This window comes from Anabrus simplex, chromosome 1 (genome assembly GCF_040414725.1).
Source record: "Anabrus simplex isolate iqAnaSimp1 chromosome 1, ASM4041472v1, whole genome shotgun sequence".
Classification (NCBI taxonomy): domain Eukaryota; kingdom Metazoa; phylum Arthropoda; class Insecta; order Orthoptera; family Tettigoniidae; genus Anabrus; species Anabrus simplex.
Window position 1 is genome coordinate 1,382,391,950 of NC_090265.1, and position 288,358 is coordinate 1,382,680,307.

Genomic DNA, 288,358 nt, shown 5'->3' on the forward strand with positions numbered 1-288,358 from the left:
GAAAGACTTCACTTCCATAGCATTAAAGCATGACAAATATCAAACTACATCCCAAACTTAATGTTAACGCAGGCAGGACTTCTCTTCTACATCAAAGAAAGCAGTCGAGTTGATTTAAATGACAATTCATCAATCTAGCGTGCCAATTCTTACTTTCATATTAGAAATCAGAGATCCCAGACCTCGTATCAGGAGACGGGACGAAGGGGGTTGACGTACACATTAGAAATCACCGATCCAGAATAGCATTCATTTAGGAGCGAGGCCTACACAAAACAATACAAATAGAATATCCTCGATGTTAAATCATAGTCTCTCGACCAGAATAGGTATTTTACTGCTCTACAGCAAAGAGAGTGAAGGATGATCAGCAAGACGGACATAAAACCTATAAGCTATAAACGTACCTACCCCGTTCTGCAACACCGAGACCACTAGTGGGAAACGCGAGTTCTCTTTTACGGCTTGTACGATATAAACGACTGAAGCGTGGGCAATGTGATATTGGAAAGACAACATAAATTGCTTAATGAAGCATATAAAATAGACCTAACTCAAGCTAAATGTACAGAAAACCAAACAGCAGTAAATCGTAGGTGCTGTAAAGAGGGAATTCTAATATTCTGCACGATATCCTTTTTAACGACGAAGACAGCGATAAATAAATAAATAAATAAATAAATAAATAAATAAATAAATAAATAAATAAATAAATAAATAAATAAATAAATCCGTGTGGGGATTTACCGGTTACCTCCATCGCGCGCGTCCCATTGGAATTGGGGAAGCTCGCTGGCTCTGCCGCCAGCAGAGTCAGAGGGTAGTAGGGAAATAAAATACCACCGTGAAAAAAAAAACTGGTCCCTTGCCAGGGTTACGGCGAAGACCAGAAGCCAGAAAACATCTTGAGGCAACCTCTAGGGCTAACAACCCTAGTTGTAAAAGGATGGGTACCCGTCCAAAGCAAAGTCAAGTCAGAAAGCATGATGGCACAACATTTCAAGAAACATACCCCAGGGGGTAAATCTTCGGATAAATCCCTCGTCGTGAACGCCACGGCGCACGAGTCTCGTTCGGATTCTGGGGGAGACTCGACATCATGCAAGAGACGAGTCCGTCTCGGTGTACCCCGAAGAGTCAAAAACTCAGGCCAAAATCTAAAACCTTTCTAGCAACTTTCAACATAAATTCACTTACACAAACTGGCAAGCTGAAAACCCTCGCCAAAGCTCTTCACGAAAATCAGATATCCATAATGGCCCTACAGGAAACAAGGTACCCAGATGAAGAGATTTTTGAATCCGAAGGCTACCGATTTTTCAAGAGCAAAGCGCAAAAAGGAATCCTCAATGGAGCTGTGATGCTTGGAACCGCGTTTGCTGTTAGAACCAATATCCTTAAATCGGTTGCAAATTTCGAACCTGTGAATGACAGATTATCCATACTCACAATTAAATGCGCGAACAAAACCTACGCCATAGTTAACGCACATGCTCCTACAAACGATAAGAACAAGTCTGATCCAGACGAAGTTGATAATTTCTGGGACCTACTGGATGAAAAATTAAACAAAATCCCCAAACACCATGTCAGGCTTCTTTTGGGTGACTTCAATGCCCAACTAGGTCGTGAACAGAAGTACAAGAAAGTTATAGGAAATTACCCTGCTCACAAAAGAACCAATCCCAACGGCAAAAGACTGGTGTCCATTTGCGAAAATCACAACCTGCAGGTCATGTCGACCCACTTTCGCCATCTACCCAGAAAGCAAGTGACTTGGCGTTCTCCCGTCCAAGCTCTCGGAGAGTTCCAAATTGATCATGTTGCAATCTCCAGGAGAAACAGCCCTGAGATTATGAATGTCAAGGTAAAGAAAGGCATCAATGTGGCCTCAGATCATAATATGTCTCTTACCAAATTCAAAACAATTCCCGCAAACACAAGGAAGACAACCAAACAGATCACACGCTTCGACAATGATAAACTTCGGCAAAGGGTCGAGAAGTTCCAGGAGAAGGCTAGACCAAATGACTGTGACTTTAACAACGCCAAAAGTCTCCTTGTTGAGGCCGCCAAAGACGTTGCAGAAATCAAGAGAAGCAAAAAGCATGCCTGGTGGAATGGTGCCTGCGAATCAATCCTCCAAGAAAGACTAAATGCGTGGAAACAGTACTACTCTACGAAATCAGAAAATGATTGGGAAACCTACAAAACCCAACGTGCCCAAGCAGCTAGGGTGTTCAGAACTGAGAAACGTAAATACGAAAAATCTCTCATTGAAAAGACAGAACAGAACTTTAGGAAGAATGAAAGCAGAGAGTACTACAGAGCCTTCAAACGCAAACTCACTGGCTATAAACCACCATCTCTATGCTTTGAGCGAAAGGACGGCTCACTGGCGACGTCAAATGAAGAAAATTGCAGCATTCTGGCAGACTACTTCAAGAATTTACTTAATTGCTCTAAACCGCAAAGCCCCATTGAAACCAAGGAACCCTTACTCAGGTACCCAGATTCCAGACCATCCGACAGAGATGAAATCAAGCGCCACATTGCCCGTCTCAAAAATAACAAAGCGCCGGGGAAAGACTCAGTAGTAGCAGAATTATGGAAATATGCCCCAGAGGAATCACTTGATATCTTGCAAAGGCAAATAGAAGAAATTTGGAACAAGGAGACCCTACCCGAAGATTGGAAAATAGCTTTGATCCATCCATTACACAAAAGGCAGCATGAAGAACATCAACAACTACAGAGGAATATCTTTGCTACCCGTGACTTACAAAATTCTATCACTTGCCATCCTGGAGCTTTTGGAAGCACAAGTCGATCATCAAATAGGTGAATACCAGGGAGGGTTCAAAAAAGGTCGCTCAACAGCTGAACAGATCCAAAATCTCAAAACGATCATCAGATATTGTACACTAAGGTCCAAGCAGTATGTGTCTGTCTTTGTGGACTTTAAGAAAGCGTACGACTCCATTGACCGGGAATTCCTGCTAAACATCTTAAATGAATTTGGAGTTGATTTGAAACTGCTGGCATTAATTAGAGCCACCCTGACCGATACAAAATCCAAGGTGAAGTTCCACGGATGTCTCTCGCATTCCTTTGACATCAAAACAGGAGTCCGACAAGGTGATGGGCTATCCCCGATACTCTTCAACTGTGTTCTTGAAAAGATCATCAGAACCTGGCGGGTGAGATTACAGGAAACCAACTACAGTCCATTGAGAATAGGAACCAAATCTAAGGGGATCGCAACAGACTGCTTAGCATTTGCCGATGATATTGCTGTTCTCTCAAACGACATAGAAACCGCTAGAGCTCAAGTTGAAATTTTAAAGGAAATTGCCGAACAAACTGGTTTGCAGATATCGTTTGAGAAAACAGAAGTAATGACTAACATCAAAGAGGCTCCACCAAAACTCCATACAAAATACGGGGACATCACCCGAGTAGACAAATTCAAATACCTGGGTGAGATCATCATGAAAAATGGATTGGACAAAGAAGCACTTCAGGAGCGAGTAGGCAAACTGGAAATAGCCTACCAAACATCCCGCACAATCTACAACAAAAAATGCCTTTCCCAAAACACCAAGATACGTCACTATGAAACAGTTCTGAAGCCAGTAGTTCTATATGCAGCCGAAACCCTGTCTCTAAATGCCAACAAAGGACTCCTTGAAGAACTGGAGAAAAGAGAACGCAAAATTGTGAGAGGAATCTTGGGATCAAAGTACAGAAATGGAGTCCATCAAAAGAGATCCAACAAGGAAGTCTACAGCAAAATAGAGAATTACCGACACAATCAGAAAAAGACGGGCACGATTTTACGGTCATCTGAAAAGAATGGACGGAAGAAAGTTAACTAAAGAAATATTTCACTTTTTGATTCAAACCCCAAAACCACAATTCCCTGGTTTAGAAATACCAAAGAAGACCTTCAAATGCTACATATCTCAGCTGAAGACGCCCTTAACAGAGATCTCTTCCGCAAGAAAATATTGACGAACGGGCTAAACCGAGACGAGCAACCGAAGAGAAGACACGGTGCCCCTTGGACAGAGGAGCGTAAGCAGGCCCATTCACAAAGAATGAGGGAAATTTGGGCTCTAAAGAAGGCCAAGTTCAGTGTCAAATGCAACAAGACTTAACGTGGTCCTTGATGGCCCCAGCGAATTATATATCTATATAAATAAATAAATAAATAATACTGGCGTGTGGCCACTGGAGAGGCCTGGTGCAGGTCTTTGTAGAGTAGACGTCCTATAGGCAATCTGCGCGTCTGTGAGTGTGGTGCCCCCTACCTATGATGAATTATCATGCTGGATACGACACGCACAAATACAAACACCTCGAGCCATCGGAATTGACTTACGAAAGTTAAAATCTCCGACTCACCCGGGAATCTAACCGGGAAAGCTTGGACCAAAGGCCAGCATGGTAACCGTTTAGCAATGGAGTCTAATAATAATAATAATAATAATAATAATAATAATAATAATAATAATAATAATAATAATAATAATAATATCTTTATAATGTAAGGCTGGGAGTTTCTACTTGTAATGTTGGGAGTTTCTACTGTAATTTGTCGTCAAGGAAGGCGTGGTTTGGATTACAATCAGAGCAGTGCAGAGACTCTCTCACAGTGCTGCTTCTTCTTCTTCTTCTTCTTCTTCTTCTTCTTCTTCATACGCCACATTTCCATCTCTCTAAACTGGGTCGCGGATTAGAACTGTGTCGCACAATTGGTCTTGGTAAGGCTATGATTTAACATTGAAGTGCCGAAGGCATTCGATTTGTATCGTTTATGTGTTCTTCCTGACGCCAGTCCTATGTCGAGGGATCTATTCACTATGGTGTGTATGTAATATTTTGCATGATATTATTATTATTATTATTATTATTATTATTATTATTATTATTATTATTATTATTATTATTATTATTATTAATGTACCGGGCGGTACACCTCTACACCGTTTATTTAAAAGTTGCGCCAGTTGAAACTCCTCTTCTGGAGGAAGGTTGAACTTTATCTATTCTATTAATTCTCTACTTTCTCAGAAGATGTCACCACGTGGAAAATTTTGAGTTTTTGAACTGTGTCACTTTTGATGTGTTTTTGTTTCGCTTGAAGTAAGAAGTGTGAACTTTCTCTTCTAGAGGACACTACTGAAGATCAACAATAGTGCGACCTAGTGCGGAGTCAAAGAACTATTTTGTTGGAGAAATTTTTATTTCAAGAGTTTGTTCTTTGTTAAATTTCCTTCTGTCATTGTTTAAGTTGGCTGTATACCCCTCTTTTTCCCCTTAGTTTGGATCTAGCCAATCCCGAATTTCTTTAATTAATTTTCCACCAATAATGTGTTTCTTTTTCCTCTATGTAGGGGTTTCTTTTCCCGAACCAATAAAGATTTTGTGGGAGGGTGTTTTCTTTCCCCTAACGCCTAGAATCTTCCGCGAGAGGATATAAACTGCTGATTTTGGGGTCTCCGGGCCACTTCTGATCCATCTTTCAGTGTATTAAGTACATAGCAGGAGGCGGGAAGCGCCTCTTTCTTCTTCTGCCGTTCAACACCAGGTAATGGCCTATTAATAACTTCTTTTCTTGCTAGGTCGGCAGTTTAACACTCGCGGCGGGTTCGAAGCATTTCCATCATGTAACCTTTTCCTAAAATGTAATTACTCTTTTCATCTTTCTCTTGTAAAGCTACATATTGGGATAGAGAGTGCTAACCCTCTCGAGCTCCCACTCACATTTGTTTTGAGGTGAACTTATTTTCTCAAACTATTCTTCGTTTATGTAATGTAAAGTGTTCTTCTCTAAGTCACCTCTGTAGTATGGGATTAGCCCTTGTGTTAGTAGCCCCAGAGCCAGATTAGGTTTTAAAAACAAAGTGTATTAGGAGTGCATGTTCGCCTCCTCTCAAATTGTTATTTTAGAGGTCATGTAATCAACCTTCTTTTCATGTAATAGACCTCCGTAGTTTGGGTATTTTACCCCTGTAAATACGTCCTTAGAGGACAGCTTGAAGGTAGAGTTTGGTGTGGCCTTGTGATAGGCTTACAATTTTGAGAGCGGATCGCTCTTTGAAATTTGTTTCTGTATGCCTCGTGCAGGCTTTATGTGTAATGTTTGGAGCCAGTGCTCCTGGGCAGGAATGGGGTTTTCTGCCCCTTGGCTAAAATTTTCTTTGGGAGTAAGGCGGGGCTGATTGCCCAAGAGTTATGAAGTAAGGGCACTGAGCCCGAACCCAGTAATATTGTACATACATTTTTGCTACTCTGTACCTGTTATGATTGTTATCTCTTGTCTTTGAAAAGAAAATATAACCTAGTTAAATTTTAAATTAATTTTACATTGCACGTTAATTTCGTAGCTTGAAACCCATTCACACCCGCACCTTCTTTCACCTCTACCTACCACGGATATATCCGTAACAAGTGGTAGCAGAGCGTGGTTGAATGGGTCTCAATTTAGCCCCTTTTGACGGCTAAACATTGCTTTGATTCGAACTCTAACAATTTTCTCAGTTGCTGGAATTTTTTGAGTTTTTCAAAATTGTTCTGTCATCATGCCCGGCCCTCGCGATGTTCTCCTCCTTAACTACTTGCGCAAAGAGGAGTTGATATATGAGTTAACTATCAGAAACGTTCAATCTGGAGGCACGGTTGCAATAGATACTAACAAGCTTAGAGAGTCCCGTGATTTGCCCATTTCCATCCCCAATTTGGGAGAGAAAGAAATTGATGACTCTCTTTCCACGATTGTCGAGAATATTACTGGGCTAGCATCGGTAGTCAGCTTTTTTGATGAAAACGATCCATCTCCTAATCAAATTAAGCGTGTGCAAGGCAGGCTGTATCACTTTGCAAATAGAGTTAATGATCTGTTGTCTCTAAAGGTGAATGACGTTCAGAGGAAGGACGCTAATACGCTCCTTGAAACTATTTCTGAATTGTCTAATAAGGTCACTCAATTGCTAACCGGCGAAGCTCCTCCCAAAACTGATCAACCCGCCACGGTGAATGTAGGTAACGAGGAAGAGCCTCCTCAGGGAGAAGTCAATAGGATAACCGTTGCTGCTCAAACTATCTCTGCCCCATCGAACAACGAATCTGAACGCCGTGCGTCATTGAGTAACATCCGCTCTGAATTAACTTCTTTGCCATTGAAACCTTTAACGACTATGTCACCTGGGTTCAGCAGCTTGCCTCATCCTTTGGCAATGTTGCTTAGAGGTATCTCTAAGTTTTCCGTCAACACCACCAGTGACGTAATTTCATTTTTAAGATTTCTAGTGGAATTTCAGGATCATGCCCTTGTGTTTTCTCTTTCCCCATGTCAAATTTTGCAAATTATCTATCCTTATGCTATTGGTGTCCTATCTGACAAAATAGTTAGAGCCATCGCCGAGCAATCTTCTATTGAGGATTTCCATGCCCATTTGCTAGCTAACTTCATCCCGGCTAGGGCCAGGTCCTCCCTTATTCAGAAATACTATTATCGGGTACAGCGCTTGGATGAAAATCTGGCAGACTTCATCCAAGATATTAAGTTTTATACTAGGGTGTTTGCTCTCCACTTCCCTGAGGATCAGATCGTGCAAGCTATTGTCGAAGGGATTTCACCACCCTACAGGTCATGTTTGTGTTTCGCGGCGTGCCCGCAAACCTTCTTTGAACTGGAAGCATTAGCCGTCTCTGCGGAAGGAGTTAGGTATGCCGATTCCTTGCGTGTGGCGAAAGAACCCCCGCCTTCCTTTAGTAACACTCGGCCTCCACCTCGCCGACCAGTCAATCCCCGTAAATGTTATGCTTGCGGATCGCCTGACCATCTGCGGAATAAGTGTCCTCTGATCAAGTCAAGTGGGACAAGGAATGGAGCAGGGTCATCACAAGACTGTTTTAAGTGTGGGGCCTTCTCACATATCGCCAAGAATTGCCCAAACTCAAATAGCACCCCCTCCTGCTCAACTTCTGGTGCAAATTCCAGCTATGCCAATAATAAAAAGTGACTAGTGGCGTCGGCTGAGCCGACTAATCCATCTTCCCGAGACTCAGCCCCTAGTAAACAGGTTGTAAATGCAGAGAACGACCAGCCTTCAAATTCATCTTTTGAATGCCCTAAAGAGTGTCTTAGGATTGCGGCGGATACCCCCGCACCTGTTCCTTTTCTTAAGATTGAGTTAAATAACGAGCCTATAACAGCTCTCTTAGATTCAGGCAGTGTTTGTTCCATTATTTCGGCTGATTGGTATTCTAAATTGAAATCTGTTTGTAAACTCCCTGACTATGTCTCTTCTCCTGTTCAATACGTTTCGGCTAATTCATCTCCATTAGAAATTCTAGGTTCCTTACTGGTCAAAATTCGTGTTTTTAAGTTTACATGGAAAGTTAAATTGTTTGTGGCCAAGCAATTGTCTTGCCCCATTATATTGGGAGCTGACTTTATTTCTCACATTGGTCTTGTGCTCGATCTCCGGTCTAGGTCGTGCACATTCAAATTTGCTTCTAGTTATAAAATCCCACTATTAAAGTGTAATTCTGTATCATGTTCATCTATTTCGCCTACCCAGGATGAGATGTTGTTAGACCTTAGACATCTACCTGAGGAGCAGGCTGATAGTATTCGCAAACTGTGTCAGTCGTTTCCCGAGGTGTTCTCTGATACTCTTGGTGTTACTGACCTTATTGAATACAAAATTGAGGTTACGGATTCGATTCCTGTCCGTTTTCCACCGTATAGGCTATCTCCACCTAAAATGAAGGCTCTGAAAGAAATCATCGATCAGATGTTGAAGGATGGTATTATTAGGCCCTCTAAGTCAGCGTATTCTTCGCCTATTTTTCTAGTCCCGAAACCCCAAGGAGGCTTCAGGCCTGTCATTGATTACAGGGCTCTCAATCGGAAGGTGGTGTTGCAATCTGTGCCCCTTCCCGACCTTCATTCTTGCTTTTCATGGTTTCGAAAGGCCAAGTTCTTCACTATCTTGGACTTGAATCAGGCCTATAATCAAATTCCCCTTGCCGAGGAGTCTAAACATCTTACAGCGTTTGCCACGGACTGGAATTTATACGAATACAACCGCGTGCCTTTCGGGCTCCCCACGGGGGCAGCTGTGCTCACTAGACTACTAGATAGGGTCTTTTCCGACATCAAATTTGAGTACTTATATCACTACTTGGATGATGTCGTCTTATTTTCCGAGACTTTTGAAGAACATCTAGATCATCTGCGAGAAGTTCTCGATCGCCTTCGTAAGGCTGGGTTAACTGTTAAGTTGTCCAAGGTTGCCTTTGCTAAGCCCTCAATGTCATTCCTGGGGCATATTGTGTCACCCGATGGGGTAGCTGTCGATCATTCTAGAACACAGGCCATCCGTGATTTTAAACCTCCTAAGGACATCAAAGGTATCGCTAGATTCATTGGTATGGTGAATTTCTTCAGGAAGTTTATTCCTAACTTCGCTAATAGAGCGGCGCCCTTAAACCTTCTTCGTAGGAAAGGCATCAAATTCGAGTGGGGACCTTCTCAACAAGCCGCTTTCGAAGATCTTAAATTAGCTCTCTGTAATGCCCCTGTACTTGCTATGCCTGATTTCTCGAAGAAATTCATCGTCCAAACGGACGCGTCGTCGTCAGCTGTAGCTGCAGTCCTTCTTCAAGAGACTGAACTAGGGAGGCGTCCCATCGCCTATGCATCTAGGACTCTTTCGGCTCAAGAAGCCAAGTATTCCATCTATGAGCTCGAAGGGTTGGCAGTCTTATTCGCCTTAGAAAAGTTCCGTCTCTATCTGGAACATGTCAAATTCGACCTGGAGACAGATAATCAAGCCTTAAGCTGGGTCTTAGGTAGGCCGCGTCGTACTGGTCGTATAGCCCGTTGGGCCATCCGTATTTCTGCCTTCCAATTTGATGTACGACATATCAGAGGTACCGAAAATGTTGTTGCTGATGGACTCAGCCGTATGTTTCATAACGACGTCGAAACCCACGAACCGGTCGACAGTTCATCACCTTCCGAGTCCATACTATCCGAGGTTAATGCCATCCTAACAGATGCTCCCATGCTTTTTAGGGATATTGAGAAATACCAACGTGAAGATCCGACGCTGGCTCCTATAATGGAAACCCTTTCTTCTGGGGAACATGCTGTCCCTTATGTTCTGAGGAATGGTGTTCTATGTTGCCCTTCGAGGCATGATAAGTTGATGAAAGTTGTTGTTCCAGCGGTTCTTGTACCTATGATCTTCAAGTATTATCATGAGACCCAATTAGGAGGGCATCTGGGTATCTTTAAAACTCGTGAAAAGATTCGTGAAATGTTCATCTGGAAAGGTATGGACGGTGAAATCCGTGAACTTGTAAAAGCTTGTAAATCTTGTTTGCTCAGTAAACCAACCATGTCCACCAAGGTAGGCCTCTTGTCTTCGCATCAAGCATCGCGCCCCATGGAACGCCTGTATATTGATTATGTAGGACCCTTCCCCCAGTCAAAGGGGAATGCCAACAAATTCATCTTTGTATGTGTAGATGGTTTTACAAGATTTTCGTGGTTATTCCCGACTAAGCTGGCTACCGCTCAGTCTACAATTACTTGCTTAAATTCTATTTTTGCTTCTTTTGGTCCGTGTCAATATATTGTATCTGATAATGCTAAGGCTTTTACATCTAATTTATTTCGTAAATTCTGTTTTGACTTGTCCATCTCTCATGTAACTACATCTGCTTATTATCCTCAACCATCTCTGGCTGAACGGGTTAACCGTAATCTCAGGTCCGCACTCATTGCCTATCATCATGAAGATCCTTCCAGGTGGGACACGTCCCTGCATTGGATAGCTTTTGCTTTGAATTCGGCGGTTCATGAATCTCACAAGTTTACTCCAGCTTCCTTGATGTTCAAGTTTGTTCCCAACTCGCCGCTCTCTAACCTCTGGTCTTTGAATGACATTCTACCCGAGACAATAGATCCGGATAACATTAAAGATCTTTGGAAGAAGGCTAAAGCCAATCTTAAAGTGTCTCATGAAAAGGTTAGGGAAAGGTATGATCGTGGACGGAGACCCACCACTTTGAAGGTAGGTGACCAGGTTATGGTCAAAAATTTTGTTCCCGCGGGGAAGCTTGCCCCCAGATTTCATGGACCTTGTATCATTCTCGATTTTCTTACGCCGGTTACCTTATTGCTAAGTAATCCAGCCACCGAGAGGATATTTAGAGTTCACCTGTCCCAGGTGAAACCGGTGTAATTTCTGTGTTAACTTGCTTCATATTATTTTGAAAGGATATGAAGGTTATATTTTTTTTGAGTTTCACTTTTAAGGCATTCTGCCCCTTCTGTAATATTTTGGTTTTAGATGTAAGCCTTGTGTAAAACCTGCCCCGAAACGTTAAACTGCCATCCTGTTCTTGCCACGGCCATTACCACGCTCCCGTCTCCTGCTCCACCTTACACTGTGGCTTCATAATAGTAAATGCCATGGATATCTACACGCCGCTGGCCCCTCAACCTCTCCACAAGCCTGTACCCTCAAAGAAGATGATAGTCCAACACAATTCTGCCGCCTAGCTTTAATGTTTCAGCGCCCCCGCAGCCGCGCAGCACCGTGCAGCGACTGGGGAGGGGGATGGGCCCCCTCCTCTCCAGCGAGGACGACATGTGCACGGCGAGCCGGAGCTCTCCTCCCGGCCAAGGCTGATGTGCGGCGCACGACCTACTACATGCCCGCAGCCTGTATCTGTTCACCGCGGGCGCGGCGTACTTCAACACCTCTGCTCCCCTCATAGTGCGGGCGAGCGGTATCTCAGGGTACTTGAGGGGTCCGAGCGGCCTCCGTTGGACGCAAGCTGCAACGGCCGGTCTGGCCATCCAACTTAATCTACATCAACTACATGGACAGTCACCATAAGCAATAATTACACTTGGGAATTCAACATCAATATTTGGTGGACATTGCAAAACTTTTCTTCACTTTTAAGCATTAAAGGTTTATCTTCAGAAATTCAACTACTACAACAGAAAAACTTTACTGCACCTGCAACAACAAAATTTTGAAATTGCAACCAACCAAATTACTAAAATCTTATAAATGCTTCCGCAATTAATCTTAATATCAACATCAAAACTTGGACCTTATTTTGGAAACAAAGCTTATGTTCTTCTGTGTTACCCCTTGGAGGAACTTTTGGGGGGGGAGGTCTGTACCGGGCGGTACACCTCTACACCGTTTATTTAAAAGTTGCGCCAGTTGAAACTCCTCTTCTGGAGGAAGGTTGAACTTTATCTATTCTATTAATTCTCTACTTTCTCAGAAGATGTCACCACGTGGAAAATTTTGAGTTTTTGAACTGTGTCACTTTTGATGTGTTTTTGTTTCGCTTGAAGTAAGAAGTGTGAACTTTCTCTTCTAGAGGACACTACTGAAGATCAACAATAGTGCGACCTAGTGCGGAGTCAAAGAACTATTTTGTTGGAGAAATTTTTATTTCAAGAGTTTGTTCTTTGTTAAATTTCCTTCTGTCATTGTTTAAGTTGGCTGTATACCCCTCTTTTTCCCCTTAGTTTGGATCTAGCCAATCCCGAATTTCTTTAATTAATTTTCCACCAATAATGTGTTTCTTTTTCCTCTATGTAGGGGTTTCTTTTCCCGAACCAATAAAGATTTTGTGGGAGGGTGTTTTCTTTCCCCTAACGCCTAGAATCTTCCGCGAGAGGATATAAACTGCTGATTTTGGGGTCTCCGGGCCACTTCTGATCCATCTTTCAGTGTATTAAGTACATAGCAGGAGGCGGGAAGCGCCTCTTTCTTCTTCTGCCGTTCAACACCAGGTAATGGCCTATTAATAACTTCTTTTCTTGCTAGGTCGGCAGTTTAACACTCGCGGCGGGTTCGAAGCATTTCCATCATGTAACCTTTTCCTAAAATGTAATTACTCTTTTCATCTTTCTCTTGTAAAGCTACATATTGGGATAGAGAGTGCTAACCCTCTCGAGCTCCCACTCACATTTGTTTTGAGGTGAACTTATTTTCTCAAACTATTCTTCGTTTATGTAATGTAAAGTGTTCTTCTCTAAGTCACCTCTGTAGTATGGGATTAGCCCTTGTGTTAGTAGCCCCAGAGCCAGATTAGGTTTTAAAAACAAAGTGTATTAGGAGTGCATGTTCGCCTCCTCTCAAATTGTTATTTTAGAGGTCATGTAATCAACCTTCTTTTCATGTAATAGACCTCCGTAGTTTGGGTATTTTACCCCTGTAAATACGTCCTTAGAGGACAGCTTGAAGGTAGAGTTTGGTGTGGCCTTGTGATAGGCTTACAATTTTGAGAGCGGATCGCTCTTTGAAATTTGTTTCTGTATGCCTCGTGCAGGCTTTATGTGTAATGTTTGGAGCCAGTGCTCCTGGGCAGGAATGGGGTTTTCTGCCCCTTGGCTAAAATTTTCTTTGGGAGTAAGGCGGGGCTGATTGCCCAAGAGTTATGAAGTAAGGGCACTGAGCCCGAACCCAGTAATATTGTACCTACATTTTTGCTACTCTGTACCTGTTATGATTGTTATCTCTTGTCTTTGAAAAGAAAATATAACCTAGTTAAATTTTAAATTAATTTTACATTGCACGTTAATTTCGTAGCTTGAAACCCATTCACACCCGCACCTTCTTTCACCTCTACCTACCACGGATATCTCCGTAACAATTAACAAATGCATTATAATTATTGGGAGATATACAGGTGGTAATGCCTGCTTACGAAAGATGTTCAGATCTTCACACAGCACACCAAAAGCAAAATAGTTACAGGGAAACCGCAAAAACCGAAGTACCGTACAACGAAATGAAACGAAACGATTATAAAAACTACATAACAACTGCTACCAATTACTTACCTAGTGTACGCTCAAGTAATGATATGGACGAGACGTGTCTCCGTACATCTTCAGACAATACCAAAATGGAGATGGAGCTTCTCAATTAAGTATTCAACGCACAATGTTACGCAATAAAGATCACACTAGACAATCACCGCACATACCATCTTTAACGTTGAGACCAAACGTCATAGCAACTACTTGAAGACAATATAATAATAATAATAATAATAATAATAATAATAATAATAATAATAATAATAATAATAATAATAACGGCTTTATGTCCTACTAACTACTTAACTACTTTTACGGTTTTCACAGACCCCGAGATGCCGAAATATAGTCCCTAGATATTTTTACGTGCCAGTAAATGTACCAATACGAGGTTGGCGTATCTGAGCACCTTCAAATACCACCGGACTGAGCCATGATCGAACCTGTCAAGCTGGGTTCAGAAGGCCAGCGCCTCGACCGTCTGAGCCACTCAATCCCGCCTACGCAAAGTTGTAGTGGCAGTTAGGTAAAGCTAAAGGTCCTATGGTCCTACTTGCAATTAACTTTAAATAAATAAATAAATAAATACATAAATGCATAAATAAATAAATAAATAAATAAATAAATAAATAAATAAAAATATAAATAAATACATTTCAAAATATTAAGTTTTAAATAATACTGGTTTCATATGGGCAACAGGAAGGACTACTATCACACGAGTCACACGCAGACAAGAGTGCAAGACTAACAAATAAAGATGGGTCCGGTCCTTAAAACCAATTCGTAACAAAGACAATTAACTTATTTCATCAAATTATATCTTTTTTTTTTTTTTCATTCGAGGTATTAAAAGGCAGCAATATTCCAATGAACGAATGATATTAGTTGTATTGTTACAAGTTTCATTACTTTAGAGCAGCGGGCGTAAAATTTAACTGCATATGTTATCAGTACTAGAGGCACATTGATTCTTTCATTTTAAAACACAACTGGATCCTATTAACCATTATTGTTACAATGCTACGATTACTGGAAGAGAGTTTAAAACGTTCATTTTTCGTCAATCTGTCTGTCTGTAATTTCTTTTGTTTTGCCAATTTTTCAGATATTTATCCGTTTTAGGTCAACTCAAGACCGAATCGGTGGTTTTTACGTTTCGTGTCTGTTTGTTTGTCTGTTTGTCTGTCTGTTTGTCTGTTCCAACATCACGTCGAAACGGCTGGATAGATTTCAACCAAACTTCATATTTAGAGCATACCCATCCCGGGGAAGGTTTCGATATGCATATCGTTTTAAAATCTTTGAATAGACGGGGGGTTTATAGGAAAACCAGAATGGTTTTTCCACCATCACGTCGAAACGGCTGGATAGATCTCGACCAAACTTAATATTTAGAGTATACTCATCCCGGGGAAGGTTTTGATATGCATACCATTTTAAAATCTTTGAATATACGGGGGTTTATAGGAAAACCAGAGTGGTTTTTCCACCATCGCGTCGAAACGGCTAGATAGATCTCAACCAAACTTCATATTTAGAGTATACTCATCCCGGGGAAGGTTCGACATGCATATCATTTTAAAATCTTTGAATAGACGGGGGGTTTATAGGAAAATCAGAATGGTTTTTCCACCATCACGTCGAAACGGCTGGATAGATCTCAACCAAACTGCATATTTAGAGTATACTCATCCCGGGGAAGGTTTCGATATGTATATCATTTTAAAATCTTTGAATATACGGGGGGTTTATAGGAAAACCAGAATGGTTTTTCCACCATCACGTCGAAACGGCTAGATAGATCTCAACCAAACTTCATATTTAGAGTATACTCATCCCGGGGAAGGTTTCGATATGCATATCATTTTAAAATCTTTGAAAGGACGGGGGGTTTATAGGAAAACCAGAATGGTTTTCCTCCATTGTCTCTTATACTATTGATTTTCTGTAAACTTCGTTCACCGTACGGGAAACGTCTCTTCATTATAAACAACTTTCGTTATGTTCATAATTTACCTTACTCTTCACATGACGGAGAAATTTACAATTGTCCGCTGGTATCATGCTCTGCATTGAGTGACAGACAGACCGACAACGAACCTACAGGTTACCATGGCAAAGTTTCTGACTGCATGCCAGCAGGGAAGTAACGTATTGCCATTTTTCTCATCATGCTTTTAAATTCGTGGTTGTTCCTTGGGTAGAAGACAAGATAGGCGTCAATCGGCCTACCTGCGGGATATTGGCGGAATATCGTTGGTTGTTATAACCGCCCTCGAATAGATTAAGTAATAACACCATTAGTCATCTTATTATTATTTGTTTACCTAGGAATCACTGGACCTAAATTTCTCCTCTGTCACCGCTTTATTATATCCATAACTCACACTAGCATAATTTATTGAGGGGCATTTGATTTTCCAATACATTCACTTGGCATTTACATATTTGTCGTTATCCGGCTGTCCTCAGTTATAATACATTTTCTATTAGTTTCAACTTTCTTAACTGTATTATTTTCTTCCTTAATTACGCCGTATGTACGCGAGTGCTACAAACTACTGGATGTATTTCCACCAAGACTCATATTTAGAATACGCCTGTCCTTGACAGGTTTTAGGGCAAATATTGTTTCTAAATCCCTGAACTGACTGGGGGTTTATACGAAACAGAAACTGGATTTTGCACTTCCACAAAATATACACAACCAACGTTAATTTAAATCTACCTGCCTTGGTAGAAATTAATTTCTAAACCTTTTTTCTCATGTGCATCATTTCGATACGAGGATTAATAAGGGAGATATCATTAACGGACCGTTTTTCTGTACAAGTCCCATCGGACTTAACTCACGACCGGGTGCGTGTAAAGCGTATTCCTTACAACTGGAAAACTACTGAAGACATTCGAACCAAAATTTATATTTAGCATCCACCTGTCCAAAGGTAGGTATTAAACGTAAATAACATTTCATGTTCCGGAATGGACTGGCGGTTTATAGGGAACCGAAATGGTGATTTTACTCTTCCACAATATATACAGAACAAGACCAACCTGACTGGAAATCGACCAAACGTGATGGAATTCCACCTCTAAACCATTTTTTCATGTGCATTTTTTCGTCAGGAGGATTAATAAGGGAGATACCATGAATGGTCAGTTTTGCAGGTTAAGTCCAGCGGACATAGCCACAAAGGTGTTTTACATGGAGCAGATTCCTTATTTATATAAATCAAATCGTAACGACTGTGTGCCTCTACACTGACTATTTTGGCGAAATTTTCGTACAGCTTTCCATTAAAGGGGTAATAATGACCATCTGCACAATTTTTTGTTTAGTTTCCTGAAAGTCCTAATTTTTAACCGCCTTGCCCAAAATCCAGATTGCGGCATAATCTGCCAGAAGAAAAAAAGAAGATAATTGAAATTTGACAAAATTATACGTTTTAGCCTGTAACGAACGGAAAACATCCTAGATTATTACATTTTTCACTTTTTATCCCCGAAGAATATCAAAATATGCAGGCAATTTTAATGATGGTGCAGACCTTCGGAAATTCCTATCACATAACAGATTGCACAATCTCCGTTCAATTTGGAATGATCTACAACCTTGGTCTTATGACTTTTTGCCATATCTGTATCCCTTTTACGCTTGATTTTTCTCTATTAATCGATGTTAAGTCAGTTTGGAATTTTCACAAGCATAATTCATACTTTCGATTACTTACATGAAATACAGAATCTTCAAACTCTTCACGAAAATTGGCCCACCCAGTAGCCATATGTGAGCCAAATGCTATGTATGTAGCTGTCACATAATTATCCGAAAAGTAATGTAATGTGAGATAATCTTACAAAAACGTTACCCTGTTCCACGTTTCTAACTCAGTCTGACCCTAGAATAGATGACATATCATAGGACCAGCCATTTAGGGCACTAAATCCGGCGTGTCTTATAGTATAATTCTTTGTCGATATGACGTACGTTTAGTAGCAGTTAATCTGTAAATCAAGGTCTTCAATATTGTAACCACGCATATACTTTCGTATGTCGATCTATATATATTCACTGATGTCGATTTGTAGCGATCGAGAAAGGGTGGGTCTGCTAATGTAATCAGTACCTCCCACACCGACTTTGACTGGCTGTATAAAAGGGCCCTTCTCCAATTCCTGTGTAACTGTCATTAGTAAGGAAGGTCTACAATTGTAATGAATAGTTCGCTTCTCGATTTGACTTGCAGAAGGCAAGTGAACATGCAGTTTTGTGTAAAACTTCCCTACCCGATTGTGTTTGGCAGAAGGCAAGGTTGCCCGCCATTATAAACAAATGTCCTCATCTAAAATGTGACTAGCATTAGGCATAGTGGCCTGCTATTTTGATGGAAACTCACCAACTTGGTGTAACTGGCAGTAAGCTGGCTGGCAGTAGGAAAATCGGCCTGACATTATAATGATAACGGCACAACTCAATTTTGAATGGTGGTAGGGAATTTGCCTGCCATTATAATAAAATCTCCTCGACTGTAATCTGTTTGGGAGTAGGAAATGGGGCCTGCCATTGTAACGAACACTCCCAACTTGATTGTGACCGCGCAGTAGGCAATGGGGCCTCCAATTATAATGTAAACTTCCCAACTCGATTGTGAATGGCAGTAGGCAAGTGAGCCTGCCGTTATATCACAAATCCGTAACAAACACTTTACATTGGAAACAACGTATGGGGACATCCCCATGCTCTTTCTCGCATAACGCTAAGAGAGATGCAATTTTAAAACAATCTTATTTACTGCATGTACACTGTTTACTTCGATATTCGAATACAATGTTGAACGCCGTAGCGAAGCACGGGTACATTTGCTAGTGAGGAATAAAAGTGATACACACTACCCCCTCCTTTTGATAAGGGAAATGTGAAGCGAGCAAGATAATACCTTTACATAACGAACCAGTGAATGGTTATAACGATTTGCTGAAATCACACTGTTAGGCTGTATGAGAATGTTTATCGGAACCATTATTCCACATCAACTGAAAATAAGGTAATCGATACGTGTTTCAATAATAATAATAATAATAATAATAATAATAATAATAATAATAATAATAATAATAATAATAATAATAATAATTTTTCCCTCGAACTCAGCGAGGGATCCCACCTACCGCCTCAAGGGCAGTGACCTGGAGCGTGAGATATGGGTCGGGGATACAACTGAGAAGAAAGACCAGTACTTCACCCAGGCGGCCTCACCTGCTATGCTGAACAGAGGCCTTGTGAGGGGATGGAAAGATTAGAAGGGATAGACAAGGAAGAGGGAAGGAAGTGGCCGTGACCTTAAATTAGGTACCATCCCGACGTTTGCCTGGAAGAGAAGTGGGAAACCACGGAAAACCACTTCGAGGATGGCTGAGGAGGGAATCGAACACCCCCCCCCCCTCTACTCAGCTGACCTCCTGAGGCTGAGTGAACCCCGTTCCAGCGCTCGTACCACTTTTCAAAATTCGTGGGAGAGCCGGGAATCGAACCCGGGCCTCCGGAGATGGTAGCTAATCACACTAACCATTACACCGTAGATGTGGATTATTATTATTATTATTATTATTATTATTATTATTATTATTATTATTATTATTATTATCTTCCAGAAAGTAAATTCGAGAGGAAAAAAGGAGAGCTCTACACTTCCTGTTAAAGGGTCAATACGATGGGAAACCCGTTGTCAAAGGAACAAGAGGCCGAAATATAATCTGCTTAGTCCGATGATTTGTCTGGCGGTCTGGCTTTTATTAGGGAAATAGGGACTACCTTTCCAGCGTCCTGGTACATGATGCACCACACGTGGGCGATAGGAGATGAATATGGGAAAATGCATGACCCCAGTAATAAGAGTGGAAACTGTCCCACAGGAAATACATTTTAATCCATTTAAAAATAACAAAGTTGTAATCTGGATGTATAGTGCTGTAGATAACCCCGCTCATGCCAACACTCTGCAGTGATATATCATATCCTGACGAGATGAACTGATTGCAGGCATTCTGCCCAACCCTAGATGATTTGCTCTCGCGTCCAGAAGCCCAGCTCTGATTCAAGTGGCGCGCCGTGTTCAAATCCCGATGAATTGTGTTTACTTTTGTTTAACTTATTTACTTTAGTCCATTGACAATTACTACACGAATGTTTTTGTTCAATGTAGTTTGAAATATCGTTGCTCTTTTTTAGTCTATTAGTGTTCTGCCTAGTAAGTGATTTTTAAAATTTCAATTGTTCTACACTCAGTGTACAGGAAAGGGACATCACGACTAAATGCAATGCAATAAAAATCTATGCAATGATTTATAATCAATTGCAAGGGGCAGTTGTTGAAAAAAAAAGATCCACTACGCGTGGTTTGTCGCAAACGCAATGCCAACACGTGAAATCTTCAATAATGTTAATGAAGTTTCTTTCCCAAGTGACATTTCCACCCGGAAATGTAACTGTGGCAAACCTGTCTTTCCGCGATGCTCGTCGTGTGCGAAATTTCTGTTTCGAATGTTTCTACCGTCCGCCTCTGTGATGTAGTGGTTAGTGTGATTAGCTACCACCCACAGAGGCCCAGGTTCGATTCCCGTCTCTGCCACAAAATTTGAAAAGTGGTACGTGGTCTGGAGGTCTGAGGTCCACTGAGCCTCGGGAGGTCAACTGAGTAGAGGTGGGTTCGATTCCCACCTCAGCCGTCCTGGAAGTGGTTTACCGTCGTTTCCCACTTCTCCTCCAGACAAATGCCGGGATCGTACCTAATTTAAGGCCACGGCCGCTTTCTTCCCTCTTCCTTGTTATCCCTTCCAATCTTCCCATCTCCCTGCAAGGCCCCTGTTCAGTATAGCAGGTAAAGCCGCCTGGGGGAGGTACTGGTCATCCTCTCCAGTTGTATCCCGACCCAGACTCTGAAGCTCCAGGACACTGCTCTTGAGGCGGAAGACGTGGGATCCCCCGCTGAGTCCGAGGGAAAAACCGACCCTGGAGTGTAACAAGATAAAGAAGAAGAATGTTTCTGCCATCGGTATCATCAAAGGGAATGCACCGTATCTCCCTGAAACGTTAATATGAGAGTGAACTTACAAACTATTGTAATCCCTGAACAAGATGATATATTTCTATAACATATCTCATAATAAATATATAACACATCGTGAAACACAGTTGTAATTTTGCGAACAACATAACGCCCTTGTATACACTAACATGATAAGAAACATTCGTGTAGTCATCAGCAATGGACAAAGGCAGATAAATGAAACAAAAACAAAAAAGTGTGAAGCCGCGTCCATAGCCGCTGCGCCATCGCGTCAGCTGAACTTGTTTCGCTCTAAAAAGGCACGTAAACCACGTCGGAAACTTCGACAGTCATGTTCTCCGAAACGGTTGAGTCTCTACGGATAAGCCGAAAGATGTGTTCGCTTATTTCCACCCCTCTTTCGCTGAGCGAAGTTTCTAGGAAATCAAGTCATTATACTTGGTGGATTCCCCTTGTTAGTGGTTTAAGAGCGCATATCTAAGGGACGCTGTGTTCTGTTTTTCTCGACTTTGTGAGGATTAATGGAATCAAAGGCACAGACCCCAGCCATCAACAATATTGTAAACATAGAAGACAATCTTAGATCTACAGGGGCTTTGAGTTTAAAGTGTTCATCTTTATTTGTCTCTTTGTCTATTTGTTTGCGAGTCTTTCATTCTCGCACCTTTCAAAGAATGAAGGTATCGGAAAAAGGAAAGTCCGCGAAGGGCATGAGAATGAAAGAATACCTAAGCCTCTCAAACCTAGTGTAGGGAGTCGGGGGATAATAAGAATTCTCAAACGAGATTGGACAGTAAAGATGAAGACGAGGAGTCTGCCACAAGGAAATGGAGGCAATGTCAGTCTCATGTAGGGTTGCGACTGGCGGTTTTGTGTTGAATTTGTCACACAATTCCAGCGATTTAACAGTTAGCACTATTAGCTGCCGCCCTCGGGGGCCCGGGTTTGATTCCCGGTACTGACAGAGATTTTGATGAGGGCTAGTTTGTAGTTAAAAATGTACATGTAGCTCAGCTCCATTTCGGGTGTGCCTGAAGAAAGCTACACCACCTCGGGACGAAGACAAGAGTTTACTCACTGGTTTTTTTTTTTTTTTTTTGCTAGGGGCTTTACGTCGCACCGACACAGATAGGCCTTATGGCGACGATGGGATAGGAAAGGCCTAGGAGTTGGAAGGAAGCGGCCGTGGCCTTAATTAAGGTACAGCCCCAGCATTTGCCTGGTGTGAAAATGGGAAACCACGGAAAACCATCTTCAGGGCTGCCGATAGTGGGATTCGAACCTACTATCTCCCGGATGCAAGCTCACAGCCGCTTACTGGTTTACCATCTTCGAAAAAAGTTCGCAGATTTCGTCCTATGCATTCGCCTTAGTGCAGGAGAACGGAAAACCACGGAAAACCATTCTCAGGACAGCCGACAGTGGGAACCAGCCCCTTTCCGTCTTCCGAATGCAGAGGTGCAGAGCCATGGCCACCAGTCCTCTGCTCGGTTGGTCAGTCCGTCGGAATGCAGGGTTTTAGAACCACGCATCAGCCAAGACATTTTCTGTGGTTCATAATGCTTGGTCGTGATTACGAGACTTTAGTAGCAGTGGTAGAGATTAACAAAACCTGCCCCGGGCTACTTTTTCTGTTCGGAATGTCCCCATCGCACAGAACTCATAAGCGCAACTCTGATGCACCCAATTGAAGTGTATGCATTACTTCTTTTTTTGAAATCCAATATGCGATATATTCATGAACAGATTATCGGTATTGAAATGCGTAATTCTTCCTCGAGCACGTTATAAAGGGTTCAACCAAGATTCTTTAGAAAGTCAGCCAAGTGGAGAGAGTTGCCGAGTTCACATCTCAAGAAACTAACACTTCACAAGAACCCGAGACTAACTTTCTTGTGGAGGCAAAGGCTAGGTTTTTATAGCCCTTCCCAGACGCTTCACCATTAACAAGATACAAGACTCGACGAGCAGTTTCAAACTCTTGCAGTTACAGACTTCCGAGAACATATCAAATAAGGCCTAATCACTACAACAATTCTAACAAGAAAAATTACGGAGATACTGGCCTATAAGTTATTTATATTGGATTTATGATTTTCACTAGTGAGATCAATGAAATTAAAAGAGTCATTTGACGTTTTAATCATATAGTGTATATGCAAACATTATATCTCGTAATCCAGGAAAGTTAGAACAGAATAGAATGCTTTTTTTTTTTTTTTTTTTTGCTTTACGTCGCACCGACTCAGATAGGTCTTGATGGGATAGGAAAAGCCTAGGAAGTGGAAGGAAGCGGCCGTGGTCTTAATTAAGGTACAGCCCCAGCATTTGCCTGGTGTGAAAATGGGAAACCACGGAAAACCATCTTCAGGGCTGCCGACAGTGGGGCTCGAACCCACAATCTTCCGAATACTGGATACTGGCCGCACTTAAGCGACTGCAGCTATCGAGCTCGGTAGAATAGAATGAGAGAAGTTCTACTACTCATTCAACATGTATTTCTAACAGACCTCGTCATCACGTGTAGAAAGAAGCTGATACTGAATAAGATGAATCATTATATGCTGGGCGGTGGCACGTATTACGGCGTGGTAATTATTGTCAGAGAGGTTTTCTGATTGTAATTTCAGTGCGTTCAATGGGGCACATTGTCTGCGTAGCTCAGTTTCATTTAACGACATACAAGGTCCGGCTCTATGAATAAATGGTTAGCGTGCTGGCCTTTGGTCATTGGGGTCCCGGGTTCGATTCCCGGCTGGGTCTGGGATTTTAACTTCGTCTAGTTAATTTCTCCGGCTCGGGGCTGGGTGTTCGTGTTCGTATTAAATGTATAAGTTCGATTCATGGCTGACAGATGAAATGAAATGATAGTGGAGAGTGTTGCTGGAATGAAAGATGACAGAGAAAACCGGAGTACCCGGATAAAACCTGTCCCGTCTCCACTTTGTCCAGCACAAACCTCACATGGAGTGACCAGGATTTGAAACACGGACCCCAGCAGTGAGAGGCCGATGAGCTGCCGCCTGAGCCACGGAGGCTGTGTTTCTACTTTCTAGGCTATAGGCTACAAGATGTAAATATTAAAACATTTTCGCATAAATTAAAACAAATGGGCACATTGTTCTATAAACAAGGCGTGGTTGTTGTTCACTTGTTCAGAAAAGATCTTCGTCAAAAATTCTGTTGAAGAGACGAACACTTTAAATAAACAGAGTCTGGAGCGACTGACAGTTCAAGATGCAATCTCTGCTGTCATAAATTCTTGTAAAATGTGAAGTATTTATCTCTTATGTCAGTACGGAACCTGGTGTTTGAAATGTAGGAATTGAATGAATTTACTCTTGTGGAGAAAGGTTGTTCTAAAAAGAAAATACGGAAGTTGAGAGAACGAAATTAAATTGAATTGAGAGAATGAATAAAAACAAACAAAGACTCACGTTCCGTCAACCAGCCCCCGATACAGACACTGTTAGGTGAAGTTAACGTCTACTCTGAGTGCGACCTTGTGTTGATAAGGGGAAGCGGCAACGAAGAGGAAGTGGGAGCGGCTGGAAGGACTGAAGAAGTTTGTATAAATACTTTTGTTGAGAATTTATCTGTTTGTAAACGGGTGTTAATTTTAATTAATTCCTTAAGTAATATGTTGTTTTTTCCTGTTATTTCATTGAGGTTGTTAATGGGGTTGTATCTCTGTGCTAGATGTATGTGCAAATTTTCAACGATATTAACGTATGAGAGAACAAAGTAAGTAAATAAACAAATTCTAGGGTGACTGACAGTTGAAGATGCAATCTATACTGTCTTAAGTTCTTATGACATATGATCTCCGATGTGAGCATGGAACCTGGTGTTTGAAATGTAGCAATTGAATGAATTGTTTTATTAGCTGTTTCGATGATTTCCATGTCATGGCCAACACTAACTTAGGATTACATTCGTTCATTGCTGAAAATATTTTGTGCCTACCAGCATTTGTATGTTGCTTACAACGTACTGTATATTAAAATTCCTGCCGGTTTGACCAATGTAGGTGCCTTCACATTGGACTTATTTTAATTTATAGACGCCAGATTGCATGTATCTACTACTATTACTGAAAATGTGGGTGTTATAAAATATCTTAGAATTGCTGGTTTTAAAAGCAATTTTGAAAAATATAGGCACAGCCATGGCCTTAACTGAACCATCCGGCGTTTGCCTGGTGTGAAAATGGGGAAACCTCGATTATGGGGTTCGAACCTACCATCTTTCGAATTCAACGGACAGTATTAAACCATGGGTCTACTACATCTAACTTCCTGTCATGGCTGCGGGCAAGAGCTAACTATTGGTCTTAATACGAAAGTGGGGAGGCTTTTAATCACATTTCACTGCTGATGTAATAGCACGCAAGACGAACTCTCTTATACAGCTTGCCACAGCACAACGTGAAGTACAGCGCATGTAATGACACAGAATACAAAGCGAAGGAAAGAAAAGAGAACAGACGGGCAATTCATTATTTCTACGTACTGCTATTACAAGAAGAAATGGCGAGTGTTTTGGAAAGAAAAAGAATGAGAAAATGGTACAGATAAACAACACTGCATTGGTTAATGGAAGAGGTTCTTTAGACATTTCCTTGAGAGAGAAATATGTGGCTGGTTCTTTCTGAAACTTTCTATCACGGGGAAGTATTTTCAGCACAGAAGTATTAATGCATTCAGAAGCAAATCAAACAGAATATGCTGTCATCATAAATTCTGCGGTTATTGAAACCAGAAAAATAAATTGAATATTTCGACCAACTCCTCTGCGGAGCAGTGGTAGAGTATCAGCTTTGGAATCTCAAGATAGCGACTCCAAAACCGTCAGAAGTCGTTGGATTTTTGAAGGACGGAAAAATGTTCATTCGGCACCTCATTTCGTATCATGTCGGCATGTAAAATAATTTTCTTACACATTTTGATGTTTAAAAAAGAAGAAAACCAAACGCCATGGTGCAAAAGCCCTGAAGGGCCATGGCCTACCAAGTGACCCCTGCTCAGCCCGGAGACCTGCAGATTAAGAGGTGCCGTGTAGTCACCACGACGAATCCTCTCGGCCATTATTCTTGGTTTCCTAGACCGGGGCCGCTTTCTCACCGTCAGATAGCTCCTCAATATTGTAATCACGTAGGCTGAGTCGACCTGGAACCAGCCTTCAGATCCAGGTAAAATCCCTGACCTGGCCGCGAATCGAACCCGGGTCCTCCGGGTAAGGGGCAGGCACGCAACCCCTACACCGCGCGGCCAGCACTCATTTTGATGTTTACCCACCAACATTAATTAAAACTCAGCCACAGATTGCCCAACAGAGAGCCGGTCTCTCTACCAACTGATAGAGCACAACGTAATGTCAAAATTGACGCACGGGCGGCCAAAATATCATCAAACTAACATGCCTGCACACAGTAGCCGAAGTCATAGATTATTATTATAGCTCGGTACTGTGAAAGCTTTTTGTATAGGCCTATTCTTATGCAGCACGAACTGCTCATTGCTAACTCAATAGCCTCCGAAAATTCGTTAACAACCTTGAGTAGGCACTCACATTTCTTCGGTTTCCGGCCATGTTCAATTTTCACTGCAATTTCCTGCATATTCTTCTTTCTTCCCTTTGACACTATATTTTCCTCATAAATCATTTCATCTTCTTTGAAATCTAACTTCATTTAATGACATACAAGGTCCGGCTCTATGGATAAATGTTAGCGTGCTGGCCTTTGGTCATTGGGGTCCCGGGTTCGATTCCCGGCTGGGGCTGGGATTTTAACTTCGCCTGGTTAATTTTTCCGGCTCGGGGGCTGGGTTTTTGTGTCCGTATTAAATGTATAAGATAAGTTCGATTTATCACGTCAATTCATAATTAATAATCAGAAACACACGACATTGTAACTGAATAAATGGTCGTTAAGACCGAAAGCCTATATATATATATGAAAAAACATACAAGTAGGCTACGCACCTCCGTGTCCGATGTCTGCTGCAAAAGATTCCCTTTCTGTCTGAACCCATTAGTTACCATCTGTTTGCTCAGAGACATTTCATAGCTGAATGCTTTAAGCATACAGTGAGTGCGTAGACACCTGCCAAATAAACTTATAACTGTATGTGTACGAATTTTTACCAAGATTTTCGGTACTGGCTCTACACTCTTTGACAAGGTTTTCAATAGCAGCACCGAATAAATTACATTTACACAACCTGCTACAGACACCACAATAATATGCGCTATCAGAAAGTTTATAAATAGTGATAACCAATTACATAGACGAGCAACTACAATATTATTCACCGGGCGAGTGGCCGTGCGGTTAGGACCGCGCAGCTGTGAGCTTGCATCCGGGATATAGTGCGTTCGAACCCCACTGTCGGCAGCCCTGAAGATGGTTTTCCTTGGTTTCCCATTTTCACACCAGGCAAATGCTGGGGCTATACCTTAAATTAAGGCCACGACCGCTTCCTTCAAACTCTTAGCCTTTTCCTGTCCCATCGTCGCCATAATACCTATCTGTGTCGGTGCGACGTAAAGCCACTAGCAAAATATACAGTGGTGGTCAAAATAATAGAGCCACCTGGCAATGATTTGGAATGAAGTGCAAATTTATTACTAGACATGTTTGTACTATGATGGAAACAAAATTTTACGTTGTACAGAAACCATTACAACAGAGTCACATTGTACCACAGTCAGTTATATAGATAACTCAAACTAATCAATAATAATCAAAAGAATACCAGACCACAGGGTCAAAAAATAGAGCCAATTGACACAAATATTTTGTACTTGATCTCAGTCTTATGAAATTTACAGGAACAGTCGTTTTTGCATAGGAGTGCATTAGTACTTCGTAGGATAACCCTTATTTTTGAGGATTGCCCTGCACCTCTTACCCATAGAGTCGACTAAACGCCTGCATTCGTCGCTGCTGATCGCATACCAGGCTCCCTGGATTTCTTCCCGAAGTTTATCTAAAGATGTAGCTTTTGAGCGGTCAATTCTCTTGTCTACGATCTCCCATAAGTTCTCAATGGGTGATGCGTCAGGGGACTGAGGTGACCACTCTGATACTTCGATATGGTGATCTTGAAAAAGCTGCCTTATGATCCTTGCAGTATGCTTTGGATCGGTATCGTGCTGAAATTGTCATTTCAGCGGCATTTCCTCTTCAGCATAAGGCAGCATCACATTTGCCAAGATGTCTTTGTACGTTTCTGCGTTCATTATGCCGTTGATACGGTGTATTGGACCAATGCCTTACCATGAAAAAATCCCCATACCGTAACACTTCCGCCACCGTATTTCACAGTTTTTAAAGTGTACTTGGGATTAAATTCCTGGTTTGGTGGGCGGCGCACATAGACTGTTCCGTCTCAGGCAAACCTATTATAATTGGATTCATCGGACCAAAGGATGTTCCCCCATCAAATATTAGGTTTTTGTTCATTTCTCCGGGCGAACGCCAACCTTTTCCGAACATTAGCTTTTGAAACATGTGGATTCTGTCTCGCAATGCGCCCATTCAATTTAGCGGATCTCAGTCGTCTTTGAATCGTTGAGGTTGATGGTTGAACATCATTTTTGTCGCTAAACAAAATGGCTTTCAGTCATGGTGTTGACAAAAATGGGGCTTTCTTTACTTCCCTAGTAATGAGTCTGTCTACGCGAGGAGTAGTTACACGAGGTCGCCCCCTGTTCTCCACCTGCGGCTTTGTTTTCTTTGCCAGTCTAATGGCGTTCTGGACTCGTTTTCGCGAAACGTGTAAATCTTTGGCTATTTGATTCATGGACATCCCACTTTTGAACGTCCGGAACGTTACTATACGTTCATCATCACTTGTATGCTTTGCTCTGCCAATCTAGAAGAATGTGAACAAAACCAAAAGTCAATTTACATACAAAATAATATTGAGTGGAGGTTTGTTGACAAATAATAACACTAGACCCCCAAAACAACTACAAAACATCGATCTGAACGGGACTTCTGTAAAACGGCTCTATTATTTTGACCCATAAGATTCTTACCTTTATGCCTCTTTTCGCACGTCTAGCTCAAACGCTTCCTTTCGCACGACTACAGATAGCAGCGACGTCTTCCCTGATGCTGTCTAAAAGGGACTGACAACACGGCAATCGTGGAGATTTTGCGAACTACTGTAATAGATATCCTAGTTTTTAATCCCGTCAATAGAGGTGGCTAAATTATTGTGACCGCCACTGTATATATACTGTATATATTCTCCAACCGATATTCCCTGGGGAGTTGAGGGTGTGAACCGTGTCGCACATGTGGACTCAGCTCTGTTTTATCGCCGGATGCTTTTCCTGACACCAACACTATGTGGAGGGATGAATTAACTGCTGCTTGTTTCTGTAGGGGTTGGTAGTGTGGTGTATTGTGTGAAAATAAAGAGTGTTTTGGGACAAGGACAAACACCCAATCACCGAGTCAGAGGAATTAATCAGATGCGATCAAAATCCCCGATCCAACCGCGAATCCAACCCGGGACCCTCTGAACTGAAGATCTCAGTGCTTAGTATACCCCCAATAAATTGTACCCCCAAGGAGGCGGACAACAAATTACAATATTGTAATGGAAAATCATTGACCTAAAAGAAGGGAGATAAAAATGAATTCCATCTGGTTTGAATGCAGCATTTGTGCTTAAAGAATGATTTTGGACATTTTAATAATACTGAGTCCTCAGTCCGAAGGCTAATTCGATACCCAGTAGCTCCACGATTAGGTGTCATGGATAGCCCAGGCGTCGCTGGAAGAGGCGTAAAAATACGTTAAAGATCATTGACTGAAATTTCGACCAATCTTAACACTGGCATAGCGGAACAAAGCCGTATAAATGCAGATGTCGGAAATGATACTAGAAACAGAAAACAAGTTCATGTATGATCTAGAGGAATACAATAACCAAAATACAAAGAGCTTTGCAGTCTACGTAAACAACCTCTCTCAAATGCAGCTTAAAATATCTAACGAAAATAGTAAGATAATAAATTGAAGAGAGACGCTTTGTAGATGTATGGCACGGGAGGCATGTCTGAAATACAAAGAGAATTTGATATTTCACATTTCTCAAGTTCTGCAGCGTGAAGAGAGACACAAGCTCAGTTATAAGATAGCGTGATAACCGTTCATTTCAGAAATTATTATCCATTCTCCATTCTGCTCCAATACATACTGGTACACATAATAATAATAATAATAATAATAATAATAATAATAATAATAATAATAATAATGAGAACGTACAACCTGTTTTCCAGTCATTGAGCGGGGCAGGGATGTAGTGAATGAAATATATATAGGGCAGAGCCTCTCAGGGTGCATGCGCGTGGTGCATGCACTGTGCACGGTGCAAGAGACGACTTGGCTTTTTGGAGTAATAGCACTTACTCTCTTTTTCCTCACGCCTGTCTCGCTCGCTCCGCCTGTCTCCCTCTGCCCCACCTGCGCCGTAGCGCTCCAAATCCAGGCTGACTTGAGCCGAGCATAGGCGAGTTGAGCCGAGCTTAGCCGAGTAGCCCAGAGACGAAGCGTTGATCCGAGCCATGCCGAGCGGCAGCGATGCACAGTGCACGGAGCTCTTGCGCCTCTATCTGCACGCGTGAGATTTTGGGCGTTTGAGAGGCCCTGATATAGGGTATTAGTACGATGGGGTCGCCACTCCCAAAGTGATTTAATAATGACTGATAGATGCTATGAAATGAGAATGGAGAGTGTTGCTGGAATGAAAGAAGACAGGGAAAACCGGAGTACCCTGAGAAAAACCTGTCCCACCTCACCTTTGTCTAGCACAAATCTCACATGGAATGACCGGGATTTGAACCACGGTATCCAGCGGTGAGAGGCCGATGCGCTTCCGTCTGAGCCACGGAGGCTCAATAATAATAATAATAATAATAATAATAATAATAATAATAATAATAATATGTTTACAATCGCTGTACATCTGGAGACTCGTCATGATCTGTATTTTGTACCGCAGGAGTACTTTAATGTGCTAGTAGCCAATGGCAGAGAACTGTCGCATTTGAACATCCTCAAATACCATCAACCTCAGCAGAGATCGAATCCTCTTACCTTGGAGACTGTAGAACGATGAACAGACTGCACCAGGAACTAGCTATATATATTTTCAATATAGACTGTTATAACTCTCAATATTTAGTCCGGAAACCTCTGTGAATGTACTAAGTGCCTCTATTTGCGTGACATTGGTCCATCATTAAAGGTGGTGAATACACATCATACAAATGGGGTCAATTTTGACATCATGTCTTTTTACAAACGAAGCTGTTGATATCGTGATCAAGGCTGCGGATCACCCAGTTTTACGTGGTATCCGAACCGCTACGATGCGACTTTTCATCATAATATCCTATATGATGTATTGGCCGGGATTCGAACACGGCCGGCTTGACATGAAGCCGCAGACAACGCCAACAGGTTATCGCGTCCCAGTATATCCCTGGAGACAGTAAGAAGACAAGTTATATCATCGTTGCGCCTAGAATACGCGCTATATGATAAGCTGACAACATTTCATCTTAAAGGCCTCTACACACGACCCAATCTGCTGGACCCGATCTGCAGGCTAGTTGGCGCGGTAAATCGGGTGCTGCTCTACACACGACCCAATCTGCTGGGCCCGATCTGCAGGCAGTTGGCGTGGTAAAAATCGGGTACTGCTCTCCACACGGCACAATCTGCTGGGCCCGATCTGCAGTAGGCTGGCTCGCTCTGGCATGAAAACGCGTGATCATGGCTCCTTCATTTCCTAAATTTCAAAAAATAGCAATTGCATTGACTTTGTTGTCATTGAAGTCGATACGAAAGAGAAAATATTGGGCTAAAAGGTGGTTATTACAGAGAAAGAAACTGTCATACAAATATTATGAAAGAACTAGAATCATCCGATTTTAGAAATTTTCTGCGAATGGATATCGACACTTTCAATGATCTGCTCTACCTGGTGGCGCCTTTAATAAAGAAACAAGACACTATAATGGGGGAAAGTGTGAGTGTTCAAGAGCGATTAATCGTGACTCTAAGATTTTTAGCTACTTGGGCGAGTTACAGAGATTTGCAATTTAGTGCAGCCGTGTCACCACAGCTTTTCCCCGGCTCCATGGCTAAATGGTTAGCGTGCTGGCCTTTCGTCACAGGGGTTCGATTCCCGGCAGGGACTGGAATTTTAACCATCACTGGTTAATTTCCCTGGCACGGGGGCTGGGTGTATGTGTTGTGTTCATCATCATTTCATCCTCATCACGACGCGCAGGTCGCCCACGGGAGTCAAATCAAAAGACCTGCACCTGGCGAGCCGAACCCTTCCTGGGATCTCCCGGCGCTAAAAGCCATACGCCATTTCATTTGATTTTACCACAGCTTTTGTCTAAAATCATTCCATAAACATTTTGCGCTATTTCAATAGTCTGAAGGGATACATAAAAGTAAGTGATTAAATATATATTTCTTTAATGTAAGAGTATTTATTTCTGAAATTACGTATGAGTAGAAAATACGAGAAGAAACTAACCTAAAACTATAAACTAAATTAATCTAAACTATATTATTGTGTATAGTGAACTACTAATCTAACTGAATCTGCTCACTGCCCTCTGAAACACGTCACACATTCTAGGTAAATTCTGAAGTGTATATAACGGGGAATGTATTTCTATTGCGGATGATGTTCGTTACTTTGAAAGAATGGCGACAGTCATTACCTCAGTGTCTCAGCGGCAAATTATCTGTATTAATATGCATTCATCATGACTTTGCTGGTGAGATGTAGTGTTTACAGTGCACTATGTCGTCTGGTATGGGCTAGAATAAATTTGTTACTTTAATTGACCTGTCTCAGTCTCATTCTTGGCTTTAACAATATGAAAGTGGCTGAGGTATGAGTGATGTTAGTAATACCATTCCTTATGCAACCTGTTGTGAATGTTGTGAAAATATCGCTCATAGGGTTGGTTGGTGCATGCATTTCAGTGGGCTTGGCAGACCCATATGTAATGGCAACTTCTGGCCCGGTGAGGAAAGCAATGGGGAATTACCCCACTCCTCATTTCCCTAGTACGCTTCTTCAGTGACGCCTAGGCTATTTACAACAGCTGTTGGTAGAGCTGTGGAGGATCAAACTAGCCTTCGGGCTGAATAACCAACATACATACACACATGCATTCATCATCCTGTCACAGTCATTCACTCTCTGGCGAGTATGAAAATGTCTTCGGAGTGCATCAAGGTCACAGATTACATACCCGAATTAATTCGTACTAACACTAAGGACACAGTACTAACTGTGTAACGTTCCAGACGTCACAGTGTAATTATGTTAATTTTATTATGTGTAATTAATTCAGGAATTTAACGTCATGATATTTATCTTGGTATGTAATTTTATTATAATTCATGTTTGATCATTTGCTCACTATCATTTCATTACTTTGTAACTACGACTTGTAAACGAGGGCTGAATATCCTAATATTCACTTAGATTCTTGCGACATTCGTTTAAATTTAACTTGCAGTAGATTTCCTCTATCTTGCCACATCACCGAGGAAGAAGGAAGGACAAATTTAGACATCAAATTCTGGGAAAAGCGAGCACGTGTTCAAGCGTTATAACGACAGCTACCGTATTTCGACCAGAATAATTCAAACTGATTACCGCCTATATTTTCAAAGGAGCGTCATGTTGCCATGGATACTGAGTGAAAGGGCTAATAGAAGAACAGTTGATATCATGGTTAAGACCCATCAACTCTAATATCTGGAGTGGGGAGAGACGTGTCAACTGATTGGACCACGTGTAGCGACCTGTAATTAGAGCCAGAGAAGGTTATAAAAGGGCGTGTTGGAGCTCTTGGCTTCACTCTTCTGCATTCTTCTTGATTCTGCATTCGTTATTATTAATCTTCTTGATTCTTCGATCTTGTATTTCGCTGTAGGTCTGAGAACTTGTCTTATGGTTGTTGTACCATAGTGGACTAGTGTGATAGTTTATCACTTCTACATTAATTACTTCATTACCACGACGTGGTACTTAGGAATTGCTGAATGAGGGGTGTATAGCCACTCTCATCAGGAAGTACGTACAGCTCGGCTACTAGACCGGTTTGTACCAGTCTAAGACAATAGGTAGTATTAAACTAAATAGAAATGAAACTTCAGGGCACATTTTCAGTAAAGTTGGAAGGATTATTAATTGTGTATCCTCTCCACATAACCCAAGGAGGTTTTTCTAACTATGACTTAGGGCTCATCTCCAATATATGGGATAGAGCATAATAGGGAGTGTTAGTGTCGAAGCCATCTTCCAATGAGTGGTCGGTGCACTTAGCAAGGCAGGAATGGTACTTAGCTGCAGATGAAGATATCTCAAAGACGACCGGTGATGTTCCAGCTACAAGGATGGAAGCTTTCCAAGGACCAGCAGAACAAGACTACATGGTGAGCAAGCGAGTTAAAAATATTGCAAGTTTTCGCGAAGTAGAGTCATTCAACTTTTTGTTAAATTTATTTCCTATTTTAAATTCAGTTCTCGTTAAACCGTCGTCATTTATATTCAATATAATAAATAGTATTTTCCTAGTTCACTTTAATCAATCTGCCTTAATTAGCCTTTTGATTTCTAATTCTCCTGCTTAATGATTAGTGCACTATCACCCCACCCCTGTGATAAGAGTCCGTCCAAGCTTGATTATAAATTTTTATCTTTAAGTCATCAACTTAAAGATTGGCGCCCTTAGCTTGCATGGTTGCATTTCTCGTTCAATGATTGTTCTCCAAGAGGGGAAGACACAACTGCGTAGGTGAAAGACACGGGAATGATGGGCGTTGTCCTTTAAAAAATGTGAATGTGTGCTGATTCTAGAATTCAAATATGAAAACATATTTCTTATTTTCTGAAATTAATATATTCCGGAAAATGTACAATGGATGATACCAAGACAGTAGACGCTGCCTGGCTTGCATCCGGGAGATAGTGGGTTCGAACCACACTGTCCGCAACCCTGGAGATGGTAACACCAGGAAAATGCTGGAACTGTACCTTACTTAAGGCCACGGCCGCTTTCTTCCCATTCCTAGGCCTTTCCTGTCCCATCGTCGCCATAAGACCTATCTGTGTCGGTGCGACGTAAAGAAAAAAAGAGCTGCTAGAGTAATGAAGAACAATTTAGTTCTTTTATTAACTGCAGGGTAGAAAATCAGCTGATCACATTCGTTATACTTCTGATGACGAGCCGCAACCGATAAACAGCTCACGGATTCAACGATTACCAATAAAACAGAATAGTGCCCAGAGCAAACCGAACGTGGAATCAAAACTAATTATCGTCAGTACGAGGACAATAAAGTAGTATACCAAATTCCAATTGCAAAATAAACGCTGCTGGCGGTATGGGACAAAGATATTTCCTCTGTGTATCCCTGCAAACGTCAACAGTGAGCGAATAGATACAACGTATGGTATATGACATATCACGATACAGAAGTCAAGTGTGCCAACGTCATGGCATCGAATATAAACGACCCCTTTTTTGAACAAAACTGGAACAGAACGTTAATTAACAAGAAACAGTAAATTCTGGCTCGCAACCCACACCTCAACACGTAATTACCAATAAATTTTATCAATTTGATTACCTAGAGACAGAACAATAGAATTGTATAGAAATGTGGTTCAGAAGTGAAATGTTGTATTATAATTTGTTCGAACAGTCAAACCGCTAACAAGCTACAGAGATCCATACGACGGGGACTTGTAAATTCAGAGAAAACAGCATTAGAATGGAGTGAATTGTAACTCAAAAAGATTATTTGCTAGCAACCAATATGATCGAAATGTGCAAATAGATGGCCTATTCTGACAAACTATTCCTAAATAATATGGACATATAGTTCGATTTTATGAAGCAAGAAATTAAAAGCCACGTTAGGTGGTTAGGTCCTATCTGAAAACGAACAATGAGTTGACAACATGCTAATAATAATAATAGTAATAATAATAATAATAATTTTAATTTAATTTAATTTCGTGTGGCGATTTCTAGCAGAGTGCAGCCCTTGTAAGGCAGATCCTCCGATGAGGGTGGGCGGCATCTGCCATTTGTAGGTAACTGCGTGTTATTGTGGTGGAGGGGGTGTGTGAGTTGCAGAGATGTTGAGGAGAGCACAAATACCCAGCCCCCGGGCCACTGGAATTAACCAATTAAGATTAAAATCCCCAACCCGGCCGGGAATCGAACCCGGGACCCTCTGAACCGAAGGCCAGTACGCTAACCATTCAGCCAACGAGTCGGACATAATAATAATAATAATAATAATAATAATAATAATAATAATAATAATAATAATAATAATAATAATAATAATATTTTGGCGTAGGGATGTGGCGACCCCATTGCCCAGTGGGTAACCACTGCAATCAGCCACCCGAGTATTGGCGGGAAAACCATACCTAGTTAGAGTAGGAGGAAATGCCTGTTCTTAGCCAGAAAACTTCGTGAAGCTCTCCAAGGCTCACAATCTTGGTAGTATTTTGGTCAGTGTGTAATATCACTGACCCCAATCCACAGTTTTACAACTGTCTAAGGCATGGAAGAAAGTTCAGCAGAAGCTACTACCGCAGGTGGTACCCAATCCACCTTCACCTTGAGCGAAGCATGCAGGCCTTCGGATTCTGGGGAGAATGCACCAACATGCATGGATGTATCGGAGACTCCAGGAAAAATCCGGAATTTCGTTGCTACTTTTAACACGAATTCCCTTCAGCAGATTGGCAAATTGAAACAATTAACTGATACTTTATCCCACCTCAAATATTGACTGCAGCAATTCAAGAAACAAGATTCAATGATGAAGAAGTCCTAGAGTCGGAAGGTTACATAATCGTTAAAGGAAAAACTGGTAAACGTGTTGTAAAAACGGTTCCCCACCTTCGCACAGGTTTCATAGTCAGTAGGAAGATTCTGGATTCCGTCATTAATTTCACTTCACCCACTAGCCGAGTTTCAACACTCGGCTTCCGGAGCACTAACAAAGTTTACACGTGAATGTTTATGTGCCAATCAATCAAGCGAATAAGAGAGACCCAGAAGGAACAGTACATTCTGGTAAGATCTTGAAGACGTTCTCCGTAAGATCCCAGGCAAACACACTATTATACTTCTTGTAAATTTCAATGCACAGCTGGGTAAAGAGAGAAAGTTCCAAAACAGTACCGGAAACTATCCAGCACACCAGAGAACAAACCTCAATGAGAGAGGCTCGTGGAGATATGCAAGGCCTTCAAGTTGGTTATGAAATCTACAGCTTTCAAACACCTGCCCAGGAAGAAGAAGACTTGGGCATCTCCGAATCCCAATCTCGGGGAGTTTCAAACTGACCACGTTGCAGTCTTCCGTAAATCTCAAGGAGAGGTACAGAATGTGAAGTTTCTAAGGAATGCCAATATAGATTAGGATCACTATCTTTCCAAAATAGAAGTTAAACTGATTCAGAGAAACACCAGAAAGGTCCATTTCAAGAAGATCAATCGATTTGATACTGAAAAACTACGCTCATATCCTGAATTTACGAAGAAATTAAAATACCTGAATTCCCAGAACTGGAAAGAGCCACACGAGTCCTGGGTTACAACATAAAAGGAAACATTCCCATTGATGAAGTCAAAGAAACATGCTTGGTGGAATTATGATTGTAACTCAGTGGTAAAACAAAGACAACTCGCTTGGCAAAAATGGAATTCAGAAAAGAACCAACATAACTGGGAAAACTTCGTGAACGAGAGGGAATGCGCGGCAATAGCTATTCGCAATGTAAAGCGTGCCTACAACAAGAATCAACTAACACAGGTTTAATAAGACTTCCAGAGGAACAACACACGGGACTTTTATAGAACCTTTAAACACAATCAAAAGAAACTAGCATACAATGACAAAGATAATTGCCAGATTCTAGCGAAGTAGTTTGAACCTCTTCTCAATTGTAGAATTGCAGCATCCACTTTCTCAGTTGAAGGTAACATGCACGTCCACCCATATTCATCCCCTCCAGCGAAGGAAGATGTCGAACAGATTATCCAGACTCTTAAGAATAACAAGGCACCAGGTGAGGAAATATGCTGGTAACAAAATGTTGATACATTGACTGACATCATCAACAATATTTGGGAAACCTAGAAACTTCCACATGACTGGACTTCTGCCTTGATTCACCCACAACATAAGAAAGGGGACAAAACGGATGTTAGCAATTACCGTGGCACTTCCCTCCTATTGAAATCTTACAAAATTCTCTCAAAATCTCTGCAGATTAGGGCAGAACAACAACTTGATCCAAAACTGAGAGAGTACCAAACATGGTTTAGGAAAGAGCGCTCATGTGCCGAGCAAATTATGAATCTGAAATCTATCTTCTCATTCACGGTGCACGAAGAGGTCTCTGGCCTAGCTACCGACGGGAATAACAGGCGTATTGACATGAGAGCCTTTCAACCAGCTAGCAAGGACTAATCTTAGATCCCACAATACGCACGTTGGCCAGGCCGAAGAGGTGGACGCCGAAAATAAGTCAATTTGCCAGCCAACTATAAACTACTATAAAGATAAATATCACCTAGACAATATTTCCGTCCATGAACTCATGATCGGAGCTAGAGGCACAATCCCTACATTTCTTGTATAGCTATGGGATTCTCTCAGTCTCAGCCGGACACGACTTCACGACATCACTATCGCCGCAATACGAGGTTCAGTGACCATACTCCACAATCATCTATATAACATCTGAAGAACCGTATTGCAAATTTATTCCTGAGCCTTGTGGTGATTTTTCTACCTGGCACACTAGCAAAGTCAACAGTAACTTAGAAGACAAAATACTGTGTAGTCGACATACTTTGTCCTTGCGGCAGCCTCCGCATGGGGGAAGTTGTAATAATAAATAAGGAACAAGAAATTTGTGGTGACCTTCGTCTACTTCAAGAAGGCCTATGACTCGATTGATAGAATCACTCTCATTCAAGTCCTAAAGGAATTTGGCTGGGATAAAACCAGGGCAATCATCGAACAGACCCTAGCTAACACAACCTGCAGAGTTAAGAGGATAACTTTTAAACGCCTTTAAGATAAAGACAGGAGTTAGGCAGGGAGATGGGATCTCGCCCCTGCTCTTCAATTGCGTCCTTGAAAAAGTCATCCGTGAGTGGCGCAAAGAAATTAACAACGATGGGCTCCAAAATAGTGTGAGATTTAATTACAAGAACATGAACCTTTCAACTGATTACCTAGCTCTTGCAGATGATCTAGCAGTTTTCCCTGATTCTTTAGACATGGCTATAAAGCAAATTAATCACCTCAAGTCACAGGCGGAAAAAGTAGGCCTCCAGATATCTTTGGAGAAAATGCAATTCATAACAAACATCAAGTCAGAACCAAGAGATCTAAAAGTAAACCAGGGGGTAATTAAACGGACAGATTTTAAATATCTTGGCGAGTGGATAAAACCAAACATCTTTGAAAAAGAAGCTTTCGCGTCACGAATCAATAAAATGGAAATGGTTTATCAACTGACCAAAGACGTTTACAACAAAAAGTCCATATCGTTGAACGCAAAATCAGACATTACTGCACTGCCTTAACACTGGAGGTTTTGTATGCAGCGCAATGCCTTGCTATGAACAAGAAAGGCCTGATATGAAAGTTAGAAAGTTAGAAAGTTAGAAAGAAAGAAAGAAAGAAAGAAAGAAAGATCTTAAGGAAAATTCTTGGCGCAATTAAAGATAAAGATGAATATAGACGTCGTCATAACCACGAGCTGTATATTCATGTCCAGAAGACTTCTGATGTCATGCGGTGAAGGGGAATTGCATTTTATGGCCACTTGATGGGAATAAAACCCACACGATTATCGAACTGGATCTTTACGTATTTTAAAGATAAGAAGACCCAGCTAACTTGGGTCAAGGAGGTGGAAAGGGACTACAGGAGATGGGGATCACTTATGAAGATATAAAAGAACGCAACCACTCAGGAGGAAACTAAAAGACCACCGTATTTTTCAAGAAAGGCCAAAATTGAAGACGGGAGAGATGTGGGTGGAGGAAAGAAAGAAGCAACACCGGCAACGAATGAAGGAGCACTGGGGAAAGATCAAAGTCCAGAGAAAACAGATGAAATAACGTGGTCCTTAGTGGGCCGATGCGAACCAAAAAGAATAATAATCGTATGCTCTCTGCTACCGTGTGCCGGGCTGAGTGCCTCAACTTGGAAGGTTCGATCCTTGCTCAGGCCGGTAGTATTTAAAGGTGCTTCAATACGTCAGCCTCGTATTGGTAGAATTGCTGGCACATAAAAGAACTCATGCGAGACAAAATTTCGGCACCTCGGCTTCTCCGAAAAACGAAAAAAATAGTTAGTGGGATGCAAAGCCAATAACATTATTATTATTATTATTATTATTATTATTATTATTATTATTATTATTACTATTATTATTTGTTCACCTACCGTACGCAGGCATTTTGATTTGACGCCATTTAGGTTGCGTGCGTGTCAATTTTGAAGTTCCGTTTTCCATTACCTGATTGTAGAAAAATCAGAACTCAATTTTTGTGTGGCCTATGACGGAGACTGTTAAGGTAACACCAAGTGTGTTATGAGTGATTTCTACATTCCGACGTTGTACGACATGAAGTGTCAAACTGACTTCCTGTTCCCCCCTTGAAAATTCCGACTAGCTCTGCCGGGTTTGAACCTAGGATCTAGAGACCGACATACCACCACCGATTCACAGAGGGAGCTGATTAATTTCCAGCAGAGGTCGGTGAGTCCTTAAGAGGGGATAGAAAACGAACAAAACATGGATACAGTCGAAATGCAATACTCATAATATATGCGGGAATGCATATTCAGACTTAATGAGAAACCCGAACAGTTGTCATCCTTTTGATGAGTAAAATAAAACAAATTATATGTGTTAAAGTCTATGTCCGAAGAGCAACTGTAAAACCGGCTAGTTCATTTTAACAGTGTTGATATCGCCAAATGATTTTCAATCCAAGGAATTCTTCAGAGACCGATAAAAGTGAAAGATGGAAATAAGCCAATGTGGTGGATGTGGTGAGAGATTCCATTCATTAATGTACTTTCCTTTTTGTGTATGACTGGAGACCAAGAGGTCTGAAGTTCACTTTACAGAATACACGGTTCTTTTATTTCTCTAGTTCCGGATGCTTAGATAGAATATTTTTGTGTAAATTCTCCAATTTGCTAATTGATCGTCTGATTATTGAGAAGTTAGCAAAGAAAGAAAGAAAGAAAGAAAGAAAGAAAGATAGATAGATAGATAGAAAGATCTTAAAGAAAATTCTTGGCCCAATTAAAGATAAAGATGAATATAGACATCGGCATAACCATGAGCTGTATATTCATGTCCAGAAGATTTCTGATGGCATGCGGTGAAGGAGAATTGCATATTATGGCCACTTGCTGAGAATAAAACCCACACGATTATGTAAATGTGACCCGACACCTTCTTTGCATGAATATTCCGTTTCGATGTCATATTAAAAAAAGAACCACAAGGATACAGAAGGGAACTAGCTTATAGTTTGGCAACTTAATCGCAGAGTCTTGTCCACACAACTCTGTAGTAGATAACCAATGTCACCATGCGTTTCAAAAACGGAGAAATCTAAGCACCACATCGCGAGATATTTTTGCAAGTTATTGGGTAGCTGAATATAAATCCATACGTTCAAAAAAATGTACGTTTCCTCCTCTTAGAAGCTCTCCTGATATTTCTTTAGCCATCTGTAATTAAACAAATGCGCAATTCTTTATACACACCAAGCATGAGATTGCTTGTTTTAAATTCTACTTAACGTTGCCAAGCTTGCGGCCGATTTAATGTCATAGCCTTCCAACGATTTCGTAATTTTCGTCCGTTGTATCTCACGTAATGTAAATGATAGACTGATGATAAAAATGAAATCATCTCCTGTGAACTTAGCCATCATTCAAGTATACATGTCTAGTCCCAACTCGTAGTAAAGTTCTCCCCCTTAAATTCAGGTAGATCACATGCTTAGGAATAATATTATATCACAAGAAGAATAGTGTATAATGGAGTCCAGCCTCATTGAAATACGCAAACTGCTAAATGTCATAACGGATGTGTTTCAATAGATACGGTAATTGAAAAAACGGATAAATATTATCATGAAATTCAGCATGAGGAGGTGTACAGTATCACGGGTCGCTGTATATAACTATGCTTATATAAGAGCATGTAAATGTGACGTATGAGCACAGATAACTTATCCATAATTGAATCTCAAAAAAATAAGTCTATTTTAACAGCTCAATAAGGAATAAAAGTCCAATTCAATTTACTGTAGGCAGCAGAATCACTTCCCACGGTACATTCATGGAATAGGGTGTGCGCTGCTTCTATTGGTGAATTATACCAACGGCTTGCAGGTAATTTATGCCACAGCTGAGAGAAATTTATGATGGGAATATGCAGAAGCTGTATATACATAGGACGTGCGGCGAGGTGCCAGATTTTCCCTAAGTTAATGTTATGCGACGCCTACCTATCATTTCTAAAAATGTAACGCTTCATTTCAATCTATTTCATTTTTAGTTACGTAGGCTACGCAGACGCCGAGGACACTTGATATATTCGGAGGAAGCCTACGTATAGGATCATTGCAGGTCTCACGAAAGACAATGTATTTCCCGACACAGAAATAAGCCGTCGTGTGTACGAAAGCATCAGCATTGAAGTTTATGTACCTTTATTGAGTCAGCGTCGCTGTCGTCGTTTCAGCGGGGTGTCGGGTTTGTTTCCCGGCCGGGTCGGGAATTTTAGCCGCATCTGGTTAATCCTTTAGTTTGGAGAGTGGGCCTTCCTGTTCAACTCAATACACACCTCTTCATATTTACACAACACTTCGCACTACTAACCACCACAGATAGACGTTACAGTGAATACATCCTTCCTCACGGCGTTGGCGTCAGGAAAGGGACCTGCCCGAAAAAGTGGGCTAAATCTCTACCAACTGCGGACTCCAAAAAATTGGGTTTTTTTTTGCTAGTTGCTTTGCGTCGCACCGACACAGGTCGGTCTTATGGCGACGACGGGATAGGGAAGGGCTAGGAGTGTGAAGGAAGCGGCCATGGACTTACTTAAGGTACAGTCCAAGCATTTGCCTGGTGCGAAAATGGGAAACCACGGAAAACCATTTTCAGGGCTGCCGACAGTGGGGTTCGAACCTACTATCTCCCGAATACTGGATACTGGCCGCACTTAAGCGACTGCAGCTATTGAGCTCAGTAAAAAAATACGATATAATAATCCCAATAGGAGGGGTGAAAGAGGGTGAAAAATGTGTTGAATGCCTTTAATGAGGATACGTATATCTCATAAACTAAATATATTACAGGCCTGAAAATTGGTACTTTTGATCTCTTTTAAAAATAAAGAAACACGTATTTTTTTGTTTTTGGAAAATCCAATTAATGGGAGGGTGAAAAGGGGGTGAATTTTTAAAATGAGTGAATCAATATCTCCAAACTTTTAAAGGTTATAGATGTGAAAATTGGTACTTAGAATCTCCTTTATAAATAAAGAAACATGTATATTTTGTTTTCGGAAAATCCTAATAGGAAGGGTGGAAAAGTTTGAAAAAGTTGTCCAATGCCTTTCATGAGTCTACTTATATATCAGAACCTGAAGATATTACAGACCTGAAAATTGGTGTTTGGGATCTCCTTTTAAAATAAAGAAACACGTATTTTTTGTTTTTGGAAAATCCAATTAATGGGGAGGGGGGGTGAAAGGGGTGATTTTTAAAATGAGTGTATCTATATCTCAAAACTTTTAAAGTTTATAGATGTAAAAATTGGTATTTAGAATCTCTTCTAAAAATAAAGAAACACGTCTTCTTTTGTTTTCGGAAAATCCAAATAGGAAGGGTGTAAAAGGATGAATAAAGGGTTGAATGACTTAAATGAGGCTACTTATATTTCAGAACCTGAAGATATTACAGACCTGAAAATTGGTATTTGGGATCTACTTTAAAAGTAAAGAAACACGTATTTTTTCGTTTTTGAAAATTCCAAATATTGGAGGGTGAAAAGGGGGGGTGAATTTTTTAAAATGAGTGTGTCTACATCTTAGAACTTTAAAATTTACAGATGTAAAAATTGGTAGTTAGAATCTCATCTAAAAATAAAGGAACACGTATTTTTTTGTTTGCCGTAAATCGCAAATTTCAAAGGGTGAAAAATGGGTTGAATGCCTTTAATGAGGATACATATATCTCAGAAACGAAAGATATTAGAGAACTGAAAATTTGTATATGGGATCTCCTTTATAAATAAAGAAACAGGTATTTTATAATTTTTGGAAAATCCAATTAATGGCGGTTAAACAGGAGTGACAAATTGGGGTGAATTTTTTGAAAGACTATATCTACAGAATATCTTGGAAACGTAAAATGTTACAGACGTAAAAAGTGGGTGTTTGGAATCTCCTGTAAATGTAAAGAAACAGAGATGATTTGTTTTTGGAAACTCCACTTAAGGGGAACTCAAAAGGGGAGAAATTTTAAAATGAGAATTTTTACAGTATATCTAAAAAACTTAGCATGTTATAGAAGTTAAAAATGGTATTTTTTATGTCTATTAAACATAAAGAAACGTGTATTTTTAGTTTTCGGAAATGCCACTTGGGTGGAGGGGGGGGGGGTAAATGTGACTGAAAATGGTGTTGAATTCTTTTAATTAGGCTACTGATATCTCAAAAATGAAGATGTTACAGACGTGAAATTTGATACTTGCAATCTGCTTTAAAAGTAAAGAAACACGTATTCTCAGAAAATCCAATGAAGTGGGGGGGGGGGGGGGGTGAAATAATTGAAAATTTAATTGACGTAATTGTATGAGAATACATACATCTAATAAAAACTAAAGCTGTTACAGACGTGAAAATTCGTATTTGGATCTCCTTTAAAAACAAAGAAAAACGCGTTTTTGGTAGGAAACCATCTTGGAGGGCGGGAGTGTAAAGGAGTTGAATTCCTTTCATGAGGACACATAAATAAAAAACTGATTTTACTGTTCTTAATGTACTTATAAGGATCATCCGTTGCTCAGGCGGCAGCGCGCCGGCCTCTCACAGCTGGGTTCCGTGGTTCAAATCCCGGTCACTATATGTGTCATTCGTGCTGGACAAAACGGAGGCGGGACAGGTTTTTCTCCGGATACTCCGGTTTTCCCTGTCATCAGCCATTACAGCAACACATAATAGTAATAATAATAATAATAATAATAATAATAATAATAATAATTGTTACCGTGTTTTAGCGGTAGGTAGAGGTGAAAGAAGGTGCGGGTGTGAATGGATCTCAAGCTACTAAAGTGAAATTAATTTTAAAATTTAACAAGGTTATATTTTCTTTTCAAAATTAGGTAACAACAAATAGAACAGGTACTTAGTAGCCGAAACACAATTGAAAAATACATTTACATAGGTACCCCATTTGGGGCTTCAAAAGTCAGAAACATAATTCTTGGGCAATCAGCTCAGTTTTACCCCAAACACAATTTTAACAGAGGGGCAGAAAACCCCATTCATACCTAGGAGCCCTTGCTCCAAATTACACTGAAAAGCCTCCTCGAGGCATACAATATACCATTTTCAAAAGAGCCACTCGCTCTCAATTTTAAGCCTCTCCCAGGCCACACCAAACTCCACCTTTAAGCTGTCCTCAAAGGACATATACACAGGGGTAAAATACCCAACCTACTGAGGTCTATTAAATGACAAGAAGGTTAATTAAATGACCTCTAAAACAATTTGAGAAGAGGCGAACTTGCACTCCTAATACACTTTGATTAAGACCTACTTGGCGCAAGGCCGTTAATACAAGGGCTAATCCCATACTAAAGAGGTGACTTAAGAAGAGAACAATTTGTTTTACATTATCGAAGAATAGGTTGAGAAAAATAAGTTCACCTCAAAACAATATGAGTGGGAGCTCGAGAGGGTTAGCACTCTCTATCCCAGAATGTAGCTTTACAAGAGAATCGAAGAAAAGAGTAGTTACATTTTAGGAAAAGGTTACATGGTAGAACGCTTCGCACCCGCCCCGAGAGTTAAACTGCTGAGCAAGAAAAGAAAGAATTTATTAATCGGCCATTACCTTATTGTTGACCGCTGCAGAAGAAAGAGGCGCTACCCGCCTCCTGCGATGTACTTAATACACTGAAAGATGGAACAGAAGTGGCCCGGAGACCCAAAAATCAGCAGTTTATAACCTCTCGTGGAAGGTTCTAGGCGTTAGGGGAATGAAAACACCCGCCCACAACGTTTTATTGGCTAGGACCCCGCAATCGATTCAAGTTGGGGAAGATACATCTGATTGGATAGAAATTAATTTAAGAATTTCGGGATTGGCTACATGCAAAACAAGGGGAAAGAGAGGGGTATACAGCCAACTTAAACAATAACAGAAAGAAATTTAGCAAAGAACAAACATTTGAAATAAAATTTCTTCAACAAAATAGTTCTTTGACTCCGCACTAGGTTGCACTATTGTTGATCTTCAGTAGTGACCTCTAGAAGAGAAAGTTCACACTTCTTACTTCCAGCTAAACAAAAACACATCAAAAGTGACACAGTTCGAAAACTCAAAATTTTCCACGTGGTGACAATCTTCTGAGAAAGTAGAGAATTAATAGAGTAGATAAAGTTCAACCTTCCTCCAGAAGAGGAGTTTCAACTGGCGCAACTTTTAAATAAACGGTGTAGAGGTGTACCGCCCGGTACAGACCTCCCCCCCCCAAAAGTTCCTCCAGGGGTGACACATGAGATCAGTTTGAAACAAAGTCCAAGTAATGATGTTGATATGAAGATAGATAGCAGGAGCATTTACAAGATTTCTTAATTCAGTTTCAAAATGTTGTTGTTGCAGGTGAATGAAAGTCTTTATGTTTGTAGAATTTGAATTTCTGAAGATAAACTTTTACTACTTAAAAGTGAAGAAAATTTTGCAATGTCACCAAATATTGTTGTTGAATTCCAAGTGTAATTATTGCTTATGGTGACTGTCCATGTAGTTGATGTAGATTAAGTTGGATGGCCAGACCGGCGCGTTGCAGCTTGCGTCGAAAGGAGGCCGCTCGGACCCCTCAAGTACCCTGAGATACCGCTCGCCCGCACTATGAGGGGAGCAGAGGTGTTGAAATACGCCGCGCCCGCGGTGAACATATACAAGCTGCGGGCCAGTAGCAGGTCGTGCGCCGCACATCAGCCTTGGCCGGGAGGAGAGCTCCGGCTCGCCGTACACATGTCGTCCTCGCTGGAGAGGAGGGGGCCCATCCCCCTCCCCAGTTGCTGCACGGCGCTGCGCGGCTGCGGGGGCACTGAAACATAAAAGCTCGGCGGCAAAATTGTGTTGGACCATCATCTTTTTTTTTTGAGGGCACAGGCATGTAGATTGAGGGGCCAGCGGCGTGGCGATATCCATGGCCTTTCATCTAAGCCAGCCACTGTATTTAGTGGAGCGGGAGACGGGAGCGTGGTAATGGCCGTGACAAGGACAGGATGGCAGTTTAACAATCGGGGGAGGTTTACAAGAAATGCTTACATATAAAATAAAATAGAAGGAGCAGAATGCCTTAAAAGTGGAACTCAAAAAAAAAAATATAACCATCATATTCCTATCAAATTATATGAAGCAAGCTGACACAAAATTTACACCGGTTTCACCTGGGACAGGTGAACCCTAAATATCCTCTCGGTGGCTGGATTGCTTACTAACAATGTAACCGGTGTGAGAAAATCGAGAATGAGCATGGCCCATGGAATCTGGGGGCAAGCTTGCCCGCGGGAACAAAATTTTTGACCATAACCTGGTCACCTTACCTTCAAAGGGTGGATCTCCGTCCACGATCATACCTTTCCCTAACCTTTTCATGAGACACTTTAAGATTGGCTTTAGCCTTCTTCCAAAGATCTTTAATGTTATCGGATCTATTGTCTCGGGTAGAATGTCATTCAGAGACCAGAGGTTAGAGAGCGGCGAGTTGGGAACAAACTTGAACATCAAAGAAGCTGGAGTAAACTTGTGAGATTCATGAACCGCCGAATTCAAAGCAAAAGCTATCCAATGCAGGGACGTGTCCCACCTGGAATGATCTTCATGATGATAGGCAATAAGTGCAGACCTGAGATTACGGTTAACCCGTTCAGCCAGAGATGGTTGAGGGTAATAAGCAGAAGTAGTTACATGAGAGATGGACAAATCAAAAGAGAATTTACGAAAAAGATTTGATGTGAACGCCTTAGCATTATCAGATACAATATATTGGGACGGACCAAAAGAAGCAAAAATGGAATTTAGACAGGTAATGGTGGACTGAGCGGTAGCCAGCTTAGTCGGAAATAACCAAGAAAATCTGGTAAAACCATCTACACATACAAAGATGAACTTGTTGGCATTACCCTTTGACTGGGGGAAGGGTCCTACATAATCAATATACAGGCGTTCCATGGGGCGCGACGCTTGATGCGAAGACAAAAGGCCTACCTTGGTGGACATGGTGGGTTTACTCAGCAAACATGATTTACAAGCTTTTACAAGTTCACGGATTTCACCGTCCATACCTTTCCAGATGAACATTTCACGAATCTTTTCACGGGTTTTAAAGATTCCAAGATGCCCTCCTAATGGGGTCTCATGATAATACTTGAAGATCATAGGTACCAGAACGGCTGGAACGACAACTTTCATCATCTTATCATGCCTCGATGGGCAACATAGAACACCATTCCTCAGAACATAAGGGACAAACTGTTCCCCAGAAGAAAGGGTTTCCATTATCGGAGCCAGCGTCGGATCTTCACGTTGGTATTTCTCAATATCTCTAAAAAGCATGGGAGCATCTGTTAGGATGGCATTAACCTCGGATAGTATGGACTCGGAAGGTGATGAACTGTCGACCGGTTCGTGGGTCTCGACCTCGTTTGAAAACATACGGCTGAGTCCATCAGCAACAACATTTTCAGTACCTCTGATATGCCTGACATCGAATTGGAAGGCAGAAATACGAATGGCCCAACGGGCTATACGACCAGTACGACGCGGCCTACCTAAGACCCAGCTTAAGGCTTGATTATCTGTTTCCAGGTCGAATTTGACATGTTCCAGATAGAGACGGAACTTCTCTAAGGCGAATAAGACTGCCAAACCTTCGAGCTCATAGATGGAATAATTGGCTTCTTGAGCCGACAAAGTCCTAGATGCATAGGCGATGGGTCGCCTCCCTAGTTCAGTCTCTTGAAGAAGGACTGCAGCTACAGCTGACGACGACGCGTCCGTTTGGACGATGAATTTCTTTGAGAAATCAGGCATAGCAAGGACAGGGGCATTACAGAGAGCTAATTTCAGATCTTCAAAAGCGGCTTGTTGAGAAGGTCCCCACTCGAATTTGATGCCTTTCCTACGAAGAAGGTTTAAGGGCGCCGCTCTATTAGCAAAGTTAGGAATGAACTTTCTGAAGAAATTCACCATACCAATAAACCTGGCGATGCCTTTAATGTCCTTGGGAGGTTTAAAATCACGGATGGCCTGTGTTCTAGAATGATCGACTGCTACACCATCAGGTGACACAATATGCCCTAGGAAAGACATAGAGGGCTTAGCAAAGGCAACCTTGGACAACTTAACAGTTAACCCAGCCTTACGAAGGCGATTCAGAACTTCTCGCAGATGATCTAGATGTTCTTCGAAGGTCTCCGAAAACACGACGACATCATCCAAGTAGTGATATAAGTATTCAAATTTGATGTCGGAGAAGACCCTATCTAGTAGCCTAGTGAGCACAGCTGCCCCCGTGGGGAGCCCGAAAGGCACGCGGTTGTATTCGTATAAATTCCAGTCCGTGGCCAACGCTGTAAGGTGTTTAGACTCTTCGGCAAGGGGAATTTGATTATAGGCCTGATTCAAGTCCAAGATAGTGAAGAACTTGGCCTTACGAAACCATGAAAAACAAGAATGAAGGTCAGGAAGGGGCACAGATTGCAACACCACCTTCCGATTGAGAGCCCTGTAATCAATGACAGGCCTGAAGCCTCCTTGGGGTTTCGGGACTAGAAAAATAGGCGATGAATACGCCGACTTGGAGGGCCTAATAATACCATCCTTCAACATCTGATCGATGATTTCTTTCAGAGCCTTCATTTTAGGTGGAGATAGCCTATAAGGTGGAAAACGGACAGGAATCGAATCCGTGACCTCAATTTTGTATTCAATAAGATCAGTAACACCAAGAGTATCAGTGAATACCTCTGGAAATGACTGACATAATTTACGAATACTATTAGCCTGCTCCTCAGGTAGATGTCTAAGGTCTAACAACATCTCATCCTGGGTAGGCGAAATAGAGAAACATGACACAGAATTACACGTTAATAGTGGGATTTTACAACTAGAAGCAAATTTGAATGTGCACGACCTAGACTGGAGATCGAGCACAAGACCAGTGTGAGAAATAAAGTCCGCTCCCAGTATGATGGGGCAAGACAAGTGCTTAGCCACAAACAGTTTGATTTTCCATGTAAACTTAAAAATACGAATTTTGACCAGTAAAGAACCTAGAATTTCTAATGGAGATGTATTAGCCGAAACATATTTAACAGGAGAAGAGTCATAGACAGGTAGTTTACAAACAGATTTCAATTTGGAGTACCATTCAGCCGAAATAATGGAACAAACACTGCCTGAATCTAATAGAGCTGTTATAGGTTCGTTATTTATCTCAATCTTAAGAAAAGGAACAGGTGCGGGGATATCCGCCGCAATCCTAAGACACTCTTTGGGGCATTCAAAAGATGTATTCGAAGACTTATCGTTCCCTGAATTCTCGACCTTTTTGCCAGGGGCTGAGCCTTGGGAAGATGGATTAGTTGACTCAGCCGAAGCCACTAGTCACTTTTGACTGTTGTTGGAAGTTACCCCAGAAGTTGAGCAGGAGGGGGTGCTATTCGAATTGGGACAATTCTTGGCGATATGTGAGAAAGCCCCACATTTAAAACAGCCCTGTGATGAACCAGCTTCATTATTTGCCCTACTAGACTTGATCAGAGGACACTTATTGCGCAGATGGTCAGGCGACCCGCAAGCATAACATTTACGAGGGGTGACTGATCGGCGAGGTGGAGGCCGAGTGTTACTAAAGGAAGGCGGGGGTTCTTTCGCAACACGCAAGGAATCGGCGTATCTAACTCCTTCCGCTGAGACGGCCAATGCTTCAAGTTCCGAGAAAGTTTGCGGGCATGCCGCGAAACACAAATATGACCTGTAGGGTGGGGAGATCCCTTCAACAATAGCTTGCACGATCTGATCCTCAGGGAAGTGGAGAGCAAACACCCTAGTATAAAACTTAATGTCCTGTATGAAATCAGCCAAGTTTTCATCCAAGCGCTGTACCCGATAATAGTATTTCTGAATCAGAGATGACCTCGCGCGGGCAGGAATGAAATTTGCAAGCAAGTGTGCGTGAAAATCTTCAATAGATGACTTTTCAGCAATAGCTCTTACTATTTTATCTGAGAGAACACCAATAGCATAAGGATAGATAATTTGCAAAATTTGACAAGGGGAAAGAGAAAACACAAGGGCGTGATCCTGAAATTCAACTAGAAATCTTAAAAATGAAATTACATCACTGGTGGTGTTAACAGAAAACTTAGAAATACCTCTGAGCAACATTGCCAATGGATGAGGCAAGCTGCTAAACCCGGGTGACATAGTAGGTAAAGGTTTCAATGGTAAGGAAGTTAATTCAGAACGGATGTTACTCAACGATGCACGGCGTTCAGATTCAGTGTCCAATGGGGCCGGGATAGTTTGAGCAGCAACGGTTATCCTATTGACTTCTCCCTTGGGAGGCGCTTCCTCACTACCTGCATTCACTATGGTGGGCTGATCAGATTTGGGAGGGACTTCCCCAGTTAACAATTGAGTGACTTTACTAGACAATTCAGAAATAGTTTCAAGGAGCGTATTAGCTTCCTTCCTCTGAACGTCATTCACCTTTAGAGACAACAGATCTTTAACTCTATTTGAAAAGTGATATAGTCTGCCTTGCACACGCTTAATTTGATTAGGAGACGGATCATTTTCATCAAAAAAACTAACTACAGATGCTAGCCCCGAAATATTCTCGACGATCGTGGAAAGAGAGTCATCAATTTCTTTCTCTCCCAAATTGGGGATGGAAATGGGCAAATCAAGGGACTCTCTAAGTTTGTTAGTGTCGATAGCAACCGTGCCTCCAGATTGCACGTTTCTAATAGTTAATTCGTAGATCAACTCCTCTTTGCGCAAATAGTTAAGGAGGAGAACATCGCGAGGGCCGGGCATGATGACGGAAAAATTTTGAACAACCTCAAAAAAAATTTCCAGCAACTGAGAAAATGGTGTTTAGCCGTCAAAAGGGGCTAAATTGAGACCCATTCAACCACGCTCTGCTACCACTTGTTACCGTGTTTTTGGTGGTAGTTATGCGTGAAAGAAGGTGCGGGTGTGAATGGATCTCAAGCTACTAAAGTGAAATTAATTTTAAAATTTAACAAGGTTATATTTTCTTTTCAAAATTAGGTAACAACAAATAGAACAGGTACTTAGTAGCCGAAACACAATTGAAAAATACATTTACATAGGTACCCCATTTGGGGCTTCAAAAGTCAGAAACATAATTCTTGGGCAATCAGCTCAGTTTTACCCCAAACACAATTTTAACAGAGGGGCAGAAAACCCCATTCATACCTAGGAGCCCTTGCTCCAAATTACACTGAAAAGCCTCCTCGAGGCATACAATATACCATTTTCAAAAGAGCCACTCGCTCTCAATTTTAAGCCTCTCCCAGGCCACACCAAACTCCACCTTTAAGCTGTCCTCAAAGGACATATACACAGGGGTAAAATACCCAACCTACTGAGGTCTATTAAATGACAAGAAGGTTAATTAAATGACCTCTAAAACAATTTGAGAGGAGGCGAACTTGCACTCCTAATACACTTTGATTAAGACCTACTTGGCGCTAGGCCGTTAATACAAGGGCTAATCCCATACTAAAGAGGTGACTTAAGAAGAGAACAATTTGTTTTACATTATCGAAGAATAGGTTGAGAAAAATAAGTTCACCTCAAAACAATATGAGTGGGAGCTCGAGAGGGTTAGCACTCTCTATCCCAGAATGTAGCTTTACAAGAGAATCGAAGAAAAGAGTAGTTACATTTTAGGAAAAGGTTACATGGTAGAACGCTTCGCACCCGCCCCGAGAGTTAAACTGCTGAGCAAGAAAAGAAAGAATTTATTAATCGGCCATTACCTTATTGTTGACCGCTGCAGAAGAAAGAGGCGCTACCCGCCTCCTGCGATGTACTTAATACACTGAAAGATGGAACAGAAGTGGCCCGGAGACCCAAAAATCAGCAGTTTATAACCTCTCGTGGAAGGTTCTAGGCGTTAGGGGAATGAAAACACCCGCCCACAACGTTTTATTGGCTAGGACCCCGCAATCGATTCAAGTTGGGGGAAGATACATCTGATTGGATAGAAATTAATTTAAGAAATTCGGGATTGGCTACATGCAAAACAAGGGGAAAGAGAGGGGTATACAGCCAACTTAAACAATAACAGAAAGAAATTTAGCAAAGAACAAACATTTGAAATAAAAATTTCTTCAACAAAATAGTTCTTTGACTCCGCACTAGGTTGCACTATTGTTGATCTTCAGTAGTGACCTCTAGAAGAGAAAGTTCACACTTCTTACTTCCAGCTAAACAAAAACACATCAAAAGTGACACAGTTCGAAAACTCAAAATTTTCCACGTGGTGACATCTTCTGAGAAAGTAGAGAATTAATAGAGTAGATAAAGTTCAACCTTCCTCCAGAAGAGGAGTTTCAACTGGCGCAACTTTTAAATAAACGGTGTAGAGGTGTACCGCCCGGTACAATAATAATAATAATAATGTTCCGGACCGTCGTCAGTTGTGCGGACTGCGCTGGAAACGGCTCCTGGACTGGTAATGACTAAGAATGCAGTCCGGCCCCGGGTTTAGTGGCGCCAAGGCACCCAATATGACACCACGCCGGTTCTCCTGAACGATTTTATCCATATTAAAAATTATTATAGGAAAATATGGCAATGATTTAGGGAGCCAACTGACCGGGAGGAATACCTGAGCCTAGCCCGGGAAGTACGAAATCGATTGCTGGAAAGGAAGATTGAAAAATGGCAGGAAACATGCCGCAATCTAATAGAAAACGAGTCAGATCGAGAATTTTGGTGGATTCTCGCCGAAAACGAGTCAGATCGCGAATTTCGGCGGATTATATATCTAAAACAATAAGCATTCAATTATAAATTTCAGTATAATACCGTAGCGAAGCACGGGTATCTTGCTAGTAATCTATATATTAAAAGAGTTTACTAATTTACTAACAACAGCGTTGGCAAATCCAGCCGTTCGTTCTACTGGACCCATTTGCTTCATTTTTGTACTATTCTCTCCGGAATTACCTGCCGGTGGATCATGAAATATTGATAGGTCTCTAACATCAGACAACTTAGAGTAATCATAAAATCAGATCATTATATGATCACTCCAATAATTGCAGGTGAAGGCTTATCCTAACCCGCAATACATTCTGTACTTAGCAGGCTGCAAAGCGATTCACATTTTAATTAATATTCTGATATACGTAATTTTCATCCTTTGTAATGTCACTGCGTGCAGCCATGTTCGATTACTACCTGTCAACCCAGAGAGTATACACTTCCTCTAATCATGGAAGAATACTATTCTCTGCTAAATACTCTTTGATTCTCTGACCTTCTTCAGCTTGTGAATATACTCAACAGATGGCGAAACGTTCCTACTAACTTACATACTGATAAGATAAAACAGTCTACATACAGAGGGGAAGGTATCAAGTCGACTAGATTTCCGTATGACCATTGAAACTATTGAAAAGTGGATAGTCTACTTACCCGAATCAGTATTCAGTAGCCACGGCCAATTGTATGTTGCACTATCTTAGGCCAGATCGTTTTAAAATGTTTTTTTCTAGGGGCTTTACGTCGCACCGACACAAATAGGTCTTATGGCGACGATGGGACAGGAAAGGCCTAGGAGTTGAAAGGAAGCGGCCGTGGCCTTAATTAAGGTACAGCCCCAGCATTTGCCTGGTGTGAAAATGGGAACCACCGGGCGAGTTGGCCGTGCGCGTAGAGGCGCGCAGCTGTGAGCTTGCATCCGGGAGATAGTAGGTTCGAATCCCACTATCGGCAGCCCTGAAGATGGTTTTCCGTGGTTTCCCATTTTCACACCAGGCAAATGCTGGGGCTGTACCTTAATTAAGGCCACGGCCGCCTCCTTCCAACTCCTAGGCCTTTCCTATCCCATCGTCGCGATAAGACCTATCTGTGTCGGTGCGACGTAAAGCAACTAGAAAAAAAAAAGGAAACCCCGGAAAACTATCTTCCGGGACGCCGACAGTGAGATTCGAACCAACTATCTCAAGGATGCAAGCTCACAGCCGCGCGCCTCTAACCGCACGGCCAACTCGCCCGGTTTTTAAAACTGTTAAAGATCCAGATACGGCCGAATGGTCGAAGCACGGGGAATATTGTATGGAAAGAAGTATAATAAACTGTATTACCGGCATTAAATGTTCATAAAACGATTGGACTTCGACAGCCGTATCAATCTGACCTATTTATAACAAATGCTGTAAAGTAGCACGGGTCCACTAGTAATAATAATAATAATAATTTGTTATTATAGAATGTAATTAGTAGGACGAAAAACCAACAACATTACTATTATTACTGCTTTTACGGTTTCAGAGACGCCAAGGTGTCCGAACGTTGTCTCGCAGGAGTTTTGCCTGCCAATAAAGCTACCGACACGAGACAGGAGTATCTGAGTACCTTCGAATACCACCAGACAGAGCCGGAAGCAAACCTGTCAACTTTGGATCAGAAAGCTAGCTCTTAGCATCTGAGCCACTCAGACGGGCGATCATTTTTTCTTGTCAGGAACTGTACATAAAGCTTATAGACAGCAAAGACAATGCTATAATTTTGCTACAGCAGCGCAGGATACAAGGTCACAGCAACAACTGACAAACCATTTACCCAAACAATTTATATTTGGTGTATTAAGGAAGATTGTATAGTAGCATGCGATGCAGCACAACTTGCATCGCTTGCTATTCTGGTGTAGTTAGTAGTGTATCTCCCGAGATATTGCTGTCTTCGGTTCGAGTTTCTTCGATGGCATACGTGTCTGCTAACATTCTTTTACTGTTGATTTTATGCCGAACCGATTTATGTACCTTCCAACTAATTGGAATGAAAATTCGTTCCACACCCGCAAAACAACGCACGGTATCAAACGAGATACAGTAAAACGAACTCATTTGACATTACACAAAACAGAGACTTAATACCTTAGTTACACGTGGGCCAAGTCATCAGATATCGCAGCTGTACATTACAACAAATAATACAGAAGACAAAATAAGATTCATTACAGTACATATATATACCTATTTCGTCATTGATAATCTCCCGTGTGATTTGTGGTCTTCCTTCTCGGGGGGGGGGGGGGAGGAGGATGAGGAGGAGGAGGAGGAGGTCAGTTTCCGGCACGAGTACACAAAGGGCTCCTCTTCTGACTTTAAGTTGTTTAAAAAAATGTCAAGTTTCCTCCAGCCGATCATTACCGACTATGCACTGTTGGATTTGACCGATATGCAGTAATGTCGGTTTAGGAGAGAAACAGTTTCTGTTCATGACAGTATCGGCTCAGTGCGCATTTTAGTTCCAGTTATTTTCTTCTTCGTCTTCCTCCGCTTTTCCAACATCTGTGGGGTCGCGGGTGCGAACTGTGTCGGGCATGTGGTTTTGGCCATGTTTTACGACCGGATGTCCTTCCTGACGCCAACCCTATATAGAGCGATGTAATTACTATTGCGTGTTTGTGTGGTGGTTGGTAGTGTAGTGTATTGTCTGAATATGAAGAGGGAAGTGTTGGAACAAACACAAACACAAACACCCAGTCCCCGGGCCAGACGAATTAATCAGACGTGATTCAAATCCCCGACCCGGCCAGGAATCGAACCCGGGACCCTCTGAACCGAAGGTTTCAACGCTGACCATTCAGTCAATGAGTCGTACTAGTTCCAGCTATTTATCGTTAATGAAATTCTACAGTTTTGGATACGGACTTACAGCTTTAGTGTATATGTGGTTTTGGTAGTGAAGGAGAAGCTCTCACCGTACACCTATGTGAGTGAGCGAGTGAGTGAACGGTCACCCATCTATAAGGTGACTACAATCAATGTTGCTCAAGTGTGCGTAATTGGTTCCTATCAAAGAGGGTAAGGATCAAGTAAGGGCAGAGCACATGAAATATACACTGAGTGGTCAAAAAGTCATGGGAAGACACTGAATGTGATCTTAATAACGAGATGTTCCTCCGCGAGCCCCCAAAATGGCAGCAATACAGCGACGCACAGACTCTACAAGGTGCTGGAATCGTTCTGGAGGGATCTGGACCCACGCATCTTGCACTGCTACCCACAATTAGTCTTGTGTAGTTGGTGTGGGGTTCATGGAGCGCACACCGGCATCGACAGCATCCCATAACTGCTCGATTGGATTAAGATCGGGGGATCTGGATGGCCAAACCATAGTTATAACTTCACTGGAGTGCTTCTCCAACCACCTGTGTGCCACCACAGAGCGGTGACATTGCGCATTGTCCTGTTGAAACGTGTAATCTCAATCAGGGTACTCAAGGCCAGAAAGGGATGCAGATGGTCTGAAAGAATGTCCACATAACGTGCACCTGTCAACGCTCCCCGCAGCCGGACAATGGCGCCTAATTGCGACCATGAGAACGCCGCCCAGACCAGATCTGAGCCGCCTTCCACCTGGACACAACCTTGTTGACACGAAGGATCCATAGCTTCATGGGGCATACGCCACACTCTCACGCGCCCATAAGCTCGATACAACTGGAACCGGGATTCATCAGACCATACAACACGCCACTACTGGTCCATGGTCCATTGACGATGTTCGTGGTCCCATGCACGTCGTTGAGCTCTGTGTCGAGCTGTCAGCAAAGGGACACGAGTTGGTCGTCGGCTGCCGAAGCCTATGCGGTGCAGTTGCCTCCTTATAGTTCTGGGAGAAATGGCTTCCTGAGTCCCAACATTCAAATGGGCGGTGATCTGACTCACAGCAGCCTGTCGAGCGCCCAGTATGGTTCTGCGGAGGTGACGTGATACCCATTCGTTAAACACCTGTGGTCTGCCCGTGAGGCGATTTACGCGGGTGGTAACATTCTCTCTACGATACTGAAGATCCATCCCCGACACTGTCGACCTCGGAAAAGCAGAATTTGCGGGTAATCTCCGCAATGCGGTGAACCATGCGTTGTGCGTCCACGATTATCCCACGTTCAAAGTCGGTTAACTTGCTACGTATTGCCGTCTTAACGACATTGACGTATGTGAGAGACAGCCTTAGCTAGCCGCAACGCTCAGGGGGGCATACATCTTTGCCATCAGCTGTCATAAATGGCGTCGTTGTCACTGAAGAGGCATTCTAGGGAAATTAGTGAGATAGTTTACCGTTGCTTTCCTACCGAGCCAAATGTTGCTGTTACATAACAGTCTGCCAACCCCACTGAAATTCACGGACCATTTTCACACCATTCATAAAGTGAGGTGGATGTATAAGGAATGGCATTACTAGCATCGTTATCTCATACACTTGCGTATCGTCGAAGCCATAAGTCAGTCAGTGTACTGGTTAATACGTGGCTACGATTACCATAGGTGAGAGCTGAAAGTGACGAAGATTGTTCACTCCATACCAACCTCAATAACAGCTGCAGTTTTAGAAACTCCTCAACAGCAGTATTCACCAGATACCATTCCACGTGTTTGCTCTTTGTAAAGTAAGCAGCCTGCCATTAGAGGGAGTGGAGAAGAGAAGTGAAGGAACCTGAGCTCTGGACGCAAGCCGGAAGATCAAAGATAGTATCTGCACCAAGTTCTCTACTTCATATGACTAACCAGCAATGAAGAAATTCCTGATACTAAAACATTGTAAAATATACACAACGCAGCAGGCAAAATAATGAGTCCACTTCCTTCGAGCATTGGGATTAGATTTCGTGGTAATTTACATCTTCTTTTCGACTTATCTAGATATCGTATGCAATTTCCGAAGTACTCAATGCTCAGAACCAGGTTAAAAACTCCCCCAAGCAATCATATAAACACCGTTTCCCTTTTCAACATTTTCTGCATGAACAAGATAAAAACGTGCGTTCACACCGTTTGAGACGTACATCACGATCACAGAGTCCACGCTGAACCTGGAATTATTCCACACTTTCGGTGCTACTTGATTCATCAGCTCTTTTTCCAAAGTGTCTCATTTCAGGAAATCGATATACTATCATCAATCACCAAGACCTTCCTTTGATAGCACGTGTTTCACTTTCTCGATTTTCATGATAGTATGGATACGTTCATTTTTCGAGACAAGATTCCTCTAATTTATTTTCTCTCATTCGATTGAGCATACAGTACACATCAAGCCGTTTGGATCCAACAGTAATTATTTAAACTATTGATCACACTCCGGTGGTTAACATGCACGTGTGGCTGACGCCTTCAGGACTATGCTCTATTACCTTCCCAGCGTGCTCTGGAACACCGCAGCTCGTGTAAAACACAAGAAGAACTAAATACGAGGGAGTAAAAAATTCGCTCTTTCAGTAACGGTAATCAGGTTGCTCTGTGAACTAATAATCTCGGTGATTAACCATAAAACAACCATCACTACCTACACCACCATCTCCATGATGATCATCATCGAACTAGGTGGCCATATGAATAATGTAGTCGGAATGTTAACCCATGAAGTTTAAATTAATAATGGAAGTTTTTGTATAACCAAAGCAGGAAACGTGATTAGCTCAGTGGCTTAGCTGCTGGCTTCCCACCCGAAAGACTCAAGTTCGAATCTTGTTCAATTCGGGGCGAGTTTTTCATGTCAAGATTCACGTGGCGTCAGGAAGGGTATGCGGTCTTAAACTCCCGGCCCAAACTAAAGTGAACCTGCGTGATTCCACCGACCGTAGAAATTACTGGAATAAGCTGTAGTTAAACTCGCCTAGTGGCCATGATCGTTAAGGCGTTAAGTCTATATCGTCTGGCACTGTAGTTAGGCGGGTCGAATCCCGTTGGCCGAAAAAATGTTCATCAGAATGTTGACCGGCAGGATAGGACAGGTGGTGGTATTCATTTTCTAATCACTCGATTGCGTCCCAAAAGCCTGGATTCAATTCCAAACCTCTCCGCAGTGTTCATACGCTTTTGATGGTGATTCGTCCGTCGGATGGAGACGTTGAGCCTCGAGCAGTCCTCTTGGTACTGCCCGACAGGAGTAGGGTATGTGATGGCTCCGGCTTTCACCCTCTCCCTTTCTACTATCATGTATCACGTCATTCATTTCATCTCATTAACTCCTCTGATGAGGGTGACGTCATGAAGGGCATCCGGTCAAAAAAACACGCTACGAAGGTACATCTCAATCCATACCCGACTCTGTAGAGAAACGGGACAAGGACACACATTCTATAACTAAGGTAACAGACTAGTACAATGACGTGAATTTTATTCAACATAGTACATTATTCTGAACCCACAATAAGCAGAAACGCAGCATCTGCATAAATAAAATATGAGTTTTTTAGTACTATGATAAATAAATATTAAAATACTGGTACCCATTCTAGTAGCTTTTTCGTGACAGGTCGAGCTTTCCCGCTTCGTGCATAGCGTCCCACGCTAACAGGCTCAAGCTGAGTTGCCGTGTTCAAATTGATACGAACAAGGGAAGTCTTAAATGTTGGCCTTGGCTAGCTACTGTCTTGAAATTCCGTTTGGGGTGAGTAAATACCACTCGCTGTTGTCGCGAGCGCTCAAGTAAATCGTTAAGTTAATTTTAGCATGTATGTTGCAATATACTACATGTATGAAACCTTTCTTTTCAGCTGTCACTAACATTTACCGTGAAACGACAAAATGAAATGATCAAATAACCCTATAAATATATGTAGATATATACACATATAACATGATATTAAATGATAAACACCAATTTAAATTGTACACACTATAAAATCTTTCAGACACCTGTAACGACCTGGATGTCACAGTCTTATCTGTGATTCCAGTTCTTTACTCATATCATTTACATACATAAGAATATATAAAGGTCCAAAAATAATGACCTGTTTCCACCCCTTCCCCCCAGTTAATCGTTACAGTATCAGAAAATGCCGGACCTATTCTAATTCTCTGAATTATATTTTCTAGAAATTTAATCACTCTTTTGTCTAGTCCAGTAGCCCTCATTTCCGTCAGCAGTCTCCCAAGATATGACTTATCAAAAGCCTTGGAAAGGCCAATAGCAATACAGTCCATTTAACATCCTGAATCTAAAATATCTATATCTTGCTGGAATCCTAGAAGTTAAGCTTCACTGGAATAACCTTCCCTAAATTCCAACTGCTTTCTCTCAAACCAGATAGTAATTTTTCAAACGCGTCTAAGATAATCAGAAAGAATGTTTTCCCATATCAGTCTGACTGGTCTGTAATTATCCACTTTATGTTTATCACTCTTTCCCATGTACACTGGAGCTACTATATTACTTCTCAATTCATTTGATATAGCTCCTCTATCACACGAATAGTAATTGCATGAATATTTCAGATAAGGCTCTTTACATCTTGCTCACTTAATACTTCTCCCTTCTGTAAGTCCTCACATAATTATACACTCTCCTTGTTCAACAATGATCCTTGGAACATGTTTCTGTCTTAAAATGCCCATGCATACCCTTCCCTTATTTCCTAAGATTCATAAGACTGCCAATTATAATGCCATAATGTTATTCGTAGCTGAGTTTTTTTTATACATTCAATTTCCTAGTAAGTTCCTTCAAACTCTCCTTACTTCCAACCATTTTCATTCCTACCACCGTTAAAAGTATAACTTACCTAATTTCACACTCCTCGACAATTGCTTTCAGCCCATCCCATCGGCTGTTCAGATTTTTATTTACCTTTTTCCACTAATCACAATTAGTTTTTAAAAACTCCTCCATGCCTCTCTGATCAGTCGTATGGTATTGTTTAATAGTCCTACCTTCACAATGTTTTTACATCGCATTTAATTTTGACTACGACAAGAAAGCTGCTTCGTATTCATTTATACCACCCATTTCTCTGTTGAGCTCATCTGGTTTTATCAGCACCACGTCTAAAATATTTTCCTCCTAGTTGGTTCCATCACTTTCTGATTCTGCTTTCCTTCACTACTTTATTTCTTGGTCATACTTTCTGCCATTTTCATTACCTTCCCAGTTAACATTTGGTAAACTGAGATCATCCGCTACAATAATGTTTCTTCTTGGTCCTTTCCGAACATAGCTGATTATCCTATCAAATAACTCCGCATCAGCGTCATTGCCACTATTCCAGGTCTGTACACCCCAAAAATATTAAGTTGCCTATTATCTTTAGAGATGAACCTTACACCTAGAATGTCATGTTTCTCATCCCTAACTTCTTCATACCGAGCTCGATAGCTGCAGTCGCTTAAGTGCGGCCAGTATCCAGTATTCGGGAGATAGTAGGTTCGAACCCTACTGTCGGTAGCTCTGAAAATGGTTTTCCGTGGTTTCCCATTTTCACACCAGGCAAATGCTGGGGCTGTACCTTAATTAAGGCCACGGCCGCTTCCTTCCCGCCACGGCCGCTTCCTTCCCACTCCTAGCCCTTTCCTGTCCCATTGTCGCCATAAGACCTATCTGTGTCGGTGCGACGTAAAGCAAGTAGAAAAATAAACTTCTTCATAGCCGACACATTTTTCTTTCACCAGTACGTCCGTAACGAGAAAACTGCCGTATGGACTTTAATGGAAATAATCTTTAAGGTTAAGGGAGAAAGCAAGACAATCTAGACTGTACATAATTTTATTCACGCTAAGTAAAATAATCGGTTAGGGGAAGGTCTAAAAGAATGATCAAATATCTCCATTAATACTGGTCCTATCTGTAACGTTAAAAAACAATTTGTAACAAACAGTGAAGGAATAGGAAGTTCTTATCTTCCATGCCTTATGCATTTTTATCGTAATACGTTAACGGTTCCGATACTTGAATGTTTTGTCCCTCCTAAAGCGAGCCATGAGCTGAGCGCCGAGTGCAACAGCCTCCCTCTGAAAACTGGAGGAAAGGCGCTGGGAAGTTAAAAAGGTGTCTCCTTTATTTGCCATTCCTCTGGACCATACATATTCGTATAACTGCCGGTACTTGACACATTGGTACATCATACTATTCCAGATATATGATCCGTACCGAGGAGGCTCTGACAGGAAAGGGTAGTTTAGAGCCGAAAATCAATTTACTTTTCTCCACTTAGGCCCACCTGAACCACCTACATGCTGCAAGAAGGATGGCGACAAGTGAATGTCACCGCCCGTGTTGGAGTGAGTCAGGGGGAAGTCTCCAGAGTTTAGAAATAATTCTGGGAGACGCGAACGGTTATTGATCGACAACGGACGGAACACCCACGCAAAACAACTTGCTGCGATGACTGATATTAGTTGTTTTCAGTACATCGTAGACCCAATGTTACTGAGTTTTTTCCGCCAGGATCTTCGAAGGGCCAACGAGGGAATGTGTCAGATCAAACAGGGTGAAACTGGCTGCACTATGGAGGACCTATATTATTATAATTCAACACCCATGTAGATTTTTTTTTAAATCTTTGGATACCAACAACAAACATAATATCTATAGGTTCAGTTGTTTCTGAGAAAATTGTACCTGCCAGGAACTTGTACAGTACCATGTGTTCATTCTTCTTTTCAACAACTGTACGTACATTATACGTCACATAGGGTATAGACAACGAAACACATAGTCAGCTATCCAAAATCAACAGAAACGCAACACAACCACGAAGTTAGTAATTTGGGATTTTGGACACCCAATTACCGTGGCGGATCAATACCGTGTACAGCCACCTCGGGCCCTCAAGCATGCTTGAACACGACGAAGCATATTCAGCACCAAAGACTCCATCTTATTTGGGGAAGATTATTCTACTCGTCGACAGCAGCTTCAGCCAGTTGTTGAATATCTGCAGGAGGATTAGGAGGGTGAGAAATTGCTCTCTTCAGTTCATGCCATGATTGTTCAACAAAGTTCATGTCCACAGAATATGCCGACCACACCATTCACTGTGAACCGTGCGTCTCATGGAACTGATTGATTACGACTACTCTGGCTCGACGAGAGCGAGCATTATCCCTACTAGTTTAAACCCATCGCTCACAGTGGCATCAAATCTTGTAACTACAGTTTGGAGGATGTTGTCTTAGCATACCGGACCGATCATGACACACTGGATAAGAGTTAGTACGTCGACCAAACGTAATTCCACGCTACAACAAGACGGGACCCCCTTGCTGCTGTTGGCGCTCCAGCACAAGGGCTCGTTCCATCTCTCACCAGATAGTCCCCAGACTCTAATGCTCCTGGTGTATGTGTGCAAACTTATGGTGACCTCATCAGAAAAGAGCGTACGCTGTTTCTGATGCCACGGGCTCTGAGTTGTTTCCTACCTCACACAAGCTGCCGTATGGTGTGGTTTAAGAGGAGCGTTTGGCCCAGGCATCCTTAAAACGCGAGGAACATGCAATATAATACGTTCATTCTTATATTCTAAGCCGCTAACATACTTGTAGCAAGATAACAAGTGCCCTAAACCAGAATATGCAAAACCCTTTTTTGAGCACTGTAAAATGGTAGTTCTTAATTTAGAAATGCATCACGATGCATTCGCCCTCAACTAAATGGCTGCAGACTTTCCAAAGAGGAAAATCTCCAATTATATATATCATAACGATGATGATAATAACTGATCTTTTAAGGGGCCTAACATTGAGGTCATCGTCCTTATCCATCGTACTGTACAGTAATAATGGCTTGCTGTTATTTCTTTCAGTGGTTTAACGTCGTAATAACTGAGGTTTTCGATGACGGTGGTATATGAAAGGGGAAGAAACCACCTATGGCCTTTGTGAAGATGAGGAACCATGAAAAACCACTTTCAGGACTGCCGACTGTGAGAATCAACCATCCACGAAATCCAAGATTACAAGCAGCAAAATCGCTTGGCCAGTAGACTGTCGATCTAATTGAATCGCATTATACGAGGAAGAGTGCTCAGAAAAGACTCATTTAAACCAGTAACGATATTCAGCATAATAATTTTTATTATTCATGTTTGAATTTACGCTTAATAATTTCAAGTTATTCCAGGAATTTATTATGAATGACTTGAGGCGAAGATATGATTCTTAACACAAAAATATAAGTGTCATCTCTATTCAGATTTCGAAGGTGCATGCAGGAGTGGAAGATATTGAACTCTTTTACTAAAAAACTTGCCATGAAGTGCTGTGGAGCGGACAGTTCTAGTCGCAACAGCCCTTACGGCTAGTAATAAGCCTAGGTATAGGCCGAGTGAACTCCAGGGCTAATCGCCTCTCCAGATGCGGAAATCTCGTTTCTAAATTTCTCCCTGACGGGGAATCCATCCCACATCTTTCGAGGAAGTGAACGGAGTACACCATCCCTGCCCCTTTTGTTTCCATGCATATGAACTATATTTCAACCAAGTTTCAATTAGACCACTAGGAAATTGTAACACAAGAGATATTCTAAACGACTGTGCAAAGTTGCAGTGGCATCGAAAATAATACAGCTTTAAATTGTAGATTGGCAGAATTGTGAAAATTGAAAAAACTGACATATCCCCCTAGTCAAATTTACTGTAAAAGCAGCCAATTAACCACCACATTCCCAGTTACTTTCAGTACAAACCAAATATAAATACTCGTAGTATGATCTGAATTGGAAATACATCTCTTTTTACCGTCACAGTCAACTCTAATTAATTACTGAAAAACAACGAGCTTTGATGTACTGTAACAACATTAACAGCTTCAGCGGTGTTTGCAGCAGATATGAGTGATTCCGTTCAAAGAAATTAGCCATTTACTTCCGAACAAAATATAAAACAATCCTTTCAGTTCCAACCGAACTTCTTCATTACTGTATTGATGCAACAAAGAGCACGCAATAAAACACGACACAAAGAATTCAACTGTTCATTACTGAGCACTGCTAACTGCTATACACAACAAAGTAAAGCAAATGCACAAAGTTGTTCGATAAGTCTTAAGTTTCAATTCGGGAATAACAAGAAATGAAAACTTGAGGTACCGAAGTCAGATACTTAAAAGAAACCTATCGTTGTAGCCAGACGATTATATATCCGTTCCACTGTAAGCCAGAGAAGTTGCACCATTCGAATATCCGAAGTCTGAGATGGCACTTGGTTGTAACGAAGATTACAGGTTCAACTGACAACTGAAAGCCACGGACATGAAGCAATCTTCTGTGAGCCAAGTCTGACTTGTAGATCATACTGACAGTCATTGTTACTGTGTTGTTCAAGAGAGGCCTTCGTTCGTTTTTAATGATTCCACTATACATACTGAATATGCATCTTCTTTATAGACTGTTATTCCTTTCAGCGTTCAGCGCGCTAGTCTCTGTGAATGAAATAAGCACATGAAGTGTTTTCAATAGACACATCGCTTTCACAACGTCCCTCAGAAAAGAATAACTAATGTTGTTTTTCAGGAAGCACCCACCAAAAGGGTTTAAAAAGAGATGTTTTCTGCAACTGTACGATAATAAACCCATCAACGACGGATATCGCAGCTAGTAATTAAAAAAGGACTGCACAGTTTTTAGATAGCAAGAGAGAGTAAGCGACTTTATGGATGTAAATTGCTACGAATGCTTTATCTACAAAGTAAAAATATCAGTGTCTTTAATAAGATCCCCTCTACTTTGACTCGAGTTTCAGCGAGTAAAAGATAGCTGTGTTAAGATTAATATTTAAAAACGTGACTTCTTTTATGTACAAGGAAATTAGATTCATTTGTGCCTCAGAGTGTATTCATTATACCGTTTACAAATGGTACAAAAAGAGGAAAAGCTCTTCATTATCAACCTATTTGTCGCTGTACCCTTCGTAATATTATCACGCATTGTCATTCGAGTATGGTACAGCTCTGGGAGTGGGCTAGAATCTGCTAACATGACCTCAATTAGTATTTGAGAATCGCTAAGACCAGATCCGATTGCGTTTCTAAAAAATAATCCCCTGTTATTTGTGGGCCGGGCTGAGTAGCTCAGACGGTTAAGGCGCTGGCCTTCTGACCCCAACTTTGCAGGTTCGAACCTGGCTCAGTCCGGTGGTATTTGAAGGTGCTCAAATACGTCATCCTCGTGTCGGTAGATTTACTGGCACGTAAAAAAGAATTCCTGCGGGACAAAATTCCGGCACCTCGGCGTCTCCGAAAACCGTAAAAGAGTAGTTAGTGGGACGTAAAACAAATAACATTATTATTTTATTTCTTATTTGTGACTGTATTGAAAGGAGGGACCAGAACAGGCTAAGCTAGACGGACAGTGAGAGCGCATTGCATTGTTCCATGCACGAACCCTCTTGAGTGTAAAAATATTTCCAGATGAGTAATTAACTATGCCAATTTCCACAACAATGCACTTCGTCGGAGCTTTAGCTCAATTTAATACATACGCTGATATTTCTTGATGGATGCAGTATTTTTGTATTTGTCTCTTGTCACCGGCCAAAACAAAATGCAGCTTCTATCAACATTTCAGTCTCATTTATGGCTGTGATAGTATGGAATCACGAATTAAGAGATACTGAATCGAATTGATTCGGCTAAATTTGACCAGAAGAAGGGATAGAATGAGACGTCACAAAACACCGAGGATCAATTGATTATTGAGGGAATTTTAGGCGGTAAGAACGGTAGGGGTAGACCTATAAATACGGTATAACAATCAGATATAGGATGTAGTCGTGACGTAGAAACCAGTCATGCACTGATGGGCCAAAGAACAAGGGCTTGAAAGAAGGCTAATCTGCAAGTATTAATGGTTAGCACAGGATAGGGTGGCAGAGAAAGCTGCATCAAACCAGTCTATGGACTGATGACGCAAAGAACAACAGCTTGAAGAAAGGCTAATCTGCAAGTATTAACATAACATACAAACAAGAATTGTTTGCTAGTGGCTTTACGTTGCACCGACACAGATAGGTCTTATGGCGACGATGAGATAGGAAAGGTCTAGGAATTGGAAGGAAGCTGCCGTAGCCTTAATTAAGGTACAACCCCAGCATTTTCCTGGTGTGAAAATGGGAAACCATGGAAAACCATCTTCAGGGCTGCCGACAGTGCGGTCATGATCGTTAATGCGTCAATTATCTACGGTCTGACACCGCGGTTAGCCGGTTCGAGTCCCGTTGGTAGAAACATGATTTCACCATCAGAATGTTGGCCGGTAGGGTAGAAGAGGTTGTGGTATACAATTTCTAATAACTAAATTGCGTGCAAAATGTCTGGGTTGAATTCTAAACCTCTCCGTAGGGATCATATGACGCAAGGGCATATGACGCTGTTGATGGGAACGGCAAGCCCTGAGCAGACCCCTTGGCGTTAATCGACAGGAATAGGTTATGTGCCGACACTGGGTTTCATCCTCTCCCTACCTCATCATCATCATCATCATCATCATCTCCTCCTCATCACCACAACAATAAGTGCAGATCGTCCACGGGCGTCAAATAGAAAGACCTGCACCAGGCGAGCCAAACATGTCACCCCCGGCACTACAAGCTATACACTAAATAAATAAATAAAATTAATAAATAACATAAATAACTAGTACACTCACGCTAAACGAAATTTTAAGTAACAAAACAAAAACCCGTGCAAAGAAAGGGCAATCCCCTTAGTTTGATATAACTTACATTTGCCTACCTGCAGTATTTACTGCATTGATTAACAAAAATAACAAAATCACTTCCCAAAGTGTGCGTACAGAACTAGTGAGCTGTCGTACCAATAAATACCATTACTTATAACGTCCCACTGACGTTTTACGAAGACGCAGAGGTGCCCGAATTTTGTCCCGCAGGAGTTCTTTTGCACGCCGACGCGAGGCTGGCATATGTAAGTATCTTCAAGTACGGCCGGTCTGAGCCGGGATCGAACTTGCCAACTTGAGCTTAGGAGGCCAGCGGTCAACCGCCTGAGCTACTCGACCCGGCACCATTACCTTCAGATCAACTACAAGAACAGGAGCATACAATATGAATTATACTGTATACAAAGGTAATTTTCTCCATTGCACACTTCGTACACATGACTATAATGCTAATTTTAAAACACATGTTCCCTGTGTGACACATTTATTCTAGTGCAAACGAGATAATTTCAACCTGTTCTTCATGTGAAACATATAACTTATTTAGCGTGTACACTCGTCCCATACATAACTGATTACACTCAAATAAGCCGTGTTACAGCCTCTGCCTTTGAATCAGATGATCACGGTAACAGCTCCTGGGGATTCCACAGAATTCGACAAATAATTAAATAGAACCACACATGAAGAAGTATAGTACTGAATTTAAAACGCACATTACTCAAAATGGAAAACGTAACAGGAGAAAGTGCTGGAATATCTGATATTCACTTCCTCACATAAAAACTGAGTGGAGAATCAGTATCAAACTTTGTGTACCTCATCACGTAACAGAGACTTTCGTGATAACATATTTATTTTATTACTCTTCAATATGCATTTTTCCAATCTATATTTGGCCAACCACTTTGCCAAGGGAAGTGACAAGAAGCACCTAGGGCAATTTGTAGCTAATGCTATAATTTAAACTCGCTTAAAAAGGTCCTTTTATAGGCACTTGGCAAACGAATGATAATCCTCTGTGTATTAACAATCCAAGACATATATTTGATAATGTGCCTTTCTTTCGGACTTGCTTGGACTACGGAACTTACAACTTCTCACCTAATCACTTTGTATGATGATGATGATTATGATGGTTGTTCAAAATGGCATAATATTTAGGTCATCAGCCCCCTCACTTTTTGTATCAGGAAGTGTACAATATGTTAATATTATTTAAATACTAGTTGTAAATTTGCGATTTAAGACTGAACCTTGGATCAGTTGATTTTCGGTTAGAGTTTACGTCTCAAAGCCAGCTTAATTTGATTTGACTTTTAACGGTCTGTGATAATATGTTTATTTGGGGATATAAATATCATATGGAAGCACTCTTACCTGAAATTTTACGCTGATTTTATTTCGAATGGTAGAATGTGTGTGTTTACTTATTTCCGGTTAAAACATACGTTACAAGAACAATATAATGATGAACATCATATCTAAACAGTTTCCAATTATTTTTCACATGGGAATTTCCACTATCGAAGACAGGCTAACCTGCTACAACAAACATGTCTTTTGTAGCGGTGGAAATCATTATTCTTTCACTAGATTGAAAAGGAAATCATACCTATAGAAAAATAAATTGTAAAATGGTGTTATTGACTTAAAATATGTGTGCACTCCCCTCCTAGACTCACGGTGGACTGTATATTATACCGCTCTTGAAAAGTGCGAAGATTCGGGTTACAGTTCCGAAATGTCAACTTTTACCAACTCATGCTCGCTTTGGTTCTCCTCGATAACTTGTTCTCTCATAGCCCTGCAGCATTTTGGTGAGGAACTACACCTTAGCAACACTTGGTCGACATAGCATGAGTGTACGTCATGAAAACAGGTTAAACTAGGTTACGAAAACAACGACGTAGAGACTAGTGCATACATATTGGAACTAATGGTTTGTATATCACACTGCAACTCTTTCGAATTTGCACCATCCCATCTCTCCTAGTTTATAAAATCGGGGAAACATGGCGTTTAAATCAGCCACACTCTATCCCCCATTAGTTACATGATACAGTTTAAGAGAATTAGTTACGTTTGAATAAAGGTAGCCCATAATGATCGAGCACGTCAGAGAAGATTTTGCTATTGAAGCAGAATGTAGGATCAGCTGAAATTGGAAGCAATGGGCCAATCACCGGATAACTGAAAAATACATTTTAACAATGTCAATTCTATATCTAACAAAAACTGGATCTGATAAAATTCGCAGAGAGAAAAAAAAAAGGGGCAGGCTGTGCCAGGACAAGATTGCAAGTTTTGTTAACATGAATACGTGGCGTGAATATAGTTGCTACAACGCTTCAACCAACTGTGTGTAATGTCAATGTTACAAAATTACTTTTGATCCAGTTTTAATGCATATTTACTCATATTACAATAAATGAAATGAACAGTAGTTTTATATTATAATGTTCTTCCTGAAACAAAGTCATTGGTATGAGTCCACGCAGCGTCTTCGAGCCCTGTTGAGTCGTTTTCGTTCGACACTGGTAAGAGACACCTTTTCAGAACCGTAACGAGCCACTCTTTCTTTTGATTCTTGTTTCCTGAAATTCTGTTTGTGTACATTCGCCATATACCTCAACATTTTCATATTTTTGCCCTTATTATTGTAACTTCGTGTCACAGTTATTATAGCGAATGGTGTTGTACACAGGATTACCACCGGCTATATTTCTATTTAAAAAATTACAGAGAGAACGCTAGGATCATGAACTTAGAGGATACAATTAACTAAAACACCCCCGGAAGTATAATTTTGAACTCAAGCTTACGTATTTTAAATGCAAGCCCCTATTATTTGTAGCATAATTGAAAACAGGAAGAAAAAAATTAATAATGTCGTTTGTTACAATATAATACGTTAATTCAATCCCGACTAACTGTAATGTGAAGTGACGCTTGAGAAACACTCCTCAGCAGTTACAAATCCAGAGGACATAGAACATCGCATAGAGACAGCGCCATGCTATCCATTCATTACGCGATCGATTACAAGTGTGTGCGGAAAATAATGGGCAACGTTTTGAACATTTGTAATGCGCTGTTTATGTTTATTTCTTAACAAATCGTTCATACTGCTAAGTTGCATTATCACTGTTTTTCCTTCATCTCATTTTTTCAAATAGACACATGATTTAACAAAGCATAAAATAATAAAGCTTTATAATGGAACTATTTCATCCTGGCTAACCCAATTCACTGCAAAATTCCCAGTCTATTTCCAGTTTTCCATTTTCCCACCCAGCAAATGCCGGGACTGTACCTTAATTAAGGCCACGGCCCCAACCTTCCCCTCTTTCCCGTCCTTACGTCGCCGAAAACTTTCGACGTGTTAGTGCGACATAAAACCACGAGCAAAAACACTGCCCCATTTTCGTCTCACTTAACTTTTCAAAGCGGCATCCCGATTTTTTTTATTACGTATTCACGACAAACTGCAATACAGAGTTATTGGATTATTACATTTCAAATGAAGCAAAACTTCATTTCAAGATCAATTTGTATGTTAAGCGTTCAGCTAACAAGGCATTAAAGTGCATTTACATTTTAAATACTTATGTAATAAAGCTTTATACTGGAACTAATTCATGCTGGCTCTCGCAATTTCACTGTGAAATGTCCGGTCTATTTTCGAGTTCTCCCGGATATTTATACATTCCACTGTGTGAAAAGTAAGTAATCCTGGACAAGGTAGGGGTGAATATTGAACTATTTACTCCATTCTCTTGATACAACTCGGTCATTTATATACAGTATGTGTCTCTGTTATTCCTACAGGCTTCTATTTTTTGTCAAGTCTCATATATTCACATTAACAATTGAGAAACTAAAATAAAACGTACATTACGGGTAGAAACATGGTTTGACAATGATAATTCCTTAGTGAAAACCATACTCATTTAGATACAGGCAGGAAGATTTGATATGAATATGCCGGCATCGACAAACGGGTGTACCAGTTGTATCCGCACACATGGGCAGGATGATGCGCACCATTTGTTTGCGATGCACGGAAAAATATCAGTGACAACATACGACTGGTCAAGTGCATTAGTCTTCTTCCTAGTGTGTCTGTGGTGGGAATGGGTAGGTGTGTAGAGTGAAGTACGAAGCGTAAGAACGTTATACTTAAACTGGCACTTAAAGGATTTTCATTACGAAAGAATGGGCAGCTGGTCAATAGAACACACTCTACGATGCAATATGTAGTTGATAAATGTAAATACAGTGGCACTATAAAGAACACGCCAAGGAAACCCAGGAGAAAGTGAACTGAAAGGGAAGAACGGTTTGTTGTTCGGCCGATTAAGTCAGATTCCAAATTAAATGTACCAGTATTGAGGCGACTCACGGGGGGAACGAACTGGAAAGAAGATCAGCAACTCCACCATCCGTCGGAATTTGTATCGGCATGGGTACTATGGAAGAATCCCTCGGAAAAGGCCATACGTAAGTAGAAAAAACAGACGTCTTAGACTGACATTCGCTAAGGAGCATATAAATACGGAGAACGAATTCTGGAATGATGTTATCTGGTCTGATGAGACAAAAATAAACCTTATTGGGTCAGATAGCATCCACAGAATATGGAGAAAAATTGATACGGACAATGATGTGGCAAATACACTTCCAACTGTAAAATAAGGTGGTGGGTTTGTAATGCTTTTGGGCTGTATGTCAGCAGAGGTGTGGGTAACGCGCATTTCATTGACGGAATAATGAACAAGGAGGGCTATAATGCAATCCTTGAGGGCAAACGTGAACCAGAGTGCCGAAAAATTGGGATGCCACCTGTTTATATGTTCCAGAATGATAATGACTCAAAACACACTGCCGAAATTAATAAGACATGCTTCATCTGGAACATTCCTAAGCAGCTTAGAACACCTCCCCGGTCTCCAGATTTAAATCCCATCGAATATCTTTGGGCTACGTTGAAGAGGAATATCCGTAGGCAACGTGTGCTTTCGGAGGCACTTAAAAGTGTGATTCTTCAGGAATGGCAGAAAATCAGCCCAGACATTGTAACGTTCCAGACGTTACAGTGTAATTATGTTAATTTTATTATGTGTAATTAATTCAGGAATTTAACGTCATGATATTTATTTTGGTATGTAATTGTATTATAATTCATGTTTAATCATTTGCTCACTATCATTTCATTACTTTGTAACTACGACTTATAAACGAGGGCTGAATATCCTAATATTCACTTAGATTCTTGCGACAGTTGGTTAAAATTAACTTGCAATAGATTTCCTCTATCTTGCCACATCACCGAGGAGGAAGGAAGGACAAATTTACACATCAAGTTCTGAGAAAAGCGAGCACGTGTTCACGCGTCCTAACGTAAGCTACCGTATTTCGACCAGAATTATTCGAACTGATCAACGCCTATATTTTCAAAGGAGCGTCATGTTGCCATGGATACTGAGTGAAAGGACGAATAGAAGAACAGTTGATATCTTGTGTGGGACCCATCTACTCTAAAATCTAGAGTGGGGAGAGAAGTGTCATCTGATTGGACCACGTGGTAGCGGCCTGTAATTAGCGCGAGAGAAGGTTATAAAAGGACGTGTTGGAGCTCCTGGAGGGTCTCTCTACAACGTCTTATTCGCTTCTGCGAGTCTCTCTACATTATTCTACGATCTTCTACGAGGCTTCTACATTATGTTCTACTTGATTCTGCGTCTCGATACTTAGAAATTCTGAATGAGGTGTGGATAGCCACTCTCATGAGGAAGTACGTACAGCACGGCTGCAAGACCGGTTTGAACCAGTCTAAGTCAATAGATAGTTTTAACCTAGATAGAAATGAAACTTCCTAGAACATTTTCAGTAAAGTTGGAAGGATTCTTAATTGAGTATCCTCTCCATATAACCCAAGGTGGTTCTTCTAACTATGACTTAGGGCTTATCTCCAATATATGGGATAGAGCATAATAGGGAGTGTTAGTTTTGAAGTCATCTTCCAATTAGTGGTGGGTGCAATTTGCAAGGCAGGAATGGTACTGAGCTGCAGATGAAGAGATATCAAAGACGACCGGTGATGTTCCAGCTACAAGGAGGGAAGCTTTCCAAGGACCAGCAGAACAAGACGACATGGTGAGCAAGCGAGTTAAAGATATTGCAAGTTTTCGCGAAGTAGAGTCATTCAATTTTTTATTAAATTCATTTTCTATTTTAAATTCAGTTCTCGTTAAACCGTCGTCATTCATATTAAATATAATAAATAGTATTTTTCTAGTTCATTGTAATCAATCTGCCTTAATTAGCCTTTTGATTTCTAATTCTCCTGCTTAATGATTAGTGTACTATCACCTCACCCCTGTGATAAGAGTCTGTCCAAGCTTGATTATAAATTTTTATCTTTAAGTCCTCAACTTAAAGATTGGCGCCCCTTGCTTGCTTGGTTGCATTTCTCATTTGATGATTGTTCTCAAAGAGGGGAAGTCACATAAATGCCGCTCCAACGTGTGGCGAGAAAATCATTAAGTACGGAGCAGTTAATAACAGTAACGATATCAGAATTCGTATTATGGGCAAAATTTGGATATCCACGTTTCATTAAGAGTGTTTGATTGTGGGAAGGGTCATGGCTGATCAGACGAAAGAGGAGAGGATGTTGCGTAGTGGACGGGCGATAAAAGGCAATAATGTATTGAGTTCAGAGGAAGAGTTGTGTAGTCTAGTAGAGGAAATTGAAGATAGAAGTGTAAGTAGTATGGAGAGTGAAGGCAAGCAGAAAGAAGTCAGTATGGAATCAGATGATAGTAGGATGGGGGGCGAAGCGGAAGTAAACACTAACAATGAAAGTAATAATAATGATCAGTTAATGGGAATGATGCAGTTAATGTTAAGTAAGATAGAGGACAGTAAATCGGAAATAAAAAATGAATTGGAACAAATTAAAGCAGATGTAGAACAAACTAAATCGGAGCTTAAAGGTGAATTAGAACAAACTAAATCTGAGCTTAAAAGTGAATTAGAACAAACTAACACTAAAATTGAGAATATTAAATATGAACTTAAAGAACAGTTAGAGCAAACTAAAGCTGAATTAAGTAGGGAGATGAGGGAAAATAAGGAGGAAGCGAATCGGAGAATGGACGAACACAGTAAGCAGTTACGCGATCTGGTGGTAAAAAATGAACATTTTAATAAGCGATTAGAGGACCAGGAAAGTGAATATGTACGGCAAGGGAAAAAGGTAGAAGAAAAGTTTGCGGAACAGAGAAGTGAATTCCTGGAATTAATGGGGAAGGAAAACAACTCTACTAGGGAGGAAGTAATGAGGCAGGTCACTAGTATTGATAAGAGAGTTGAGACTCAAAGAGGGGAAATACGGGTATTTAAAGACCACGTCCAACAAGAGATTGACACGGTAAAGCTTAGAATAGAAGATGAGACCCGGGCAAGTGAAGAAAGGTTTGCGATAGCTGAAGAGAATAAGATTGAAATTAGGACATTAAAAGAGAAGCAGGTTCATTTGGAGAGCGAAATTGATAGGAGAGACAAAGAGGTAGAATGCCGGATGGAGAGAGCAGAAAATCAGTTAAAACAGGTGGCAAAGGATAAACAGGTTTTCACGGGAAGGCAATGTCTAGGAAATAGCTACATTAGGGAAATTGAACTACCTAAATTTAATGGGAAACAAACGAACCCGCTAGATTTCCTTAAGATGATAGAGAAACGGTTTGAAAAGCGTCTAGAGGAAGGGTCTATGGACTGGGAAGACGTTATGGAAAATATTGACCATGCTTTTGTAGGAGAAACTCGGTCTTGGTTCATGGTATATAGGCAGACGATGACGAACCTGAAAGAATTCAGAAATAAGTTTAGAGAGAAATTCTGGAATGAAGCGATACAAGCTAGGGAGAGAGAAAGGGTGGTATTTGGGAGGTACAAACAGCATGAAGGAGTTACTATGACCGAGTACTTCCTGGCACATGTCATGATTTGTCAGAACTTAGATGGTATAACCGAAGGGTCTGATGTAGTAAGACTACTTTTAAGACATTTTCCGGACAGGGTGAGAGAAGCGGCCTGCATGCAAAAAGTTGGAACTATTCAGGAGATGGAGAACCTACTAGGCAGTTTTGATGCTTTAGGTAACCTTAGGAGTAGAACGGAGAATATTCAGAACTTTAGTCATCACAACGGAATGAGACATAACGGTAGTACACAGAATCACGAAACTCGCAATCAGTTCAGACCTCAGCAGAACAGCAGGAGCGGAGCAGCTGAATATAGGACAGGAAATTCCCAACGGAGGCCAGAGCAATGTACTAATGAGTCCAACGTCAATACACAAAGGGAACCTTTAAACTAACGAGAGGCTGTAATGTTAGGTCAGAATTCCAGCCTAGTAAGAAGGTAGCGAAGTGTCTTGCCATGAAAGTGTTACCATATGACCTCGATGTTAGAGACGATTTGTTGTATGAACCCGAGCAGAATAATGGAGATTCAAGTAATAAAGTAGTCAATCCCGTTGTTAAATTGAAAGTCTGGGGGGCGTGGGTGAAAGTTTTGATTGATTCTGGTAGCCAAATATCATGTATTAGTTCTCAGTGGTATGAGTCATTAGTGAAACAGGGTATTCAGTTGGAGGAAATGCCTGTTAAGTCTACTTTCATCATTACGGCTGTTGGAAAGAGGTCTAAGCAAATTTGTAAACAAGTAGCTGTCCCGATCTGTATTAATAATTTTATTAGCGTTCAGATATGTTTGGTAATTCCGCATTTAATATTTGATCTTATCTTGGGATCTGACTGGTTAACGTTAAAATTGGCTCAGTTAAATTACAATGATCTAGTGCTAAATTTGAGGTGGAATAATGAGTATATTAAGGTCAAGTTTGAGGAGGAAATTCAGAGGAAAACGGAAGTTAGTACAGTGTGGAGAATGAAAGAGGTTTCTAAAGTAAATGAAGAGGCTAGTGAGGGCCTGAAGTTGTGTCAGTTGTGGATTCATGAGGATAAAATATGTGGCTTGAAAGAAGCCGTAAGTAGAAATGAGTTGAATGAAGTCCAGAAGGACAAGTTATTTGAAGTGTTATGTGAACACGTGGAGATTTTCTCCGAGAAACCTGGTGTTACCCATCTGTATGAACATTCTTTTTCTGTGCTGGATAAGACTCCATTCAGCGGACCGCGATATCCGATACCACACAAATATGCAAAAGCCGTAGAGGATCAAATTCAAGCTATGTTAGCAGACGATGTGATTGAATTATCAAACAGTCAATATGTTAATCCCTTAATTGTCGTGCCTAAGTCTGATGGATCAATACGTTTGTGTATTGATGGCAGGGAGATGAACAGACGTATTGGTGCTGATCAGTTGAGATCACAAACCAGTGAAGAGTTGATACAGAATTTTCAGGGTAAGAGTTGGTTTTCTACGTTAGATCTTAGGAGTAGTTTTTGGCAGATACCTTTAAGATCAGAAGATAGGCCTCTTACTGCTTTCAGCTATAAGCATAGTTTGTACCAATTTAGGCGTGTTCCTTTTGGGACCCGTACGAGTTCGGCAGCTCTTATTCGCGCACTTAGTATTGCCTTGGGAGATGATACTGGAGATTATGCTACTATTTATATCGATGATTTGGTTATAGGATCTAGTACCTTTGATGAGCACTTGGACCACTTGGAGAGGGTTTTTTCTAAATTAGAGTATGCTGGTTTTACTCTGAAACTTGACAAATGTGTTTTCAGTAGACGAGAGGTGACTTTTTTGGGGCACCGTGTATCGGCAATGGGAGTGACGCCTGAGAGCACAAGAATTGAAAAAATATTGAATACTACGACACCTAGAAATATTAAGGAGCTCAGATCGTATATTGGTGTATGTAATTTTTTCAGACGATTTGTAGTGAGATTTGGTAACTTACTAGAGCCATTTAGAGAACTATTGAAAGCTGGCAGTAAGTAGGAATGGACACAAGATCATGATAGAGCTTTCCTAAAATTAAAAGAAGGATTCAGGCAGGCAGTTGTTTTGAGATACCCTATGCCCGATAGGAAGTATGTGTTGCTGACGGACGCATCTCACTGTGGTATCGCTGGTGCATTATGTCAAGTAGATGATGATGGTAATTTAGGGATTGTGTCTTTAGCTTCCAGAGGTTTATGTGCTGCTGAAAAGCGTTATACTATAACGGAACTTGAATTCCTAGCTATCGTATACTCCCTGAGTAAATTTAGGATGTATGTTTTAGGTACCGAATTTGAAATTAGGACGGATCATCATGCTCTTTCTTTTGTATCCAAGTGTAAATTATCATCTAACAGAGTTAGTAGATGGATACTCGCCCTACAAGAGTATGATTTTAAGGTAACTCACATTAAGGGAAAGAATAATGTCCTAGCTGATTTATTGTCACGTGATCCGAAGTTGTGCGAAGAAGGTAGCCTTCTAGAGCCACGTGAGGGCATTATTATATGTACATGTCTGTCTAAGGAAAATGAAACTGCTCTAAATAGACTACGTAACCTATTGGTTGAACAGTCGGTAGACGAAGAATGTCGGGAACCTTTGTCTGTACTTCAGGGAGGAGAGCAGCTCACGGTGTCGCATGGTAGGCACATGTACAAACTGGTTAACGGGTTTCTAGCCAGGAAATGTGGCGAGGATCTCTGGGGGATTTGTGTACCCAAAGCGCTACGTGTGGAATTGATTTGGTTTATCCACAAGGAATTAGGACATTATGGAGCTAATAAAGTTCTGTATGAGATCCGACAGAATTTTATATGGGACAAGATGGGAAGAGATATAAGAAAAATTCTTTCCACTTGCGATCTGTGTCAGCGTAGCAAAGTTCCTAACCGCTATTTAGAAGGACCTCGTCAGGCAGTAATCTCAGAAAGACCTGGTGACTTGGTGTGTACTGATTTATTTGGACCTGTGGTAAAGGGACAGTTCGGCTTCCAATATATTTTAGTCATTATTGATGCTTTCTCGAAATTGGTCAGATTATACGGTATGAGAAAAGCCACTGGAAAATCTTGTAGTCGTATAATCAAAGAGAAGTATATCCCTGAATTAGGTACTCCTCTTAGAATATTATCAGACAGTGGACCGCAATTTATTTCGAGAAAATGGAAGTCCATAATTAGAGAGCTAGGTATTACACAGGTTCATTCATCTATTAGATACCCTCAGGGTAATATGTGTGAGCGCGTTATGAAAGAGTTATCTCGCATGTTTAGATGCTTAGTGTTCGATAAGCATACAGCCTGGGTGGCTCATTTATCCCGCATAGAGACATGGATCAATGCAGTTCAACATGAAAGCACGAGATTGACGCCGTCACAAGTTCATTTTGGTTGTAAGCCTCAGAATGAACTAGTGAGAGTGTTAGGTTTGCCTGAGGAACCACCTCGTAATGCTGAATTTTACGTCCGACTGGCACGGGAGAACCTGATTAAATCTGGAGATAAACGTAAAAGGCAACAAAAACGTAAGGTACTGGATAACTTTGAGGTAGGTGATATGGTTTTGGTGAGAGTTCCCATGTTGTCAAATAGTGAGGATAAGGTAACAAAGAAATTTTTTCTTTTATATCAAGGCCCTTATAAAGTACATAGAAAACTAGGACCCTGTGCTTACAAGTTAGCGGATGGCGAGAGCGTAATGAATGGTTCGTACAACATTAGTAGTTTAAGGAGATACCTGTCGTGTGAGGTGGCTGAACCGGATTGTGAGATATAGGTCAGTAACTCGGGGAAGTTGCTACTTGTTATGTCAGACTACGAGCGGTATGTGTTTACGTCTCAATTGTGGTGGTATTTCCTAGTTGTGTTTGTAAACAAGGGAGATGTTTTGTGTGTAGCGGTATATTTACGCTCGTTCATTAACGATAGATCATCTGTCTTCCGTATGTGAGGCCATGAAATTAGATATATTATTTGTTTTCTGAGATGTTACAGAAGGCTAATTAAAGCTGACGACGGCAAATAATTAATTTTCCCGTATGTGCATTTCTAACTTGCAATAATTTTACCGTGAGCTTAAATCACGTGTGTATTTGTGTGAAGTGTATTACATCCTGCTTCAAGATAAGGTTGAAACATTCGAAAGAGTGATAAAAGTGTAAATTGTTTGTATCATATGTTTTCCATTTTTTTTATGTAAAAGATTGGAAGAGAACGTGTTACTGCTATCTAGCAAAGAATGTCGGAGAGATGGGGAGGAAAAGGACAGATAGACACTCGGCAGAGTTTGTAATCTGAATTGTATATATTATGTTATATTCTCTAGAATAATCTTGTTTTTTCTTACAAAAGTGAAAAGTTGCTCATGATGGGCAGAACTTAGCATCTAAACCTCAAGATGAACTGAAATAACAGACAGTCGCAATGGGAAGCAGTCTAAGAGAGATATGGAAAGAGTGAGATATAATTAAGTGTATGAAAATAATGTCGCTCGTTATGGGCAGGTAATAGAGGTATTTCAAGTCAATGTGGGAGTAAGTGTGTGAGTTCTCAACTCATGTAATATTTGTTAAGAACTCATGGGGGCGTATGTAACGTTCCAGACGTTACAGTGTAATTATGTTAATTTTATTATGTGTAATTAATTCAGGAATTTAACGTCATGATATTTATTTTGGTATGTAATTGTATTATAATTCATGTTTAATCATTTGCTCACTATCATTTCATTACTTTGTAACTACGACTTATAAACGAGGGCTGAATATCCTAATATTCACTTAGATTCTTGCGACAGTTGGTTAAAATTAACTTGCAATAGATTTCCTCTATCTTGCCACATCACCGAGGAGGAAGGAAGGACAAATTTACACATCAAGTTCTGAGAAAAGCGAGCACGTGTTCACGCGTCCTAACGTAAGCTACCGTATTTCGACCAGAATTATTCGAACTGATCAACGCCTATATTTTCAAAGGAGCGTCATGTTGCCATGGATACTGAGTGAAAGGACGAATAGAAGAACAGTTGATATCTTGTGTGGGACCCATCTACTCTAAAATCTAGAGTGGGGAGAGAAGTGTCATCTGATTGGACCACGTGGTAGCGGCCTGTAATTAGCGCGAGAGAAGGTTATAAAAGGACGTGTTGGAGCTCCTGGAGGGTCTCTCTACAACGTCTTATTCGCTTCTGCGAGTCTCTCTACATTATTCTACGATCTTCTACGAGGCTTCTACATTATGTTCTACTTGATTCTGCGTCTCGATACTTAGAAATTCTGAATGAGGTGTGGATAGCCACTCTCATGAGGAAGTACGTACAGCACGGCTGCAAGACCGGTTTGAACCAGTCTAAGTCAATAGATAGTTTTAACCTAGATAGAAATGAAACTTCCTAGAACATTTTCAGTAAAGTTGGAAGGATTCTTAATTGAGTATCCTCTCCATATAACCCAAGGTGGTTCTTCTAACTATGACTTAGGGCTTATCTCCAATATATGGGATAGAGCATAATAGGGAGTGTTAGTTTTGAAGTCATCTTCCAATTAGTGGTGGGTGCAATTTGCAAGGCAGGAATGGTACTGAGCTGCAGATGAAGAGATATCAAAGACGACCGGTGATGTTCCAGCTACAAGGAGGGAAGCTTTCCAAGGACCAGCAGAACAAGACGACATGGTGAGCAAGCGAGTTAAAGATATTGCAAGTTTTCGCGAAGTAGAGTCATTCAATTTTTTATTAAATTCATTTTCTATTTTAAATTCAGTTCTCGTTAAACCGTCGTCATTCATATTAAATATAATAAATAGTATTTTTCTAGTTCATTGTAATCAATCTGCCTTAATTAGCCTTTTGATTTCTAATTCTCCTGCTTAATGATTAGTGTACTATCACCTCACCCCTGTGATAAGAGTCTGTCCAAGCTTGATTATAAATTTTTATCTTTAAGTCCTCAACTTAAAGATTGGCGCCCCTTGCTTGCTTGGTTGCATTTCTCATTTGATGATTGTTCTCAAAGAGGGGAAGTCACAACATGTGCAAGAAATTAGTGTATTCAATACGGTGACGATGTCAGGCAGTTATAAAGGCTAGGGGATATTCCACTAGGTACTGAAATGTTCCAGGAACCTTTTGTTTACTTCAAGCGTTCAATTTGCCTGTATGAATAGGAAAGATACAAGATTATGGGCGCGCTTTTCTTTAATAGAAGCCGTATGATTTGTTAACATTGTTGTAAACAGATATAGTAGATATATGTTTTCTGAAGGCTTTGTTGAATGTGTGTTCAGTGAATAAAATCCTTTTGAGTTTATTATTTTCTGGCAGTGCATTGAGGTACTAACGCAAACAGCCCGTACGAATAGAATAGGTACATACTGTACCGTACCATAACTCTTTGTCCTAGCTTGTGATTGCAATTAGAATAAATCTCACTTATTTCTATGATCGGAAAGCAACCACAGGAAACTACTGGCATTTATGGACTTATCTTACGGTAAATGAAGTTCTGTCACAAAGTGTCACATTATTCAAGTAAAGAAATCAACTGCAGGCGATTTTGCACCTCACCCCACATGGACTACGAAATCAAATTCTGGAAATTTAGATGACGCGTCTATCACTTGTCTCTCACTCAGAGAAGATTACCATTTTAAAGGCGTCCGAAAACTCAAATCACAAGGAAAAAATCCTGTTTCTAAAAAGGAGACTCCTTTCAATTGTGGTGAAAGGTGTATAATGCAGTAAAAAGGGCATTTAGTCATCCACGTAAAAGAGCCACACAATCAACAATACTGAATGGATGTATAGTATCGTACTTGACATAAGACACTTCAAACATACAAAGATAACCTAAACGTTCGATAGAAAACAATAATTCCATTCGATGCTAGTCGTAAAGCTAAATGGACAGTCAATAAATTTGACAGGTTTGTCTCTGTAAACTCCCAATTAATTGAGTTATTATGAAACCAATTTTACATTTTTAATTCATAAAACATTTTCCTGGATGGTAGACTATGTAGCTTCTTTCTCCTAGCCTTTTCCCCAGTTATCTGAGGTTAGCGCTTTGCAAGGATGTTTTTCTTTTTTTGCTAGCTGCTTTACGTCGCACCGACACAGATAGGTCTTATGGCGACGATGGGACAGGAAAGGCCTAGGAATGGGAAGGAAGCGGACGTGGCCTTAATTAAGGTACAGCCTCAGCATTTGCCTGGTGTGAAAATGGGAAACCACGGAAAACTATCTTCACGGCTGCCAACAGAGGGGTTCGAACCCACTATCTCCCGGATGCGAGCTCACAGCTGCGCGCTCCTAACCGCACAGCCAACTCGCCCGGTTTGTATGGATTTATCCCATTTTACAACCAGATGCCTTTCCTGACGCCAACCGTGTTTCATTGGCTGTTTGTAGTGTGATGTATATAAATGAAAATGTGCATTAAGACAAACACTAACAGGAATTAACCAGACAAAGTTAAAATACCTGATACGGTCGGGAATGAAAGCCGGGGCCCTTTGAACCCAAGGAAACTACGCTGAGCCAACGAGCCGAACATAAGGATGTGATAGAGTCGGTACATTCGGGCGAAATATATTCAGCCGTTTCCCGCTGATGGTGGAACAAACACACAAACACGAAAGCTAGAAACCACCGATACGAATTTGAGTGACCCCACGCAGAGAAATATCCCAGAAATTTGCAAAAGAAACGAATATAGTCAGAACACTCTAAGAATTGACTGTCTCTTAAAAATAAGCGTCGTACTGTACTGACGTGACCTTCCCTGCATTTAAACAGAAAAAGTTTCTACTTCATGGGTTTACACTTTATAGCCGCAAATGCTTACTAATGATTGTCACATCTTCATTTGAGTTTCTCTTCACGTCTTTGTCGCTTTCGATAGAAATGCCAGTAAGTGTTTCCATTCATTACAAACGTCGTTTTGCTACGTTTATTTGTCTCGCACTTACGGGTTACCGGTTTCAATTCTATCCTCTACAACAGCTCTGATTCCATTGTACTCTACACCACGCAGTACAGTACTTGTGCAATAGTGATAAAGCTACATCATACAGTATGTACAGGTGAATTCCTTGAGCAAATGTTGAAAATATAAAACAGATATTAAACTCCCTTGTGATGTCGCTATCCTGGAATTTTGAGTCACAGACCGGTCTGGAAGCGTGACAACCTAGGACAGCGACGACAGCTATAAACGTTACATATAAGAGATGTGTTTCAAGAACAAAACTAGAAGATAAATGCAATGGGCCATGTTAAATAATAAAAATAATAATGAACAACTTCAGCTCGCTTTTTAAAGGACCAAAATGCATCCAAAATGCATTAAAACATGTGTGTTACTTAAGTGGCAATACACGTGGGGACCGGGTGAAAAATTGCTCACCGAGCTCGATAGCTGCAGTCGCTTAAGTGCGGTCAGTATCCAGTATTCGGGAGATAGTGGGTTCGAACCCCACTGTCGGCAGCCCTGAAGATGGTTTTCCGTGGTTTTCCATTTTCACACCAGGCAAATGCTGGGGCTGTACCTTAATTAAGGGTACGGTGCGACGTAAAGCCAATAACAAAAAAAAAAATGCTCATCCTTGCGTACTAAGGCGGTTTTACTTCTGAGCCAATTTCGATCCGCCTAGCTCGGTCTTGTCGAGGGGTTTTGAGAATTTCCGTCTTTTCCTAGGGCGGAGTTGCTCAGCTAGGCGCTCATTTAGGCTAGCCCAGTGCGGCCGGGCTCGCTTGCCTGAATTGCGGGGCCTTACGTACCAAGCGTACGTCACAGTCGAGTGGGAGAGCAAACACACTCGGTGCAGGACAGGAGCGTGACGTTCGATTGTAACTACAAAGCTCTCCTGGCACAATTCAGCGAAATGTTGAATGGAGTACAGGGTAAAAAAGTACACTATAATCGCAGGAAAAACCGATCTTTAAAAATATTCGGGTCGATATTAATAGACATAGTTCTATTTTCCTATACTATCACATTCAAAGAAAACTGACACGTTACAAATTTCGTGTTACAGAAATAAAGTTTGTAAGCTACGATTTACACTTTATTGAGTGAGAATGACAGAATTTCCACCGACAAAATTCTTGTAAAACATAATATATTTACAACTTCAACAAGTTTAACGCTTGATTTTGCACAGCGTTGTAATGCTTCATGACTTTCCCTGTTTATTAAGTTTATGAAAACAGCACATAAAACTTATCATACGTCCATTTATAATAGCTAGACCCTAATTAGAGAGAGTTTCATCACTTGTGAAGACACAGATATTTAATATCCAAGTCCAACAACACTGTAAATTCATTAACGAGTAGATATACAGTATGTCTTCATCAAATAAATAAATCTAACTATGTTACTCCCGGTAAACACGATTGGATTAATGATGAATTTATCAGATTATTTATACTAAAGCAACAAAAAGCCACAGCTTATCTGCTTTACTCCTTTTCATATTAGTAAGGTTTCTAAAGTATACCCCTCTTAAAATATAACACTGAAAGTCATAATTCATTGCACAGAGTACAAAAATATTTTGAGATACCGGTAAACTCTATATTGTATTCAGACAATATACGCAAATAGAATATAAGTAACTCATTTCTTATAACGTAAGTTATATATTGAAAATTACCTGGATTTCTGTCCACTGGAAATAAATAAATAACACTATTCCCTTAATACTCAAATGAACGCTCACCATTCACTGACTTTCACGGTCTGTGACGTAAACACAAAGTTGCTGCCGCTGAAGCGCACACATTGATCGCTCGCCCACTCGTCCACCCACTTATATGCTGTGTGCCCGCGGGACGAAACGCCCAGCGCGAGCATCTCTATTTTAGGGATATGTGGGTATCAGGCTCTCTTGTGCCAGGTATTACGTTCCTAGGGTGTCTCAAATTGCCTCATTAACTTTAATCTTCAAACCTACCCTTATAGATCGCTACATTTCGACTTTCATTTAGGCGAACAAATCTGTAATTTGTGTCGTGTAACTCATCATTAAATTAACAGAGTATTGCCTCCTTGAAGATCTTTGGCATTCCCAAGAAATTTATCAATTTGATTCGGAGCATGTTTGAGAACTACACATGCAAGGTTGAACACCAGGGTTACCTGACAGAACCGATTAAAGTGAACACTGGTGTAAAACCAGGATGCCTGCTCTCATCCATCTTAATTCTTATGGTTCTAGATTCTCTCGTGACTAGAGCAATAAACTGTCGGTTGGGTGTACAGTAGAAACTTGAACAACGTCTCTAGGACTTGGATTTCGCCGATAACATATGTTTGCTGGCTAATAAGATACAAAGATGTGGCAATTAAAGGCTGAAGCACAGAGAGTTGAGCTGAAGATCAACACTAAGAAGACGAAGAATATGAGATTGAGGAATCGCAACACCACTTCATCATTGCAGGTTGATGGACAGATCATAGAGAGGATTGATAGCTTCTGCTATCTGGAAAGCTAATAGAGGTGTGGATGAGTATGTCACCAGCCGTATAGACAAAGTCAATAATGCCTATTATGATGCTTCGTCCATATGGAGGTTAGAATAACTTCGTATTAGAACCAAAGTGCGGATGTTTAATAGCAATGTAAAGTCTGTCTTGCTGCGCAGTATCCCTGTAAACCCTGGAAGATAACGAAGAAGCTGACAAGAAAGATCCAGATATTCATTAACAAATGTTAACAAGTATACCCGGCATACACTGGCCAGACATAGTACCCAATGACGAACTCTGGGAAAGATCACGTCAATTAACGCTCGACCAGCAGGTCAAAGGAAGTAAATGCGAAGATCTGACGACAACATCGCCAAACAGGCCTCACAGAGGAATCCACAACGACAAAGGATAAGAGGAAGACCTAAGAGGACGTGGAGAAGATTGGTCGAAAAGGAGAGTCTATAGGCTTACATGAGCTGTGGTTGGTGAAAGTTAAATTGAACGGACCAGCACAGAACCAGGTGGCGAAATCTGGTTTCGGCCCTATGCTCCTCCCCAGGAGTTTTAGGAAATAAGTCGAAGTAAGTCTTGTCCATAATATCTGGAAAATTTCCTTCAACGCTTTCTCGGGGTCTGATGTTATAAGTGAATTTGGACTTTCAGAAAAATTGTCACTATAGGTCATCAGTTTAGAAACTGGGTAAAACATGTTTACGCTTGTGAACCTACTTTATTTTGCTTCCGAGACCTAAATTAACCTCCCACCCCCCTCCCCACTACTAATTCTAAGTTTCTACGGTGCCTGGAAATGCCACATTAATACATGCCTATTTCCATCCTATACCCCGTTACCAATGCTCTTCATAATCAGTTTAGGCTCTGTCACGAGGAAGGTAACATTGCACTTGGGAGTAGGCATCAATTGGATCAGCTAAGACAAGTTGACAGGTCGCGACTTTGCAGACGATATTGTACTTCTGGTCGATGATGACGTCTAACTCCAACTCGCCACCACGTACTGTACTTGAACAACGCACCCAACATGACTGGCCTACGTTTTAGTTCCGGAAAGTCTAAAGTTATGAAGAGTGGGAGAGAGGAGACGCAGGCCAGCCCATTGTCGGAACCATTCCGGTAAAAGAAGTTGATGGCTTCACCTCGTTAGGATGTACCGTTGCTCGCGAAGGCGAGGATGAGGCCGAAGTTCGCACCCGTATTGGGAAAGCTACGGTTATGTTCCATCGACTCCAGCCTGTATGATTGGCAGCATCTATCTCCAATAAGATCAAGTTGTGCTTAAACTCTCCTATTGACCTCCCCATTGCAATATATGCGAGCGAAAAGTGGAAGATGTCGATCAGTATCATAAGACGATTAATGTTTTCCATCGACGTTGCTTGTGACTAGTCCTGAGAATACGGTATAACGACCACGTTACGTTTCCTGAAAGTCCAAATTCGTTTTTAATAACAAATTCACTGAGTTTACGGAGGTAATCTCTGGTAATCTAATGATAAGTCACATGGAACGAATTACCGATTGCTTCGCCTATACTAATAAATGAACGTCGAAGCGATCTAAAAAGGTACGTATGAAGATGAAAATAGACAGGAAATACTGCGGCGCAGCATCTTGTCTAGCCTTCACGCCATCGTTACCCGACGTCAAATCCAATTAGGTGGTCCTTACTGCGTTCCAACATCGAATATCCCGAGTGGCCATGCACTGGGTCCCGCCAAGAGCCAGACGAACTAGAGGCCGGCCCCGAAAAACATAGCGGCGAATATTTATCAGTGATCTCACGCTCGTTGGATTGACGTGGAACGAGGCGGATCTGCTCGAAAGGGACCGACAACGGTAGAGAGCGAATTCGTCCCCCGATGCGCTCAACAGCAAAAGAAGGAGCTCAGATTGAGACCTACCATCATCCATCACTGTACTTCGACTTTCATTTTTTCATATTTTAACATATTGGACCTGGGTAAACATCCGCTGTACACAGATATTTGTTTTCTTCACAGAACTGTTAATTGTACTCTAAAATGCACATCTTTCTCGTCTCATTTTTCACTGCATGTACATCATCGCAGAATCCGAAATAGACCGCTACTCCATGGTCCACATGCGCGCCTAACACTCAAACAACGCTCCATATATTACCGGCTTCCAACAGTAAATACCCTACATAAAATTTACATCTTCATGCCACATCATAAACTCAAGAACGAATTGAAATATTTACTAACTAAAGCGTAAGCTCTTAATTCTCTGTTGACAACTCTGCCAGAATGTTACAAATTTTGACAACATGATTGTACCTGCTCTTCTTTGTTTCTTTATTGTTATTCGATTTCTAAAAAATTCCTTACAATTAAATTTCTTCATTGTTCTTGTTTGTTTCCTTATTGTTAGTATTTTATATTGTTATACACTCAGTACAAAATTGTGAACTTCATACTAAATATATCTGATTAAAGACTAAAAAAATAAATAAATAAATAAATAAATAAATAAATAAATAAATAAATAAATAAATAAACACTTATTATAGGCGAAGCAATCTGTAATTCGTTTCATGTGGTTCATCGTTTTAAAATACTGTACAGTACTGTACCATTACAAGATATTTGATAGAGTGTTTAAATTCACCATTCTGCACCCCAAATTTAGAATCATACTCCAAAGCATAAGTAAAATACTGTTATGTTCCTTGGCTGAATTGTCAGCGTAGTCGTCATTTCGGAGGACCCTCGGTTCGATTCCCGGCCGGGTCGGCGATGTTAATCTTAAATAATGATTGTTAAGTCCATTAGCTCGGGGGCAGTGCGTTTGTGCTGTCCCCAACATTCTTTCAAATCATACACCACATACAATACTGTCCTCCACCACAATAGTACGCAGTTTCCTATACACGGCAGATGCCGCCCACCTCGATGGAGGGTCTCCCTTACAAGGGCTGCACCCGACTAGTAATAGCCATACGAAATTATTATTATTATTATTATTATTATTATTATTATTATTATTATTATTATTATTATTATTATTATTATCGTCGCAATGTTATATTCCTTTAGCTAGCGATCACATCGAATTTTTTATGAATTACAGTAGTAGGCGAAAGTTATGGTTTAGATATAGAAGTACCTATGTTTCTGAAAAGAACATAAACCGATACATATAACTAAATGGCAGTAATGGGTTGGATAATCGTCGGCGATAAAGACAAATTGTTGATTCCTTATATGACCAGATGAGAATGAGAACAGACGTACACTAGTCTCATTATTTCCACACGGCACTGCAGGGCAATTCGAGCAACACTTAGTTAATGACTACATTCCGTGCCGTGTGGCTGGCTCCTTGTGCTATAAACTGAGGATCATCAAGGAGAGACTCGAGCATCCTGAAATCGACACAAACATTTCCCACAACTAAGTGCACGAATGTGCCAGCATTCTAATTCTATGCGAAGCAAAACAAAAACGAGCAATTATAATATTATATTTTTTCCTGTTTATATTTCTCGATGAATACAGTATTCTTACATTTGTCTCTTTGTAGAAGCCAGAGTAAAATATAGCATCCACGAAAACCTCGGCCTCAATTATAGTGATAGTATAGACGATGCTGAGGTAAAGGAATGCTGAATAATGACATTCAGAGTGCAGTTAATGCGTCCGGATACTGTGCAGGTTGCTCAGAGGACTGATCGTGCGACAACAGTACTTTCTGGCTCAGTGAGGAAAGCAATGGCAAACTACATCATTCCTCACTTGGCTAATAAGTCTCATTATAACGCTGCCATAGTTTTTGGCGGTTTTCCTATAACTGCATAACTTTCGGTTGTGCTTTTATAAGATTCAATCACGCTCCGAGCTTAAAACCCAACAGGTAGAGACTACATCCTATACCGTTTCGACTCGTTTTAGATTTAGAGACTTTAGAAAGCAACCATCACATCCGTTCTATGTCTCATGCCTAAGCTGAGGATATTAATCTAAAATGACTACTTGTTCCTGTAATGCTAAACGTGCGGAGTAAAGTTAAAAATCCGAATAAGCCAATTTTATTAAAGTGATTATTTTGACCATTGGCGCCTGTTTTGCACCTGAAAGGTTGGATTTTATATTTTTGCATTCATATATCTCGTAGGTTTGCTGGGCGTAGCGTATAGCCTGATCACAATCTGTGAAGATTAGAACACATTCTCACGATTTAGAAATATCTTGACTGCTACGAGACATAAACTTCCACCAGAAAACCTTGAAAAATACGTATGCAGTAGTCAACTGTAAGGTAGGTAGAGAGTAAACTGCTTCAGTAGTTTCAGTTCAATTTTAAACACAGCTGGCAGTTCCATATATAGTTCTTGCTTGTCAAGTCAAGTCAAGTCATACGGTCAGATGCCCTTTTCGACGACAACACTGTGTAGAGGGACATATTATTCACTATTGTGCCTTTCATGGTGGTTGTTAGTGCGATGTGTTGTATGTAGATGAAGATATGTATCAAGACGATAACGAACATTCAACCAAACGCGGCTAAAATCCCCATCCGGACCGACAATTGAACCCGGGACCCTATAAGCCAAAGACCTCGACGTTGAGTATTCTGGCCCTTTGCCTTAGGCCCAGATGGTCCCGGATTCCATTCTCGGCCGTGTCAAGGATTTTAGCCGCAATGGGTTCATTCCACTGGTTCTTGGACTGAGTTTTCACATTCACACATCAAACAACACTATTCAACCACCATAGCAACTCTGAATACATGAGGCTGGCATCAGGAAGGTCATGCGGCCAAATTCACATATGCTCCACCATTCGCACCCGCCACTCCATCAGGTTATAGTAAACGCGTAATAATAATAATAATAATAATAATAATAATAATAATAATAATAATAATAATAATAATAATAATAATAATAATAATAATAGTTAATACAAGTTTATGTTAAGTGCGTGTTTTAACATTTTAATGCCTACTTAGGCTGCCTAAAGCAGGATTTTTAATGCGTAGATGTTTTCAGTTTAATCACGACCTTGTGGTTTCTACTGAGGTCGATCTTTATTCATTTACTCTTTACTTCATTTTGGTCTGGTTCCTTAGCTGAGTAGTCAGGTTATCGACCGGTCGTGGAAATTTAGCCACCACTTCTAGGTAATTCCTCAGACTCGGGGACTGGATGTCTAAATTCACATCTCTTCATATGCACACAATACATCAGACCTGGCGTTCAAACTCAGTAGAGGATTTTTGAAGGGCGGATAATTGTCTGTTTAGTACTCCAAGTGGTACGATGTCGGTATGTAAAATATGTCTAATGACACATTCGGTGTTCACTCGATAATTTATTATTATTATTTACTCAATTAATTTTACGTCGCACCGACACAGATAGGTCTTATGGTGACGATGGGATAGGAAAGGCCCAGGAGTGTAAAGGAAGCGGCTATGGCCTTAATTACGGTACAGATCCAGCCAGCATTTGCTTGGTGTGAAAATGGGAAAGTACGGAAAGCCATCTTCAGGGCTGCCGACAGTTGGGTTCGAACTCGCTGAAAGGAGCCGGACATTATTATTATTATTATTATTATTATTATTATTATTATTATTATTATTATTATTATTATTATTATATGTGTGTAATTACCGGCTTACGTGGCGGAGACATTTGAGGCGAATGGATTCCCGTGGATAAGAGCAGCAATAATTCGGAGGATGATAGTCTATAAGAAAGTTTCTTCTTTTACTTCTGCCATTTTCCCATATCTTATGGGGTCACGGATGCGACGCGATTAGCACATATGGATTTGTTGACGGCTGGTTGGCCTTCCTGACGCCAATGCTGTCTGGAGGGATGTAATCACTATTGCGTGTTTCTGTGATGGTTGGTAGTGTGGTGTGTTCTCTAGATATGAAGGGGAGAGTGTTGGGACAAACACAAACAACCAGTCCCCGAGCCAGAAGAATTAAACTCATACGATTTATTTTTGCAATGTAAGGTAAGAATAATAATGTAAACTGAACTAGCTGCAAATAAATGATTATGGACGCATATGAAAAGGGTAACAAGTAAAACAATGATGTTCTTTTAACTATTTTAAGTCTTAGAAGTCGCCAGGATGGGAGTTAAACGCGCAGAGAAATCTACAAGTACAGTACAATACGAGTATCGCTTTTAAAGAATGGAATTCAGTCGCTCTACTAAGTAACTGATTGTTGGGAAATAACATTTATTTTGACTGTTACAGCCTAGATAAGTTTATTTGTATTGCAGATGACTACAGGACATAATTACAAGCAATTTAGCCTGGCAAAGAGATTTCCCCAAGCACGGGGGTCCCGCAGGTGAAGTTGGTAATTAGTTGCAACACCGATACTCGTAATTAATAGCAGGAATATCAATCCCTGGCATTATGCAGTATTAACAGTGCATTAATTTTATTTCCCCAGCCAACTAAATAATTTACAACCTTATCTATACATCAAACCAAAAATATTCATGAATACAATTTCAATTGTTGAGTAATTAATCAGAGTAAAATTCAGAGAGCTTTACGGTGAAATACTATTCGTCCGCTTTTCGATTTAATATACGCTAATCTAAGTCTGAAAAAGTCAGACCGTATTGTGTTTCAAGCTACGTTGTTGTTGTTGTTGACTCTGTTCATTGTGAGTTCTGTAGTGGTGGTAGTGATGATGATGATTAGCTCTTAAGGAGCACGAATAACAAACAATCAGTAGAAATCTTAAGAGGAGCGACCCATTGAAAAATGAGTGTAGAGGGAAAAGAAAGGGAAGTATCATGAAGAATTTGGAAATGAAACACACCTTAGGCCTCGCAAACCTAATACCGCCGGGATCGGAGGAGAACAAGAGTTGAGCAAGAGCAAATATGAAAGTGATGAGCAAAGCACAAGTGGAAGCATTGTCGGACTCAGTTCGGGGCCCCGTAGTTGCGTTCCCCTCCCCAAGGTGAGGGCCCCTATAAGGTTAACCCTTTTACTTGCTGGTCTCAGTGGTACGGACGGGAGAAGCGCTGGCTTGAAGACCACTATGCACAGAAAGCTAAGCTATGCTACGCGACCTAACGAGAAAAAAATCGCTAAATTTTACAGATCGGCAAGGAGGCGATTTTCATAACTGTAGCTGGCTTCGCGAATGCGCACAATAACTTTTTTGTCCGGCATTTAGCATGTGTGTGCCTTTAGTGAATTACCTGAATGAAGTAGCTATTATACTGCTTAGGCGGTGGTGATTATTGTTTTAAGAGAAAATACGACTAGGCAACCATCCTCTATTAACACTAATCAGAGAAATGAAATGACGTATGGCTTTTAGTGCCGGGAGTGTCCGAGGACATATTCGGATCGCCAGATGCAGGCCTTTCGAGTTGACTCCCGTAGGCGACCTGCGCGTCGTGATGAGGATGAAATGATGATGAAGACGACACTTACACCCAGCTCCCGTGCCAGCGAAATTAACCAATTAAGGTTAAAATTCCCGACCCTGCCAGGAATCGAACCCGGGACCCTATGACCAAAGGCCAGCACGCTAACCATTTAGCCATGGAGCCGGACGCTAATCAGAGAGAAAATGTGGAAGGGATCCGACACTTCGAAACATGAAGCTATCGGCCAAAGGAAGACAAGGGCCACGAAGGGCGTGAAAATGAAGGACTCCCTAGACCTCGGAATCCTAATAGCGACACGGTCGGAAAAGAACAAGAGTTAACCAAGGAAGGTCGGATAGGATAGATAAAAGTGAGGAGCCTGGCACAAGTAAGTGGAAGCAATGCCAAGACTCAGTTAAGGGCCCCGTGGTCGCCAACCCACGCTCCAAAGTTCAGAGCCCTTAGGGCCCCCTTTTAGTCGCCTCTTACGACAGGCAGGGGTACATACCGTGGGTTCCAAAGTTCAGAGCCCTTAGGGCCCCCTTTTAGTCGCCTCTTACGACAGGCAGGGGTACATACCGTGGGTGTTATTCTACTGCCCCCACCCACACGTGGGGATTATATTGCTTAATATTTTCTGTGTTTGTTAATTATCATGGAAGGTAGACGAAAGGAAGAAAGACTGATTGAATAGATATAAAAATATACTTGTCTGTCAAACTATTAAAAATAACCATGAAAGACAACTGTTGGCAAGAAATATAATATGAAACTCTAGAAATTTATTGTGCATATCATTTATTGCTTTTACACACATTTTACTCTACATTCTATACTTTGGCTACTTCATATTTTCTTAAGATCATACTCGCTAACATAGGAAAGCTCATGAAACTGTTCCTGATTTAGACGAAAGTAATTTTTAATTCATCATCATGCCCACGCAATGCTAGAATTAAATCATGGAATTCGCCATGAATTGTTCTCGTTCCAATGTGCACAGATACCCGAGCCTCATGTCATAACATTTATGTGGGACAAACTTCTGGCACCGTGGCATCCCGAAAACCATAACGGTAATTATTGGGACATAAAGTATTATTATTACTTTCTTTCTTAATCTGTTTACCCTCCAGGGTCGGTTTTTTCCCTCGGACTTAGCGAGGGATCCCACCCCTACCGCCTCAAGGCCAGTGTCCTGGAGCGTGTGCTGGACTTTGGGTCGGGGAGATACAACTGGGGAGGAGGATCTGTACCTCGCCCGGGCTGCCTCACCTGCTATGATGAACAGGGGCCTTGTGCGGGGGATGGGAAGGTTGCAAGGGATACACAAGGAAGAGGGAAGGAAGCGGCCGTGGCCTTAAGTTAGATACCATCCCGGCATTCCTGGAGGAGAAGTGTGAAACCATGGAAAACCACTTCGAGGATGGCTGAGATGGGAATCGAACCTCCTTCTACTCACTTGACCTCCCTAGACTGAATGAACCCCGTTCCAGCCCTTGTACCACTTTCCAAATTTCGTGGCAGAGCCGGGAATCGAACGCGGACCTCCGGAGGTGGCAGCTAATTACGCTAACTACTACACCACAGAGGCGGACTAATATTTATTTTTCACATATCGTTTCTGCTACTTAGAACCATGGTTAAAACTTGTCAGCCTTTCTGAATGTCCAGTACTCCTTCATAATGGAGATGAATGCAGTTCTTTGCTCTTCCGACCTTTTTGCGCTAGTGATTCATCTCACTCTTTCCGGAAGCTGCTTTATTCCATGTAACCTAACCCTGAACTTACATCTTTATTTAGCCATTATCTCAGGGGCATCGGTCACCATCTCCACATCAGTTACCCATAGAATAGTACATTTCCAAGTCAATAAGAAGCTTAAAAATTCTACGTGATATTCTAGTATTGGGCATTCGAGAGTGATGACCGTAAAAAATGAGACGGCGCTTCCTCGCCCTCCACCTCCTTCTCCTCCCCCTCCTAATAATAATAATAATAATAATAATAATAATAATAATAATATAATGAAGTCCTCTCGATGAACGGACTAGGAAGTTATAATGTTCGGAGTTCTGCCATTATTAATGTCCGTGTTAAATTCAAGGATTATATTTAAGGCGAGACATGTTGACTTGAATAACTTTAGTGTTAAATTCTTTCACGGTACTATCTGAGATGAACGTCCTACACCTATTATAGTTATACTAGAAACTACTGATACATCATTTTCTTACAAAATACTGCCCTCCCACCATTTCTGGTGAGTAAACTTAGAAGTTCCCTACATAAGCACACCCTCCCCCTCAGTTAAATGTTTTACGTCCCAGTAATCAAACCGGGATTCCGTTTCGGTTCTGCGACACCATGTTAGAGGTTCTGCAATAAAATTAAACCTTTATTGTTTTTACGTCTCGCTAATTAGATGTGTTTTTCAGATGCTGAGTTGCCGGAATTTTGTGCCGTAGGTTCTTTTACGTGCCAGTACATCCACCGACACGAGGCTGACCTATTCGAGCATCTTCTAATACCACCATACTGAGCCACGATCGACCTACCAAGCTGGACTAAGAAGGCCAGCGTTCTACCTCCTGAACTAATCAGGCCGACGCTGTGTTACTTTAGTTGACCTTGCACGAGAACTATACTGATCATTCGACAACCGAACTTGTCCAGGAATCTCGCAGAAAGCTTAAAACATACTGTATTACTCCAATTCTTAACATCTTTTTAAGTGAACAGGCATTTTCATATTTGACGAATATTTAAATCAACAACGAAATATGTTTTTGTCTGTAGACGGAGAACTTCGTGTTTGGCTGCAAAAGTTGCGGAAAGCTGGGGAATACTGTGCTTTAAGAGACAACTCAAATATCACACTGGACTGTCAGTGTCAACAGAATTGTTTATTTTAAGAAGTGTTAACCTTTTTAACTAAGAGTAAATCTAACAGATGCCTCAGAGACATACGATGTAAATCGCTTTATATGAAATGCTTTTGAGCATTTATAAAAATACTGTTTTTGTTAATAACAGTTTTTCTAAATTGTAAACATAAAACTGGAGGCCTTACTAGGAAGAGTGTTAAATAAATACTGTTTTAAAACTTTATTGAAAATATACGAATTACAATTTGGCTCGCCTACTGCACAATTTTATTTCAAGTGTCCCCCGCCCCTAGGTTACCAACCAGATTTCACCAAGAATTTGTTAAATACTTGTAGGGTCCCCCAAAACTTAAAAAAAAAAAAAGCTGGGGAATACTGTGCCAACTAAACACGGGAGGTATACTGTCTGCACACATGGACTGTACCAGCATTGGCATACTTATGTATAAATATGTCTACAATCAAGGACCTTCCTCGCGCGTCAACAGCAGTAATGTGTATAAAATCCAAATTTTCCCACGAAGTCTCACTTATATGTCGTCGTATGAAGATGAATCTCAGAACGCTGAACAGTGGAATTGCTGGTACGTTTGTCGAGACAATTTGGTCAGTAATAATAATAGAAGCAAATATAACCTAGACAACGTCTCCGGCCATGGACTCATGATCGGTGTTCGACGCAGAATCCCTCAATTTCAGGTACAGCTGCGGGATTCTGTCGGTCTCAACCATACACGACTCCACATCGCAATCGACACAATACGAGGTACAATAACCACACTCCAAAAACATTTGTATAGCACTAGATGAACTGTACATCATGCTATATTTTCTAATTTATTTCTGAATGTTGTATTCTTTGCTGCCATTTTTACCCGAAATATTCTAACAAATTCACCAGTGACCTTGAAGACATACAATATTTTGTAATCGATATACTTTGTCTTTTTGGTAGCCTCCCCATGGGGGAAGTTGTGTTAATTCAATAATAATAATAATAATAATAATAATAATAATAATAATAATAATAATAATAATAATAATAATAATAATAATAATAGGGTCCCAGGAATCAACTTGGGAAGAGTCCTTGTGACTCTGGACAAATGGTAGTGAAATGCGTCGTTGCCAAACTCCTGCAACAATAATATATTGGGTTCAGCAAGAGAACCCAACTAGCCTCTTTCACTACAACTCCAGCGCGTAACCTACACGAGGTGCCCCCTGTTAAGCTGAGCAACCCAGTGGAAGGTTGGGTAACCAATCCCAGCGGGAAGCTGGGTCAGTGAACCGATCAGTGCTGGGGGCTTCAAGGCTTACAACCTTGATAGTTAAACACCACGTTACCTTCGGGTAACCCCTCTAAACTTTTTCGTAACTCTGGAAACATGGAGCAAACGGCAAATTGGAAATCTACCCCAGGTGGTAACAAATCCACCCCCACTCACGGTGGGGCAAGCAGGCCATCGGATTCTGGGGAGCCTGCATCTTCATGTAAGAGGAAGAAACACATCAACTATCTGGCAACAATAAACATCAATTCCCTCCTACAAACGGGAAAACTGAAATATACATTGGACGTCCTAACAAAACACAACATCCTTATAACGGCCTTACAGGAGACAAGATTTACGGACGAAGAACCTTTTGAGTCACAAGGCTTCAGGATCTACAAGGGACAGCCAGGTCAGAGAGTGATGAAGAATATGCCTCACCTGGGTACAGGCTTCATAGTCAACAACAAAATGATCAACTCTATTATCTCCTTCTCATCACCAAATGGGAGAACGTCCACTATAGCCTTCAGAAGTCTCCACAAAGCCTACACGATTGTTAACTTCCATGCACCTACCAATGATACTAATAAGTGTGATATTGAAAGTGTCGAATACTTTTGGGAAGAACTGGAAGAGACAATCGATAAAATTCCAGAACATCACGTGATCATCTTAATGGGTGACTTTAATGCCCAGATTGGTAAGGAGCGCAGGTTTAAGAACATAGTCGGAGAAAACCCGGCCCACAAGAGAACCAATTGTAATGGTGAGAGGCTGATCAATCTGTGTAAAAATCACAACCTTGTTCTTAAATCTACAGCATTCAGACACCTCCCCCGAAAAGCCAAGACCTGGAGATGTCCCAATCCCTTGCTTGGAGAGTACCAGTTAGATCACGTTGCCATCAGTAGAAGGAATAGCAAGGAAATAATGAACGTCAAGGTATTGAGAGGTGCCAATATTGATTCAGACCACTACCTATCTTTGGTCAAAGCAAATTTCATTCCACTCACGAAGTACAGGGGTAACAATTACACCAGGTCCAGAATCCCAAAATTTAATCCAGCCCAGCTGAAAGAGAACAACAACTTTACTAAGGTACTAAGCAATAATCAGAATAAAACAGATTGGCCTAACCTTCAGAAGGCACTGATAGATGCAGCAACAGAAACCATCCTTGCAACCAGAAGGAGTAAACACCCATGGTGGACACCAACATGTGATAAGGCAATAGAGGAGAGAAGACAGGCATGGGTGAAATGGAACTGCAACAAAAACACGGAAAATCATACAGCCTTCCTAACAGTCAGAAAAAACACGGCGAAGACCATTAGAAATGCTAAGAGGCAATATAACAACGACATCATAGATCAGGCAGAGAAAGACTTTCAAAGGAATAACACCAGTAACTTGTACAAAACTCTAAAATCTCAGACAAACGCTTACTCAGCCCCTACACTCCACCTTCGAGGACCAGACGGAGAACTGAAAATGAACAATGAAGATTGTACTATAGCCCTTGCAAAATATTTTGATGGCCTCCTCAATGCAGAAGAACCACAGGAAAAACTACAATTTCAACCTAAGAATGTGATTAACCCTGACTCCCTTCCTCCTACCAAAGAAGAAATCAAACAGATCATCTCTGAACTGAAATCTAACAGAGCAGCAGGCGAAGATGGCATCATTGCAGAATTATGGAAACATGCAGATGAAGAGTCAATTGACAGTATCCATAGAATCATAACTGACATCTGGACAACAGAAACACTACCAAGGGATTGGACTTCAACTATCATCCACCCGGTGCACAAGAAAGGAGACAAGTTAGACCCTAACAACTATAGAGGGGTCCCTCTCCTATGTGACGTACAAAATCTTCTCCAAAGCATTGCTTAAAAGAGTGGAGGCACAATTAGATTCCTGCATAGGAGAGTACCAAGCTGGATTTAGGAAGTCAAGATCATGCACAGAGCAGATTCTGAACCTCAAAACTATCTTTACCTACAAAAACCTCAGCACCTCACCCTATGTAGCAATTTTCGTTGACTTCCAGAAGGCTTACGACTCGGTAGACAGACAGTCCCTTTTTGAGACGTTGACTGAAATGGGACTGGATAAGAAGACTTTGAATCTTGTGAAGGCTACTCTAATGAACACCATGTCCAAAGTCAAATTCAGAGGGGTATTATCAAAAAGTTTCGAGATCAAAACAGGTGTTAGACAGGGAGATGGTTTGTCCCCTATCCTGTTTAACTGTCTGCTGGAGAAGGTCATTCGGGAATGGACGAACACACTAGCTGACAACTCTGGATTAAAAATCGGCTACAAAAAAGACAAGTTAACAGTTACTTGCTTAGCCTTCGCAGATGACCTCACACTCTTAGCTTCAAGTATGGAAGAAGGTACGTACCAGCTATCCTCCCTAGAACGCATAGCAGGTAAAGCAGGGCTAAAGATCGCTGTCAATAAAACAAAATTTCTGACCAATATCAGAGAAGCACCCAACTTCATTTCTTTGGGGGACAAAATAATACACAAGGCCAACTCATTCAAGTATCTTGGAGAGTGAATAACCCCAAATGTTAATGAGGATCTTGCAATGAAGAGTAGATGCACTAAATTAGAAAGAGCTTATCATCTTTGTAAGAACATATACAAGTCTAAATCCCTCTCCTTGAATCTTAAACTTAGACACTACAACACCGTAGTAAGACCATCTGTACTGTACGCCTCAGAATGCCTAAACATGACCCGGAAAGGACAACTCAGAAAACTAGAACTGAAAGAGCGAAAGATCCTCAGAAGGATTATTGGTCCCATTAAAGAAGGAGATGGCTACAGAATCAGGCACAACAAGGAACTGTACAGTAAAATAGAGAGCATTACAACAGCTATGAGGAAGAGAAGACTAATCTTCTATGGTCACGTAGTCAGGATGGACAGCCAGAGACTCACCTCAAGAATCTTCAACACTGTATCTAGAGGGAAAGCAACAAATGCCAAATGGACGAATTTAGTGCGGAAAGACCTACAATACCTAAACATTGATCACGTTGACATTTACAACCGAGATAAATTCAGAAAGTTAGTCAAGACATCTGACTCTCTCCAGTCACTAACAACTAAATCACTGCGTTAGGCATAGATATCAAGGATAATTTAATAAAAAACCACCTATTCAATACTTTCCAAATACTTGAATAGGTGGTTTTTTATTAAATTATCCTTGATATCTATGCCTAACGTCTTCTTCAATACGGAACAATAATGAGAGTTGTTACTTGTAATAAATCACTGCGTCCAGGAGTAGGAATGAAATGGACTCAAGAAAGAAAAGACATCCATAGCGCTAGAATGAAGGAATACTGGGCTAAGAGGAAGAAAAGGGCTCACCAGAGTTAAGAACCACGTGGTCCATCGTAGGCCTAAACTAATAATAATAATAATAATAATAATAATAATAATAATAATATCAATTTGCAGTTTCAGTCCATTTGTGCAAACATTTAATACCTGTCTGAAATTATAAAAGTAAAGAGCAACATGAACATTAACTTTGGAATTCCTGTTTCGATTATATCAACCCTCCCAGTTATATGAGCTAAAATTCGACAAATAGTGATTAAGAACTTAATTGAACGCTGTTCTGGAATATATTTGGAATCATACGATAGACGACAGAGGAGGACAAGTACATTGCGTTTCCGAAATTTCCTTATCTCAGCTCCGTCTCAACAGATTCTATAAAAATTAAATAATATATTTTCCAAAACCTTCTAAATGTTTACGATACTCCGAAGGACGTCACTGTAAATATATATGAACCCACTGGACACCGTTTTTCCGTCAGTCGGATGGAGAACTTAAGCCTTCTGCGGACGCCTTGGTGTCATTCGACAGGAGTAAGCCATGTGCCGACGACTCCAGGATTCATCTTCTCCCTACTCATTATCATCACATCCAGATCACCCATGGGCGTCAAACAGAAAGACTTGCATCAGGCAAGCCAAATACATGTGTCCTCCATCTTGTTTATTTCATACTATGTCGAAAACGCCCACCGAGCTCGATAGCTGAAGTCGATTAAGTGCGGCCAGTATCCAGTGTTCAAGAGATAGTGGTTCAAATCCCACGTCGGCAGCCCTGTGGTTTCCTATTTTCACACCAAGCAAATGCTGGGGCTGTACCTTAATTAAGGCCACGGTCACTTCCTTCCCATTCCTAGGCCTTTCCTCTCCCATCGTCGCCATAAGACCTATCTGTGTCGGTGCGACGTAAAGCAACTTGCAAACGAATACGTCCGTCTCCTTGGTTGAATATTCAGCGTAGTGGCCTTGAGTTAAGAGGAACCCGGATGCAATTACCGGCATGGTTGAGGATTTCAACTACGTTTGATTAATTCCTCTAGCTCGGGGACTGGGTGTTTGCGATCATCTTAATACACTTCATCATACATCACAGTACCAACCACCACAGAAATACGCAGTATTGGTAAACATCGCCTCACACAGGGTTAGCATCAGGAAGGGTATCCGGCCTCAGAACTGGACTTAATCCACATAAACGCCGACTCATGATAATTGGGGAAAATGACAAGAAAGAAAGAAAGAAAGAAAGAAAGAAAGAAAGAAAAATACGGTGTCAAATTTCATGATTACATTTCATCAAAACGATGTGAAAAATGGAAGTTTACGATACTGTAATTACTTAACTGTCGGGCTGAGTGCTCAGACGGTTAAGGCGCTGGCATTCTGACCCCAACTTGGCAGGTTTGATCCTGGCTCAGTCCGGTAGTATTTGAAGCTGCTCAAATACGTCAATCCTGTGTCGATAGATTTACTGGCACGTAAAAGAATTCATGCGGGACAAAATTCTGGCACCTCGGCGTTGCCGAAAACCGTCAAAAGTAGTTAGTGGGACGTAAAACCAATAACATACACACTGAATCAGTTACTTACCTACTCAGCATCTATCAGCATAAAAACATACCACCATAAACATTTTTTTCAATGCATGTAGAACAGTTACTTAGACACTTACCAGATGACTGATTATATTGCGTCATGTGAACGAGTCAATACATCTAGCGGCTGACTCTTGAATTATATCGATACTTTCTGGAAGGCATCGACTGTTTGACCGGTGGCCCATGAACGGAGTATAATGTATTCATCTTAAATTTTTTAAATACAAATAAATAAATTGAACATAGTATTGTACGTTACAAGGGTGAAAGTGTTTAAAATGTATTCGTTTCAACCGTATACATCTGAAATCATACCCTTAAAATAATAATAATAATAATAATAATAATAATAATAATAATAATAATAATAATAATAATAATAATAATAATAATAGAGTTGGAATTTCGGTCCTTGTAATGTAAATACCTATCACAGTGTGCCAAGTTCAAAAATAGGTAAACACTGTTCGTAAGTTCTCTTGGTTTTATTATTTTCATGGAAACGAATTTTATTATTCTCCTACAATTATGAAACTTATTACGTATGTCGTAAAATTCATTATATAAAGCAAGAGAATGAATTTTGACCAAATCAAGCCCTCCTTATCCCTCTAAACCTGCTTTCTTCTAATCGACGGCTATGCAGCTGTTGAAGAACGGGCGTAGATTCCAGTCCTGATCTATAAAAAATGCTACATATAGTATATAGCTCGAAGCAACGCGCTATGGAGAGTTTATGCTGATGATCTCGCCCCCATCACTGTCGAGGCAGATGAGAAATGCCTCTATTCTACCACTTTCTCTGCTTAGTAAAGGATTCCTTATACCCTAGGGAGCAGTTTGTAAACACTATAAATTATTTAAAATGGAAGTACGTTCACAGGCGCCTAAGGAAGGAAAATGGATTAATCTTCTTATTAAACTTTAAAACTGGCTTAATACGTGTTTCAGTCCATGGCTAAAGCTTTTGTTTCATACGGATCTCATAATTAACCCGGAATAGTGCTATGTTTCCTCGTCCATACAGAAATATACTGTAGTGACACAGGTCCTCAGGCACCGTGTTTGAAGTCTTCCTTGAGTCAAGCAGATGTCTTTGTTCTAGGAAACAACAACTTGAATAAATCACAAAGCTTTAAGTACAAACAAAGAAACGCTCTTACCCGCTTTCCTACTAAAATGTTAAATAAGTAAGCATGCATTGCAATGTATCAACATTAATTTAATTTTGCATCTAATTTGTGAGTTAAAAGATTGTAACGTATGACTGTACGTGTATTTGTGTACACGAAGTAGGAGCATACTGGTCATCAGGATCAAATAAAATATGTCACAGAATAATTCATTTAAATCCATAACAAATATTTAATAGATTATCTAATCCAGCGTGCACCCGCGGGTTTGCACGCGTGGAGTTTGTTTTGTGGCTATCTTGGAAACTAAAAATTGTATCAAAAAGCGTTCAGTAATTTTTGGATAATGGTGGAATTGAAGAGTGTTCTGTTTCTTTCTTCTGATAAAAAGCCAGAGGTATCCTGTAGATTATGAAGCAATGTTCCTGAAAGGATCGAATTAAAACAAAGCGCATGATACTTCAAGACAACTGCAACTTAATACTGGCAAGTTTAATTAAAAACGGATTGGCAGTTTTCGAGCTCATTCCATCAAACAGAATTATGATCAGTAACTAAGTGTATAATGGGATTATTTTTTTTTTTGCTAGTTGCTTTACGTCGCACAGACACAGATAGGTCTTATGGCGACGATGGGGCAGAGAAGGGCTAGGAGTGGGAAGGAAGCGGCCGTGGCCTTAATTAAGGTACAACCCCAACATTTGCCTGGTGTGAAAATGGGAAACCACGGAAAACCATCTTCAGGGCTGCCGACAGTGGGGTTCGAACCTATTATCTCCCGCATACTGGATACTGGCCGCACTTAAGCGACTACAGCTATCGAGCTCGGTTATAATGGGATCAAAACCACCGTTTACTAAATGAATCTGTTTACAAAATTATAACTAATCAGCAACGACGTAGATGCCATTAACAAACAACGACAAAAAAAGAGCTACAGTACACAAATGAACAAGAATACAATATTATAGCATATAGAATTGATCGTTGTTAAATTCTATTGCTCACTATTTTGGAGGTTTTGCAATAGTGAACCATGCACTTTACCTTTTTTCCAACTCACAGTCAGTGTCCTGGACGAATTCTCAAAATACTCCTTTAATACATAAAAGTCCAATTTTCTGGAAAATTGTCAGATTTAAGAAAATGAAAATATACATTTTTATAGGAAATTTAATTCTAAATGCTGCATGCGTGCTCCTTTTTATTATAAGACTAACAGTTCACCCTCTACTTACGTTTTTATCGGATAAAGCGTGCGCCAAAGCACATACAATCACTTTTCCTCGAAAGATGCAAGAGTTAGGAAGAAAATGCATACGTACTTTTTTGTTTTGTAAAAATTACATTCTAAGCAGGTTTGGTTGGCTTCATTTTAATTTTAAAGAACTAACAGTTAACGTGACGTACAGACGCACAATTTCTTCGACTTGCTTTACTTTCCAAGCACCTTCTCCCCATATAGGCTAGCATGATGGTATACAGCTTATGACTATTTTGAAGAAATAAGCCAGGGCTACGCACCTTTAACCACGCGGCCAACTCGCTCAGCATGAAACCGACAGCAGACATATTATTGTAGACTGCCACACAAACAGTTTCATTTATGCATATAAACTATACTTTCGTGCTGAAAGTATTATTCTCTGTATAGGTTATGAATGAATTTGATTTTATATGAACTTTTATTATAACTATTTACGTTATACTGGTATTCGCTAAACAGTCACAGTAAATACAACTCGAGCTCCGAATTCTCTCTGTATAATTTCTAGATATCTCATATTACCTATGATTACAATTGAAGTGCATTCTCCTTAATAATAATATAATATTTATTCTTCCTCAAATGACTGAGGTTATCAAACCGACAAAGAATATCATACAATACAAATTTAGTACCTAATCTAATTACAATACAGAATAAAAACAATAATTTTATTGATAATGTAGAAAAAACAACACTTAGCCACAAAGAAGCAGCAAATAAATTATTTATATTGATTTAATTAAGTGGGTGGAGCGTAAAGGTGATATCACAGAATCGAAATTGAGGCTTTCAATGTATGTATGACCCAGCTCGCAATGGTCTCATTCGGCACACCACAGCGTCGTTAAGTAGGTGACCAGTAGATAGGAATGGTGCCCCTTGCATCCAGCATGAGCCCTATGACCTCGGTGTCCTCAAGGTTGTACTTATTGAGGTCATATGGAATGGTTGGTGAATAATTATATCCTCTGAAAAGGCACTCTCTTCAATGCTCGTTCAAGTGAAGTGTTTTAAAAATATAATCTTCCATATTTCCTTGATATTAAAAAAACGTCACTACATATGGATGAAATTAACTATTTTCATTGGGTGTACCCCTAAAATATACAACAAAATCAAATTAAAATAACACATTTAGCAACTACTTTATACCTGCCCAGACTTCACACGGGAACAATTCTGAATTTACGGCGATAGGTTTAATAAGACTTCATTTTAGGTTACATTGGTTGCTTTTCCTGCTGATTTATGGGCGTAACTCAATGCGGTGATTTTCCACGGTTCATCCGGCCGCCTGCCTGTCAGCTCGCTCCTTTCTCCTTATGCGAAGGACCTTTTCTGTACTTTCACTAAAACGATGATACCTTCCAAACAATTCGTGCAAATTATATACCGTGTAGTGCGTCTTTTATTGAGAGCTGCCTTTTACAGATATTTTTCTAAAAGCGTTTTATAGTTAACAATTATTTTACGCATACTTTGAGTGCATCGTTAATAGTTTAGGTAGCGTGATGCAAGAAAGTGCTGGGATGGTCGTTTAATTACTAAAAAAAAAAAAACTCAAATCTCGACTACCTTTTTTGTAGATTAATGTTTATTCACCCAGACCGTCATCAACGAACGCTCTACACAAAGATGAGAAACTATACCAAAACCCGTTCGGTCGAGAATAGCCCACATAAACACAAAAAATCACCTACCGAGGACTTAATATTGTGTTAGGTAGAGATTACCGTTAAGAGTCGGGTAATCTCTTCTGATCAGGTAAACACGATCTACTTGCATTCTCACAAAAAAAGTTCCTCATAGTTCCTATAACCTTCCAGTGCGATATCTATTAGAATTATAGAGCCCTATTTTAGAAGAATTACCTACCTCGAGAGCATTGTGACATACAAATGAATTCAAATAAAATTCCTAAAAGTCATTTTAACCTGCTCAGCTCAATGTCACACTTCGAGAAAAGGTAAGTGGTAATTTCAATCAATCCAGCCTTAATTAAAACTGCCTCCCTTTTAATCGTTTTATCTTGAATTACAAGTGTAGTACACTATCATCACCTTCATTCCGACACAGAAAATCAGAAGTCAGAAGTGCTATCAACTCCACGTATGCCAAACGTGCATTATTTTGCGATCATGAATGTGTCACAATGGCAACGATGGATTCCAGAATCTTTTTTTTTTTTTAAATCAATCACTACTGATCTGCATTTAGGGCAGTCGCCCAAGTGGCAGATTCCTCATTTGTCGTTTTCCTAGTCTTTTCTTAAATAATTGCAAAGAAATAGGAAATTTCTTGAACATCTCCTTTGGTGAATTATTCCAAACCGTAACTTCTTTTTCTATCCGTAACGAATATTTGCCCCAATTTGTCCTCTTGAATCGCAACGTTATATTCACACTGTGATCTTTCCTACTTAAAAAACACGCAAACTTATTCGTCTACTAACGTCATTCCACGCCATCTCTCCACTGACAGCTCGGAACATACCACTTAGTCGAGCAGCTCGTCTCCTTTCTCCCAAGTCTTCCCAGACCAAACTTTGCAACATTTTTGTAACGCTACTCGTTTGTTGGAACTCACCCAGAACAAATCGAGCTGCTTTTCTTTGGATTTTTTCCAGTTCTTGAATCAAGTAATCCTGGTGAGGATCCCATTACACTGCAACCATACTCTAGCTGGGGTCTTACCAGAAACTTACATCCTTACTACAACCCCTAAATACCCTAGTAACAATTTGCAGAGATTTTTATCCTTTATTTACATTTGTGTGATTAGCCCAATGAAGATCTTTCCTTATATTAACATCTAGGTACTTACAGCGATCCCCATAAGGAATTTTCACCCCATCAACATTAACACCTATGTACCTACAGTGATCCCCATAAGGAATTTTCCCCCCATCAACGCAGTAATTAAAACTGAATGGTTTAATACTAAAGGGGCAGTCATATTCCAAATTTAAAAACCCTCCGAGTAACCTATTTCTTTTCGTCAAGGTCTTTTATGGCTGAGAGCTCTGGCCTAGATGTCTGAAAGCTAACTACTACCTTACAGACCGGACTATACTCCTGGCTATGTTTCCTCCCCTTGAGAATCTGAAACGGAGTTCACTTAACGACGTGAATATAATTGTGAGGTTGCTTTATACGAATGACCGAGACTCAGTTCTCAGAAACCAACATTAATGGAGATGAAATTCGTTATGCTGACTACAAGATTCTGCGAGCATTGTGGGAGAACATCTATCGAAGTGCACCATGCGGCCAGTTTTACTACTTAGTTTACGGTCTGAGTTTGAAATGACGCAATAGAACTCCATAATACCTAGACAAATTGTGATAATTTTCTACGTCCTTTAAATATAATCTCAGTAGGGAGTACTGTACGTTACGACAGAAAGTTCTATTGTAAGCTACAGAATTAAGGCGTTCAGTGAAATACTCGTCTATACCAGAGTTACGTGGAACTGCGATTTTCGTGACTTTTGTTATTAGCTAGAAAGTTTTATTTTAACCAAAGGTTACGCGGTTACAGAAAAGTAACAAAAACCGAGGTTGGCTCCGAAATTGGACGTGCAAAGCATGGTGAGGAGTTAGATAGTCTTCCACTGCTTTCATCACCGGTCCAGAAAGTCAGAACGTGCTATTGCAGCTGGACAGATCCTATGAGTTGCACCTTTCATTATATCCACACGCTTTACACAGCGCCACCTTTACCTCAGCAGCTTCTGTAACATCACAGCCAAAACTCGTTGGCTGAACGGTCAGCGTACTGGCCTTCGGTTCAGAGGGTCCCGGGTTCGATTCCCGGCCGGGTCGGGGATTTTAACCTTAATTGGTTAATTCCAATGGCACGGGGGCTGGGTGTATGTGTTGTCTTCATCATCATTTCATCCTCATCACGACGCGCAGGTCACCTACGGGTGTCAAATAGAAAGACCTGCACCTGGCGAGCCGAACCCGTCCTGGGATATCCCGGCACTAAAAGCCATACGACATTTCATTTCATTTCACAGCCAAAAACAGACTGACAATGAGACTGAGACAGACTTCGGTACAAGCTACATTTTTCGGCCTGTACCAAGAGACAGACGCACAAATACTGCATCTATCAAGATAACGTGGACGAACAGAATTATTCGAACTCTAACTTATCACCCATTAAGAATTTCTGTTAAAGGGAACTCAAATGTAAACGGATTACAGTAATTACAGGCTTACCCTTTGAGAAAAATAAAAGAGGATTTAAAAGATCGTATCTGAAGAACGTCATAATAAAAGAGTGGGACATTACAAGCGAGGCTTATATATATTCAGAGGTCACAAAAGATTAACTGTAAAGTTTATTAGGATGCCCTTTTGTTTAATCCCAGTAACAGTACGATGATGAAGACGTCGCGACAAGACTCGTCTTAAATTTTAAATTTCTCTCCGCATCTCGAATCAGCAACCTTAATCTCGTTTGAAGTTCCTATAAAACGGATTTTAAATTGTATTATGAAACTGTGAATAGTTTCCCCTACCACAGTATCTCCCTTCTCCTTTATTATCCCGAACGAGTTAAATACTACAAATGAAAGTGTCTTCTCGACTGTAAAACACAAAGTATAGAAGAGAGGCTATGCATGGTAATTTTATGACTAATTTGAAACACCAGCAATCAAGAAATTGTCCTCGCCGGTCATTACATTCGGGGTATTAAGTACGTTTCTAATCGGTGAATAACTAGAATAGGGGCTCTCATCATAGCGACGATGGATAGGAAAGGGCTAGGAGTGGGAAGGAAGTGGCCGTGGCCTTAATTAAGGTACAGTCCCAGCATTTGCCTGGTGTGAAAAATAAGAGATGTAGGTTGATTAGATCCACGAAATAACCATTCACTGAACATAGTTTCTTTCTCTGGCTATCTTTAATGTGACTTCTCTGCCATATTCTCAAACTTCCTGGAGAATCCTTATTTATTTATTTTTTGCTATGGGCTTTACGTCGCACCGACACAGAAAGGTCTTATGGCGACGATGGGATAGAAAAGGCCTAGGAGTTGGAAGGAAGCGGCCGTGGCCTTAATTAAGGTACAGTGCCTGGTGTAAAAATGGGAAACCACGGAAAACCATTTTCAGGGCTGCCGATAGTGGGATTCGAACCTACTATCTCCCGGATGCAAGCTCACAGCCGCGCGCCTCTACGCGCACGGCCAACTCGCCCGATAATCCTTATTTTAACCATCTTCACAAAATTCCTGGAGAATTATTTTAAATCTTCACAAAATTCCTGGAGAATTCCTTGAATACTCCACTCATTCATATATCTAATGCATCAGCCCGCCTGGTGGCCATGATCATTAAGGGGAAAGTCTATATGGTCTGAGACCGTGGTTAGCAGGTTCGAGACCCGTTGGTGGCAAAAAAATTACCACTAGAATGTCGGCTGGCAGGGTGGTGATATACAATTTCAAATCATTAGACAATGTGCCTTAAGTCTGAATTCAATTTTAAACTCTCTGCGGTGTTCATAGGGAGTGAGGGTATATGACGCTGTTGATGGTGATTCGTCCGTCAGACAGGGCTGTTAAGCCTCAAACAGACCCCTTGGTGTATTAGAATGGAGCAGGCTATGTATCAACACCGGGCTTAACCCTCTCCTTACTTAATTATCATCATCATCCCACATCCATACCCGCAGGACGTCCACAGGCGTCAAATAGAAAGACCTGCACAGGCGAGCCGAATATGTGCTCGAACACTCCTAGCACTAAATAAATAATAACCTAATGTATTATTGGTTCGGCGAATATAAAATTCACGTTCACAAATATTTATAAGAGAGGGGCTAAGTACTCAGTTGGCAGAGTGCTGGCCTCCCGAGCTCAAGTTGGCAGGTTCGACCCCGGGTCCGTCAGGTGATATTAGCAGGTGTTTAAATATGTCAACCACATATTTACTGTAACGTGAAAGAAAACATGCGTAACGTCACAGAAAACTATAAAAGTAGTTAGTGGGACGTAAACATATTATTATCATAATCGTAATCATCATTTTTATATTCACAATAGATAAGTGGAGTAAACTTTTGTATCCATCTCTTAGCACAGGCCAGAGTAAAGTGTAGCTTTCACCGAAGTCCCAGTCTCATCCATGGCTGTGACAATATGGAAGCTGCTGGGGTATGGGTGGTACTGAGTAATGGCATTCAGAGCACGACTAGTGCATCTGAGTGTTATGAAAGGTGTTGCTCATAGGGTCAGTCGTGCTGCAATAGCACTTTCTGACCCAGTGAGGAAAGCAATGGCAAACTACCTCACTCCTCGTCTTGCCTAGTACGCCTCATGTTGGTGCTGCCATTGGTTTTTGCGGTTTCTTTATAACCGCATAACCTTTGGTGGTGCTATTTGAGGATCCAACCAGCCTCTGGGCTGATGAGCTAACAGACAAACACAAGTGGATTAATACAGTTCTCTGCACAATACTTACCACCCACTAAGACTGAGAAATTGGCGATGAAGATAAATCTAATTTAAACGGATTCCAGTAATTACGGCCTTAGATTTTGAGGAGAAAAGTAGAAGACTATATTTATTTTTATAGGAAAGTGCGTCATCCATATACAGGCAGAGTATGGAATTCAAAACCATGAAAATAACTACTGAACAACAACAACAAATACCCTGCAATAAGGGCGACTGAGTCTGATCATTGGAAATTAACTGTTAACTTACATCCTTCATTAATGTTCGTTTCATATTCCCCCCAAAAATATGTAAATGGAAAATCAAGCATAACTCCTCTAAATTTACATTTAGTTGACCTTGGTGTTTCAAAGACGCTCGTTTTATGTTTTCGGGTTTACTTAGCAGGGCCTAAACTACCATGGACACTCCTGGAGCATAGCTGGCATGTGGCTTTGTTTTGTGCCCACTGGAATCATACTCATTTGAGTTTTCCCATTCTTATTTATTATACAAGATATATCCTTACAAGTACTGGAGCAGCCATTACATTCTCATTGGATAAGGGCAGTGTATCACCCTCAATCTAATACAGACTAATATTGTCGTCCCAGGAAGGCAGATCACGCCATCAATCCAAATTTCACCCACCAGTTGTGCTGCACACCCTCGCTTTATTAACCATTTTCCAAAATTCTCCATAAATGCTCCATGCAGCAATGACAACGTTCCTTCCAGTGCAGGATCCAGGGAGTTATAGTTGTTTCTCTCGCATTATTTCCCTCATAGAACATTTTATGGGAATTGGATCAGCCACTCTGAAGGAGTAAATGAGCAGTTTCCAATCACATGTAAACACCAATATTCGGATTCGGAATTCAACGTTCAAATTCGAAGGTCCAATAGACGAAAGAAGTTCCGAACGGTACAATATTCTATAGTACAGCCTAGCTGAAGGAGTTGCTGAGTTCAAAACCTTAGTTGTGCTTTGTTGACGATTGTCATCAAGCAAATGTAGGGCGTCCAGAAGCAATTTTCTCAATGTAAAATATTATACAATATAGTATTAAATGTAAACTGCTACACCAAGAATGAACTGGACATTTGTGGGGATATAGAATAGGGTCATGTACAGGTAAATGATACCGGTCACAGAGCAATCGGATTATGTTTGCGGGAGTTCCCACGTGATTGATCGCAGATGAATCACCTCCAGGGTGCAGAGCACAATACAGGTTACTTGATTTGTTGAATATGACGTGAAGCGAAATGAAATGAGGTGTACTGATTCCCTACCAAATACCTCTGGATGAAAAAAGAGCACGATATTAACAACTGTCGTCGTTTGAATGTATTTTCATAACTGACCTGCACAGAGTAGGTGGCCGACATGTACCTACAGTACAACGTATATGGCAGCTGAGGCTAAATGGATGTGTACACATCTGTAAATCTCCCACAGGATCAAAACGATGGGCAGCAACGAGAAGGAATCTTCAACAGAGAGTATCCCGTTTGTTGAAGGCACAAGGTAAATAAACGCATCAGTAGGATGGGCCGAAGGGACTCCCGAGCAACGTCAATGTAAATTCGAACAGCTATGGCAAACAATGGTGACCTACTGTGTGGAACTGGTTAACGAGTCCGTGTCCCTACAGAAAAGTGTTCCATTGAACCCACTATGTCTACGTGTACTGGTAGTCCACAGAGTCGGAAAAGGTTCAGCTGGGCTTACAATTTGCATAGTGTCGTCTTTAGTGAAGAATTGTGCTTTTGTCTCAACAGCTACAATTGTTGCAAAAGGTGCGTTCTTGTTATCAAGAGGCACACGAAGTCAACATCAGGCATTATGATCTGGGGAAGAGTCGGCTTTAATGTGAAATCCCAATCGATAATTGTTGAGGGCAATATGAATACTCTTCTGTTCCTCTGATGGCCAACGTTACAAATAGGATGTTTCAACAGGATAATTCACTCATTTACATTGCACGCATCTCTACGGATGTTCTCCACGATATCAAACTTTACAATAGACCACCACATCCCCGAACCTAAATCATATTATATCAATCAATCAATCAATCAATCAATCAATCAATCAATCAATCAATCAATCAATCAATCAATCAATCAATCAATCAATCAATCAATCAATCAATCACCACTGATCTGCAATTGAGGCAGGTGGCAGATATCCTATCTGTTGTTTACCTAGTCTTTTCTTAAATAATTGCAAAGAATTTGGAAATTTACTGTACATATCTCCCTTAGTAAATTATCCCAATTCCTAACTCCTCTTTCCATAAACGAATATTTGCCCCAATTCGTCCTATTTAATTCAAACTTTATCTTCATATTCTGATCTTTCCTACTTCTGAAAACACCACTCAAACATATTCGTCTACTAATGTCTTTCCACACCATCTCTCCACTGGCAGCTCGGAACATAGGCATACCACTCAGTCGAACAGCTCGTCTCCTTTCTCCCAAGTCTTCCCAGCCCAAACTTCACAACATGTTCGTAGCAATACTATTTTGTCAGAAATCATCCAGAACAAATCGAGCTGTTTTCCTTTGGATATCTTCCAGTTCTCGAATCAAGTAACCCTTGTGAGGGTCCCTTGCACTGTACTCCTGTAAAAGGGGGGCTTTAGAATAACACACACGGTTTTCCCTGCCTGTCGTAAGAGGCAACTAAAAGGGGCCCCAGTGGCTCTCAACTTGGGAGCGTGGGTTGGTGACCACGGGGCCCTCAGCTGAGTCCTGGCATTGCTTCCACTTACTTGTGCCACGCTCCTTATTTTCATTTATCCTATCCCACCTCTCCTGGTCAAATCTTATTCTTATTCTTATAAGCATTCCCTAGGCATACGAGGCCTAGGGAGTCCTTAATTTTCACTCCTTCCGTGGTCCTTGTCTTTCTTTGGCCGATACCTTCATTTTTTGAAGTGTTGGATCCCTTCCATTTCTTCTCTCTGATTAGTGATATATAGAGGATGATTGCCTAGTTATACTTCCTCTTAAAACAATAATCGCTCCCACTCCCCTACACTGAAACCATACTCTAGTTGGGGTCTTATCACAGATTTATATGCCCTCCTCTTTACATCCTTACTACAACGCCTAAATACCCTTATAACAACGTGCAGATATATGTACCCTTCATTTACAATCTCGTTTATATGATTGCCCCAATGAAGATCGTTTCTTACATTAACACCTAGGTACATACATTGATCCCCACAAGGTACTTTCACCCCACCAACGAGTAATTAAAACTGAGAGGACTTTTTCCTATTAGTGAAACTCACAAGCTTTTAACCCCATTTATCATCATACCACTGCCTGCTGTCCATCTCACAACATTGTTTAGGTCTTTTTGCAATTGCTCACAATCTTGTAACTTATTTATTACTCTATACAGAATAACATCATCCGCAAAAAGCCTTCTCTCTGATTCCAGTTCTTTATTCATATCATTTTCATGTATAAAAAAACACAAAGGTCCACTAATACTGCCTTGATGAATTCCCCTCTTAATGATTACAGGATCCGAAATAGGCCTATAGTCCCCCATTCGGTCACTCTTTTGTCTAGACCAATTGCACTCATTGAACACGTGCGGGATATGATGGGTAAAGGACAAGACAAGCCTTCTCAGCCATCTCGAACTGAGGAACAACTAAGGCTGATTCTCCACGAGCAGGTAAAACGCCGCTGTTCGCCCGCCTGACCGCTCAAACTTTTAGCCTATTCTACACGAGCGGTTGAACTGACGCCTGTAAACAGCGCCAAAAAACGCCGGCGACACGCGCAGCCATTCTCCACCAGCGATAAACCTGCCATACTATAATGATGGATGTCGTACGAATAGGTTGTGTTGTCGGAGCTGTTCAACTACAGTTATTAGCAATATTAAAAAATGAACCTGGTAAGAAAAGACGTTGGTGGACTCACCCTGCGTTATCGAATCGGCTCACCACTGGACAATTTAAGTTAGAGGCTCACTTAGTAGTAGTAGTAGTAGTAGTAGTAGTAGTAGCATGACCTGGTCTAGGATTATAATTTGCTGGGGCTGTACTTTAATTAAGGCCACGGACGCTTCCTTCCCACTCCTAGCCCTTTCCTGTCTCATCGTCGCCATAAGACCTATCTGTGTCGGTGCGACGTAAATCATCTTGCAAAACAAAAACAAAAGCAAAGAATTACAGTTTAGGCCTACTCCAAATTATAGAACCACAATTCACTAAATAATTCAAAATTCAACCCTGAAAAGAGCCGTTTCGTAAGAAAAGCTTCTTCTGCTTCACTTTTATTAAATCTACATTCATTTTATTCCAAATTGGCAGTGAAGAGGGGCTTTCTCCTCTGGCTTTGAGGAAGAATTTGCCTCCAAGTCAGATAGTTTCTTCCCCCGCCAGTGTAGTGAATTGAGATTTTCCGATTCATCGTGTAGTAAAAGGGCATAGTTTTTGCCCTGGAACTCTCCACTATTCGACCCTCCCCCATCCCCGCCGAAAAAAAGACGAAGAGTGTTCACGGATCACGGCTGTCTGCGGCTTGGTCATTCAGGCTCTGAAAATTTGGATTGTTTGATCGGCAGCGTAGTACTGTTCGTTAAAAGTGAGAAAATGCGTGGTTTGTCATTTGATCGAGTATTTCATATGAAAACATTGCTTTTAATCGCGCCATTCCTACTGACATCCTTGTAATGACCTATGTTCATTTCAGTTGGGAAAATGACTAAGACAGTCTTTCTGAGGATGTTAAAAAGGCAGTGTCTGCCATTATAATCTAAACTCCCCAACCTGATTGTTGGCAAGCGGGCCTATCGTTACAATGAATATTCCCTAACCCAGTCTTCATATGAGAAAAGACGTTTGGTGACTTTCCCGTCGCGTTTCTAGGGTAACGTTAGGAGCTATGGAATTTGATACAAGCTTGCTCACAACGTGTACACTACCTAACCTATACTTCTGTATACAATGTAGAATTCCGTAGCGAAGCACAGGTACATCAGCTAGTAAAGAATATACTACACTTCAGGCAGTTCCTACCGTGCGACAGAGGCGGGTGAACTGCTCACTGCCGCCACGTGGAGTATGACTCGCTGTTCTACCGCTAGCGGGAATGACGCCTCTGCTGGCGTTAGAACCGCCTGCCCGCCCATGGACGCGTCCACCCGCGGCGTGCAAACCGCCCGTGTAGGCAGCTCTACAAATACCCCATAGTTCTGTTCCGCAAGCGGGTTTGTAGCGGGCGAACAGCGGCGTTTTACCTGCTCGTGGAGAATCAGCCTAACCCTCGTGGTGTAGGAAGAGATGACAAGAATTCCGCAGGAATTATGCAAGACCGTTACTGACCTTGCATTGCGTAACAATTCCACAACTTATTACAGCATAGGATGGTCACACCCTTCATTTTGTCAAACATGACCACAGAGGAATGACGAAGTGTTATTATCGCATCACTGCTCAACCCCTGTCCTGAATACTTGACTTCTTTGTAGTCTCATCCTTTCATGGTGTTGCAGTTTCCATCTTTCAAGAATAACGCCTAGACTCTTAAAATGAGAAAGCAGGCTGAATATTATGCTGTCAATGACAATAATGAAAGTTCCTCATACTGACATACTAATGATATGGTACGGCCAGCAAAGTAAACCGTAATGCCTGGAAAGTAGATTCCTGTTAGAATCCAAGCAGTTCACAACAAGAATATTACACGTTGCCATGTCATTTCTAAAACAGTAGAAGACGGAAAACCGGCCGAGTTGGCCGTGCGCGTAGAGGCGCGGGGCTGTGAGCTTGCATCCGGGAGATAGTAGGTTCGAATCCCACTATCGGCAGCCCTGAAGATGGTTTTCCGTGGTTTCTCATTTTCACACCAGGCAAATGCTGGGGCTGTAGCTTAATTAAGGCCACGGCCGCTTCCTTCCAACCCCTAGGCCTTTCCTATCCCATCGTCGCCATAAGACCTATCTGTGTCGGTGCGACGTAAAGCCCCTAGCAAAAAAAAAAAAAAAAAAAAAAAAAAGAAGACGGAAATATTTCCATGAGAAGACATCTGCAAGAGACAGTCCATGAATATAGGATTTATTGAGGGCATAGGATAAATAATTCCCTCAAAATAACTTCTTAAGAATATACCATTTTAAATTTGCTTTAAAGGAAAATTATATTACATTCACACTAAAGGACTGAACTGCTTATTTTGTAAGTTACTTTCTAGACTCAAAAGATGGATTAAGTTACGTTTTTCTAGGAAAAGTCATTAGAAAATTAAAACTTAACTCGAAAACTAAATTGATCAAATATCCAATATTTTTTCTACTCGCACTGCCTCCTCCGCAGGTTCTTACAACTAGGGAGGCAAACATACGACCACAAGGTTACAATCTACTGATTCCATATTATTTGTGTCGTGAACTTCTCTTCTTTCTGATCTAACTAGTTACTATTCGATGATCACCTGGAATAGATAGCCGCTCGTTTACACGCTTCACTGGATGCTCTATTTTTAAGTACAAGAAGCCGGTAAATGTATTACAAAATAGTGAAGTCAAAAACAACAGTAATACCTAATTTGCGTCTTCGCTTATACATACACAAATGGCTTTAAATTAAGTACAATAGTTTATGATCGTGGCTATGATAGTTAAGGCGTCAAATCCATATGGACCGGGCGAGTTGGCCGTGCGCGTAGAGGCGCGCGGCTGTGAGCTTGCATCCGGGAGATAGTAGGTTCGAATCCCACTATCGGCAGCCCTGAAGATGGTTTTCCGTGGTTTCCCATTTTCACACCATGCAAATGCTGGGGCTGTACCTTAATTAAGGCCACGGCCGCTTCCTTCCAACTCCTAGGCCTTTCCTATCCCATCGTCGCCATAAGACCTATCTGTGTCGGTGCGACGTAAAGCCCCTAGCAAAAAAAAAAAAAAAAATCCATATGGTCTCATACCGTGGTTAGCCGGTTCGAATACCGATAGTAGAAAGAATGTTCATCATCAGAATGTAAGCCGGCAAGGTAGGAGAAGTGGCGTTACGCAATTTCGAATCACTAGATTGAGTGTCGAAATACTGGATTCTATTTCGAACTTTATCGGCACGGGTTTCACCCCCTCCCTTCCTAACATCATATATCATGTTATTCATCTCATTAATTACTCGGATACCGAGCTCGATAGCTGCAGTCGCTTAAGTGCAGCCAGTATCCAGTATTCGGGAGATAGTGGGTTCAAACCCCACTGTCGGCAGCCCTGAAGATGGTTTTCCGTGGTTTCCCATTTTCACACCAGGCAAATGCCGGGACTGTACCTTAATTAATGCCACGGCCGCTTCCTTCCCACTCCTAGCCCTTTCCTGTCCCATCGTCGCCATAAGACCTATCTGTGGCGGTGCGACGTAAAGGAAACAGCAAAAAAAAAAAATACTCTGATGAGATTGACGTCAGGAAGGGCATCTGGCCACAACATCTCGCCACGAATATTAATCTCATGCGCTGAAACAGCAAAGGAAACAGCAAAAAAAAAAAAAAAAAAAATACTCTGATGAGATTGACGTCAGGAAGGGCATCTGGCCACAACATCTCGCCACGAATATTAATCTCATGCGCTGACCATCCAGCCAAGGGGCCGGACACTATTAATCCTACATTAGGACAGAAAATTTCACTTTAAGTTCAAATTACAAGGCGAAATGTCCTGTTGTGCACTCGATACTGTTCAGTTCCGCAGTGCCTCTAGGCCATGTTAAATGTACTTTCTTATGACATTTTTGAAAACGTATTTCAATAGTGTTCCTTTGAACTCCTATTGAAATTTATCAGTAAGCAGGCGAATGTGTCGTAAATATATTTACTCGAAAACTTTTGTCCCTAAGCTTTGCCAGTGTATTGAAATAAATAGTGTATCTTCTCAATAGGAATATATTGATAAATGGTTCACGGTATTGTACCTGAGGGTAAAATAAATTTAACTTGATGACTCGTGCTTGTAGAAATGTCAATGTTCTTCGGTGTAATTTCTATCTGCGTTGAGCGTCGAATGCTTTTATATCCCTACCGGAATACATTTCTAACGGCAACAACAGAAAATCAATATGAAGTAACAAAATATGTTGCCACGATTGCATGAAAGGTGAAGTGATAAATTGTTGTTTGCTGGAGTTGGGCTGTGAGGTAGCATGGAGGTGACTGGAATGCATCCTAAGTGAGATAGATGGCCGTCTTTATTGCAGCTTCTTGCTTCTCTAACGGAAGTTCATTTAAAGTAATACACGAGAATATTAATGACATCATTAGCAACATCACAAAACTGGTTGTGTCAGATTGTAAGAGTTCTAAACATTCCTGGAACCGAGAAAAATCTCTGTTTCCAACTTCGAGGTTTTTTTTAAACAACACGGCACCATGTTGAATGAAGAAGTCATCAATTTCTTGGTTTTCGTTAGAATGTGGTTCGGGCATACAGGAGTTAACCTCGTAACAATACACGTTTATTAGCAAGTCAAAAACAGAAACTCTATACCTGTAATTCATACTGTCTTGTATGGGTCTTGGGACTACCAAGAATGAAGCAATCCGGCCAGATGGCTTGTAGATATTATACTGTACTAGCATTACCCATTGCGGCTTCGCCCGCGATTGTTTTAATTGAAGCATTCGTTGTTGTTCCTTAACTAACTCCTGTTTAACGCCGGGATAGTTATAAACACCTTTGAAGCGTTTCTTTTTTTTTTTTATCTTTACCGGCAAAATTAACTTGTAAAAACTGAATTTTCTCTTCTGAATCTAGCAGCAAGCTCCGTTTGAATGATAAATTTGACCTTATGTTGAAAGTTGGCATAAAACCGTCTTCTACGATCTGATCGCCACCAAAAGTAGTCATCTGGGAACAGCCGTTGTGTTGTCGAATGCGATCGACGTAGTGCCCACTTTATCATATCACATTGCCGCTAGTAGCGACCCGTCACAAATATTCCGACTAAACCGCCATTAAAAAGGTACTCACCGAGCTCGATAGCTGCAGTCACTTAAGTGCGGCCAGTATCCAGTATTCGGGAGATAGTGGGTTCGAGCCCCACTGTCGGCAGCCCTGAAGATGGTTTTCCGTGGTTTTCCATTTTCACACAAGGCAAATGCTGGGGCTGTACCTTAATTAAGGCCACGGCCGCTTCCTTCCGACTCCTAGCCCTTTCCTGTCCCATCGTCGCCGTAAGACCTATCTGTGTCGGTGCGACGTTAAGCAAGTTGTATAAAAAGGTAGTCGTAATCACAGAGAGATAATAATTTCTTAGCGAGAATGGCGTTGATATCATTTCGTTATGAAGTATTTGCTACATATGTGATTTTGTGGAAGAATTTTTTTTCAACCCTTTGCACCTGTTATAAGCCGAATTTTAAAAAAATGAATAAATTGTATTTAACGTATTTATGTGAAAAATGCCTTTAGTGCAAAAACGAAGTGGAATTTTTTATTTTGGAGTCAAGAAAATAAAAACAAAGGTAAATTTCGAATATACCCTACTTTAACCCTTTAAAATCAACATTTTGTAAAACCCTTTCTTAGCACACGTTATCGCTCGTACACAAAATGTCATATCTCGGGTGGGCGTTGACGACCGATTGAATTAGTTGTTCAACCCTTTGTACACCTTGTAAATGGAATTCCATAAACTGAAGACATTTCACTTTAGGCATTAATGCGAAGAATATTTTGGGACAAAAAAAAAGTTGCATTTTTTCCTACCCGAGAAAATAAAAAGAAGGTAAATTTCGAATAAGCACTTGCTCAACGCTCCACAGCCCTTGTACGCCCGGCTTCATGACTAAATGGTTAGCGTACTGGCATATGTGCCAGGGTTCCCGGGTTCGATTCTTGGCCAGGTCGGGGAATTTAACCTTTATTGGTTAATTCCAACGGATCGGAGGCTGGGTGTGTGTGTCGTCTTCAGCAATAGAATTCAGCACAGGTAGGGCCTCATCCTCAAAATCGCACAGGTCGCCTATACAGTGTCACACGAAACACCTGCCTGCACCCGGCCTCTTCGGAGGCCAGACGCCATTATTATTACCCCTTGTTAAGTCGACTTTTAAAAAAAATCAGAGATTTTATTTTAGGTATTTATATGAAGAATATTATAGCACAAAACCGAAGTTTTAAATAATTTCGTGGCCAAGAAAATCGGAAAAGGAGGTTTCAAATATACGCTTGTTCAACCTTTTGCACCCGTTGTAAGTCGAATATTAAAAATATACAGAAATTATTTTTAAGACTGTTTCGGTGCAAAAACGAACTTGTAGTTTATTTCTCAGCAGAAAAGAAATCGGAAAAAGGTAAATTTCCCTCGACCTGGGAGCACAGCAGCGCTCATAAATATTTTGCAAACTGTTTGGTGCACTTTTGTGTATTTATTGTATTACAGTACAATTAAGGTCATAATGTATAAGACAGTGGCGTAAGATACTTATCAGAAACAGCCATCTTTTCTAGACATTAAGAACAAAAATGAAAATAATAACAATTTGACAGCTCATGCATATTTTGACAGACACCGTAACTGTTTGACTGTAATGCCATTTCTTAACATGTGCACTATTCTGTTGTCTAAAAGTTTGCTGCAGAACCAGCTTTGGCAGCTATGCATCATTTCGGCACTGACTGAATCAAGTTCTTCACATCAGATGCTACTGTTGCTGCTGCTGCTGATATATCACACAAAGTCTCAAGTAAGTATCCTGATCTGTGCAACTTTGGCGACTGATACGTTTGTCTAGTTCCGCCCGTATGTGGGATTTAAGTCTAGACTTTGACTAGACTAGACAAGAACTTGAACCATTGCTTTCTTAAGGTGATCCTTTACATATTTTACCGGCGAGTTGGCCGTGCGGTTATGGGCGCGCAGCTGTGACCTTGCATCCGGGAGATAGTGGGTTCGAACCCCATTGTCGACAGCCCTGAAGAAGGTTTTCTGTGGTTTCCCATTTTCGCAGCAGGCCACGGCCGCTTCCTTCCCACTCTTAGGCCTTTCCTATTCCATCGTCGCCTTTCGACCTATCTCTGTCAGTGCGACGTAAAGCAAATTAAAAGAAAGACTTGAGTGTTCATGCCTCTGCTCCATACAAAAGCAATGACCACACGTAAGATTTTACCATTTTACAGCGCAACTTAATTTGAGACTGTCATTGCAAACGAGTGACCTCATTCTATGGGATGCAGATCGCACTATTTCAATTCAAGTACATAAGAATACCGTAGTATTCCAAAGAATAGCAATACCAAAAATAACAGTCATCTTCAAAACCACCATCTCTTATGAACTTTCTTAAAGCATATTTTTAGCTACGGGATGGGATAGTATGTAATGGAAAGCTGTGGAGAGCTAGTTAACTCAAATTTAACTCTTGACTCCACAATCGTTGATAATGAAATTAATGGAAGCAAAGTTGATTTAGTTTCGCAAATTTGTGGAAAACTGCGCTTCTAACATATTAAGTTAATAGGTAGCAATTAGAATCTCACTTTATAAAGGAGTTCGTTCAACTCCTTCATTTTCAGCAGACATTTTCCCCTCATCAGAGTTGGTGAAGGCTTCAAGAGCACACTTCTCCCCTCGGGATAAGACTAGTGAGGTAGGTTGAGCTAATTAGCTCACCGGCAACATTCCCGTGGCTCTTAGCAAGCTGTCTAATTAGACGTTGCTTAGAACTCTCAATTAATGGCCTTCATTGTCACATTAAGACAACAGATACTTCTATTTCCTTAAATTTCCCAGATTACCGCGTTTACTAACTTAATCATCAAACTAGAGAAAATAAGTGATTCCACGCAAAGAGTGAGGTTTACTTTCTGGTAGCTAAGTGGAAAAATTAGTCCGAAAGATGATAGCAAAGAGATTAAAACAGTCTGGTTTGGAGGTGGAAGAGGTTGTGTGCGAGACTAGACATTATTGCAATTGACAGGAAAAAGTGATGTGCTATTGTAACTTATCCCGCAGTTACGTTAGAGGAGAATGTCAATCAGCCATACAGAGTGAATATGGAGAAGAAAAGTATAAAAATACAGTATTAATGGGAACCTCGAGGTTGAAGGATTAATAAGAGTTACCATAGGAACCACTCCGGAATTTTTATTGGATAATTTTAAATTATACAGGATGAATTTAATAATATATCACTTGTTAAGGAATTACCATGCCTGATTAACGCTGAAATGTATACTTACACACTATAACATTTGACAGTCATACTTCGTTATCTCGCAACTTCTAGCGAGAGGAGGTTAAATAAAATTCCACCTCACTCCCTCCTTAGTATTAGGCTCAGCATCATCAAAGGCTTCTTCCCAAAGATTATGGTAAAAAATCCAAGACACTTGTACGCAATGACTGATTACGATATTAGAAAGGACATAGTTTTGTCGTGACACGAACAGACTTAAGATATTCTGATGTTAGCTTGTATTGTAGTTTGTAGTCATCAGCCTTATGACCAAAAGAGGAAGAAGAAAATTCGCCATAACTCGAAGAATGAACGCCTGGTAGCAATATCAAGAAAGAGGAGTGCCATGAAGTCACGGGAATCAAATTATATGTGTTTTAAAAGTAATAATAATTGCTCGCTGGTGAGCATAACTATGATTATTTTATGTAATATATATATTATGGGTGACAATGTAAAAGTACCGGTAATTAATACGCACGCACTACACCCTCTCTCTCTCTCTCCTACCGATCAATTACATACAGATGAACAATCAAACGTTGTCGCATATCTGGAGACGTCCACTTCGGCTATGTTCGCGTTTGTACAGTCAGCTTGATGCGTTTTGCAAAACGATCAGTAGTTCTCATTCACTGCGTCAGTCGCTCTCACTCTGCACTCTCCCTTCCCTCTCCTCAACGGGACATACATTTGCATAAAATACTATGAAATTATAAAAACATGGCACGCTCCCATGTAGCGTAGTGGGTCAGCTGTAAGCTGCAAAATTCTTGCTTACCATAACAGCTATGATTCGAATCCTGGTTAAAACGAACTTCGTTCTTTTCCCCAATGAATGACGTCAGGCAACGAAGAGGCCAAGTTTGACTGAGCTAACTTCGATACTAAAAGCTTCACTCCATTCTGACGTGACAAATTATCCACACACGCGTCAAGACAGGAAGTGCTAGCTCTCGTCCATCACGGTAATTTTAGCATTCATGTTTTTCCCCCGGACTCAACGAGGGATCCCACATCTACCGCCGTAAGGGCAGTGTCTTGGAGCATTAGACTTTGGGTCTGGGTATACAACAGGAGTGGAGACCACTACCTCACCCAGGCGGCCTCACCTGCTATGCTGAGCAGGGGCTTTGTGGGAGGGGGGGAGAAGATTGGACGGGATACACAGCGAAGAGGGAAGGAAGCGGCCGTGGCCTTAAGTTAGGTATCATCCCGGCATTTGCCTGGAGGAGAAGTGGGAAACCACGGGAAACCACTTCGAGGATGGCTGAGGAGGGAATCGAACCACCCTCTAATCAGCTGACCTTCCGAAGCTGAGTGAACCCCGTTCCAGCTCTCGAACCACTTTGAAAATTTCGTGGCAGAGCCAGGAATAGAACCCGGGCCTCCGGGGATGGCAGCTGATCACACTAACCACTACACCACAGAGGCGGCCAGAGTTGCTTCCTTTCTGGATTTTAACCAGCGTCTCCTGTAAAAGTGAGCTCAACGCTTAAGTGTATAAACTTCTAATGGTAGGAGCATAATACTGGATCAAGAGCAATCTCATCTGCAGGTCAGTTAGTGCCACCTAAAATATCAGGCTCATCTGCAGTGGCAGGAATGGGCGAATTGCCACAGACGTGGGGTTGGCTCAGCCTCAGTATGCGAATCGCCACAAACGCATATGGGAGTTACTACAAAGGCATATCTGAATTGCCACAAATATGTAACTCTAGAAAAAATTTGCTCTCCCGCTCCGTGCAGACTTGGAACTGCGCAACCACCATGGTTGGTGTAGTTAAAATGTTTCCCTAAAATGTTAAAAATTGTATATCTTTAAGCAACAAGACGAATGCTGAATGCATTCCTGTCAGCATATTTAATTAAGACATCGTCTTATTTTCTTTTTAATATCTTGCTTCTCTGTGACACTATCAATAAATTCAAAACGCGGAATACTCACTCACTTGTTACTTTTAAATACGTAATTGACATAAAATTCAAAATCAATTATAATTAAAAGTGATTCACTATTTTCGGCGTACATTAGGTGTACGTCCCCCATGAAGCAGAAGAGGGCAGAAAATGTGGTCTCGAGGTACGTAAAACGAGGCAGGAGATCCCTCCACCGGTATAACGCCACCTCGGCACATGCAGCTTTGCGGCAATTCACATATCTTTTCGTAGGTACTGTTGTGGCATTTCAAGTATATACATTTTACAAATATCTATACATGCAGGCTACGAATTGCGTGGCAATTCACCGGACCCGGACGCCTCACAAACTGGGGGAGTGACTAGTAGAGTACTACAATGCAGTAAGCCAACTGATGAAGGGTTGGTTACTTACTTTGCCACCTGATGTGTTTTCACGTCCGCACATGGTTGTCAACTAGATCTATTGTTTAGATTATATAATCCGTAGTAATAATCATTTTCTGGTATCTCAGTGAACTCGAAGTTCCTGTCGGAAAAAGATAGGCGACAGCTTCACTAATATTGTATACGTCTGTTGCAGTGTAGCAATAATAACACATTATAAAACGGTATAGGCCTACTACTCAAATATATTGACATGTTGATTGAAAAACTCAACAAATTTATTGCTTTCGTAATACTCTATTATAACATAATATTGTAACAGCGATTACTATACGATCAGAACAATTGGTGTGTAGTTAAGCACTATTATGTCAAAAATGCATTTCCCAAGAATACTGGCCGGTTACACTCTGGACGGATTTTGAGCGTCGGAATATTCATCGTCGCCGCCTTAAGAAATTTGTGTGCTTGTACACTGAGCGGCAAAATCGCCGCCGCTCGAGATAAGAAGTGCACTTTTAACCTTCTTTATGGCTACTGAAATTTCACTCTGTCCACTGAGTAATCTTTTTTTCCTTTCTTAATCTGTTTACCATCCAGGGTTGGTTTTTCCCTCGGACTCAGCGAGTGATCTCACCTCTACCGCCTCAAGGGCAGTGTCCTGGAGCGTGAGACTTTGGATCGGGGGATACAACTGGGAAGGAAGACCAGTACCTCGCCCAGGCGGCCCCACCTACTATGTTGAACAGAGGCCCTTTGCGGGGGATGGGAAGACTGGAAGGGATATACAAGGAAGAGAGAAGGAAGCGGCCGTGCCCTTAAGTTAGGTACCCCGGCATCTGCCCAAAGGAGAAGTGGGAAACCACGGAAAACCACTTCCAGAATCAGTTGACCTCCCGAGGCTGAGCGGACCCCGCGCCTCTGGGGATGGCAGCTAATCACGCCAACCACTACACCACAGAAGTGGACTCCACTGAGTAATAAAGGTGAATTTGTTTTATGTATAGTTGTTTAATATAAGAAATAACATTTCTACAATTCAGAATATACCGACAAAAAGTCCTTGCACTCTGGTCGTTCCGTCGCCGAATGAAGAAGAAAACGAAAGATCGTCTTATCTGGATCCACCCTGTTAATGAGAGAAGCTATTTGGAGACGCACTTGTCAAGCATTCCTGGTAGCATTTCGATCATTGTGTGCCGGGCTGAGTGTCTCAGACGGTAAAGGCGCTGGCCTTCTGACCCCAACCTGGCAGGTTCGATCCTTTATCAGTTCGGTGGTATTTGAAAATGCTCAAATATGTCAGGTTCGTGTCGGTAGATTTAATGGCACGTAGAAGAATTCCTGCAGTACTAAATTCCGGCACCTCGGCGTCTCCGAAAAGGCTAACAGTAGTTAATAGGACTTAAAGCCAATAACATTATTATTATCGATCCTTGTGAACATCTAATGTTGTATCCCACAGAACTGGTCTTGCTTCAGCCGAAGTTATAAGGAAATCATTGTGTATTACCACGTCACTCAAGTGCGATTACGAGACAGTCCTGAAGATTTGAGAAATTAAAACTTAGAATTTTAAAATTCATTTAGAATATCAGTTTCGTCATTTGATAAATTATTGCTCGCTAAGCTGAAAGACAGCATTCAAAAGAAAAATTCCAAGTTAAGGAAGTGTATTCAATCTGTGGAAATTGTAGCAGTAACGTTGTTCTAAGTAATTTGTACGCTTTATGAATTTATTGAATAACATCAATCGTAATTTATTATATTCTTCTACACTTTATTGTTGTCTATAGGCCTAATTAGGCCTACTGTATGGATTGAATATGTATATTTAAGTGCTTCTGAAAAATAAAGCAATTTCAAATACATACATCATATTTCAGTATATTAGTACATACTTAGGCTATTGGAAACAATGACGTAAGGATATTAATGAAGTATTTTCCGAAATACATTTTCACTTCTGCGTTTTTCTTATGGACAGATAAGTGAAAAGACACCGTTTATTATGAGATAAAACTTATAGAAAACTGTTGTCTACTTTAAACATAGTTTCAATACGCTGTGAAAAGTTTTCTTCAGTTCATCGAAGTACCTTCTAATTTCCAGACGTACTTGCCACCAAACATTCCTGGTAGCATTTCGATCCTCGTAAATGTCTAATGTTTTATCCCACGGAACTGGTCTTGCTTCAGCCAAAGATATAAAGAAGTCATTGTCTATCACCATTGCGATTACGAGACAGTCCTGAACTACGCAGTGCCATACGGAAAAGCAGACTACAATGCCAGACGGCTTAAAATTCGTTATCCGCTGAGCGTGTAAGCTCCCATTCACTTCTACACGCCAATACTGGATGGATGGTGGTGGTAAGTATGCCGGCCTGTAAGTATTCAAGCGCTTTAGGCTTTTTCACTCGTGAAATTATCAGTGTTTCGTCTCAGTGTGGCCTCAGGCTCATCAGCTGGGAACTTTTGATAGCCTACAAAAATCATAGATAGGCAGTTATTTATAGCACGTGGAGGTAGGAGACTCGGCAAATTTGGCAGTACACTTACTTTGGCGCTATTTTATGTTTTAATTATTTCCAACTTATCCAAGTCATGTTTGTAAAGTTCAAGCGTGCAGCAACAAAGCGCAGCATCTCTCAAATGTTGCGGATATTTTTGCGGAGCGTTCCGAGCGCTGTCAGCGACTGTACGGGGAAGCATTAGTTGCCTGCAGTTGGGTGTTCACTGAAAGCAAGTGGTGATTGTAATACCGGGTTCGATTTTAAGATTGTAGTTCTACTAGCAGCCTATTGGAAGTGATGTATACATCATTTTGAAGATTAATTATCTGTATACAAGATAAAATCAAAAGTTTATACATAAATTGTGTTTATATGGAATAAAAGCTTAACGTAAATGCGATTTCCTTTTTGGCATGATGCACTTGCTGCCGATGTGTTCATTCGTCATGATTAGGAATTCTGTTATTTCTGCCACGAATGGGCCACAACGGGTACTATAAGGGCGTGTCACATTGCCTGTTGTAACCGCAACCTAAGTAAAAGCCTTTCTCAAACGAAATGGAAGAAAACCATCGAGGAAAGATTTCTTCCCAATATCTGAGGTGTACTACCAGGAAACTATGTCCATGAGGAACCTCTGCAGTGGTTCCCGGGCCACAGGGATTCATACTTTCAACAGGAATGACCTTTCTGAGGACATGTGCCATCCCGGAGCAGTACATGACATGGACTTAGCGCAGCAGTAGCGGTTTGCAAGTGAGCGCCAAAGACGTAACGCAGCACCGAGAGCTCGGGTGTTTGACAGTTTTGCTTCAACTTCTACAAGAGTAGGCCTAAATGATGATGATGATGATGGTGATGATGATGATTATGATGAAATGACAGAGACTCACGAGAAGACCAGCCCAAGTGGCGAACGCAACATTAACACAACACGAAGCACGCCGCCAAGTAGAGATGTCTGTAAAACATGTGATCAGTCATTCGAGGAAGACCGTGAAGGTGAAACATGGATTCATTGTACAGGGTATCATGAGATTTGCCTAGGACTGTATCGATGCTGACTAAACACAAAATTACAGAATATCTGAGGGTTGTTAGGTTAAAAGCGGTCAATTTAAAATAATAACACTATTGCCAAACTGAACGAGTACTATTGCTAAATTATCCTAGTGACTTACCAATTTACACGAGTGTGTTGTAATTAATTGTAATTCATCTATGAGGTATTTCTTGTATTTAGCTTTTGTTTTAAAATTTAGATTCTTATGAGAAAATGTCTGAATGTAAGTACCTCATGAATAAGATTACGTAAATATATTTTGTAATCGTAAAACCAGCACAAATGTTAAAATTACTGCCAAATTTGCCGAGTCTCCCCTACATTTCTCCTCCAGTGTACTACCACTGCATGTATTTCAAAGGAAGCTTACAGTGTTGTCTGAACGGCGCACTAGCCGCTAGCGTCTAGGAGAGGCGTGGCAATCCAACCGATGAACCCACTGGGGCAAAATGCTGAGAATTTCGATGGAAAAAAACGTAAAGAATTTGCATACCTAAAGAATAATAATAACATTCGGTCCTACTAATTAATTTTACGATTTTCGGAGACGCCAAGATTCCGAAATTTTGTCCTGCAGGTGTTTTTTATGTACCGGTAAATCTACCAACATTAGGCTGACGTACGTATTTGAGCACCTTCAAATGCCACCGGACTGAGTCGAGATCGAACCAGTCACCTTGGGCTCAGAAGGTCAATGGTTTTACCGTCTGAGCTACTCAGCCTAGTATTTTAGTTACTATCCATCAACTGGAAAGATAGGTGGATTCAACATCCATATTCAGTTGCCCCAGAAATGAATTTCCGTGGTTTGTTATCTCTGTTCTACGCAAATGCTGGGGAGTGGCTTTTTCATAGTCACTGTCATTAACTTCACATTCCCGTGCCCAGCATATATCAATTCCCTATCACACAATACTATGTGAGGGGGGAAAGAATGATATTCTTTCAGTTGCATGTCCGATTAAGTATATAAGTTAAATTCACCATTATATCAGCAGACTGCAGTAAAGGAGAGAATTTCGCGTAGTCGAAGGGAGAGCAGATTATAATAAATAAATAAATAAATAAATAAATCTTAACTGAAATTTACCGACGGCTCCATAAAGAGATTGTTAGCTGAAGGTAAGGTAGAAACCATCTTCTTGGCATTACTTTATAAGCCAGAGTTAGAATTTGAATGATCACATCTCATAAGCAATAAGTTAGTTGTACATAGAGATATTCTACTCTTGGTGGAGCTTTCACATCAAAGAAAAAGGATTACAAAGCAACATTTTCACTTATGAAAGGAAACTCGTAGGCATCTCGTTCTCTTCAATGCAAATGTTCGTGATGCGATCTCTAATGGAAGTAAACTCGCAACTCCTCTAGATACATTCCTCAAAAGTAAACTGCTCTTCTTCGTTCCGGTCTTCGTCACAGTACGAGAGATAGAGTAAGAGAACGACATCAATATCTCAGCACGTATACACGTCTCTTCCCCTACCAACTCCTTCCTTTACAACAGAAATACTTGTACAAAACTTGGAGCATAATTCCGACATCAAAGTACTAAACCGACGACTACGGTAAATTGTGAACAGTATATCCCACATTTCTTGAAAGTTTCTATACCACAGTACATCAGCCTGGAAGTTTTTCTTTTGGAGAAATAAAAGGTATATATGTACAGCTTGCATCCGTTCAAAATGAAAGGATCAAAATGGAGACGAAGTTAGATTATGATAGAAAATAATTTTCTACGATTTTCGACAGATCAGTTTGTAATAATCCATCGTCAGATGTTATGAACATATTGGTGATGAATTCCGTACACTTATCTGTGTAAGTGAATCCTGTCTTATGTCGTTGAGTATTAACTGTTCATTTATCACAAATACACACATCGGCACAGACACCAAAAATTAGACTTACATTATGAGACAAGACTTCACATATAGGCCTACCTTACACACAAAAAAAGCAGCAGTACCAGTCAGTACAACAACAACAACAACAACAACAACAACAACGACGACGACGACGGTTTACTTGTTGGCTGCAGATTTGGGATATCAACTTCAGCTATAACACCGTTAACTTACTATGTTAGAACAATACCAGATTTATTGATTTTCTTCCCGGTCCAACCCTTCTTAAGAGTTCTTAAGAGTTTCATGTTGCACGGCAACTACCGGCTTCCCACCGGAAATCTTCATCTTGTCCGTAATGGATGCCTTTTCAATGGTTCTCGAGTTGTTCCACACATCGTGATGGTGCGTGCCCCTTGACCTTTGGTCATCGACTATCCACTCAATGACGACTTTCTCTATTACCTAGGGTCTTCTAGAATGTGCATGGAGTACTTGATATATTACTGATTGGCAAATGTCGACAGTCGTATTCTGGCGCCCATCTGTCTGAGGATCGATTCGTTGGTGCGGTGCGAAGTCCGCGATACTGGAGTTATCTTCTACAACATATTTCCAGAGCGTCAATACTACGGCGGTCGGCCAGCTTTATGGTTTAACTTCCTGCCGTGTATATCGCGATGGAAAAGCTTTGTTAATAAAATTAGGCTAGTTTTTAGTGTACTAGCTGTCGTACCCATCGTTGATGGCTTAATGTTTGTATAATTGAGGCAGTAAGGTAGCAGAATACTTCAACTAACAACAGTGAGTCAATGTAATGTTATACTTGATAAGTTTTGCAGTTTTTTGTAGGTCATCACATTTAGTTTTCTTCGAGCTCGGTGTTACTAGAACAGCCACCTCCCTTATGATTTACTTTTCCCTCATTCTTCGAGTGATCGCGTTTTCCAGCTCATTTCAGTACTAATCGTCATTATCTTCCTGATCAATAGCGGCTAATGACCGAGCGGATAGCAGCTTATTTAAACAATCGTCATCATTATTAGCAACTTGATTCTCATAATGATAGGATAATAGAGGCAATGCTCGCTGTTGATGGACTTGCTAATAAGGTCTAAATTTCCGAATATCTCCATTATTATAGCTCATAAGGTAAAAATGTATGAGACATAAAAGATACATACAAGATTATAAAATATATATTATATAATTGTCGTTATATGCACTGTTTAGATATAATTAGTATTTATAGAAATATTTGGAAGTTTGAGCAAAGTGTAATTAGATCTTCCATGTTGGTGGTTGAGGTGAAAATGAAAACCTACAACCTGTTTTCCAGTCAATGACCGGGTCAGGGCTGGAATGAATGCAGCCCCCATCTTGCGTCGAGGATAGGAATTGTGCCGGCTGCCGAGACCTGTCGCACTGCTCTGGGGCAATGATTAATGACTGACAGATGAAATGAAATGATAGTGGAGAGTGTTGCAGAAATGAATGATGACAGGGAAAACCGGAGTACCCGGTGAAAAACCTGCCCCGCCCCCGCTTTGTCCACCACAAATCTCACATGGAGTGACCGGGATTAGAACCACGGAACCCAGCGGTGAGAGGCCAACGCGCTGCCGCCTGAGCCAAGGAGGCTGCTGGTTGAGGTAAATTAGTCAATGTAATGTTATTGTTGATCAATTTTATGGGCTTTCGATACTGTAAGCCTTCACATTTAGTTTTCTTCCGACTCTGTGATATTACGACATCCAATGTAAAGTGGGTTCTCCTCCCTCCTTTCATGGATCCCTCTTGTTTTTTTCTTCAAGCGATCGTTCCTCCCCAATTTCTTCTCAGTTTGATAGTCATCATCAAAATTTTCCTTGTCGATACGGCGTGTTGAACACGCGATTTCTCACCTAAAGACCATCAAGACAGATATCTCCACCATCGCAGTTAGCACGACTGAAAAATATTTCCATATTAGCGATGCGAGGCGTTTGATGTGGACTAAGCAACTAAAGTTTAAATTCATTAATATCTCTGTTATCATAGTCAGTACGGTAAAACATCATCATCATACACTATACTCTACAACTTTTGTTACAGGACCACTAATAATACAGTTATCTGAGAATTAAAATTTAGGCCTTCCCTTACATTACCAATTCACCCAGGGTGAATACAATTATTTATAGCCTAGACTGTAGTGCGTAATTCTCCGACACACACACACACACACACACACACACACACACACACACACGCAAGCGCACGCAAGCACAGAGAGAGAGAGAGAGATGGATGACGGAAAATTAAAAATTGCACTTCCTTCTTCCTGCGGATATGATCGATACAGATATACCATTCTTTTTAAATTCTAAACAATGCACAGACAACACTCTTATTTTATATATATCTCTCCGTTTGATTTTTTTTAAGTCTAGTAGAATTATATACATCCCAGAGCTGAGAAATTCGGCATATATTGAGATCACCTTAAGTCAATTTACAGTACGAATCACCTGGTTGGGATTTTATTGGCACTTTTAATAATCTTCAGTGCATTCAAATGACTTATATACATTTCTAATCCACAATATATATTTGTGCCGTGCCAAAACTTTCAAAATACTGGTACCCAACGCAACAATGCTAATGCACCATTCAATTAATAAACTGATTTTTTTTACTATTTGTTTTACGTCGCACCGACACAGATATGTCTTACGGCGACGATGGGATAGGAAAGGCCTAGGAATTGGAAGGAAGCGGCCGTGGCCTTAATTAAGGTACAGCCCCGGCATTTGCCTGGTGTGAGAATGGGAAACCAGGAAAACCATCTTCAGGGCTGCCGACAGTGGGCCTCGAACCCACTATCTCCCGATTACTGGATACTGGCCGCACTTAAGCGACTGCAGCTATCGAGCTCGGTAAACTGATTTAAAACATCCCGCCCATTACCACTCTGTCTCTTCATAAACTTACATTTTTCCTTTAATGGTTTGTAGTTCCTAAAGTGAATATATAATCTGGCTGTTTACTTGCAACTTAATAAAGTATTTCGCAATGACAGAATAAATTGTTCATGGGCGGGAATGTTTCATGTTTTTTAAATGTTTATTTCGAAACAGAATCGGCAAAAGTGCCTCAGGACTTTGAATAAGTTAATTCAAAATTTGCCTTAAAGCTTTCTTTGAGAAGAAACGTTTTGAAAGAAATTGCTTCGCTTGCTCATATGTTTGCAGTCTCTGCACCTTCCGCGCTCTCTCACAACGAACATCATTATACACACTTCAGCACCTATTATATAACGCATCGGTGCGTTTCAGCGAACTCTTTTTTCAATACTGAATAGGAGGAAGGCAAACATTTATTACAAGGCACAACAAAATTCGAACATTATAAAGGAAACTAAGAGCTATATCTACAGATAAAATGACCAATATATTGTACAGTTATTGTATTTTCATCCCACCAATGCTCCGATAGTGTATTATGTGTACATACGAGGTATCATGATCGCTCGCCAATATCCTGGATAGCCACCGTACTACATAGCAAAGCAAATAGCTAGACAGTCTGAGAAAGACTCAGAAAAGAACTATTAGGCTGTCACAGGCATCTGAAAACAAGCTACTTTGACTGCATCCCACAGCTGCAAGGGAGTGCTTGACAAAGGATCGCACACGACGGTCCAGGTCCCACAGATGGTAAATTGGGTTCAAGTCTGAGAAATAAGGGGCCATGAAAGTAATAGGAGGTTTTGATCATGCTCTTCGAACCACTACTGGATATTTCTAGCCATGTGGCACGTCGTATTGTCTTGGTGGAGGATCGCATCCACCCTTGGAAGACAATCAAAATGCAAGAGGGAGAGTCAAATGAAAACTTTAAAATATCGAAATGTCGCACCATAGTTTTTTCCATTAAAAGTACATCGTACACACAAGGAAATACTGTCAAAGTACCAGTGTAACGATGGCCACCCCACTTCAGACATGCACGAAAGAAGAAAAGCGGTATGTTATTTTGAGCAGTGAAGACGTGAAACCTACCGAAATTCATCGACAAATGATGATTCAGTAGGGTGATGCATGCTTGTCAGAGCTCAGCCCCATAATACCCGTGCAACAGTGGCGACTACCCAAGAACTGCCTTTGAGTGTCTTCCACATCCACCATATTGACCAAACCTCGCCCCTAGTGTTCAACATATGTTTTGGGCCAATTAAGGAGGCGCTGAGAGGAAAAGTGCTCATTTCGGATGAAGATGAAGGATGAAAGCGGTGCACGAGTGGCGGTGCATACAACTAAAGAGATTTTGACAAGAGGAATCGATGCACTATGTAACTGTTGGAGGACTTGCATAGAACCTCATGGAGAATACGTAGAAAAGTATAACTGCAGTGCTCGAAATTCGCTTATTAAATAAAATTGAGAAAATTATTCAAGGTTTTCATTTGACTCGCCCTCGTATGAGTGTAGGTATTCTGCAAGAAATACGACGGTCGAGTCATAAATCATGGAAACTATTTATTTTTCTCGCGAACAGGAGACAACACGGAACATCTAAGATATGCATTTGGAAATATAGGGCATGTACTAATGCATAGTGCCTGAAGACAAATTCTGACTTCAGGAGATTCTCGTAGAAAAGTGACAGAACACAGACCATTGGTAAACATTGTTTTATTATGGTATAGACTGCAAATACGCAAGACTACATACAAAGGACAGGTCTCCACTAGTTACAGACCTTCGAAATAACCACCCAAGATTTCCATCTTTCTCCATGGACACTGGACGGCCTGGGCGAGGCAAATCGGCAGTTGATACTCTACCCCGTTTGAACGTATCCACCCACCTCACCACTGTTCTATAGCGCATGTCATGCATACCTAATGCTTCTCGCAGTTCTGCATGGCATTGGAGTGCATTTCTGCCGCGGAGAACTACTATTTTAATATACAATCGTCGTTCCTGCTTGTTGACTTCGATTTTGTGACGCTCTCACACACTGAACTTGCGGGCATCCTTAGACCTACACTGTTATTTACATACACCATCCAGTGGCATCATACGCAAGTACATACCGTACGTTTCCAAATGCATATCTTAGATTTTCCGTGTTGTCTCCTGTTCGCGAGATAAAAAATAGTTGCCATGAATTATGACTCGACCTACGAATTTCACAACAAATCGGTTCAGATTGCCTTCCTCATTGATGAGTGAGTTCAGAAAATGCTACGAAAACTTTCCCAAAACCACAACGTTGCCACCACCACATTGTGTTTTTCCAACAGGTGATTGTTCTCCGCATTTTCCCACCTGACACATCAACGTCCATCCGTTCGCTTTTAAAAAAATGTTTTGATTTTTTATGGTTGTATAAGTTATTGTTCAATTACTAATTTGTTGTTTGTCAGTTTAAAAGTATAAATATTATTTTAATTTAAAACAAACTGCACAAAAAGTGTCATATTTAGTTCACGAACTTTGGGCGACAGGAAGTTGCAAAGATGGTTTTTGATTGTGTTTTTCTCTCTCTATTTCCTATGTTTTTGTTAAAAGATTGGAAACTATTATCTATGTGTTAACTGTCGTTTGTAAATAAATCGGTTTAAAACAAAGAAAAGATGAAGCAGAAAACGGGTCTCACCAGAGAAGGCAACTCTTCGTCAATCAGCGAAGCTACCTGGATGGATTAGATGTAGTATGTCCGAATCATGAATACCATTGCCTGGTGGCGTATACTCAGCATTAACCGACAAAAGGAATTCAATCATCACTCCACCGACTACATTAGTATAGAGAGAGTTGGCAACGCTGTAGTAATAATAATAATTTATAGGTTAAATAAGCCTGAAATATTGGAAAGAAGAACCATTGGAAAACTCTTTGATCCAATGACAACTACAGAATTATGGAAATTATGAAATAATATGGAAGTCCATCAGAACATAGAAAACATAACGGAAATAAGAAAAAATATTTTTTTAATTTTTGGCCATATCTTTAGGATGGATGAAAACAGATTAACAAAAAAAGATACGCAAAAACTTTTGGAGGAACAAGTCAACAACAACCTGAATTCAAGAGGTAAAGCAAGATTTCGAACGAAAACACAAAAGACAAGAAAACCAAGGAAAGAGGGATATTTAGAAAGTGATTTGAGGAAAGAAAGAAGAAACGCAGCGGAAGGGTGAAGGAATATTGAAAAAAAGGAAGAGGAAACATCAAAGTCTGAGGAATGGAAATTTGCACGTCGTCACTAGCTAGGATGGGGATAATAATAATAATAATAAATAATAACAATAATCGTAAGAGAGCAGCACAATCGAAGTATCGAAATTGACAGGCAAGCCGCCTATAGGTCACCAATTCAAGAGTTCAACTCGTAGCTGAGACCAATACGATTTAATATTTTGATGCCATATATTTAAGGACTGTTTCGGGAATCAAACTCATAATCTTGGACACGAAAAGTGGTCTCTAACAAACAAAACTGGGCACACTACGAGTGGAGGAACGCCAGTAAAATAATTCATTCTTCCAAAAGCCATCCCCAACTTATCTCCAACGCTTTCTCCGCCACTATTGGGTATATTGTGTCCTTGTATACCAAGAATTGTATAACGGAAATATAAATTTGTAGTCTGAAAGCCAGCGCAACATTCAGATTAACCTCATTTCAGTCTCTCCTAGACAGATCAGTTCCATAAAAAGTCGACATTTTGCGATGAAGCACTTGCTGCTAAGTGCTTGAAGATAGAACCATGTTGCATATTCATATTGCAAAGTGCTCCGGTAACCTTAGCTAGTAGAGTACATGTTTAATTAAATATTTACGATAGGTTGAGCAACAGGAAAAGATGCATTAGGCATAAATCTCTTCCAGGAGGTCCGTTTTTTTTTTTTGCTTTACGTCGCACCGACACAGATAGGTCTTATGGCGACGATGGGATAGGAAAGGCCTAGGAATGGGAAGGAAGCGGCCGTGGCCTTTAATTAAGATACAGCCCCAGCATTTGCCTGGTGTAACAATGGGAAACCACGGAAAACCACCTTCAGAGCTGCCGACAGTGGGGTTCGAATCCACTATCTCCCGATTACGGAAGTCCGTTTATTCAGTTTGTTCACTGAACGTGACGAAAAGGACAAAAGGGTACGATCTCTTCGATAATCAACGTTATCCAAAATACCGTAGAAAAGGGGCGAACAAAACTTACCAAAGTTCTTGTTAGGCCCAATCTATTTCTGATTAACTTTCTTTTTCTTTTCTTTTCTTTTTTTTTTACAATTTGTCTTACGTCGCACCGACACAGGTAGGTCTTATGGCGACGATGGGACAGGAAAGGCCTAAGAGTGGGAAGGAAGCCGACAGTGGGGTTCGAACCTACTATCTCCCGAATACTGGATACTGGCCGCACTTAAGCGACAGTGGGGTTCGAATCCACTATTTCCTAGATGCGAGTCACAGCTGCGCGCCCCTAACCGCACGGCCAACTTGCCCGGTACAATAGCACGAAACTCACCTCAGGACGCTCGGCCGCCTTAAATATGAGACGCTCCCGATAAACCTCTCTTGACCCTCGGCATTGGTGATTTTGGAGCTTTTGGAATTGTGACATGCCACTCTATCCTCCCGAATGCGTTTTGACGTCATTTATTATCCACATGACGCGACAAATTGCGAAAGACAGACTTTTTCACATTCCTTTCCATCATAAATTTTCACTACTTGTTTTCTTTTCGCCACAGACAAATCAAACGACACTTCATAAGACGTGCTACCATACCGCCGTCGAAACTTGAGGTGGGGACGGAGCGAGTAATACCGATGAGTAATCCGGTTGTAGCGGTAGAGCGCACCACCGATCCCGTCCGCTTACAACTGCGAGTACTCGCGGAGGACCTGAGCACAGTGTAGCGCACAACACACGTACGAAAGTACCTGTATTCAATCTGTGTGTTTCGAATGAACGTATATATTTTCTACGCTTGTTATGCTTTGTAGATAATGTAAAGTCTGTTAGATTATATTTGTGGTGTTAGTGTGATATTTAAACATATTCGTAGATAACTTAGTAGTTATATTTTTAGAACATTCAAAGGAATTTAAAGAAATTTTTACAGAACGTTGTTCCACAAATGCCACGAAAACCGTCGGATGCCTGGCAGTTTTTTAACATCACTGATAATAGGAAACACGCAAAATGCAAATTTTGTGGCCGCACATACGCGACGGGTGGTGGCACATCAAATATAATATAATATAATATAATATAATATAATATAATATAATATAATATAATATAATATAATATAATATAATATAATATAATAACTGTATTTATAGAAGCATTCTACTGATAGCTGTTTGGCATTGGGACGTGTAGTAGTATGTTGTCAGATATGTTTTGTAATCACATTTGCAAAGAAGGACATTCCAGTCAACGTTCATTTACGTCATTACTTTTGTCATCCTGTAGATGAAATTATGTCAGTGTTTTTCATTATATTCTTATAAGATTCTTTATATTTAGGTTATTCTTCTCATTAACAGTGTACCGTATCACATGAACATTACTTTTCTGTTAACTTCCAATCCCCTTGTATACAAACCCTTTCGGTAGGTATGCGCCATACTTTGTTTCACTATTCGAATGAGTTAACTATACGAGTTACTAACATTTATTCCACATACTACCTCCTACTCCCTAGCAGTTACGTATATAACAATTATAGTGAATATACTGCATATGCAGTTATTTACAGTTGTTACGTTGTGAGAGAAGGGTATTAATAGGGGGATGCAATACCTTCGCAGTGCCATACCTATAACGTGTTTAAACGTCCCGCGTCAGGACATTCACTCGGTAGTTCACTCGGTACTACCGGGTGATGACGTCACAACAACTGCTCCGCTCCGCTCCGCTCCGTCCCCAGCACTAGTCGAAACCCACACTAACTGTTAGCCGAGCGGCACGGCGATTTTTAGAACCTCAAGACCAAGCAAATTGGTACTACGTAGCTGTGAGCTTGCATTCGGGAGATGGTGCGTTAGAACCCAACTGTCGGCAGTCCTGAAGACGGCTTTCCATGGTTTCCCATTTCAACACGAAGTAAATGCTGATGTTGTACTTCAACTAACGTCATGGACACTTCCTGCACAGTTCTGGCCCTATCCTACCCCATCGTCGCTGTAAGACAGGCCTGCCGGTGCGACCTAAAGCAAATAAAGTATCAATCAATCAATCAATCAATCAATCAATCAATCAATCAATCAATCAATCAATCAATCAATCAATCAATCAATCAATCAATCACTACTGATCTGCATTTAGGGCAGTCACCCAGGTGGCAGATTCCCTATCTGCTGTTTTCCTAGCCTTTCCTTAAATGATTGCACAGATTCCCTATCTGTTGTTTTCCTAGCCTTTTCTTAAATGATTGCACAGATTCCCTATCTTGTTTTCCTAGCCTTTTCTTAAATGATTGCACAGATTCCCTATCTGTTGTTTTCCTAGCCTTTTCTTAAATGATTGCACAGATTCTCTATCTGTTGTTTTCCTAGCCTTTTCTTAAATGGCTGCAAAGAAATAGGGAATTTATTGAACACCTCCTTTGGTAAGTTATTCCAATCCCTAACTCCCCTTCCCTATAAACGAATATTTGCCCCAATTTGTCCTTTTGAATTCCAACTTTATCTTCATATTGTGATCGTTCTTACTTTTAAAGACAGCATCCATACTTATTCATTTACTAATGTCATTCCACGCCATCTTTCCACTGACAGCTCGGAACATACCACATACCCAAGTCCTCCCAGCCCAAACTTTGGAACATTTTTGTACCGCTTCTCTTTTGTCGGAAGTCACCCAGAACAAATCGAGCTGCTCCTCCTTGGATTTTTGCAGTCCTTGAATCAAGTAATTCTGGTGAGGGTCCCGTACACTGGAACGATATTCTATTTGTGGTCTTACCAGAAACTTGCATGCCCTCTCCTTTACATCCTTATTTGTCAGAATTTGTTTCAACTTGGAGAGATCGTTTTCAAAGGTAGAAGTATTTAAATTTGTTATGGGTTTTAAAATACTTTACATTTTAATATGAATTTTGATGTTCAGTTTTGGATTAATATTGAATTAAATTATTAATAAAATTTGAAACAAAATTTTAAATATTTCTGGGCAGAATAGTATTCTCTGATACTAGAAACCCATTACTATTTCTATTATACATACATTGGGCAAATTTCAACAAAATTCCAGCTTGATAAAATAACTGTCATGCAAGGGACGTTTTTATAGGACTAGTTTTGAAGTAAAAAAACTGAAATAACATTTGAAGCAACATTTGATAAAAATATGTGTTTATTTGCACCTAAATGCAACAACTAAATTTGGTAAAAATCGGATAAAAACTTTAGAAGTTTCAAAATTCAGTCCCGACGAAAGTCAAAAGGAAACAGATGCTTGTTCATTCAACTCTGTCTCGGAATTATTATTATTATTATTATTTTTTGCTAGTTGTTTTACGTCGCACCGACATAGATAGGTCTTACGGCGACGATGGGACAGGGAAGGGCTAAGAGTGGGAAGGAAGCGGCCGTGGCCTTAATTAAGGTACAGCCCCAGCATTTGCCTGGTGTGAAAATGGGAAACCACGGAAAACCATTTTCAGGGCTGCCGACAGTGGGGTTCGAACCTACTATCTCCCGAATACTGGATACTGGCCGCACTTAAGCGACTGCAGCTATCGAGCTCGGTGAATTATGTTCTTTACACAAAATGTCATGTCCCTGTCATTAATAACGATTCCGACTTACCAAGCCTTGCTTGCTTCCAGAAAAAGAGTTGTAGGATTAACCATTGTACATATCCAGCAGGCTGTATGCAACACTAAATCCATATTATTCACAGTGACTTAACTTCAAAAGCGGCAAAGATTACAATGTGTTGGATGTCGCATTCACAACACCGCTCGTAAGGTTGCGCGAAAGGTAACAAATGTGTCCCACAATGTAGCAGCGATCACGTAATTAGCCTCAAGCTAGTTGTTTTTATTAGAGTTCATCATTTTCATTTATATGAAATTAATAATAATAATAATAATAATAATAATAATAATAATAATAATAATACAATTACTAACCATAGTCATTTCGATCATACGAAGTTAGTTCAGCCTGTTCTGTACCAAGCTTATCCTACACGTCCACTGAGGTTCTTAAGATGCCCTTCTACCTGATCACTCCAGCGAAGTCTTGGTCTGTCTAGGATTTTTTTCCAACTGGCTCCCCAATTAAAGCTTTATGAAGTAAGCTAGTAATGCGTAGGGTATGCCCAAACAAACTGTAACGTCTGCTCTAATAATAATAATAATAATATGGTCTAAAGTACTGTGTGCGCTCACTTTAATTTTGCGTGCCAATTTCGACGTTCCACCTTACTCTACCAGAGAAGACACAAAGTTATATCTGTTCGGCGATCTTTGGTTTCGTTTTATTGAATTTTGTCGGGTAAACACTAAATATATCCGCTTCCTCTATGGTGTAGTGGTTAGTATGATTAGCTGCCATCCGCGGAGACCCGGGTTCGATTCCCAACTCTGTCACGAAATTTGAAAAATGTTATGAGGACTGGAATGGGGTCCACTCAGCCTCGGGAGGTCAACTGAGTAGAGGATGGTTCGATTCCCTCCTCAGCCATCCTCCAAGTGGTTTTCCGTGGTTACCCACTTCTCCTCCAGGGAAATGTCAGGAAGATACCTAACTTACGGCCACGGCCGCTTCCTTACCTCTTCTCATCCTCTCACAAGGCCCCTGTTCAGCACAGCAGGTGAGGCCGCCTGGGCGAGGTACTGGTTCTCCTCCCCAGCTGTATCCTCCGACCCAAACTCTCACGCTCCAGAACACTGCCCTTGAGGCCGTAGAGGTGGGATCCCTCCCTAATTCCGAGGGAAAAACCAACCCTGGAGGGTAAATGGATTAAGAAAGAAAGAAAGAATGAAACACTAAATATGTCACCAGGGATCACTTACATGGCGGCATTGTACGACATGGAGTGCCGAATTCACTCCGTTCCGCCCTTCAAAAATCCGACTACTCCTATCAGGTTTGAACTCGCAACCTTGGCATTCAGAGGCTATCTACGACCGTTCACAGAGGTTTATATGGTAATTATGAACTCTTTCAATTAAATGCGGGGCTGGGGAGCTCAAGTGGTAGAACGCTGGCCTTCTGAGCTCAAGATCGTGGCTTCGATCACGGCTCAGTCCGGTGATATTTGAAGGTGCTCAAATATGCCAGCCTCGTGCGAGTAGATTTAATGGCACGAAAAGAACCGCTGGCGGACAAAAAATCCGGAATCTCAGCGTCTCCAAAATCCGTAAACGTACTCGTAGTTACTAGTACATAAAACCATTAATAATATTAATAATAGTAATAATATTCTTTCATTCATTTATATAATGTATTGTACACATTCACCAACCTAGTGTCAGTACTAACCATGTAGAAGCTCAATTCCTTTAACACTTGACGAAGCCGTCATGTTACATTAGGACTAGTGAATATTTTCGTATCAGTAACATAACGTGGTCACCAGGTTATAACTTACTACGTAAATTCAACACGAATTTCTACGCAATAATTCGTTAAAATAAATACAATTCTTGAAATTGCGCCCGTAGCATCTTGTAATTATTCTTCTACACCTGCTCAATGGCCATGTCCTATAGCAACATTCGAGTTTAGACACTTAACGACAGACATGCACATGCAACTGGTTTTGACATGCAGCAATGGCCTAAGATGTATTGTCTCTTACAGGAAGCAAAGCGCGCAGCTCAACACAAAGCCCCATTGTTCGCGAACACAGGGAGATTTACACGTCATAACATCTCACAATGATCACATCGTCCGTCACACAGTAAGTGTTGGGTTATGAGAAACATTATAATCAGCCGGGCTGGAACTTATTATTATTATTATTATTATTATTATTATTATTATTATTATTATTATTATTATTATTATTATTATTATTATTAATCGGCTGTGTAGTATTTTAGTATTACTCTCATTTCCTGAGCTGAAGCTCACAGGATCCAATTCTGGACGTTGTGATATTGTCCGTTGTCAATTAGGTGTTAGCCTAGACTGGCCGGGCCGAGTAGCTCAAACAGTAAAAGCATTTGCCTTCTGAGTCTTAGTGGGTTCGGTCCAGGCTCAGTTTGATGATATTGAAGGTGGTCAAATAAATCAGCCTCTATTCAGCATATTCACTGGAATATTAAGAACTCCCACGAGAAAGAATTCTGACATCTCGACGTCTCTAAAAATCATCGAAGTAGTTAGTGGGACGTTAAACCAATAACACTATTATTAAGAAAACAATGCCTAAATTCGGTAGATCTGTCTTAGAGGCACATTAAAAATAACCCCTTTTCCAACGAAAGAAATAATAAAATAAAATCCGAAACTCAGGCGGCACTTGAAACCGATATTACTTGAAGAGAGATGTTAAACTTATAGGCCTATTACTTCCAAAATTATTATTATTATTATTATTATTATTATTATTATTATTATTATTATTATTAACATAAAAATAACCTGCGATCATACACACTTTATGTAACTACAGTCCTATATAAATGAAGACAGGTTCGAAGTTTGAATCCCACTGTCGGCAGTTCTGAAGATGGTTTTTCTGGGGTTCCCTTTTTCACACCAGGTAAATACTGGAGATTCGGCCATTTACTACCCACTCCTAACCCTTTCCTATTCCATCGTCAGCATAAAATCTATCTGTATCTGTACGGCGCAAAAAAAGACGATGTAAATCAAGCGGGAATAGAAAGTGTTTTATGACTGGTTAAATCATTTCTCTGGAATCAAATTATTAGAAAGCTTTTAAGGTTCTCCCCTTCTAGCCGGGCTGAGTGGCTTAGACGGTTGAGGCGGTGGCCTTCTGACCCCCTACTTGACATTTGAAGGTGCTCAAATACGTCAGCCTCGTATCGGTAGATTTACTGGCTCGTAAAAGAACTCCTTCGGGACTAAATTTTGGCACCTCGGCGTCTCCGAAAACCGTAAAAGTAGTTAATGAGACGTAAAGCTAATAACATTAATTAACGAAGGTTTTTCAACATTTGACCATATAAAAGATAATTAAATGGCCAGGTTTATCCGTGTATTGCCCTGATTCAGATTATGGAAAACACTGAAACACACACATGATCAAAATTCAGGAACATTACAAGACTGAGCTTTCAATTCGTACCTATCCCAACGCTTAGGGTTTGTAGTCTCAAGTACTCTAAATGAACTGCCCTCGTAACTACGAAATATCTAAACAAAACAGAAAGTTTCACTAAAAGACATTAAGAAAATATCTGTGCCTTATTCAAAGACGGACGAAACAAACAATGCATAAGCTACGATATAAATCAACAGTAACGTACGTATTTGATCATTAAAAACTTAGGACACTAAAATTAACGCATGAACGAAATTTAGACCATTCCGTAGTATAACAGTACTTTACCGAGAGATACTACTTTATTTGTTTTATAATTATTCATTTAACAATCTGCATGCTGCCTTTTTCTTTTTTTGTATTTTACTACTACCGAAGTTATCAATATACACTAACAGTTGTTCAAGTAACGTTTTAGCACTCAACACTTTTAAAAAATAAATGCAAAAATAAGCAAATATTAAGTATTTGAAATTGTTTTGAACAAGCAGAAATGAAATATGTATTTTCTGAGTTCTCTAGTTTCAGTCTAGTTTAGTTCACAATAACGTCACCCCCAAGTGTGTGCGAGGGACCACGCTAGTCATAAAATCCTATACCTCATTGGGGATTTTTCCTGCTTGACATTCAACTAAAATCTTGTTAAAATGATCCTCTCAAGGTTCTTTCTTCAGAACTACCATTCATTAGTTGAAGAGCTATCAAAACAAAACGGAACAATTTGATAAAAGAAGATTAATAAGTAACCCTTTAATATGTTTCCAAATCCTTTATATTTGAATGTCCAAGCGATGCATTGTCAATTCTCGTCACTCTAGTTTATAACACTAGGGATAGCGTGTTGGCGACATCATCAGGCGCCTCTGTGAAACTCATCGATCACCTCTCTTGAAAACGTCGATTCCAATCAGCCCCACTTGAAACTCTGAAAATAGGACTCGACAATGCGGGTCTGAGAGGATCACTCGCCATTATCCGAAGCAATTCTTTTAAGTGCAGATTTCAGATCGATGGTGCTGGGGCGTGTTATTGAAGTGGTTATTGAGGACGATCATCAAGTTCTGTCCTCACCAGTGCCAAAGTTAAAGAAGCCTGAAATCCCTGCCTTTTGCAATTACACGGGACTTCATGACCTCTGTATATAGCACGGTGTGCTGTTGTTGTTCCAGGATATTTCGCATTTAACATAAGGAGACTAATTAACTCGGCTACAGAAAGTAAGAGAATCAGATGAAAAAGTGGACGATTGTTAAACCCGATTTCAAATAATCTAAAGGAAGGAAGCGCAGAAACTGAAGAGCGCGCACTATTAAATGCAGATTATTTTGGAGACGCTTAGTTTATTCACATACGCTTGTAATCTGAGCGCCAAAATATGTGTTTACAGGATGTTCCGAAAATGTTTAGGCCTACTCATAAGATTAAGGGGAGAGAGGAGACCAGAAAGTTCATGACCAAGATAGCTGACTTCTGCGTAACCTTTCTCACGAGACACTTTTCTAACCATTTCTAGCAAATTATGGAAATTTTGGCCTCCTGCATCGCTAAAAATGTCGTATCCCCGAAGTAGTCATTTGTGCATGTATGTTCAGTCTTCAGCCCTAAGGCTGGTTGTATCCTCAACAGCTCTGCCATCAGCTGTCATAGATGGCCTAGGCATCACTGAAGAGGCGTACTAGGGAAATGAGGAGTGGGGTAGTTTCCCGTTGCTTTCATCACCGAGCCAGAAGTTCCTATTACATATCAGACTGCCAAGCCCACTGAAATGCATGCACCAACCGGCCCTATGAACAATGTTTTCACACCATTCATAGCAGGGACTGGCTGCACAAGGAATGGCGTTACTAGCATCGCTCATACCTCAGTCACTTTCATATTGTCAAAGCCAAGGATAAGACAGAGACAGATCAGTGAAAGTAAAAAAAAAATAAAAATGCTCTAGCCCATACCAGAAGACATAGTGCACTGTAAACACTAGGTCCTGCCAGCAAAGGCATAGTCATTTACGAACTGGTAAAAAATTACCTGCCACTTTGCAAGCTTCACCAGTTGCGATGACTTTCTCGTTACCAGACCATGTTCACTTACAACTGTCTCAAACTCCTGAAGAAAAAAAAAAGGAGAATGATAGATCTAGGAGGCCTCCTCGCGCTGACCACCCATCATCTTGTAATCTGCAAGCCTTTAGGCTGAGTAGCGACCATTACTCCTGCCACTTTAGACTAGGTTATTAAACAAGTGAACAGTGTACCACTACCTGGAACGTCTTCTGCAATGTATCCTAGCCTATGAATTAGAAATATAATACTGTTATTATTTTACTTCCCACTAACTACTTTTACGGTTTTCGGAAAATTACAAATAAATTTGATAAACTCTTAAGTAACAGTCTTTACACAAGACTACGTATAAAATAATTTCAGATGAGGTTACAAGATTACAGAACCGACTACTCTTACGGTTCTATCGGTACTTCGTTCCGTTTCACCAGTTTCTCGTCCTATGGAAGAGAATGGTAGTCAGGATATAAAATCAGGAGATAAAATCAACTCCTGTATACCTGAGGAACGAATATCAGATCCGCTCCAAATGCAGATACAATCCTTCGGAGGGTGTCTACGACAGTAACGTATAGATCCTGTACTTGCTAATTAGCTTGTGTATATCAAGTTTAGCTGCTGACAGCAAACATATAAAACATGTAAAAATAGGACTGAAATCAAGGTAGTTTTCCGTGCCTGCTGATTTCGTGATATTATGAGACCTCCACTATTACGTTCAATTTGAACCACATGCACACCGTTCTAAAATCTTTAAAATCTTCTCATAGATTTGATGAATGAGACGACCAAAGGGCTACACAAAAGAAACACGGAAATAACCAATATTTTCACTGAATTTTGCTGCATGAGATTCCTCGGTCTGTGTACATTGGATCTCTGCCCATTCAAAAGCTATTGAACGTCTTTTCCTTTGACACTATTCCCTCCTCAATAAACAGCCTGCCTTATCTTCATTGGACTGTAAGAGATTGAGTTGAAATAATTCGTACTGAAAGGGCAGAATTAAATTGATTAGACACAAATCAAATGTACAATCACACAACAGATGTATTTTATCATCTCGGGTCACGAGCATCCAGATCACCAGCCTAAAGAGATAAACAAATGTCCTCGAAAACTGAAGGCATCAAGGTGTACAAGCCGAACCGTCATTAACGATAAAATTTAAAAAGAAAACCGGTACTTTGTAAGCCTCAGATTTACTCGTGTTTAATGTTACTGGCTTCACAACCCACTAACTGCTTTTACGGTTTTCGGAGAAGCTTAAGTGTCAGAATTCTGTCCCACAAGGGTTCTTTAACGCACCGGTACATCTACCTACCGGCATATCTGAATATCTTCAAATACCACCGGACTAAGCCGGATTGAACTCGCCAACTTGAGGTCAGAATACTAACGCTCTAGAGCAACTTGCCCCGAAAGATACACTAGTACTAACGAGCCTGGAAAAAATTATACAATCAGCTTGAGTTGGACCAGGAGGACGGCACCACGATGATACACGGGAGTGGAAGCAATGATATCATGCTTAATAAGTCATGATGACTTATCGGAGAAAGAATGCCTTGTTGCATGAATACCAGAAGCTGTCGAGGAATTCCAATCTTCCAATTCATGGAGATATACCCTACGCCTTGAACAACAGACTTCGGTCCAGAAATCCACCAATGAGGACTACCAAAATCCTGGTTGACAAATTCAGCCTGCAGCAGGATTGGTTTCAAGAATGGACTTCTATGGCTCCAGCTGAGTATCAGAACTTCCCCTGTATAATGAGTATACCAAAAGGATTTGATCTACCTCGCAAAACCTGGACAACCCTCAATCGTATCAGGACAGGCCACGGAAAGTGCGCTGACTTCCTCTATAAATGGGGCAAACTTCCCTCCCCGGAATGTAGCTGCGGTGCCCCTAAGCAAACAGTTCGTCATATAGTGGAACAGTGCCCCCTGAGTGCTTATCAGGGTAGCCCAAAAGACTTTCTTGACTCAAATCCTTCTTGTATAGACTATTTGCAGAGCTTGATGGTAAAATTTTAACCTACATAGTGTACTGTATATTTAATTTGTGATTGTGTGTTTTTTATTTTTAATGTCATACGCTAAATAATAATGATAATAATCGGAGGTGAGCTCATACGTCTTAGATTAGGCTCCTAAAAGAATATGATTATCATTATTATCAATGGTCTTTAGCAATCGCACAAACTACGAGACTCAAATTTGTGATTTTTCCTTCATCAGACCCCGTAATAATTTGAAAGAATGGGAAATGTTTAACCTACCTGGAATAATAGAAAAGTCCTTTCCCCATTATATGTACTTATTTAATTCATATCCTGGCAATCTACGGCAGTTAAGTAAGGGATCGGTCATAAAAAGGATTCCCAAAGCAAAGAGGACTCGTGGTGCTGAATATAGAACCGTCGCAATGTAACTGATTTGTTCTAAAAATGAACTTCATCTTGGCCTCGTCCCGACCGCACTGCGATGAATCGATAGCGAACCCTTTTGTAAAATCGGTGTAAACCAGTGAGCTGCATGCGAGCGATGAAGTCGAGCTGGCTGGCAGATATGTGAGCATGAAATTTGATTATTTGAATTACTAGTTTTCAAACTCTGATATTATCCACACTTACTGATGTCCCTGAATAGCTTCCCATTTCATTTTGCAAATTGTTTTCTAACAGGAGTATATCATGTCGTAAACAGTATATTAATAATAATAATAATAATAATAATAATAATAATAATAATAATAATAATAATGTTATTTGCTTTACGTCTCACTAACTACTTTTATGGTCTTCGGAGACGCCGAGGTGCCGAAATTTAGTCCCGCGGGAATTCTTCTACGTGCTGGTAAATGTACCGACACGAGGCTGACGTATTTGAGCACCTTCAAGTACCACCGGACTGAGCCAGGATCGAACCTGCCAAGTTGGAGTTAGAAGGCCAGCGCCTCAACCGTCTGAGTCACTCAGCCCGGCTAAACAGTAAAAGATCGACAGGATATCCTTGAGATAATCTAAACAAAAAGTGTGTAATGTCATTGCTCAAAGGTGCTTTGTTCTCGGACCTACCTAAAGTCAAACATCTAATTGGCTGCCCGTGTAACTGTTAGCCTGTATTCGGGAGATGGTGAATTCAAACCCCACTGTCAGAAGTCCTGAAGATAGTTTTCCTTGGTTTTTTATTTACACACCAGGCAGATGTTGGGATTGTAAATTAATTAAAGCCACGGTCGCCTTTTCCACAGTCCTAGCTATGTGTTAAACCATCGTCGCCATAGGAACTGTTTGTGTCGGTACGTCGTAAAACCACTATGAAACACATATGAATTTCCTGTATGTGGATGCGTATGTGCTCTGACGTCAAATCAATTTCACAGATATAAATACCACACAAAAGATTTATTACAAATTAGGAGCCTGTTTCTTAAATTACAGCAGTAATGTTATTTTAACATCTCATTTACTACTTTTACGCTTTAAGAGACGCCGAGGGACAAACCGTTCGTCCTGTGGGAGTTACTTCAGTTGCCGATAAATCTATCGATGCGATGTCATCGGACTGAGCCGGCATCGAACCCGTAAATCTTCGGCTCAGAAGCCAGCTTTCAACCAGCAGAGGCACTCGCCTCGGCTGGACAAGAGGTCAATGAAACCTCGTAACATGAAATGAAGGAATAACTAGAAGGCACCATACATCTCAAGGATGCATGAAAGACGAGAAAAATAAACATACTTTAGTTCTTGTAAAATCGGATAATGTCGAAGTCGAAACAGATCAGGAGTTGGCCAGGTGAGGTCAGACAGGAGCTTGGAAGACGCAAGTGTAAGTAACGCCAGATTCATGTACAGTCATGTTACCATCACGTTACACAAGCTGTGACCCCCTGCACAACCCGAGTATTGAAGTCATCAGCCTTTCAATGTCACGTTAGGATAATAATTCACTCAATTAAGAAAATTACAAGTGATAAAAGGATAACAAAATAAAGTGGGTTGAAGGTTTCATGTAGTTTCCTGATGTATTTTGCTATACCTGCTCCTCAAATGGACTTCGGGAGCATAGATAGGCAGTCAACAAAATCTGGTGTATTAACGTGATTTCTCGAGCCATCCCCGTTAACAAATGTGGACTTGACCTCAAAGCTCCAGCAAAAGGGAGCTTTGTGCTGTCTTGAGGTTCCGTAAGTAATGCCTAATTGGCTCTCAAGACCGTTTAAGATTTCCCTACAAAGATCAGATCCTCTTGCTTAGGAGGGATTCTACCGAGATGTGCATCAAATAATAACCAGAGTAGTAAACGTCAAGGAAAAGCAATTAGTGACACCGTGTGGTGTACTCAGGCAAGAATATCAGAAATGGAACATGTTAGTAAACAGACCATTTTGTCAATACTAAGTCACGATGAGAAAGTAGGTACTCACCTTAAGAATGTATTCGAGGTACCGAGATTGAATTGTGGTGCGGTCGCTTGGCATTCAAGTATGTTTAAATATGAGAGACCGATGTCAGTAGATTTTTTTGTCATCTTAAATAATCCCTTTCCGTCGCAACATTTGTGCACCCCATCGTCCCTTACCACCAAAAGTAAATGGATGGACATTAAATAAAAATTATTATTATTATTATTATTATTATTATTATTATTATCTCGTTCTGGCCAGCTATGGACTACGCTGTTTCAACCGTTTTCTGTCTTGAGCTTTAACACTCGCCCAGTACTTCCGCAACCTTCTTCGGTGAGCTTCCTTCCGTTCTTCGGTCCACGTCTTGCCTGTCTTCATCTTAGATTTTTTTATTATTATTATTATTATTATTATTATTATTATTATTATCCACTGTTAGTGGTCAGCATCTTAGCCTTCGGTCCTGTAGGTCACGCATTTGACCCCCAGCTGGTTCGAGGAATGTTAATTCGCTTGACTCGAGGACTGGGGGTTTGCAGTATTCCCAGTATCCCTGCAATTTACACATCACACACAACACTATCCTCCACCACACCAACACGCAGTTTCCAATACACGGCAGATGCCGACCTCATCGGACGGTCTGCTTTACAAGAGCTGCACCAGGCTGGCAATAGCCACACGAAATAATAATTTGCGGACGATCTGGCGATTTTAACAGAGGATGAGGAGACTGCCATCAAGCAGCTTGAGATACTTAAGGAATCTGCAGAAAAAGTGGGACTACAGATTTCATTTGAGAAAACTAAATTCTTCTGTTCAAAGACAGATATCACGAGCCTGAGAACAAAATACGGTAAAATCGACCGGGTCTCGTACTTTAAATACCTCGGAGAATTCATCGAACCGACAGGCCTTGAGAAGATCTCACAGCAAAACCGTCTCCAAAAAGTCAAGAAGGCATTAGGGTTAGTTCAAGACATCTACAACAAAAAAATGCATGTCAAGACAGACAAAAAATTCGGCATTACAACACAGTCATAAAACCAACAGTCCTTTACGCAAGTGAAACATTGTCACTTAACAGTAAACAAGAATTAGAAGAAATAAAAAAGCAAGAGAGGAAGATCATCAGGAAAATCCTAGGAGCAAGATATACCCAAGATGGCTACAGGCTACAATCAATCAAAACAACTGAAAAATTTTCAAACATTGAAATTGACATTAAGAAAAGACGAATGAAATTCTTTGGACACAAAACAAGATTACCAGAAAATCGACTGTCAAAAAGAATATTAAATTATGTTAGCTCACTTAAGAATTCAACACCTTGGCTGGACGAACTTCGAAAGGACCTCAAAAACGCAAACATGTGTGCAACAGACATTTTAGAAAGAAACAACTTCAGACACAAAGTCAACAAGTGGGAAGTTACATCAGAGCAACCAAAGCAAAAACAGTGCAGACCGAAATGGTCGGAAGAACGTAAACAAGCCTTCTCAGAGAGAATGAAAGCCTATTGGAAGAACAAGAAGAACCCAAAGAAAGCTTGATTGAGTTGTTTGCTTAACGTCTTCCATTATTGGGAGAATACGCTAATAATAATAATAAAAATAATAATAATAATAATAATAATAAACAGTGGCCCAGTCAGTAGGCCATTGGCGTTCTGTTCCCAGGATGGAAAGTTCGACAGCCTACTGGCTGAAGTCAGCGACATTTGAGAATAGCTCACATTGCACATACATGAACTGAAACCGAGCGAATTACCTGTTAGCTTGAATTCGGGACATGACAGGTTTGAATAACACTATTCGGAACGTTGGAGATGGTTTTCATGGCTCCCATTTTTACCCAGGTAATTGCTAGGGATCCTAACCCATTGCTGGTGCAATGTTACACCACTGGCAAAGAAAAATACCATGCACTGGTTTCTTACGTATGGCATGTTTGGCTATTTCTTTGTGACCCTACGTTATACGTGAGTCATACCTTTCGATTAGCAAAATATTCGCAATCCTTTCCTTTTATGCTAGACGTATCATATCAATATGACCTTAAACACAAGTTCCGTCACAGTCCTTACTGTACATTTTCTTACTACCTCGCAAATCTTTGACTTTTTAAATACTAGATACAGTATAATGAAATAATTGAAAATTCAGAAGCGTTTGGTGAGTAAATTAATCAAACAAAGCATTTAAAAATATATATATACTCATCAATTCCGGACGTTATGACGAGAGTAGGCTATGTGCCAGCACTGGGTTTCACCTTCTGTCTTCCTACAGTCATATATCACGTCATTCATTTCATTTCATTAACTCCTCCAAGGAGATTGACGTGAGGAATGGCAACTGGTCGTAAAATCTCGCCACGAAGGTTCATCTCACTTCATAACCGCACCCGCAAAGAAACGGGATAAGAGTTGGACACACATTATTTCCATCAATTAGCAAGTCCAAATGGATTGTACGGTCTATTCCCTTCTAACACACGGTATCAATGAACCCATTATTAAAGTACCAACGCAGTAGTGTACAGTACTCTACTGTGTTTTACTGAAGTTAGATGTGTCTAATCATACGTCAAATACGCTGGAATCATAGCGGTATAGATCAGGGTACTTTTGTGCATTAAAGAGCTATTCAGCGAGGCGAGAAGGGCCCGCTCATAAATTAATGTGACAAGTGATTTCGAATCGCTTCGTCAAGTATCATGTTAATTTTCAGTGAACTCATCATTTCAAATCAAAGGGAAGTTGAGATATTGCCGGAATGAGTGGCTCAGACGATTGAGGCGCTGGACTTCTGTCAATAACTTGGCAGGTTCGATCCTGCCTCAATCCGGTTGTATTTGAAGGTGCTCAAATACGTCAGCCTCGTGTCGGTAGATTTACTGGCACGTAAAGGACTCCTGCGGGACTAAATTCCGGCTCCTCGCCGTCTCCAGAAACCGTAAAAGTAGTTAGTGGGACGTAAAGCCATTATTATTATTATTATTATTATTATTATTATTATTAAAGTTGGGAGAGTACTTTTTGTTGGCACCATGATTGTTACTTTCTCAATCGTAGAAGTGTCTCTTTAGTCATCAGTCCAGTCATCAGTTATAAGGAAACCGAAAAAAAGGAGCCTTTATTTCATTTTTATTTTTTGCTATTTGCTTTACGTCGCACCGACACGGATAGGTCTCATGGCGGCGATGAGAAAGGAAAGACCTAGGAATGTGAAGGTAGCGGCCGTGGCCTTAATTAAGGCACAGCCCCAGCATTTGCCTGGTGTGAAAATGGGAAACCAAGGAAAACCATCTTCAGGGCTGCCGACAGTGGGATTCGAACCCACTATCTACCAGATTGGAGCTCACAGCTGCGCGCCCCGATCCGCACGGCCAACTCGTCCGGTAAAAAAGGAACCAATGACGGCGCCATACTGAGGCAAGATAAGGAGTCAGTTTCCACGACTTTCCTAACTGGGCCAGAAAGTGATGGTGGTGGTGGTGATTATTGTTTTAAGAGAAAGTACAACTAGTTAACCATGCTGCACAAGTGACCCTATGAGTAGGACATTTCTTCAAACGCACTAGCCGTGCACTAATAATGTCAGTTATCAGCACCACCCATACCTCAGCAGTGTCCATACTGTCACACACAGAAATGTGACCGCGATTTAGGTTTTTTTTTAAATTTCGTGTGGCTATTTCTAGCCGAGTGCAGCTCTTGTAAGGCAGACCCTCCGATGAGGGTGGGCGGCATCTGCCGTGTGTAGGTAACTGCGTGTTATTGTGGTGGAGGATAGTGTAATGTGTGGTGTGTGAGTTGCAGAGATGTTGGGGACAGCACAAACACCCAACCCCCGGGCCACTGGAATTAACCAATGAAGGTTAAAATCCCCGACCCGGCCGGGAATCGAACCCGGGACCCTCTGAACAGAAGGCCAGTACGCTGACCATTCAGCCAACGAGTCGGACGCGATTTAGGTGGAAGCTACATACTGCTCTGGCCTGTGCCAATAACAAAACAGCTCAGTGATGTAGGGGTAGCGTATCTGCTTCTTACACGGAGGTCCCGGCTTCTTTTCCGGGTTAGTTGAAAGATTTCAATTCTGGACTGAGGACTGAAACGGGACTTACGTAGCCACGTGAGACCAACTGAGGAGCTGTTGATATGAAAGTCAGGAGACCCGGTCACGAAACCTAAACGATACGGCTGTGACTATCTACCTGACCAGCGCTCGGCTTGGCAGCGTAAGGCCCTTAATGAGCTGAATGTGCTTAGGTTTATTTGTTGATAATAATAAATATAAGTGAGGTTTTCTGTGAACTACAACTGGAATAGGGCAAAACTGAGGAGGTCAACATATTCAAATACCTGGGATAAAGGCTCGAGCCCAATCTGTCAGCAGGTATTAACTAACATACTAGAGCCGGCGTACCAATTGAGGAAGAACTTTTACAAGGGGCGTCTCAAACGCAATTATAGAGTTAGTAAAATATACACTAAAGGTAGCACTGACGCTACAGTCGCATTTGAATTTGAGCGAGCGCTCTATTTGGCAAAAGCTGCCTTGTTTGGCGCTTTTACTACAGGAGCTTTCCGATAAATTGAAGTATGTATCTTTGTGAAGGAAAGTGGCAGTCTCTGTGCTTGCACAGAGGGGTTCATAAAGGGCCATGGCGTATGATTTCAGACGTATGTTTCTTTGGAATTCTTTTTAATATTTTGCCTGATACTTGTCATGTGGATTGGCCGACTCGCGCCTACTTCGCGTTTATTTCCACCCTCCACCCCCCACTCACACACACACACCACGCTATCCGCGTAGAGATACTGTTGGATCTTACCTTGAGGACTATAATCAATGTTTCAGGAAATATAAGGGATGACACTTTCTTTCACTGAATGGCCAAGCTGATGGTGAATGCGTATACGAATATACGTACTGGCAAGTCATACATCCATTATACCAATGTTATAAGTAAGCCAACAAAGACTATTTTGTTTCGTAATATTGATTTCTGGACATATTTCTTACGGCACTCACAATATTGACGGGTATAATGCAATTGGTTGCGCATGGTAATGAATATTCAGCTTTCAGAGATTCACCTGATGGATGATATTACATATATTTTCTTATTTTCTTGACACTGTATAAGTACGGACCGTGAAAGGATCAATGGCTGCATATATTTGTTTTCTTTGTAATGCCACTGATGCGCATGATAGATTGGAATTGCTCCCTCTGTCCGGTTCCGCGGCTAAATGGTTAGCGTGCTGGCCTTTGGTCACAAGGATCCCGGGTTCGATTCCCGGTAGGGTCGGAAATTTTAAGCATCATTGGTTAATTTCGCTCGCACGGGGACTGGGTGTATGTGTCGTCTTCATCATCATTTCATTATCATCATCATCATCATCATCATGACGCGCAGGTCGCCTACGGGAGTCAAATCAAGAGACCTGCACCTGGCGAGCTGAACATGTCCTCGGACACTCCCGGCACTGAAAAGCCATACGCGATTTCATTTTCATTGCTCCCTCTGTGGATCAGTGGTAGAGTGTCGGCCTCCGAATCCCAAGATAGCGGGTTCATACCCGACAGGGGCAATCCGATTTTCGAAGGGCAGAAAAAGTTCCATTCGACACTCCGTACCTTATGATGACGGCATGTAAAAGATCTCTGGTGAGACACAGTTTGTGTTTACGCGACAAAATTGTTTAAAAACTCAGCTATAGACACCGAAGAGATATTCGATTTACTCTGCGATCGAAATTGACGGGCAAGCAGCCAAATGGCGTCAAATTAATATGCCTGCGGGTAGCTGAGGCCATGTTATTATTATTATTATTTTACATCGTTATGCCCTACTCAGGAGCACGGTTGAACATGCTTAGCTGATGTGTTGGCCTTCTTTTCCTCCCAAAATCTCTTCATCCTCTCGCTGAGCTTCTTCCTTCATTCTTCTGTCCAAGTTATAGTAGCTCTGGTGTTGGGTTTGTCTTCAAAGTGGTGATTGTCGATTTTGGTTCTGAATTTACATCTGTCCTGTACAATGTCTTCTGAGATGTTGATTTCCTGGAGATCTGTTTCAATTTCACGAAGCTAGCTGTTCTTCGTTTTAGACGAAAGGACCAGGTTGAAAATTCTTTTAGTTAGCCTGTTAGTGTTCATTCTGATAATGTGTCCATAAAATTTCAATCATCTTTTCCGAAAAGTGTGAGAATTTTTTTTCAGAATGACAATACTAAATTATTCAGAATGACAATACTAAATTACAATTAAATGACAATACTAAATTATTATTATTATTTCATAGTGCTACCTACGTTTTCCATTTTTCTACGAGTTTATAATATTAACAGCTATTGACTATATACAGTTTGTTCCTTTCCATTCATACAATACGTGTAGAAGCTCCAGCCATACCTTAACAGATGTTATAATTTATAGATCATATGTGCAACACATGTGAACATCTGAGTCCTTTAATTTCATTATTATTCCTTTAAATACCACATAGGACTATATACAAGCGCAATAAACTATTACTGTTTAAAATTCTCTTAAATCATATAATTTACCACTCTCCTTTTCCAGTAAAGGAAGTCATTTACAACTTAAAATCCTGAATGCAAATCAAACACTTCAGGAAAAGCTAAATAATAAATTTCATAACAGACTGAAAAAACAACCGGGTGTCTATTTCCAATTTTAATCACGTTTAAAATATAATAATAATAATAATAATAATCATAATAATAATAATAATAATAATAATAATAATTTATGTGATTTGTAACAAAATCTCGCTAAGGCCTACTCATTCGCTTCGGTCGTTGGACTGAGTTGTGTAGAAAGTCCTGGCCATTTACACAGAAGACGGTGAAATATACGTACACCTAATCTTAAAATATATTGAATGAAGACTTAAAATGGACAGTAAATTTATTTGATTATAATCGCAACTGAACACCGTCCTTTTGATAACGCATTTCTCCTCTATTTATGCTTTATGGGCTTTTTTTTCTACTGGGCAGATGAATCACAACTATACTGTGTTCTCTGATAATGTTTACATGTAAGAATTTTAAACCATATCAATATCCACTCAGTTTTAAAAGCCCTCTCTGTACACTGATGAGTACAGCGGAGCGAACATATTTGCCAAACAGCTAAGATTTCAACATGCTCCACTCGCTACAGTGATTCTCTCGCAGACGTGGTGGTGGGTTTTTTTTGCTGGGGGCGAATAGATGGAGAGTCCCAGGGCGAAAATGTGCCCTTTTACTCATCTGTTTCCTGGTCCCGCTGCTACCTCTCTAGTGTGCTACATCGCGATAGCAAATTTAGGCACTACCATACAGTTATCCAATCAGAAGCCCTGTACGTCTCTGAGTGTTTGATACTCAATACTTAAGGACTTATGGACACTTTGGAGAAGTAGGAGAGAAAGATCTTGAGATATATACTGGGACCGGTCAAAGCAGATGACGAATAAAGAAGACGACCCAACCAGGAGCTGCTCAATTACACTGGAATAATATCATAAACTTGGCCAGGAAGAGACGTCTTACCTTCTACGGAAGGATGGACCCAACCAGACTGACCAACCGCCTCTCACCCACTGGCATGATGGGCAGTTAAAAGACATCAAAGGTAACAGAAATGATCGAAAACATGGGAAGTGGGAGTAATAGAAAGTGGCATAACAGACAGATCATCAATAAGAAAGATTCTGGAATAAAAGACGTTCTAGGATAAACCACTCCTCTGGACGAAAGAGAGAAAGGAACAGAGGATGCGCGATTACTGGACAAACATCAAGACCACTCTAAGCAAACATGCTAGCCCATTCGAAATAATAATAATACGATCAAAATCAAGCTTCTTCCAAGAAACAACAGAAGAGTCCCGACAAAAAAAACCCACTAGATTTGACACTGAAAAGTTGAAAACTGACAGAGAGTTCGCTCATAAACTTGAGTTCTTAGACCCAGAGAATTAGGATCAACTGAAAAACGTCATTGTTGAAACGGCTGAGGAGACGGTCTTACTAACAAAACCAAAGAAACACCCGTGGTGAACTCATGAATGTGATGAAGCAGTAGCACAAGGACACCTCGCCTGGCAAAGATAGACCTCACAGAAGAATCAAGGTAGGTATGAGGATTTCCTGGCAGCGAGAAAATATGCGGCAAAGGTCACCCGTGGGTCAAAGCGCTCATTTGACAAGAGCTGACACAGATCCAACAGGATTTCAATAAGAACACCAGGGATTTCTATAGAACGTTCAAACGCAACCTCACAAAATACACCCCTCCAAGTCTACATTTCAGAGACCACAAAGGTAAACTTGCCTACAACGACAAGGACAACTGTCAGATCTTGGCAAAATATTTTGAATCCTTTCTCAACTGTGAAGAACCAGAATCACAATTTGCCTTTGAAGAAACCACTTGTCCCAACCCAGACTCCTCTCCACCCACAAAAGAGGAAATCAACCAGATCATCAAGTCAGTAAAGAACAACACAGCACCTGGCCAAGATGCAATAATTGCTTAACTCTGGAAGGCCGCAGGTGACAAGGCGATCGACAAACTGAGATCATTCATGAGATCTGGGAAACAGAGGAAATTCAAAGTGACTGGACAACAGCCTTGATTAATCCCCTTCATAAGAAAGGTGACAAAGCAGATGTAAAAAACTACTGTGGCAACTCCCTCCTTTCAATAACGCACAAAATTCTCTCGAAAACCTTTCAGACCCGGGCAGAAGAGCAGCTCGATTCACAGTTGGGTGTATATCAAGGAGGGTTTAGAAAAAGTCGATCAGATCATGAATCTTAAGTCTGTTCTTTCCTATCTGAATCTCGGAAATAAGTTTGCGGTTACCTTGGTTGACTTCAAAAAAACCAATGATTCTATAGATCGACATACACTCCTCCAAATTCTAAAGGAGATGGGTTTAGACAACAAAACGAGAGCAATTATCCAACAGACTCTAACCAACACAACCTCTAGAGTGAAATTCACGGGAGAGATTTCGGACATCTACGAAATCAAGACAGGTGTAAGGCAGGGAGACGGATTGTCGCCTCTAATTTTCAACTGTGTACTGGAGAAAATAATTAGCGAATGGCGCAAAGAGATGTCCAAGGAAGAGGTCGGGATAGGACTTCAAATAGGATACAAGAGAACTGGCCTGTCGATAGATTGCCTAGCTTTTGCAGATGATCTTGCCATGTTCTCTGATTCCCTACATACCGCTGCAAAACAAATCAACCTACTTAAAACCCAAGTAGTAAAGGCAGGCCTCCAGATCTCCTTTGAAAAAAAACAGAGTTTATAACGAATATCAAGCCAGCTCCTGGAGAATTAATTTTAGAGCAGGGGAAAATCGACCGAGCAGGAAAGTTTAAATACTTAGGCGAGTGGATAGCACCTAACAACTCTGAGAAACTGGCAATCAACAAGATGGAAGTGGCATACCAACTAACTAGAAATATCTACAACAAAAGATCAGTGTCCATCAAGGCCAAGCTTAGGCATTATTGTTCAGTCATTCGTCCAGAGGCCCTTTATGCAGCAGGATGGCTTGTATTGAACAGGAAGGTTTTAATTGAAAAGTTAGAAACCAAAGAAAGAAAAATCCTGTGAAAGATCCTAGGATCAATCAGAGAAAACGGTGAGTACAGTAGACGGCATAACAACGAACTGTACCTGCATGTGGAAAGGATAACGGGCACCACTCGTTAACGGAGGATTAATTTTTATGGCCACATAACACGTATGAGCTCGCAGAGATTGACCAACCTGACCTTATCCTAATTTGTAAACAAGAAAACCAAGGGACTCTCGTTCACCGAAGTTGAAAAAGACCTTCAAGAAATGGGGATCACACATGCAGACATCCAGGAACGTGTTCCTCTCCAGAAGAAAGTTCGAGCATACCAGCGATTCTAAGAAAAGCCGAAGTTGAAAACAGACAAGAAGTGGACTGATGAAAGAAAGGAGGTTCACAGAAAGCGAATGCGAGAATACTGGCAAAGAATTAAAGCTCCAGGATGCAAACTGTTGAAATAACGCGGTCCACAGCTGGCCGAAACGAATAATAATAATAATAAATGATATCCCTGAGTTGTGCAAATAAAACATATACGCTAGTCAATGCACATGCTTCAACTAATGAACAAAACAAAAAAGACCTGGAAGACACAGATAGATTCTGGAACGTCCTGGATGCCAGATTAGCGAAAATCCCGAAACACCACGTCAAGATCCTAATGGGCGATTTTAATGCACAGGTAGGACGTGAACGGAAACACAGGAAATTTATTGGGCTCTACCCAGCACACAAAAGAACCAACAAGAATGGAGAACGCCTCGTTGAACTATGTGATAACCATAACCTCCAACTGATGTCAACACACTTTCGTCACTTACCAAGAAAACAGATGACAAGGAGATGCCCAAACAAAACAATAGGAGAATTCCAAATAGACCATGTTGCTATATCTCAAAGATACAGTCCAGAAGTCATGAACGTTACCGTAAAAAAGGGAATAAACATAGACTCAGATCACTACGTATCAGTAATCAAGTTTCGGCCAATCCCTCTCAACAAAATAAAAACGAACCTACCATAGTTCGCTTTGACACAAAAAAGCTCAGAGAAAGAGAGAATGAATTCAAAGAACTTGCCCAACCAGTGGAAAAAAAGACCTCAAGAGCACGAGAAAGCAGATGATACAAGGTTCAAAAGAAGTGGCTGAAATCAAGAAGAGGAAGAAGCACACGTGGTGGAACGATAACTGCGAGAAGACCTTAGGGGATCGTCTGAATGCTTGGAAAAAGTATTACACCTTGAAGAAAGAAGAAGATTGGAAGATGTACAAAACACAACAAGCACAAACAGCAAAGATAACACGCAGTGAGAAACGCAAGTATGAAAAGGAACTACTGGACAAGATTTGTTCAATCTTTCATAGAGGTGAGACCCGTGAATACCTCAGAAATTTTAAAAAGAAGGTACAAGGATACAAGGCACCTTCCATTTGCTTTCTAATGAAGGATGGAACTCTTGCAACATCAAATGAAGAAAACTGCGAAATTTTAGCTAAGTATTTTAACGACCTTCTAAACTGTGAAAAACCAGCCAACCCCATCAAAACAAACAAACCAGTGAGCCAAAACCTGCCATCTTCTCCACCAAATCGCGATGAATTGAAACGTCACATAAAGAGACTGAAAAGTAACGAGACTCCTGGTGAAGACTCCATGATTGCGCAACTGTAGAAACATGCCCTGGAAGAAGCAATTGACATCCTACACCAAACCATTATAGATATATGGGGAAAAGAACAACTACCAGAGGATTGGAAGCTAGCTTTGATCCATCCTTTACACAAGAAAGGAAATATAAGAGATGTGAACAATTGCCGTGGAATTTCTCTTCTGTAAGTAGCCTACAAGATCCTGTCACTATCCATCCTTGAAAGACTAGAACAGCAAGTTGAACACAAACTCGGAGAATACCAAGCAGGTTTTCGGAAAGGCCGATCAAGTGCAGAACAACCTAAAACCCATAATAAGATACCATTATGCTGAGAGATCGAACCTATGTATCTACATTTGTAGAATTCAGGAAAGCATACGACTCCATCGACCGTGATGTGTTGCTTAAGATCCTTGCAGAAATGGCAGTCGATGAGAAACTGCTGGTGATAATAAGGGCAATATTAACTAATACCAAATCCAAAGTAAAATTCCAAGGATGTCTCTCTGAACCCTTTGAGATCAAGACAGGTGCTCGACAGGGAAATGGGCTGTCACCTCTTTTGTTCAACTGCGTACTTGAGAAGGTAATACAGCAGCGGTGAAAGACGTTAAAAGAAAGAGACCTTTACAAAACTTTAAGGATTGGGACAAAGAAGAACGGAGTGGAAATAGATTGCTTAGCGTTCGCTGATGATATAGCTCTGATGACAGAAATTTTTTAAAGTGCAACAGAACAGATCAATGTGTTGAAGGAAGTACCAGAACAAACAGGTTTACAAATTTCCTTTCAAAAGACAGAAGTAATGTCGAATATCAAAGGTGATAGGCACAACTAAACACCAAATACGGAACGATAAACCGTGCTAGTAAATTTAAATACAGTACCTTGGGGAATGGATTCAGCAAAATGGACTTGACAAAGAGGCGCAAGAATCAAGAAAATGGAAGTTACTTTCCAAACAATCCGCAACATATACAACAAAAAGTTCTTTTCCCTGAACACAAAAATTCGTCACTACAACACTGTCATCAAACCAGTATCGCTGTATGCATCTGAATGCTTTATCCTGTCCGAGAAATGTTTGCTTGCGGATTTAGAGAGGAAAGAAAGAAAGATCCTACACACCATACTTGGCCCAAACTATAAAATGGCATGTACATTAGAAAATCCAGGCAAGAAGTATACTCTAAGATAAAGAAGATCACGGAAACAATGCGTAAAGGCAGAGTTCACTTCTACGGCCATATACAACGGATGATCGACTCTCGATGGAAGAAACGTATCTTCAATATATTTGACTCAATGCCATGCCATGGTACGTTAATGTCAAGGAAGATCTAGAACTGGGCATACAAGCAGAAAATGCACAAGACCGAAATCTTTTCAAAGCAACCATCAAGACTTTTGGGACTTTCCGGAACGAAACACGGGCAATTGGTGCTAAATGGACAGAAGAACGTCGTGCTAAATACAGAGAGCTAACGAAGACGATGAGGATCGAACGAAAAATGAACAAATACCAGAATGTAAAGTGAGGCTTATCGTGGTCCCTAGTCGGCCGATTAGCGAAGTTGAATAAATGAAAAAACGATAATATTCTTTAAATCCCTTCGTTTGTTACAGTTGTCAAGGAACGCCGAGGTTTAAGAAGTTTGTCCATTTTAACTGCAAATGTCATTGACCTCAGATGATATTGAACCTGCTACTTCGGGAACAGAAGGACTACGACTAACCGAATGCATCATTGAGACTGATGCAATTAATTATTTATAAATGCACGCACCAGAATATCCACCACAGATTACCAGTAAAGACACGGATTTGTAGGTAACGATATACAAAACCCTGACAATGAAAACAAGAAACCGCAATATCCTAGCAATGCTTTGAGTGAGTCTGTACTGAAGATTTAAGCTGAAAATGGCTGTGGTTGAGAACCGAACTATTTAATTTTGACTCTCTACATGTATAAACACAGACGAGTACCAAATCAGTTGAAAAACGATATTTTGATTATCTCTTATCTCGAACATATTTCGGTATGCACGACTGCATTAGAAGTAGCTAATAGCCAATTTGAAGGAGATAAGGACAGAGCTGGCCGATTTAACGAAGGATGATTATAAATCGATGTATAATGCACGACTATACAGGATCATCCCGTAGCGACGCTTTCCGCTGCATTACGGCAACTCTATTAGATACAGTTCCATTAGCCAACCGTAAGTACGGCGACTGTATGCCTGGTTTGCCACAGGGGATTTTAAGCGATCGATCGTTCTGAAAGAAGTATTCCGAAGGGGTAGAGGGGATGAGTAACAATAGGAACATAATAATAAAAGGCATACATACCGGGTGTTTGCGTGATGTTAATAATAATAATAATAATAATAATAATAATAATTGTACCGGGCGGTACACCTCCACACCGTTTATTTAAAAGTTGCGCCAGTTGAAACTCCTCTTCTGGAGGAAGTCTGAACTTTATCTACGGTCTTAATTTCCAAATTTCTCAGAAGATGTCACTACCTGGAAAATTTTGAGTTTGTGAACTGTATCATTTTCGACGTACTTTTGTCTTGCTTGTATTAAGAAGTGTGAACTTTCTCTTCTAGAGGACACTACTGAAGATCAACAATAGTGCACCCTAGTGCGGAGTCAAAGAACTATTTTGTTGGAGAAAATTTAATTTCAGGAGTTTGTTCTTTGTTAAATTTCTTTCTGTCATTGTTTAAGTTGGCAATATTTACCCCTTTCTTCCCCTTGTTTTGAATGTATCCAATCACGAATTTTTTCAATTAATTTCTGACCAATCTGGTGTATCTTTCCCCAACTTGAATCTGTTGCGGGGTCCTACCCAATAAAATCTTTGTGGGAGGGTGTTTTCTTTCCCCTAACGCCTAGAACTTTCTGCGAGAGTATTTAAACTGCTGATTTTAGGGTCTCCGAGCCACTTCTGTTCCATCTTTCAGTGTATTAAGTACATAGCAGGAGGCGGGAAGCGCCTCTTTCCTCGGCAGCGGTCAACAATAAGGTAATGGCCGATTAATAAATTTTTTCTTTGCCAGCTCAGCAGTTTAACTTTCGGGGCAGGTTCTAAGCGTTCCCCTATGTAACCTTTTCCTAAAATGTAACTTCTCTTTTCTTCTATTCTCTTGTAAAGCGACATACTGGGATAGAGAGTGTTAACCCTCTCGAGCTCCCACTCACATTGTTTGAGGTGAACTTATTTTTCGCAACCTATTCTTCAGTAATGTAAGTTAGTAGTTTCTTAAGTCACCTCTGTAGTATGGGATTAGCCCTTGCATCAGTGGCCTTAGAGCCAAAATAGGTCTTAAAGACAAAGTGTATTAGGAGTGCAAGTTCGCCTCCTCTCAAATTGTGATTTTAGAGGTCATGTATTAACTTTCTTGTCATTTAACAGACCTCAGTAGATTGGGTATTTTGCTCCTGTGTATATGTCCTTTGAGGACGGCTTAAAGGTGGAGTTCGGAGTGGCCTATGATAGGCTTGTATTTTAAGGGGAAGTTGCCCTTTTTGAAAATTGTGTTTCTGCCTCAAGGAGGCTTTTGGATGTAATTGGAAGCCGGTGTTTCTGGCATGTTTGGGGGTTTTCGGCCCCTTTGTTGTATGGTGTTCATTGTAAGGTTGGGCTCATGGCTCAAGAATTATGTTTCTGACTTTTTGAAGCCCCAAATGGGGTACCTATGTAGATGTAATTGTCAATCGTGTTTCGGCTACTAAGTACCTGTTCTATTTGTTGTTACCTAATTTTGAAAAGAAAATATAACCTTGTTAAATTTTAAAATTAATTTCACTTTAGTAGCTTGAGACCCCTTCACCACCCAGCACCTTCTTTCATGCATAACTACCACCAAAACACGGTAACAATAATAATAATAATAATAATAATAATAATAATAATAATAATAATAATAAAATTCTAAATCTAGCTCTAACCCTGAAAATCCGCAACAATTGGTTAGCAGAAATTCATGAAGATCTACAAGAAATTGGTATTGAAGACGAAACCATTCAAGATAGAATGAAATTTAGAAGCTTAGTAAACAAACATAAATTTGCAGAGAAACCAACAAGAAAAAATACAGGCTGGACAGAAACACGCAGAAAGGAACACAGTGAAAAAATGAAGAGATATTGGGAAGAAAAGAAGAAGAAACATTGTGCAAAATAAGTTCAAACGCGCTCCACAGCTGGGCACAACGAATCAAAATAATAATAATAATAATAATAATAATAATAATAATAATAATAATTGGTGAAACAATTCAGGAAAATGGACTCTAACCAAAAGCCAATGAAATTAGATGCCAAAAGATTGAAGATGGAAACTGCGTATCGACTAACCTAAAATGTCTATAACAAAAAAATATATCTCCAAGCACACAAAACTAAGACACTGGAATACAGTCATTAAACCAGAATGTCTTTGTGGATCACAGACACAAATTTTGAACAGAAAGTCAGACATAGAAAACACTGAGAAAAACGAACGCAAAATTATAAGAAAAACTAGGACACAAACTCACCGACGCACAACACCAACTTGAGGCAGACAGGAAATCAAACAATACACAAATATTCACCGTGACATTAGAAAACGTAGGCTTTCTATGGACGTATTGAAAGAATGCATCCAGACAGACTTACCGAGCAAATAGTCGAATTACCGAGCTCGATAGCTGCAGTCGCTTAAGTGCGGTCAGTATCCAGTATTCGGGAGATAGTAGGTTCGAACCCCACTGTAGGTAGCCCTGGAGATGGTTTTCCGTGGTTTCCTATTTTCACACCAGGCAAATGCTGGAGCTGTACCTTAACTAAGGCCACGGCCGCTTCCTTCCCACTCCTAGCCCTTTCCTGTCCCATCGTCGCCATAAGACATATCTGTGTAGGTGCGACGTAAAGCCAATAGCAAAAAAAAAAAAGGTCGAATTCTATGAAAACAGGAGAAAATCCAAAACAGACACAATGCAATGGATTGACGAAATCAAAACCGATTTGGAACAGGCAGGAATTACACCAGCAGATGTCCAAAACTGGGTAATCTTCAGATCCAAAATTCACAAATTGCAGGTTGACCAAGAGGAAAGACCAAAGAAGAAGACTGGAATAATAATAATAATAATAATAATAATAATAATAATAATAATAATAATAATAATAATAATAATAATAATAATAATAATAATAATAATTTCGAGTGGCTATTATAGCACGTCTCCTGTAGCTAGTTCTTGATAGATGCAATGTTTTAAAATCTGTCTCCTGGCACAGTCAGAGCAGAACGTACAGTAGGTTTCACCGAAGTCCCAGTCTCATTCATGGCTGTGATAGTAAAGAAGCTGCTGAGGTATGAGTGCTGTTGAGCGGTGACATTCAGATCATGACTAGTGCGTCTGGATGAGCAGATATATGATTTTTCACGAGAGTTTAATCCTGATGTAAACAAGGCATGTCCACGCCTCAGCCAAAGAAAGAGTTGTGATTCGCTGAGCATGTAGTATCGACCTCCGCCCCGTCAACGTCTCGTGTTCGGACATACAGTGCTGCGCATATTACCTAAAATAGACGAGGAACAGTTTTTGAGCTGTGCGAAACTAAACAGAGGGGTCTAAAGGGAGATCTACTGCTGAAGATTAGGGCCTACGTTATTTATTTATTCATTTCTGAATATTAAAGAAAGCTATCGTAGGCTAGAGCACCTCTTGCTCCATTTCTCTCACTGTGAATACTGACACTGACAGCTGCTGCAAGATGCAACACCTTATCTCCACGCTGTACAGCTTGGGACTTTCCCTCGCTATGAGAAGACTTCCTGCATTACACCACGCCTTCTGCCTTCATATCTCGTTATTTAATCACTGTTTTATTTAAAAAAATTATAGATACACACCGGTATATATGACAACCATATTTTAATTTGATTACGTACTCTTTCAGACTATCTAAATGTAATAAACTAAGATAAAATTAAATTAATGCCACGTATTAATTTTCTTCGAGCTCGCATACAGTCCAGTGAGTGCGACGGTTGCTTCTCCAATCAACTACGTCTGTGTCCACGTGCAAACCCAAGGTGCTCCGCCTATTTGTTTACATCAGGATTAAACTCTCGTGAAAAATCATATAGGATGCAATCTACCAAACTGTGATAAGAAACTCTAGTCAGGATGTCTCAGGTTTTCAACATGTGTTCCAACCAACTCGTACACTTCTCACCACTCGTGAGAACCTTGCACGTATTTGAAATCTAGCTGATAACATATGGCGCTGTAATGCGTGTATTTTTTTAGTGAATTAGCTGCCGCGGTGAGCCAGAGGTGGGATGTCCGACTCACGATACCAAGTTTGCGGGTTCGATTTCCGGTGCAAAAATCTTGGGATTGTTGGCATGCTCAAGATAGTGGCGCAATTCAATACAAAACATACGAAAATTCACACCCGATAAAAGAATCTTTCCCATAGGAACCATACAAAGAAGTTCCACTTTCGCTGATAGACAGCAGCATAACCAAACATCAACATTAGGGTACACAGACCACCTAGACTGTCAGATCACAAGGTCTGAAATCCGGTAACTGAGGTTGTACTAATCTTATCCCGGTAATTCCTGGGGTCGCTGGAACCACCCAGGCTCATTCTGGTTTCCGCAGCGCGATGGCCGAATACCCTTCCTAACGCCATGTGATTTTTAACACGAGTATCTCAACCCGGTTTGACCGGCATTCTAACCTCAGCCTTCCGGGTAGGAAGCCAGCAGATAAGCCACTAAGCTAATCATGCCCCCATAATTAGGTACTTCATAATAATAATAATAATAATTTTTATTTTACGTGCCATCGCGCGGTGTATGGCCAGCGTGCCTGCCTCTTACCCGGAGGCCACAGGTTCAACTCCCGGAAAGGTCAGGGAATTTTACCTGGATCTAAGGGCTGGTTTGAGGTCCACTCAGCCTACGTGATTACACTTAAGGAGCTATCTAACGGTGAGATATTGGCCCCGGTCTAGAAAGCCAAGAATAACGGCCGAGAGGATTCGTCGTGCTGACCACACGACATATCGTAATATGCAGGTCTTCGGGCTGAGCAGCAGTCACTTGGCAGGCCAAGGCCCTTCGGGGCCGTTGCGCCATAGAATTTTTAAAGTTTACGTCTAAGTACTTTTACGGTTTATGTGCCGCTAATTCTATCGAGTCTGACGTATCTGTGTCCCTAGAAATTCAACGATGATCTGCATATATTCGTTAACAGTCGCATGCCCTTGGTGTATGGTAGTGTAACATTATTCAGCACAATTCTCCGCTCCATTACCAAACACGTGGACTTCCTAGCGTCCCTGCATTCTGGTACGCAGAGGAAGATGGTTTCCCCTTCGTGGCGCTCATTAATTGTGTTAACTGAACAACTGGATGCCTGCCTGCGTTTACAAATCTAATTTGAGATTATAAATAGCAAGTATATTTTCTGAAATCTTGGAGCATTCGGATTATGCAACAGAGCCCTCAGATACAGTGTTGCCAACTTATATTTTCAAGATCCGCTAAATTCTACTAAAAATCCGCTTAAATTCCGCCAAGAAATCCGATCTCAAATAATAATAATAATAATAATAATAATAATAATAATAATAATAATAATAATAATAATAATAATAATAATAAATATCTGCACTCACCTGATCTGTGAGTTTCACTGGGATTAACCCCCTGCCTGCAAGCCGGAGAGCTAAAACTTGTAGGCGTTTTAGTGCCGGGTGCAAACGAGGTGATTCCCCTACCTCAAGGGCCACACACAAAAAAGGCCAGTTCATTAAACGGTCTTCCTTAATAGCATAAATATAAATGCTACTCTCTCACAGTTTCATTATCTGTCGTCGATCGTCAACTAAGAGAAACGTACCTATTCCCCACGCATTACAAATTTATGATACCATGATCTCATAGCATCAAATCCAAATAATATGTGACTGCTAGCTCCTGATAAGAAGTACGGAATAGCTTGGACACAGACTGGAGTACAAATTTTAAAAAACGCAAAGTGGATAAAACACTAAATTCTCCTATAATAAATCTATAATTCCGCCAAAAAATTCGCTATCCGCTAAATGATATATTTCTCCGCCGACAGTCTTCTAATTCCGCCAAATTTGGCGGAAAATCCGCTAAGTTGGCAATACTGCTCAGATAAGGACCTTTTGCATGAAAAAATTCTAGAATTTGACAGCATAGGCCTAATATAATAGAAATCCAAGTGCTGGGGATGTAATTAAGGCCAGGATCGCATCCTTCCTAGTCCTAGCCCTTTCCTATCACATCGACGCCATAAGACCTATCTGTGTCAGTGCGACGTAGCTTTGGATGTAAATCATCACAAATTTTTGGTATTTGAACTCGTGTAGATACAATGCTGTACTAAAGATATATTCAAAATGGGAGAACAACTGATTCTTTTAAACGATGTGTTTTAATTTCTTCATTTTGTATTGTACAGGTTCCATTTTGATGAGCCTCTAATAAACAGATCATTTTCTGGATCTCTACAGAACACAAGACATGTTTGCAAATGTTAAAACCCTCTGAAATAATTCGATCATCTTTCTCTGTAGTTTACTGCAGCAGATCATGGAAGTCCTTCTTTGACTCTGTGGACTGTATAAAACTCCATTTATTTCTACTATACATAAAAAGTTTGCACGTAATTATTTCAGGTATATTACAACAAATCCCGTGTTCAACTAATTAAAACGTAAGGGTGGGGGACAGTGAGAGACTGACCCACTGGGCTTTCATAACAACGTCTTGCGACGCAAGTCTGACTTACAGCTAAATTAAATATACGTTAGATACTTAAATCAATCCTCCTCTACGAACCATGTGACCTTGCCGCGGTGGGGAGGCTTGCGTGTCCCAATGATGCAGATAGCCAAGCCGCAGGTGCAACCATATCGGATGGGTATCTGTTGAGAGACCAGACTAACGAATGGTTCATCGAAAGGGGGGTAGCAGCCTTTCGGTAGTTGCAAGGGTGGCAGTCTGGATGATTGACTGATACGGCCTTGTAATAATACTCAACATGGCTTAGCTGTGTTGATACTGCTACACGCTGAAAGCAACGGGAAACTACAGCCGTAACCACCTCCCGAGGACATGCAGCTCTCTCTGTATGAATGATGTACTGATGATGGCTTCCTCCCGGGTAAAATATTCCGGAGGTAAACTAGTCCCCCATTCGGATCTCCGGGTGGGGACTACACGAGAGGGGGCGATCATCAGGAAGATGGACACTTAAATCAATAGAGTTTTATTTACAAGTGGTCGAAGAAAACTACAGTGAGAGATGAATGGCAACGCAGTGGATAAGATGTTCCTTACGGATGTAATATCGATGATGTTAGTAGTGGTCGTTGGTCGGCCATAGCGACCGTACTACTTCGTATCAGTCGGCTCGAGTCGGCTCGTGCGCTTATATAAGTGCGATTATAATTTGTGAAATTGAAGCATGAGAATGATTACGATGGCACAGTCCAATCCAATTCAAATTCATCTTTTCAATGACGCTAATATTGGTAATTTTTTCGAAATCTCGTACCCCACTTATCTTCTGCTCTACCGCAATGGCAGCGTTTTGTCGGCGTAAGATTCTCTATTTAATGATACACTCATCTTGGGTTGGAATTTACATTCAGAAGTCGATATGAAATACTTGTCCGTCCCCACATAACGTTCTCCCTAAGGGCTGTAGGGCAACCGTTTTGTGGTACTATCATCTCGGACTCTCCGTGGCTAAATGGTTAGCGTGCTGGCCTTTAGTTACAGGAGTACTGGCAGGGTCGGGAATTTTTACCAGAATTGGTTCATTCCCCTCGAACGGGGATTGGGTGTGCGTGTCGTCTTCATCATCATTTCATCCTCATCACGACGCGCAGGTCTCCTACAGGCGTCAAATCAAAAGACCTGCACCTGGCGAGCCGAATTCATCGGACACAACTCGGCACTAAAAGCCATACGCCATTTCATTTCATCTTGGACCCAGAAAGAGATTTCTAATGGTTCAGTATATGAGGGGTCGGAAATGATCTTTAGACGGTCTAATCTTCTATTTTTTAAAATGAAACTTCACAATTTGAACCCCTCCCTTGCCGTATCATTCTTATGGGTTACAGACCTTTTTGTTACGCGAATGTAAAGTGTCAAATTCTCTAACTTCAGTCATCATAAGAACCGATGTGTGTCGTTTGGTTTCAGAGTTATTAATCCCAAATCAAATAATATATTGTCCCTGTGTTAAAGGCCTCCTCCGCCAGTCACATTTAACAGGCCCGCCGAGTGTTATATTTACTCTCATATCCCAAATTTCCAATCAAATGGCACATCTGAACCATTATGACCGGATATTTAGTCCCGGAGTTATGAGCCCGCATGTGAACACATAGCATCGTTACACTAATGTTCGAATGTATGTAGCCTGATGTTATAGACGTTGTCAGTCGGAATGCTGCTACCAAACTCCGTGTGAGCACCTTGATTTAAGACTTAGTACTGTCACTCCTCCTTCTAATTTACTAACAAAATCATTCTTTCTAGAACCGCTGTATTTATTCTAAAGTACCGTATACAGATCATTGCTTTGAACTCTGACTAAATACGTGAGCCTGACTCATTTGATCACACGAATTAACTTCAGGTGAGTGCAGTCAAACGAACGATTCGCTTCATTCTTAACTGAGCGAAACAAGATGAATATGGGTATGATACAACAGCACTCACTTATTTACTGCTGTTCTGCACGTTTCACTGATTTGAAAGGTTCAGCCGAGTTTATCCGCCATTGTCCCACGTCTCGAACGACGTCAGAACGCAGTATTTCGAAGCAGATTTCATCATTAGGCTCTGTAATATCGAACAATGAAATTTAATTGGCTATATTCTCTTCAACATTCGTCATTCCTTAATGGTCTACCTCCGCTACGTCTCATATGTTAAGCTACTTCTCATGGTTATTTCATCCCTATCAACAACCCAGCACTTGAGATAAATTTAAGAAAATACGGGAACTTAAAGATAAGCGCAGGTATATATAAGATGATTGTAATACAGGAGAGGAGATCTAAAAGAACTGAATGTCAGGTAGAAGATAGAAGGTAGGAGAAGGTGGACCATTTCGACGTAGAATACGTCTCTCTTGGTCATCCCTACAAGAACATGCATATCACGATTTAATGAAAAAAAATTAAATACTAATACATTCGTCGCAATATATCGCACACATCACGAGCATCATTTCTTTCGTTAAGAGATGCTCTTTCATTTGAGACCACTCCTACTCTCCTGTCAAGACATCAAGCTATGATAGGGCATGATCGATAAATATATCAAAATGACTGTGCACCGCGCATGGTAAATTAATAAACTTCGGCTCTCATTGTACTAGGATACTGTTCTTGGTGTCACACAACTCGGATGGATCAGCCGCATCAATTGAAATTTAAATCAAGATTATGGAATACCGAATTTGCGATATACCACAATAACCAGCTCAATGTTTGTGAAAAATTGTTAAACTTTAACGAAGGGACGCAAAATGAATTTAAAAATGCCTCTGAAACTTTCAAAAATGGCAACTGAACAATATAGCAGCTCGTGGTGATTCCAGAAAGCTAACCTCAACTGCTACAGAGTGGAAACGAGCTAGACGGGAGCGGAGCTACAACTATTTCTTGGTGCGTAGTAAAGCGAAGGGAACCACCATGTATATTGTCTGGATATCCTAGATGGCCGTGGGATAAAAGTTGACGTTCGCCTATACCGTAGTTCCGTTCGAGCTGCCATCCTCTGGGAAATGGAACCGGGTATTTGATTGTGGTTCACAGCATGGTCTTGAAACTGCTTCTGCCTGTTGTACGTAGCACCTGAGCTGCTTCTGCTATTGCATCTTACGTTAAAACAATTAAATTAAATGAAGAATATTGAAAATACACTGAATTACACATTCACGATAACCGGCACTAGAGATATTGTAAATATCTGGATGTGGTGACAAGGACATCTGGGCCATGATGTTCAATTTCTCCACTGTACGATTGTATAACCTCCCTCACTTGTACAGTTTCCAGACTAGAGAGTTCAAAGTGCGATTTGTGCGATTAAGAAAAGGATTTCATGCAATCCTCGAATAGCCTTGATGTAGAATTCGTCTTTCGTTTCGTTGGTGTACCGTGCCCCGAGTCCGCATCGTTGGCTCAACGATCAGCGTACTGGCCTTCGGTTCAGAGGGTCCCGGGTTCGATTCCCGGCCGGGTCGGGGATTTTAACCTTAATTGGTTAATTCCAACGGCACGGGGGCTGGGTGTATGTGTTGTCTTCATCATGTCATCCTCATCACTACGCGCAGGTCGCCTACGGACGTCAAATATAAAGACCTGCACCTGGCGAGCCGAACCCGTCCTGGGATATCCCGGCACTAAAAGCCATACGGCATTTCATTTTTACCGTGCCCCACATAAAAATTCGAGCGTCACACGAGAATAAGTTCAGCTTCATAACTTTGCAACTATAAAATAATCTAAAGGGTTAATGTACGGCTAGAAAGGTTAACGAGGGAAATATTCTTGGAAATTAGTTACAATAATTGGTGATATCATGGTGAGAGGTGGGGGCGTCCACCATTTTGTGTTGAAATCGAGACTGTCATGACGCAGTAAAATGAGTACTCCTCGCGAATGCGTGGGGCTAGAGCGTCGTGAGTGTCGTTAAATTTGACTCGTAGAATTATTTCGTAAGCTACCAATAGTCACCATAACTTCCATACCTTTGTGACCAGGTCAGTTGAAATGTCGAAAATTATGATAAACCTGCAAAATATCTAAATATCTTCGGCCTAAATTGGCCAGAAACTACCTACCCATATTCAGGGGTCGAAGGAACTCTAAGAAATCGAGTAAGCCCATAAAGTCAGCATCAGTACGTGCCAGAGATTAGCGGCAGCGCAGAAAAGTGGAGACGTTCGCGCATCAGAACATGCGGCAAACCAGCACTTCCACCGCGCCTGAGGAGTGGGAGCCGGCAGTAGATGACGAAGCTGTCGGTGAGGACCTCTCGCAGACCATCTCTGAACACCAGTAGCTCGTGAAGGAGGCGCGTCAGGCAACTGAGTTCGACAGGATTTGACAAGCTGCCACTAAACACTTTGGTGTTGTGTTGTCGACAAACATTGTTGCTGCATCTAATTCGGTCTACTTTATTTCTATCGGAGACCTTGCGACCGTGCCTCCAAGAAAATCGGTCTACTTTTTATATAAATGAACTTACAGAGCGTATTTATTCAGAAGCCGAGAAGTCGAATGCCCTCTATAGATCGCATTAGCAGACTGCTAGTGTATTCAACCTCAGTTATGATCTCCAAAACGCAGACGACAATTTTGTCTTGTAAATTCAGCTACCTTTTTTGAAAGCATTTAATGAGCATATATTAGTATCCGCTCCCAACTTAATATTAACACACCGTAAATTCTTTAAAAACCAACTCCAACTCCAACGAGGTATATCTTTCCACCACAATCAATGGCGACACAGACAGTAAAATGGTAGTATCGCCTCAGATGTGTATGTGTGGCGTTTGGTGGTCTCTTTAAACGGTTCTTCAATAAATACGAAGTCAGTGTCCAGACCAAGCTATATATAAATTTATTTTTAATGTTATAGTGGCACCAGTAATTACAGGGAAGACACAAAAACGTTCGAAAATTTCCTTAGAAGAATACTTACAGCAGAATGGCAGGACCATCGATTATTATTAAATGTCATCCTCCTGTGGGTGGGGGTGGTAGAATAACACCCACGGTATCCCCTGCCTGTCGCAAGAGGCGACTAAATGGGGCCCCGGGGGCTCTGAACTTTGGAGCGTTGGTTGGCTACCACGGGGTCCTCAGCTGAGTCCTAGCATTGCTTCCACTTACTTGTGCCAGGTTCCTCACTTTCATCTATCCTATCTGACCTCACTTGGTCAACTCTTGTTCTTTTCCGACTCCGACACTTTCATTTTCACGCCCTTCGTGGCCCTTGTCTTGCTTTGGCCGATACCTTCATTTTTCGAAGTGTCGGACCCCTTCCACTTTTTCTCTCTGATTAGTGTTATATAGAGGATGGTTGCCTAGTTGTACTTCCTCTTAAAACAATAATCACCACCACCACTTATTAAACGTCAACTTCAATAGGCCAGCCATGTAACTCGCATGCCTAACATTCTTTCAGAATAGCAGTGGATACAGAGAAAGAACAACAAGTTTAGGAAACCTAAGTTAGTCTGTTCACTCAGTCTACTACAGTCCTAAGTCACTTAAATTCTTACATAGTCACTTACATATCAATTTGATCTGTTCAGCCAAAGAGAAGTATTTTCATCCTATTTCGTCAGAAGTTTGTACTGTTGTTTGTGTTTTACATTCAAAACGCAAAGCAAATAGCAAAAAATTGTTTTACGTCGCACCGACACAGATAGGTCTTATGGCGACGATGGGATAGGAAAGGGCTAGAAGTGGGAAGGAAGCACCCATGGTCTTGATTAGGGTATAGCCCCAGCATTTGCCTGGTGTGAAAATGGGAAACCACAGGAAACCATCTTCAGGGCTGCCGAGAGTGGGGTTCAAACCCACTATCTACCGGATGCAAGCTCACAGCTGCGTGCCCCTAACCGCACGGCCAACTCGCCCGGTTTTTTGTGTGACTAAGACTTGACATTTTTCTGTTTTTAAAGCCAATAAAATAGAATGTTTTGGAAGTTCCTCCTAGTTAATTCAGTACCTCAAATTAACTAACACTACTAGAAACGAAGAAATTCAAAATGCTAAGCAAAGCAAAGCAAAGTCACCTCCGTACAGGCCATGAAGGCTCTTGGAGGAGTGGAAGGTAAAGGCTTCCACCATTGTTAACCGCAGCACGTGATGGGGTAGAGTGGTTAGCTCTACGCCCGGCCGCCTTTGCCCCCAGAAATGAACCTGGTACTCATTTTTGGTGTAGGCTGAGTGAATCTCACGGCCATATGCACCTCCGGAAGTGTAAATCTCGTTTTTTAAATTTTACGACTTTCTGACGGGGATTCGAATCCACGTCCTTCCGGGCGAACCGAGCATGCCTTTACCGCCTCGGCCAGGCAGCCCCTAATTCAAAATTCAAGAAAGAAAGGTCAACATATCGAATTCCTGGACATGAAGGTTTGTTGGACATAATTGCCATCTTCGTAACTAGTAAGACATAAATATTTGGAAACGATCCGGCACCATGGCTAAATGGTAAGAGTGCTAGCCTTTGGTCACAGGGGTCCCGGGTTCGATTCCCGGCAGGGTTGGAAATTTTAACCACCATTGGTTAATCTTGCAGGCACCAATTAGGGTTAAAATCCCCGACCCTGCCGGGAATCGAACCCGGGACCTTCTGAACCGAAGACCAGTACGCTGACCATTCAGCCAACGAGTCGGACACATTACATGATGAACCCGGCGAACGGAAAGACTCAGGCAGGAAGTCGGGGCGGTATGAAGGCGCATCTGGCGGCTTCCCTTCCTAGCACATCTCGCCGAGGGCTAAAATACCTCATTAGGTTATTTCTCCTATGAAAAAATATACAGGAGACAGAAGATATCAACTGCTTGTTGTTTAAAGGGGCCTAACATCTAGGTCATCGGCCCACTAATATATCAATTAAAATTAGTATACTCGAAATGATGTGTATCAATAAGGCAATAGATAACGTAATTTTCCATCCTCCTTCTCAGGTACATATATGTCTTGCACATGGCAAGTAACAAAACGACATCTCTTAGCGCCGGGAAAGATATACTGGGAAGGAGAGGGAGGAGTAGAGGTCGACCGCCACGCCTTCTTGTCGGCCCGACTCCTCGACCTCCCGAGTTTACGACTGACAAGTAAACATTGTCAACGCGTTCCCACCGGTCTAATCCATTTTCCAATATACGAGCAGACCACGGCGAGAACTTTCATCGATTCAAATTGGAAGGCACAACTCTCATTCATTTCCGAGAAAATGATATTTGAATATTTCTAGAGTGCTTAACAAAACCACTCCAGTACGCGACACATTCCCACAACGAACGCACAGCACACTGAATAAGGTGCCAGCTGACTACACATCGAATCCCGCTTCCACAGATTCATCCTTGGCTTCGATGTATTTTCACTTTAGGTACGTTTACACGTGTGAAGAACAATATACTAATGAAGCACTTGAAATAGTCCCTGAAAACTCAAATCGATTAAAATAAATTTAAAACATTCTGAGATTACTTTGCGATTGAATTATTTTCAACTTACCTCTTATAAAAAGTGTTTAAGATTCAAAGCAACTTCGTACGTTCTAACAACGTGAGCTTTATAAAGACACGTCTGTCTTTATTAATATATTCTTGTGGCAGCTTTAAAACAGATGACAAGGAAGAAATACTGCCGAAATCTTCTGGAACTGAATAACCGTTTGCGCAGTGGGGCGAATATAGAATACTTTCTGAATAATTTACTGAGGAGCTCGTGAAATTTCTTTCCACCCATTCAAGCGTTCGTTTATTAATTAAATTAGGAGCGTATCCTGCTGCGACAGATAAATTGCAGCTGAAAGAGTCTAGGAAACAATTGGTTGTACAACCAGCTCCTCTGTAAAATGCAATTCGAAGCGGTGTACGGATCTTAACTACAGTCAATTCTTAACGATAAGCAATGTCTGAAATAAGGTCATCAGAGCGAATAATTACTCTCATAATATCAGTCGCAATATACACATAAAGTTTTAAAAAAGTAAGTACGAATAGGTGTAAAGTACATACTGTTAAAACTCCTAATCCTAAATGTGACAAGAGGCAACTCTGATAATACTTCTTACTAAATGCCTCCATGGCTACTATGGACAAGTCCTATTAACTTCCTTCTTCTCCCTGCGTACCTTCGAAACCACAGACTTACAGTAATAACGAAGTACTGGACCACAACTCATGCACTAAATTCTGCATCTGACGACCGAGTTATTCAAGCTTAAATAACAATAAAGAAAATCAAAGAACGTAAAACGATACTCGAAATACACTTTCAACGTACTAGGCCATACTCAGAAGGTGTGGTATCCGGTTGGCTATTTCTGTTCTGTACTTAACATTTCTTCAATATGTACTGAACACATAAGCTGAAAGTTTATTTCGAGTACTGTACGTACATTAACGTAAAAATGATATTTGAATACAATTTAAACCATTCTTACATTCTTCTCGAGAACCAAACATCGCAGGGCTGAGTGGCTCACACGGTTGAGGCGCTGGCCTTCTGACCCCAAGTTGGCAGATTCGATCCTGGCTCAGTCCGGTGGTATTTGAAGGTGCTCAAATACGTCAGCCGCCTCGTGTTGGAAGATTTGATGATGATGATGATGATGATGATGATCATGCTTGTTGTTTAAAGGGGCCTAACATCTAGGTAATCGGCCCCTAATGGTAGGAAATCATACGAAATGCAATGACAATTTAAAAGTACAAAACTCACCCACTGACCAGAATTCAAAACGTGATTATGAAGAATGAATGAATTAATATGAATTTAAAACAATCAGTGGATCCGACACGCAATGCCTCACCTTCCCAGAAACAATATTACTGGCCGAGGAACTGCTTCCAAAGCACAATCCTGAATCGATGATGCTTGTTGTCTAAAGGGGTTCAATATCCAGGTCAACGGTCCCTCATAATGGCACTCATTGCTAGTAAGGTGGAACCATGGTATTTCTCAAGTTGCGGTACTCATTTTTTTAAATTTGCTTTACGTTGCACCGACACAGATATGTCTTACGGCGACGATGGGATAGGAAAGGCCTAGGAATGGGAAGGAAGCGGCCGTGGCCTTAATTAAGGTACAGCTCCAGCATTTGCCTGGTGTGAAAATGGGAAACCACGGAAAACCATCTTCAAGGCTGTCGACAGTGGAGCTCGAACACACTATCTCCCGATTACTGGATACTGGCCGCACTTTAACGACTGCAGCTATCGAGCTCGGTGCGGTACTAATCAAAAGTAGCGTAAACTCACGGTGTTCCGAACACTATGGTACTACTCACAAGAATTGTACGTCGTACAGGTAACGCAGACCTATGGTGTTTCTCACATAATGGCGCCACTCGTAGGCAACGCAAACCCGTGGTGCACCTCATATAGGTGAACTGATCACAGGGACTCGTACTATCCCGTGGGTTCCTCACATAGTGGATACTAATCACAGACAACGCAGACCAAAGTGTCGCTCATATAGTGGTACGCTAATAACAGGCAACGCCCAGACCCGTGGTGTTCCTCATATAATGGTACAAATCACAGGCAACGTAAGCCCGTGATGTTCCGCATATAGTACTGAAACCCACAGTGAACCACTCTCTGCTGCTACTAATCACAAACCTATCGTGTACCTAACATAATGGTACTACTCGCAAGAAAGGACGATCCAAGGCTTTCCCCGCGTTATGGTACTAATCACAAGTAGTTTCATTGTTCTAAATCATCCCTTGGTTGCCCCTTTTAGTCGCCTCTTACGACAGGCAGGGGATAACGTGGGTGTAGAGGCTAGAGAGAGAAAAAAGAAAAAGGAAGGATCCGTCACTTCGAAAAATGAAGTAACGGATGAAGAAAGGCATGGGCCACGAAGGGCGTAAAAATGAAAGACTCCCTAGGCCTCAAATGCTCGGAGTCGGAAAAGAACAAGAGTTGACCAAGGGAGGCCGGACAGGATTGATGAAAGCGAGGAGCCTGGCACAAGTGGAAGCAATTCCAGGACTCAGCTAAGGGGCCCCGTGGTCGCAAACCCACGCTCCCAAGTTGAGAGCCCCTGGGCCCCTTTTAGTCGCCTCTTACGACAGGCAGGGGATACCGTGGGTGTATTCTTCATCTGCGTCCCCCACCTACAGTAGGTGTTGTAAGATTTACTGACACGTAAAGGAACTCCTGCGGCACAAAATTCCGGAACCTCAGCGTCTCCGAAAACCGTAAAGCAGTAGTTTATGGGACGATAAGCCAATGACATTGTTATTAAACCAAAAAATTGAAATGGCGTATTGCTTTTAGCTTTTAGTGCCGGGAGTGTCCGAAGACATGTTCAGCTCGCCTGGTGCAGGTCTTTTGATTTGACGTCCTTAAACGACCTGCGCATCGTGATGAGGGTGAAATGATGATGGAGACGACACATACACCCAGCCCCCGTGCCGGAGAAATTAACCAATGATGGTTAAAATTACCGACCCTGCCGGGACTCGAACCCCGGACCCCCGTGACCAAAGGCCAGCACGCTAACCACATAGCCATGGAGCCGGACGTTGTTAAACAAGATATCGGTTAATGGACTGAGATCAAAGCAGTGTTTCTATCATAAATTTCACCTTGCCCACTTACAGAAGAATCTCGGCGTTGAACAGAAGTGGCAAAATACCGCTTAATTTGCTTCTTTCTAGATTTATTCATTTGGCAATATTTTCCAAATATCTGACATTCCCTTCTTCAAGGATAACCTTATATCATTCATATACTTAATATTTACTCAAAAATAATTCTGATAGGGCTATGGGTAAATAAGGATTCTGCTTCAAATATATTTTTGTTCATGCTTGGAATGTTTTTAGCAAGCCTCGGATGTATGGGAGTACTGGAGTTCCCGTTTCATATCACAGGTCAAGGACCCATTGGAAACAATATGTGGAACTGAACGGGGCTACAGAATGAGTTAGGCACTTAGTCCAATCACAGAGGCTTGCAGACTGAATGGTGAAGATCATACCAGTGGAAGATGTACTACGAATACCCAGTTATCGTTTTACACGTCAATATCGCTTGCGCCAATTCCTTCAATATTTATGGTGAAGTTGTTACTGAATCCATGTATTTGTTTAAGTTGTTAATATTTGTATATGGATACAGTTCAGGTCTCTCACACGATAGACTGAATATTCTTAAAACCTGTGCCTACACATACAAATTTTACACCATTAAAAGAATGGAAGTCACGCCAATAAATTACTAGTATAGAAGTCAGTGTGATCGGGTAGAAATCAGGTCGCTTCTTATTGGAGTATTTGGCGAAACAGACCAACATACAGTATTTGGAACAATATTCTAATTACAATAAGGACCCTAATAATACGAGTATTCACAATTCACAACAGAGTAAGCTTGTTTTGGTATTAGTTAATTGTTTCCTATTAATCTTATTCTGCGTGTGTGCTTCGTGCGGTAACGTCCTTAAGTGGTCGAGTTTCCAAGTCTGGCTAACCAATGCGAAACTAAATTGTAAAAGGACCAAAAGCTGTCTGTCAAGCTTCGGCTGACCGCAAAAGAGCTTAAGCTCAATTTGCCAGCGCGTGTTGTAAGTTATTAGCAGCCAGGCAGATATAATGGGTCAATATAATGTATTTACAAACGTTTATTCCCGACTCCAAAATGACTCAGATCCCTGTAAAAAGTTTCTCAGGTATTCCTCCGTCAAAGGAGTAATGGTGGCCATAAAAGATATGAGCCTAAAACCCCAAAAGTTAAGAATGAGGGCGAATAGAACCTACAGTATTCTTATTTCAAATTTACTCATACAAATAAAAGAGGTGCGATTTCCGCGGTCTTTCCTTAATTCAGAAGAAAAAATCCTGCCAATTAAGACTGGAGATTTAATGGCAATTAACCATCGTCAATAATAATAATAATAATAATAATAATAATAATAATAATAATAATAATAATAATTGTACCGCAGGTACACCTGCTCTGTGCATTTAAAACGAGTGTCTTTTAGAAGGCCATCCGCATCATGTACTTCAAACTATATAGTGGAAGAAGTTTCAACGTTTATCGTCAGGTGTGTCTACTATATACTTAAGTGCCCAATCTGGTGGGAATAAGAACAATTAATTTTCAAAGATAATTATCATTTTGAGGTTTTCAGAACTGAAATATTGTAAATTCCTGTTTTGTGTTCTTAGGTTACTAGCACTTCTATCTTTTCCCGCCTGTTTAAAATATTAGCCAAAAAAGAATTTTTGATATTTATTTCCTCAACCAATAGTATGTGTGGGTGTGTCCAGGGCTTCGGACCAGAGAATTCTGGAACCTTCCTCTCCGCTATAAAAGCTGAGACCTTATGGGCAATGTTGTCTTTTCCATCGGTCTAGTCAAGAGGTTTAGAGTGTGTCGGAGGCAGGAGGTAAGCTTCGCCCATCGTCGGAAGGTCCACCAGCTCAAGGTAATGGCAGACATATTTTAATTATCAGATAGTCTCAGAAAGATGACTTGAGGGGAAGGTTTCAAGATTCTTTCGTAATGTAAATTTCAATATTTCAATGTAAATGTTGAAACAAGTCTAAGGGCCTTATTCTAACTTAGGGAATAAAGAGTGTGAACCCCTTTTTAATTCTCGTTCAACTTGATATTGGGGTGACTATGATTTCGTAAACTTTAAAATTTATCTCTTCCTTTTGTAATTTAACATTTTCTCTTCATCTAGTCACCTCTGTAGTATAGGCTTAGCCTCTGTAACTTCGGGCCATCAGCCCAAATAGGGTTTTAAGAATTTTCGAGTGAACTTCAAAGGAGTGCAAGAGTTCGCCTCCTAACATTTTGGTTTACGGTCGACATATTAAATCTTTTCTTTTTTTCATTAAGTCCAGGCAGAATAGGCACTTACTGCCTCTGTTAAAAATTCTTATTTAAAGGTAACTTAGACTGTTGAGCGAATAAAGCAATGAAAACTGTTTGTATTTGACTTAATGAAGAAGTTAGATTGTGCCTTGGAGAGGCCTGAATCTTGTAAATTCCGGAGAGTAGTCTCCCAGTTAATTGTGTGCAGCAAAGACGCTCTTCTGAATGTGATAAAGTTTGGAGCCCCGTCTCCTTACATGTAACTGATTGGAACAGTAGTGCTCTTTGTAATAGTATAACGTTTGAGCTACCTAATTCATCTCTTTAAAAATCATATCTATTGTACCTGATCGTTTTTAGGTTTCAAATAACTATTGCTATATGAGCTGAAGAGCTACCATTCTGTCTATCCAACTGTTATTTGTTATTGTTTAACAAAGTTTAAAATCTAAAAAAAGAAAAACAAGGAAATAAATAAAATTTCAAATTTTAGAGTTTTAAATTAAGATATGATCTTTTCTCTGTCCACCCATTCAATACCCGCACCTTCTTACACCTCTGTGTTGCACGGTAAGTTCGTAACAACAACAACAACAACAACAACAACAATAATAATAATAATAATAATAATAATAATAATAATAATAATGATTCAGTACCCGACTTTCCACTCAGACGACTGAAGCTCGAATCCCCTTGACTGGAAATATCACATGAAAAATCACGTAACTCTTATACCCTCAGTCAAAAGTCAAAAGCCAGCCAAGGTGGTAAGAGGTATTTCAGAAATTAAAGGAACGACTCGAGGACTTTTTTTTTAACAATCATTATAATATATTGACGATATCGAAATAAATAAAGGAGGATTGTACACTTGAACCTATTAGAAAAAAGGAATTAGAAGGAAAGATACTGAAATAAATTTTAATAAAATATTCAGCTTGAAATATTTCAAACTAGCCTAGGTGTAAATAAAATAATAATTCTCTATCTAACGTTTGTAAACAAGTGACTAGTAAGACTAAAGGTCAGTTATTAATCAAACAAGAGCCACTAGTGAAGTAGCAATCTCTTCTTGTGACTTAAACCTCAATGAACGATTCTTTCTGTATACACTAAACTAAGAAAAGGATTTTATAAGTAACCTATGCAATAGCAATATTGAATTTACGTCCTACTAATTATTTTACGTTTTTCGGACATGCTGAGGTGCCGGAATTTTGACCGTAAGTAATTTATATACACGAAATTAATTATCCCAGCGGATTTTATACAAATGGCAACTTTTATTTATTTAATACTAGCTGTAGTGTCCGGCTCTTTTAAATGTTTACCTTTAGGACTTGTATTACCTTTTTGAAGTGATTGTTTTACGAATTATTTTGCGGGTTTAGAAACACTGTAATGAGCATCATTTCAAGTTTTAATTTGAGATTATTTAGTTTCGCTTAAACTGTTTTTCCTTGTGGCACCCCAGATTATCTGGGAAGTAACCGGTTCTTTCAAACAAATGTATTTACACGTCGCGCTATCGATATGATGTACACGATTCCAGTTGTCACTGCGACTGTCACCAATCAGCCTAGGGACCTCGAAAACTATGGGATCAACACTCCTCTTGGTCATTTTGGACATTTTCTTTTTCACCCCTTCTGAAACTGAACTTGGACTTAATCGGTCGTTTTCGATTATATTAGCATGTCATCCTCTCCGCTAGGGAGGCTAGGGATGTCTTACCTACACAGTACTTTTTCGAGATAATAATTATTCATATGTGTACCAAGTTTGGTTAACAGCTATCCTGGGGATACTTTTGGAGGTCATTGTAAGTACCTAGGCGTTAATATAAGGAAATATCTTCATACGGGTAATCACACAAATATGATTGTAAATAAAGGGTACAGATCTCTGCAGATCGTTATTGGGGTATTTAGGGGTTCTAGTAAGGCTGTAGAGGAGAGGGCATATAAGTCTCTGGTAATACCCCAACTAGAGTATGGTTCCAGTGTATGGGACCCTCACCAGGATTATTTGATTCAAGAACTGGAAAAATCCAAAGAAAAGCAGCTCGATTTGTTCTGGGTGATTTCCGACAAAAGAGTAGCGTTACAAAAATGTTGCAAAGTTTGGGCTGGGAAGACTTGGGAGAATGGAGACGAGCTGCTCGACTAAGTGGTATGTTCCGAGCTGTCATGATTTATAGCCTAGATTGTAGCGGCTCATCCCCCGACTTCACATACCGATTTTCATTAAATTCTCTTCAGCCGTTTCCTCGTGATGCGTGTACATACAGACAGGTAGACAGACAGACAGACAGACTTACGGAAAAGTAAAAAGTGCATTTCCTTGTTACTATGGACATGAGCGATACAGAAATACATTTTTTTTCAAATTCTGAGCAATGTACAGACAGAACTCTTAATATATACATAGGCCTATAGATGTTCATTTAAATAACAACAGGTTTTGTTACGAGGTTTCTTAGTTTTTATCATAAAGGTACAAGATGTCCCGTTACAGGAAAGTTATCTTTAAAAAAATAATCACCAGCTACTGTAGTTATACTGAAGCGCACAACAGATGTGTCGGGATGGTTGCTGGACACACTTACAGCACGGCGTTTGAAGATAGTCACCACTTCACTGCGCTGCACAATACAATTCCTACAAAACAAAATACGTGGCTGTGGTTCGAATATCGACCTGTAAAATCAGATTCCCAATGGTTAATTATCAAGTGCATTTCCAAATTTTCTTGCCCTACGTATAACATAATTATTACCTGAGGTCATACATTATTATTATTAGTATTATTATTTTACAATCTAATTTACGTCGTACCGACACAGGTAGGTCTTATGGCGACGACGAGATAGGGAAGGGCTAGGAGTGGGAAGGAAACGACCTTAATTTAGGTACAGCCCCAGCATTTGCCTGATGTGAAAATGGGAAAGCACAGAAAACCATCTTCAGTGACAGTAGGGTTCGAACCCACTATCTCCCGGATGCAAGTTCACAGCTGCGGGCCCCTAACAGCACGGCCAACTCGCCCGGTATATTATTATTCCTTATGCACCCAGTTCCGGCAATATATGGTGTAAAAGTGTCGCTTTTAGGGTCGATTTGTATATGTATTTCAGTAGGCTTGTGAAATGTATTACTCCGCTGGCCTCAAAACAATGAAATTGATATTCTTCTGCGGATGTAAACAAAAGTCAGTTTAGGTGAATTGCTGCTTTGAACATGTTTACAGTTTTAATTTTAGCAGAACACATAATTCAAGAGCTATGTGAGGATATCACGGAAGTGAAACTTGTCTGGAAATCCACTAAATTGGCAACAATGATTATATGGCACGAGAGAATAAAATATCGACGGCTTTTCTGTAGTTTAAATTTGAGGCAAGGCTGTAAATTAGTTTAATGTCGATACTGGAATTAATATACAATCGAAAGAAGCTTTATTTTTCAGCAGAGCCTACTCCTCCTCCCTTATTTCTAGCTACGGGTAACGTTACGTATTTATGGGTTACCACCCCAAAATCCAGACCACTTCATCACGTATTGCAGCTGCCACATCCATTAAACGTGGCCACTTTTTCGAATGCGCTCTTGCTCGTGGTCTGTTCAGGTGGCCTCAGCCCACGTCGAGTGGCAAACTGCCAGCTCGCATGCGTGGTATCTCTCTCTCACACAGCTATCGATATCACAGCAGCTAGCCCAGCTAACCGCCTACAATAAACCTTTCAGTCAAGAGTAAGAATATATTCGAATACCCAGAGATATACTTAAAAACGGTTAATGTTCTCTAAACTGATTATTCAGAATAATTTACTCTAAGATGCTCCCTCAAATGTTAGATTAAGTCAAATGAATAAAATGTAAATGTAAGATTAGTAACATTATACTTGACAATTTTCGAGATATAGTTTTAATAACAGTAAATACAGTAATATAAATTAATTTTTAAATGTTAAAAAAAGTTATGATACCTTACATTTCAGTTAAATTACATTTCACGTTAATTTTAAATTATATTAAACTCATTTTTAATTTTAAGTAGTTATAATATTCAATATATTATGTTTATGCAGATGTACAATTATGTGGTTTGGCATAATAGCAGGCTTCATAGCCTGAGCCCCGCCGTGTACAGAAATACATTAATAAATAAATAAAATAAATAACTTAGTAATAGGCCTGCTGATCAAATTAAATAAACTTGTACCGGGCGAGTTGACTGCGTTGTACGGGTCGCGTAACAGGAGATGGTGGGTTCGAGTCCCATCTCATCATCAAGAGCCATGAAAATTAAATTTCGTTGTTTCCCATTTATTTATCTTTTACCATTTGCTTTACGTTGCGCCGACACAGATATGACTTATGGCGACGATAGGATAGGAAAGGGCTAGGAGTTGGAAGGAAGCGACCGTGGCCTTAATTTGCCTAAAAACCACCGAAAACCATCTTTAGGCCTGCTGACAATGGGAATCGAACCCACTATTTCCCGAAAGCAAGCTCACAGCTGCGCGACCCTAACCGCACGGCCATCTCGCTTGTTGGTTTCCATTTTTATATCAGGTGAACGCTGGGGCTTTACCATAAATGAGGCCACGGCCGCTTCCTTCCCAGTCAAAGACCTTTCCTAAACCCTCGTCGCCGAAAACCTATCTGAGCTGATCTGACAATGAAACGGATGAAAGAGAACGTATCTTGACATGCCTTCACAGCAGGGAGTTTTAGAACACTGAAGATCAGGTGACAGAAAGTATGCGGAATGATTCCATATTTCCATTACATTACCTCATCTAATTCAGGTGGTAACTAAGGAATCCGTAGGCAAGGAATGGGTTCAAATCTCACCACGTTTCTTCGAGTTTTCAGTTACTATTTATCATGAATAATTAACTACGAGACAAACGGTATTACCTGGATTCCAAACTATGGGACAACAGGCGTATAATTGTTGCTGGCGCCAGAATTAGGATCATCTTCGAGCAGTGCGCATTTCTGGCTTTATCGCGGAGCATCAATCGACACCCTTTCACATTAAATATCAGGATGCAATGTCCATTTCTCAGGTACAATGCATTTTATTAACCAGTATGTAGAGGATTTCTCAAACTCGAGATTGGAAATATTTCACATTGCACATAAATGACAAGTTGTTCTAAACGATGAGTTTACAGTGTTCACTATATTTGCAGTAGTCAAATTTTATAATACATAGGAATAAGAAGTGTACTGAGAAAACTGTGGCTAAGGTTACTCGCCAAGTCTTTTCTTAAATTTGAACATAAAATAAACTCGAAATACTGTAGGTTAAGAGGGTATTTTTCGATATCGAATCTAATGCAGCGTTAAGTGCATATCCATAGTCAGCAGGAGGATACTGACATGATGGAGGTCCTGCCAATACGAGTCTGACGTATTTGAGCACCTTCAAATACTGTCGAATGAACTGGGATCGAACTTGCAACCTTGAGCTCGGAAAACCAGCGTTCTACCGTCTGAACTACTCAGTTGCAGGCTCAATTTAGTAGTTGTACTTAAACATCTCTGAAGACTTCTTTGCTGATTAGGAAGTTAGTTTGAACTAGTAGAAAATGAAGCATTTGTTCATATCTGTGCGGACTCATTGAAGTCAAATAACGAAATCTTCGCTCATATTAGTTTGAATTCGGTGAGGACAAAAATAGGAGCCTCTATTTAAAACTTTTCGCATTCAATGAAGTCAAAAAACTAAATCTTCATTTATACTAGTTTTGACATGCTGAAGACAGAAAATAGAACCTTTGTTTATACCTGATCGGAGTTACAGAAGACAGAAAACGAAAACCTTCATTCATAGTAGTTTGGACTCGTTGAGAACATAAAATGGAACCTTTATAACTGTTCGGACTTTCATTTAAATTACTTTGAACACATTGACGACAGGAAGTGGAACATTTATTTAAACCTGTTCTTATTCAATGAAATCAGAAAACGGAACCTTAATGTATACTAGATTTGATATGCTCGAGACAGAAAATGGACTTTATTTATGCCTGTCCGGACTCATCGAAGTCAACATGCGAAATTTTCATTTATGTGTTTGAACACATCGAAGAGAGAAAAATAAACCTTTATTTATGCCTGTTCGGACTTATGAAAGTCGGAAAACAAACTTTCAATCATAATACTTTGAACTACTTTCATGTGCTTACACAACGGCACGATAGTTGTTTTAATTATTTTTATCTTACAATTGGACCTCTGATGGCGGACTCTTCTGAATGTATAAAGGAGTAAGTTTTGATATGCAGATTTACTCCTACCTTTTACAATGGAAAGAGTAGTCTTCATTTAGGGTTTGCAGTGGTACTCACCTGGAACAGAAAGATGAATGTGGTGTTAGTAAATACAGTCGACTTTAAACACTATATCACTTTAAAACCATGCATGATAAAAAAAAACAGGATGCCAATAAATTGTACTGTATTTATGAAGGGAACACAGCTGTTGTTCATGGATTAATACTGACATCACCGAAATCATAATTTATGTACACGCACACCCCTAGAAAATAGTGCAAAATTCAAGGATTTACATTTCCTTCATGAACATCTTCCTCTCGCCCTTTCTTATTCATATATACTTTTCAGTCAGTACAATTAATCAATACCGTAACACATTATTTCAATTCACGAAAAAGGAGCATATAAAAATAAAAATAAGTTAACGAGAGACTGCATGACTGAGCTCGATATTCTTGGTCTCAATTCTAACAGGAGTCATATTAACAGTAACTGGCGACCACGAAGCTCCAGTTGAGTCGAGTCTTATATTGCTTGCACTATGTTGTACCAAGCTTTCCATTTTCATCTCCCCCATCTGACCTCCCTTCGTGAAATTTTTTCTCAATGGCACTAGGATTGCGAGATTAAGGAGCTTTTCATTTTCACTATGCTATTTTCCATATTCTATCTCTTTCTTCGGCAGAAACCCCAGTTCTTCGAAGGGTCTGATAATTTCCTTTTATATACTGATGACCACGACAACATAACGATAAATACTTATACGGTTATGGTGTTATTACCTGAAGGAACCAATGGCTAGTCCCCTTTTCCCTTATTACCTGGTTGGTGGTAATCTACTGGAGTATCTCATTTTGTCTCATTTATCTCATTTTATCTCAAATTTATTGATTACAGAATGCTGATATGATAATGGTGACCATGTTTTGTTGTTGCTTAACTGCATTTTTTGAGCCGGCCCCGTGGTATAGGAGTAGCGTTCCTGCCTCTTACCCGGGGGCCCCGGGTTCGATTCCCGGCCAGATCAGAGATATTTACCTGGACCTGAGGGCTGGTTCGAGGTCCACTCAGCCTACGTGATTAGAATTGAGGAGCTATCTGACGGTGAGATGGCGGCCCCGGTCTAGAAAGCCAAGAATAACGGCCGAGAGGATTCGTCGTGCTGACCACACGACACCTCGTAATCTGCAGGCCTTAGGGCTGATCAGCGGTCGCTTGGTAGGCCAAGGCCCTTCAAGGGCTCTAATGCCATTGGGTTTGGTTTGGTTTGGTTTGGTTTGGTTTGGTTTGATTTAACTGCATTTTTATCGATTACTGACGGAAGAAATATGAATATTCTTAAGGAATACGAACCAGAAGGGGCGTAACTCTTTAAAAAGCGTGTACTTTCAGGCGTGGAGAAAAAGAAGACACAAATAACTAAACAAAAATAATAAAAAATAGGACAAAGTAACCTACTACAAGGGTTTGATATGTGGATACATCGGAAGATCACCAAACAAGTACTCCAGCGAGCTGGGGGAAATAAATCATGCCAAGCCGTACTTTCGTACAACGCATGAAACCAACCGAAGTGGCAAATACAGCCTGATAGAGGTGATCATAGCAGAAAATATAGAAGGGAAACGTGGACGCAGGCGGAGATAATCTTTCTCCAACAGTGTTTCACCATAAACAATACGGTACAGCACACACTAGGAATCATGTCTACCACGATGGTAACTAACCTGTGAGGAGATGGCACCACAGCGCCACACCCGCTATTAGTCCGCCTGGTTGCAATGATTGTTAAGGCGTGAAGTCTATACGGTCCGACACAGTGGTTAACCGGTTCGACTCCCATTCGTCGAAAAAATTTCAATATCAGAATATTGGCCGACAGGGTAGCAGAGGTGTTGGTATACAATTTATAATCACTAAATAGCGTACCGACAGCCTGGATTAAATTCCAAACCTTCCCACAGTACTCATTTGGAGTGAGGGCATATGACGATGGTGGTCGTCTGTCGGATGGAGACGTGAAGCTCTGAGAAGACCCCTTGCTGTTTTTCGAGAGTAGTAGGCTATGTGCCAGCACCGGGTTTCACCCGTCATTCATTTCATCTCAATAACTTATCTGATGAGGTTGACGTCAGGAAGGGCATCCGGTCGTAAAAACCGCGAAGATTCATCCCACTTCATACCCGACCCCGTAAAAAAACGGGACAAGAGGTGGACATACATAGATGCATACCCGTTATTATACGTCGTAGAATCAATGTTTACTGCGCAGATCGTAATTATGTTCTGCAATTTCTGTTTTGCAGCATATATCAAAAGGAACATTGTTAACGGAGTCCGACTCCATGGCTAAATGGTTAGCGTGCTGGCCTTTGGTCACAGGGGTCTTGGGTTCGATTCCCGGCAGGGTCGCGAAGTTTAACCACAATTGGTTAATTCCGCTGGCACCCGGGCTGGGTGTATGTCGTCCTCATCATCATTTCATCCTCATCATGACGCACAGGTAGCCTACGGGTGTCAAATCAGAAGACCTGCATCTGGCGAGCCGAACTTGTCTCGGACACTCCCGGCACTAAAAGCCATTTCATTTCAACGGAGATTTTCGAGGATTAATTGTTACTTTCCGCTAAACTAGTACCCAGTAAAATCACTTATAGCCTAGAATGTTGTACCTTCTCCCCTGACCTTAAATACCGATTTTAATTAAATTGCATTAAAAACTTTGCTTGCGAGGCGCATACGGATAGACAGATATGACTGAAATTTGAAACTTATTTTCTCGTCCTCTTTTGGAGATGACAGATCCATAGCCTTATTACCATTCTTTTTAAATTCTGGTCAAATAACAGACAAAAGTATTATTTTATTTTAATAGGAAATAGCACTACCAGCAGAAAGTTGAGAATAATTACGTATAGAACGTACAGCGTGACACTATAAACAATGAAAGTAACATTAATCATAAATGTAACAACATAAATAATAAAACCAAGGTAGTTGGCGACGAGGCTCGGATCACGAAGCTGTGGGCTTGCATTCGGGAGGTAGTGGGTTCGAACACCACAGTCCATAGCTCTGAAGATTGTTTTCTGTTGCTTTTCATTTTCACCCCCAGGCAAATACTGGGGGCTGTACTTCAATTAAGACCACGAAGGCTTCCTTCCTTTCCTATCCCATCGTCACCACAAAACCTGTCTGAGTCGATGCGACGTAAAACAAATAATAATAATAATAATAATAATAATAATAATAATAATAATAATAAGAAGAAGAAGAAGAAGAAGAAGAAGAAGAAGAAGAACATTTCAACAGCCCAAAATCAGTTTGAACTTCTAAAAGAAATTGCGGAAAAATTTGGCCTTCAGATGTCTTTCGAAAAGACAGAATACATGACCTGCACCAAACATGCACCAAAATTCATGGAGACAAACTATGGCAAAATTAAACGAGTATCACAATTTGCAGTAAGTATTTTCGTGAAACAATTCAGGAAAATGGACTCGAAACAAAAGCCAATGAAATTAGATGCCAAAAGATAGAAACCGCATATCGACTAACCCACAATATCTATAACAAAAAATGTATCTCTAAGCACATAAAACTGAGACATTACAACACAGTCATTAACACGTTCAGTACCTGCTTCTGAGCGGGACACTTGAATGCCTGGACCGGCCATTTTGATGCCCGGCCCTCTTGACTTGCATCACTTAATACAATTTACAATTACTCCTAAACTATAAATGTTAGAAAAATGATACTTTGTGCTTACCACTAGTAAATATTTAGGATGTGATATCTGGAGTCACAGGTTTCAAAATACGTCTAATTTTATACAGCCTATCTGTATTTTCGGCATAATGATTACTGCCACCCAAGTGAAGAAATGAAAGAATATGAAGGAAGCGTATTCGGAACATGTATTAGAAAATATTGGAGTATGAAAAACAGGGTCTTCGGTCCAGTATATTTTTATATCAGGATTTTGGACTAATCGGTTTCCACGATTGCATGATCGAATTCTTTGTGAAAGACCGCGGCGCCGCACTTATCACTTGACTCGCGTATAGATTGGTCTGCTCACACACATGCTGATAAAATTCGTCATTCATGAAAATACTCACGTAACTCAAAATATCCTGCTTATATTTTATTTGAACGTTTATTCCTGAATTCTCTGTAAATGGTGGAACGGGTGGACAATAACTAGGATCATATGTATCAGGCACTTCACTTTTCTCTATAGGCCTATCGGATTCGGGAATCGGAATTTTCTCGTCACTCTCACTTTCACTATCTGATTCTATTTCAGGAATAAGTTCATCACCAGAATAATCATTGTGAACAATACTTAATACTTTTTCTTCCGTAAGAAACTTTGTTTTATAAGCCATTATACTACACTCGGTAAGAACGACACGCACTGCATTGGAATCTCAAGTACCGTCTTGACGCGCGAGGAAGTGCTGAGATATTCCTGCTAAAACAGCTAAGATAAACATAAGCCCACTCAACGCGACGGTTATCTCAAGAAGGTCAACCAACTTCCTGCTACAACCAGTAACGCTGACTAAGGTGTAAGAATGCATAGATGACGAATATAAACAGCATTGCTTCGCGCGGAGCATTAAACGTCTTACGCCGTCCACGGTCCGCAATGAGTTAAACCAGAATGTCTTTATGGATCAGAGACGCTAATTCTGAACAGGAAAGCAGATATTGAAAACATTGAGAAAAAGGAACGCAAAACCATAAGAAAAATTCTAGGCCCCAAACTCACCAACGGAGAAAACCAACTTAGAGGCGGACAGGAAATCAAACAATACACAAATATTCACAGTGACATTAGAAAACGCAGGCTAAGACGTATTAAAAAATGTATCCAGACAGACTTACCAAACAAATATCTGAATTCTATGAAAACAGGAGTAAAGCTAAAACGGACACAATGAAATGGATTGGCGGAATCAAAACCGATTTGAAACAGACAGGAATTACACCAGCAGATGTCCGAAATAGGGTAATCTTCAGATCCAAAATTCACAAATAGCAAGTTGACCAAGAGAAAAGACCAAAGAAGAAGACTGGAACGCCCCGGTCTGACGACAGAAAGGAAGCCCACGGTAAAAGGATGAAAAAAATATTGGCACAGACGAAGGCAAATGCAAGCCTCTAAGTACTTTGCGAAGTCTTAATGGGTTTATTCGGATATAATAATAATAATAATAATAATAATAATAATAATAATAATAATAATAATAATAATGGGAGGCTACATCAGAGCAACCACAACAAAAACAGTACAGACCAAAGTGGTCCGAGGAACGTAAACAAGCCTTCTCGGAAAGAATGAAAGTCTATGGGAGAAACAAAAAGAACCCACAGAAAAATGACTGAATTATTTGCTTAACGTCTTCCAATATTGGGAAAATTCGCTAATAATAATAATAATAATAATAATAATAATAATAATAATAATAATAATAATTGTATGACCTTGGCTACCATGTGTGAGATATCTGCGCGTCAGTTTCAACTTTCGTTTCACTCTCCCACATGGCAAAGTAATCCACATCTCTGCCGGGCGATCTATGGCTGCGTTTCAATTATTTTTGTCGGGCAAACACAAAATGTGTCATCGTAGATCGTGCAGCCTATATGCCGACATCGTACGACTTAGAGGTGGAGGTAGTTACAGAGGAGCCATATCGTGTACTGTAGTTATAATAGGAGATGTAATGAAGTTTCAAGAAAGGTAATTCGGAACACCTAACTTTAGAACTTTGTACACAAGGAACAACATGTGAAGAGTGTAACAGTCGTATACACGAACTTATAATATGGTGAAATGTAGAACCGTAGAGCCTTAGATATGAATCTACTAATTTTTTATTAGTAGTTTAACGTGACCCTAACATAAAATTAATGAATTCAACTGAAGTGTTTAAACTCCGTTCAAGAATTTTATAGCCCTAACATATGTTCCTAAACATGTGTAGCTTCTAGGCTTCCAACTTTTTAAAATCCCGACCTGTCAGCCAAAAATCAACGAAAGGTTCAAATATGCCACGAATCCAATAAAGACACCGCTCATATTGGTATCCTGAAGTGCTACGAGAACTTTTCCAGCATCCAAACCAAACCATCTTTAACTAAAAAATATTTATAAATTCCATTCCACAAATTAAAAGTACCCTTTATAACAAGAGCGTTCCGCAGAAACATATTCACCTTACATTTCACTGAAATACACTGATGGCCCTTGTGTTCACCAGAAACTCTAACATCAATTACTGAGAAAATCCCTTTATCAAATTATCCGGCTCGCAGTGCCTCGCACACAAGTATGTTAAAATGGTAATTCGATAAATGTACTCACAGACTATCCGAATCATCAGAAAAGCCACAATTATCCACTAATTTGCAATAATGATTGGGATTAGATCGCCAGTAAAATTACGAAGAGTATGTTCGTTTGAGAGATGAGAATTAACTTAACTGCTGGAATGAAATATGTAATATTAGAACAAATTAAATGAGGGACTGTCAATTAAAATATTACTTGATTATCCAACTTTCAGTAGTAGTTCCATTCGAAACATGTGAGTGCATGTGTCTGATTATGATGATAATAATAATAATAATAATAATAATAATAATAATAATAATAATTCAAGAAGTCGATGTAATCCATAGACAATTATTTTGAGACCGTATTATTATTATTATTATTATTATTATTATTATTATTATTATTATTATTATTATGTTGGGCATTTTAGTGGTAATGATATTCAAACAATTGTACACATTTTAGGAAATCAAAGCACGATAAGCCTTAATTTACAGTACAGTTTTACGCAGAATTTGAACCCATAAATTCTGGAACACTTCCAGTCGTAGCAATGACCACCGTCTTCTGCATGGTCTTGTAGATGTTGGTGTTGACATCCAAATTCTTCAGTCTTTCCATCAGAGTTTTAGGTATAACAGCTGTACTCGAAAGGATGATTGGTACAATTATCACCCCTTCATAGTGCCATAGTCTTTGAATATGTTCTGCCAATGGTGCATACTTGTTGATTTTCTCAGTATACTTTCCATGGAGGTTCCCGGTGTTCGGGACAGCTAAGTCGATCAGAGCGGCACGTTTTATTCCCATCTCTAACACCACTATATCCGGTCTGCTGTGGATAGTCGTCTTATCCGTGATAATTGTTCAGTCCCAGTACATTTTAATCTCGTCATTTTAGAGTGTAGTTTGAGGGCTATACTTAAAATAGGAAAGTCTTTCATCAACAAGTCTGTATTTACCAGCAAGTTCTTGACGCAAAATCTTGGTAGCTGAGACGTGGCGTTCCTTATACTCTCTTCCTGAGAAGTGTATCAGCAAGTAACATGATGGATGGTTTCTTCTTCTTTTTGTAGTTTATATTATTTACTAAATTTTTCGTAGTAAGTGGTACTTAATGTTTACAAAACATGTTATCGAAAATGTTTGGGAACTGGTATAGCAAGACTCCATCTTAACGAGATTAGAGACCTACATACAGTACAAGAGGTCAAGGAGAAATTTAGTAGGATCATAAAAGCTGACACGACGAACAGTTGCTTTTGTGATATGATTGATGGACACTTCAATCTACAGACGACAAGATATTTAAGATATTTAGCTCCACTGAAATATACTGAGGGAAGACTACACTTCATACAAACGAGCTCATTAAGATAGGACAGAACATCAAAACAAACCAGACATTCTTCTCTACAAAAAGATATTTGAGTACATTTTATCTGATTGTTTAATATTTTACATCCTGAAATACTGACATCGATTTTATAAACCTCATACCTGAAGGAAGATAAAGAAATTGGGTAAAGAAAGGGCAAGGCCATGGCATGAACAGCAGGAATGGATGGCTGCCTAGTTCCACTTCGCCTTAAAAACCAATCATGTCCACCACTATGACCAGCTGGAGGGGATAGGCCCTAGTTGCCAAGTTATACTTCACCATAAAACAATAATCACTACCACCATGAACAGCGGGAAATTATAATCATTCACAAGGCATCGCAAACCATGTCGTCCTGATCGGGATTGAAAGGAAGAATTGGCCATAGATAGATGTGAAAGATTGGTAGAAGTACGGGATGCGACTCCAAACTATCACAAAGACGAACTTCTGTAGAGTGGAAGTGATGTCTATGAAGTCTGTCAGATGATGATGATGATGATGATGATTATTATTATTATTATTATTATTATTATTATTATTACGATGTGATCTGAAACGGGGAGTACCCGCCGATCCTGCAGAGGGTGCCCATTACAGTCGTGGAGTCCAGTCCACCAAGCCACAGAGTTGTCACCATAGGCTGATACCTGTACCTGAGTGAACGTATGTTCTGCGTCTATTTGCTCATCTATGATGGTGCCGTTGATGACTTAGCACGCCAATCCTCGCATAGAACATATTATCACACATATTACAAATCAACTGGCCCTATTGATATACCTGTTGAAATGTGGACAAAAATGAGACAACATGGAGTTGAACTCCTAGCAGCCTTGTTCAACAAATGCTAAGAGGAAAATAAGGCCCCATTCACCTGAAAGACCAGCATCACAGTACCCATCTAGTAATTAAGTGAAAGGTGATGTCACCGATTGCTGAAACTTACCGCCCGATCCACCTCCTGTCATGTGAAGATCCTTGAGCGTGTAATTGACACACGCCTGAGCAAAATTGTCACCACCTCGGAGATGGGGAACTACTGATGCTATCTACACCACCGCTCAACTGGTATGAAGGCATTTAGAGAATAGAAAGACAGTCCATCGATACGATATCACATGAACTGACTTGGTATTTTGGTATTTTCTGCGTTCGCATGGTGCATCAGATGCTTACGTTTGCTCGGTACAACTCTTCTATAACAATACTACGAGCTCTCTCCGCTATGCTGCCAGTGACCCTGAACCGTTCAGCATTCGAGTAGGCGTCCATCAGGGGTACACCTTGTCCCCATTGCTCTTTATCTCATGCATGGAGTCAGTGACTGCAGATCTACGGATGCTTCATCCATGGATGCTGATGATGATGCTATGTGGGCTAGCGATTCCTCGAAGAGATTTAAAAGTCAGGTCAAGCAGTGGAGAACACGGCTGGACAAATTTGGATAATAGCTCAACCTAACAAAAACTGGACACATGGACTGCGGAGCCCACACCTATGGCACGATCATAGTTGATGGTATCCCGCCGGTGAAGTTTTCAAATTTTAGGTATCTTGGCTCCTGTGTGACAACTGACGTGACAGGGTACTAGACGTCAGGACAAGATGGTTGAGCTGGATGGTTGAGGTGGCGTCAGGTCACAGGTTACTTTGCGACCAATGATTCCTCTCTACCGGGCGAGCTGATCGTGCGGTCAGGATCGTGTAGCTGTGAGCTTGCATTCGGGAGATGGGTTCGAATCCCACCGTCGGCAGCCATGAAGATTGATTTTCCGTGGTTTCCCATTTTCACCCCCAGGCAAATACTGGGGCAGTACCTTAGTTAAGGCTTTCTTCTCAATCCTAGCCCTTTCCCACCATTTCGTCGCCGAAAACCTTCAGTATGTTAGAGCGACTTTAAACCATTAGAAAAAAAAACACTCTCTCTTTAATATCTGGGCCGATGATCTAGATATTTGACCTTTAAAAAACAAGCATCATTATTTAATATGTATGGTGTATTGAATAGTAATTCGCCGAGTAGCACACCATGGGGCTGAATGTTGACTTGTGACGAAGAAGCTTGAGCATATCCTTCATGTGATAGAGATGAGGATGCTAAGATGGACGCCAGGTGTACTTCCACGAATGGACCACCTATGAAGTGAAGCGGTCAGGAATACCATCAAGATCACCCGAATACCGACAAAGATGAGAGAGGCGAGATTGCACTGGTATGGACATGTAGCCAGAGATGATTTTTTTAAATTTTTTTATTTTATTTACATTTTGGCATTTGGTCCGTAAGACCATGCTGCCAGCTCTGTACATTTAGAAAACAGGAAAGTCAACAACAAGTCTTTACAACATGGGACCATTCATGTCATTGTGACTAATTGGTGATGGAAAGCCACGGTACGGGAACTTTGGTTGGATGAGAACAGTTTAACTACAGACTACAGAACAAACGTATCACAGTGTTAAATTGGCTTCACTTAAAAATTTGGCTATTGCTTGATATATACGGATGTCATAGCTGCTGAACAACGACAAAACGGAGGTGGGAAGTGGAACTTTCAGTTGTATAAGCGTTTGATAAAAATTGGTCACTTGTGGTTTGTATCTAGTGCATCCTAAAATTGTATGGTTGAGGTCTGCTTCTTGAGTGGGGTCAGAGGGACAATTTGAGGAGTCTATGACTTTGAGTCTGAACAGATGACTGGGGTAAGATGCATGTCCAAGTCGCATTCTGATAATTGATGTCATATGGCGGCGGGTGAGAGATAGTAGACTGAACCATGGTTTCTGTGGGATGTGTCTCTGGATAGCGGCGTAATGCTTGCCTTTGATGCGTTGAGTTGTTGCCCAGTAATTTGACCATTCTTTGTAAGCCTGTTTCTTGATGTGGCTTTGGAAGTCCGTGTATGGTAGGCGTAGTGCTTGGAACTGGCCTTCTGTAATGCTCTGCTTTGCCAGTTGGTCTACGGTATCATTGTGTATAATTCCAGTGTGACCTTTGATCCACATAAGACGAACTTCTTTTCCGTTTTCCTTAGCTTGGTATATGCAACTTAGGATGTCCATGATGTATTTATTCGAACGCGTGTTCCTGCCTGGTTGTTCTAGTTTTTGAAGTGCACTCTTGGAGTCCGTGAGAATTAATATACGGCTGAAGTGCTGGACGCCGTACGTGATGGCTGATTTAATGGCAAGTATTTCAGCTGTGAATATTGAAGCTTCGTGGGGAAGTGAGAACATTTTGCTAGTGTTGAGTGCAGGCCAGTAGTACGCATATCCAACTCCTTCATTGGTCTTAGACCCATCTGTGTATATTTGAGTATAACTGCCCCAATATGCATCGATAAAATTTGTTACTTTTTCGTTGATATTTAGCCAGAGATGATGGAGTAGCCATTGCGAAACGGGCACTTGAACTTAGCCCCGAAGAATGAACGGAAACGCGCTGGATGGATTGTCTGAGGAAGTTTATACGACACAAAGTGTCCAACCATCTGCTGCTGCAGATCGGTTAAAGTAGACGGCAAGATGTAGGAAGGCAGATCCTGCAGCCTGACGGGAATAACGTTAATTAATAATAACAATAATAATAATAATTTAAATTAGATTACCTAGAAATCGATTGACAAAAAGGATAATATATTATGTAACCTCGCTTAAGAACTCAATACCCTGGCTTACCGAACTTCGAAAGGACCTCAAACACGCAAACATAAGTTCAACAGAATCCTAGAAAGATACATTTTTAGACATAAAGTAAACAATTGGGAAGTCACATCAGAGCAACCACAACAAAAACAGTACAGACCAAAGTGGTCGGCAGAACGTAAACAAGACTTCTCGGAAAGAATGACAACCTATCGGAAAAAGAACAACAACCCGCAGAAGAAATGACTGAGTTATTTGCTTAACGTCATTCAATATTGGGAGAATTCGCTGCTGCTGCTACTACTACTAATAATGATAATAATAATAATCATAATAATAATAATAATAAAAGGGGCGTGATTGGCTTATTGGCTTAACTGCTGGCTTCCCATTCAGAAGGCTGAGGTTCGATTTCTGGTCGATCCTGTGTTGATATTTTCATCACAAAATTCACGCGGTGTCAAACAAGACATACGGCGTTAAACCCACGGCCAGAGCCGAAATGAGGCTGGGTGGCTCCGGTCATCGCTGAAATAGATAGCGTAAGCCGAAGAAAGTTTCTAAGGGTATTAGCATGCCGGGCTGAGTAGCATGCTCGATCCTGGTTCAGTTCGGTGATATTTGAAGGTGCTCAAATACGCCAGGCTCGTGTCGGTAGAATTATCGGCACGTACAAGAACTCCTGCTGGACAAAAATTTCAGCACCTTGTCGTCTCCAAAAACAATAATAGTACATTATGACACAAACCTATACTGGCAATAATTAGGACACGGGTATGTATTAATTTCTATACGAGTGTCTTAATTGCCATTATAGGCGAGTCGCATGCGACTGTTTATACTCGACGATAATTAAAACTCTATTTTTTAAATATTCATAAATTTCTGTCGAGATGTCGCTTGACAGTTGAGTTTACTGAACAGAGCGCAGAGCGCATGCGCTGGTTGATTAACTTTTCGCGAGTGGATCAGAGACCTCGACAATGTCATCTGTTTTCAAAGCTTTGATAGAAGGTTATGTTTTCTTTTTTTTTCTGTTTTTTTTTTGTTGTTTTTTTGTTTTTGTTTTTTGCTAGTTGCTTTACGTCGCACCGACACAGATAGGTCTTATGGCGACGATGGGACAGGGAAGGGCTAGGAGTGGGAAGGAAGCGGCCATGGCCTTAATTAAGGTACAGCCCCAGTGTTTGCCTGGTGTGAAAATGGGAAACCACGGAAAACCATTTTCAGGGCTGCCGGCAGTGGGGTTCGAACCTACTATCTCCCGAATACTGGATACTGGCCGCACTTAGGCGACTGCAGCTATCGAGCTCGGTGATAGAAGATTATCATAACCTAGCTTTATTTCAAATAAAAATTGTCTATTGTACAGTTGATGAAGTGAATTTGCGGGAATGCGCCGTGTGGTTGTGAAATATTGGAAGTAGAAGGTGCATTGATGTTAATATGTTTGTCCGACATGTTTGATTTTGCAAACAAGTGCGAAGCTAGTGCGTTGAGCGCAGGTGCGGTGCTATCCTTACCTAACTGGTCAAACAGTTGTATCATAATGAAAATCTGAACTCTGATTGGTGGAGAACCTTTATCATAATGAAATTTGAACTATAATGAGCCTCATTAAGATTCAGTTTTCTGGCATATAATATTTATATTTCGGCATCGTCGAGCATAAAAGTAGACAGTGGCACTTAAAACTAATAATAATAATAATAATAATAATAATAATAATAATAATAATAATAATAATAATAATAATAATAATAGGTACGACTTATTGTGGATCACAGAGGTTTAAGAAGGTGATGGGTGAATGGGCAGGCAAGGAATTGACCAGAGCATAAGTTAATGCACTAAATTTTGTTAACTTTATTTCATTCTTTTCTTTTTTAAATTTGATAGTTAGAAAATCTGAATAAACAATAACAATACAATAATGAGCTCGTCAGCTCTAACAACAATGACTTAAAGTCCAAAATCAGGTACAAACCAAACCAAACCCCATGGAACTCCGGCCCTTGAAGCGCCTTGGCCTACCAAGCGACCGCTGCTCAGCCCGAAGGCCTGCAGATTACGAGGTGTAGTGTGGTCAGCACGACGGATCCTCTCGGCCGTTATTCTTGGCTTTCTAGACCGGATCCGGTACAAAACTAGAGAGAATTATCAACATGATAATATACGAGGGATGAGCATTATAGTTCTGAAACAGGTACACTATTTTATACGAGCATGTTTGCTCCACTAACTTCCATAGCCCAGGAGTATGAACTCCAAAATGAATACAGTCCAGCCTCTCAGAGGCATAAAGTTCATACAGCGCACAAGGATATACCTGACAATCTTCAAATGAGGTATTCACAGTCACTTCTGCTCAACAGTTTTTCATTTTCTTTCCCAGAAACAAACAGGGGCAATGAGTGCCCGTACTAAATGGCCATAATGTAAAAAGGAAAAGGTTGATGATGATCAGCCAAAAACAAAAGGAAGCGAAATACCTGCACTCCCTCTAGAAAACTCTTAGCACCCTAACTGGGATTATGGCCCTAACATACGGAGGCTAAGCCTATTCTACGCCAGGGTGACTAAATAAGAAACACTAAATACCAAAAGAGTGTTAAGACATTTAGAGGTTAAGAAACTTTAGTCACCCCATACCAAGCTGAATGGGAATCAACTCTTTGTTCCTTTACATTACATATTTTCCAACAGGGAATAAAACAAAATCCTTAGACTGACCGAAAATTTTACATTTAAACCACCCTGTTTAGAAATTTACATAAAATAAAAGGGCTTTGAAACCTTCCCCTTAAGCTATCATGTGTTAAGAAAATTCTGCCATTAACTTGAGTTGATGGGCCTTCCGAACGCCGACCTCCGGCCCCTGCCACCTTAGTACACCGGAGCGGTTTAGATGTCAATATGGCCTTAAAGCGCCCAGCTTTTATAGTATCTCCAGAACTCTTTACAGATAAGCTGAACGCCTGCACACACCCCCAATTTTAATTGACTAGAGAAAATATTCACAAAATTTCTGATTGGTTGATAGATACAGGAGATTGAGGGGGTCAGAAGTGTTGACAACCTTGACTCAAGAACAAAACAATCTTCAAAAAGTAAAGTTAACCAACTGTGAAAATACCTTTCCCTTAAGAATTAATTGTCCTTAATCCCGCTAGATGGGGCACTTAGTCCGATGGTAAGGACATCTATAGTTGAAAATCCAACTATCTAGCATAACATTAGTTCAAGCTCAATTACACAGATGGCCTTATAGAAGGCGTGCAGTTTAACTGGACGGAGAAGGGGTACCCCTGGTATAATAATAATAATAATAATAATAATAATAATAATAATAATAATAATAATAATAATAATACAAGAACGTCAACGTTCCTACAGATTTTAAGAGATCCTAAACAGCGGGAGTTTGACCTGAAAAGAGATTCTATAGTGTGCTATAAAATTTATTGCTACGGATTTCTCGCTCTTAGGCACTGTTAAAAGCAAATCGACGGCGTCGAGGTTTGATCTGGTCATTTTAAGCATAAAAGTACCACTTGGCACCTATTCCAATGTAAGTGGTGGTGGTGGTGGTGATTATTGTTTTTAGAGGAAGTACAACTAGGCAACCATCCACTATATAACACTAATCAGAGGGAAAAATGGAAGGGATCCGACATTTCGAAAAATGAAGATATCGGCCAAAGGAAGACAAGGGCCACGAAGGGCGTGAAAATGAAAGACTCCCTAGCCCTCGCAAACCTAATAGCGTCGGGGTCGGAAAAGAACAAGAGTTGACCAAAGGAGGTCAGATAGGATAGATGAAAGTGAGGAGCCTGGCACAAGTAAGTGGAAGAAATTCCAGGACTCAGCTAAGTGCCCCGTGGTCGCAAACCCACGCTCCAAAGTTCAGAGCACCTGGGGCCCCTTTTAGTCGCCTCTTACGACAGGCAGGGGATACCGTGGGTGTTATTCTACCGCCCCCACCCACAGGGGGAATTCCAATGTAATAGTGACTAATCTTCTCTATGGGATAACTTGTAAGGTAGAAACGGTTTCGGAACAAGGCTTTGAAACGCGATAACTATGTACCGACGTATTACTCGGTATGTCCTATTAGATGCACTCGATAATGCTGAGAGAGGCTTACGTTGTCAACTAGAGCTAGGGACATCCCATCTACTTGAGTGGACAACACGGCACACACAGGTAATTATCCATAAACAATTTAACCCATCTGTGTAATCAGATCGGGCTGAGTTAAAGAAGCCGTAGTGCTCGTATGTGCTGAAACAAGCTCCAATACACCAAAGTAACATCGGTACACATTATAAAATGAAGTACCTGGAAGGTGTCAGCCTACCTTTGTGCGGGTTAATCTCAAGAACTACCGAACGGATTTAGTTGCGGTTTTAACAGTTATGCAAAGCATTCATCGAGGAAGGCTTAAGTGTATGAAGCATTAATATATAACAAAGGAGAGCCAAGTAGTAGCGATTTCAGAGCAGCAATTCGAAGACCGGCCATCCGAGCGCATTTGTGGCTTACACTTTCTAAACAGCCAACGATAGAGCTCAAGCACTTGTGGAAGAATTGTTGAGCATAAATTCTACCAGAAAAAAAAAAAAAAAAAAAAAAGCCCACGATTGTACGTACCTATCTGTAAAAGTGTTTTTATGTTATAGATGGTAGTAGAACATCATCTTTACAATTAGAAACAATATCTTGAGATTAATCACGTAATCCTTACCAAAATAATTTTATATACTTCAGTAATCTTAAGATAACAAACCTTTACATTACATAATTTACATCAATGGGTTAAGGGTAAAGCTGGCCTCATGGTGTAAGGACAGCGAACCTGCGTCTTACCCGAAGATCCCGGATTCGATTCCAGGCCAGGACAGGGATCTCAGGGCTAGTTGGAGGTCCACTTAGCCTACGTGATTACAACAGAGTAGCTATCTAACGGTGAGATAGCGGCTCCGGTCTAGAAAGTGTACAGCACGTGCTTAAAGCAAACTTGCTTTGTAAGGTCATAATGGCGCTACTAGTACTACTCTTCGTCAAGTAGCGCGCAAATTTGCATAGGCATCGTCTTTCAGATGTGCAAACATGCCTCTCAAATTTCGTTCACCTAGCACAACTCCTCCTTTGTGTCCGGATTTTATTTTCCACAAGTATAGATTTTCTTTTATAACTCTCCAATAAGAAGGTTCACGTCTGGTATCAAGGTTATCTCTTGGATTTCCTGTCCTCTACTTTATTGACATTTAAAGAATGTTAATAGACACCGTCATGTTGTGGAATACCGATGATATCTGACAATTGATAACGAGTGTTTTATCACCGGTCTGCTATTGCCTGGATGGTGTATTTAGGTGTTTTAATCCTCCTCCATAAGTCCACAATTCCCTTAGGCATAGTCGTTTTCGAGCCCATTGACAAGACCAAATACTTCCATTTATGAGCGCTGTTTTTTTCTATGGTCCTTACAACAACATGAGCCTGAGCCTCGCGTAGCGGCAGCTGGGGTACAGTGATTGAAATTCGCGACCTATTTGGCCTCTAATTTCATTCTGACGTGGGGCTCCTGGAGTGTGGTCATTTGGTGTCGTTTGGTATTGAGGATGTAGGGATTGTTGTAAAATGAGATATTTTAAGGTGTGTTCATAGGGTATGGTTCGTACATGACCTTTTTCTCACCAGATACGAGATCGAACCTCGACGCCGACATGTTAATCCGTCTTCGGAGAGGCAACCGACTTCTTCATAGATTCCGAGGTGGTGATGTCTACGAGGACTCTTTCAGCGATCATAGAATCCACGACATTATGGCGGTTGATTACCATTAGCTCTCCCTTGGCACAGAACCCTAATATGTGAAGAAGGGTTTCGAACTAAGTTACTCATATCTACTGCAACGGGAAGTATTAAACCTCTTTACACGAGGAGTTCGCACAGTGATGGGATTGCAATTCATTTTGATTGATCTGCCCATTGCCCGCATTATATTCCTTTCTTATTGCTTATCCAGGAGTTGCCTTTTTCCATTGACAAAATTACATAAATGCTTTTCGTTTAGATGGAAGCAATGCCCATTTTATGAAAGAATCTTCACGAAGCAATTTTCAGACAGATGTAGCTTTAGGATTTCCGAGATGTTCAATATTTGTTCTCTAGTGAGCGCAAACGCTAGAGGCACTGATTAATTTCAGCTTGAAGCTCTCTGGTCGCTTCTATGTGTTGGTTCTTTAGAATCATCAGCCTTTTGCATACATTAATATGCTGAATGAGGACTTCATATTGTTTTTTATAACAATGTTATTGACTTCACGTCCCACTAACTACTTTTACGGTTTTTGGAGACGCCGAAGTGCCGGAATTTAGTACCGCGGGAGTTCTTTTACATGCCAGTAAATCTACCGACACGAGGCTGACGAATTTGAGCACCTTCAAATACCAACGAAATGAGACTGGATCGCATTAAATCTACCGATATGAGGCTGACGAATTTGAGCATCTTCAAATACCACTGGAATGAGACAGGATCGAACCAGCCAAGTTGGTGTCAGAGGCGAGCACCTTATTGTGTTTTAACACAAGAACATGTTACTTACTTATCATTAGAAATCTAAATATAAGTTTAAATGAGCCTATTTGGATCTCAACAAAGGTACAGTACATTCGGAATAATTTTCAAGTGGTTAATCTCAATAATTGCAATGATTGCTAGGATTTAAAGGGGTTAGCCTTTGCTGGCAGGATCTAGTGTTTACAGTGCACTATGTATTCTGGTATAGGCTAGAGCAATTTTGTTACTTTCATTGATCTGTCTCTGTCTTATCCGTGGCTTTTACAATGTGAAAGTGACTGAGGTATGAGCGATGCTAGTAATGCCAATTCTTATGCAGCCAGTCCCTGCTATGAATGGTGTGAAAATGTTGCTCATAGGGTTGGTTGGTGCATGCATTTCAGTGGGCTTGGCAGACTGATACGTAATAGCAACTCTGGCTCGGTGAGGAAAGCAACGGGAAACTACCTCACTCCTCATTTACCTAGTACGCCTCTTCAGTGATGCCTAGGCCATCTATGACAGCTGATGGCAGAGCTGTTGAGGATCCCACCAGCGGCATCGCTGACGGACTGAACATACATAACAACTTGTTTGCAACAAAGAACTATGTTGACGGTGGACAAGGAGGAGAAAGTTCGATTTTCTTAACAACTGTAATATTAAAGGTATGCCATCTGTTTTCAAGGAAATGAAACTAGATATTCTGTGAACGCAGTACACACAAAAATTCTTCACTAATTCCACAGATTAAAATGCAGGTGTAATAATCAGTTAATGCTGTACTTATTAAGAGACGTTTTACTCAGGTAAAATACAAACGCTAATGCTGTGGAAATAGGTTTTAAGAATTATAATATTTAAGATATTTTCAATTGGTACACTGAAACTCCGGTGTCTTGTGCACCTCATGCCTGACAGAAAGGTTACGTAGAAATCGCCTGAGCAATTTCTTGTTCATCTCAACAGCAGTGCATATTTGTTCATATAATGTCACAGATGAATAACAAATGTACAATATACATACAAAGAGCAGCAAAGCAAAGCAAAGCAAAGCAAAGCAAAGCAAAGTCACCTCCGTACAGGTCATGCAGGCCCTTGGAGGAATGGAAGGTAAAGGCTTCCACCATTGTTAAGCTCGGCACGTGATGGGTAGAGTGGTTAGCTCTACGCCCGGCCGCCTTTGCCCCCAGGTATTAACCTGGTACTCATTTTTGGTGAAGGCTGAGTGAACCTCAGGGCCATATGCACCTCCGGAAGTGGAAATCTCGTTTCTAAAAAATTACGACTTCCTGACGGGAATTCGAACCCACGTCCTTCCCGGAGAACCAAGCACGCCTTTACCACCTCGGCCGGACAGCCCATACAGAAAGCAGCAGAGGAGGTAATGAAGATGATCAATTACCTCTCAGCCGATAATGAACTGCCGGGAGGCTTTCACTATTCAATAAACGGATTAGAAGCATGGGTTTCCATTTCCATTGCAAACATTCTACTTTGCATTCTTTTTCATGCCGACTGATGTCCCCGCATTCAATAAAGAATGGCAACAGTCTCATTTTCTCAGGGCTGGTCGATATTCAATCAATATTTCAATAGTATATTGCCATCTGACTTTCTGTACTTCCGCACAGTAAGTTCTGCACCACCACTTGTTTGTCTATATTTCCGCATTGTAACTTCAGTCATCAGAGAATATTACCTTCATTAGACACCTATATCATATGCATATGTACGACCAGAACATTGTGCAAAACATGATGAATTTAAAGAATTTTAAGCCTACCCCAAATTTTGAAATACTTTTGTTCTTTTGACTGTACATACTATTGAAAAAAATTATACTTCATTAAAGAAAATAAGAGTAGTTCTTGTTGACACTCCGAGAATTACTTTATGTCATGGTCGACAGTTATGCGTGTGTTAATATTTCCTGACAGATACAATTATTGTAATATTTGTAATACGACGTATTAATGTGTATCTGGGGTGTACAGATGCTAGGCCTCAAACGGGAGTGAAAACTTTGGTCTAAAATTGAATCTGAACAAGATGTGCTGTTTAATTAGGTACAACGAGATAGGAACGTAGTGAACAATGCATGATAGGCTATGTGAAGGTGCACATTTTGAACACATGCTGTACCGGTGCAGTTAGAAACGTGTTGTTGTCGACACAATGGATGTTACCGTGCTCATAGCTGCAGTCGCTTAAGTGCGGCCAGTATCCAGTATTCGGGAGGTAGAGGGTTCGAACTCCACTGTCGGTAGCCCTGAAGATGGTTTTCCGTGGTTTCCCATTTTCACACCAGGAAAATGCTGAGTCTGTACCTTAATTAAGGCCATGACCACTTCCTTCCCACTCCTAGCCCTTTCCTGTCCCATCGTCGCCATAAGACCTATCTGTGTCGATGCGACGTAAAACAACTCTTAAAAATGGATGTTATTATGACGTATCTTGATGTACATAGCATGTTTGTAATTTCAGTACTGTTTGTTTTTCGCATATTGTAGCTTTTATCGAAAATACGGAAGGTTTACAAGGAACCCATGTCAGTTCGAGGTCGTGAGGTTTTTAACAGGCTTGTGTTTGCTTTTGTAACAATCAATCTCTCGTTGAAGGAACTACACAAGTGCAGTTCATATTAGCTCCTAATGGAAAACTTTGCTCAGAAGACAACGAAGACAAGTGACTTTGAATGGTGTGATGAACATTTGCCTTAGAATAAGAACTGATCTATGGAATAAAGAAGTTACACTTTACAACGAGGTCACAGTCAAGTTCACAAAATCAGACTTTTAACTTGCACTATGAGCAGCGAATGAAGAGCAGCTCACAGCACTCACGAGGATCGCATTTGTTTAACGGGGGATATAACATATATTCTTTGAGAATGAGTACATTATGATCACCTTGAAGTTTATCAAACGAAGGGAGTTTTGCTTTTGATTTAGATGGAATGAACAGGCTTGCAGACCGATCGTTGAAAGGAATAACAATCTATAATTAATATGTATGTATGTATGTATGTATGTATGTATGTATGTATGTATGTATGTATGTATGTATGTATGTATGTATGACCTGCTGTGATCGCTAGCCCAGTAGTGTAGGCGTAGCAAGCTTGTTGCGGGTTCGATTCCCGACCAGTCTAGGTATTTTAATTCTGGACTGACGGCTGAGACGAGGTTCACTCAGCTTCTTAAAACTAACCAAGGAAGTGTCTGACGCGAGAGACAGCGGGTCCGGTCGCGAAAGCCAAGCAGTACGGCTGAGGATGTCATCAAACTGACCACGTGACACTCCAGTATCTGTAAGCCATTTGGTTAGGCAACAGCAGTCTTGGCAGGCAAAAGGCCTTAATGGGCTGTTGCGCTACAAGATTTTTGTTTCATTTTTTAAGTTCTGTTACCTATCACCGCACTGCCTCGCCGCTTATGGTGGAAGGTAAAAGTTTCCTTTGATCGTTTTATGGACTCTGACGATGACACGTTGAGAAATGTAACTCTTATCTCTTATAAACCGTCTTATTTGGAGCAGATGCGTTTTACACGACCCAAAAGGAAAACTCTCCTCGTTCTCCTATCGAAGAAGTTTCCCATCAGCAGCTAATATTATGCATGGAAACTAAATGTTGTGTGACGCTTTCAGCATCAATGACATTGTGCCTTCCCGACCTCGAAATGGGATGGGATAACGAGCGAGCGATTTTTATAAAAGCGAACGAAGCGTCTTGCTATAGCCTTACAGTGATAAGAGTCGAAGGCCAGTTACCTTGGTTCTCGTCAGGCAGACTATGTTCGTAACATGACTACTGTCTGTCGCTATTCACATTCAATGCGGTGCCACGTCACGCTTCGATTAACGCGTCTTAACATCGCAACGTCAATGTAACTCTAGTGCTGTTTTTCTCTAGTTCTTATGAAGTTTGTAGATCATTAGGCCTTTTCAATCGTGAAATTACCAGCATGTCCGGTTCCATGGCTAAATAGTCAGCGTGCTGGCCTTTGGTCACAGGGGTTCCGGGTTCGATTCCCGGCAGGGTCGGGAATTTTAACTATCATTGGTTAATTTCTCTGGCACGGGGTCTGGGTGTATGTGTTGTCTTCTTCATCATTTCATCCTCAACACGACGCTCTGGTCGCTTACGGGCGTCAAATCAAAAGACATGCACCTGGCGAGCCGAACTTGTCCTCGGACACTCCCGGCACTAAAAGCCATACGCCATTTCATTTTTTTCATCCCAGTATGGCAGCGTGCTCGTCAGTTGGATTTCCACACCTTTCCAAGACGCTGGCGGGTAGTGCGCCGTTGAGATTTATTTGTTATTTGTTGCGGAAAACTCTTTCTGAGGATGTGGGCTAGTAAGACCAGGGTGATGGACACAGAAATGCCGAAATGACTTGTTTGCCAAAATAACTGAAGCTTATCATTTTTTTAAATTATTTTCTCTTGATGAAAGATAGGTCAACCCACCTTATAATAAATATCCCTGAGTTAGTTCCATGTCATTTCCGAGCTCGATAGCTGCAGTCGCTTAAGTGCCACCAGTAACCAGTATTCGAGAGATAGTGGATTCGAACCCCACTGTCGGCAGCCCTGAAGATGGTTTTTCGTGGTTTCCCATTTTCCACCAGGAAAATGCTGAGGCTGTACATCAATTAAGGACGCGGACACTTCCTTCCTACTCCTAGCCCGTTCCTTTCCTATCGTCGCCATAAGACCTATCTGTGTCCGTGCGACGTAAAGCAACTTGTATAGTTCCATGTCATTAATTTTTGGTACATATATGAGCAGTATTTTCAACTATATCCAGGAATAAAATATATCCATCAATGGCACACAGTACTATTCCCATTTTCACTAGGACTAGCTGCGGCTTGTGTACCTCATACGATTTTTCAGCAGAAAATCGACTTTGACGTACCCAGACAAACGAAACCACACTTCATCAGTGAACTACATGGTGCCCAATATTCTCAGTTATCTGCACATAGTACGGAGTTCAGAGACTAAAAACGAATCCCCCTTTATTTACCGCGTTCCGAGACTTACAGAACAGCTTTATTATACGGACCAAATTTTTCAATCTTTACTGCTCTCAGATGATGTTGATAAACACCAGCCTTTGTCCTTGAAAATCGAAGCAACGACTTCATTGGAGGACATCCACATCTATTACTCATATCATGTAAAATTGGTCTAAGTTTGGTGGTCTAAGTTTCTGAGGTTTCGGAAGGAACGCTTTCCTTTTCCAGCTGACAAGTTGAAAATATACATCATCGGATTCGATGGAATCTTTTGCACTTGAAAGTTCGTCCTAACGTGTGTCTGTGCTGCAACCAGGACCCATCAATTACGTACAATGAAAATAGGTTCTTCATTAGCGTTTAGCATTCTTCCTGTATTAGAATTTTTGATTACTCGCGGTCAGCAATAACCATTTCTTGATTATATACAGCATTAGATGCGCTTCATCTTAGTAGTAATTTCAAACAAAGCTGTGCTTTAATTTCAGAATTAAATTTGTGGATTCGGTTTTATAGGAATCGCCCTGTATTATCCTGGCATTCTTAGAGAAACGGAGAGAGAAACCGTGGGAAACCATGTCTAGCATGGCTGCGACTTCTACTCACTTCCCTTAATTGGTGTATAAGTGGACCAGTGAACATTAACCGGTCTTAATGCGAGTTACGTCCTTGAATCAAACTCACGTCAACCGAGAGGGAAGTTACTTTGGTTGTCTCTTTACCACGCTGACCTCCATTTTAATACACACGCTTACAGTTATGAAACAGTAATCTTTTTACAATGGAAAGAACGAAATTGGGAAGTAAGCGTCCCCGGTCTAAATGTAAGGCACAATCTCAGCGCTTCAAGAGCTGCAACGTCAAACCAGGGAAATCCATATTGATGGAAATAAAACACTGTATGTTAAGTCCATGAATAGCCTAGTGGCCACGGGGAATGATGCTCAGACTCAATAAACTTTCTAGGTTTCAGCAATGTGTTACCATCATTTCACTTTCTTATTATTTTTAATTTTTGATGTGCTTGTGAGACCACATTCCTTCTCACTCCCAGATAGTCGAAAAACAGACCATAATCACAGCAACATTCTGTCATCTGACAACTCGCCCTATAGAGTAAATGAAGTGCCCACTCTATTGATCTCTACTGTTCAAGTTTTGAGAGCATTCCCAAAACCTTTGATTCAATATTCAGCAGCGTACAGCCACAGCATTCTATAGCTAGGGTTTGGTCCACACTCAGTGTTTACAGAACACAGAAACCGCAAACAAGGTAATGGATATCATAACTAAAATGACCCTGTACTGCATACAATAAAACTCACCTTTAACGGCAACTTCTGAAATGAATGAATGAGTGAATTAAATGATTGGCTGATTAATATTTCCGAAATGCCCAAGAAAACTGGTTTGAAATAATAATAATAATAATAATAATAATAATAATAATAATAATAATAATAATAATAATAATAATAATAATAATAATAATTCTACCGGGAGGTACACCCCAACCCCGCGCATTTAAATCTAGCGCCTAAAAGAACTCCTCTAGTGGAGAAACAGTGAAATTGAAACTAGATCAACTTATAAATTTACTCAGAAGATGTCACCACAGAAATCTAATGTAATTTTATTATTGTGAAGTTTCCTGAACTGACTGTATTTCTACATGTTTTGTTTGCCATTCATCAAGAAGTTTGGACTTTCTTCCATCAAAAAACTATGATCATGCACGCTGGTGTGAAGTGAAAGAACTTTCGATTTAAAGAAGTTTTGTATTCATAAGTTTTTTTTACTAATTGATGTTCATTTATTTTTGGGTTGGCAATATTTATCTTTTCTTTCCGCCAGTTTTGAATCTAGCCAATCCCTAATTTCTGTAATTAATTTTCTACCAATAACAGTCTTCTTCTTCTTCTTCTTCTTCGGTTTTCAGTGTAAATGAACCAATAAAAACGAGAGGGTGTGGCTAGTTAATCTTGAATGGTCTCGAACTTTCCCCGAGGGTTTATAAACTGCGGATTTTCTCGTCTCTTGGCCAATTGATCTTCATCTTACTGAGTGTGTGTGTCAAGCAGGAGGCCTCTTCGTCAGCTGCTAGAACTTCTACCAGGTAACGGCCACTTAAGATCTTTATTTCTTGCTAGCTCCGCAGTTTAGCCCGATGGAAAGGTCCGAAACTTTAACTATGTAACCAACTTCTCTAAAATGTAAATCTCCTTTCGGCTAATGTAAAAATTTCATAAAACTTTAACGGTAAATCGGGGATAGAGAGTGATATACCCTCTCGAGCTCCCGTTCATCTTGATTTGAGATGCCACATTTGTTTCCGCAATGTATTAAAGTTATTTCCATCCGTGCGACCTCAGTAGTTTGGGATTAGCCTCTGTTTCGTCGGCCAAGTGCCCTATAGGTCTTTAAATTTTTTTGGAGCTCAATCTTCGACTCCATTCAAGTTGTACTCGGGCCGTTTATTTAACCTGTTCTTTTTCACTAAGGCCGTGTAGGTTGGGTACTAGATACCTCTGTGTAATAAGATTTGGAAATAGTGCCTTGTAAGGCCGGAGATTATTAGAGTGCCTTGCTATGTTGCCTTGAGTAGGCTTGGAAAACTGAGAGCACTTTAGCTCTTTTTCAAGTGTTGTAAAAGTGTCTCTGGGAGGCCTGATATTGTAGTTTAAGGAGCAAGTGCTCCAGGTATCAGGGGATCTTAGCCCTTGTGTACATTCATGAGCTTTGTAAATTTGAGCGGGTAGCTCAGGAAATGTAAAGTTAGGGGCTTAAAGCACAATGGTGTTAAGATTCTGAATCTTGTTTTTTTTTTACCAATCTTATTTAACGTTTGCTACTTGTAAAAAATTGTCAATTATGGTGTCTGAAAATATAATCTTCACTTTAAGTTTTAAATTCTATTCTTGACATTGTAGTTAGACCCATTCACCCCGGCACCTTCTTTCAGCTCTGCGATCCACGGGTAACCCCGTAACATTAATAATAATAATAATAATAATACTAATAATTTTTGTAGTGGCTTAACGTTGCACTAATACATCGAAGGTTTCAGACAGCGCAAGGATGGAAAGGCCCTTAATTAATGTACAGCCTTCAGAATTTGCCTGGTGTGAAAAAGGGAAACCACGGTAAACAATCTCTAGGGATGCCCACGATGGAATTCAATCCACCATCTTCCGAATGCAAGCTCACAGCTACGTGACATTAACCGCATGGCCGAATTGCTTAATAATAACGATATTATTATTCAAATATTTACTGGTTGTATCAGAGATGTTGTGGTATGTACTCATCCGAGTGCTTTATGTGTAGTTTTTATCACAAATCCATTCGTTTTGACTTTACTGAAGGTAATCCTCAGTGTATAAATATAACAGAAAATAATGCTAAGATGTTGTTACATAAGTGTAGACTCCGTGTACAATATCTAATATTACAAACTAAGATACATTAAAATATTCAGATTTTAAAATGAAGCATATCTTCTGAAAGAGTACAGGTTTGACGTCAGCACGAGGTACTGACGAAGGAAAATCGGGTAGCGGAAGTAAACTAAGTGGTAGAACTACATGTATCAACTAGGAGTAGTACCCGTCGTTGATGGCCCGGTCACTTAGCATGTGTATGATGACATTTTCGTTCACCCCTCACATTCTTTCCCAGATTCTGAGGCACAAAAGTGGGCATTTCTCTCCCTGTCAGCTTCTTGTCGTGACGTACTCGGCCCTGTGCAGTTTATTTGCGTTACTGCTGATCTTGATTTGATCTCTTCCTTCCCTTATAAAACGACGCTAAGTATCGGGTTAATATTAAAAAATGCCGACAGGTGTACAAAGCATTTAAAGCGCTGCCGGAGCTATCTCCACATCAACTCTCTTTGCAGTGTATAAAGCTGGTTACCGGCTCTTGGACTTAAACTTTCACATGACTCTCACTGATATTTCACTGTATCGGATAAAAGCAGCCGGCAAAAATATCGCTATGAGCTATTTTCGTGTTAAACCAACCGTAAGAGGGATACATGGCGTTTTATGATTAATTTATGTCCCTTCTGAAGCACCCCCTCCTGGCGAAATTCTTTGGGCAGCTTATAGCTAATACCAAATTACATTAAAATCCACCCATCCATTGTCCGTGATGCTGTAACAGACAAGAACAAATATTAAACTGAACTCGACATAGATCATAACACTGGGGTCTGAACCCACTATCACCGAATGCAAGCTCACAGCTACGCGCCCCTGACCGCACGACCAACTCGCTCGGTAATAACCGTTTCAACACCTTGTTTACAAGGGTGAGGGCAACTAGTTGAGCGAATACGTGCACTCATGCTATAATGAATTAATTAGTGCGTCGACACTTAAAAGGAGGGCAAATATTCAGACGTTATTGTTCGTCATCGTGTAATCTACGTTATAAAGAAAAGAAAGATCGTCAGAATATGGAAATAAATAGAAAATACGTATATATCTACCTACAGTGGAAAGGCAAGGAATTGAAAGAACAAGGTGGTACTACGAATGTGATTCATCGTTAACAGTATTTTTACGGTCATTAACTCCTGCTTTCATAAGAAATGCGTCTCAATTTTCAGTGAACAGTGGAAGATAGTTTCGAAACATTTTTACAATGGACAAAAAAGAGTTAGGCCTACTTCTAGATGCTACATTAGAAGGCAGTTTAGAAAGCATCCTGTATGCATCAGGAAGACTAACAAAAAATCCTATTTTCTTCAGCTTTTCCCAGTTATTTGTAGGCTCGCTGGAGCCACGCAGGCTCATTTTGATTTTAGATGGATGTTTAAGACCGGATGCCCTTCCTCACGCCACGAGAATTTTTAGATGAAAATCTCAAATCTGAATCGAGTGGCATACGAATCTCAGCCTTGTGGGTGGAAAGTAAGCACCTAATCACACCCATCAACAGAAAGTCCTAAAGCAAAGCGTGACGCCATGAGCATAGATATTTTCAAATAACAACTTCGATTGGCCCATCGCGTCTGCCGCATGTCTAACACGACTTCCAAAGCGAATTGCTGTACGCTCAGTTAAGGATAGACAACGTTATTAAGGACGACAGCAAAAACGGTTCACGGTTTTTCTAAAATCCAATAATAAGAAATTCCAGATTGACAGCGGCAACTGTGAGGATGTAGCCCCTGATCCGTCGACGTGATGACGTATTGCCTATGAAGACATAACACGTTTATAAAAGATGTCCAGTAAATAAGACCTTAAAATGTAACGAAAAAATCACAGAAGATCCCCAGGTTATACAGGAATAACGAAAGGAACTCTTGCAGATTTGGTGCGTCAGCATTGTGACAGAGCTTATTTCTCTAAAGAACCTAAATCAGCGGCCTTTACGTACACGGTACGCATTATACTCGTTAGCGAATGAATGCCTATGATATGATTTATATTCTATTTAAAAATCTGCTGTTTAACTGACCATAATCTACGGCTGTGAATGATGGGCGGTTAAAAATAGGAACATGAATAGGAAGTCCACACTACTGAGATATGCTATGTTGCGCTGGTCAGAAGAAGTCTCACTGAAAGATCAAGAAGGGAATGAGTATGTGTAGGGAAGTTTCAAGGTAACGCTCATCAGAGAATAGCTAATTGAGACACGATAGGTTGTCACTCGTCGAGAGATACATAAAGAAACTTGGACAGAAAGAAGAGAAAGGATCGGACAGGAAAGCTGACATCGTTTAACTAGGAACCAGCTAAGGAGAAGAAGAAGAAGAAGAAGAAGAAGAAGAATGTCTATGATACGTGAAATTGAAATAAGTTTAAAATAAAATCTTCACTTTTCACTAATCACATCCTTGCATATGGACATTTTCATATTTCAGCACAGATCGCTTCAGTTATTCTGTGACTACAAGTTACTCAAATGATGGCAACGTTTAGAATATAGGAATAATTACGGCGTATGACCTCCTGAGAGGTCTGGTGCAGCTCTTTCGAGTTGATGTTGATGACCTGCAGGTCTGTGGAGGATGGGGCCCTAACTAGCACGCAGTCTTATGTTGAAGACGACACAAATATCTAGTTCCTGAGCATGAGAAAACAACTTATGAAGGTAAAATGTTCAACCCCTCCGAGACTTCTTGGACCAAAGTCCACCATGCTAGCCACTTAGTCACGAGGAAGAATACATCTATTTCACTTATATCGATGTTTGCAGTATTATTCTCGAGTCTATAACAGCTGTGAGTATGCTAATATACGAACTATCCTATAACATTTCGAATAAAGAGGGCCTTATTGATTTAAATCTTGTTCCATAATTCCTAGTGCTTGTTCTTGCTCAGCTGCCACTAACAGCACAGTTGCTACAAAATGACAGAACACCATATGTTACCCTACGATAATAAAACTGCACGAGGACTTTTCATGCTGAAAAATCAGACGACCAAAATTCAAATTGAATCCTATAATAGCAGCGGTTTTGCTATCAAATTACTCTGCGGCAAACAATATCGCCCAGCAATTACTGACTAAACGCATGTGGTGTAGCAAGTAGAGAGTTAAAATTCTGAACAAACTCGCGAGTGCTCGCGTGCATCACAGCATACTGGAGACAGCAGAGTGACATTGTGACAGCGCAAACAAACTCCAATCTAACTTAAAGATCGAATGTTAAACACTTCACTAAAGCATTTATCTTATTCTTCTTCTTCCTTGTTTTTCTCAGTTTGCACGTACATCAAGCCCAGTTTTACAGCCGGATGCCCTTCCATGGTAGTGACTGGTAGTGTGGTATGTTGTTTGTAAATAGAGATATTTATTAAGACGAATGTATACGCGGCTAAAATAACGGCCCGGCCAGGAATCGAACCTGAAACTATCCTAAACTACACTAACAATTCAGCCAAGGAGCCAGACTCGCTTAAATATTTATCATGCTGTGTATTAAAGTGCATATAATATGCATGTGAATCGCGAAATGCAGAAACGGAACATCTCTAGTTTGACCAAGTTCAGGGAAATGGCCAAAAACAACATTACGTTCGTACGAAATGCTGTATTACATTTTGTGATATGGATATATGAAAATATTGTCACTTAAACGTTCAAATAACTATCACTTAACAAGTGCATGATTACATCTGTCGACCACTCGAGTTATGGCTGAGATTCTGAGGCAAGTAGGTGTACAGCATCTCCCTGTTAGAAGCTTGTAGTGCTGTATTCGTTTCCAGACTCTCTCTGCCCCTGTGCAGTTTGATCCTTTCTTATATTTGATTATTTTCCTTCCGGTAGAAAAAACAAGTACAGTACAAGGTTAATATTAAAAAGATTGCCAGTATGATCTACAAAGCAACTCTCCATACAGTTACTTACCAGATCCTGGACTTAAACTTTCACACGACTCTCAATCAATCAATCAATCAATCAATCAATCAATCAATCAATCAATCAATCAATCAATCAATCAATCAATACTGATCTGCATTTAGGGCAGTCGCCCAGGTGGCAGATTCCCTATCTGTTGTTTTCCTAGCCTTTTAAATGATTGCAAAGAAACTGGAAATTTATTGAACATCTCCCTTGGTTATTCCAATCCCTAACTCCCCTTCCTATAAACGAATATTTGCCACAATTTGTCCTCTTGAATTCCAACTTTATCTTCATATTGTGATCTTTCCTACTTTTAAAGACACCATCCAAACTTATTCGTCTACTGATGTCCTCCCACGCCATCTCTCCACTGACAGCTCGGAACATACCACTTAGTCGAGCAGCTTGTCTAATTTCTACCAAGTCTTCCCAGCCCAAACTTTGCAACATTTTTGTAACGCTACTCTTTTGTCGGAAATCGCCCAGAACAAATCGAGCTGCTTTTCTTTGGATTTTTTCCAGTTCCTGAATCAAGTAATCACTGTAGAAGCATGGAACAAACAAGTTTATAAATAATATTCTAAATAAATGTCATGAGCCATTTCCTTGCAAAACCAACTTGAAGAAAGATACATAGAGCTTTACGTTTCAGGCTCCCTCTTCCCTTTTCTGGTGATTTTTTGAACAACATGCAGCTAAGATCCTACTCGTCCTTGTCCTTATCCTAGTATTGAGTATTCAAATTTCATGAAAACACACCTATCCATTTTCCCGTGATGCTGTAACAAGCAAACAGATAAAAATTAAACTGAATCCATCAAAGGTCATTATTTTGACCTATCCGGTGTAAAGAAAACAAGTATCAGGCTGATATTCGAAAAGTAGAGAGAGAAAGGCGATTTTATGTATATACACAAATTTGTTATGCAGTGAACGCCAAACAAGAGTTTACGCCTAAGCAAGGTGTTTATAGCGTGCTTGACGGGAAGGACCAGATGTATTCTCCTAGAACTCTACCGGTCCTTCCCGTCGGAGACAACCGCTGTTTTCTCTTCAGCAAGAAGTAAACGATCGACCACAGGATGTATGTTCATAGGGTCATTTTGTGTTGTTTTTAGTGAACTATCCACGCCCCGGTTACTTTCCAAATTATTGAGAATCTCCTGTAGCCTATACCATAGATGTAAAACACAACACACGGTACGAGGCATAAACTTGCATTTTGGGGACGGTGGGTTCGAATCCCGTTATCGGCAGCTCTGAAGATGGTTTTTCAATGGTTTACCGTTTTCCTACCAGCCTAGAGCTGGAACTCCACCGTGGTCAAGGCCAGTGTCGTTCCTTCCCAGTCATACCCTTTCGAATGTCAACGCCGCGTCGCCGAAAACATTTATGTTACTGTGACAATAAAGTACTAGTGATAAAAAGAATGGAATCACGGTTAGATGATGGCAGCTATAAAGATGGTTTTTAATGGTTTTCCATTTTTAGGTAAATGCTGGGTCTGTCTGATGATAAAGGCCACAGCTCTTACCTTCCCAATCCTAGCTCCTTAACAACCTTGCATAACTGAAAACACTCCATGTGTTAGTACGACGCAGAACGACTAGAGAAGGACAAAATTCTTTCTTCTGCGTCTTCATGCACTCTAACTCGTATGGATTTAGTCCTAGTTTTACGGTCGGATGCCTTTCCTGACGCCAACACTGTGCAGAGGGATATATTCACTGCTGCGTGTTTCTGTGATGGTTTGTAGTTTGATATGTTGTATGTAAATGAAGACTAACACCCAGCCCCTGATCTGGAGGAATTAACCAGACGCAGTCAAAATCCCCAGCCCGATCTGGAATAGAACCCGGGGCTCTCTGAAATGAAGGCCACAATGCCAACCATTCATCCAAGGAGCCGGGCAAAATTACAATCTTGTTCGCTTGCTAAATATCTTTCGAGAGGTTTTTACCTCTTGGAAAACATTCCATAAACGGTTTCTCCAGATAATATCGCTGTTCAAAGAGGCCTGCAGTAACATTTTAGTTATAATTATTTGGACATTGTATTGGAATAGGTCCGCTAGCCCCGTCGTGTAGGGATAGTGTACCTGAGTCTTACGCGTAGGCCCCCGGTTTCGATTCCTGGTCAGTCAAAGGATTTTAATTTTGAATTAAGCGCTGGAAGTGTTCACTCACTCAGCCTCGAGAGTCTAACTGAAGAGCTGGTTGATACGAGAGGCAGCCTAGCGATACGGATGAGAATTTTGTGACGCCGACCCCGTGGTATTCCGAATGTCTGCAGGCTATATGGCTGGACAGCAGTCATATTGACAGGCTAGGACCCTAATGGGCTGGTGAGGCTAAGAATTTTTTTTTGTTTTATTGGAATAGTTGTGCTGAGACTGAAAATTAATTATTATACTCTACTACTATTGCCTGAAATTAATGTGTAAAATTCGCCCAGGGAATAACGCCCTCGCGTAGCTGTGAGCTTGCATGCGGGAGAAAGTGGGTCCGAACCCCACTGTAGGCAGTCCTGGCCCGTGGTTTCCCATTTTCAAACCAGGCAAATGCTGGAGCTGTACCTTACTTAAGGCCACGGTTGCTCCCTTACCATTGCTAACCCTTTCCTATCCCATCGTGGCCATAAAACCTAACCGTGTCGGTCCGCCATAAAGCAATATTGTAAAAAAAAATGCTGTCAGAACCAGGATTACAACGGCAGACCTCTGAGCGATACAGATACTCTGTCTTATCATGGAGTTGACTTTACCCGCAGGTAACGAAGGCAAGAATGGTAGTCACTTTAGCTTTCTATTCTCCTTCTTCCGTCGGTTTTTCCACACGCTGGTGGGTGCGCGGGTGTGAACTTTTTCTCACATGTGTACTACGCCCCGTTTCACGACCGGATGCCCTTCCGGAAGCCAACGCTATGTGAAGGAATGTATTCACTATTGCGAGTTTATGGGATGTTGGGAGTGTGATGTCCATGAAGAGGAGTGTATAGGGACAAACACCCAGATTCCGAGCCAGAGGAATTAACGAGACGTAGTTAAAATCCTCGGCCTGATAGGGAATCGAACCCGGAATTCTGCGAATCGAAGCCCTCGACGCTGACCATTCAGTTACGGAGCTGGTTAGTCACCTTGGCTTTCTATAACCTGTATTTCTTCCTCTCTTTTCTTCACAAAATTCTCAGTTTAATGTACAATCCGAACTGCAAGAATTATTTCATGTGGTGCAGATCTAATCCCACGAATGTGTACGGCAGCATTATCCGCTTACTATAGGGACAAAAGCTGCCCCAGTATCCGGCTCCCTATACACTAAGCGGGAGCTCTGATAGGACTCAACACAACATTTGTCGATCACTCACAGCAGGTTTCATGAACTGAGCGAGCCATGCAGAAGAATAGATTAGTGCATACGATGTTCAAAGCCTTTTCAAAGGTATAATAATTATTACTATGTATATACTGCATGTTGCAAAAAGTACATTCATAAGCCACAATCTATGGCATGTCCATTAGTCTGAAGAACAAATGAATTCAAACATTACAAATAAATCAGAATATTTCTAGCAAAATGTGCAATAGCATAGCTCAAATCGTATGTTGTTTGAAAGCTCCACGCTGAGTCACCGGATCAATGTATGACTATGCTAGGATATACAATTATTTCGTTGAAATGAAATGGCGTATGGCTTTTAGTGCCGGGAGTGTCTGAGGACAAGTTCGGTTCGCCAAGTGCAGGTCTTTTGATTTGACTCCCGTGGGCGACCTGCGCGTCGTGATGAGGATGAAATGGTGATGAAGACAACACATACACCCAGCCCCCGTGCCAGCGAAATTAACCAATGATGGTTAAAATTCCCGACCCCACCGGGAATCGAACCCTGTGACCAAAAGCCAGCACGCTAACCATTTAGCCACGGAGCCGGACAATTATTTCGTCATTGATGTTTTTATAATGTCCGTCGTACATAACAGTGCATGTGTGTCGTATTGGGGGGAGGGTGCGAGGGTGGGGGTGGGGGTGGCGGGGGTTGTGGGGGGGGGGGTTGCTTTTGATTTGAGAGAATTAGTGTAACATTTCCACTTGTAGCCGTATATTCAGGAATATACAAGTTGGTCGGAAACAACGTGAACCGAGTATATGAGCGTTAGAGTGTTGGTCACACTGATCAATAATTTCAAAAAAATAATTTGATATCTCGAGCCGTTGTCATTTTATCAGCTGCGAATTCAAATGGGCTTTTTCGAGGCGGTATTCCTCACTCTGCGCGTGGCCTAAGATCGGCTTTAGAGCACCCATCAACGAAAAAAATAATTTTGCCAGGGGAGTGATATGAACACGGACCTCCGAGCTGACAGGGTCATAAGTGCACTACGGTGAAACCAGCTGAAACCCACGGCGTGTTTACGTTTGATGGTGATTTCCTCATATGGCTCTCAGGTCGGTGTGTAAATGGGAAACCACGGAAAAACTATCTTCAGGGCTGCCGACAGAGGAGATCGAACCCACTATCTCCCGAATGCAATTTGATAGCTACGTGACACAACAACACAGCCACTTGCTCGGTCATTTAAAAAAATTAATCTCGGTATTTATTTTGACCAACTGCAGTCCACTGTTTCAACGCTGGGAGGCAGCTGAAATCAAACGTACCTAAAGATGCCCAAATACGCCAGCCTCGTGTCTGTAGAACTCCTGCAGGACAATATTCCGTCACATCGGCGGCTCCGGAAACAGTAAAAGTAGCAAGTTGGGCGTAAAACTAATAACGCTATTATTATTATTATTATTATTATTATTATTATTATTATTATTATTATTATTATTATTATTATTATTATGGGTCATGAAATGGGGCCTCTTCAACGAGACATTAACCTGAAATATAAGCCTGAAAACAATTTAATGTATTGTGAAGGCTAAGTTATCAAGTCCTCTATCCCTGAACCCCAGTATCTCGGGTTCGAATCACGGCGACTTCGGATGGTATTTACAACACGACATGCGAGTGATGAGAGGAAGTTATTTAGGTCTTAAAGAGCTCCACCGACCTCATATAATTATGGCGTTAAGTATCCAGTATATATGTTAATTCTTACAGAGTATATTGAGGTGCCTTGATGTTTGGTCACAGTGAATTTTGGCACAAATCCGTAGTGTATGTTCTCTCTCACTCCAACCAAATCTGGAATAGTACGGCATTGCAAGTCCCTTAGTTAGATAAATTAACTAAACCAACCACCCCTCCTTGTTGCTATTATAAACATACATACTAGTACAGATACATGAAATTGCCTGTTGCTATTTCTTGGTGGATACAGTATTATTTTTTAATCTCTTAGCACAGGCCAAAGTAAAGTATGGCTTCTACCGAAGTCTGTGTCCGGCTCCATGGCTAAATGGTTAGCGTGCTGGCGTTTGGTCACAAGGATCCGTGTTTGATTCCCAGCAGGGTCGGGAATTTTAACCATAACTGGTTAATTCCCCTGGCACGGAGACTGGGTGTATGTGTCGTCTTCATCATCATTTTATCCTCATCACGACGCGCAGGTCGCCTACGGGAGTCAAATCAAAAGACCAGCACCAGGCCTCTCCGGAGGCCACACGCCATTATTACCGAAGTCTGTTATTTATGGATGTGACGGAAGCTGCTGAGCAATGGGATGGGTGGGGCTGAGAAAGGGTATTCGGAGCACACAGTGCGTCTAGATGCAGTAAAAGGCGTGCTCCTAGAGGAAAGCAATGGCTAACTTCGGCACAATTCAACTTGCCTAGTACGCCTCCTTTTCCAGTGCTATCGGTTTTTACAGTTTTCCTGTAACTACACAACCTCCTATAGAATCATCTGAGGATCCAATCAGCCTCGAGGCTGAGAACTTAACAGACATACATGATTGTTAATTAAACATAGGTTCACAATGTAGACAGTGACTAAACTTAACTTGTAGCCAAACATTTTTACGCCACAAATATTTCAGTGCCGAAACTCTTCTAATGGTTTTCCAAGTTCACTTCCTGGCAAATATCGAACTAGTATAACATTGAAGGTTATATTTGCTTGCAAATCAATTCTAGTCTTCAACTAACAACAAACATACTACTAATAATAATAATTTCGTGTGGCTACTTCTAGCCGGGTGCATACTACCGATGAGCTGTGAAGCAACTGGAAAGATTGAGGTTTGATTCTTGCTATGAGAAGTCTCTAAATTACCACGCATCTCCTGTTCGCGTTCATCTGGGCACTAAATGTAGTTTCTTTCGTTAGCGGATTTCATTTAGACGAGATGGAAGGGCTAGACGTGGAATATTGTTGACCACTCAGTTGAGGGAATGTGGAACCTTATCCATCATGTCTCATATAAATAACTATGCTATCACTCACCATTCTATTCACAGACAGGATATCGGTAAGACGATACACATAAACAAAGCTTAAAAGGCTGATGATCACGATGTATCGAGCTTCTAATACAATATAGAGTTCAACACGTACAAAAATACGGGAAATAGGCTAAAAAAATAAAGGATATCGATGTTCCATTATAAATTATCATGATTAGGGTAGATACAACAACCTAAAGTTCAAGCCGATTATGAAGAGACAGCACGTTTTAAACAATTCTGTTCTTTACAATCTGAAGTAATGCATATCCCGTTTAATCAGCTTAAAATTGTGAAGATATATATATATATATTTTTTAACAGTCACTACATTGATTGTAATAATTTCAACATAAGTGTTTATGTTAATTAAATTTTCAATCGAATTAAATTGTCATTATACGTTAATTTTAAATTAAATAAACGTTTAATTGTAAATATAGTGCACAGTACATCCAGTTTAAGATAATAATTGTATGGTTTGGAAAAATAGCAGGCTTCATAACCCGAGCCCCGTCATGTATACAATAAATAAATAAATAAATAAATAAATAAATAAATTAATACTGCGTATAAATAAAGAATTGTAATGAAGAGAGCAGGTTATTTCAATGATTGAATTCATTCTCAAGGAAGAATATCCAATAAAATTCTTCTCGGTACGAAAATAAAGGAAACGATGGGTCTCAGTAGAAAATACAGAGCTAAAGGCATCGTTCAACTTAAAAAAGCAAGCAAGCAAACAAACAAAAGAAACAAATATAGGAGGAGCAGGAGCAGAATTTATACGTTCATTAATATTTCCTATCAAAGGAAGGAAAATTCTACACAGCGAACTCCATCCGAAATTACTTCACTCCTCAATGCCTAATAAGCTACCATCGATTGCTATATATATAGACGAGAGGGTGAATCCAGCGAGAGAAATAAAGACTGAACACACGCGATCTCTAGCAAGGAAAAGAAACGTTCTACTCCGGAAGAGAAGTGGGATTTTCAATTGATGTGAGGGAACATGGGATGTCGTCTTGACCATGCGTGTAGTTGGTCTACATTATTTCAGAAATGATACAATGCGTACTGATACAAATTGTTCAGTGCTTCCAAGCAAGAGATCTAAACACGTTTGTCAAATGGCAAGTGCATCTCATAGTTGAGAATCCGTACGTTTCCGGTCTTCCTTGGTGACTTAAAGGGTTGAACTGCACTTTTCACGAACCATTTGCATAACAGTTCCATGTGACATGTGGAACAGCTGACCTTTCTTCACTAGAACAAACAGCTGCCGCCTCTGTGGATTAGTGGTAGAGTGTCGGCCTCTGGATCCCAGGATAACGGGCTCAAAACCGGCAGAAGCAGTCGGATTTTTGAAGGGCGAAAAATCTCCATTCGACACTCCATATCGTACGATGCCGGCATGTACAAGATCTCTGGTGACATATTTGGTGTTTACTCGACAAAATTAATTAAATATCAGCCACAGACGCCCAAGAGAATTTCGATTTACTCCGTCTGCTTTCTAGTAGGCCTACAGTAAAACGGAACGGAACGACCAGATAGCCAGATGGCGTCGGATTCAAATGTCTGCACATGGCAGCTGAGGCCATACGATTATTATTATTATCATTATTATTATTATTATTATTATTAGAACTAATCAACTGTCTCTATGTACACTCAAACGCACAAAAATTGGCCGTCCAAGAAGACGATTTTCTTTCAAAATCCCCTTGCCTGAAATATGTTGTGCAGCGGTAGGATTCCAAGTGTCATCTTTCCGGTTATAGGATATCCACAGTTTACGAATATCCTCATGTTTTGAGAAGGCTTGCAATTAAATATGTCTTTGCTGGCCAATTTTTGTTCGGTTGAGTGTACACTATGGAAATTGAAAATGTGAGCAACTGTGTTTTATAGTGCAAACGGCTTCTCACCGTCGGAAAAGAATATAGAAATACCAGCAAGGGGCTGTGCTAGATTAACGAACGCTGGTAGGCGTGTTTATACATCTGAAAGATGACGGTGATTCAAATTTCCCGCAAATAGCATTAGCGTGGCGTTAGTAGCGGCCCCTTGACGTTGCACATCAGGTTTGCTTTAAATACGGGCTGTACTCTGTGAGAGACTGTGAGTGGGTTAAGAATGCCTTTAGGATGACGAAGAGACCAGTATTAACAGTTCACTGCGGTTGAACAAAGCCGTATAATAGGGCTACGTGAAGGTGGATTTTCCTTCCGCGGTATTGCAGAACGACTTGGCAGGAATGTCTCTACTGTGCATGTGTGCTGGCAGCAGTGGTCACGAGAAAGTATGCTCGCAAGAAGACCGGGCTCCAGACGTCCCCGTGGCACCACCGAGAGGGAGGACCACCGTATTTGGCGTGTGGGTGTGGCGCAGCGGAATTCGTGTGCAGCAGCAATTCGAGCGGCAGTTGGCACCACAGCGAAGCAACGAACTGTTCGAAATCGGTTATCTGAAGGACAGCTTCGAGCAAAACGCCCTGCGACGTGCATTCCACTTACTTCATACCACCGCCGTCTGCGACTTCAGTGGTGTCAAACGAGAGCTCATTGGAGGATGGAGTGGAGGTCTGTTGTGTTTTCCGATGAAAGCTGGTTCTGCCTTGGTGCCATTGATGACCGTGTGTTGGTTAGAAGGAGGCAATGTGAGGGCCCGCGTTCCACCTCCGTCGACACACTGGACCTGGGATTTCTGGTCTGGGCAGAAATTTCATATGACAGCAGGAGCACTCTCGTGGTTATCCCACGCACCGTGACTGCAGATGTGTACGTCCGTCTGGTGATTCGACCTGCTGTGCTGCCATTCATGAACAGCATCCTCTGGGGTGTTTTCAAACAGGATAATACACGCCTCCATGCCGCCGTGCTCTGCAGTGTCGACATGTTGCCTTGGCCTGCTCGATTCCCCGATCTTTCCCCAATCGAGCACGTATGGGGCATAATTGGACGACCATCATCCACAACCGGCATTAACCGTCCCTGTATTGACCGATCAAGTGCAACAGGCATGGAACTCCATCCCACAAGCTGACATCCGGCACCTGTACGACACAATGCATGCATATTTGCATGTCTGCATTCAACAGGCAGGCGATTGCACCGGTTATTCATGGACCAACATGGCACATTTGCGATGGCTTTTCTCGCGCGGATATTAACCTGTAGTCTTGTACCTTTAATCAATTAAGTATATATATCCGTATCCTACATTCCTTATTTCATGGTGTTTGGATATTTTTCCGCCAGTGTATGTGTATGTGAAAAAAATGTTATAAAAGTCACTGTAAATATATAGGGGCTATACTCAAAGAAGCTTTACGACGGTCTCCTGTAATGTGACGAATTTACAGTTTCTACAGTATACGCAGATAAGAGTCGACATTATTCTTTCACTATGAAGACATCTCTGCTTAGAATGTTCTTTCAACTGTGCAGCCTCTTCTTAGAACAAGCTGAGTGACATTTTCTGTTGAAATGAGCTCGATTAATTCTTATTGAGAAGTGCGTCTGTTGTTGTTGCTTGACATTATGGTTTTGGGACATAACAGTAACAACCCCGTGTGCATAATATCTGAAAATCTGTGTTGTTCTGTACTAGAGTTTGTATTTGTATTTGTGGCTTATACAGGTGTAAACAATAAGGTACGGCCAAGAAAGTATGTTATATGGATATGTTATATGGATATGGGTCCAGAAATTCTTTACTTCCATGTTAGAACTCATTTTCTGGAATTCCATACAGTACATTATAATAATAATTTCGTGTAGCTATTCCTAGCCGAATGCAGCCCTTGTAAGGCAGACCCTCCGATGAGGGTGGGCAGCATCTGCCATATGTAGATAACTGCATGTTATTGTGGTGGAGGATAGTGTTATGTGTGGTGTGTGAGTTGCATGGATGTTGGGGACAGCACAAACACTCAGCCCCCGGGTCAATGGAGTTAACCAATGAAGGTTAAAATCCCCGACCCGGCCGGGAATCGAACCCCGAACCCTCTGAACCGAAGGCCAGTACGCTGACCATTCAGTCAACGAGTCCGACATATAGTACATTATATCACAGGAAACACAGAGGAACAGAACGTACCAGCATAGCAGATGAGACTCTTTCTTAAACGAAATGTTCAAAATACCCTTCGTTCGCACTGAAACATCGCTGATGGCAAAGAGCGGTACTTAACCCTACCTCTCTAATAATAGAATTATAATACGCCTAAAAATGTGTACATCAAAACTTTTATACAACAGTGAGCATTTTACAGGAATTAAACTCGCTGCAAGCTTATAAGATTATGAACAAATGAAAAATTATATCTAAGAAGTGTCTCTTTTATAATACAATATATTATGTATTTACTCATAGAATCGAAGAGACGAGATTACCGGACCTGGTATGATTGCAGATTGTTGCTCTTTCATTCTTTCTTTCACTGCGTCGTGATATACGAAATTAGCAGATTCTCATTGGGAATTAATAACTAGTGGTAACTATTTCTCATTTTAATACACTGGTGAACAACTGAATTCGAGAAACCTGGCTAGTACCGTTTTTCACCTTTTACGCTGATGGAGGCGACGGATATGGCAAGATATGGACTCCACAAGAAACCAGAAGCATTGAGAAGCCATACTGATCTATGACCGCTGCACAGCCTCCCACAATGCACGGAGATTGTTCGGGGCAGGGTTAAGGGCGCGCAGCATCCCGGATGTTCTCAATAGGATCGAGGTCGAGTGACCCTCCAAGTGTCCTCATGCCTTTGTCCATCTAACCGGCCACAATCCACGAGTGATGCGTCGGCGCATTTTCTTGCTATAGATACAAGTCTCCTGCATGGTGCTGGAGGTGAACAAATGGGTCGACATTATCTGACAGCACGTTTCTATAGGCTATAGTTCGTTAGTGGATGTACCATGGTCCACGTACTTTTACACTCACCTAGCCCACCACACTTTCATTTCGCCAAAACGCAGCTATCTCTAATTAAATTGCTCATCAGTGTAAAAATATGTAGACACCCAACTTATGTGCGTGATGTCACAAGAATGGAAAGCATATTCTGTGAGTGATAAACTCAAAATGATTGATCGAGTGAAGAACAGGGAATCAAAGGCAATGTTATCACTTGAGTAGTATTTCTTTTCTTGTCCTCCTGCCCCGTAACTTGTGACTGTACTTGCCACCTCCCGATACACCGCGTTTAAACTATAACGCGGAGAGAAGTATGTCCTCGAATAACCGCGTTATATCGGGCTGCTGCATTAGAATTAAGTGAATCAATTGAAAAAGTGAATTGTGATATTGTTTTGAAGTAATAATAAAATATAGCATAAGTTCCAGTTGTTACAGAGTATAAATATTATTTTGCATAATCAGAAACATTCTCAAAACGCGTCATTCATACATTTTTTTACTTCATATTTTGAACTGAACGGAATTACCCCCTCTAGACATCCTTCAGTTGCTGAGGAGGGCCTGTTGAAATATCTTCAATTATTGCTCGTTACACTGGTTTAGGTAATCAAATTATACCACTGAAACACCGGATTCATTCACACACAACCATTTATTACGAGCGGTTCACTACAACTGACATTGGTTCACACACACACACACATGGCCATTCAAAACGTCCAAAGAATAAAACAAACGAAGATAAACCACTCGACTAAATTAATATGAATTACCAACATATAACCTCAATGTTGTTTTTCCTTAAAATATGTACTTCAGTTGCTGAGCAATTCACCAAACATTTTCTAGCGACTAGCTTTCATATGACATCAGTCAGCAGTTCAGCTACCGAAGTTGTATTTTATACAGGTTTCTATTCATGATTTACAAAGACATTTGTACGCACAGATGGTAACCAAAAGTCTATAGACACTAAAAGAGGCAATAACCAGGTTTATAGGAGTAAAGTCACTCAAAAAGGAGTGAAGACTGCGTAATGTGTTTCTAATGGCAGGTCATTCTGTTCAATCGAACGAGCACTCCCTAGCTAATGACTTCCTCTCCCTTTCTCACAATCGCTTACTGATGATCGAATTTCTATTTACACGGCCACAATATCGGTGAATAAAAAAAGCCTAATAATCATCTCGCTTCGATGTCCTTAGTGGATTCCACAGATGTACTGAACTGTGTTGAAATCGGTCAAATATAATCAAAACAAAGCTAATTTTATTAAAATCGTGATACCTGGAAACCGCAAGTATAATACGAGTATGTATACTCAAAACTATTCTACCTTTGTAATCTGCTTTACGAAGATATTAGACTGTATACAGTATATAGACTGTTCCAAGATGAAATTAATTTAATCTCAAATGCAGGTTATAAACATACAGTACAGTAAACATGACGCGAATCGTTCAGTTGAGGTACAAATTTAACCTACGGTTATACCACCAATGGGTCCTGTCAGTTGCTGGGTTCCAGCCGTGCTAGAGGGGTAGTCTACCTGATTGCGGCAGCGTAACTACTCTCGGTTAGGATTACGGTGTGTTGCTGAATCGAAAAGAGAGACTACATGGATGATAAATATGGTGAAATATCAAATTCACTCAACTTTTTAATTAAATGTCTATCGCTTGTTTTTTTTATTTCCATGTGAAAGTCTATTTTATTAATTAAACAACCTATATTAAAAATGTGTTCGGAGTCACTAAAATAATTTTACAAATCTGCTAAGTTCTTGTCTCCCGCAGTAGCCATATCCCCAATCAGCACTTCAATAAATAGTATCTACGGAGGGATTTGGATGTGGTTGTAGAAAGAATACCGAGTTCGATAGCAGCAGTCGCTTAAGTGCGGCCAGTATCCAGTAATCGGGACATAGTGGGTTCGAACCCCACTGTCGGCAGCCCTGAAGATGGTTTTCCGTGGTTTCCCATTTTCACACCGGGCAAATACTGGACCTTAATTAAGGCCACGACCGCTTCCTTCCCATTCCTAGGCCTTTCCTATCCCATCGTCGTCATAAGACATATCTGTGTCGGTGCGACGTAAAGCAAATAGCAAAAAGTAGAAAGAATGTAAGTATAAGCACATTCATCCCTAAATTCTGAGACGTCACTACGTCATTATACTGTTCAGTTTTCTTCCGCGGGGCAAGAAGTACGTTACAATGATATTCGTTTTCCATTGGCATAGTGCATTAAGCAAAGTTTCCGTGCCATTCAAAACCAAGAGTAAGCAGTTAAATATAAGCTTTGCAGGAATGTTATTTGAAAACCGGTTCCTTCCCGTAGACGTCAGCAAAGGAGATACTTTTCTTTCATGAAGTCTCTGAGCAGTTAAGTTTTTTCACGAACAGGATATCACCGTGTAGCGCAATCGCCTGATGAGGAGGAATGGGGCTATTTCTGTAGGGGCAGTCAACAACTGCCTCCAGAAGGCCTTGGAATAACTATGTATCTGCAATGAATGATACTCAAATTCCGTGTAACTGCAAAAAGAGAATAAGAAGTCCAATGAAAACATAAAGTGAATAAGCTGAACATGAAATAAGCAAATTATGAACCCTTTGAAATGGTCTCCCTTTACTTTCTATGACGGCTGCTACTTCTACTACTAAAATGTTCTCATTCCTCCCCTGAAGGGGGAGGCGGGTCTCTTAGACGGTGACGCCGTTTCTCAAGCCGGGAGATTTGTTACGGTGAAGGAGATGCTTGGAGAAGGTGAGGGGGTTGGCGGCCGTGGCCTGTACTAGGAAGTGTCCCGGCATTCGCCTTAGTGCAGGAGAATGGAAAACCACGGAAAAACATTCTCAGGACAGCCGACGGTTGGGGGCAGCCGTGAGGTCCAGCCCTGTCCCGCCTTCCGAATGCAGAGGCGTAGAGCCAGCCGTCGCCACTTACGGGCCGAGACTCAGTCTTTATCTACTGACGTGACTGCTAGCAAGAACTTGGCAAATGAATCGGTGAGGTGAAGCAACCAAACAGTGGTGAGAATTCCTCAGATCTGGTAGATATTAGGGTAACTAGCTGATATCCCAGGGCAGTATGAATCTACGATGTGGCCAATATAGCGGTGACCCACATAGGCACGTTTTCTGCTTTTTCGCCTCATATTAAAATGCTCCTTCCAGGAATATATCCCGAAATATTAGTTAGTCTGAGTGAAATGACACTGCTTTCCTGGATAATGTGCTTAAATGACAGCAAGTAATAGGTCTGCGTTGCGTTTGGCTTCCTCTCTGGTACGTATAGAAAGGAATTTCACATGAGTGAGTTTAATTACGTGGAGTATTTCAAGAGGGGTTTTCAATTCCCACTGCTCAATGGCGCTTCCAATTAGCACTGAATAGGAAGCCAAGGTGACGCACGAATAGGATGGATGAAACACAATAAGCACCCTCGCCAAGCGATGGTTTGCGGCCAGCATGGTCATACACCATTACAGAAATTAAGCCGCTAGTGCACGGGAGATAGATACAAATAGTAGCTAGATTTACCTTGGCATAATTAGAAAGAAGGAGGAATGAAGCTTGTAGTATTACCTGAATGTTGATATCGTGATCATGGCCACAGGTTTACGCGAAAAAAAACTCATCCATAGCAGCCGTCGAGTAGAATAGCGCTTTTGTTGCTGGACAGTAGTGCAATCCGAATTATGAAACAGGCCATGTCGATGGCACCTCTTCGGGTCCGAAACTCGGTAGCTACGATATTATTATTATTATTATTATTATTATTATTACTAGCTGATGTACCCGTGCTTCGCTACGGAATTCTACATTGTATACAGAATTCTAGGTTAGGTAGTGTACACCTTGTGATCAAGATTGTATTATATTGCATAGCTCTTAACGTTACCGTAGAAACGCGATGAGGAAGTCACCAAACGTCTTTTCTCATATGAAGACTGGGATAGGGAATTTTCATTGTAATTGTAGACCCGCCTGCCTACCACCAGTCACAATCAGGTTGGGCAGTTTTCATTAAAATGGCAAACACTCACTCTCCACCTGCTTTTTTACATCCTCAGAAAGACTGTCTTAGTGGTTTTCCCAAGTGAAATGAAAATAGGTCATTATAATAACGTCAGTAGGAATGGCGCGATTAAAAACAATATGAAATACTCGATCAAATGAAAAACCACGCATTTTGTCACTTTTACCGAACAGTACTACGATGCCGATCTAACAGTCCAAAGTTCCAGAGCTGAAATGACCAAGCCGCAGACAGCAGTGATCCGTGAACACTCTACGTCTTTATTTCGGCGGGGGTGGGGGGGGGGGGTCGATTAGTGGAGAGTCCCAGGGCAAATCTATGCCCTTTTACTAATCTGTTTCCTAGGAGTACCCGATGAGTCAGAAAATCTCATTTCACTACACTGGCGGCGGAAAAATCTATCTGACTTGGAGGCAAATTTTTCCTCAAAGCCAGAGGAGAAAACCCCTCTTCACTGCTAATTTGGAATAAAATGAATGTAGAATTTAATAGAAGTGAAGAGGAAGACGCTCTTCTTAAGAAACGGCTCTTTTCAGGGTTGAATTTTGTATTATTTAGTGAAGTGTGGTGCTATAATTTGGAATAGGCCTAAATTCTAATTCGAGACCACGTCATACTACTATTACTAAGTGAGCCTCTGCCAAATCTGCACACTGCTCATTGAAAACAGCACGTCAGTGTAGGGATCGAATAGCTGGAATACTATGATGAACCAGTGAGTAGGTACCAGCAGTATCAGACAATGTATGAACCAGAGGAATTGCATGCTAAAGAAAAAAGTTTTCTAACTCCCCAGCTATTTCCCGCCAATATTCAGTCAGGCTGTTGTAGTCGGTACGCAAAAGTAATCCCATCTATCGGAGTTGAGGGCATAAGAGGCAAAGAACATCACAACAAACAATGGTCAATGTAATGTTACTGTTGATCGATGTTATCCGCTTTCGATATTGTAGCCCTTCACATTAGTTTTCTTCCGACTCTGAAATACTAATCTTATCATAGTCGGTACGGTAAAACCGAATAAAACATAAATGATCGGAAATTGTATTCTCTATAACTTTTGTTATGTAGTACTTGTCTATAGGACCAATAAAGGTATTTAAAAAATAAATTTTAGGTGCCTACCCCTAAACTACCATTTTATCCAGGGTCAGTAAAATTATTTACAGCTTATGCTATATTTTCTTCTTCCCCGACTCTATATACCGATTTTCATTAAATTCTGTTCACCCATTTTCTCGAGGCTTGGCGCTGATGTGGATTTAGCAACAAAAATCGAAATTCATGAATATCTGTGTTATCATAGGCGGTAGGTAAAAATGTATAAGGCATAAATGATCGGAAATTTAATTCTATGTAACTTTAGGCCCACTAATGATATAAATATTTGAGAATTGAATTTTAGGCCTTCCCCTAAACTACCATTTCACTCAGCGCGAGTAAAATGATTTATAGCCTAGATTGTAGTGGTTCATCCCCCGACTTTACATACCGATTTTCATGAAATTCTCTTCAGCCGTTTTCTTGTGATGCGTGTACAGACAGACAGACAGACAGACAGAAAGTACGGAAAAGTAAAAAGTGCATTTCCTTGTTGCTGTGGACATGAGCGATACAGAAATACCATTCTTTTCAAATTCTGAGCAATGTACAGACAAAACTCTTATTTTATATATATAGATTATTATTATTATTATTATTATTATTATTATTATTATTATTATTATTATTATTATTATTACATCAGTAAGGCCTCTCACTAATGTTAGGCAACAACTTAAACGCCTGAGAGCGGTGAACTCTTATGGAAATATGCTGCAGTTTTTGAAGAGTACTTGATTTTCAAGTTTTTTTAACAGATGTCACTACTTTTGATTATGGAGTGCCACTTAGGACTTGGACTGTGTACGATTTAGTACAGTATTGTAACTGTTTAGGGGTAGGCACAAGAAAGCTGTCGCCTTCTGTTTTTAAGTTGCCACTACTGTGAGTTCAGTATTTTATTATGATTATTATTTTTGTACAATCTGCATTACGTCACACCAACACAGATAGGTCTTACGGCGACGATGGGATAGGAAAGGACTAGGAATGGGTAGGAAGCAGCCGTGACCTTAAATAAGGTACAGCCCCAGCATCTACCTGGTGTGAAAATGGGAAACCACGGAAAACCACCTTCAGGGCTGCCAACAATGGGGTTTGAATCCACTATCTCCCGAATGCAAGCTCACAGCTTCGCGCCCCTAACCACACGGCCATCTCGCCCGGTCAGTTCTAATTAAACCAACCAATCATCGCCCAGCTCGCTCCTATAAATACTGGTAATCTTGGACCGTATGGATCGATCTGGATCTTGTTGTGTACAGCGACAAGTGAGGTTCTCCTCACAAGAGGTTACGGACGAGCTGGGGCAGCATGTACGGTAGGCGGCAAGAATTATTGCCTAACATGTGGACTTGCTTGCTTGTGGCGTCGGGAAGATGCCAGCGTTCCCATTTAGCACGTAACGGTTAGGGTGAGCCGCGTTTACATTGATTTTAAATGTAGGCTTTCTTTAATTAGTTTTCTAATACGCAGGTTTCTACGTTGTCTGCTGACAAGAGTGTAACCACGCTAGTGGGTATAGTGCAATGTCGTGAGGATGTAAAACTGTGGATCGTCGTTTCCCATGTTCACTCTGCCTTTCGGTGACTAAGAATTTCTACTTATTATTCTGCAATTAATTTCTTTCCCATCTTAGTCACCAACGCAGTATGGCTTATCCTCTGTGTCACCGGGCCTTCTGCCCCATTTGATTTTATTGTAGTCATGTCACGGTATTCTATTTGTTTTAGGCTTACATGGTTAATCTTTTATTTATGTCATTTTGGACCGTGTAGTATAAGCTTCTGCTTCTGTTTATCTGGATCCTCCCGATTCAAGTTTTTGTGTTGTTGCTTCCCCTTTAAGGAAGGGCAGCGAGTGCCATGTTGGGTAAAAGTTGATATGCTTATAAATGTAAAAATACCTGGACGTGAACTCTAGGCCTATGCGGCCATTGTAAAATCAAATGTTTGATATCTCTCTGAAGAGAAACTTTTATTATTGAAAGCTCAAGTTTTTTATTGTACCAAAGCTGGTTGTAAAGACTAACAAGTCTTGTCCAATGGGAGCTCCTTCTCCCTTGTTAATGATTAAGCTGTAGGGGTTATTTGTAATATATCTTTCTATTCTTACTGTTAATCGTTGTTGTTGTTTTTTACTTTAACAAAAAATAGCGACTAAACAAAATAAACAGAAAATACAATTTTCAGAATACATTCAAAATTTAAAGTCTTTGTGTGTGGTGATTTATCCAGTCGCATAGGCCCTGCCACTCCTTCCTCTCTACTGTCATTGTATTCCTTAACAATTGTTATTATTATGGAGACCGCGAGTTCGATTCATGGCTCATGCAAGGTTTTAAATATTGAACTGAGGGCTGGAATAGTCTTCACTCAAACTCGTGAGATTAACTGAGGAGTTGTCTGACACGAGAGCCAGCGAACATGATCAAGAATGTCAAGTAGTCAAGCAATATCGCCGAGTATATCGTCACACTGAACACTTGCACGCCAGTATCTGCTGTTCATCTAACTGTGCAGCTATAGCCTTGAAAGGTCAAGATTCTTAAAGCTGCATTACACTACAGGGTGGGGGAAGGAAGTATGAGTTGTCAAAGTACATCTTGTCTTACGCGTTACTGTCATACATAACAACACAGCCCATTTACAGAAAGCTCACATCTTCAGTGAGTGGAGTAACTTCACCAACGAACTGATGGGATCTGACAATTCCAGGAGAGAAGTTACAGCTTATGCATTCAGCTCCTTTCTCGGCTGATACGAAGACTGTTCTTCTCTAGCTCCTCGCGCCAGTCAACCAGGTTCTCGGTCATCAACACGAAATTGTCTGCATAAAGGAAGTTCCATGATATGGAGCTTCGTACTTACTGCTGGTGGTGGTTATTGATTTAATGTGAAACACTACAAGATAATCATTGCATTTTAAATCTAACCATAGGAGAAGAGGAAAAACGTCTGATCCACAAGTACAGCCAATGTTAGATTCAACAAGGGGCTCTGTGGTCGCTATATCACGTTCCCCGAGTCGAGAACTTCAAGAGTTCGCACATTCTCAAATAAGATTGAGTATTATCGTTTCCATATATTAGAAAAAAGAGCATCTTCACAATCACATGGCCTAGAATCATCACAGAAACTGCGACGTCATATAATCTGACCGAGCCAGTTGGCTATGTGGTACGGGAATCTTAGCTGAAAACCTACATTCGGGAAATGGTAGGTTTGAACCCCATCATCAACAACCCTGAAAGTCGTTTTCCGTGGTTTCCTCATTTTTACATCATCAGGCACATGCTGGCGCTGTATCTTAATTAAGGTAACGGTCGCTTCCTTTCCTTTGTTGTTTCCTGTCCCATCATCGCTGAAAGGTCTGAGTAAGTGTGGCGTTAAATCATCACATCAATAACAAATTTTGCTAAAAAAAAAAAGGCGAGTCTAAAGATTTATAATAACACTAAATAATAAGCATCATCATCGAAACAAACAAAGGCTAATAATATTAATAATATCAGTAGCACTAATACTAAGAATGGCTTATATCAGTCCAACACACACACACACACACACACACACACAGAGAGAGAGAGAGAGAGAGAGAGAGAGAGAGAGAGAAAGTCGTTAAACTATTCGGTTTTAACGAATTCTCTCCGGAACTTAGAAATGGCCTTCTCTTTTCTTTTTGCTTGTGGTTCGCCTCTTTGACATATCGAAGGTTTTCAGTGACGTAAGGGTGGGAAAAGGCTAAGATTGGAAAAATAGCAGTGGTGACCTCAATTAAGGAAAATTGGTGTGAAAATGGGAAACATCTTCAGGGCTGCCGATGGTGGGATTCGAAACCACTACCTCTCGAATGCTACGCGACTCGAACCGCGTAGCTAACTCGCTCGGTGGAACGGCTTTACAAGATCGGTTATATTAAACAGGTCACCGTTCCTGAGATTAGAAATCGAAATCCTCGCTCTTCGCCGGGTCGACGTACGAAAGAACTGCATTCTTCTTCTTCTTCTTCTTAATATTATTATTATAACGCTTTTTTCCACACACCGTAGGGTCGCGGGTGCGAACTGTGTCGCACATAACATAGGGATTCGGTCCTGTTTTACGGCCGGATGCCCTTCCTGACGCCAACCCTATGCGGAGGGATGTAATCGCTATCACGTGTTCCTGTGGTGGTTGGTAATGTGGTATGCTGTGTGAAAATGAAGAGGAGAGTGCTGGGAAAACACAAAAAAATCAGTTCATGAGCCAGAAGAATTAATCACATGCGATTAAAATTCCCGACCCGGCCGAGAATCGAACCCGAGACCCTCTGAACCAAAATCTCAAGCACGAAAGAACTGCATTAAGTTCCCTAAAAACCTATTAGCTGTATCTTAAGGATTAAAATCTGGAGAGTGATCACATTTAATCTTCTACTTGGATAAATGCCCGGGTATGATGCGCAAAGGTATCACCGAGATATCACTATAAAATTTGTCACAAATGGAACATAACAATTGCTTTTACACATATCAAGTGAAAAATTCCTGGCACATTAAGAAATACCGTCGTTATTTGAGAAATATGAAAACATACTTAAGGCTTGTAGACAGGACTGGTTTATGTCGTATTCCGCTGCTGATGCCGTCTTTTGTTCTTTCCTTGAGGTCCAGGGCTAGCACCGAGGAATGCGAGTGCTATGTCTGTGGATTCTCATTATCTTTGTCCATTATGAGTAGAGCGGCTAGTTCAAAAAGCAAAATGGAGGTGAACAGTATTCATTTTTCGATGAGGCAAATGAACAGGTTATTGTTAAATTACAAGACCTTAAGCTATTGCCGAAGTAGCATGATCCCTGGACCAATAAATAACTTAATGAATCAGTTAGGGCACAAGTCCACAACTCGTCGTGATCAAAGAACTTCAGCGAACAAAGGCATTACACACGAAATTGTTCAACGTGTGAGACAAAAGACATACGTGTGTCACTGTGAGCGTAACACCAAATGTACTTGTAAAGTGGTAAAGTACGCATACATAATATACTCCAAAAATGAAATATTTCTTAATGTGCCAGGAATTTTTCACTTGATATGTGTAAAAGCAATTGCTATGTTCCATTTGTGACAAATTTTATAGTGATATCTCGGTGATACCTTTGCGCATCGTACCCTAAATGCCCTCTTATAATTCGTCTGCTCAGACGATTTAAATGTAACGCCGAGTTGTGATTAAATAGTGAACCTGAATGCAATATAGTTTCATTGTATTGTCAGACGTAAATGAGTTACAATCAAAGTGCTTGGAGCAAAATTCCTACCTAATCCATAACTTTGCATTATAACAAATCTGTAGGTAGTATAGCTTTGCAGATTTGATAGGCCTATTTCTATCATTTATCGAATCCTAGGACGGGATTTTTACATCCGTCTCTTTTATCGAGGTGCTGTGATTGATTCGATTAACACTCGTGTTCTTAGGAAGGGAGGCAGCTCCACTAGCAAGTATCTGTCTTTCTCTGAGCTTCATTCTCAATATGTACGCCCTCATTCATTATGTTCACCATCTTGGATTGAATGACATCGTTCTGGATATGGTGCGATCTAAAATGATTGATATTCATTTTCCTCATGTCAAGCGAGAGAGAGAGAGAGAGCGCGGGAGAGTAATGAAATGTGAATAAGAAGTTTTGACAGGCCGATATGTCCGCTTGTCCTCTTCCCTAGATTTTATCGACTTTCGATATTTCTATAGATAAATGTTTCATTTTACGTGCTTATTTCACAATCATCGTCGAATATTTTCCACATAGTGAAAACATTTGCCCCTCACGGACATGCATTTACTCATGTTACGTCCATACACAAAATACATTTTTCAGCGGTGGTGGTGCTAGTGATGATTATTTTAACGGACATTAGAAAACGGAGGCTAAGATTTTATGGGCATATTAAAAGAATGCATACAGACAACTTACCAAACAAAGAGTCGAATTCTATGAAAACAGGAGTAAAGTCAAAACAGACAAAATGAAATGGATTGGCGAAATCAAAACCGATTTGAATCACGCAGAAATTACACCAACAGATGTCCAAAATTCACAAATGGCAAGTTGACCAAGAGCCAAGACCAAAGAAGAAGACTGGAACAACCTGATCTGAAGACAGAAAGGAAGCCAACAGTAAAAGAATGAAAGAAATATGGACACAAGGAAGGCAAACGAAGGCCTCTAAGTACGTTGCTTAGTGATAAAGGGCTTATTCGAATAATAATAATAATAATAATAATTGTACCGGGCGGTACACCTCTACACCGTTTATTTAAAAGTTGCGCCAGTTGAAACTCCTCTTCTGGAGGAAGGTTGAACTTTATCTACACTATTAATCTACTAATTCCTCAGAAGATGTCACTACCTGGAAATTTTTGAGTTTTTGAACTGTGTCACTTTTGATGTGTTTTTGTTTCGCTTGAAGTAAGAAGTGTGAACTTTCTCTTCTAGAGGACACTACTGAAGATCAACAATAGTGCGACCTAGTGCGGAGTCAAAGAACTATTTTGTTGGAGAAATTTTTATTTCAAGAGTTTGTTCTTTGTTAAATTTCCTTCTGTCATTGTTTAAGTTGGCTGTATACCCCTCTTTTTCCCCTTAGTTTGGATCTAGCCAATCCCGAATTTCTTTAATTAATTTTCCACCAATAATGTGTTTCTTTTTCCTCTATGTAGGGGTTTCTTTTCCCTAGCCAATAAAGATTTTGTGGGAGGGTGTTTTCTTTCCCCTAACGCCTAGAAACTTCCGCGAGAGTATATAAACTGCTGATTTTGGGGTCTCCGGGCCACTTCTGTTCCATCTTTCAGTGTATTAAGTACATAGCAGGAGGCGGGAAGCGCCTCTTTCTTCTTCTGCCGTTCAACACCAGGTAATGGCCTATTAATAACTTCTTTTCTTGCTAGGTCGGCAGTTTAACACTCGCGGCGGGTTCGAAGCATTTCCATCATGTAACCTTTTCCTAAAATGTAATTACTCTTTTCATCTTTTTCTTGTAAAGCTACATATTGGGATAGAGAGTGCTAACCCTCTCGAGCTCCCACTCACATTTGTTTTGAGGTGAACTTATTTTCTCAAACTATTCTTCGTTTATGTAATGTAAAGTGTTCTTCTCTAAGTCACCTCTGTAGTATGGGATTAGCCCTTGCGTTAGTGGCCCCAGAGCCAGATTAGGTTTTAAAACAAAGTGTATTAGGAGTGCAAGTTCGCCTCCTCTCAAATTGTTATTTTAGAGGTCATGTAATCAACCTTCTTTTCATGTAATAGACCTCCGTAGTTTGGGTATTTTACCCCTGTAAATACGTCCTTAGAGGACAGCTTGAAGGTAGAGTTTGGTGTGGCCTTGTGATAGGCTTACAATTTTGAGAGCGGATCGCTCTTTGAAATTTTTTTCTGTATGCCTCGTACAGGCTTTATGTGTAATGTTTGGAGCCAGTGCTCCTGGGCAGGAATGGGGTTTTCTGCCCCTTGGCTAAAATTTTCTTTGGGAGTAAGGCGGGGCTGATTGCCCAAGAGTTATGAAGTAAGGGCACTGAGCCCGAACCCAGTAATATTGTACCTACATTTTTGCTACTCTGTACCTGTTATGATTGTTATCTCTTGTCTTTGAAAAGAAAATATAACCTAGTTAAATTTTAAATTAATTTTACATTGCACGTTAATTTCGTAGCTTGAAACCCATTCACACCCGCACCTTCTTTCACCTCTACCTACCACGGATATATCCGTAACAAGTGGTAGCAGAGCGTGGTTGAATGGGTCTCAATTTAGCCCCTTTTGACGGCTAAACATTGCTTTGATTCGAACTCTAACAATTTTCTCAGTTGCTGGAATTTTTTGAGTTTTTCAAAATTGTTCTATCATCATGCCCGGCCCTCGTGATGTTCTCCTCCTTAACTACTTGCGCAAAGAGGAGTTGATATATGAGTTAACTATCAGAAACGTTCAATCTGGAGGCACGGTTGCAATAGACACTAACAAGCTTAGAGAGTCCCTTGATTTGCCCATTTCCATCCCCAATTTGGGAGAGAAAGAAATTGATGACTCTCTTTCCACGATTGTCGAGAATATTACTGGGCTAGCATCGGTAGTCAGCTTTTTTGATGAAAACGATCCATCTCCTAATCAAATTAAGCGTGTGCAAGGCAGGCTGTATCACTTTGCAAATAGAGTTAATGATCTGTTGTCTCTAAAGGTGAATGACGTTCAGAGGAAGCAAGCTAATACGCTCCTTGAAACTATTTCTGAATTGTCTAATAAGGTCACTCAATTGCTAACCGGCGAAGCTCCTCCCAAAACTGATCAACCCGCCACGGTGAATGTAGGTAACGAGGAAGAGCCTCCTCAGGGAGAAGTCAATAGGATAACCGTTGCTGCTCAAACTATCTCTGCCCCATCGAACAACGAATCTGAACGCCGTGCGTCATTGAGTAACATCCGCTCTGAATTAACTTCTTTGCCATTGAAACCTTTAACGACCATGTCACCTGGGTTCAGCAGCTTGCCTCATCCTTTGGCAATGTTGCTTAGAGGTATCTCTAAGTTTTCCGTCAACACCACCTTAAACCTTCTTCGTAGGAAAGGCATCAAATTCGAGTGGGGACCGTCTCAACAAGCCGCTTTCGAAGATCTTAAATTAGCTCTCTGTAATGCCCCTGTACTTGCTATGCCTGATTTCTCGAAGAAATTCATCGTCCAAACGGACGCGTCGTCGTCAGCTGTAGCTGCAGTCCTTCTTCAAGAGACTGAACTAGGGAGGCGTCCCATCGCCTATGCATCTAGGACTCTATCGGCTCAAGAAGCAAAGTATTCCATCTATGAGCTCGAAGGGTTGGCAGTCTTATTCGCCTTAGAAAAGTTCCGTCTCTATCTGGAACATGTCAAATTCGACCTGGAGACAGATAATCAAGCCTTAAGCTGGGTCTTAGGTAGGCCGCGTCGTACTGGTCGTATAGCCCGTTGGGCCATCCGTATTTCTGCCTTCCAATTTGATGTACGACATATCAGAGGTACCGAAAATGTTGTTGCTGATGGACTCAGCCGTATGTTTCATAACGACGTCGAAACCCACGAACCGGTCGACAGTTCATCACCTTCCGAGTCCATACTATCCGAGGTTAATGCCATCCTAACAGATGCTCCCATGCTTTTTAGGGATATTGAGAAATACCAACGTGAAGATCCGACGCTGGCTCCTATAATGGAAACCCTTTCTTCTGGGGAACATGCTGTCCCTTATGTTCTGAGGAATGGTGTTCTATGTTGCCCTTCGAGGCATGATAAGTTGATGAAAGTTGTTGTTCCAGCGGTTCTTGTACCTATGATCTTCAAGTATTATCATGAGACCCCATTAGGAGGGCATCTGGGTATCTTTAAAACTCGTGAAAAGATTCGTGAAATGTTCATCTGGAAAGGTATGGACGGTGAAATCCGTGAACTTGTAAAAGCTTGTAAATCTTGCTTGCTCAGTAAACCAACCATGTCCACCAAGGTAGGCCTCTTGTCTTCGCATCAAGCATCGCGCCCCATGGAACGCCTGTATATTGATTATGTAGGACCCTTCCCCCAGTCAAAGGGGAATGCCAACAAATTCATCTTTGTATGTGTAGATGGTTTTACAAGATTTTCGTGGTTATTCCCGACTAAGCTGGCTACCGCTCAGTCTACAATTACTTGCTTAAATTCTATTTTTGCTTCTTTTGGTCCGTGTCAATATATTGTATCTGATAATGCTAAGGCTTTTACATCTAATTTATTTCGTAAATTCTGTTTTGACTTGTCCATCTCTCATGTAACTACATCTGCTTATTATCCTCAACCATCTCTGGCTGAACGGGTTAACCGTAATCTCAGGTCCGCACTCATTGCCTATCATCATGAAGATCCTTCCAGGTGGGACACGTCCCTGCATTGGATAGCTTTTGCTTTGAATTCGGCGGTTCATGAATCTCACAAGTTTACTCCAGCTTCCTTGATGTTCAAGTTTGTTCCCAACTCGCCGCTCTCTAACCTCTGGTCTTTGAATGACATTCTACCCGAGACAATAGATCCGGATAACATTAAAGATCTTTGGAAGAAGGCTAAAGGCAATCTTAAAGTGTCTCATGAAAAGGTTAGGGAAAGGTATGATCGTGGACGGAGACCCACCACTTTGAAGGTAGGTGACCAGGTTATGGTCAAAAATTTTGTTCCCGCGGGCAAGCTTGCCCCCAGATTTCATGGACCTTGTATCATTCTCGATTTTCTTACGCCGGTTACCTTATTGCTAAGTAATCCAGCCACCGAGAGGATATTTAGAGTTCACCTGTCCCAGGTGAAACCGGTGTAATTTCTGTGTTAACTTGCTTCATATTATTTTGAAAGGATATGAAGGTTATATTTTTTTTGAGTTTCACTTTTAAGGCATTCTGCCCCTTCTGTAATATTTTGGTTTTAGATGTAAGCCTTGTGTAAAACCTGCCCCGAAACGTTAAACTGCCATCCTGTTCTTGCCACGGCCATTACCACGCTCCCGTCTCCTGCTCCACCTTACACTGTGGCTTCATAATAGTAAATGCCATGGATATCTACACGCCGCTGGCCCCTCAACCTCTCCACAAGCCTGTACCCTCAAAGAAGATGATAGTCCAACACAATTCTGCCGCCTAGCTTTAATGTTTCAGCGCCCCCGCAGCCGCGCAGCACCGTGCAGCGACTGGGGAGGGGGATGGGCCCCCTCCTCTCCAGCGAGGACGACATGTGCACGGCGAGCCGGAGCTCTCCTCCCGGCCAAGGCTGATGTGCGGCGCACGACCTACTACATGCCCGCAGCCTGTATCTGTTCACCGCGGGCGCGGCGTACTTCAACACCTCTGCTCCCCTCATAGTGCGGGCGAGCGGTATCTCAGGGTACTTGAGGGGTCCGAGCGGCCTCCGTTGGACGCAAGCTGCAACGGCCGGTCTGGCCATCCGACTCAATCTACATCAACTACATGGACAGTCACCATAAGCAATAATTACACTTGGGAATTCAACAACAATATTTGGTGGACATTGCAAAACTTTTCTTCACTTTTAAGCATTAAAGGTTTATCTTCAGAAATTCAACTACTACAACAGAAAAACTTTACTGCACCTGCAACAACAAAATTTTGAAATTGCAACCAACCAAATTACTAAAATCTTATAAATGCTTCCGCAATTAATCTTAATATCAACATCAAAACTTGGACCTTATTTTGGAAACAAAGCTTATGTTCTTCTGTGTTACCCCTTGGAGGAACTTTTGGGGGGGGAGGTCTGTACCGGGCGGTACACCTCTACACCGTTTATTTAAAAGTTGCGCCAGTTGAAACTCCTCTTCTGGAGGAAGGTTGAACTTTATCTACACTATTAATCTACTAATTCCTCAGAAGATGTCACTACCTGGAAATTTTTGAGTTTTTGAACTGTGTCACTTTTGATGTGTTTTTGTTTCGCTTGAAGTAAGAAGTGTGAACTTTCTCTTCTAGAGGACACTACTGAAGATCAACAATAGTGCGACCTAGTGCGGAGTCAAAGAACTATTTTGTTGGAGAAATTTTTATTTCAAGAGTTTGTTCTTTGTTAAATTTCCTTCTGTCATTGTTTAAGTTGGCTGTATACCCCTCTTTTTCCCCTTAGTTTGGATCTAGCCAATCCCGAATTTCTTTAATTAATTTTCCACCAATAATGTGTTTCTTTTTCCTCTATGTAGGGGTTTCTTTTCCCTAGCCAATAAAGATTTTGTGGGAGGGTGTTTTCTTTCCCCTAACGCCTAGAAACTTCCGCGAGAGTATATAAACTGCTGATTTTGGGGTCTCCGGGCCACTTCTGTTCCATCTTTCAGTGTATTAAGTACATAGCAGGAGGCGGGAAGCGCCTCTTTCTTCTTCTGCCGTTCAACACCAGGTAATGGCCTATTAATAACTTCTTTTCTTGCTAGGTCGGCAGTTTAACACTCGCGGCGGGTTCGAAGCATTTCCATCATGTAACCTTTTCCTAAAATGTAATTACTCTTTTCATCTTTTTCTTGTAAAGCTACATATTGGGATAGAGAGTGCTAACCCTCTCGAGCTCCCACTCACATTTGTTTTGAGGTGAACTTATTTTCTCAAACTATTCTTCGTTTATGTAATGTAAAGTGTTCTTCTCTAAGTCACCTCTGTAGTATGGGATTAGCCCTTGCGTTAGTGGCCCCAGAGCCAGATTAGGTTTTAAAACAAAGTGTATTAGGAGTGCAAGTTCGCCTCCTCTCAAATTGTTATTTTAGAGGTCATGTAATCAACCTTCTTTTCATGTAATAGACCTCCGTAGTTTGGGTATTTTACCCCTGTAAATACGTCCTTAGAGGACAGCTTGAAGGTAGAGTTTGGTGTGGCCTTGTGATAGGCTTACAATTTTGAGAGCGGATCGCTCTTTGAAATTTGTTTCTGTATGCCTCGTACAGGCTTTATGTGTAATGTTTGGAGCCAGTGCTCCTGGGCAGGAATGGGGTTTTCTGCCCCTTGGCTAAAATTTTCTTTGGGAGTAAGGCGGGGCTGATTGCCCAAGAGTTATGAAGTAAGGGCACTGAGCCCGAACCCAGTAATATTGTACCTACATTTTTGCTACTCTGTACCTGTTATGATTGTTATCTCTTGTCTTTGAAAAGAAAATATAACCTAGTTAAATTTTAAATTAATTTTACATTGCACGTTAATTTCGTAGCTTGAAACCCATTCACACCCGCACCTTCTTTCACCTCTACCTACCACGGATATCTCCGTAACAATAATAATAATAATAATAATAAAGAAACGTAGTATGCGGGAATTTTTTCACATGTTGCGCATGGGAAAAGGAGAACCCGTGTAATGGCGCATTAACTGTCATACAAACGTTTGACTATTCCTTTCAGAAAGAACTCAGTTAATTTCTACAGTGTCAGGCTCCTTGGTTGAATCGTATCGAGGCCTTCGATTCAGAGGGTCCCATGTTTGATTTCAGGCTGTGAGCCATCACAGAAAAACCCAGCACCGGTAGTGATAATAGTATAATAATGTTATTGACTTTACGTCCCACTAACTGCTGTCACGGTTTTCGGAGACGCCGAGGTGCCGGAATTTAGTCCCCACAGGAGTTCTTTTACGTGCCATTAAATCTATCGACGCGAGGCTGCCGCATTTGAGCACCATCAAATACCACCCGATTGAGCCTGCCAAGTTGGGGTCAGAAGCCAGCATTTTAACTATCCGAGCCACTCAGCCCGTCACCAATAGTGAATGTATCTCTGCAGATAGGGTAGACGCCAGGAAGGACACTCGGCTGTAAAACAGGCCAAGTCCATACGTGCGAAAAGCGGAATACATTCATACTTTATTTGTACTAGCATGTACTCCGCTAGCCTTTATTAATTCAATCATCAGATATTTTAAACCATCTCACCTTCAGATAGCTCTTCAACTGTTCTCACGTAAGCTGAGTGGACCTCGAACCAGCCCTCAGACCCAGGTAAAAAGCCCTGATCCGGCCGGGAATCGAATCGGGTATTTCCAGATAAGAGGCAGGCTCAGTATCCTTAGTCAGGGTCGGCAAGCGTCTCTTTTATTCTGCTATACTGAGAAACATAACATGGTTAGCATTCAGAATAGGGCTCCGATTTCAGTGTGATAACTTCTAATTTTTTCAGCTCTATTCTTGTAATAAAAAGGTATTTTTTAAAATTGAGATTTTATCCTTTTCATCATCATCATCATCTGTTTACCCTCCAGGTTCGGTTTTCCCTCGGACTTAGCGAGGGATCCCACCTCTACCGCCTCAAGGGCAGTGTCCTGGAGCTTCAGACTCTTGGTCGGGGATACAACTGGGGAAAATGACCAGTACCTCGCCCAGGCGGCCTCACCTGCTATACTGAACAGGGGCCTTGTGGAGGGATGGGAAGACTGGAAGGGATAGGCAAGGAAGAGGGAAGGAAGCGGCCGTGGCCTTAAGTTAGGTACCATCCCGGCATTCGCCTGGAGGAGAAGTGGGAAACCACGGAAAACCACTTCCAGGATGGCTGAGGTGGGAATCGAACCCACCTCTACTCAGTTGACCTCCCGAGGCTGAGTGGACCCCGTTCCAGCCCTCGTACCACTTTTCAAATTTCGTGGCAGAGCCGGGAATCGAACCCGGGCCTCCGGGGGTGGCAGCTAATCACGCTAACCACTACACCACAGAGGCGTTTTATCCTTTTACTAACATTTATTGACATTGCACGGAAAGCATTCGTAATCACAACAGACTCAAAATGTAGGTTGGTTTAAATTACTTGTTAGTGGACGCGTACCACGTAATCATGGTTCTTTGCCGGGCTGAGTGGCTCAGACGGTTAAGGCGCTGGCCTTCTGACCCCAACTTGGCAGGTTCGATCCTGGCTCAGTACAGTGGTATTTGAAGGTGCTCAAAAACGTCAGCCTCGTGTCGGTAGATTTACTGGCACGTAAAAGAACTCCTGCGGGACTAAATTCCGGTACCTCGGCGTCTCCGAAAACCGTAAAAGAGTAGTTAGTGGGACGTAAAACAAATAACATCATTATTATAAAACTGCCTTAATCATTTATTTATAATGTTTTAGAGAGAAATGGGAAAGCAGAGATTAAGGCGTACAATATGGACGTTGTTAAACATGTCATCTGAGACAGCCCTTGTGTCCTGGACTAGGCCAGCCCTCCTGATTGTCCCTCGGGGAACCGCTCTCTAGAGAACCGAAGGTAATTGACGGCCTGTAGATACCCACTGTCACCGCCATAAACAGCGCATAACAGATGGGGTTAAGCCCACTACGAGAACAATAATACAAATCTACAGCGAATTTTCCTCAACTACTACCATTCATCAGTAAAACAACGGTAAATGTTAATATAATTTATGTTACTGTATTTATCACAGACTATCGACTGACTTCTCTCCTCAGGACTATTGACCACTACGTCTCAAGTAGCAAGAATTAAGCGTAATAGTTACGTTAAAGGTTTTCGGAGACGCCGAGGTGCTGGAATTTTGTCCCACAGGAGTTCTTTACGTGTTGGTAAATCTACCGACACGGGGCTGACGTATATGAGCACCTTCAAATACCACCGGACTGAGCTAGGATATAAGCTGCCAATTTGGGCTCAGAAAGCCAGCATCTTAACGGTTTGAGCTACTCAGCCAACACTAAAATTAAGGAAAAGAAGAAGTAGTAGAAGAAATGATAACATCTTACTTTCTCTCGTTGGGCAAAACTTCCATTTAAAAGTATACCATTCCTATCGCACTACAGTTCTGACGGGCCTTCTTCTACCAAGCGACCGTTGCTCGCCCCGAAGTCCCGCAGATTACGAGGAGATGCGTGGTCAGCGTAACGAATTATCTCGGCTGTTATTCTTGGTTTTCTAGACCGGGGTTGCTAGCTCACCGTCCAGATAGCTCCTCAATTGTTCTGACGTAGGAGGAGTGTACCTCGAACCAGGCCACAGATTCAGGTTAAAATCCCTGACCTGGCCGAGACTGAACCCAGAGCATTCGGTACGATGAAAACTAGCAAACTCTAGACTGAAGAGCCGGAAAAAATGTCTGTATTTGTTTTAGAGACCACGGAAATTATCCCGTTGGCATTTACTGTTTCGAGAGACATAAAAATAATTAAAAGATTCTGGTGCATGGACGTAAGACATGTTTACATAATTTAACATATCCTTATATAGATTATAGAAAAACAAATCCATCTCCACAAGCCCCAGGAAGGTCCTCGGAGGAGAGAAACGATGATGATGTTTGTTGTTTAAAGGGGCCTAACATTTAGGTCATCGGCTCCTAATGGTACGAAATGAGACGAAATGCAATGACAATTTAAAAGTCCAAAATTCATCCATTTAAAACCTAATGATGAAGAATAAAAGGATAAATATGAATTTCAAATAATCAGCGGAGTCAACTCACAATACTGAACGTTGAAAATAATTCCAAATGGATCCACTGGCAAGAATTCAAAAATATGACGATGAACAATGATTATGAACTTAAAATCAGTGGATCCGACCCGCAAACTTCCCAAAAACTATGTTGAAAAATTAGTATTGCTGACCAAGGTGCTGCTTACAAAGAAAGCACAATTCTGTATCGATGATTCTTGCTGTCCAAAGAGGTCCAAAATCCAGGTCAACGGCCCCTCATAATGGTACTTATCGCTCGTAAAGTAAGAACCATAATATTTCTCTTACCGAGCTCGATAGCTGCAGTCGCTTAAGTGTGGCCAGTATCCAGTATTCGGAAGATAGCGGGTTCGAACCCCACTGTCGGCAGCCCTGAAGATGGTTTTCCGTGGTTTCCAATTTTCACACCAGGCAAATGGTGGGGCTGTACCTTAATTAAGGCCACGGCCGCTTCCTTCTCACTCCTAGTCCTTTCCTGTCCCATCGTTGCCGTAAGACCTATCTGAGTCGGTGCGACGTAAAGCAACTAGTTAAACAAAAGTATTTCTCATGTAGCGGTACTAATCATGAGTAACGTAGACTTACGGTGTTTCACACATCATAGTACTACTCACAGGTAATTCGCACAGGTAACGCGGACCTATGGTGTATTTCACATTACGGCATACGCAACGCAAACCTATAGGGTCCTCACATAGTTGGTACTAATCAACGCCCGGACCCGCGATGTTACTCACATTGGTATTAGTCACAGGTAACGTAAGCCCGTCGTATTCTGCATACATTGGTACTAATCACGGGTACTGTAAACCCATAGTGATCCACCGACTATTGCTACTACTCACAAACCTATTGTGTACCTAATATAATGGTACTACTTGCAAGTAAAGGCGACCCATAGTTTTCCCCACGTGATGGTACTAATAACAAGTAGTTCCGTGGTTCTAATTCAATCATCCTTTTGCCACCCCTTTTAGTCGCCTCTTACGACAGGCAGGGAATACCGTGGGTGTATTCTTCATCTGCGTCCCCCACCCACAGCGGGTAGGAGAGAAACACAAATGGTACTAATTTTGTGTGTAGGCTGAGTGAATCTCAGAAAAATGCGCCTCTCCAGAGGTGGAAATCTCATTACTAAATTTTTCAACTTTCTGACGGGGATTCGAACCCAAATCCTTCCAGGTGAATCGAGCATACGTACACCATCTCAGCTACGTAGTCTCTTCCGACATTATAAGATTTGTCAAAAAGTACCATTATCGTTTAACTTTTGTTCAAGTCAATATAATTACTAAGATGATTTTAGAACTCTGAGACTCAACAAACTGTATGATACACATTAGTACCTGTGGTATGGTTTGGTATAAGAATAGGATTTATAACCTCGGCCACGCCATCCACTATACGCCTAATAATAATAATAATAATAATAATAATAATAATAATAATAATAATAATAATAATAATAATAAATGAGTTTATTAAGTTCTTCATTGTACCGTTAATCGAAAGAAGAGTTATGATCTCTGAAAGATTGAGGCTATTAGTTAAAGCATGGGACAAGAGAAATTCCTTGGACACCATAAACGTACTACCTTCGGCAGCGAAAAAGAATGTGAGATAAACAAGGGGAGTCAATCATGAAATCTGAAAGGAGAAGCTCGCGACAAAAAAAGAAAAAAAAAAGAAAATGGAAGTAATGCCAAACTCACATGGCACTCCGCGCTCGTCACACGCATCGAAGTAGGGAGCCGAGATACAACGAGTCTGCTAACCATTGTTACGGTATATGAACACAGAAACTATAGTGTTTTAACGTTGCACCAGCCTGGATAGATTTTGACGACAATGGGATAGGGAAGGCCTAAGATTAGAAAAGAACCGAACGTGTATTAACGAAAATTCTGCCCTACTATGCGCCTGGTGTTAACAATGGGTGTCAGCCTGGAGTTAGCATTCTGCTTTACCTTTATGGACATTTTTAATCTACGTTTTTCGGCATGTCTGATCTAGAAGATGACATTTTCTACTGAGCTGGTTTGTCTAAAAGGATTTGTATTTTACACTGCAGTGTTGGACTATTAATCTGACAGCTCAATGTTTTCATTATTGTTCATTTTATCTCCCCGGTGGAGAATTTAATGTTGCAAGTCTGCCTCAAGTTCTTTATTAAATTTCGTGTCTTTTTCATCTATTGTTAAAGCAACCCATGTTTTTTCTATTTAGCTTCGTCATTTGATGTTTTTGAATATTCATTTACTACTATGTAAAGTTTCAATACTGGTTTGGCTTGCGCCAGCCTTTCACATTTAATGCAATATTCAGATAATTCTGAATTTTCTCAGTTTCAATTTATAATCACTATCATGTGCACGGCCGGTGGTCAGTTCGGCTCAAGGCTAAGTGTACGTCACTTGAATTTCGTATTTAATCATGGATCAAATTATTCAAATAATTTATTGCTGTTTTTTTCTGAAAGATTATAATAAATGATGTTGTTGTTGACTGCTGATCCTTTATCTTTCATTCCCGTAAAACTGGGAATTACTCCTTGTTTTACCATATGGTGCCGTGACCAGGATCAGAAGATTTCGGTTTCTTACTATTTTGTATTCATTTGAATTGTTATTGTTTCAGAAGGTGATTTTGTAAATACTTCATTGCGTTCCTAATGCAGCCTGCAGTTGCCCCAGTTAACCCGGAAGCCAGCATGCTGCCCGAGGACAAGCTGATACGTGCTCGCGCGGCCTACAAGGGACAACTAAGCCTGTTTCGTAAGTTCCTTACCAGCTGGGAAGACGAAACTTGTAATGTTGACAATCTTGTTCAAAGGTTGAAAAATTATGAGGTGGCTTACAGTCGTTATGATGAAGCCCAAACGAATTTATAAATTCAATGTCCGGAGCAGTCAGTTGATCGGGAGGAGGTTGAGAACCTCTATTATGAAGGACACGCTCAAGCTGTTCAAATTATTAGACGTCTTACTCATTCCTTAAAGCAGGAAGAACTTTCAAATTCTACTCCCCGGTCAGGATTGTTGAAAACTCCTGACAGTCCTGCTAAGGCCTCTTTGTCTAAAATTCAGCTTCCTCCGTTTCGCGGTAATGAAGAAGAATGGGATAATTTTTTTGAATTGTTTGACTCTTTAGTCAACCAGAATGAGTCGCTTCCTGACATTCAAAAATTTCACTACCTTCGTTCTTCGTTACAGGGTTCGGCGTTGAAACTCGTTGAGTCTCTTTCTCTTACTAATGATAATTATAAGGTTGCTCTAGGGTTATTGTAGGAGCGTTATGCTAATCCCCGTCTGAGGGTACATCGGCATATGCAAGCCCTATTTAATTTACCTGCTACAAGAGTAGATAAGGTTCAAACATTTAGAACATTATTAGACACTGTTGAACTTCATGTTAAGGCTTTGGCGATTTTAAACCAACCGGTTGAACACTGGGATACTTTTTTAGTATATTTGGTTTCTTCTAAATTTGATCAGGATACTTTAAAAATCTGGGAGTCTGAGGTTTCCAATTCTCAAACAGTTACTTATAAAAATGTAATTCAATTCCTAAAGCAGAGATGTCAGATTCTTTCAGCTGTTAATTTTCAAATGAATGGTCAGCCTTCAAAATTGACGAATAAACTTCCGCTGCCCACAAAGGTCTCTAAATTCAGATCATTTTCAAAACCTCAGGTGTTGAATGTTCAGACCAAAAATGCCAAATGCGGGTGTGGTTCGGAAGGTCATTTATTATATTTGTGCCCTAAATTTAAATCGCTGTCCATAGATGACAGGAGGTTATTTCTTCAGGCAAACAAGCGTTGCTTTAATTGCCTATCCAGCAATCATTTGCTAAGCAAATGCAACTCTACTAATTCTTGTAAGCATTGTGGCTCTAAGCATCATTCTTTAATACACCGTCATATCAAAACTGGAGCTAATGCTTCGTCGGCAGACTGTTCAAGACAGTACTCCATCTGCTAGTGCACAAACCTTTACTCAGGGCTCATCCACTTTGCGAGGTTCTCAAGTACTACTTTCCACAGCGGTTGTTCAGATAAAGGATTCCGAAGATCAGTGGAACTCCGTTCGATGTCTGTTGGATAATGCAGCCACCCACGACTTTATTAGTGAAAATCTGATAGAAAGGTTAGGATTGCAAAAAATTCCCACTGATGTGGAGGTCACAGGCATCAATAACAACAAAACATGTTCTACTAGCTTTGTTAGGATTTGTATAAGGGACTCTATTCAAAACAATGTATTTTTCAATTTGAATTGTTTAGCCATGAAAGTTATCAGTAGTAACACACCTCATCTTTCCTTCGATATTAAGGACTGGGACTTCCCCCCTCAAGTTCAATTAGCAGACCCTAGTTTCTTTGAGAGTGCACCTATAGATCTTTTATTAAGTGCTGATATTTTTTGGCATGTATTATTGCCTGAGAAGGTGCAAATCATGCCTAATGTGTTTTCCCGTAAAACTAAGCTGGGTTGGATTCTCACCGGGCGCCTCCCTAGGAATCCTATAGCTATTAAACCTCAATGTCATTTCATCTCCGCTCAGGATCAACATAATTTGGAAAGATTTTGGAAATTGGAAGAATGTTCTTTAGATTCACTTCAGTTCTCTGAGCAGGAGCATATTTGTGAACAACTTTATAAACAAACTACTTTTCGTAATTGTGATGGTAGATTCGTGGTTCAACTTCCTCGTGTCCCCAATCCCCCTCCTTTAAGTAATACTAAGCCTCGTGCTCTTAGGGCCCTGATAGCTATTGAATCGAAATTTAGGAACGATCCTTGTCTTAAATTTCAATATGCTCAATTCATGGAAGAGTATGAAGCTTTAAATCACATGGAAGTAGTAAGGAAATATGAAGACACTATTCTTACAGATTCTGTCTATCTTAATCATCATCCCGTTTGGAAGAGTGGGAATGAAAAATCTAAGAAAATACGAGTAGTATTTAATGGTTCAGCCCTGGATGATCAAGGAACTTCTTTAAATGATACTCTTTTGGCTGGTCCTTCTATTCAAGTTGATTTATCTATTATTTTGTTAAATTTTAGATTACTCCCGGTTGCCGTGATGGCTGACATTCAACAAATGTATCGGCAAATTCTGATTGATCCCGCTCAACGTGACCTGCAAAGGATCCTCTGGCGCGATGATCCTAAGAATCCGCTAAAGGTCTTCAGGTTAAAAACTCTAACTTATGGATTGAAACCTTCCTCTTTTTTGGCGATCAGAACTCTTCATCATCTTGCTGAATTAGATGGTCATCTTTTTCCTCCTGAGGTAAGTCAGGCTCTAACTACATCCTTTTATGTGGACGATTTATTGTCCTCTTTTTATTCAATCGAAGAAGCTGCCCAGGTTGCTAAGGGTTTGATTCAATTGCTTGAAGGTGGTGGATTCGTCTTACACAAGTGGTGTTCCAATCACGACCTATTTTTAAACGCCTTTAAGGATAGAGATCTGATTAATGATTGCGTAGAATTGTTTAAGGAAGAAACTACCATTAAGGCTCTTGGGATATATTGGAGTCCTAAGCAGGATATATTCACTTATAAATTGACATTCTCTTCAGAGCCGCCTACCACTAAACGTCAAATCCTTTCTGAAATTGCAAAAATCTATGATCCTTCTCAATATTTAGCTCCTATCGTTGTCCTGGCTAAACTTTTCATGCAGGAGTTGTGGACGTTGAAAACAACGTGGGATGAAGTTGTCCCCCCTAGTTATCTTCAAAAATGGATTAAATATAGAGACAGCCTTCTTGAGGTTTCTACTATTTTTATACCTAGAGTTCTCATTAAGCATCCCCCTGCTGATATTCTGGAACTCCATTTGTTTTCTGATAGTTCTGAAAAGGCATACGGGTGTTGCCCTTACCTTGTCCCGAGAAACGAACCAATTTTTTCCAATCTTGTATCTTCGAAATCCAAGGTAGCTCCTTTGAAGGTCGTTTCGTTGCCTCGGTTAGAACTTTGTGCAGCCCTACTTGCTGTGGAATTGTCTAATAAACTACTTCAAAATTTAAAGGTTCACATTTCTCAAACTTTTTTCTGGACTGATTCGACTATCGTTCTGTCCTGGCTTGCTAAACCTTCATATCATTGGCAACCCTTTGTCTCTCACAGAGTTGCTAAAATTCAGGAACAAACTTCAGTAGACTCTTGGCGGTATGTTCCTACTCGCGACAACCCTGCTGACGTGATCTCGAGAGGTTGTAGTCCTAGGCGTTTAGCTAACCTTGCTTTATATTGGCACGGTCCTATTTGGCTTGTTCAACCTACCTCTCTATGGCCTAGCCATCCTAATTTAGAGTCTGTTGAGCAATTTGAAGTTCGCACGACTTTAATTTCTGCGCATGTTGCTATTGCAACTTATCCATTGCTTCACAAATTTTCCACTTTTCACAAGCTCGTAAGAGTTATGGCTTATGTTCTCAGATGGAAATTTTTTGTATTAGATCAACCTTTAAGGCCTCGAGAATTTCTAACTGCTTTAGAATTAAGAACAGCTACTAATAAAATATTGTTTTTAGTGCAGCAAGAAGTATTTTTGGAGGAGTTTCGATCACTTAGTAAGGGCACTCCCTTAAAAAAGGGCAGTAAACTTCTGTCGTTGTCCCCCTATCTTGATCAGGATAATCTCTTACGAGTAGGTGGTCGGTTGTCTTCTTCTGTTTTATCAGAGGATAAGAAGCACCCCATCATCTTACCTTCTAAAAATTGATTATAAGACAATTTCATTGTCAGCATTTGCATGCCGGTGCTCGCACTTTGCTATACCTTATTCGTGAACATTATTGGATTATTAACGGGATTCATGAGGTTAATTCTGTGATACGTAAATGTGTAAAATGTTTTCGTGCCAATCCCATACCTTCATCTCAGCTCATGAGTGATCTGCCCTCATTTAGATATCAACCCTGTCGCCCTTTTGAGTACACCGGTGTTGATTATGCTGGTCCATTTTCTTATAAAACCAATCCTCTAAGGCCTGCCTCTAAGACTTTAGGTAAGGCTTATGTTGTTCTGTTTGTTTGTATGGTCACTGGGGCTATACATCTTGAGCTTGTTACTAATGCTTCTACTTCCTATTTTTTAGCTGCTTTCTCTAGATTCTTCTCTCATAGAGGGTTCCCCTCAGAAGTTTTTTCTGACAATGCTAAAACATTTTGTGGAGCTTCCGAAGAATTAAGGCGAGCTATTGCTTCTTCTTCAGCTCAGCAGGAAATTCAAAATTTTTCCTATTTGAAGGGATTTAAGTGGAAGTTTATTCCTCCATATGGGCCCCACCATGGAGGCAGATAGGAATCTTGTGTTAAACTTCTTAAACGGCATTTAAGGAGAACTTTGAATTCATCTTTTCTTTCCTATGAAGAATTTAATTCGTTACTTATTTTGATTGAAGCTGTGATAAATTCTAGGCCACTCACCCCTTTATCTCAGGACCCTCAAGATCTTCTTCCCCTTACCCCTTCACATTTCTTGATAGGGCAATCTATAGTCTCCTCTCCTCCGGCACTGCTCCGAAGGCCAGATTTATCTTTGCCGATTTTGTGGAGAAAAGTAGAGGCTGCTCGTGAAAGATTCTGGCAGCGCTGGCGCCTGGAATACCTGGAGCAGCTTCAGGTAAGGAGCAAATGGAAATTTGAGCAACCCAACATTAAGGAAGGCGATTTGGTTCTCTTGTGGGATCCAAGTCCTCCTTTAGTATGGCCGTTGGGCAGAATTGTTCAAGTTTTTTCTGGTCAGGATAAAAGGATTAGGGTGGTAAAGATCCGCACTAGTAATGGAATCTTTGTTAGACCCATTACGTCATTGCGCCCTCTCCCTCTTGATGTAAATGAATGAAGTTGTAACCTTTGTTATTGTAAGTCCCGAAAGAATATCCTTTTTCTTTTTTTCTTTTCGCCCTCCCCCCAGTATGGTTCATGCGCCCATGAACGTATGATTTATTGGCAATTCTCACTATTTTCGGTACTTTTCTACTTGTTTGAATTTAAGTATGATGTTGCGCTTACCTTTAATTATGTTACGTTTAGTTATTTTTCGTTGATTTATAACAAGTTCCCCTTGGCGTGCACTCATGTTACAGGTCATACGATCACTGTTTGCTTATTTCTTCCTTTCGCTTCGCTAACCTACGTCATTTTTACGTCGCCTGTTGATTGGTCACATTACCTTCACATGACTGCTTGCGTCACCGGTAACTTGTCTCCTTCTGGTACCGAGAATGTGTACTTCCGCGTCTTTCTATTTTTTCATTGGTTATTTCTGCTTTTTCCCTTGCCTTTATTATATTATTAATTGTGTGGAAATTATGAATATTCTTTCTGGACTTATCTTTTTTCATTATTTTGTATTTTATGATAAGGTTCCTCACGTACTTTTTAGTAATTACTATTGTTAGTCTTGCAGCACTACTTCTTGTTGAATCTGGAATATTCTGCAGTGCTTCTTAAGGACTGCTACTCAACATACTCTACTCCACTCTGCTCTGCACTCTGCACTCTGCACTGGACTCCGAACCTGGACTCCGTTCCAAGGCTCGACTTGAGGACTCGGCGCGAGGACTTGGCTCCTCACTTTGCTTCGGGCAGCCCGCTAGAACTGTCAATTCGCAGCAACGTCCATGGGGACTACACACCCAACCTGCAAGCCTCGCCGCGTGTTTGGAAGCGGCATTTCTCATGACATGTAATCACTTCGCCCTGCTTGGGGCCGTTGACACGGGCTTGTCCTCCTGTATAAACAAAACTATGTCAAGTCGAGTACCTTCTACTTCGCACCAGCTGGCCTGTTCAGCAATTCTATTTTATTAAAATTCACTAATGTCAGCCTGGAGTTAGCATTCTGCTTTACCTTTATGGACATTTTTAATCTACGTTTGTCGGCATGTCTGATCTAGAAGATATGACATTTTCTACTGAGCTGGTTTGCCTAAAAGGATTTGTATTTTACACTGCAGTGTTGGACTATTAATCTGACAGCTCAATGTTTTCATTATTGTTCATTTTATCTCCCCGGTGGAGAATTTAATGTTGCAAGTCTGCCTCAAGTTCGTTATTAAATTTCGTGTCTTTTCCAATCTATTGTTAAAGCAACCCATGTTTTTTCTATTTAGCTTCGTCATTTGATGTTTTTGAATATTCATTTACTACTATGTAAAGTTTCAATACTGGTTTGGCTTGCGCCAGCCTTTCACATTTAATGCAATATTCAGATAATTCTGAATTTTCTCAGTTTCAATTTATAATCACTATCATGTGCACGGCCGGTGGTCAGTTCGGCTCAAGGCTAAGTGTACGTCACTTGAATTTCGTATTTAATCATGGATCAAATTATTCAAATAATTTATTGTTGTTTTTTCTGAAAGATTATAATAAATGTTGTTGTTGTTGTTGACTGCTGATCCTTTATCTTTCATTCCCGTAAAACTGGGAATTACTCCTTGTTCTTTCCTGGTTTTACCAATGGGAAACCAAGAAAACCATCTTCAGAGCTGCTGAAGGTAGGATTCGAACCCGTCATCTCCTCAATGCAAGCGAAGAGCTACATGATCTAGAATGCGCAGAGAACGTACTCTGTACGGTTTTGTGCTGATGGGTGTATCTGTAATATTTACAAGTTGTCTTATGTAAAGTTTTGAATGGGAAAACTAGATACAATTTTACTTCTGGAATTATTTTCATTGCAGCATTTAAATTTGTTAGGGAATAGGTTACTTATTTCAACTTAGGATCAACACTGCCTTAATGTATTTGATTGTGTATATTGTTGCAGGTTAAAAAAATTGTTTCCTTATTACACATTTGCTCACCGTATTTTTTGCTGTTTGTTTTACATCGCTTTTGCTTTTAATGTGCTTTACCTCGCACCGGTTCAGGTAGAGCTTATGTTGACGATAGGACAGCATAGGCCTAGGATTGAGAAAGAAGCGACCGTCGCCTTAATTAAGGTCCCGCCAGGCTGAGTGGCTCAAATGGTTGAGGCGCTGGCCTTCTGAACCCAACATGGCAGGTTCGATCCTGGCTCAGTTCGGTGGTATTTGAAGGTGCTCAAATACGTCAGCCACGTGTCGGTAGATTTAGAGGCACGTAAAATAACTCCTGAGGGACAAAATTCCGGCACCTCGGCGTCTCAGAAAACTGAAAAAGTAGTTAGTGGGACGTAAAGCCAATAACATTATTATTACTAATTAAGGTCCCCAGCATTTCCATGGTGGTAAAATGGGAAACCACGGAAAACAAAGGCTGTCGAGAATTGGGTTCGAACCCACTGTCTTCCTAAGGCACGTTAACAGCTACATGCCTCGAACAGCTTAACCAGTTCGATCGGATTTCTGAAGTTTTCTCAGTATGTATGTATGTATGTATGTATGTATTTATGTATGTATGTATGTATGTATGTATGTATGTATGTATGTATGTATGTATGTATGTATGTATAAGGGCCATTCAAAAAGAAACGAGCCGGATGCTCTAAAACGAAAACATGTACCATCATTTCAAAAGTATTGCCCAGCACTGTTGAGTCACTTGACCCACTGCAACACAAGGCGGTGAATGGCCGTCTCGTAAAATTCCTGGGGCTGCGTTGTAAACCAGTTCCGAATGTACTGCTTGACGTCGGTATCCGAGGTAAATCGTTTGCCTCTCAGAACCTTCTTTTGCTCACATCGACCTTTTTGGCTGGCGGTGACCCTGCATGCTTCCACTGGGGACTTTGTCGTTTTGACTCGGGTTCGAAGATGACAGCATGTCTCGTCTCCAGCGAGCACTCGTGACAAGAACGCATTGCCTTTCTTGGCGCAGCGCAGCAGATGTTCATGAGAGAGGTCCATTCGACATACTTCCTGTACTGGTTGAATACTGTGAGGCACCCATTGGGCGCACTTTTAGAGAAATTTCGATCTGTCCTTAATGATGGCGTGAACACTTGCGACGCTCACTCCGACCTCTGCGGCAATGACTGCTACCGTAACTCACCCGTCTTTCATAATGAGGGCATCTACTTGCTGGACAATGGCATCGGTAATGCGGTGTGGCGTTCCAGACCGTGAATCATCGGCCAACGACACCGTCCTTCCCTGTACCGATTGTGCCATGCCTTGTCCCTTGCAACGGACATGCAGTGCTCTCTATACATTTGTGCCAATCCTCGATGAATTTTCGTTCCCCTCCATCCTTCTGCTGTCAGGAAACACTCCACATCCCTTTGCTCTTCTTTTGAAGCCTCCGTTTCGCTGTTTTCAGCACGACTGTGTGCAATGGATGATCAACGCATGCGCGTGCCCACTCTGTCGTCGCGTGGTGTACACCCATGTCACTCCAGCGGCGAGTTTAGGACCTCAGCGCTCTTATACGGACCGCACCTTCTTCCGTAGACATTTGCATTACGATCCTTCCAGCGGTTTTCATTTTATAGACTCTGGCTCATTTCTTTTTGAATACCCCTCGTATGTATGTATTATGTATGTATGTATGTATGTATGTATGTATGTATGCATGTATGTATGTATGTATGTATGTATGTATTGAACCCATGACCTTTGTGCCCTAAGAATTTTAAGTATGAAAGTTACTTCATGAGGCCCCATGTCAATGGTGATGAGGAGCTTGAACATAGTCTTGATATCACGGAAGCAGCGTCCGCGTCCGTAGCGTAACGGTTAGTGTTATTAGCTACCGTCCCCGGGGGCCCGGGTTCGATTCCCGGTACTGCCACAAATTTAAAACTGGCAGGAGGGCTGGTACGTGGTTGAAAGGGTACATGCAGCTCACCTCCAATGGGGGTGTGCCTGTAAAGAGCTGCACCACCTCAGGATGAGAACACGAGTTTACTTACTTACTTACTTACGGAAGCAGCACATGGCGAGGGGGTGGCTACCTTCATTCCCACGCTGGGATACGTGACGTCATCCGCACGTGTCGGCAGTGGAAGGATACGGAAGAAAGTTTATGTTGAATAAATATAATTAAATGAAAGAATTAGTGGTGAACGCAATATAATTAACCTATGAGACAATTGGTCTTTAGTAAGACGGATTTGAGACTGCTAAGCCATATCTGGGGATTATTTCAGAAGGGCGCGTGTGTCTAGCGTCCCCACGCGAAGTCGACAGAAAAGTAGTGCCTATCAAATGAGGTCATCTAACCAGTTAAATTAATAAGTATAAATTTTAAATGTTCAGGATCACTACTGCTAGTGAGTTAACAAATATATGGTTACATCCAAAACTCTTTTAAATACGGTTCATTAAGTCGAAAAGTTACGCAAATTTTCTTGGCGGCAAAGGGAAAATGCCTGGAGAGAGGGGGTAATGGCTATAAATATAGAAGGGATGCCATGATGAAACCCCTGCATTGTGTTATTGCATCTTGAGCGAGAGAGTTAACCTGTTCTGTAAATCAAGCGACAAAAAGTAGACTAAATCCGACGAACAGATTTTGGGCGATGTGGCTGGTGACTTAAAATCCAAGTGGATTTAGTTTGATAAAAAAGACGGTCAGGATACGCATAAGTATTAGAAGATTATTTTTTTTTTTTTTTTTTGGTGTTGTAAAAGTAATTCGTGTGCGGGCAGTAACTACCATCAGTCGGGTGGATAAGCGACGGAAGGTCACGGGTGAGCCGAAGGATGGAATCCCACGTAAATCTAAGGTAGGTGCCTTGCCATTTTACCAAATATTATATCTTGTTTTGTGATGTCAAACTTATGTGCATTTGAAATGTTTTTTTTATGACGCAGTTGGTCACCCATATGTTTTTTTTGTGGCGAATTTCAGAAATATGACGAAAGGTCATTTGTTTTATTTTTTGCTTTCATAAATTTTTAAAATCGAGTGCCGTGTGACATGTAAAAGTTATTAGTGAGGGCTTCGAAGTGATATCACGTCCAGAGTAGATCGTCAATTTCCGTGAATTTATTGCCTATACTTTTGTGATGTTAAATTGAAATAATTTTATCTGACGTAATTGTTTTCTGTTTGAATTTTGACGTAAAGATGTAAGAAGTCCATGGTTACCCATTTTCAATCTAGTGGAAGCGCACTGTCGGGTTGAGAATATGGAGTGGTGAATTTTGTCACGAAGTGAAACGTTATTCTATGTCTATTTAAACTGTGTCTGACTGACGATAAATAGTAGAATTTTGACAGTCATTTTGTGAAATCCAGTTTTGGAAAATACGAGATCATTATGCGAAGTGTTTATTATTAATGTATTCGTGCATATTATGCGTCGTGGATTCTAAGTATTTTTTTTCCAGTTTTTGTCAGTGAGAGCCGTCGAGTTGAGGCAGAGTTCATATTTGCCGTATGAGTTGAGATAGGATTTGTGAATCAGGAGATTGGAAGCCTGTAAATGTGCCAGGATGTGCATAAGTCCGAGGAACATTTTGTATAATGTTTGGGATGGAAAGTAGAACTAGAGAATCCATGCCGGTATTAATTTGCGACGTGTACAATTATTGTAGGGCATTTTGAAGTATAATCTATGTGCATTTTTGTTGGTCAGAAATATCGTATTTTGTTTAATTATGTCGGCGAAGTTAAAGGTTTCATTCTGAGAGGCCAGTCAGGCAAGACGAAACAGGTGTTTCATATCACAGCGGAGCGGGGTCGTGTTTCAATGCCGTCAGCTGATAGGAGTTCGCAGCTCGAATAACGGGATTTGGGTAGTGTGTTAGAATTGAGATCGCATTTCTTGGCAACGGAAATCATTATAACTACGGAATCTAGTTGAAATTTTCATCCGGGAATAACGTGTGTGTTATTAGATACTCTAAATTTGTTTAATGGAGATTGTAATGTACATTTGAGACCACGAACTTAGAGTATAATGAGTAAGGTTAGTCAATTTGACGGTTGTCCAAAATATAGAGCGATGGTAATGATGATTGTTTTGTTTGTGAGGGGCGCACAAAGCTTCACGGAGATAGAATTTGTTGTTCATTAAGATTTCATTAAATCATTTAAATTCATTTAATTATTAAATTCAGTGGAAACGTATTTTGAAATAACTTTAAATCAAGTGAATGACTTGAAGATGCATTCTGGAAATCTTAGTTTATTTTTCTGAGGAATATGTAAATGTTCACGTAACGATTAAGGGGACATATCCGAAGGTAATGGATTTTACTGCCACAAAGTATTGTGAGCATTGTTGTTGTTGCATTATTTGACTTTGATTGATGGAGCAGTAAATGTGCTGGGGTTAGTAAAGTGGAAACTTTGGTCATCAACCGATCTAATTTAATTGTGTTTAGCCTTCAGCCTAGAAACTTGGATGGTCATGGGGTCATCAACCTCAGTGACTTAGATTAGGGCCATATGCCACCGTATCATCATTTTCCTTGCGGTCATCATCCACAATGACTTTAAAGTGACTTAGAAGTTTAGATGTCGGTCCATGACATAGTCACAGGTCACATAGATTCAATTAAGTGTCCATGCCGTATAACCACTGTGTGGCACACACCGATTGGACTGCCTTAATTATACCCAGAGTCCAGAGTTCGTGTTACGAGGACTGGACCATAAAGAATCACTATGATGGTACATGCAGTCTCACATGGAAGCCGAATCTAAGGATTTCCAGACTTTCTTTTCTTTAATTAATAATTGAGACAATGGTTTTTAACAAGGATGCCCATCAGGCAGTTATGTCAAAGGCTCACACCAGTGTTCTGACCTTCTGTGTAAGATGATTGTGGTGTCCAGTGGACACGATTGGATCCAAATGATACCGATGATAAATGATTAACTCTTCAGAGATTACTTGAATAAATAGGATTTTTTTAAAACAGACCTTTCATTTGAGTAGATGAGTTAGAATTACTGAACCCTACCTTTATCTCAGCAAGTGACGACGAACCCGATACGACCCAAGAGACAGATCTCATGAAATTTTTCTGATAGGTAAGGAAGGTAGGTAGGTCTTATGGGGACGATGGGACAAGAAAGGTCTAGGAATGGAAAGGAATCGGCCGTGGCCTTAATTAAGGTATAGCCCCAGAATGTGCCTGGTGTGAAAATGGGAAACCACGGAAAACCACATTCAGGGCTGCCGACGGTGGGGTTCGAACCCATTATCTCCCGGGTGCGAGCTCACAGCTGCGCGCTCCTAAACGCACGGCCAAGTCGTCCGGTTTGTTTCATTCTAGAAATGCTTGCAAAGCACGCAACATCTAAGGCAAGAAACAGTAAAATAATAATCTCTGTTTTCTTTATCACATTATGGATACGGTTATCACATGGCAGGACGGGCAATTAATTTCCATTCACTTCTGTATAGTCTAATGTTTTTCTGGAGCAGTGAACTTGAAAATTACTAAGACCATCTCATTTCTACAAACTTTTATTGCCTGTCGTAACATTACTTTCGCTCCTGCATATCAAAATCAATTCAATCGTTCTCGGAACAACACTGCACTTACGAAAATGATCTGAGCCGATGAATCCACGGTCGACTTATCATCGTACCAATTCAATCAGCTTACCTCGAGAAAATATCACACTGGTAACAATATGTCTCGAGTGTTTCATCTGTAAAAGTCCGAATGAAAGCGATCAATTTCTACTACCAGAGTAAATAAAATAAACTGGAGTGTATCAGAAAATGCAGAATATACAAATCACATCAGTTCTGTATTACATCTGAAATAATATTTCAGTTGAATTGAACACACAAAGTAATTTTCATGGAGAAGTACAAAGAATATAAGTTTAACTTCCTTAATTTCTTATTGCGAGCGCTGTCGTCTAAGAAACCTATTCGTTTATTTTTGTTTCCAACTTAATTACAGTACTCTGGGGTTTAATTAGTTAATTAAGTTAAATCTGGGGACGAAACGACTCAGTATTACAGTGGCAACTTTTGAAATGGGAACGAGTTGCGGGAATGTATAAAAGGGAAGCGTATTTACCCAGACGAACCGATCTCTGGAGGCTTTCATGACCAGACGCAACTTTCCTCACATAGTGAGGTCACAAAAATCTCTTCACATGCAGTGCACACGACGGCAGAAGCTATCCCCAGAACATCCCATTTACGAAGGCATTACTGGTTAGAAATGGCTTCAGTCTCCGACTGCGAAGGAAATTGGATCTTAAAACCCAACATCTGTTGATCGTTTAAGGAAGGAACATAGCTTCTTGTCGCCAAGAAGGCAAAAACTGTCCACTATGATAAATGGAGGCTACTGAAATGCCATTTGTGCAAGCCACGGGTAAATTTATGAATTACTTTCACTGGGCTTACTTACAGATTTAATGCACTATTTTCGAAAATAAGATCATGGACCGTATCTTAAACCAATGCGCAAAGTCAATTAGAGATGTGTCAAATTGTATTGCAAGTTGTATTAATAATGGTGAATCGTTCAAAACACGTCCAAATAAAGAAATGCGACTGTATTTCTAAAATGTATGTCTTTTTACTTCTATACAACTACCTTCAATGCTATTTCCAAATTTCCGAAAAGCCAACTAGGTTCAGTTAGGAGAAAAACAGAATTATACAACTACTACTATAAATACTACCACAAAAGCGGGCTGAATGCTCAGACGGTTGAGGCGCTAGCTTTTTGAGCCCAAGTTGACAGGTTCGATCCTGGCTCAGTCCGGTGGTGGTTAAAGGTCAGACCAGTATCGGTAGATCGGTAGATTTACCGGCACGTAAATGAACTCCCGCGGGAGAAAATTCCGGCACATCGGTGTCTACGAAAACTAGTTACTGGGACTTAAAACCAATAATGTTATTATTACACCATGAGGTTAGTAAATTTCCTAACAAACGTGTGATATACTGTACATCGATGCTTGCCTGGCTTTACGTGATAATTTAAGTTACCATTTGTTGCGAATGACAAGCAATACGGCTGAGTATGCCATCACACTGACCACGTGAAATTCCAGTATTTGCAGGCTGTCGCCTTGGCCGGCCGGGACCCTTACTGGGTTGTTGTACCAGGTTTATTAAAATTATCACTTAATATGAACAATTTTAAGAAACATACGATTAAAACGGTGGCTAAAATTCCTACACAGGTGGCATTATAAAGGGATGCATAAAGACATAACATCAACGCAGAAGAACTATTCGTTCTTAAGGTATTCAAATCAGCAAGGCAACTGGGTAAAATAAATTGTAACCTGTTGGCATATTAACGTTCTTGATGATGGAACGGTGAAAACGTTAGTGTTTTTTGATGTAAGGAATTCGTGTGCATGGGTGAATTCTAACAGCCCAAATGTGAAAATCTGAAGTTCACCGAAGGCTGAGATTAGGCGTACATGTTAGGTTTCAGGAGCAGAAAAACGTGTTTAAGACAGCCGATAGCAGAATCTGCACTCATCTGTCTCCTGAACCCGCAGGAATTTGCCACTCTGATCAGCACTTACGATCACTGAGTCACACATTTTCTTCTTTCAATACATCCATTATTAACATGTTCTGTTATATTCACAGTAATGGTAATTTCAAGAAAAATGACAGTCCAAAGAAAAGCCCTGTTTAACTACCATACATGTCTAGAAACAGGGGCTGCCTGGTCGAGGCGGTAGAGGCGTGCCCGATTCACCCGGAAGGTCGTTGGTTCGATTCTCCGCCAGGAGGTTGAACAATTTAAGAAACGAGATGTCCATTCCCGGAGGTGCACATGACCCCGAGATTCACTCAGCCCACACCAAAAATGTATACACGGTTAATTCCTGGGAGCAAAGGCGGCTGGGTGTAGAGCTAACCACACAACGCCACCGAATGCCCAGGTTACGGATAGTGGAAACCTTTACCTTCCACCCCTCCAGGGGTCTTCATGATCTTTACGAAGATAACTTCGAGTTTTCTTTTACCTGTCAGTAAATATCCACTGTTACCTAGTCGAGGTATTCCTTTCACCCCCAGCACTTCCTTAACGGTTGACCAAGCCACTTTAACACAACTACCAGGTGGAAAGGTATAAACAAACTAAAAGTTTTCGTGAAACGCATTTCACGGTTTTCCGTGGTTTCCCATTTTCACACTAGGCAAATGCTCGGGCTGTTCCTTAATTAAGGCCACGGCCGATTCCTTCCCACTCCTATGCCTTTCCTATCCGATCGTCGCTATAAGACCTATCTGTGTTGGTGCGACGTAAAGCAAGTTGCAATATATATATATCGCTAAGTAAGCCACGAGTCTCTTTGAGAATATATAGATCTGCGTTACCCTAGTTGTTAAAGTACGCCAATCGGAAGAGAATGGTTTTATTAATATTTAAGTTCGCAGAGATATTTAATTAACCGAATAAGTTCCGTGGGTTTTTTCCAGGACTCTAATGTACCTTGTCAGTAGTGAAATTTATCATGCACAGCTCAGTTGTACAATATACATGAGTGTGTCATGGCCAGCCCAACTAATTAGAATCCGGCAGCGGCAAAGAAAGTCCCCGGAGGCCCGTGCATATAGCGGTGGTATATCGGATTATTTCTACATTCCAACCCTGGTTGCATTAAAGGGTGTGATGACATTAGTGGTTTAGAAACATTTTTTGCTTGCGCTCCATTTTCCATTTCAGATAGGTCCGCGCTGTATGCGGCCGTGTTCTCCACGTTACTGCAGTTCCTGTCCAATGAGCTGCGTTAAAGAAACAAAAAACACCACAAACTCGTCCACTGCCATGTTCATTATCCTAGCACACCACGCAATCGGGTCGGGTCGGGAGGATCGCCTGCCTTTAAAGCCTTTCATTAGCGCTAGCTGCACTTCGTTGATCGGAGGTTATTTATCAGCTGAATCAGAAAATCACGTCAGAATAGATAGTAATTTCGGAGAAGTCTTAAACAGTTTACATTTTCCGTAGGTCTTGTACGCATTATGCACAATGGAAGTGAACCTAATATATCCCCTTCAGTATTGATGTATCACATTATTTCCATGGAGTCCGGCTCCATGGCTAAATGGTTAGCATGCTCGCCTTTGGCCACAGGGGTCCCGGGTTCGATTCCCGGCAGGGTGGGGAATTTTAACCACCATTGGTTAATTTCTCTGGCACGGGGGCTGGATGTATGTGTCGTTTTCATCATCATTTCATCCTCATCATGACGCGCAGGTCGCCTACGGGTGTCAAATTGACAGACCTGCACCTGGCGAGCCGAACATGTCCTCGGACACTCCCGGCACTAAAAGCCACACGCCATTTCATTTCCATGGAGTTTTATGCCTGTTGTATGATAATAATGCTCTATAAAGTACGAAATATAAAAATATTGACTGTAAGCTCAGTTATTTTATAGCAACAATAACCGTTTAAACTAATCGAAGGCATACTGGAATTTTAGAAATTACAATTTGAGGAGATAAAATGGGAATATCACACTTATTTTTCTATCCTTTTTGTCACACCCCGGTGCGATCTCGGGTGTAAACAGATTCGCGCGTGTGGACTTGTTCGGAATTCAATCCTGATGTAAATAAAAAAAGTAATACGGTAGGCCTAGCTAATTTATGTACAGTACTGAGTACACAAAGACCTAAACGGAGTGCTTTGTCACAGTGACAATCCATAAATTGGGAAGCAATTGAATTAAATTTAATTAAATTGAATCAAAAATATTCTATTCAGGTCTCAGACACAATTATTATGGTCAACGAAATTCAGTCAATATTTAAAATATCGTAGCTATGTGAATACAGAAATGAGATAGAATAATAACAGTATTGGCACAAAGAGAGACCCGTGTTAATCATATGCGGCAGACTGCCAGTAGATAAGGTTGATACACGCACACTGGTCCATTCAACACTGAATTTTATCCGGGTAATGTGATCGCAAAACGATAATTATACATTTCATTCGCAGCGAATAGATAATGGCGTTAGCAATAAACACTAATTACAGGGATATCATTCAGTTGCATACTAGGTCCTGTTGTTTTCAGAATATCTCTCACTGAATTGTCACGACAAGAGTAAAGTCGAAAGTGATTTTGCCTCATTTCTTTCATCAGGATTTGTGACGACCGCAGAAGCAATATTTATCTTAACTTTACGGGGCCATCTGATGTGGGAAAGGGAGGAGAATGAAAGAAGATTCTTAAGTCATAGAATATTTCATCTCATGTTGAATGAACTGCAGTGGGTAGAAAAGAGGTTCTTGTTACTATATTTAATGGCGTAATCTGTTCTGGAAATACTTCTTTTGCTAGAAGTACAGACAGGATTTCTGCTGGAGAAGGGATAGGAAAGGCTGGAACTAGAAATGAAGAGACCATCGCTATAATTAAGGAACAGCTCCAACATTCACCTGATGTGAACATGGGAAACGACTTAAAAACCACATTCTGCGCTGCCAACAGTAAGTTTCGAATCCACCATCTACCGAATGCAAGCTAACAGTTTCACGGTCCGGACCGTGCAATCAATTCGTTCGGTCTGAAAAACATTATTATTATTATTATTATTATTATTATTATTATTATTATTATTATTATTATTATTATTATTATTATTATTGCTCCAACATCAACATCAGTTGTGTCCAGCTTCTTGTCTGAATGGTCAGCGTAGTGGCCTTCGGTTCAGAGAGCCCTGGGTTCTATTCCCGACCGGGTTAAGGACTTACATCTTAAATGATTAATTCCCTTCACACGGAAGTTGGTATTTGTGCTATCCCTAAAATCAGTGCAACTATTGCAACAAATACAACACTACCTACCACCACAATAACACTCAGTTTCTATTCAAGATAGATACAGTACAAGGGCTGCACAAGACTAGCAACAGCCTCACTAATTTATTACATCGTTAGCTGTCAGCTCCTCTCTAAAGAACCGGAGAAACAAGGAAATGCCATTTGGTCCTTGTTTCAATGACGGTGAAATCCTGACATTCACCTCCCCGCGGTAGAGAGGGGGCAACGGCTGTATATAAAAATATTATTTTACATGCAGGCGGCTAACGAATGAAGGGACCGATTATCTCCCGGTATAAGGAGATCCCCTATACCAAGTGCCAACAGTCTCTCTGAGAGTGGATGAGCGGGTATGGGAAAGGGCACTCTATTGTCCTGGGGACAAGAAATTGTTCCCAAAGGCGGAGGAACCAGTTTGGTCAACGGCATTAGGATGCAGAAGGCAACGGGAAACCACTGCATTAAAGATCCTGAGAGGTATTCCAATAAATCCACAAGGCATGGCTGCAAAGTCAAGATCGGAGCTGGCCGTGTGGATCGTCTACCTCCGTTTGGAGACGACGGCTTACGAAGAAGAAGAAGATGTCAGCTGAAAATAAGTTAAGAAAAATAAACAGCTTCTGCAGAGCAGAGTAGAGAGTTCTTCACAGAAGTCACTTCAACTCCAAAAAATGACTTTTGTACTGAATCGGTACAGACAATGTATGCAGTGGTAGTAAACGTTTCTTCTGTATACTTCATCATTTTATTCGTCGCAAAACATGAATCCACAATAGCTAAAATCGTCCACAGTCGTTCATTTACAGATCGACATTTATAATTTACAATATCCTGCTGCAGTAGTAACATTGTTTTAAACAGCCACATTCCAGTCGGTTAATATTGTACGTATTCTGATGTAATGACCTGTGTCGAGTTCGGTTTAATATTTCCCTGTGTGTGTTACAGGATTGCGGTAAAATGGATGGGAGGATTTTAATGAAACATGGCATTTCAATTTAGAATAAGATCGAGTAGGATCTTTCTTAGCTATTAGTTTTTCAAAAAAATTTAACAGGAGTGCGTGCTTCAGGAGGGAACTAAAGCATAGAACTCGATGTATCTCTTTTCGGTTGGTTTTACACGAAAATAGCTCACAGCGAATGTTAGTTCTATAACTTTTTACGATACTGTAAAAAATAACGGAAATATCAGTGACAGTCGTATAAAAGTTGCCAAAGAGCCGGTGACTAACTCTATAGACTGTAAAGAGATTTGCGGCAACGTTTTAAAGGCCCGGTACATCTGTCAGTATTTTTTGAAATATTTACCCACTTACTTTACAAACAAAACATAACAGTATATTCTGAACTTCAAGTGTTCTGTTGTTCGTAACGCGGGGCTTACCATTTCGTCGTTGTGGAGTGCCATACGGGTTTGTGACATACGGAATCGCATGCTAATCCAGGCACCACTCGCGCACGGCACTATATGGTTAAGCTAAACATTTAAACTCCAATGTAACTGATGCAATTATTCTGACAATAATGAAGATTTGTCATTTAAATAAACAGTTGTACATTATTTAAATTTGGAACACGCAACAACGCAAATTAATATATTAATATTATTATTAATAATATGGAACTAGCACATATCTAGGTTATGTTAGCCGGGCGGTCTGTAAAAACGGCAGACCGGGCGAGTTGGCCGTGCGCATAGAGGCGCGCGGCTGTGAGCTTGCATCCGGGAGATAGTAGGTTCGAATCCCACTATCGGCAGCCCTGAAGATGGTTTTCCGTGGTTTTCCATTTTCACACCAGGCAAATGCTGGGGCTGTACCTTAATTAAGGCCACGGCCGCTTCCTTCCAACTCCTAGGCCTTTCCTCTCCTATCGTCGCCATAAGACCTGTCTGTGTCGGTGCGACGTAAAGCCCCTAGCAAAAAAAAAAAAAAAAAAAAAACGGCAGAGCGGCCAGCCCATTAAAAATGCAATAGGGAGACCACTGGATTTGAACAAGCACTTCCCTGCTGATAGCCTCGCCCTATAACAAGCACGCTACGGTGGCATTGGTTGAAACCCACGGTGCGTTAGTGTTTAATGCTCATTTCTCGGCATGGCTCTCAAGCACTCCCAACCACGTGTATATTTAGCAACACTGCCTCGTAAAGCCCATTTGAATTCGCCCGCGAAGCGATCTGATTGGCTAAATTCAGCAGCTGATACATTGACAACGGTGCGAGATATCGATGTCATTTTTTTCAAATTGCTAATCTGAATGACTAACGCTTTAACGCTCATATACTCGGTCCACGTTGTTCCCGACCACTCTGTATTAAAGATGGCTGAAAAATAATGTAGCAGTTATTTTGTCACAGTTGCATGCCTGTCACTGTTACAAATGTAACGAGGACAAAAATAACAGGTTACCGAGGAACGACAAAATAACGTACAGTACTAGTGAAAACAGTGAGTGAGAAGTGGGAACTGTCACTAGTAGCAGTTACAGACATAGCGTGTGACCTTCAGAGTTCAGATAGTACGCATGTCTTCCAAGTGAAAGCGCTTTCGTAGGTGATTGCTTTAAGTCAAATACACTATAGTGCATAATATACTCTATAGTGTATTTGTTTAAGTTGCTGCTGTCATCTGGTAATTAAAGTGTAAACTGTTATGACATATTCAACTGTTCAGGGGTAATCGTTCAATCAGACATCCGCAAGGGCTACCTACGTTATAATATTATTATAAGTTTCACCCGTATAATATTTCTTGTACCATAAATAAATTAGTATGCTAACTTTCCATATTGATATTACAGATAACATAATATTACTTCATTTTACTTTATAGATCTTCTTGTACCGGTTTGTGTCGAGGTTTGGCAGGCAGATCATCATGTTTTGTCGTCTTCTATCCTTGATCGAGGCATTGTCAAACTCACTCCTCTAGATTTCAGAAAAGACGCTATGCTGTCTTCTTATATCATCTGTTGTCTGCCTCTCGTTAACTTTATAGCAAATAGGCATGCGTGTTTTGCAGCACCGACTTTCAACAGTGTAGTGATACGAGCATGTGCGAGTGAATGAATGAGACTTCGCAACACAGCTCCAAGGGAGACAAGCTTGAAGCCGTGACAAGGCTGTGACCAATAAAAGGTGAGTAACGTTGGACGTTATTTTTAACTGCTACTTTTCACAGTTACTTTATTATTGCTCTGACAGATGTAGCAGTCACACAAAAATAACCGTTTGTCACACCTCTACTTTGTACAGTAGCTCGGAAACGCCTGAAACACGATACCTGCCTGTAACCTCATAACAACAGTGGTAACTCAAATTCTTCTGGTGGATTGTTATATCTCAGACAATTTGTTGGAAAAATTGTGGTATGAAAAAAAAAATCCTCTTGTGGAATGTTACAAGAGTATTTCTCCATTCGTATGTTCATTCAATGCCAATTTCTGCTTTGCGATACTCACGAACCAACGGAACTGTTGATTAACTTCATGTTCGCTGCAGCATTTGACTAATTGTCTGGCCGAATGTATTGCTGCTACAATAACTGTGAGGTACTAATGTTCCCTCGGGCCACTCCTCGCCTTGCCAAACCATCCATTCGTTATCTGACGGCTGGCATTAAAAACAACGGCAGAGGAATATAACTCTGAAATTGAACACAATCGCTACAATCACACAGAGTTTGGAGCCAGTAAAATAATAATGAAATAGATTCTCTACAATGTAGCCGTTTTGCTATTTCTGAAATCGTCGGTTCTAATAACCATCAAGACTGAGCTGAAGACAATCAGAATCAATGCTTCAGGTCATTCAAGGAAAAAAAAAAAAGGAAAAAAAATCGGTAACACACATAAAGAACAACAACAGCAACAACAACAACAATGATAATAATAATAATAATAATAATAATAATAATAATAATAATAATAATAATAATAATAATAATAATAAACTAAATGACTTCACGGCGGGTTTGGATCACGCAGGTGTGAGCTTGTATTCGGAGGATGGTAGGCTCGAATTCCACTGTCAGCAGCCCCGAACATGGTTTTCCGTGGTTTCTCATTTTCACATTAGGCACATGCTGGTGCTGTACCTTAATTAAGAGCACTGTCGCACCTTACCCATTCCTACTTCTTTTCTATCTCATCGTCACCATAAGGACTGTCTGTGTCGACCGTGTGAAGTAAAGATGACGGAAGCGAGCTCACAGCTGCGCGCCCCTAACCGCACGGTCAACTCGCCCGGCAGTAATTGGTTGAGGTGCTCCCTCGTATACTTAAAACTGTGGGATCGAATGGCAGCGCTGATGGCTGACACTTGCGAGTGCTTACATGCGAGAGAATGGTGGCAGACCTGCTGGCATCTTGAAGAACTTCATTTCTATGGCAAAATTCCAACACTATGATGTCTTTTAAAAACAAGTGAATGGATCAACACAATTATTATTATTATTATTATTATTATTATTATTATTATTATTATTATTATTATTCAATTGCCGTAGATTATAAAAGATACGTGTTACCGAGCTCTTTAGCTGCAGTCGCGTAAGTGCGGCCAGTATCCAGTATTCGGGAGAGAGTAGATAGTAGGTTCGAACCACACTGTCGGCAGCCCTGAAGATGGTTTTCCGTTGTTTCCTATTTTCACACCAGGCAAATGCTGGGGCTGTACCTTAATTAAGGCCACGGCCGCTTCCTTCCCACTCCTAGCCCTTCCCTGTCCCATCGTCGCCATAAGACCTATCTGTGTCGGTGCGACGTAAAGCAACTAGAAAAAGAAAAAAAAAAGGAACGGGGAATGTCGGAATTTCATCCTGAAAGGTAGCTCTTTAACGAGCTGACATATGACTCATACATTTAAGCGACAGGATCTAACAAACCTGAGCATAGACAATGAGCGCCTCAATCTACTACGCTACAATGAGAAACGTATTCATAGGACATGGCATCGACCACATCACAGTCGTGTGCTATGGATCGCGAAAATTCTAAGTGGTATGCTAACCGAATCCAAGCACCGTGCATAATTTTCTGAGGGTGCAAACATTTTCTAGTAATCTACCGCGAAAAGGAACTGTGTATTTCCTGTAGTAACACTAGTTTCGTTATCATTATAGACCCTAAACTAAACATCCTGTGAGCAGCCCCCTGCCACGTATACAAGGACTTGTATTCGTTTGTATGGAAATTTAAAGGACAGTGTTTTGTCAGCAGGAATAAAAGGATATTCACGTGTCACTGCTGCGCATGTACAAACAGCCAGAGAAAATACGAAAGGAAAATTAAAGACGGTTTGTCTGTCAAAACCACTCTACCCCATCAAGTGCCGAGGTTGCGGATAGTGGAAGCCTTTACCTTCAACCCCTCCAAGGGCCTTCATGGCCTGTACGGAGATGACTTTGCTTTTACTTTTGCTTTTTGTCTGTCAAAAGATGTATTGTTCCGTACTGTACAAACATACATACTTGTATAGAAATTATCTACAACTTAATTTGATGATAAATGCTCCAACACACACACATACATATATATAAAATAAGAGTTTTGTCTGCAAATTGCTCAGAATTTCCGTAATTTCTGTCTGTCTGTCTTTTTTTTTTTTTTTTTTTTTTTTTTTGCTAATGGCGTTACGTCGCACCGACACAGATAGGTCTTGTGGCGACGGGCTAGGAAAGGCCGAGGAGGTGAAAGCAAGCGGCCCTGGCCTTAATTAAGGTACAGCCCCAGCATTTGCCTGGTGTGAAAATGGGACACCACAGAAAACCACCTTCAGGGCTGCCGATAGTGTGATTCTGACCCACTATCTACCGGATGCAAGCTCACAGCCGCGCGCCCCTCACCGCACGGCCAACTCGCCCGGTGTCTGTATGTATACGCATCACGAGAAAACCGCTGAAGAAAATTTAATGAAAATCAGTATGCGAAGTTGGGGAATAAGTCGCTACAATCTAGGCTATAAATAATTTTATTCACGCTGAGTGAAATTGTAGTTTAGGGGAAGGCCTAAAATTTAATTCTCAAATATTTATGTTATTAGTGGTCGTATTTTAATGAAAATCGGTATGCAAAGTCAGGATAATAAGTCGACAAAATCTAGGCCGTAAATAGTTATATTCACGCTGAGTGAAATGGTAGCTTAGGGGAATGCCTAAAATTTAATTCTCAAATATTTATGTTATTACTGGTCGTATCGTAATTTAATGAAAATAGGTAGGTAAAGTCGGAGAATAAGTCGCTACAATCTAGGCTATAAATTATTGTATTCATGCTTAGAAAAATATAGTTTAGGGGGAAGCCTAAAATTTAATTTTCAAATATGTTTGTTAATAGTAGTCCTATCATAATGAAAATTGGTATGCAAAGTCGGGGAATAAGTTGATATAATCTAGGCCATAAATAATTTTATTACGCTGAGCGAAATGGTGGTTGAAGGGAAGGCCTAAAATTGAATTATTTCCTATCATTTATGTCTTATACATTGTTACCGTACCGGATATGATCACAGAGTTATTCGTGAATTTGGATTTTTGCTACTAAAGCGCCGAATCACGAGAAAATGGGTGAACAGAATTGAATGAAAATCGGTATGTAAAGTCGGAGAATAAGGAACTACTGTCTACGCTATAACTAATTTTTTAAGACGCCCTAATATCACAGAGTCTAAAGAAAACTAAATGTGAAGGCCTGCAATATAGAAAGCTCATAAAATTGATCAACAATAACATCATATCGACCATGTTTTTGTTAAAGTAAGTAAACTCGTGTCCCCATCCTGAGGTGGTGCAGCTCTTTTCAGGCACACCCCCAATGGAGGTGAGCTGCATGTACCATTTTGACCACTTATCAGTCCTCCTGCCATTCTTAAATTTCTGGCAGTACCGGGAAACGAATCCGGGCCCCCAGGACGGCAGCTAATAGTGCTAACCATTACGCTAAGGAGGCGGACACCGTTGTTTGTTGTGATGTCCTTTGTGTCTTCTATTGCCACTCATCAGCGATAGATAGGATTACTGCTGCGTACCGAGTACTTTTTTTAATTTGCTTTACGTCGCACTGACACAGATAGGTCTTATGGCGACGATGGGATAGGGAAGGGCTAGGAATGTGAAGGAAACGGCCTTGGCCTTAATTAAGGTACCACCCCAACATTTGCCTGGTGTGAAAATGGGAAACCACGGAATACCATCTTCAGGGCTGCCGACAGTGGGGTTCGAATCGACTATCTCCCGGGTACAAGCTCACAGATGCGCGCCCCTAACCACACGGCCAATTCGCCCGGTCGTACCGAGTGTAACAGCGTGCTTGAATATTGTTGGGATGTAGCTGGGGAGTTAGATAACTTTCTTCTTTAGCATGCCATTCCTCTGGTTTATACATTTTCTGATACTACTGATACGTAACACACTGGTTCATCATAGCATTCGAGCTATTAAATTCCTATTCTGAGACACTGACTGGCATGAGCATTGTGCATATTTAACGGAATAATGGCAGAGGAGTGTTCACGGCAGTCTGCGGCCTGGTCATTCCAGCTCTGGAACTTTGGACTGTTAGATCGGTACGTAGATCGGATAAAGGTATGTATAAATTACATCCAACGCTGTCTTCGAAAAATACTGAGAGTGAAATAGTACGATGGTCGAACAAACATCTGCGTTCTGAAACACACCATAGTGCTGTTCGTTAAAAATGAGAAAATGTGCGGTTTTTCATTTGATCGAATATTTTATATGATAGCATTGCTTTTAATCGCTACATTACTACTGACGTTTTTGTAATGACCTGTGTTGACTTCAGTTAGGAAAACCACAAAGTCAGTCTCTCCGAGAATCCTGTAGCGAAGCACGGGTACATCAGCTAGCATATACGTAAATTACGATAAAATCCAAGCTATATGTTCACAATCTCAGCGTAACAGTAACACTACTTATGAATGCGAGACTTGGGACTACTTAATGGAGAGGCCTGGTTGAGGTCTTTTGAGATGCAACCCATGGGCAACCTGCCCGCCTGCGAGGATGGAGTGCAACCTAGGATGAAATTTGATGTTTGACGGCAAGCGCCCAGTCCACGAGCTAGATTAAATAACCAATTAAGGTTAAAATACCCGATCTGGCGGGGAATCGAACCCGCGACACCTTGGACTAAAGGTCAGCATGCTAATCAGTTAGCCACAGTTCCGGACAGTCCGACTCGTTGGCTGAACGGTCAGCGTACTGGGCTTCGGTTCAGATGGTCCCGGGTTCGATTCCCGGCCGGGTCGGGGGCTGGGTGTGTGTGGCGTATTCAGCATTAGAAATCATCCTACGTAGGGCCCTCATCTTCACAGACATGCAGGTCGCCTAATAGGCCGTCTACGAGAAAAAGACCCGCACCATGTCTCTCCGGAGGCCATACGCCATTATTATTATTTTCGGACAAAGGTATGTATAAATACAACGCCTTCTTCGTGGGCAACTGAGAATAAAACAGTAAGATGGTCGAACAAACACCTGTGTCCTGAAACACACCAGTAACATACGCATTGAGGCTATGATTAAAACATCAACTTCGATCGGCTGGCCACGTCGCTCGCGTGCCGACCACATGCTATACCAAGTAGGCGATGCATTCCCATTTGACGGATGGACAATGCAAAAACTAACTTCGATGGGGAGGATGTAGCATCTGATGTGGCAACGTGGGAACATATTTTAAACAAGAGCGACGATACGTCCAACAAAAGAGATCCAGAAATTAGAGAATAACTGGCCACCAGGGTCCGCAACAACGAGCTTTGGTAGATTTGATGTGCCAGTATTACGACAGATCTTGTGGTCCTAGATCAGGGCCTCTCAGGGTGCATGCGCCTGGTGCATGCACTGCGCACAGTGCAAAAGACGACTTCGCTTGGTTGACCCGAGTGCAGGCCCCCACTCCTCTATTTGGAGCAATAGCGCTGTCTCTCTTTCCCCACGCCTGTCGCTCGCTCCCCCTGTCTCTCTCTTCCTCACTTGCTCCGTAGCGCTCCAAATCCGAGCCAAGTTGAGCCGAGCTTAGCCGAGTAGCCCAGAGACGAAGCGTTGGTCCGAGCCAAGCCGAGCGACACCGATGCACTGTGCACAGGAACTCTGCGCCGCTGTTTGCAGGCGTGAGATTTTGGACGTTTGAGAGGCCCTGTTCTAGAATACTGGTCTCTTTAGTCATCCAGCAACCGACAGTCAGCCACTCTCATCCACTCGGAATAACATCGTTAGGCCTATGTTATACTCGCCAGCGAGTGATCCCGATGATGATGATGATGATGATGAGGAGGAGGAGGAGGAGGAGGAGGAGGAGGAGGAGGAGGACGATCAAATGCTTCTGAGTTAGTGTGTTCATGTATTGATCTTTAGTCCACGGATTTCTCCCACGTGCTACATTTTTATCTCTATGTTATTACAGTATTGGCTGCCTAGGCTAGGCGAATAAGACGTACTGTACTTTCTTCATTGTCTTAATTCTAGTCATCTTCATAATCTAATAATAATAATAATAATAATAATAATAATAATAATAATAATAATAATAATGCTATTTGTTTTACGTCCCACTAACTACTCTTTTACGGTTTTCGGAGACGCCGAGGTGCCGGAATTTAGTCCCGCAGGAGTTCTTTTACGTGCCAGTAAATCTACCGACACGAGGCTGACGTATTTAAGCACCTTCAAATACCACCGGACTGAGCCAGGATCGAACCTGCCAAGTTGGAGTCAGAAGGCCAGCGCCTTAACCGTCTGAGCCACTCAGCCCGGCTCTTTATAATCTAAGCAACCTGTATTGTACTTAGCTGGTCAACACATTTGTAATAATAATAATAATAATAATAATAATAATAATAATAATAATAATAATAATAATAATATTTTCGTCCTCATAATTTTACGACTTTCAGAGACGCAAAGAGGCAGGGATTTTGTACCGCTCGAATTTCTTTATGTGTCGGTAAGTCTACTGACTCGAGACTGACGTATAGCACCTTCAAATGTAACCGGACTGAGCCGAGATCGAACCCACCAAATTCCGCTCAGAAAGACAGCGCTGTACCATCTGAACCATCCAGTCCGGCATGCCAATAATAAACATTTATAAAAATTTGTAACATTACGCAAAGCGAAACCTCATTTCAATGTGTTAATCGAATCTGCCGTTTCCAGCGAACTTGTTTTAATTAGGCTCTGAATGACGTTTTTGTTATCAGTTCACTAACGTTTATTAACGATTCTATTACCAGCTTCTAACGTCGTGAAATGCGTAACTAGATTGTGTGATTCCGGAGCTATGTATAAGTGCAGGCTACTCCCCGGAACAGTAGACTCATGTAAAGCCGCCTAGTTATGTGAGAGCAATTCACATTAAAACAGATGATTCTCACCAGATATATGACATCAGAGATAACTTTTCGCTAACTAGCTCCGAACCATTGCAGTGCCAGCAATCGAAACAGCGCCTCCGAGGGCAATAACGACGATGGGATAGGATGTGGCTAGGAGTTTGAAGAAAGCGGCCGTGGCTTTAATTAAGGTACAGCGCCAGCATTTGCCTGGTGAGAAAATGGGAAACCACGAAAACCATCTTCAGGGCTGCCGACAGAGGCGTTCGAACCCATTGCCTTCCGAATGTAAGCTAAAGCTGCGCGCCCCTAACCGCACGGCCAACTCGCTCGGTAGAACGACAACTAATAGTTCTAATCGTTGTATTAGCAGGTGGACACTTATGTAGCTGAACCTCCACTATAACTATTTTCATCGATGTCCGACTCGTTGGCTGAACGGTCAGCGTACTGGCCTTCGGTTCAGAGGGTCCCGGGTTCGATTCCCGGCCGGGTCGGGGATTTTAACCTTAATTGGTTAATTCCCGTGGCACAGGGGCTGGGTGTATGTGTATGTGTCTTCATCATCATTTCATCCTCATCACGACGCGCAGGTCGCCTAAGGGAGTCAAATAGAAAGACCTGCACCTGGCGAGCCGAACCCTTCCTGGGATATCCCGGCACTAAAAGCCATACGACATTTCATTTCGTTTGCATCGACATACTGTTTGTTCTGGTAACGTCTCGTGATTTTTGGTCGCATTGCTTCGCTTTCGAGACTGAAGTAAAATGTTTATTAAAACACTATTCCAGTTGGTAGCATCGGTGTTACGTAGGTCAGTTATATTTCCTATTTTTTCGGGACCACTTTTATATTATACGAACTATACCAAATGGGTAAGATGTTTTCGGTGCTGTTTCCTGTCTGCTGCACTTTATCTAACGTCAGCCGCTAGAGGCACCGTTGTATTGATTCTCCAGGAGCTTGGTTTACAGCTAGTATTACTGCACTTACAATCACGTGCGAAAGAAGCGGCCACTGTTAAAAGCCACCACACACAGAAAGCTAAGTTAAGCTAAGCAATGCCATGCTACGCAACCCAACGAACAAAATCGCTCCAATGAAGTTACATGGAATGGCACACACAGACTGCTATGCTAAGCTACTCTAACCTAAGCCATGCCAAGCTAAATTTTACAGATCGCCGAGGAGGTGATTTTCATAGTATGCGCACAATCACTTTTTGCCTGACCTCTAGCAGTCATTTCATGCGTGTGTGGCTTTCGTGAATTACCTCAACACATCAGCTATAAAAAAAAGTCGTATGGCTTTTAGTGCCGGGATATCCCAGGACGGGTTCGGCTCGCCAGGTGCAGGTCTTTCTGTTTGACTCCCGTAGGCGACCTGCGCGTCGTGATGAAGATGAAATAATGATGAAGACAACACATACACCCAGCCCCCGTGCTATTGGAATTAACCAATTAAGGTTAAAATCCCCGACCCGGCCTGGAATCGAACCCGAGACCCTCTGAACCGAAGGCCAGTACGCTGACCGTTCAGCCAACGAGTCAGATACAGCAGCTATTATATTGCTTAACTGTTTCTATGTTTGATAATTATCATGGAAGGCACAGGGTAAAAGACATTGAAGGGGTACAAAACTATAGCTTGTCTGTCAAATTATTAAAGAGATATAACAA